General features: G+C 41.5%; 3 protein-coding genes and 1 pseudogene across 10 annotated transcripts; 1 reads left to right on the top strand and 3 right to left on the bottom strand.

Moving 5' to 3' along the window:
- The first annotated feature begins 25,242 nt into the window (after nucleotides 1-25,242).
- NHSL1 (NHS like 1) lies at nucleotides 25,243-218,812 on the top strand. 7 transcript variants are annotated; one of them, XM_081141376.1, is made up of 9 exons: nucleotides 122,601-122,625; nucleotides 127,844-128,068; nucleotides 162,729-162,881; nucleotides 181,389-181,513; nucleotides 199,494-199,686; nucleotides 203,806-203,937; nucleotides 208,744-211,983; nucleotides 212,483-212,615; nucleotides 216,880-218,812. In XM_081141376.1, the coding sequence occupies exons 2-9, from the start codon at nucleotides 127,990-127,992 to the stop codon at nucleotides 217,574-217,576; spliced, it is 4,752 nt and encodes a 1,583-aa protein (XP_080997502.1). In that variant the 5' UTR covers nucleotides 122,601-122,625; nucleotides 127,844-127,989; the 3' UTR covers nucleotides 217,577-218,812. The 7 variants fall into 7 exon arrangements, with proteins under 7 accessions (XP_080997499.1, XP_080997501.1, XP_080997500.1 ...); XM_081141373.1 differs by lacking the exons at nucleotides 122,601-122,625; nucleotides 127,844-128,068 and adding an exon at nucleotides 25,243-25,622; XM_081141374.1 differs by lacking the exons at nucleotides 122,601-122,625; nucleotides 127,844-128,068 and adding an exon at nucleotides 98,296-99,196.
- Nucleotides 31,055-31,326, bottom strand: LOC308558657 (transcription and mRNA export factor ENY2 pseudogene; annotated as a pseudogene). Its single transcript has one exon. The product of its transcript is annotated as a transcription and mRNA export factor ENY2 pseudogene (transcript).
- A 7,026-nt stretch (nucleotides 218,813-225,838) lies between the features above and the next one.
- Nucleotides 225,839-231,958, bottom strand: HEBP2 (heme binding protein 2). The gene is made up of 4 exons (XM_081141380.1): nucleotides 231,805-231,958; nucleotides 231,192-231,327; nucleotides 229,988-230,168; nucleotides 225,839-226,393 (listed from the first exon to the last, which is right to left on the bottom strand). The coding sequence occupies exons 1-4, from the start codon at nucleotides 231,904-231,906 to the stop codon at nucleotides 226,180-226,182; spliced, it is 633 nt and encodes a 210-aa protein (XP_080997506.1). The 5' UTR covers nucleotides 231,907-231,958; the 3' UTR covers nucleotides 225,839-226,179.
- Nucleotides 231,959-239,015: 7,057 nt separating this feature from the next.
- On the bottom strand, nucleotides 239,016-242,681 carry SMIM28 (small integral membrane protein 28; the record flags this gene model as incomplete). Its single annotated transcript, XM_081140423.1, is given in 3 exon segments — nucleotides 239,016-239,038; nucleotides 239,041-239,371; nucleotides 242,571-242,681. Coding segments are annotated over 3 exon segments (465 nt in total).
- Nucleotides 242,682-243,315: the final 634 nt, after the last annotated feature.

Raw genomic sequence — 243,315 nt, 5'->3', positions numbered from 1 at the left:
CTTAGAGTATTTTGTACCTTTTCTGTTCCTCGTTTTTTCTGCAAATATGATTTCTAACTTGTCATGCCTTCATCTTGCTCCATCTAAGGCACCTTTTAAACTTAAGCTCCCAACATTAGTTGCCTCATCTATACTCCCCTTTTTCAAATTCCTGAGAGGATGATTTTGTTCAACTCAGCGATAGTAAGTAAAATAGTGTGCGTGTGTGTGTGTGTCCCCGCAATTCATGTCTGCTGAGCACCTCAGAATGTTACTTTATTTGGAATAAAGGTTTTTGCAGGTGTAATTAAGGTACAGATAACGAGATGAGATCATCCTAGAGTAAGGTGAGCCCTAAATCCAATGATGAATGTCCTTATAAGAGACAAAAAAAAGAGATGACATAGAGGCCCAGAGAGGAAAAGGCCATGTGAAGATGGGGACAACCACAAGCCAAGGATTGTTAGCCACTTGAAGCTAGGAGAGAGGCAGGGAATAGACTCTCAGAGCTTTCAGAAGGAAACAATCCTGCCAACACCTTGATTTCAGAGTTCTCCAGACTGTGAGGGAATAAATTTCTGTTGTTTTAAGTTATTCAGTTGGTAGTACTTTATTATAGCAACTACAGTAGTAGTTTCAGTTACCCATGGTCAGTTGTGGTCCAAAAATATTAAATGGAAAATTTCAGAAATGAACAATTCATACATTTTAAATCATGCACCGTTCTGAGTAGCATGATGAAATCTCTCCCTGTTCCACTCCGCCCCTCCTGAGACATGAATCATCCCTTTGTCCAGCATCTCACATTGTAGATGCTCCCTGCCCTTTAGTCACTTGATTATCGGGTCAACTCTCAAGGTATCACAGTGCTTGTGTTCAAGCCACCCTTATTTTGCTTAATAATGGCCCCAAGATGCAATTGTAGTGATGCTGGGAATTTGGATATGCCAAAGAGAAGCTGTAAAGGGCTTACCTTTAGTGAAAAGGTGTATATAGGAAAACACATAGTGTATGTAGGGTTTGATATTATTCGTGGTTTCAGGCATCTGCTGGGGGTCTTGGAACATATCCTCTGTGGATAAGGGGGACTACTGTATAGGAAGGTAATACTGCAACTCATCTCTGAGAGACTTTAATATTCATAAGCCATTGGTTGGGCTACAGATTGGCTACTCCTGGGTGAAGTGCTTAGAGCTGGATCTTCGGTAGGACTGTGGACGTGGTAATTTCCTTTGAAAACACAGTGGACTTGAGAGACATGTAGCCAACATGTCTAAAACAATTTAATGCTTGGCTGCCAGGTATTCAAAGTCTTCTCTCATGCACAAGAATATCTCACCTGGTGTCATTCAGTTGTCCCACATAGCACTGCCTGCACCCAATGGATGAACATCTGGAGGTGATGTCACAGAGGCTTTTCAAAATTCCCTTGTCATTATCAGAATCTTCATTTTCTGGACAATCTCTATTTCTCCTCTTTTGAATTGAAATCCTGCTTGGTGCGACATCTTTGCTAAACAGTACCTATTCAGATGAAACTGACGTTCTCAAATTTGAGTGCAATCTACTTTAAAAGGACAAACACTGCTGAAGACCTTCAGGCTTGACTTAAATCACTTAACAGTAACGCTACATTAAATGTATGCAAATAAATCTACAGATATAAACCTAGAGAGCAGAGGTTGACAAGGTTTTTCTTAAAGGGTCAGATAGTAAATATTTTAGGGTTTGGGGTCATATAGTCTCTGCTGTGGCTACTGTAGCATGAACACAACTATAGACAGTATATAAAAAATGCGTGTGGCTGTTCCTCGCATTTTATTTGGGGATCCTGAAATTTGAATTTCACACAATTTTGACACCATGAAATATTCTTCATTTGATTCCCCTCCCAACTATTTAAAAATATAAAAACCAATCTTTGCTAGTGTGCTGTGTGCATTCAAGCAGTAGAACACATTTGGACTGTGAGCCACAGTTTGCAGACCCCTGCCATGGAGATGCTGGATGCTCCATGCCCACCCAAAGTCACCCCTTATTTTGCTAATAGAGTCCTGATTTCATTTGAGGAAGCTCCCCTGACCCCGACCTCTCATTGAAGACTATCAGTCTGTATGTTTCAGCTTGTGCTGCAGGAGCACTTGGCCTTGGTTACGGTGATGGGTCCAACTGGAGTAAATATGGGGTCCACGTTCTCTCTTCCACAGGAACTTTTAGCAGGAAGGAAGATGTGAGCCCGAAGGTACTAGAGGCTACCACATGAATCTTAAGAATGAAGCTGACATAGCAGAAAACCAAGCCAGGAAACTTAAGAGATGCTGAATTTTGATTACTCACTGAATTTTGATCACATTTTTGGAGCTCCTAGATCAAGCCACTCATGACACTAAATAACCCCAAGGCTTTTCCACTACATGAATGCATAAATTTTTTTTCCTGCTTAAGTTAGTAGGAAAGAAAAAGTTGAGTTTGGGTGCTGCTTGGTCACAACAGGATACCAACTGAGGCAAAACCCTCTACCTCTAACATTTATTATAACTATAAAACAAATTTAAAATTAGATACCAATAGCCTGACCAGCATGGCTCAGTGGTTGAACAATGACCTATGAACCAGGAGGTCACGTTTCGATTCCCAGCCAGGACACATGCCCGGGTTGTGAGCTCAATTCCCAATGCAGGGCATGCAGGAGGCAGCCGATCAATGCCTCTCTTCTATCATTAATGTTTCTCTCTTTCCCTCTTCCTTCCTCTCTCTGAAATCAATAAAGACATATTTAAAATAAAATTAAATGTCGATATAACTACTAAACCAGGAAAGTTCAAATTAGCAATGTTTTGTTTTGTGTTGTTTTGTTTTACTGAAACTAATTTCTTCCCTCAGTGTGAAATGGCATTGGCCAATATGTCATGGGTTGTTCTCAGCTCTGCATACCTTTGTGTCCTACACATGTGTGTGCTATGCCTCATCGCTTTTCTCTGTTTCAACTATTGCAAAACCTTCATTCACAGAGCTTGCTGTGACAACATTCAACCGTCTCTTGATACAAATATTTAATTTACATAATAAGTCTGTCTGTGTACTTTCCTCAGTTGCTAAAACAAAGAAGAGCATTATTGTGCTTGCCTTTCAAATTATATTGATACCAAATTTAAGTCTCATTTTATGAAATTACTTAAGCTAAAGTCTCTGATCTATGAAAATGTTTCAATTATTAATTGAAGAGAGAAGCTTTGTGCTTTTGACAGGAAATGAATTCAACTGTGGTGATTGTTTCAATTTGCCATTGGGACATGCCAATTTTCAGTAATTAGGCATGCCTATGATGTCTAGACCTGTATCGTTCATTTTTGGCCCTGCTTCTGCACCTTCCACTGACGCCCACCTGTGTCCCATAATTCCACTCACTGGTGTGATCTCTTGCTTCTGTTAGGGATTTTAAACTAATTGCACCATTTTTTAGTCTCTTTGTCTATAATTGCTTTTAAAGTGTTCATGCTGTTTTTTTAAAGTTGGAGTACGATAATCTATACATGTACTGCTTATTTTAACCAGGAATGGTAAATTATTCACCTATTGCTCCAAAAATCTAATAAAGAGGCCATAAAAACACTGTGACTTATAACATGAAGCATGTATATTCTTGCTCACACGTCTACAGGTTTTCAGGCTCCAGGTCAGCTCGGCTTGGCTCTTGGCTTTCCATGCAGTGCAGGTCAGCCTGTGTATCTTACTCTGAGGCCTAGACTGAAGGGACAGGAGCTAGCTGGTGCCCGCTCTCTTCATGGCATTCACAGGAGTGCTAAAGCTGTACCAAATGATGCAAGGACATTGAAATCCTTTGTGCTGTAGGTTTATATGGCTGGGGATGGACGGAAGAGTTCTGACTAATCTAATCTAGTAAATGTGGCTTTACTTTGTATGAACTCTGTCTCTGCTCCTCCAACCCTCTGATCTTAATTTCTATTGCTAATATGCCCTGTGGGAATGAGAAGGCTTTCTATCTAGCTCGTTTGAATTTTAAAGAAGGAGAATAGTTTCCATATAGCTTAATGGCCATAAATTCAGTAGCTGTTGCAGCTGAGTTTCCATTTTGACTCAAACTTCTGATTGCTTTGTTGATTTATTTTTATGATAAAATATTTTTTATCTTTTAATTGATTTTAGAGAGGGAGGAAGGAAGAGAGAGAGAGAAACACTGATGTGAGAGAGATACATTGATCAGTTGCTTCTCTTAGACCAGTTTCCTCCTGTAAGAGCCCCAACCTGGACCGAATCTGAAACCTGGGTATGTGCCCTGACTAGGAATTGAACCCATGACCTTCTGGTACACAGGACGATGCTCCAACAAACTGAGCTACACCAGCCAGGGTTATGATAAAATATTTTTAAATGTTTTAAAGTATAGTTTGCTTTAATTTTGTGTTTTAATACAGTAAAAAACAAAAATGTAAATGATTCTATCATTTGATATATACTTAAATATACAAAGTAACTGGTAAGAGATAGAGGTCTTGTTCACTGCCAGATTTATAGGACCTAACATAGTGCTGGGCACATAATATGTGCTTAATAAATATTTGTTCATCAGAGTATATTGTTTTCTTTTGTCTTTCTTTTTTTAAAAAAAATATCTTTATTGATTTTAGAGAGAGGAAAGGAGAGAGAGAGATAGAAACATTAATGATGAGAGAGTCATTGATCGGCTTCCTCCTGCATGCCCTGGCCTGGGCATTGAGCCCGCAACCCAGGCATGTGCCCTGACCGGGAATTGAACTGGGATCTCCTGGATCTTAGGTCGATGCCCAACTGCTGAGCCACACCTGGCCGGGCATACATTGTTTTCTTATTCACTAGTGATTATTACTGATCCACAGGTAGTAACTTGTACCTTAATACACATCTTCTTTTTTAATATAATGATGTATATATAATGTGTCCTCCAACTTCATTAGTGTCTGTTACACCAAAAATGTGTTTATAATGTAAAGCGTAGACAAGTGATAAGTATGTATTTGCCCTTTTTAGGGCTAATATGAATTGTTGGTTGGTGTTTTTTCCCCCTAGGTTTGTTTTTAAAAAATTATTTATTTCCATAGCCTTTTAATGTGCTAAGAGGCCTTAGAAGAACATCTTAGTTAGAAATATGTATCAATATAGGCAAAGTCTACTAATTTTCAAGTTTATAAATATCAGCCAGTGAAAATACCATTTAAAAATTACTTTTAAATCATGTGTGATGTAGACATAAAAGGATAATAACAGAAAAAGAGTAAGTGCTATATGAAAGATTGTTTCCTTCTTAGAAGGAAGTAAATGAATTCCTAGAGTTGATTTTATGAAAACTGCTTCAATCATAAAACAGAAAGAACTTAATTGAAGGACAGTTTGCTGGCACATATTATGTAGCTCAGTGGTTGAGCATCAACCTAAGATCCAGGAGATCCCGGTTTGATTCCCATTCAGGGCACATGCCCAGGTTGCAGACTCGGATCCCCAGCAGGGGGCATGCAGGAGGCAGCTGATCAATGACTCTCTCATCATTGATGTTTCTATCTCTCTCTTCTTCTCCCTTCTTCTCTCTGAAATAAATAAAATATATATTTTTTTTTTTTTAAAAAAAGGAAAGACGGTTTGATTTTTAGGTCATTAATAGGTCATCTACTTAGGAGAAGAGCAAGACTAAAGCAACTAAATACCCTCCTGGGCCTTTTTCAGTGATTCTGAAAATTAAGGCTATTTCTTTTACTTTCTTACAGGAAACATCTATTGGAGTTTAAACATACACTAATGTCTCAAGTTATAATCATCTTACCAGATATACTTCTTGCATTAAGAAAGGAAGGAAACTAATATTCATGAAGTGTCTACTATATGCCTGGTAAGATTCTAGAAGCAAAGACTTGTTGAGATGAGAAATACTGTCATTTCAGAAACTAGGCTCAGAGAGCTGTGGTAGTCGTTTGGCTCCAAAATCATGTTCTTTTGGCATGAGCCAAAACCCAAGAAAACTGTTCATTTGATAATGCAGTAAACTGGCATGAACTCCACTTGCAAGTTCAATAATTGCAGTGTGGTAAAACCAAGTTTTATTTGGAGATAAACAAACAATAACTGTGTACATAGTTTTGCAATAGACAAATCGCAGTGTCCAAAGTCCTACAGTGGGTAATCCCCAGTGCCACATAAGAGGCCACCGAAACGGTTCCAGTGTGGATCTGTCCCTTAGACGCTTCTCAGCCTTGGGCCTGAGTTGACACGTGGACCCCTCCTGGCTGGAGTTTCTCCTTTCTCCTGTGGCTGTCTCTGTAGTGTCTGCAGGGCTGACCTTGCCCCTAACCCTAAATCCACTTCCTCTTCTGGTGGCATCTTGTTTTTCTCATGCTTCCAGACCCACTTTCCCAGTCTGGTGAAACCTCCAGACATTACTCTGTGACAGTTCTTCCTTTTTTTCCCTAAACAACTTTATTTGGAGTTTATTTTTATTACTACATTACTGATTTTTCCTTTTATGCAAGCCTGTGAAAGGAAGCATTTCACACAGGTTTCAAGTTCTAAAAGTACAAAATTTTGATGAGCAGTTTGTATGCTATAAAATTATAAACTTGCACGGATTAGATTGCAGGAAACTTATTTCCCCAGAACTGTATAATTTAAATTACCAAAATGATACCTTGTTTAAAAATCTTTGTATTATGAATAGTGTCAAATAATCCATAATTCGTAGGTTGCAGAGACTAGTACAAAGAATCACACCTACTTATCACTCAACTTCAAAAATTAACAATGCTTAGGCACAAAAAACACTTGACCCGTGTCTCGTAACCAAGAGGTAAAGGAACTCCAGTCACGCTGAAGTGATATATTCTTGGTGTTAAAAGACATCCAAGTAATACAAAAGCGTGTGAAGTACAAAGGGAACACCCATAATTCCAATCATTTGTTAACGATCCCTTCAGTAAGGATGCTGTATCAGTCAGGGCTTATAAAGTCACACGGTGTCATAGTTTAATGAATGATGGATAGAAATTCTGGTCCTGGGCTCACTGGGGATGGTTCTGACACATCAGTTACATAGGAAATATGATTTTTTTTTTTCAGAGTAAAGCCCTTTAGCTCCCATTCTGTTTTAAGTCATTATAATTCACTTGTTTTTTGATAGATACAAATGACAAATTTTGCAGGTTTCTGTCATTGTTTTCATGGCCACAGAAGAAAATAAAAACATGCATAAATATAAAAATAAATGACTATACCTGTATTATGGGATGGTTGTATTCTAATGATGCTTTGGGTGAGGGATTATAGATGTGAGAAATAGAAAGCTTATTATTTCCCGGTGAGGTTCAAGGACAACATCTTTCTGGATGAAAGATGATTCTGATATTCACATTTTGCCCATCTCTCGATTTGTAAGAAGGCATCCGAATTCCTTCTAAATTAGGCAGGAGTTATCTCTTCATCAAATACTTATCCCTAATAGGAGGGTCCTCCTCTCGATGATCAATCATAAACATTTAGCAAGTGCTTGTTGTCTTTACAATCTACTTCTTATCTGTCCATCCTGTTCTCAAAGAATTCATAATCTCCCTAAGGTGAAAAGTTATTCATATGAAAATAAAAGCTGTCAAATGACAGCTACAGAAAAGAATAGTGTTATAAGACTTTATAGGAGCAAAGGTTGAGCATGGACTGTGGGTCTGAGGGAGTTGAGACTGGAGTAGGCCTTGAGAGGCAGTGTTGACCACAGGTCTTCTGCCCCAGAATCTCACATCATGCTCTGGCCTGCATAAAAGGACACATCATAAATGTGAGCAACACAATGGGGCCACCATTCTGGAAAAACAAAGGCATCAACAGACTCTTTCTCCTATGCTGAGTCATCCTCCCTCTCCCAGGCAAAACCTTGTTCTGGGTCCATGACTTCACCCTCAGATCCCTGAGCTTACGAGAAAAGAGGGCCTGGCTCTGCTCGGCACCTAACGGGGAGACATACTTGTGGTTTCTGTCTTGTCTGGTCCAACTCACAGAGTAGGAGATAAAGATCAGGCAGAAACTCTGGTCATAGGAATAACAAATGGGCATTTCCCTCGAAAGAGTTCTGTTATTTCTCTAGAGATCCTTATATAGCTGAGGCAGTACGTATAGCAATTAAAACAATGGCTAAGGGCTCAGATTTGGGAATAAAAAATGCTGTCCCTAAAATAGTTGTTCCAAGCATAGCAGTAAGTGTTGACAGAGAGGTTCAGAGGTGCAGAAGAGCTAAACTCACAATTTGGAAAAATGCCAGATTGCTCCAGGGTAAGTTGACGGTACTTGGTGCTGAGATACCTGGATCCAGAGGTTTCTGTGCTCTAGGTGCTTCACACATGTTCATGGGAACAAATACCTGGTGAGGTGGCAGCTCCACTATAACAGACTAGAGAAATTAACTTGCTGACATTTATGAAACTATTAAGTGACTGATTGATTCAACACTTGTTGGGATGTGAGTATAAGTTCATGGATTGTACTAATTTTTATTTAATGCAAGAATTAACAACCTGAGGGTCAAATGGATAGTTCCATACTGTTCCACTGCTCTAATTTACGAACTCACCTAAATTTGAGTGTGTATGGGGAGGCGAATGAATGAATGTTACCTCTCCCAAGTAACATATTTACATTTATAACTGGCATTAGGATATATCTTAATCCAATTATTGCTTTTTGAAAAAGCAATATGAACTTGCTATAAATGAAAACTTACTCCAAAGATTCTTTACTAGAAGGCCCGAAAGCACAGTGGCTCTGGCTCAAATGTGATGGTGTGGGGAAGATGGTGGAGGTTTTTCCTTCCTCCACCCTCTCACCCTCCTGGCCCTGGCAAGGCAGCCCCTGTGCAACCCCAGTGAAACACTATGCCCTAAATTCTACATTGATGGCTGACCACTGACTTAATCCCAAGGGGGTGAGAACTCTGAACTAGAAGATCCAAAGAGATTTTCAAGTGTGCACCTCGCAGGTTTACACTGAGCCCTTTCATGGCAGCTAAACCTTGCCTATAGCTCAGATGTAAGTCTCTTTCCTTTTGGAGAGATATACCTAATCTAGATAGTAGGAATTTTTCTTCAGTTTAATACCCAATTATGTCATTTTGATTATAAAAATTAGAAATAACCAAGACATATCTCCAAAATTCACATCATCTCGTGGGTAGGGGATTGGGGAAGGGAGTGGTTGAGCTCAGATAACTGTTTGGTTCTGTGAGTTGCCGTATTTACTTACTTCATCTGCTCCACCCCACCCACCCCACCCCAGAATGAAAAACATTATGTAATTGTTCCATTGTGATATCAGGTTAGTAATGAAGAATGTTTTTAACTTCTTTAGGAAAAGAGAACTGAAAAGACTGGCTATTGTAGATCCACAAGTCAGAATTGCATTGGTATTCTTAAAGTATATCTTCATACTCTATGGAAATAAAACTTTAAAAAGGTTTACTTTTTTCACTAGTTTTTAAAAAATATGTCTTTACTGATTTCAGCGAGAGGAAGGGAGGAGAGAGAGAGGGAGAAACATCAATGATGAGAGTCACTGATCGGCTGCCTCCTGCACGCCCCCTGTTGAGGATCGAGCCTGCATGGGGCATGTGCCCTCACCGGGAATCGAACCTCGATCTCTTAGATCCTAGGTCAATGCTCAACCGCTGAGCCACACCGGCCAGGCTTCATTAATTTGATTCTGGTAATAAGCATAGGAAAGCAAAATTCGCATTACACATTGTGTAAACCAAGTTTCTCAGGCATTCCTAGTGTAAGTTGATAAAACGCCCTTTCTTAGGTGCTTTCCAGTCTCTGGAAAAATAAATTACTAATGTCAGGGAGCAATCTATTTTCCCTGCCATTTTACTTTTATAAGTTGTAAATGTGTTTGCCTGCAAGCAACTGAGAACCCAAGAAAGAGAGACTTAAACAAGTAAGGCATTTATTTGCTTTAAGCAAGAAGATACGTGGGGGCAAGTTTCTAGAGCTGGGACGGTGGCTCAGCAACGTCTTCACGTGGCTCTCCTTGTTGTGGCTGAAAGATAGCTTCCCTTCAGGCATCATGTTAGTGTTACAAGTGGGAAGAAGGGGGAAGAAGGAAGGGCAAAGTGTAAAGGAAGTTGCCAGTTGGGTCTTTAAAAAAGCTTTTCTGGTAGCCTCAACCAGACTCCGGTTCACACTATGTTGGCCAGAACTGGGTCACATGACCACCCCACTTCCATCCAAGGAGCCTAGGAAATCAAGTATCTCGCTTTCCAACCTGCCTACTAGTAGAGGAAAGGTGGTAGGATGCGTGGTGAGGGAGCCAGTTTACAGTATCTGCCACCACTGCCTGGGAATTTTTCTCTTACTGATTCCTTGTCATGTGGAATATTTTTCAGCACACAAAGTTTTCAGTTCAGAAGTTCTAGTTTAAGAATGCAATCTCCTCACTGCTCATTTTCTCTTTAAAATGATAGATTTGGGCTGTCTTGTCTCTAAATAGCTACTTATTGTAGCTTGTGTTTTGAGAGCAGCATATCTGAGATCAAATGACAAAATGAAGGGAAACATCTTGTGACCTTTTGGTTTTAGTCATTGGGGATGCATTTCTTGCCAGGACAGACAGTTCAGTGTTTTTAAACATTGTGGTGTTTATTTTTTCAAGACCAAGACAGAACCATCATGAATAATGAGTATGTGAAAAAAGAGCCAAACAGATACTCACTTTTGAAATTCACTTGAGTCTATTGAACTGAGACAGTTCTAATAAAACTGTAATGTTTTTCTTCAGAGGCAAAAATTTTGTTAATTTACATGGCTAAAATTCTTAAACTCTTTTAAAGACAGCTAAACATTATTGATCATTAAAATATCTAATTTGAGTGGTAGGTCCTACTGTAATTCTAGTCATCAGATAATTGCAACTCATAGCTTTAAAAATACTTCTTTTTACAATTAGAATAAAATACTCTCAGAGAAACTTTGTAAAACAAGAGAAGATCCCTTCATACATTCACTATGACAAATACTTAACATTTCAATGTGTTTCTGTTTATGAATAGGAAATAAATAGTAGCCAATGCTAATTGAATACATGCTCTATGCCAATAATTTTAGGTGTATTATGTAACTTAATCCTCTTAAAACTGTAAGAGCTGGGTACAGTTTTATCCCCATGTTTACAGATGAAGATAGTTGTGGTTAAGTAACTTGCTCAAAGTCACAGGGTTCAGTCAGTAGCACAGCTGGAATGTGAACTCCAAAAGTCTTCAAAACTTCAAAATTCTCAGGACCCAAAGAGGCATTGTCTGGTTTCTAGGAGGCAGGAACAGAAAGACTCCAGGGCTAGCCAAGGCTTTCTGTCCTTGTATCATATGATTCGAGATTCCGACTTCCAGGAAAGACGGGTGGCTCAGCTGTCTGTCAGCAGCCTAGATCCCAGAGCACCTTGGCTCTTGTAATTCCCAGGGCTGAAACTCCATGTCTCCTTGGATTCTGTGAGCCCCTCTGTAGCACTTAGTAAATTTTGGCCGAATTTCCAGAGTATTTCTAATGTTTCCTATCAAAGAGCACTGATACAACAGATTTTTGACATAACCAGGAAATCTCCAGATTTTTTTCCATGGGAAAATGCACTGAGTTTCCAACAAGAAATCTGTAGATGAACTTCTTAAAAACAATCCATTAGAAAGCCAGGTATTGTACTCCTAAATATAAAAAAAATTATGTTCCTTCTATCCTAATCGACCTTTAAAAAAAAGGCCTCCTTCTTAGTACTACTTGGTCATTTTATTATTGTAAGTTATGCACACAGGTCCCTAATATATTGACCCTAAAGCTGTGTGCATTTAGCCATTTCCATTTAGCAGGCACCTTACCTATTTTACATAACAGCTAGCACACTGTTTATGCTTAGTAAAAACTCTTCATACTCTTTCATTTATTTTAGTTAAACAAGTTCTGGCAAGTTTATGAATTGACCCATTTATCATTATAAAATGACCTTCTTTTTCTTCCTAGTAATATTTAAAGTATTTTGTTATAGTCAGCATAGAGTTGGTTCTGTTTTTTGGTTTTGATTTTTTTTCAAATCCACCTGACAATTAATTTGGGGGATATTTAGATTATTTACATTTAAGGTTATTGACATGCTTGGTTTAAGTATATCATCTTGCTATTTATTTTTCATTTGTTTTATTCTTTCTCTCTCTCTCTCTCTGCCATTTTAAAATCATAAAATTTTTATGATTCCATTTTAACTCCATTATTGGCTTATTAGCTATAACTCTTTGTTTTACTACTATATTACTAATATGGTTGCTTTGGATTTATAGTATACATTTTTAACTTTTCACAGTGTACCTTCAAGTGATATTGTATCACTTCACATTTTTAAATTTTAAGTAATATATACTTTAATTTCTCCCCTCCTAGCCTTTACACTATTGATATCATACGTTTTATTGTATTAAAAAATATATATTTTTAAAATATATTTTTATTGATTTCAGAGAGAGGAAGGGAGAGGGAGAGAGAGAAACATCAATGATGAGAGAGAATCTTCGATTGGCTGCCTCCTGCATGCCCCCAACTGGGGTTCAAGCCAGCAACCCCAGGCATGTGCCCTGACCAGGAATGGAACCATGATCTCCTCGATCCTAGGTTGATGTTCAACTGCTGAGTCACGCCTGGCCGGGTGTATTAAAATATTTTTAATGTGATACATTTTATATATTTGTTATTTTTTAAAATTTAGCTATACAATGACAATACTAAGATCTGGAAACCTCCTAAGTGCCCATCAGTAGATATGTGGATAAGAAAGCTGTGGGACATTTATACCATGGAATACTATGCAGCTGTAAAAAAGAAGGATCTCTTACCCTTTGGGACAACATGGAGGGAACTGGAGAGTATTATGCTAAGTGAAATAAGCTTGTCAGAGAAAGACAAGTACCACATGATTTCACTTATATGTGGAATGTAATAAACAAAATAAACTGATGAATAAAATAGGTCCAGAAACATAGAAGCATGGAACAGACTGAGGGATCTCAGAGGGAAGGTGGAGGTGGGGAGAAATTAATCAAAGAACCTATATGCTTATGTGAATAACCTATGGACCCAGACACTGGTATGGGGAAGGCCTGGGGGTGGGGTGGATGCGGGGTGGGGAGATCAATGGGAGAAAAAGGGGGACATCTGTAATACTTCCAACAATAAAGATAATTTTAAAAAAAATTTAGCTATACATATGTTATTAACTCTACAACATATTATATTTGTTTAAACATTCAATTATTATGTAAAGTATTTAAATAATGAGAAAAGAAAAGAAAAGAAAATTGTATAATTGTAGCTACTATTTCCAGTCTCTTTATTTTTTTTGTTTAGATCCATATTTCCATATGGTATCATTTTTCTTCTGCCTGAATGACTTCCTTAATATTTCTTAAAGCGTGAGTCTGCTGGTGATGAATTCTTTCAGCATTTGTATTTCTCAACAGCATAAGAAGTTTGTGGTTAACATGATTTAGTCTTTCTAATTTAGTCTTTTAAAATTTAGTCGAAAGAGTTTGTATCTTTCGTGACAATGATTATTTTGCCAACTGGGATTATGTAACAATTTACTATGGGCTTGAAAGTGGAGTGAATACTTATTTATGTTTATATTTGTATTTTTTTCAGCATAATAATGTCTTTTTAAAAAAATATATCTTTATTGATTTCAGAGAGAGGAAGGGAGAAGGGGAGAGAGAGAGAGAGAGAGAGAGAGAGAGAAACATCAATGATGAGAGAGTCATTGATCGGCTGCCTCCTGCACACCCCCGACTGGGGATCGAGCCTGCAACTTGGGCATGTGCCCTGAGCTGGAATTGAACCGCGATCTCCTGGGTCCTAGGTCAATGCTCAACTGCTGAGCTATGCCTGGCAGGGCAGTGTCTTACTTTTTAATTGGAATTGTTTTGTTTGTTTTAGTGCCTGCAATGGGTGAGGCTCTATCCCAGAGCACAGGGACCACCAGCTCCCAGTCCTCATGGAGCCTATAATTCAGCCACAGGATCCCACATTCAATGCATCCAGCTCCCAATCCCCATTTTGTAAGAATTGTGCCTAGATTGCTCCAAGATAACATTTTCCTTTTAAGTCCTTGGGAACCTTTCTGAAAGTGTTTTCAACCTTTATCTAGTCCCTTCTTGAAATTTGGAATTATTGAATTGCTATTTCAGTTTTCATTTAGACTTTTTTGCAATTCCTTAGGTGAAACAATCTTGTACAAAGAATATCAGAAAAGCAGAGAAACGTAACTTGTTTTCACAGAGCATGTTCATAGGGAAACATTTCTTTCTGTCTCACTCACTCACTCACTCACTCACTCACTCACTCACTCACCCTTTGTCATCCATCCACTCCCTGAATGTGCACTGAGCACCTACTATGCACATCAACATTTTGACAGGCATAAGCTAATGTATTTCCAAATGTAGGAAGAAGAGTACTATTCTAGCTTGTTTAGCAAGCAGTCTGACCCTTGGGTTTCTAGGCAGGTGCTGTAACTTAGTACCATCTGGGTTAACCTGTCAATTGTGGCCTCCCAAACATCACAGGCAAATGTTTTAGTTTCCTGTTACCACTTTACAAAGTGCTACCAACTTAGGGACTTAAAACAACGTAACTTTGTTCTCTTACGGTTCTGGAGGTTGGATGTCCAAAAGGCTAAAGTGAAGGTGTCCACAGGGCTGCATTTCTTTGGGAGGCTTTAGAAGAGAGTCCTTTTCCTTGCCTTTAACTCCTCCTAGAGGCTGCCCACATTCTTTGGCTTGTGGCTACATCACTCTGACCTCTTCTTCTGTCCTCACATCTCCTCTGACTCTCTTGCCTTTCTTTTTCTTGGTAAGGACCCTTGTGATAACATTGGGCCCAGCCAGGTAATCCAGGATAATCTCCCTAGTTTAAAATCAAGTGATTATGGACTTCAGTCACATCCACAAAATATCTTCACACAAAACCTACATTAGTGTTTGATGGATAAGGAGGGACTATCACTTAGCCGTAAAGCTGCTCATCACATTTACTTAATAATTTTTTAAAAATTTGCTCACTATTAAATATTTATACTGAAAAAGGGAATTTTGATTTACTACATAATGAAAAACCCATGTTGCATTCCATCAACATAAGTATGTCAAAATAAATACCATGGTCTCACTGTTTACACAAGGAGACGAGCCAGGGTTAGAGAGGTGTTGACAATTCGGCACCAAACTGAGCCTTTCTCCTTGATAGGAAAAGAAGGGTTGAAAGACCTTCAAAAGAACATGACTTAGTCAATACTTAATGAAGCAACTGTGCACCAAATAAAATCCTATTTGCCGGAGATTCTGTTTTAAAGTTCAGGAAGCATTGGCATAATGGTCCCAAATCTAAGCTGTTGAACGAGATGGCTGAATTTAAGCCCAGAATCTCTCCCTCACTGATTAGCTCTCTGCTGGTACACCATCTCTCTGAATCTATTTCCTTACCTGCCTGACAGTAATAATAAAACCTCCCGCAGGCCTGTTTGTAGATATTTAAATGAAATAATTCATGTACAGTCCTTGGCATAATGCCCAGCATGTGGTATGTACCTGGAAAATGTCAGTCACTTTTGAAAGCAGGAAGTCACTATTGTAACTCCCATATCAGAACACAGTGTGATATTTTCGGCTGTCTCCTCTCATCATCCTGAAGTTGAAATACTCAGTCTTGACCTAATCTCTTCAATCTCAAACTGCAGAAACATACCACTGAACCTTTTATTTCGACTATGGAATCCATACCACAGTTCATGAATAAGTGACTTTGGAGACAGGGCACAGAAGTTGAGCCCGGTGGGAACTGCGGGCAATTCCCTGAGCAAAAAATAGTCAGTACTGGCTGCCGTAATCATCAGATATTTAGGGGTGAGTGCCTACTATGGGTAAAACTTCTTGACAGCTTTGTGTGTGTTATGCTAGGTAGACTTTGCGAGCTTTAGGCTGGCTGTCTGAATACACTTTGAGGGGCCATCCGGATGCTGCAGGTCATGCACAGTCCAGCCACTTTGCAGCTTAGAGGCACCGGCTACAAGGAGTGAAATTATAACTTGTTCAGAATTGTACTCTCCACTTCCCTTTGGTGGCCTGTTTGTTCCTCAGTATAATTTGAGGTATTGACTCTGGACCACAAAAATCTAGGTGGTTTTGAGTACCAAACTGTCTTATGAATTACCTTTCTCTCTAACTTCCTGGTAGCCAAGATTAGTAAGTATCATTTAGGATGATAATTGCTGGATTTAAACTACGGAAAGCGTGTTCTTTGATGATAGATGCTCGTGTTTCGTAAATGTTCTGATTTTATGAAACTAGTCTCCTTACCAATAGGTCATAGTGGATATGTATTTTTTTTTTTATGGTTGTAATAGTTTTTTTTTTTTTTAAATACTTTGTCTGGAAGGGGAAATGCCGGGGAAGGCATATTATTTTGACTCTTTATGGGCACAGATTGTTAAAATCTGGTCATTCTTGAAATCTTAATTAAATGTTGAATTATTGCCAAGTTCTCCTAGTTTTTTAGGAAATGTGAGTTGTGATTATATTATGAATAGAAGTTAAAAGCTAATAATCGAAATTACAGTTGGACTTATTTGAATATGAAGAATATAATTTTTTCAAACTATTTTCATATTCCTTTTAAAATAGCCTGATATAAATGATCCATGTAGGCACACGTCCTTCCTCAGTCTTACGCAATTAAAACAGTATCTTACGGAAGAGCTCTAGTTTGCTGTAGTTACAGTCTTACTTTGGAGACAAAGAAACCACCAAATTGCTTTTCATTGAGGTGAGGCACAGATCCAGGCTTTATGCAGCCTGAAGCTTGTGCAATTCTGGAGTCCCTCTTTGAGACCAAAAAAAAAAAAAAAAAAAATCAAACAATTGATTTTTGCAAACTTTACAAAAATGTGTGACCCTGTAAACACTTTGGTAGGGTCCCCAGGGCTTTAGCTTCATATCCTCTCAGTACATTCACCTCTGACCAAGGAATAGTATTGTAGAAATTTCTGAGAATGTTCCAGTCTCCCTAATTAATGAAAAAGCTCTTTGGCTTTGATCCTTGGGGATGGGCAGTGTTACAAATAATCAATTACCTGCACAAGATGACGAATTACTCCATTACTGACAGAGTTTCCTTATCAAGTTTATCGATGGAAGCACGATACAACAATGGAAAATTCCAACATTTTGCATTCTCCAAAAGAAATAGCCAGAATTCCAAGTAGCTCTTTTAAGAGATGTGGGGAAAATGGAAACCAAGAGTTATACATGTCTGAAAGCACTTTTTCCTTCAGTGTAGATTTTTCTCCTAGAGACTTAATAACTAAGAAGATACTGTGCTTGTATTTACATAATTAATTTTTCTCAAAGAATGCTATATTCACATATTAGGTTTAACCAGTGGTTGGAAGTGAAGAAAAAAGAAGAGGGAACCAAGGAGCCTCAACTTAAAATAACTTCTCCATAGCTGGGAAAGAAAAAATTTCCAAACCTTGCTCAGCTCTCCTTGATCAAAAAGAAGAGGACAATACAGACATTTACTGTAGAAAATACAAGCATTCTCTGTAGATAATTCTAGAAAGAGCTTTTCTCCCCAGAGCTCCCTGGCATAGGAAAAGAAGGCCCTTAATTTTCCACTTGGATTATAGAGGATTGGTCTACGAATTTTCCCTTCTCCCAGAGAGTGCACAGTTTAAATGGCCGGATATTTGGTCATGTTCTCCCTCTTTCTTCTTTTTGAAGACGAAGAATGAAATAATTAAGTGGCCAGAAGAAGGAGGAAGGAGAGGAAAGAGGAATAGGTTGTTGGACATTGGAAAAGGAAAATAAGATGAGTTTAGTGAATGGTAAATTCTTCTTACCCACCTCGTTATCTCCTGACACTGTCTTGGGGCCTGGGCACTGGAGAGAAGAAGGCCTGCGGTTTGCCAAGGCGAGTCACACACCCGGCTGGGGCAGGCCTGGCTTCCATGCCCAGTCTGGCAGGAGGGTGCTCACCGTGATTGTGAGGGGGGCTCACTCAGTTAAGGTGCCTTCCCTTAATAATGCGTAAACTATGTGGGTGTCCATAGAACATCAAAAACAGTAAGATGGGTTAACTGGGAATGATGGCACCCATATTAAGTAATTAGTTTATTCCTAATTTAAATTTAATGCACACCTCACCTTTTTTCAACCAAGGACTTGAGGTAGCTCACCAGATGTAAAATATATATATACACACATGTAAAAAAAAGTACATTTTTAAAAAGTATAGCTATGGAAAGTAGAGAGGAAGGTTAATAATTGGGGTGGCGGTACTGGGTCGCAATGGAACACATATACCCAGGAGGGCTAGCCTGGGCACTACGACAGGACAATGAATTTGTCTAACCTTCATAGAAACCAAAGTGAAAAGGGGACTATGGTCAGGTAAAAACTTGTGAGTAACCATGAGAGAGTAAGACATTCTCATTTTTCCTGGGAAACAATGCTTTTCCTAACATAAGTCTTACAATGAATTTCTCAAGTGGCTGTGCAGCAGACAATATCCATAGCAAACAAAACAGTGAGTTCCTAAGCCATTTCTGGTGCTGTTGGCTGATGAAGGCCAGCTGAGTTTTCAGAAAGCTGCTGGGAAAGGACAGCTCCACAGGGAGCAGTCCATACTACAGAGAGAACCAGGTCCAGTTTACTAAGCACTTAACCAAAGTATACACATGAAGACAACAAGCTAACAATAATATGTAGTTTAGCACTTGTGCTACTGATTCCTTCTCTGAAAGGTGAAACTGGCTAAGAGAAATGTTTCTACCCGGGTTCGATTCGGGTTTTCTTTTATCTTTGCCTTTGTTCTTTGTAAACTTGATATATAACTGTAAAGAACTTGTTTCTAACTGCTCTGGTTGAGATTTTAAAGGATATTTATTTGGTGCATGTTATTTTCTATAGCTATTTTTTCTCTTCGGACCATGGGTCCTTCATTCCTTCTTGAGATGGTTACTTGTAAAACAGGAGACGGGTGGCATGATTTCAGTGAGGCATTTGATATTCTCATAGACAAGAGAGAGGAATATCATTTGGGTGGCAGATTTGTAGCCAGTTGCATAACTATATGCCAAGGATGTTGACAGATTGGTGGCTGTCATTCTGGAGGGAGGACTGTGTGGTGTGCTGTAAGGGTTAGTCCAGGTGTGGGAAATGCTGAAGGAAGAGCAGCTTTGGGTGGTTGGGAGATGAGCTCAGTTTTGGACATTTGTGTGGGACTTTCAGGTTGAAATGTCCAGTTGACTAACTTGAATTGGGGGAGGAACAGGGGAAGGGAAGGGAAGGGAACAGGAGGGGAGGGGAGGGAAGAGGGGAAAGCTCCGGAGGGGGGAAAGGGAGGCAGGAAATGCCAAAGCCTCTTTCTTTAAGGTCCTCATTAGGGATAATCCTAAAAGTAATGGAAAAGCTGTAAGGTTTTCAAGCTGAGGCGGGACACAATTAGATTTGCATTTGAAGATCTCTGGCTAATCAAAGACCCGTGTCATTTTAAATTTGGGGACCGTTACTGCTTGCCTGTCTGTGTCTGTTAGAAATGGAAAGGACTCTTGCTTGTATAGAAGACTCCAGAGTGGCGAGGCAGACATTTCTATCGCTTGGCAAATCCTGCAGACGAACTACAGTATTTCATGCCTCTAGTAACTCAGGCATGTGGGTTCTCTTGATCTAAATAATGAACCTAAAACAGTTTGTTTCTGTCATCTCATTGAGTTGGTGTTATTGGGCTCATTCTTCCATTTTCATTTAATTTCCTCCAAATCTTCAATCCTTGATCACCTACTACTTCTCCTCATAAATCCCTACATATTTAACTGTAAGTAACAGAAAAGCCCAGCCAACAGGAATGTAAACTAGTGCTTCTCAAATTGAAAATACAAATGAGTCAGCTGGGGAATGCATATCCTCGGTTCATCCATTGTAGGGAGATGGTGGGGGCTGAGGTCCTGCATTTCTGACAAGCTCCTTAGTGAAGCAGATTTCCTGGTCTTCAGGCCTCAAAGTCACCTTTATGGGGTGGGGTATGTTCGTCATTTGCATGGCGCTTTGATCTTCCTGGTCTGCCCTTCTTGGTCTCAAGATCCTAGTGCAGCTTCAGACATCCCATCCTCACCTGAGCACACCCGAAGGCAGGAGGCAGTGGTCTGGCCAGAGAGATGACAATGAGAGAGCGACTCTCCTCCCATTCTCCTCTCACCAGGGAGGCGGATATTTCTCAGAAGCCCCCCACTTCCCCTTAGAACTGGGTCACACTTGACCCGTCACTGTCAGAGCAGAATGGGATCGATGGACGATGATTGATCTCAAGGGGCTGGACATACTGGTCAACAAGTTGAATTCTGTCCGTAGGGAGAGGGAGGATGGCCTGTGGGGTAGGCAGTTTAGTTTCCGCCAAACCTGGTTTCCAAGCACCACCTTGAGGGAAAAAATATCTTTGCTAACTAGTTTTTGAGCTTCTTTGCATGGCAGTTTTCTCTACGAATGTTCCAGTCCTGTCGTCTGCATATCCTCTTTATTTATTCTGCCCCCTGTCTTCGTCATACGGTTGCTCTTTTGAAGGTGGCCAGTAACCCCTTTCCTGCTTGCCTCTCTCTGCCTCAGTTGACCACTTTCTCTATCTTCAGTCCTTACCTGAATCCCACCCCCAGGTTTTCACCTGCCCCAAAGACGCTTCTAGCTGCATGTCGCACCAAACCTCTTTTCTCCCAAACTAGTTTATTTCCCCCACTCCCCTTAACTTAGTAGCTGGCATGAAATTCTTCTTGGAATAAGTGTGTATAATGTTTGGTTCTGTTTTGTATATTATTTTGCAGGACGTCAAATGGGAAATTGTGATTCATGCACCAAGAAATGACAGAGATCAGGTACCACGATGAGTTGTGATGAAGACTACAGTGTGGTCGAGGCCTGGTTGGATGATCATTCATACAGAGGGTACAAGAGAGCCAGGTGACTGTCAGGAGGGTTTTGGGAGGAGGATTTTTAGATTGGGCTGGGGCACTGGCATATGCGCCTGGCTGACAGTGCATGGCCAGACTCCCACCTGAGGAAGGTACTGCAACCTGTGGCAGCAGAGCAGAGGGCTATCCTGGGAGGAAATTGTTTGGCCTTTCAACCATGAGCTTTTAAAAGGTATGTGGATCTTGGAGACCATATGTGAAGTCTCCAGTGGGAAAGTTGGCCCTGCCTCATTTTAAAGGGGTTCTGCCTAAAAGGTCTCACCTAGAGTGTTGATAGGACCCCAACAGCAAGAATCTGTAATCATTGGGCAGAAGGAAAACCAAGATTGAGGTAGTATATAAGCAGTTAGAGAGAATTCATTGCTTGTGTCTTAGGGGGAATGGTCAAACATTCCCAGTAAGGGACCCCAAAAGTATTTATGAGAGTCAGCTTCAAATATCCCCAGGCCCAGGGAGTGTGATGCCATTTGTCCCGGTACCAGCCCAGGACACTCCTCCCTCCCCACACTGTGGTTCGCAAGCCTGGGGGCAGGGGAAGGGGGTAGGCCCAAGCCCTTTGCCCTGACCTCTGACCACAGAAAACCCTGACTGGAAAAGGGGACAAGGTTTTAACTACAGATGGTCCCTTAGTTATGATTTTTTGGCTTTACATTGATTCAAAAGCAATCCATGTTCAGTAGAAACCATGTTTGAATTTTGATCTTTTCCAGGGCTAGCTATGTGCTGTAGGAGACTCTCTTAAAGCCGAGCCGTGACAGTGAGCCATGGCTCTCAGTCGGACATGTGATCAGGAGGGTAAGCAGCCGATCCCCTACAGTGCAGCATTAAATGCATTTTCGACTTACGCTATTTTCAACTAACTTACAGTGGGTTTATCAGGATGTAGCCTCAGCGTAAGGTGAGGAGCATCAGTCCTGAATTGAGAGCGCATCTTATCTCTTAAAGTAACAGTAGGGTTTTCTATTACCAGAGAGCTAGCAGAACAGTGATGGGACTGCTTGAGGAGCCGTTCAGGAGGAGAGGGAGAACCACCTCACTGCACAGGTTCTTAAAGGGACCGTGGACAACAAAAAGTAAGTTGCTTTTATGGGTACACTCCAGGAATCCTGTTCATTCAATGTTCTGGTTACATAGAGAGTTTAAGTTCAGTTTCTGGAGCAGTGAAATCATTTTATCAAAAAATTCTATTCACTTTGCCCCAGGGTTACAATTTTACAAAAAATCCTCACTACCTTTATACTGTATTCATTTTTTTTTAACAAAATATATCTTTATTGATTTCAGAGAGAGGAAAGAAGAGGGAGAGAGAGAGATAGAAACATCAATGATGAGAGAGTCGTTGATCGGCTGCCTCCTGCACGCGCCCGACCGGCGATCGAGCCCACAGCCCGGGCATGTGCCCTGACCCGGAATCAAACCCCGATTGCCTGGATCCTAGGTCGAAGCTCAACCGCTGAGCGATGCCCAGCTGGGCTATACTGTATTCATTTCTGTGACTGAGCCTTATTTCTTTTCAGATCCAGGAGAGTCTAAAGAGATGAGGGTAGATGGGTGGAGAACCAGACTAAACACAGCAGGCTGCTGAAGCAGTTAGTAAATGTTATGTGTAATAGAGGACATGTATGCAGAATGTATAAAGACCCCTTACAACTTAATAATAAAGCCAGTAATTGAACTTTTAAATGGGGCTAAAGATCTGAACAGACATTTCTTCAAGTGTGCGCGACAAATGGCCAATAAGCACATGAAGAGATGCTCAAAATCACTGCGATCAGGGAGATGTAAATCCAAACTACATTGAGACACCACTGTCTGACCACTAGGGTAGCTATAAGTCAAAAAGACAGGCAACAATGAGGGTAAGTACTGGTGAGGATGCAGAGAAATTGGAGCCCTCGTACATTGCTGGTGGGAATGTAAAACGGTGCAGCTGCTTTGGAGAAGTCTGACAGTGCTTCAAAAAGTTAAACATAGTTATGATGTAATGCAGTAATTCTACTAGGTGTATGCTCAAGAGAAATGAAAACGTACATGTAAAATTGAACAAGAATGTTCATAGCAGTGGTATTTATAGTAGCCAGAAAGTGGAAACGCAAATGTCCATCAATGGATGAACAAAATGTGGTATATCCACACAATGGAATATTATTCAGTCGTAAAAAGGGATCAAAGTACTGATATATAGTACAACATGAACAAACCTTATGCTGAATGAAAGGAGGCAGACTCGAAAGGGCACATATTGTATCATTTCCTTTATATGCAGTATCCAGAAGAGGCAGATACATAGAAACAACAACAACAAAAACCACAAGTGAGTACTAAAGATAATTGTTGTGTTTTTTGGGGCAGGGGGCGGGTAGAGGGTGTGCTTGAAATGTTCTAAAATTGATTATGGTGATGTTTATATAACACTGTGAATATATAGTACTAAAGACCGCTGAAATGTACCCTTTAAATAGGTGAATTTTATGGTATATGAATTAAAGATGTTTTCTGTGGTCCACTAGACTGGGAGCCTCATGATGGTAGGGACGGAGCCAGCCAGCTTTGCAGGCATCTCCAGCCAGCACCTCACACACAGGAACTGAACCAATATTTGAGGGAACAGCACACTTTTATACTGTTCCTGATGCTTATACAGTGCTTCATAAATTTCACATTTTTGTTTTCATTGGTAGCAGCAGCTCCTTTGTGCCTCATAACAACCCTGAAGGTGGTCAGAGTGACTATGAGACCATATTCTCCCACAGTGTGAAAAATGATCGGCTGTATAACAGGAGGACCACAAAACACTATCTACTAAATTTTGTGTGGAGATGCTCTCTCTCAGGCCTGTTTGTCTTGCATTTCTCGTGTGTCTTCCTTCGAGAGGGAATCCACTTTCCAGTGCAATCGGCACTGTTCTGGGACACCCAATTCCCAAACTGCAACCCAACAGTGCAGCAGTTTGGGTCACTTGTGGGGCAGAAACCGAAGAAGCGGAGATTCCTTTTCTGAGCAAACAGCAATAAGGCCAGTGGGACTTCAGCTTCAGGATATTGGACTCAGTCTCCTCAAATACTTCTAACCAGAAGGTTTGAGTTAGTGGGGTGTCCCATGACCATGATCTCAAGAGCACTTAGGTTAACTGTCTTCCAGGCACCAAATTCAGGGGTCTAGATTCCACCCCCATCCTGCTCACATGCTTGGGGGGCGCATTTCAGCGGGGGCTTTTCCAGTTGGAGGGAGAGGGAGCCACTTTAAGAAAAAAATCTCTAACCCCACCATCCAGCCCTCCACAACCCCAAAAGAGGTTTTTCCTATTGAGAGGACTCCTACTCTGCTACAGAACCCTTGGCTGCCGGACGACTTGATATCCTCTTTTAGATTCCCCAAAGCGCCCAGGAGCCTTGGCCCCCCTTCCAGAGTGGGGTTGGGAGACGTAAGGTGGACCCACGGAGGCCCCGGGACGTTTCCCGTGGGGCGAGGCTTGCGTGACTCACGGGTCCCCGCGGGCGGCCGCGCAGGTGAGCGGCCCACAGGGCTCGCGGCTGCGGTTCCGGCTCCTCCGCCTCCGCGGCGCCCGCGCTGCTCCCGGGGACCAGCGAGGATTCGGCCCAACGGCCCGTGGGCTTTGGAGGGAGCGTGGCGGCGACGCGGGAGCCGGGGCCGCGCCCGCCCGGCAGGGTGCGCTCAGGCGCGGGGCCGCCCCCTCCCCGCGGGCGCTGGGCGCGGCGGCTGCGGGCGCCGCAGGTGGTTCCTCGGGCCGGCCCTTTTCTCCTCCCCCTTTCCTTTCTCTCGCCTCCCCTCCCTCTCGCCGGTGTCGGCGGCACTTCCCCCGCTTCCTCCTCCCTCTCCAGTCGGGAGGGAGGGAAGGAGCCGCCGGCTCTTTCCTGCCTCCCTGAAAACTTCTGCGGGGCTCCGTCTCCACTCGCCGCCGCGCCCCCCGCCGGGCGCTGCTCCTTGGGCTGCCTCTCGCTGCGCGGCCCGGGCCCCCCGGCGGGTGGGAGGCCGCCGGCGAGCGCCTGGCAGCCGCGGCTCGGGCCGTCCGCAGCTCTTCCCCGCGCCTCCCGGGCCGCCGCGGGCTCCCCTGCCTCGTTGTCCGCCCGCGCGCCCGTCGGTCCGTCCTTCCCGGGCGCTCCGCCTCTCCCAGCGGGCAGCCGCCGCCAGGCGTCCCCTCGGCGCCCCCCGCTGCCCCGGACTTTTCTTTGTGTTGGATGCAGACTCGCGCCCCGCGCCGACGGGGGGCGGCTTAAGGGCTTGGCCGGCCCCGGGCGGCCCCCGGCGCCCCGAGCCCGAGCAGCCTGCCCCGGCCATGCCCTTCCACCAGAGGACCGTGGAGCCCGCGCGGCTGCACCGGCCCGAGGCGGCCGGGGCCGCGGGCGCGCCGCTCTTCCGCTCGCTGGAGCAGGTCAGCTCGCGCGCCCTGGTCTGCCTGCTGGAGCAGCTCGCCGGCCTGTCGCGCTGCGCCGGGGACATCTTCGGGGAGCTCGAGGGCCAGGCGGCCGCACTGGGCCGCCGCACCGCCGGGCTGCGCCGCCGCCTCGACGCCCTGCACGCCGCCGCCGCGCGCTTGGACCACCGCCGAGTGAAAATCCGTGAGTGGCGGGCGGGCCGGGGGAGGGGAGCGAGGCGGGGAGGCGCCCGGACCGCGGCTCCCTCCCGCCCCCTGGCGGCCCCGGGCGGCCCAGGGTGTCGGCTCTCGCTCGGGTGGGGTCGGCCTGACCCGCGACCCCGCGGCCGTGCGGGTGGCGGGCGCGCGCAGCCTTCCCCGACTTAGGGATTCCCGGAGGGTGGGGAGTGGGCTGGCCCGTCCCGCAGTCCGTCCAGTGCTTCTCGCGCTGTGGGGGACCGAGAGGAGACCTGGGCTCTGTAGTCGGAGGAGGAGCCCAGGTCCTGGGCAGAGGGTCAGCGGAAGGTAGCCTGTCCCAGAAGCCAGGTGCACAGTATATTTGATCACAGTTCCCGAGGCTTCAGGAGGATGTTTGTAAAACTCTCTGGGGGGGTCTCATCGAGTGTGCGGGCTGCCTGTCCCCTCCCTGCCCACTAGGTACCGGTGTTCTCACCGAACTATAAAAGTGTGCAGACTTTTAGTTCAGGCTTTCCTTTTTTGGTGCTAATTTTTTGGCTCTTACTCTGACCTGCCATCTGTTTGTGACTCAGAGGGCCTTGACCTTGAGTGCGGACTTGGAACGCCATTCATCTTTGTCTGACCTCCCCCAACCCCGAAAATCAAGTCTGAGTCTTGACGTCGTGATCGCTCCAAACACCCGTTTCATTTCAGCAGCTTAACTAGCCCCAGTGAATGAAGTAACTGGAATTTCCTGCTGGCCCAGCGCTGAGAAACTTCCAGCGCGATGACCCTGTGGTTTCTGCCCTTTTTAGTACGTGGACCTGATCGCGATCCTAAGTGTAAAGAGTGGATTGAAGCTGGTTGATGGGTTGCAGGGCAGGAGGGGAGATGCTGGTGTAACCCGCTCGGAGACTTCAGCCGCTCTGGAGGAAGCACTGGCTCTCAGAACCACTTCATATGCGATCTCGAATGGCTGGTTTTCCGTGCCCTGCCGTAGCCCTACTTGAACCACCTTGCAGCCAGAAGAGCTCGCCTCCACAGCGCTTTAACGCGAGTGAGGTTGCTTGCTAGAATACACCCTTCCACAAGCTGTGAAGTTGTTGTGGGATGGTTTTGCATTTTACAGTTCATCTCTTTGATTGTGCTGCCAACACTTCCTTATAAACTGTGGACAGTTCCCAACCAGGGACAGTGTTCCTGCCCCCAGTTCCAGCCAAAAAAAAAAAAAAGTCAGAGAAACCAAAACAACATCAAAGTGGTCTCATAAGGTTTTGTTCATAAACAGAACATTTCTGCCTAATGTGGATAATGACCTCATGCATCAGGATAGACTGTCCTAGGGGAAGGTCACGATCACGGTGGTAATCACTAGTTGCTTCTATGCATTTTCTGTGTGGAGCGTCTGTGTGGGTGACGGAGAATTCCACCCCTGCGGAATGATGTGACAGGCAGCTCTGCTGGGTAAACTGATCTGTGCTGGGGATGCAGGAACAAGGAAGAGCTCCCGGAAGGTCACAGACTCCTTTTTTGCTAGTTTTGTTTTACGTTTAAACCGATCACCTTTCTCTCTCTGTGTACATATGGACCAATCACCAAAATCCCTCCAGATTCCTAATTAACTAAGGTTGACTTAAGGGACTGTAATAACTCTTTTGAAAACTTTTCACAAGTTTTAAAATCTTTTGAATCTTAAATGACTTTGATTTCTTACCAGAAAACCTGGGTCATCTTTTTTTTTTTTTTTTTATGGTGGAGAAAGGCGGCTTTTATTGAATGTAATTATGCCTGAGAGTAGGAGTGCACATAAAGAGAAGTTGAACTATAAAGATATTAGTTTTTTTGTGGTTTTTCCACCTTCACACACTTTTTATATGCTAAAAAGCAGTGAAACACCTATGCACTCATTTCACTTAGCTTCTGTTAGGATTCTTGTTAAAAGATGCGTCAAACCCTGTACCTTGTAAAGGCTACATTTTGAAGTAATTTTGGTACCTTTTGAGGCAGGTCTTCAGAATAACATACTTCATTAGAATGGACATGTAGACTTTTAGATTTGAAGTTGTCTGTAAAGGCCATCTATTTCACAAACTCTTTTAAGATTTTTATTTTTCAACTTCAGTTTACATTCAATATTACTTTGTGTTAGTTTTAGGCGTATATTTCATGAGCTCTTAACAAGAAGAAATTGAGTAAGAGAGCTGAGGTGATTTGCCCCAGGTTGTGTGCTGAGCGTGGCTCACCTGCCGTCCCATTGCTTATACCTCTTCCCTTTAGGATCGTGTGGAAATGGGGAACTTAAGTTCAAACACAATAAATAGTCCCAAGGACAACTGGCTCTTAATTTCCCCCCTTCTTGTCAAATAAACTTTTTAATGAGTCTCCCAAGGAGCAAATAACAAAACTGAGCAGCTTACGGAAGCCAGAGTGCAGCCAGAGACTGCATATTTCATTCCTAATGGGCTTCTACCAATAGTAAAGGGTGTGAGGGGAGCTATTTAAAAACCTATGGACTTTATCTTTGCAATACAGAAATAGCTTTTTAGTCCTGTGGGCCAGTTCTGCTGGTCTCAATGATTCTAAGAAGTATTTCATCAAGTTTGCCATTCCTCAAAATCTCATGGGTGCAAAGTCACTGAAAATACTTTTTTTGGTCATAAATTGAGGAGAAAATGCACATGACTGTTTTTCTCTTCATCCTTAAAGCTCCCCTTAATTCTGTCCCTGAATCCTCAGGCTGGAGATAATGCTCCCATGGCATTCAGCATGGGCATTAGGCATGTACCTCTATCACTGCATTTACTGGCGTGGACCGAAATTGTGTGTTCACTTCTCCTCTCTGCTAGATAGCAAGCTCCTTGAGGTCAACGATGGCCATTACTTTGTTTTTCCAGAGCTCACAACAGTGCCTGGAACTGGATAGCTCAATAGATATTTGAACTAAACTGATGCATAGTTTCTTGGTGCTCAGTGTCAGGAAGAACAACTACCAAAATTTTGGGGAAGGATTACTATACCGACTGCTGCAAATCTGAGCAAGAACAGTGACTTTAAAAACAAAGGAAAATAAGCTTTCTGCCTTCTTAAGGTTTGTGCTTAACCACCACTCCACTCCTTTCTATAAAAGTCAAACTTACTTTATTTTGTTGACAGTATGTTCTCATTGAAAATAGTGACAGTAGCAGAACTGTGGATAGTTACATCTTGGCTCTGTTAACAATCAAAACAGACTTTGCTATGGAGAAATCAATAGACACCCCACCTGATAGCCCTGTTTGATTTGTTTCTTTTTATAACTAACGATATCCCAGTATTTATATAGTGCTTTTATGGTTGAAAAAAAATTTTTCATATTCATTGTTTGACTCAAAAGCCTTGTAAGGTAGTAAGGCCAGGTTGTATTTTATCCATTTTACAAAAAATTGGAAGTTCTGGAACCAGTAAGAGGCATAATACCCAAGACAGACATCAAGTCTTTTGGTTTCTTGGCCAGAACTCTTTCCACTTTGCCTTAAAAGTACTTCCTGGGTGAATATAAAATGTAATTGTTGGAACAGAATAGGAGAAAAGATGACTTTCCGGCTTTTTTTTCTTACAGTGCCAGAAAAGCAGAATATTTTTCCCCTAGATTCTAGAAGTGTTCCAAGTTCATGGAACTTTGTCTTGTTGTACAACTATAGGGGGCACCATTCACATGTTAGTGTGTGTTAACAGTGCTCCTATAGAGTTGACGTGGTTCTCAGCACCTGCACCTGTACGGGATGGCCTTGGGAGAATGTGAGCAATTTTAATGGTGAGATGACTGGTGTTCAAGACAGCTGGTTGGCAGACATTGAATGGACACTCTTTGCATAAACAAGGTATGCATTTGTGGAGTCTCTGTTAGGCAGACACTGTGGCCTTAATACGTTCTGGGTAGTGCTCAAGCTGCATTGTTCTACCTTACAAGGAACTGTCGCTTGACCCAACCAGAGGGTTGGCTGTCCTGATGTCAGAATATTTGCTTTTGCTTCTTGCTCAGAATGAACCTTCTATGCAAGGTGCTTGTCAGAGTCCTAAAGACAGAGCAGATTTCACTGCAGTTTTAAGAATAGGTTGTGGGTTGTTTTTGTGCCTCCCTGCTGATAAATGTTTGTGTTTCTGGTGAAATTGGCACAAGACTTGCTTTCATTGAAACAGACGGAGTACTATGGAGGATGTTGGTGTGGGAAGATGGTCTACACCCTCCTCTAATCCCTGGAAGTTCCCTAAGTGAACAGAAACGGACAGCTGAACAGCCACCCCGCAGGTTAAGGAGGCTGTGTGAGATGAAGCAGTGTGCCCCATACTTGCTTGACCTTAAGAATTGCCTGGAACTTGTGTTAAAGTTACAGGTTCCCAGACCCTTCCAAAGTCCTGTTGAGCGAGAGTGTCCAGTCTGTTTAACTAGTGAGGCCACTGTTATTGGAGCTCTCTGGAGCATTGAAATAGACAGGAAAGCCCATTGACTTGAGAATCCGAAGCCTTCAGTCTGGGTTCACCTCTGCCGTTTTCTAATGCAGATTTTGAGCAACTTATTCACCACTTCCAGGCCTTAGTTTCTTCATCAGTAAAATAGAGACTTTGACTAAATTCCCCTTTACTGGCCTTTTCAATTTTGGCATTTTGTAATTCCAATGAAGGGTTACTACTTGATAACAGCAGTAGCTCTGGTGACCTTGTATATATGACTTTGGTCAATAATCCCTCTCTGATTACTATGATTTGGGATTAAAAAAATATATATTTGTCACCTGAAATAAACTTTTCAAGACTATATGGACTCGTTCAGCTCACATTTTATCAACATGGAGCGTCTGGTGTAGAGGAGTTAGTCTTTTTCTAAACAGATCAGTTAGGTACTTGTTTCAAATTTGTTTATTTCCTGCCCGCGATCCATTCTTGACCTCCTCTTCATCTTTAAAAAGTGCTAACATCATTAGGAAAAATAATTGTTTAAATTCATTACCATATGTCAGATATCCAAAAATTGAGTTATCTTTTTTTTATTTTATTTTAATTACGAGAGTGTATCTTTTAAGCCAAAACATGAATTTACTCGTTGACTCTTGAGTTTTGAAACTATAATTACCTGGTATATAAAGGTACCTACATTTAGGTTGAAATGATTTATCTAGCAATAGTCTGTCTAGTTTTCCTCTATATCAGAGGAGAAGCCACTATTAAAATTTCATCATGAGACTAGCAAATGAAAAAAAAATTGATGAGGTAGAAATAGTTGAGATTCTTTTTTTTTTTTAAATTCGTGAGATATTTACTGAAATAACACATTTAGGGAGAAAACTCAATACAATGCATACATCATTACCGAAAACTGTATGCCATCATACAAAAGATTTAATTTTGGGAAAGCGATTCCTAACTTATGGCAAGTTTTACTTTCAGAAATAAGACCATAAAACAACACAATCTAATTCAGTCTTAAGGGCCGGCATGCTGAGCTAGGAATGCTCTTACTCTTTGTAGAAGCTCCTTCTTTACAGTGTCAGGTGCCAGTGCTCTGCCTTTTGGTGTGATTTCAGCCACCAGGTAGTCAACAGTAACATGTTCTGGTTCTTTAATTACCTTTACAGTGTGCCTTCAGTTGATCCTTCCAGCCTGAACTTAGTGTTCAGCAACTCTCTCCAGTTTCTGTCAACTTTTGGTGATTTGCTGCTCTCATCTGTGCATCTGTTCATCTTGCTAACCACCATTACCTACCACACTCTTTGGCTGCCCAGACTTATATTTGAGATTCTTAATATTTTAGAATAAAATTCAGAAATAAAAAAATAATGCAGTGTTTTATTCTGGCTGTCATTTTAATATCTTTTAACAATTATATTTTAAACACAAAGTAAAATGGTTTGCACTTAAGTAGGCACCTAGTAGTTGATTTAGTTATTTCATTCTCTTTCTCCTCAAGTTGGTTCATATCCTGGAATGAATTAATTCTGCAGGCTTTGAAGTGCAAAATCAACAGGTTGGTGCCGATGGCTATCTTGCTTTCACTTGTTAACATTTGTTAAGCTGCACTTGAGACAAATGTAGCCACAGAGATGGAACTTCTGATTTTGAGTGAAGGCTCTTCTCAGAAAAGGCGCTGGAGGTCCCAGCCTTAGCCCCTCTCCTTGTGGATTAAGTGACACGTCTGTGAAAGCATTTAGTATCACTCAGTGACATTACTGATATCAGTGTCTGGGCAGCAGGGCAATTCCAGTTTCTGGTTTTGTATTGCCTAATAACACGAACAGCTAATGAGCATGTGCTATAGGCCAGGTACTTCAATCTCTACAACAGCTCTATGAGGTGGGTACTGTTATTACTTCCGTTTGACAGGTGACACAACTAAGAATTCGTTTGCTCGCATTCACAGCTAGTGAATGATAGAGCTGGGATGCGAACCAGGCAGCTTATCTCCTGATCACTCTGTGGCACTGTCTCTTCAAATTATGACATTCTGTGTTCACATGAGGAAAACCAATGCCAAGGAGATAAGGCAAAAGCCTGTCAAGTATCTGAAGGGGAAAAAACTTCAGTCTTTGGGTCTTTTCCCTTTTTCTTCTCTTTTTGTTTTGAAACCTCTCAAACTACTAGCAGATGGCCAAGAAATGTGAGGCACGCATCTAAAGTACTTAGCATAGTGCCTGGCTCATAACTACCATACACTTAACGTTTACTGTTGTTTAGATGACAGAGAAGGCTGAGTTAACATCTGTGTGTACACTGACGTCCATATATTGCCACAGATGGCCCAGTCCCAGTGACGCTGCTCGACTGATGCCTGGAAGATGAAAGCTGACCAGACGCAGAGGAGAGCCTATATAGACATACACATAAAAATACTTCTGATTTGAGAACTGGAGAGTTCTGCCCAGAGATCCTAAAATATATCCATAAAGTATTTGTAGTTCCCTACAAGAATGTGTGAAGGGTGGTGGTTTCTTTCTGCCTCAGAGGGGTTTGGCTGGTGAGGGTTGGGGGAGCCAGCCCTTCTCTTGGGACCTTTATGTGGATGTCCTCTTTCTGAAAGTCCCTTTCCCTCCATTTCCTCTACTGCAGGAACTGCAGACCCAGCTCAGCTTCCTAGGTTTCCCACTTAGCTTCCTAGGTTTCCCTTTTGCCTCCGTTGCCCAGGGGGTATCAGAGCCTAAACCCTACTCCTGTCTGATTTCCTGTTTCCACTCGGAGCTGGAGTGGCTCAGCTTAGACTCAGCTTTCCCTGGGCATCTTGGAACTCGGCAACCGTTCACACTATTTCATTCATCCCGTGTCTCCCAGTTTCTGAATCATCAGGTGCACTGGGGGCTTGTTTAAAAACAGATCCCCAGAGATTCTGGAGATTCTGAGTCAGCAAGTCTGGGGAGAGGCCAGGAACAGGCCTGGAACAGGTACCCTCAGGTGATTCAGATTAACCAAGTTTTGGAAACACCAGTCTGTTGTGTGTGAGGATTCGTGTCCATTGTGGGTGGCAGGACAGTCATCCATTGAGGAAGTATATTTCGGGTTATTCTGCTAGTGCCGAGTTTTACAAGGTGAGTGCAACAGCGTCCTTCCTTCAGGTTCTTTCCAGTTTCGTGTGGATGATTATGTAAATAAATACTTAATAGAATTAACCATCATTTATAACATTTCTAGGAGAAAATCTTTGGAATTCCAAATTCCCAATTTAAATGGGGTTTTTAGAATATATCTAACTTTTGAGGCCTGATTGTAACTTGGTGGGATAGTGGCAGTTCCACACACTTAAAATACTGATTTTAAATGTTTATAGCATATTTCATCTAAAAATTATATTCTAAAAATCAATGTAATCATTTCTGGAATAAGATCCCCCCTCCTCCCCCACCCCCACCCCCCACGTGGGATGGTGGAAATTTCCTTCTGTAAGTATTGCTTTATTTTCATTTATTGTTCTGGTTTCACAAGAAATTTCCCCCATGCAGAAAAGCAGTGTCTTGCTTTGGGAGGGTAGAGAGCTGTTTCAGGTGATTCCTGTAGGGAAATCCTCTATTATGCTTTCCTCTGCCCCCCCACCCACACACTTATGATTAAAAGCTGGTAAAGGTGTTATCAGCACTGTGAGGACTGTGTAATAATTGGCTGATTTAAATTTCAATAATTTCAATAACAGGTGGTAAAATATAATGGGGCTTTCTATCTGACAATATTAGCTATCCGATAAAATGTTCTGAGGACTCAGAGACCACAATGTGCAGCAAAGGAAATTGAATTAAGCAGGGCTATGCTATCTATGCATAATCAAATTATGCCTGATTATGTTGGCATCTGAGAACTACAGTTAAAGTGCGCTGCAGTTTCCCAGATGGTGGTCTGGCTGCTGTGACTGCCCTCTCAGCAAGGACACTGCCCTTCATCTCTCAGGATGTGACAGTTGTGCTCACTAGCTAGCTGGTGGCATTGGAGCTCCAGGCAGCCTGACTGCACAGCCTGGGTTTCTTCACCTCTACATTATAATCTTAGCATGCATTTCCAGTTAATTTATTGGATAGGCAATACATTTTCATTGTTGAAAAAAAATATAAAAAACTGTGCAGAGAAGGCTCACTTTGCTTCCTCCCCATATAAGCTTTGTCCCCCCCCCCAGAGCAACCACTTTTATCAGTTTCTCTGTATTACAGAATTTCTCCATGCTTCATGCGAACATAAAAATGTTAATATGTACTATTGATTCTCCATCTGTTGTACACAGTTGCTGAATTATCCTTTGCTCTTCTTTATTTGTATGTATTATCCAAAGTGATTATTATTTTTATTTTTTATTAATGAAATCCCAGTTAACTTTTTTTTGTCAGAGAATGCAATGGATTTGGAAAAAATAAGATGTAACATTGAAGTGGATTGTTAATTCAAGTAGTTTCTTACTTTTTTTTATTGCTAATGCTTTGATTTAGCTGTATTTTAAGTGAGTCTCCAAGGTGGATTAAGCTTTCCTGTATTAAGAAAGGAAAAGAAAGGAGGGACTTCTGTTAAATATCTGTAGTACCACAGTGTAAGTTGTTTCTTTGAAAGCTGGCATTTTCTGCATTTTATCTGTATGTACGCATGCTGAATGTGAATGACTTCCTGACTCGGGAGGGAGCTGTTACCGATAACAGGGCTGCATTTTACTTGTAGTGTGGAGTGTTTTACTCCGAGCTGGTGACTTCATTAGCTAAATAAGTGTACTGGATCATGAGGTCTGCTTGGTATGTTAATTTCCCCGGGTTGGTTATAACTACCTTGATTGCAATACCAGGCATGCTAGAGAGTGCAGTTCCACAGACAGGCATTCGTATGGAGCAGCTGTAGTCATCTGAGTTATCTTTCCCTCTCGGCTGTTACCTTGCTTAAGACTAAAGGCTGGTACTGAATTAGTGTAGACATGACTAAATAAAGCATTATTCATAGGTGTGGACTCAGAAATGTACTCACTGAATTACCCATCCCACAATGTAGTAAGTTTTGTGTAAATAAAAATACATTAAAAAAGCTTTCGGCCCTACAAGGTATGTTATAAAATTGATCTGATTATAAAATTAATGTGTAGTCATAATAATTTCCAAGTCTGTAAAGTGGAGGAAAGAAAAAAAACCTATTATGACCAAAAGAATATCCATTGTCTCCCTTTTTTTGGTTAATATATTGATAGGTATGGATCTATGTATTTTAAGGACAGTAATAGATAACATTTTTAACAGAACGCGAGACAATCTCTCCCTGTATTTAGTTTTGTGTCCTGAATTTTTAAACTTTGTTTATACTGTGAGATTTCCCCCAGGTCGTAGACATTCAGAGGGTGTTTTGAATAGGAGAGGCATTGGATGTATCTCTCTGACAAGCTCTTGTTTTGCTTTGGCTCCCAAGCAAAGTTCTTTCCTTGTTCTCAGGAGTCAGTATGTTCACACAGGAGTTATCAAGTGGACAGAAGTTTGCTATTCTGATGCTTCCTAGGGTTTCCTCTCTGTGTTTAGTTATTTGTGAATCTCAGTTGTGCTTACAAGGTAGTCTAGGAGAAGACTTATGGGAGTTCTATCAATTAGTCCAATAGATTGTGAAATCTTTCATGTTACTCCCATTTTCTGAAAAAATGAGTCATATGTTATATCTAAGGTTGTTTACCCACAGTTTTATGGACAGGCATTCGAATGTATCTTTAGAGCAAACAGATTATTGAGTCAAAAGATAGTTTTCTCATTCCTTCCTTATTGGTACTTTAGTTGAGCAGTATGCCTGTTGTACTAATAAATTATGTTGCTTTTTCCCCTCTGAATTTACATTTTTCTTTGTCCCTTAGAAAACAAATAAACCCTTCTCTTTCCTTTTCACCAAAATCGCAGTCAGACATCTGTCTCAAGGTTTCTCACCTTGGCAGGTGTCCGCTCTTGGCAACATATGGGGCCTGTTTAGATTGAGCTCAACACGATTTAAAAACGAAGGTCTGTCACCTATCTCTTGCTGTAATTGTGGTTCTGTGTTGTGGAAGAATGAGCATGAAGTTTGTCCTTTTATTCTAAAGGTTGGCTGGTTTAATGGAAAAATACATAGTCTATAGAAAAATTGGGGGTCTGGGTAAATTCATCCATTATAATCGTGCAGGAGATGGAGGTGTGAAATGGGGTGGGAGAAATATCTTTGAGTGCCATTAGTACTTTTTACATAATCTAAATATATTGTTTGCAGATTGCAAGGTCTGCTCTATAATGATCTTAATAATAATTTACACTAACATTTATGGGATATTTGTAGCTCACATTTATTGGATAGTTACTATGTGCCAGTTTCATTTAATCCTCATAGAAACTGTATGAGAGACATATTATCACCCCCATTTTACTGATTTTACTGAGTGGCACAGGGAGGTAAAGTCATTTGCCCAAGGTCACACAACTGGAAAGTGGTAGAGCAAAATGTGGTGTAGGTGAGTTCTGTGTTTAAACGCTGTATTTGTAATTGTAATTAAGTTTTGTGAACTTTTAAGTTCATTTTAATATTGAAACGCTTTTTAGTTTGGCTGGGGGTTGATAGGTATTTCCCACTTTATTCTGGTTATTTGAAATCACTGTGCTGCCAACCCAATGGCAGGACCTGTGGAGGTGGATTAGCAGCCCATGTGACAACGCTGTTGTGAATCTGTAGAGAATTAATAATGTTTGACTGGTTCTTTGAGCTGCACTGATGAAAGGTACTCTAGCCGCCAGATACAGAGTCTTTTTGTTGATACTGCCCATCATTCTGGCCTCTTTTCCTTTGCCAGATAGTCAGATCAATGTCAGAGGATAGGTGACAGAGGAACACATAGAGTTTCTGGCTTATTTTTATTTGATGTTAGGGAAATTATTTTTCTTTTTTCCCTTCCCCTCTCTCTTCAGGCTTGCGGTATTTAAATACTGTGACAGTGTAAAATGTATCTCAAGCTTGTACCTCCAGGACACTGCTTAGTTTACCAGAGATGCAGGATGAGAAGCAGTGAGGAGACTAGCTGGCTGACGCTCCACTCCCTCGATAGTACATTTTTACCTTTATTGATGGAAAATACCTTTAACTACGGGTGCTGGCCAGCAGCACCAGCCAAGACAATTGTGACCCATAACCATGAACTTTAATCTGCAGTTTTAAAGTGTGGTTCCTGGGCCAGCAGCAGCAGCATCTCCTGGGAAGGGCCAGCAATGCAAAGCCTTGGCCCCGCCCCCTGACCTACTAAATCAGAATGGGAGGCAGTGGACTCAGCTGCCTGCCTATAACAGCCCTCCAGGTGCTTCTGATGCTGAAGTTTGAGAACCGCCGTCTGCAGTACCAGCTGGCCTGAGGCCAGAGGAGTGACTCTGCTAAGAGGCCTGTAGCCTGTGTTGTGCTTTCCCGTGGCTGGGGCTGCCAAAACCAAACCCCCAGAGGGTTCTTTGAAAAGCTTCGGCCCCTGGTCCAGGACAATACAGGTTTATGAACTAATGCTTCATTACCACACAACTAGGAGAGTGTGGCTGTAAGAGTCTCTGAATCCCGGCCAGTTTGCGCTTTAGAGGCACACTTGCTGGTGGGCTTCACTGGTTGGAGATGCGTAACCTGGCCCCTGGGTGGTTCATCGTCCTCAGGGCTAAGAGCAGCCTCTCTGCTTTCCCTTTCCCAGGAACTTTAAACAGCATCCAGAGAGCAGGGAGGTGACTCACCACAATCACAGGGTAGGGACATGCATTCTAAACAAAATATGAGGAGAGAGGGAAACCCGTTTCGATATTTTAGTGAGTGCTTCCTGAAAAATGTAACTAGGAAAACTTGAGGCAGACATGGGAAATTTTACTTGTGGATGGGACATAAATGTTTGAAGAAACATGAGAAAAATGCACAAGCGTGAATGTACTGAGTAGTTGGTGTTCTGTTGTTGGTATTGGAATTCTATTTTGCTTTACCCAATATAATTCAGCCTTTCTATTGATTACTTATTTATGTAATCTGTCCATAAAGTAGCTCTTAGTACAGTATAATCCACTATAATTTGGAGTAGTCAAAGTTAATTGAAGCAGGTGGTGAAAGGCAGCAGAGCATAGTGGTTAAAAGACAAGACTTATTAGCTCTGTGACCTTGGATAAATTACCTAACCTCTCTGTGCTTAAGTTTTCTCCTCTGTAAAATGAGCACTGTACTCATGGTGGTTGTGCAGATAAAATGAGATATATAGAACAGTGGCTGGCCCGTAATGAATAATAAACATTCGCTGATAGATACTCTGGAATGACCCTTACTATTTATTAAAACTACTTAACACTTTTTTTTCTGAGTATATTTTTAATTCTAAATGCAAATGAAGTTAAGACATTGGAATAAAGAATTGGAATTAGTCACTTGATTGGATTCTAATAGTGTAGAATTTCCTAATGAGTGTGCTTGTGTTCTGGTTGAGTTTCTAGATGGCTGATGTCAAGTTTGATAATTGGATTTATTACTGGACTTCAGACCATTGTGTTGAACATCATGCTAATCTAGTTATGAAAGTCTAGAATATTGGGTTACCTTTATTCAACGTGTTCTCTGAAAACAGTGTTTTGATTACATCTCTGATATGAGGTTGTTTTGATGTCATTTTCTTCTTTTCAAATTGAGCTCAGATAAAATGAAGTTAGGGGTTTTGGCTTGTTGAGTTCCAATGAGATGGTTTTATCACACATGAAATCACTAATTTAGAAACCTGTCAAGTTATAATAATTTGTAAGTTGTTTTGAGTTTGTAATATATTTTCTCTTACAAACCATGTTTCTAAAGCATGACCAGGTGCTTTGGAACCGCTCCCCCCAAAGCCTGTCCATCCTGAAATAGAGATACCCAGATCTCCAGGGTCACAGGGTCTAATCATCACGTAAGAATTTTCTGTAAGGAAGTGGCTGATATGTGACAACTGGGATACCAGATCACATTTTTCTGTCCTCTCTACCCCTTCCCTAAGCTGTGTGATCTGGCTTCATCCTAGCCGGATATGTGAGTAGGAAGCTTTGGAAGCAGGGGATAGGATAGACTCCAGGGTGTGTGAGATGAAGTGCTTTAGGTCCTATGCTCAGCAGAATCTTGGCTGTGGCCGTTCCTTATAGGTGAGAGCTCCAGGCCAGGTGAGGGAAGGTGAGCAGCCAGCAGCCTGCAAGTTCATGTGAGGCAATTGGCAACCATATGCAGAACATTTATATCTGTTTGTAAGTAGTGGGCTGCTTGTAGTAGTGCCTCTTTTAATTTTTTTCTAGGAGAATTTAAATGAATGAAGGTCAGCAGTTTTATCAGTTTAAAAAACCCCGTTAATTTATTATTATTATTATTTTGCTTTTACTTACCTCTGCTTAATATGGGCATACATTTACATTTTATTTCTGTTCAAAGATTGTGGGTTTAAAAAAACCCAATATGCAAAGCATTACAGATCCTTTCCACGTCCCCTGTGCATTCTCTGTAAAAGGACCTGAATTGTTTATAGAATCCAGCAAGCTTTTGGTCAAGTACATGTTTTTAAATTGTGTTGAACATGCAAAGAAAAGACAGACTTGGGCTTGTTAAAAATCATTCCTGTCAAGTCCCATGTAGCTTCGCATGTCAAACATGACTTGAAAATGTTTTCCCCAAGTGGCCATGTCTTAACAATTTATGTTCTTGAGGGAGTTCCTTGGAAGGAATTAAATTCTGGGAGGTCACATTTTTCTTTCAAGTTCGATTTCCAAAGTGAAAATGAACTTCTGTTTTTCAACTTGAACTTTGAAAAAAATTCAACGAAGAGCTTTTAGAACTGTGCAGTGATTGTGTTCTATGCAACTGGTCTTCCCCATCTCTTTAGCCAGAAATGAACTGTGGCAGTTTTCTTTGTAGCTGTAAAAACGAAGAGAGAAAGGGAAGAAGAGGTAAAAAATGCTGAGTCTGGGAAATTGTTCTAGTCCTTTAAATCTTAGCGACATAAACATCTGTTTGTATTAATGGGCAGGGCCAAATAACAGTAGTTTTTTTTCCTAGTTACATGCTTTCTCCCCCACCCCTCCGGAAATTACTCTGCAAATTCCTCAGACTTTCTCATTGAAAACATATGAATGGTTAAAATTTAATATTTAGCATAATTAGGAAATACACAGTTTTTACAGTGAAATTCCAATCAGAGTGGTATATTTGATTATTCATTTTTTTTCTTGATTATTTGGGCTAATGGAGAAGAGGTAGTAGGAATATTCTAGAAATACTTTTACTATGTGCAGTCTTTGAAAGGAATGTATTTCATGTTTTGAGCCATGATGTAGTACTTTAAGTTGAGCCATGGTGAGTATCTGTTTCAGAGAGGATCGGGAGAGGGTTCTGAATTACTAGTAAGGCCCTTTTGTTCAGATACATCTTGTGCCCCATTTCATACTAGAAACTGACCACACACCCCCTCAGGTAGCATTGCGGATGTAGATCAGGTTGAAGTTTTCTTCTAATATACTGTAGTTTTTATTTTCCTTGGTTAGAAATAATAAATACTTTACTTTTAAAGTGTTATTGTTGCGTGGTGGGTGGTCAGAGGGAAAACGCTGAGAGGGAAGGAAGATCAAGGAGGCAGTGGTAAAATCCAGTATTGACTAATAGTCATTGCAGCCGCTGAAAGGCAACGTATTGTCCTTAGCGCTCCAAGATGAGCCTGCGAGGGGACTGTCAAACTACTTGCTCTGACCTTTGTTTAACGTCTTAGAGGACTTACGGTGATTCATTTCATGCTGTATGCATTCTCCTGGGTGATAAACTGGGTTCACGGCCTTGGGAATGAGCAGTGGGGATTGGCTCATGTGAAAAACCTATGGAAATGGCTAGTCATTTAAAATTCTTAGCTGATCTTATCTCTAAACCTCATGCTGGTTTTGTTATTGTGGTTTTGTTTTTGTATTAAAGTATTATCTATTATCTAAAATTTATAGTAGTAAATGTCTAAGTTTGTCTTCTACTTTCCTCTAGCATTAACCCTTTTCCCCCTAGCTGGGCTAGTTTGTACCAGTTCTCTGAATATAACTTGCTCATTTGTGCCCCCACACTTTTTCTGTATGGCATATTTAGAATTGAGAAACAACTGGATTAGTGATGGATTGTTTAAAACTGGCATCTGCTCTGATTGACAAGCATGGTGTCTGTGCTGAGCATGTTGCTGAAGGTTTGAGTGACCCTCCTAGTTATAGTCTATCCTAGAATGATCTACCCTTTCTACTCTAAGTATTTAAAATGGTACCTGTATTTCTGGGCTGAGTTCAAAATCCCTGTATTTCCAGGGGGTTGGGGGAGTGTGAATGGTGATGGACGGAGACTTGACTCGGGGTAGTGAACACGCAATACAGTGTACAGATGGTGTGTGGTGGAATGGTGCACCTGAAACCTACATAATTTCATTAACTAGTGTCACCCCAATAAATTCAATAAAAAGGAAAATAAATAAATACATAAATGAGAATAAAATTTAAAAATTCCTTTATTTCCAAATGTCTTTCTTTTCTACTTAAATAATAAAAATTAGAAAGTGGTTTGCTCTCACACACACACACACACACATATATATATATATACACACACACATACACACACACACACACACACACATATATATATGGTACAGTTAAAATACAAACTCCTCAAGAATGGGAGCTGCCTGTGCACAGATCCAAGTGTAATGACAGTGGGGGAAGCTGGAAAGAGTGTTGGATTTGAAGATTTTACATTCCAGTGTTTGACACTATGACCCTTAGGCAAGTTATATCACCTCCCTAGTCCTCTGTTTCCCCATTTGAATCTTAGTACATGAGTGAGATTACATGATCTCTAGAATATAAAGTAAAAAAAGAGTGTTTTATTTGTTTTTAAATTCCTGAGCAGCTGCACAAATTGTGATAGTATGAACCGATGTCATATAGAATGGATGGATGGGATAAGAACTGAATTTCTGGTGATTTCATTATATAGCATGACTTTGGTTCCTGAATGCAGCCCATATTTCTCTATTTTGGGTAATAAAAAAGAGTCATATTTTCCTTGGAGTCCTGTTTAAAGGAGAGATTGCTGCCCTGGCCAGTGTGGCTTAGTTGACTGGAGTGTCATCCCATGTACTGAAAGGTTGCAGGTTTGATTCCTGGGCAGGGTGCATGTGAGAGGCAACCAATCCGTGTTTCTTTCTCACATCAGTGTTTCTCTCTCCAAAAAAACAGTAGAGAATTCTGGTGGCTGCCCAGTTAGTGGGTCTATGAAACCAAATTAGGGGTCGTTAGCATAAAAAAAGAAATAGAATAGGAAATATTGGAATGTCTCATATAGTAAAGGTAAGACATGTTTTGTGACTTGTTTCATGTGCATTTTCGTGTATTTGGAATATGTCTGTGTTAGTAGATATGTATGTATTTATGCATATGGTGCCTGAGGGATACATTGTGATATAAAATATATCTGTGGGTTGAGGATTGCTGGTATGGAGAATCTTAGCTTTAAAAATTTGTTCAAAGCATAGTTTATTTCCATCTTAACTGAGGCAGCAATTTCATACTTGGTTGTGGCATTAGAAAAATAAATTGCCAAGAGTACTGATATTTTGCAAAATGTTAAAAGACTAAGGCTTTTAGAGGGGCTTCATATTGGTGTAGATGTCCATTTAATGAGTTCTTTCTGAGTGGCCCTCTTTTTCACATAGTCTATAACAAAGATATTAGAATTTATTTTTTTTCTGATTTCAGAGGAAGAGTTCAGTATTAACTGTTAAAATTGTAGGACTACGTAAGCAAAGAGCTTTCTTCCTAGTCCTGCTCCACGGATGTAACTACTGCTGGCAGTTGGTGTGTAACAGGGATTTGGAAGCCAGAGAAGCTTGCCAGTTACCAGCACCTCGTTTGTTATTGCCCTTTCTGTTAACGTGAATGCGTCTGTGGTGAGGATGTGACAGTAGAGAAGATGATGGACAAAATGAAGGTACATTCCTTGAGCAGCAGTTAAAGGGGCTGAGATGTGTTCTGCTAGCTGGTCTGCATTTTGACTTACTTGGGATTTGGTGAGTGAATGAAATTCTAACCGAGAACTGAAAACATTGTGGTTGACCAAACGCTGACATTTATCCGCCTTCTCTCCCTCTGTTCTTTAGAATATGTCTCAAGTATATGCATTTCCATTCAGTCCTTCCTAAGAGAAGCGATGTCGTGTTGAGTGATGATCATGCTGTCCCCAATTTGTTATATATACTCACTTGAATCTCTTTTGCATTTCTCAGATTGACATAACACAAAACCCCAGAATTGTGGTGTAGAGTAGAAGGCAGAAGTATTGACGTTTTCTGTTATTTCAGGCTATCTCTTAACAATGCCAAAGGTTGCTTCCTTGCTTTCTCCTTCCTTTCCTTCCTTTTACCTCCCACTGACCCGCTGCAGAAAGAGTCTTTAATTTCAATAAGGACATCGTTATGTAGCCGAATATGCCTTTTACTGTCTTAGAAAAAGCCTTCAGCTAAAGCATTGATGCTGTAAAATGTTATTGGATTTGGAACACTGAAACAGCCCAGGAAGAGGCATTTTAAAATTCTACTTTGGTTTTCCTTGTTATGCTTGTGGTATTAATTAAGTTCAGAGATGGGACTCTGCTTGCCTGTTCCTGCATATTGAGCTCTGAGTGGGGTTTCACTTCTCTGCCTTTGCTAAGGAATTGCCATATTAAATGGATGTTGAAAGCAGTAGCAATGAGGGCCCCAAACACACGGCTCTGGAACACTAATGGTTGCAAATAAATGTAATTTGACATTAAAAAACAAAAAACACCGACAAAAATATTATTCTGTACATCTCAGTGAAACATTCTTTTCATAATAGTCATATTGAGAGTGTGTGTTTGATCCGTTGTTGCTGGTGTTGCTAAAAACACTGTTGAATTTAAAAAAACACAACAGAATCTGGAACCTGTTAGCACGTTTATATTTTTGGTTTGTAATCATGTATTAGTTGTGTGATTAAATTATCCTTGAAAAGAGTCCAATGCTACAGACTTTTATTCCCCACACTCACCAGCCCTGCTCCACTCTTCAGAGTTAAATACAGTCAACATTGTTTAATCAGCCTCCTCTTGATAGGCATTAGGATTGTTTTTCAATTTTTACTGGAACGTACCTCATTGTGCAGCAGTATTGGCAGTATCTGGCATTAGTGTAAAACTGCCCTTTGAAGAGCCGTACAACGTTGGCAGTTGTATGGCAAAAATCTGGCGATAAGGTGTGTGCTCAAACCCTTTAGGTATTCTAATTTTAACACAGTGAGAGTTTCCAGACTTACCCTGGAATAAATGGCTGGAGCTGGTTAACTTGAGAGAGGATGCTGATCTAGATATATCAGTCCCGGCGGGGGGTGGGGGGTGGTGGTGTTTAATTCATCTTCTATTTTATAATCAGACCGTTCTAGTAGATGTGGCTTTAGGATTGTGTTTAGTTCTAATAGATGATTTCTCTGAACCTTTATTTAAACAAACACGTTTTGAGTCCTCATTTTCTTCTTTGAATCCCACTCCTCAGAGTCCTTCCTGCAGCCTGTCATTCTGGCTGAATCTACTGATTCTTCTAGGGAGGTGACATTTGCACCATGTGGTAGACATTCCCTAAAGCCTCATCCCTCTTCTGAGTTCTCAAGGGACTCGGTACCCACCCATCTTTTAGTGTCTATACGTTATGTTGTGTTCATACTTTACTGCTGCGTCCTTGCATTGTTCAGAGCTGAATTGTTTTACAGATCGTTTCATCCTTGGGTAGACACAGTATGTGTTAAATACATGGCTGAATACCGTAGTGGGGATACCTGCAGAGAGAGCCTGGGGCTTAACTGGGAGGGACTTGGTCACTAGGCAGAAACGCTTGGTGCTGAATTCAATGAGCAATGGGATATGAAAGATGTTTGAATAGAGGAGTGGTAGGCTTATAGCTCTAATTAAGATTAGTGGTAGTAATAGAAACCTGAGACAGGAGTTGAAAAACAAGGATCTGGTTAAAATGATCTGGCTGGTATTTGTGTAGTGATAATAGAAAAAGAAAGGGTAATGTTTGGAATAGAATTTACCTCAATTGACAGTTTAAATTGGGGACAACATTGATTTGTTCATTCAACTCTCTTCTCGCATAGCATGATGTGCCAGGAACTGTGTTAGGCACTGGTGGTAAGGTGCGAAAGACAAGCATGGTGAACGTGTTTGGAGCCAAGGGTGGTGAACGTGTTTAGAGAGTAGGTGACCTGTAGAGCGATGATGGCGGCTACAGACATCGTAAAGCCAGGAAAGAGGAAATGGTTTTGTTGGACTGTTTTGTTAGCTTTGGACTAGCAGAGTTGAAGCTGCCAGAGCACATTCAGCAGAATTTTGCAGTGGGAGTTCTTTTTAGATAGATGTTGGGTTTAATATGTGTGGAGGGGATGGTTGAAGCCACAGAAGTTAAAAATGACAAAGAATTAGATTTTGAGCCTAAGAAAGTTATGCTGATCTATGTTATGGGAGGGCGCGGAAGCCAGGAATTTCTGCAAAGCCCTCCTCCTCTAACAGGAAGGTCAGTAGGCACCAGGACTAAGAGATAAACACTGAATTTGTGTGAGAAAAAAGGGAAAATAGACAAAATGAAGAGGAATGGCTGAAGAGCTCCTAATTTTATTGCATCTGTCTTTTATTCCACTTTTGTGACTTGGCTTTTGTGATGGTTAATTTTATGTGACAACTTGGCTTAGGCTGTGGTGCCCAGATGTTTGGTCAGGTTCCAGTCTGGATATTGTAGGAAGGTATTTTTTTAAGGATGTGATTAACATTCAGACCAGTAGACTTTGAGTAAAGCTGGTTATCCCCTGTGGTTGGAAGGTCTCAATCAATCAGTTGAAGTTCTTAAGATAAAAAGACTTGGGGTCCCCTGAGGAAGAGGAATTCTGCCTTTCTACTGCCTTTGTACTGGAGGTGCACCATTACCTCTTCCCCGAGTCTCCAGCCTGCTGGCCTGCCCTGCAGGTATTGTACTTGCCGCACCCCACAACTGCGTGAGCCAGTTTCTTAAAATAAATGTCTCTCTCGAAATATGGATAGAGGGACCCCTCCCATCCACATCTTATTGGTTCTGTTTCTCTGGAGAACCCCAGCTAATACAGATTTCAGCTTACCTGGATTCAAACTGTATTTTCCACTTATTGAGATTGTTCTTTAGCACTTAGCTCCATCCAGATTCTTTGAGTCTTGACAGACCGTTGTCCTCCCAGGCAGTTGTCCGCTTCTACTCTTGCTCAGTCAGTACTCTGTGTGTACCTTGCTTGTGCCATTATATTATCATAATTGTTGGTACGTGTGTCTGTTTCCCCCAAGGACTCTGTGAGCTTTCTGCAACCTAGGACTTGCTCCCACTAGCTTGTGTAGCTTGGGTAACTCGCCTGGTTAGCATGGAAGAGTTTGTCACTTTGTGTCTATCGAGTGAAAGAGTTGAGCTCTGACCTGATACTAGAAAGAAGTTGGAAGAAGTGCTAAAATGGAAAATGTGACCCAAGAACTAGGAGAGGTCGCAGCGTCTTTTCTTGGTTGGCAGGTGTGAAATGTATTTTGGTGATTTGGACACCACAGTGAACCATTACCTAATCAGTGTGTGTTTGTTTTTAAATTTGTCCAATATTTATTCAGATGTGACTTCACCAGTCATGGCTAGATAAAGCTAGACTTTAAAATATTCCATGGAGAAGCTTTCAAGGAAACCCACAAGCATCAAGAAGGAAAAAGAAATTATTGTAACCTCACTACCCACAGTTAACTGGACATTTTTTGGTGTAGATCTACCTATAATTTTTAATATACTCAGACATATACAGTGATAGCACACTGTATATCTGTTTTGTTACTCGCTTTTTTCCATTATAGGAAAATATATATTACTTAACCAATCCCCTTATTATTGGACATTTAATATCTCTGTTCTTTTTGCTATTTTAAACATGGTCTTGGTGAACATATCTGCACATCTATCTTTGTGTACTTGGCTATTATTTCCTGAGAGTGAATTGTTAGAAGTAGAATCTTGGTCACACACAGGTAGCCAATTTTATTTTCAAAGGAGTTTTTTGCTGTGCATTACCTAAGTGCCCTACGGAAATGTTTTAAATATACATTAATGCCAGTGGTGCATGAGTGTTCCGTGAAATGCGTTCTTAAAACATGTAGGGGTGTGTGACTGACTGATTTTTCTTTTTTCTTCTAGGCCAGCTTGCTTTTTCTTAAGTCTTGACTATTCTGCATAAGATCTTGTTCAACCTGTTAAGCCTATTAGGGATTCTACCAGGATAAATTAATAGTCATCATATATCCATGCTTGTTTGAACAAAATGCTCTAGCACCCAAAATATGAGTAGCCAGTCTTGCAGCATTCATGTGTGACTCACTTGTTTGTTTGAAATGAGAAAGCTGGGAGGAGGCAAGTCTAATGACTATGAATCTTCTTTAAAGGACCCATAATATATTATGTAAGACCAAACGACTTTCTCCAGCTCCAGCCCCAACCCTTGGGGAATAGAGCATATAGTACAATTAAACCATAGTATATTGTCATAAAATTCCAAATATGACAAATGATGTAGCTCTCAGTTAAAAATAATGCTTTCCCAAGGACCAGGATCATAACATTTTAATTCATACCTTAATGTGTCTTTGGCAAGACATGTTAAAAGAGTAATATTGTAGCCTCAAACTGAATTTTTCTCATATGGATTCCAATTAAACTACACATGTAATGTTATTTAATGATAATCCAGGAACCCTTTAGAACGGAAAGGAATTAATAAAAGCTATGGTACTTATTCTTGGTTTTTCATTTGTTCATAAAGCTAAATTTATGTAACGTAAAGGACTGTCATTTATTCTCAGATCATTTTATTGGAAAACAGGTTTATCCTAGGAAAAAATTTGTTTTCTCATTGAAGTTATTCAAGACTATTTTTTCTACCTAGCGTTCATTCTCCATTTAGCTCAGGAACATTCTAGAAACTTTAAATTTCTAGCCTGAAAGTGAAGACATGGTTTCATGGGATGCATCCTGGTGTTTATGTTTACTACTGTTAATTAATGGAACAAAAGGAAAATGTGTAATATGAGAAATGAAGTGTAAATTTTCTTATGTTTAGCCATTAATTTTTAGTTAAACATCACTAAACAAAGTTGGAAAATGTATGGATAAATTTAGTTTCCATGGCATCTATAAATTAAGCGGGCACGTGGGAATGAATAAGTCTGGCTTTCTGTGTCTTTGGTCACAGTTCTAGACTTTTCTCACAGTTCAAGGGAGGTGTACTTTCATAAAAACGTTTCGTGGAATCAAGTTTGTGAGTTTGATTCCTAGACATTCAAATGGAAGCACCAAGATACACGTTAACCTAATATTTTCTGTGCTCAGACTTGTTATAGATCATTGAAGCCTCAGATGTTCTAGGACAGCCTAATTAAGAGGTAGAGGAAGCGTAGAAAGTGAGCAAGTGGTTTAAAAACTTAGTACCTACCTGTCCTGGATGTGCCGCTGCAGTAGAGGAATTATGTAGATGTGGTTCATACTTCGGGTAGGATTAAAACTGCTCAGTTAAAATTGCTGGGGCATCTGGGTCTTCAGTTGTGCAGACGTTTTACAAAAGATTTAGTATTTTGAATCAGCAAAGGAATAGAGAAATGTGAGGTGTTCTGTGAAGGAAGGACTTCATACAAGTTATGTATGTTAGGAAGGGTGTGGCAGGGGAAAATAACTCTCGCTCTCGTAATTATCAGCTTGTTATGTTAGTTACCTGCCTTCAAGATTATATGCAATTAACATAATAAGTCAAAATGTCATAAAGTATTTTTACTACTGGGCTTATTTTATAATTCCTGTGCTCTGAATTCCTCAGTGAGTCCATTGTTAGACGTTAGAACATCATTATCTCAACTCCTGATCCATAATTTGGTGATAGATGCCCAGTATTATTTTGGCTTTTCTTTGGTGGTAGAGAAATATGAGTTCTCTTTCACAGCTGCCATTTAGAAATGTCTCACATTTATTTATACTTTCACCAGTAGTCAGGAGAAGTAAGAGACTAATTTTATGAGATAAAACTTAAGAATTACAGTAAGTGTCTCAAGCATATCGGACATATGTTACTTCCTTGTTCTCTTGCCCTTTGTCAGTATGTGTAAGTGTTGAGCATGTGATTCAGCCCTGTCTTGGTGCAGGTACACCTCAGTTTACTGGACTGTAGACGTACTATCTATGGGAGAATGTGAGTATTAACTGTAAATGTAGAAGAAACAATTTAAAAGCAACATTTTCAAAGTTTTTCTCCTGCTGGCTCCAAGAAATCTCTTTGTCATTAGAGTGGATTTTGTCAAGTTAACTTAAAATTCTTTAACTCTAATTTGAAGTTAGAAGGACTGGTGTAGACCATATTAGAGCTCAGTGATAACGAGAGGCTTCAGTTTTAGGCGGTGACTTATTATTGCAAGAGATTTTTGCCAAGTTAGTTCTATGATTTTCTCATTAGGTACTCTTTCTTAAATCACATTTTCAAGGACTTCTTTCTTTTAGCATTTCCAATTATTATATCTTAAATCTCTCCCTCTCCTCCCCCTTGCAGTTGTTTTCTCATTGAAATTCTTTATGGACTTATTTCTTACTTAGACTTAGTTCATTTTTCCACATAGTTCAGGGATATTCTCAAAACTTCCAACTTCTACATAGAAACTGAATACATGCTTTCATAGAGACAGGGTGGACCGGCCCTGGTGTTTCTTAACACTTTCTATTTCTGTTAACAAATGTAATAAAAGGTAAATCCTTTTAAATACAGATATGAGAAATGAAATTTAAATTTTCTCATTTTGGGTAATTTATATTACTTAAAAGCTTAAACATTGGTTTTAGTGCTGACATTATGCCAGAAATTGTGTATCTTCTAAAATGTTTGGACATTGGCCCTTGTTGGGTAGAATGATTTTTCTTTTCTCTACAAGAGGCGTCTTGGATCCCGAGTTTCTAATGTCATCCAAGGCCTGGGATAATTTGCTTATAAACTTTTCTGAAAATGTATTATAAATTTCTTTTAAAAATTATGGAGTAGATGATCAAAATGTAAATTAAAAACCCAGTAAATGTAATTCTATAAACACTGGTTTTCCAACAGAACAAAACCTGTATTGATTTTTCATGTACCTTGATACAGCATAGGTACCTTCCTGTTGTTTCCGTAGTAAATCATGCAACCTTCTCAGGGCAGCTCCTGAGTGGGTGTAATTGATTAATTCCTCACGTGAGTATGGTCTGCACAGAAATGCAGTCTGATTAGTAGAGGAACATCAGCTGTGATTGACTGTGTGTGTGTGTGTGTGTGTGTGTGTGTGTGTGAGAGAGAGAGAGAGAGAAAGAGAGAAAGAGATAGGGGGCAGGAGAAAAGAGTTAATACAGGTGGATAAGCATGCAGATTAAAGATACAGTAACAGGCTGAGATTCGCTATAAATGAGAGTTGATTATTGCAGCTGATAAATGTGCAAATGGGTAATGAAAACAGTACATATGTAAATGTAAAGTTTTTTTCATAGTTGTCCTCTTAGGATAACTTGTGGTGTTGAGAACCTGCCTAGGTTTCTTAATAATGTTTTCTAAGCTAGCTAATTAGGATGCGCTACTGGTGTGACCCAAGAAGTGTTCAGCTCTGAAAGAAGTTGCCAAAAAAGGGGAAGCCTGGAATGTACAAGTCTGGGAATAGATTGCTGATTCTATTTGGGGTGAATGGCAGAGGTTGATCGCTGGTGTGCCTGTGTGTACCAACAGTGTGCATTAGCGCTCTGTCTTCTCTTCTCTTTCACATATGATTTTCTTCCCCAGACCAGGTCTCCCATTTCCCCATATTATTCTAGATTCTCTTGCAGCCTCATCAAAACAGGATTCAGTGCTGAGTGTGGTGCTGATTTCCCCACATAGATAACATATCACTAGGAGTGCTTCCATCTGCAGTAGAAAACCCCTGCACTGAGTAAACAGACATTTATTTTTCTCAAGCAGCAGCCGGTCTTGGAGGTAGGTGGTCCAGGGTCAAGCAGCTGCTCAGCAGAGTTGTTGAGCACCAGGCTTCCCCTATTGGGGGGGGGGCACGTCTTTGTCATGCAGGTTCCCTTTTAGAGTCACTAGTTTGCTGTTGAATTGCTGGACTTAAAACAGGAAGAGGAAAGAGGGGAGGGCTATCTCCTAGTGAGGTTTTTTTGGGAGGTGATCTTTCTGGTGACTTCTGCCTCCATCACATTGCGAACATTGCTGCAAGGGGCTGTGTGTGTTTATCTGGGCACATGGCTACCCTCGGAAGTAATTGGTGTTGTGTTAGAAAGAGGGGGAATGGGCACTGGATTGCCCATGCTGTGTGTGCTACAGAACGCGATGGTTATTCCACTGATTTTATTTGGGTATAATCCTTTTGAAATAATTACTTACACAAAACAATAGTACTTCATGTGGCTTTGCCTAATTCTTTTAGTTTCAAAGTTATTAAAATGCAAAAACCTTAGAATTCAGTGTATTAGAAAGACCAATTGTCATTTCGTAATTGTTTTCAACTAGTGCTGTTGAATATGATCCTTTTTTTTCTCTCTGACTCACCTCATCACTATAAAGTAGTTAAAACTCATGCCAAGTTAGGTCTTTGTTTCACAGATTGTTAAAAAACTATCATTCATTAGCCTCTTACTGAGCAACAGCTTTTAGAGGGAGAGTGGAGAGCGATCAGTGGATGGGCCTGGCCTCTGGCCTGGCCTTCTGATAGGCGGGGCAGGCTGGTAGACTAGCGGACTGCAGAAAAAGGGAGCATGAAATGCAAACTGGATATGGACGTTAGAGGTAATAATTTTATGTGTACTGTGGAAAGAGGGCGACACTGGGGACTTAAACCATAAGTAGTGTTGCTGTTTAATTTCCACATTTTAATTCTTTTTATGCATGTTTAATTAGTATATTAAAGAAAGATCTTATCATTTTAATAAGGAAGGAAAAGAAGTTTTATGACTCAATCAAGTCATTAGAAACAAGTCCAGTCCTTACTCTTTCCCTCTGTGTTTTATAGCTCTTTCAATAGACACTACTCAACCACAGTTCTCAAAATAGCCACTTAAAGTTTGTGAATACATTATGAATTTAGTTTCCCCAAATAAAATATTGTTAACCTTATAAAAGTTTAACCACTAGTACAGAAGAAAAAAATTTTTTAAAAAATCAAACAATATTAGAGCTTGTAGAGCAAAACTTATAAATCTCTCTTCACTCTTCTGCAAATTCACTGCATTCATGAGCACATACACACAGCAGGGTGTGGCTGATTTATTTTCTCATAATTACAGTCAGATTATCTGTATTGTTCTGTAACTCCTCCCCCCCACACACATCTTTTTTTGATTGTCTTTTTCACAGTACACATGGAGTAGTGGTTTTCTCAATCAAGGATGGTACCACCCTACCCCAGGGAGTATCTTTATTTTTAATTTTTTAAAGTAATGCTTCATAAATGCTCTTTAATTACTGCTCAAGATAAAAACAGTGAAATAACCTGGCATTTGTTATGTACTTGCCTATTGATGCTCCTTCATCACACTAAATAGGTAACTTGTTGTATTGGTAAGTTTTGTCAAGGGGCCTGTAAACAAAAAAATGGAATAATTATAAAAGTGCTGTTGTAATAGAAATGGGTGACAGTGTTCAGAAGGCAATGGAGAACTCCAAAAGATGTACTCATTTATTTGTTTGTTGGTTAGCTGGCAGTTTTATTTTGCCAGTTTCTTTATATATTGAGGTAATATTGACATTAAATTCATGCTATAAAAATCAGATTTAAAAGTTTAGAAGTTATCATGAATGACAACTCTTTTTTCTTTTATAGTTTGGTAAACAGGAACCATGGATGCTTAAATGACGTTTTTCCGAGCTCCTTCCTTCATTGTACTTTGGTCAGAAAAAAAAAAAGTATTTAGGAAAAACAGTTTTGATTATCCATAGTGGCAGCATTAAGGTATATCTTCCTAGTCTTCTTGTCCCAGGGAGTGTATTTAAATACTCAGAGGAACATTTTATGAAGTATCCTACCCAAAATGCCAGTAGCATCCCACTGAGAAACAGTGATATGGAAATACCTTGTCTTTTTAACCTTTCTGTATATAATTTAAAAAAAATGTGATTGTACCATAAATAAATATTTCCTCATTGATGGCCAGTGTCTTTAGACATATATTTCTGTGCATCTGTAAAAGCCTAGCATAAATTATTAGAAGAATTGCTGGGTTAAAGGGTATGTTGACTTAAAATGGAGTCATGTGCTCCCAAACCCAAACAGGCTGCACGGATGGCTGTTCTGATAACATCACACACATTTTCCTGCATCCTTCTCAGCTCGAGCTACTATCAGTTAACAAAATTTTGCCTACATAATAAGAAAAAATAAAGTCTTGTTTAAATTTCCGTTTTCCTCTCCAAAAGGGCCTGTTATAAAGTGCTTTCAGTGCAGTGATAAGTGACTCATTCTCGCAGAGCCCTGTCGCCGTGCTCCCTGCTGTGGGTTTGCTGCTGCCTGTTTCATTCAGTGTTTCAGAAACAGCCCGGTTTCCAAACCAGCCCCTTTGGAGCCTGTTCAGTCTCATCTGCAGGGTGTGTTATACCAACGCTGATAGGCAGGAGTGATTCTTACGAAGAACTAGGAATTGGTATTTACATAGACGGAGCTGTGTTTTCTTTTTTTTTTTTTTTTTAAACATGTCTTGATTGATTTCAGAGAAAAGAAGGGAGAGGAGAGATAGAAACAGCAATGATGAGAGAGTCATTGATCGCCTGCCTCCTGCACGACCCCTACTTGGGATCGACCCACAACCCGGGCATGTGCCCTGGCCAGGAATCGAACCGCAATCTCCTGGATCCTAGGTCGATGCTCAACCGCTGAGCCATGCTGGCGGGGCAGGAGCTGTATTTTCTAAACTCTGGTGGCTGCCCAGTTAGTGGGTTGGTGAAACCAAATTAGGGGTCGTCAGAGCATAAAAAAAGGAATAGAATAGAAAATATTGGAGTGTCTCATGTATAGTAAAGGTAAGACATGTTTTAGGACTTGTTTCTTATGCATTTTTGTGTATTTGAGATATGCCTGTGTTTGTGGATATGTATGTAGATATGCATATAGTCTCTGAGGGGTACATTGTGATATAAAATATATCTCTGTGGGTTGAGGATTGCTGGTATGGAGAATCTTAGCTTTAAAAATTTATTCGAAGCATAGTTTTTTTCTGTCCTAACTGAGGCAGCAATTTCACATTTGGTTGTGGCATTAGAAAAATAAATTGTGAAGAGTACTGATGTTTTGCAAAAGGTTAAAGACTAAGGTTTTAAGAGGGGCTAAAATGCTTAAAGGTCGATGTCACCTAATTGCACTTGGAGGTGTAATGGGCGTGGAGAGCCCAGTGGGCTTGGGCGCAGGATGAAGGAGTGATGAGCTCCGCCCTACTGAGTGTCACTTCCCTGGGCAGTGTAATCCATCAGGCTCCTGTGCAGTCCCCGCTCTGGACTCCGGAGCAGCTGTGCTGCCGCCCAGGCAGGAGGTTGCGATGCGCAGCAGTTTCTCCGCGAGCAGGCGTGTGCACAGCCGAGCTCATTTAGATTGTTTAGCTCCTCCCCTCAGTCCCAATGCTGATCTTACGTTGCTTAGAAAATTACCTGTTGGTGATTATAATAAATGGTGGTAATTAAAAAGAAAAAAGCTATGGAACACTCTGCATGTGGGTGTATTTAATTACCTGACAGGTGTTCATATTTCTAGAGTGTGGAACTTACGGGTAAACAACGGCCTTTCTGTTAGAAATTCTGCCACTCTTCTGTGTTTCTTCCCTTTTATAGTTGGGTATTTTCCACCACTTAGAGAGCAATGGGGATGATTCTGCCAGCTAATTTGTGTCATAGTGTGTGTTTCCCAAGTGCTCATGTCTTTCATTCATTTTAACTCAACAAATTCTAATTTTCTTACTTGAATTATTATTATCCAATAATTGCTTCTTCATCAATAATATGAATGGAAACTTATCTTCTGGATTTGTAAACAATGTTAGAAAATGTGTGCTCTTAAAGTTCTGTGGTGCAACCACAAGTTAATTTCTTTCCAATTTTGTGAGGTATTACTGATACATTTTTTGGTAAACAAAAACACTAAATAAGTATTTCACACACCAGGGAAGATGGAAATGAAAGGTTTTTAAAGACTGTCAAGCACCACATAATATTATCGGGTACTCCTGTTCTGTATTGGTAATACGAAGCATAGAGAGGCAGTGTTGACATTGAGTATACTTACTGTGTTACTTGAAATGTAGGTAAAACTGTTTGACCTCCCCTCCCCCAAAAGTTTAATTTTACATATACTCTATTCAATCTAATCCTGTATATGAGAGGGCATTCTGGGGACAGAGCATGAGTTTCTCTGTCCATCTCAGTGTCTGCCCAGTGGTACCAAGGTATCTGAGAACCTGTTATGATCTGGGACCAACATCTCCTATCCACATAGAAAGTGTGCTTCTGCAAGGACTCTGAGCTCTTTGCCAGTGGTCAATATAATGACCAACATTTCTGTCAAGTGTCTTATGGAACTTTGTTATCGAAGCAGGTGATCTTTCAGATTAATTTATAGTTATCCTCTAGATAACATGTTATTACTCTTCTTCCTCCGTGAAAAAGACTCCTTTCCATTCACCTTTGGTCTAAAGAAGCTGCAGCCTCAGGAGAGAGAAGGCAAGATTTAGATGATTTCTGAGTGAGTGTTGGAGTTTCATTGTTTCTACTTTAGCCCTTGTATTTTGTAACCTTGAGTCATAACTTAGAATGACGTCAATGCTCATTCAACCCATCGGCTTGATGAAGGAACCTTGAATATTGCAGAAAGAAAGTGTTGTTAATAGATGTTTAGAAATAAAAAGGAAGGCTAATGCTGTAACACTCCATGCTCCATATGTTAAATTGAGGAGAGCCATATTTTGTGAATTTCTTTGAATAGAATTATTTGTGCTCCTCAACAACGTTTGTACTTTTTCTCTTCTTTTTCTAAGATATGCCCCCTCCAAATTTAAATAGTCAATGAAAAGGACTAGTCAACATTTAGGAAAAAACTAAAGCAACACAATAAAAGTATGTTGTAATAGATGTGATTTTTTTTCTTTGAAAATATTAGATGTTAAGTTGGTTGGCATGTGTAGTTCAGGCTTAACAGGTGAGTTTTATGGCATGTTATTAAAACATGAGGCAATTAAAACAACTGTGTTACAAATCTAACTTGCTTTCATTTAAGCAAGACCCACACAAAGCCTTTCAGAGTAGAATTCCATGGTTCCTTCCAATGGCCTTATAGAAGGAAGTAGTGACCTATATAGGTTTAACTTACAGAAGAGCCATAGAGTATCATGTTTCAGAATGGCTTCATTGTCTTGGGGAAGTAAAGCTACTAAATAGAAATGGTGTTTGGAACGAGGGTGTTCTCTGCCTTTCCCAGTGAGTGTCTAAAAGAAGCTTCCAGAACCCACACCCTCCCAGAGCTGTGGTCTGTGAGTGAGTTCTGGATACAGAGGTTGAGCCACTGCTTGCTGTTGTCTCTCCACTCATTCTGCTTGGTAGCCTGACAGTCACTTTGATGACCAAAGAAGGGTGTGTGTATACTTTCCTGTAAAACCTGCTGTCTCATTCTCCCTGGTCAGCTTCTTGAGGATTACCTCCATGATGCATAATAAATAATGGCTGAGCTTCTACGTGTAACTCCTTAATTTTACCAGTAAGTGATTTAACAGTTTAGAAAAACAAAAATTTAGGTACAGATTTGTTACATCAAATCTATGCTATTTTGTGGTTCACTATATTCATTTTGCCTCTACTACCCCACCTGTTATGCCTCTTTCAAATATTCTACTGAAAACTCTTTTTATTCTTGCCTGTTCCATGGCACTACAGTGCAAGTTTGGAAGGTAGACTATAAATTGCCCTTATGGTCTGTTACACTGAGTAGTTCCAATAAACTGCTCCACCCAATATTTGCACCATTGTGTAGGCCCCTCCCTCTGAATGTGGGTTGGGTCTGAGAATTTAACTGACAGAATCTGCAGAAGTGACACCCTGCAAGTTCTAGGCCTAAGCTTTAAGAAATCCAGGCATGGAGAGAAGTCCTGGGGGAGAAGGGGGAGAGGGAGGGAAATTGCTGAATTGTGAGCAAATAAAACAATTGTTTTTGAAGCCATTACATTTTAGGGTGGTTTGTTATGCAGTGATATAGTGAAAAATGCTTTTTTAACAGCTACTTAGCAATAATTTGTGTTTATGTGCTAGAAAAGTAAAATAGAAATGATTGCTAATCATATAGGAAAACTGATTTATCAATATATTGTGTGCCATTTACTCATGCAGTTATATCAAGAGGGAAAGAAATGAAATAGCCATTGAAAAGATTTGAATGTCACTCAATGGTGTTATTAAATCCAAGCTTTCCCATCACAACTTCATAAAGTAGTGATGATTTTGAAAATTTTGGCAACATTTTAGACCACAGTGTTGGAAGAGAAATGTATATAAGAAAATTAAAAATACTATTTCTTGATGGGATGAGTATTTAAGTTCCTTTTCCTCCCAGAATCTTTTTTCCTTTTTCATTTGACGTTTCAGGCTAAATGTGACTGATTATAAATATTTTCACTCAAGCACACTAGTTTCTAAATCTGTCTGTACGCTGCTTTCTTAAAAAAGTGAATAAGCTTGGGAAATAATTATTCCTCAAAGTACACAAAACTCCCAAGCAAGCTTTTGTCCTGCAGACAGATCTGAGTCATCAAGAAACATCAAGATAATTGTCACGATTTAAATTTTTAAAAGAAACCAAGAAGCCTTTGGCGCAAGTATAAAACTTTCTGTTGCTTTCTTGGCATGATGCCTTGAGTTGAATATTTTGTGTTGTACGTTGCTCCATTTAACGTTTTGTATTTTTGCCCCTGGGACAGGAAACTACTGAACAAAATATTCTTTTTGGTAACCAGTGCTGGTGCTTTGGTGACTCATTGTTCTTGAGTGATTAGTACAGAAAAGAGACATGGACACTTGAATGCTGCTCCCTAGTGGATGCATATGATGAGCCAAGACTTGGTCCTTTCAACACTGGTATTTTGTAAAACTGGGAATCACTATTTTGACATAAGAACAACATTTACAGTAAAGTTCTCCTCTGTCTCATAAAGTCTTTCAGGCGGTAGAATGCTTCGTTTAGATGAAAATTCTTAATGAGCTCAGACAGTTTGTCTTTAAATACCCCAGTGTTCCCTCTCTTTTGGGATTAATCTGTGTGATTGTGTAAAAATAATTTTATAGAGGAACATTTTCTTCCACGATTGTGAGCATCACAAGGGCAGGATAATGTCTTATTTGCTCGAGATTATAAAACCCAGAATCTAGGACACATCCTAATGTTTGTAAGTCCACACTCAGATTATTTTTTGAATTAATGAATTTAGCTTTTTAATCAACATCCTCCCCCCCCTCCCGCCCACACTGGAGTTGCTCGTTAGCTAGAATAGGAGCAATTCCCAGATTGGCAGATTATGATGAGGGAGTCATGTTCTCGAACTTCTTTCTCTAGGATAGTCACCAATTTTTTTTTCTACCATAATTCTATAAAGCATTGATGATAATTTTTCATTCAACCATCTATAATATGCTGAATCTTTTCAATATATTATTTATGATTCTTACAACAGATTATTTGGAGTTAGGAGCTTAAAATATTTGTATAGTTGCTTTTCTTACAATTCCCTGTTGAAAACCTGTGTAACAAGGGATTTATGTGGTATGTTAGGAATGTTTAGATGTTTCTGGAATTACCGAGTTGGAAGATGCTTGAGTGAGAGACGCAGTAGAAGGGCTTTTGTATTCCTATAAATATCTGACAAGAGAGAGTTCTGGGGGGCTTGACTAAGATTCTATGGTAACTGCTTGTATCTAAATTTTTCCCTCACCTGGAAAGATGCAAAAAAATCTTGGTTCTAGGTTTATCTTTTTGCTCAGATTATACCGAACTCTACTTTAATCCTCTTTAAAAACTTAAGTACAGCCCCCCCCCTCCACTATCTGAAAGTAGGGCATTCCTGTGAAACTTTCAAAAGCCAGAGTGACATAAAGGAAAGAAGCAGTTACCATTAATACATATGAAAATCATTTTGAGCATTCCTAGCCTCCCCGCCCCCCCCAATAACCTACAGAATCATACCAAGTAACACATAACTCTAAAATAACACCAACATACAGTAAAAGCAGTGCCACTCTCGCTGCTTGGGGTACCCGTGCCTCTTTAATGAGTCCCTGCAAAACAAACCCTGAAAGCTGTTTTTGCAAAAGTGAAAGCCCTCCTTGGATTTTTTTCAGTTAGCAAAAACACGTACGGATGTAGGTCTTCTGTAAAAGTGCAAGTGGCATAACCCAAACTTTCGAAAAGTGAGGGATACCTGTTACACTTGCTTTAAACCCGAGGAAATTCTTGAGGTACCTCTGTGAACAAAAAAGGCCAAAATCCCCACTTTGGGAAAGTTTACACTGTAGCATAGGGAACAGACAAACGATAAAAGTAGCACCAAAAGGTTAGATATTGTACATGGTAGGTTATTAGGTGGTCCTTCCTGTGGAAATAATCAGAGGGGGTGATGGAAACGAAGGTGAAGGGGTGGGTTATGCTCTTATGTAGACGGCGACGCAGGCCGCACTGGAGAAGGTGATTATTGAGCAAAGCGGGAGCTGGGGCAGGAGTATCAGGAAGGTGCTGGGTGGGTGAGCCTTCCTGGCAGAGGGAAGGGGGGAGAGGGAGGGGGAGGGGGAGGGGAAGGGCGGGGCCAGAGCAGAGGCCGGCCTCAGCTGCCCACTGCCCCTGAGGAATGTTTTGATGGTTAAACTTGGGCCAGATTGCAGCTAAATCATGCGGATGTTTATGAGCCTTATTGGGTGATCATTGTATATCACTGTTACCTTATCACCAAATCGTAAAATAACACCAAAAATAGAAATCACATAGTAAGATGTGACCTTGAAACATTTCTTTTGTCCTAGATCATACAGTGCCTCAGTGACAGGTCACTGTTGCTCTAAGATTCCTGATCAGGCCCCAGAGGCCTTTTATTGATTTTTTATTTTTATTTTTAAGAGAGAGAGGAAGGGAGAGGGAGAGAGCTAGAAATATCAATTGGCTGCCTCCATGTTCCATACTGGGGATCGAGCCTGCATCCTGGGCCGGGAATCGAACTGGCGGGGAATTGAACTGGCGACCTCCTGGTGCATGGGATGATGATCAGCTGAGCCACACCTGCCAGCCCAGAGGGCTTGTGGATGTTTAGGGTTCAAAACTATTGACTGTGTATTCAAGATTACAGACCATATAAGTCAGCTAATAAGGGTGAAAGATGTAGGAGTGTGTAAAATTTCTTAAATATATGCCTATACATATAGGTACTCTATTAATATTAATTTTAAGTTAATTTTTAATTTAAAAGGTAATCTCTTTTATCTCTTATCACCTGTTTCCTTACTCATAATCCCTGCTCCTACAAATTAAAATCAGGCTTTGAAATAATTGCACAGCAATGCCTGTGTCTCCTTTTTGAAACACTGTTTTATTTGTGTACCTATCTTTCAGCTTTTTAGTATGGATGCCTGATACTTCGGGGGGAATTGCTTCTTATTGAATATTATAATATAAAAATTAAGTGTTTTTAGAGAATTTTTTTGCTATCTGCATGTTCTGCTTTCCTCTATTAAATGACTAATACATATAAACTTGAAAAATAGGTTTGATCACTAGTTGAAAGTGTAGATTCTCTGATTGGGTTAAAATGGTACCTAATTATACCATAATTTTGTTGACTGAGATATATTATTTAGGGCAAACTGTCGGGGCTGTCCAGGTGTATCTCCATCTTAAGCAACACATGTCGTTTTTCAACATATGTAAATGAGAATGGGTTTGAATATTGACTCTGCCTGTTTTCAAGATGTGCTCTTAGGTTAATCACTTAATTCATTAAGACTTCGTTTCCCCATTTGAAAAATAGAGCTAATGACATCTACGTCTTCAGAATTGTGAGGAATAAAGATTATGACCACAGGATGCCAGCATAGTACTTGATGCAAAGTAAGCCTTCAGTAAAAGGTAGCTGTTAATTTAAAAAATAAATTGCCAGGCTGGGCATGGCTCAGCAGTTGAGCGTCGACCTAGGATCCAGGCGATCAGGGTTCAATTGCCGGTCAGGGCACATGCCCGGGTTGTGGGCTCGATCAGTGACTCTCTCATCATTAATGTTTCTTTCTCTCTCTCTCCCTCTCCTTTCCTCTCTCTGAAATCAATAAAGATATATTTTAAAATAAATAAATAAATAAAAAATAAATCATCCTACTAGCTTTTGTTTTGGATTGGTTTGTTTTCATCTCTGAGATGTCCTCTACCTAAAATTTTAAGCTTACCTTTTCCTGCCCTGTCCTTCAGCCTTTTGAAAATAACCACTTGTTTGTTTATGAAGCATATCCAATACTTAAAAGAATCTGAGAGTAAAATACTTTAAGAATGATTACCCTTTAATTAGTGTCTTTGAACTCTTGAGTTTCCTTTTTATCATTTTCCTTTGTGACCTACAACCCTTATCTCCTGTGCTTGGTCTCTTCTCCACCTCCCCTCTAATGACCACCTCCCCCCCCTTCGATTCTGCTTTCTGCATTCTTGCCAGACTATATTTCCTAAAATGCCACTGTACCCCTTCTTTTATTTTCTTAAAAAGTTTTACATTGGCCATTTGCATTGCTCTTTTAGGGGAAGGTCTCTTCATGCCTTATGCTCATTTTAATTGGGTTGATGGCTTTTTATTGTGAGTGGTTGGAGTTCTTTATATTCTGGACATGTCTTCTGTGAATTATATGATGAGGGAGGGGTATTAGCTCATATTACCCTTTTATTCTTAGCAACTAGGAGGCGACAATTCTAGGAGCTCCTGCAGCTTCACACATTATATCTTCACAGGACTGTGTAAAGGCAGGAATTTAGGGTGTGTGTGTGGGGGGAGAGACTGGGCAGCAAGAGAGAACTTCTATGATTTTGTTTTCTCCTTTTATCTTCTAAGCAATATTTGTCTTTTTCCCAAAGACATTCACCACGGCCCTCCCAGAAGACTTCTGTGTATTGTTGGAAAGAACTGAGTTACTTGGCTACCCCTAGCCAGCTTCAAGAAAGACTGGAAAAGTGTCTTTAAAAAAATTCTCTGTGGTGGTAGGGAGATGAGTGAGAAGGGGTTAGAATGCTTGTGAGTGAAATACTTGCTCAGGTCAGGGTGTCTTAGGAAAGGACAGCTCGCAGAGGCGTGAGAGTACAGCCTATTCAGGGAACTGGTGTCATTTTGAGAGAAGCATGAATTTATTCCTTGCAGAACCTTTGTGAGTATCTGTTAGAATGTGTGGATCACCAGTAGCCAGGACGCCTGAGCTGGGAATTTGATTTGGAAGCACTAGGGGAGTAGATGGTACTTGAAGCTATGGCGGTGGTGATTCCTCAGGGAGAGCTGATAAAACATGAGAAAAAGGCAGAATGTGGGCCCCGGGGAAAAGGTCCTTTCAGGTAGTCAGAGAAAATTGAGCTCCAAAAGCTGACTGAGAACATCCCCCAGAAGGGTAGACAGTGTTCATCTAGCCATGGGAGGTGTTCCAGGATGGAGAGTGGCCAGGGGAGTGGAAAGTCCCAGAGAAGCCGTTGCCAAGGTGTTCCAGGTACCTGTTTGGATTTGGCAGTTAGGAAGGTATCACGAGTCTTCACAAAAGCAGTTATTTGAGTGAAAGGAGTAGAAGCCCAATTGTAGTGAGCTGAGGGAGAATGGGAGGTGGGAAGGTGATGGGACCGAGTTTGACTAATCAAAGAGCTTAACTGTGATCCCATGAAAACATTTCATATGACATGTTTAAATGTTTACAGAGGTTTAGGATTTAGGAGAAAAGTAGGAGGGGATGGCTCACCTTCCCAGAGGAGGTGGGTGCAGGGAACTGTCCATTTTTTATGGATAAAATAGACGGGGGCTCCATGTCCTCACAACCTAGAGGAACTTGGTGATGAGTAAGGGACACTTCATCTTTTAAAAGCAGAGGGAAGGATGGGCGCGCATATTTGGGGGAAGGTGGTGATGGGTGATGGGTGGTTTGGGTGGGTGCAACGGAAGCAGGTGTTCCCCTGACGGCCACTATTTCCTTTAAAATAGGAGGGACAAGAATGGTCATCAGCCGAGATTGGCTTTGGGGCAGATGGGAGAACTGTTTTATTTCCCTTTTGCTCTTCAGTTCTTCCTTTGACCAGGCCTACAATATTTTGGAAACATTGCTCACCAGTTAGAAACATTGTGTCTTAATGGCAACAAAGTGAACGGTGTGTATGTGGAGAATTTAGTCTGATAATACGTATGTCATCCCACGTGCTTAGATGCACTTAAGATCTAAGATGGCTTTGGTTTTATCAACCAATAAATATTTTTAACATGCCTACTATATACTAGGCATTTTGATAGGTGCTATGAAAATACTAAGGAGTACTAAAAAGTTATTCTGTAATTCTGTATTCTGTTCCCTAGCCTAAAAGTCAGAGTACTAGGTTCCTTTCACTTGTTAGCTATGCCCACTTTGTAATGTAAGGGAACTTTGGGCCTCAGAAGGTATCTATATAATGGAAGGTGTGGACTAGAGGAGCACTAAGGTGCCATAAGTAGTAAAAACAAACAACTAATAGTACTTGATACAGATAATAAGACAAACAACTATGTATTTGACATAGATAATAAGACCTATTAAGTCAATAATAGATACTCAATACAGACAATAGGAGCTGCAGACAGTAAGACTGGGGAAGGTTACAAATGTGTTTACTCTTTACAGTTTGCATAGCAACATGTTCAAGGATAAGGCTGTTTACAGTTCTGTGTAATACAATGAGTTTTATTGCCGAGAACTCTAAAATGCTGATTGACCTCTCTCTATCAGATATTTATGATGAAAGAGCATTCTGGACAAAAAGTGAGCTTCTTAGAAAAAGTAGATAAAACTGAAAAGTTCATTTGTACATACGGATAAGAAGGTTGTTATACATCCATGTTTTAAGCAGTTAAATGAGTAAAAGTTATTTTGTGGCAGTTACTTATTTTGTGGTAAATGAAATATACTTAAGCCAAATTCTCCAGTTTTGATATAATGTGTTTTATCCTGAAGATATTTTCAGGAAATATCCTTAACTGCTCCCAGGAGTAGATGGAGGGAAGGAGTAATTTGACAGTTTCCAGATGGCCATTAAGAAGATAATAAATTTTCTTCAGGTTCCTGATTACTAACACTATGAATTTTGTTGTATCTCCTCTCCAGACAAATCTGATTGAGTATGAATCGGCTGTAACCCAGCCTAAACTTTATTAAAACAGATGGTACAAAAGAAGGAAAGTCTTTTACCATCCCCTACGGGCAAGGCTCAGACTTATTTACCCTCATTCAAGGGCCGTTTCTCTTCGTTTTGGCCTGACTTCTGGGAGCCCAGAACTCTTAAAAGATGTTTTCTTAAAAATAGTGAGCTCCTTTCTTGTCCGTCCTAGTCATCTTGGCCGAGCTTCCTCTTTCCCGGCTGCTTCTACTCGTTAATATGCAGCTTGAGCCAGAGTGGCTGAGAAGAAGGCGGCAAAGGGCTGGAAGTTAGTGCAGAGAAAGGTCCTCGGGGGTCTTTCTCAGGAGGGATGCAAATGCCCCCAGGAATAGTGTAGCCAAGTTTCAGTTTCTCAGATCAGTTGAATGCTTAAGGCTTTCAGGCGATTTAAATAGAAGTGTTTTTCCCCCGTTCCTTTTGATGTAGAATCAACTGGGACTTAACTTTTCTCCCTCCTTTACGGTAAGTGTGCTTTTCTTGTTGAAAATAAAATAACGAATCAGGTGAAGACCAGCATAACGTGTTTCCTAGCTCAAGCATATTTACACAGAGTGACAGATACTAAGTTGTTGAAGAATTGCTGTCAGCCGTGTGGCTGAGATGAAATTGGTTGTAAAAATGCAGTGTATAACTTCAGAATGAGCTGTTTCTCAGTCAGCATATTGAAAAAATGTGATTAGCGATTCATCCAAGGGTATAATTATTTCTCTCAAAGACAGCTTTGGAAAGGCTAATCAACATACATCGTTCGTAAGATTTTACAGTATAGAATCTTTTAATAGAAATTTTGGTTTATTTATTTTCAGGAGAAACTGATTGCATTCTATTGAAGAAAATCTGAAAAGTACATAATTAAGGAGTATGGCCATTATTTCTCCGACTGCTACTTTTTATGCTTTCATAGAAGTCCACATCTACCTGTTTGCTTATTAGGGTTTTACATACATATAAAGTTAGAAGGCAATGCTGTTACCACAGATGCTTTTGTAATAATTGCTTCCACAACTAAATCTGTGCATTAAAAGAAATTCTGGCAGTTTCTTCTCTTGAATTTATTGCAACAGTGTTATAAAAATTTGGAGGCAACAAATAAATTTGGTACTTTTATGTCGTAATGGGATTGACCATCTTTGAAATAATTAGGGATGGCCCTGGCTGGTGTGGCTCAGTTGGTTGGGCGTCATCCTGTGCACTGAAAGGTTGCCTGTTCGATTCCTCGTCAGGGCACATGCCTGGGTTGTGGGTTTGATCCCTGGTAGGGGGCATGCAGAAGGCAGCCGATCAATGCTTCTCTCTCTCTCTCCCTCTCCCTTCTCTCTCTAAAGGAAAAAAAAATAAATAAATAAACTTTAAAAAGAAAGAAAGAATTAGGGATGAATGCGTGCTGCCTCATTTACGGGTCAGTTGTCTGACACTGCAGTAGCATTGGGGCAGGACTGGTGGGAGAATACCTTTATTCAGTCACATTATGAGGGGAGCATTCCTACACTATAAAGGCAGTAGTGCTTCTAAGGTTATGTCAGTGTTGAGTACTTTCTTCTGAAGTTGCTGCCATGGGGCTCATCCTCACAATTCTGCCAGTTCCTCTCAGGCGGGCGTGGGGTGATTGGACATGGTTGAGCTCCATAATGACGTGTCTCAGGTTTTCTTCTCAAACCTGTCAATGTTTGATAAAATGTTGAGTTTCTTTAAAAGGTTAATTGGATTTGATTACTGTAATTTTTAAAGTAATTTTCCCCTCTAGCTGTATCGTTAGTGTATAAGAATACAGTTGATCTTTGTGGATTTTTTTTCTCTCTCAGGAAACGTTAAGGCTTATTTGTTGCTCTTGGGGCAAGCAAAGCACACACCTAGAGAGGAAGTTTGGGAAAATGGACTGAAAGGGTTAGGAGAAGCCCAGATAGCTCCACAGGGGCAGACAGGGAATATTTATTACATAGACTTAAATTGCCAAGACTGGAGAGCAGGAGGCAGAGCCAGGAATAGGGACGCTCCACTGATTTCCCGTCTATTCCGTCTCACACACACGCGCACACACACACAGACACACACAGACACACACAGACGTGCGCGCGCGCACACACACATACGGCTCTAGAATGGAGAGAGACATTTGGAAATCAGGAGGAGTGCACTCAACACTGCCCCTTGTCCTACCAGGGTTGTCAAGTGTGGTAGGAAAAGAAGAGTATTTTACTCAAGGTCCCTTTCCTGCCAGGGCCACAGAGAAGAGAAGCTGATGCTGAAACCCCAGAGGATAGCTCGCTGCAGAAAAGGACCTAGTTTGCGGCTTTAATGTGCCCTCAGTTCCAGGGGGTCTGGGAAGGTGCTTTTAATTTTTAACACTTGGTGAAAGCCTTGCCTTTACAGGTATGTCTAGTATGTCAGAATCAACCCTTTTACTGAGTCAACTGGGAGAAAATGATTTTAGTTGTTTGGGGATTTCGCCTTAAGAGGGAAGAGATTCCCGCGTTAATATCCTACCTAAGAGCTGGTTCTGAAGGTTGAGTAAAAGTCTTTATATTAAATTAAGTGGACCAATCAGGCCAGGACTGGACGGTTGCTTCCAGATGTTTGTTTCTCAGGTCAACGTTGACTTGGTGGCTAAGAAGGCAAATGAAATAATTTGGACACCTCAGTGCCGGGGATCATTTGATCAATTCAAAGCAGACTGGAAACTGCCTGCAGTCTGTCCCTGATTCCGACAGTGTACTGTCGTAGCCACCAAGCCCCTCCTCGCAGGGACCAGAAGCGGCAGTGACACTGCAGGCAGGAGGAAACCACCCTCAGCAGTAATGTCCCATGAAGAGAAGCTGACATAAGGAAACAACATTCACTCAGCAAGTACTGTTGAGCTCTCAGTGTGTTCGTGGCACTGTCTCCTCCAGGAGTATGGAGAGAAAGAAAAATCCTACTCACAAGGGACACAGAGCAGTTGCGTAGGAAGGGGTGGTGGGTTCCAGACTGGGAGTGTGGAAAAGACATGAGCTCTGGGAAAGAAATGCCTGGCCATTCTTCTGGCCACTTATTCACGTGGACCTGGCAGCTCTTTAGGAAAACCTGTAATTCACAGTAGAGAGGCAGGTACAGATATTTTGGAAATTTGGTTCTGATGAGACATCCTTCCAAGCTTGCCAAAGCTTTTGCAAACAGCCCTCCTACAGCCGGGCACAGTGATGCGCGAATTCTTCATTAATTCACTCAGTTATCCCAACAACCCCATAAAGTGAGCAATACAATGAAGTTCTCCTTTTCCTCTGTTTACACAATTTGAAGACAACAGTTACTACTGTTTTAACTAGGAGTAGTGACACATGGCATCCTCACCTTGTTGCTGTGTTTTGTTGTGTGTTTTTTTTTTTTTTTTTTAATGATTCAGTGCATCTCTCCAGTAGGCCTGAGGCTGAGTCTTGGTTTTAAATGTACGATCACTAGCACCTTGAGGCAGACACTTGCCTCACTGCGGTGGTTTCCCTCCAGCGGGATTTGTGTTTAGAAAGGCAGATGTTTACAGCCTCCTCGCCATCCACTGAGAGAGATACTGTGTTACATGGAACCTCCCCTGTTACTATGAGAAATCACGGTGATTTTGCCTTTTATGAAAGTCCTGTTGAGTTTCTTTCTTCAGGTTGAATCTGGCTCATAATTTTGTCTTCCAGTATTTGGGATCAAAGTAATATTTTCTGTTAAGTTAAATTAACATTTCAGCTTCATAATAATTTATCTATGATAGGTAAAGTGATTAAATGAATTAAATGTAGAATGGGATTTGAAAAAGTGTTCTGGTATAATACTGGGACTGACCGACTGAATCAGCACTATAAACATCATGTTGTATGGACACCTCGTTATGGGGTGATTTTTTTATTTAAAAAGATCATCAGATTTTTCAAGTTGAGTCTTGGAGAATGGAATTTTCTTAAATTTTTAAATTTCTTTTAAAAAATAGATTTTCTTAATATTTATCAAATTTAGTAATGTATTTTCAACTCACACATCCTTAGTTATAATTTTGTTCCCTTTTATTTTGTTCATTCTTAGTTTGAAAAAATCCATTAACTTTATGCATCGGTTAATTTTCTAAAGAATCATCTACTGTTTTGGGTTGTCAGTTTCATTGCATTTTCCTTCTCACTCTGTTTGTTTCTTTTTTGAGTTTGCCTTTCCTAATTTTATTTGAAAAGTTTGTTGCTTTGCTTCTTTTCTAAGTTCTTTATCTTTTTTTAAAAAAATTTGTTACCAATATAATAACTTAACCTTAGAGTAATAAACTCCCCTTAGTACTACTTAGTAGTTTTTCATGCATTTTGTTATGTTATCTCATCTACTAAAAAATTTATTCTGAATTTCTTTCTAGGTTCAATCTTTAAGGTATTTTGTTTTTTAGTTTGCATATATGTGAACATTATTCAAGATTCATTTTAAGAAAACTTTGTCATAATGACTGCTAATGGAGGCCAAATGTTTGACTTAGTACATGATCAGGATTTTGTTTTGTTTTTTGGGGGGTTATTTTTTGGTAGCGTGGCCACAAGAAGCCACAACTCCATCACCTTAGCCCCTGTTTTTTAGTTTAGTTTCGTTTTTAATCCTCACTCAAGGATATGTTTTAAAATTGATTTTGAGAGAGAGAAAAGGGGGGGGGGCATATCGATGTGACACTGGTCAACACTGTGGTGAGCTGCCAGGCTGAAGGAGGCTGTGATTGCTGGAACAGCACTTGGAAGTATTAATACATGTTTTTGGTTCTAGAATCCACACCCCTCATAATTCAGAAGTATATTTGTTCTAATCTTAGGTGTTTGTGTTTCAACATGCTTTTAGAATAGCATTATAAACAAAGCAAACGGAAAAGAAATGCTCATATTTCCACTTTTACCATGGGCACTTGTAGCAAAATTGTTTAAATTAATTCTTCTTATTTTATATTAGTACCTGGCATCTTGGCCTCTTTTCTGGAACTGGTGCAGCGTTTAGCTTTTTGAGTAAGTCAAGTCCTGTCATCACAGTTACAGCTCCTCTGTGAAGTTCAGTTGTTACCCCTTGCTCTTCTGAAAACAGTCTACCGATGTTATCAGCAAGTGGAACATTTTGCTAACATTAAATTCTTTTGCAGGGGGGGGGGGGCATGAGTGTCTTTCATTAACTCTCCCTACTCTATTGCTTTCCTTGTGACCTTCTCAGATGTTGGGCTTGTTGATGAATTGTTTCAGTTCATTTAGGTCATGAAACACTTTCTTCCATCTTCAAAAGAACCCAAGGTTTTGCCTCAGTTCTGAGCCTGTGGCGATAATTTCCTTTGTGCAGATTTTCTTTCAAGCTCTTCTTTCTTTTCACCTAAATCTGAAGGATTCTTTTCTTTGCATCTTAAATGTTATCTCATCTTCTTTCTTGGCAGGTGCTAAGGTGTATCTTGTTTTGTGTGGGTTTCTTTTTGGTCTTTTTAAATACAGTTTAAAAACTTGACCATTAGGTTGTGGTGGGTTTTGTTTGTTTGGGTGCCTTTAACTTGAGGATTGTCTCTTAGTAAGTTATCTACTAGTCCCTCTCAATTCTCAGAAATTAAAATATAATTTTTTAAAAGATAAAGTTTATTTAGAAAGTCACAGAGGTAGAAGTGAGCTGTAGAAGAAATGGGCTCAGGAAACAATTTACAGAGGCAAAAGAAGGGCCCTTGGAGCTTAGGAGAGAGAGAGGTGAGGAAAACCCATCTGGGGGAGGTGGGGAAAGGCGCTTCATAGAGAGAGCCCCTGAAATTAAAAAATTATTTCTGCAGTTTTGGTTCATATTTTGTTTGGTATATCAGACCTTTCCCATCTCTATGGTTTCCTTGGTCCTTGAATTTATCTTGCATTGTTATCATTCATTTGTGCACATTGTACTTTGATATTTTCAAATCATTTAATTCTTTGAAGTGGGATATGGTCCTGATTTTGTCATCTCATTTAGTTTCTTTCTTGAGTAGTTCTTAAACCGTTTGGAATAGTGGACTCCTTTCAGGCTCAAATACAATTACTGATGAGTGTCTCACAGAGAAACTGTGGGTCCCTTCTCCGGAGAAAGGGGAGTGCCTCCTTCATGGATGCCATGTTTCTACATGACTCTCCCCTCCTTTTAAAAAACTTCACAGAGAACATGCTATATATCCACTACTTGAACTTGCGTTTCACTCAGACGCACATTGTGGACGTCTTTGGCAAGTCCTTTAATTAGGGGGCAGTGGTGAGTATGAAAAGTTATAGCCAATCAGTCCCTCCCATAACTGCTGGAGCCCATGATTTTTGTTCTACTTCTAATTAAACTAGCTTTTAATAATCACATTTTAATGTTCTTCTCTCTATAAATAGACACCCTGGGGAGATTTGTGTGGGCCATTTGGTACCCACACATTTTTCATTTTACTATTTTAAACGTCCTGTATACTCTCCTCTCGCTCTCAGAGGCCTGGCCCATGCAGAGGAGGTGGTAAGGGCCCCTGAGGCAGGGGCAGGGACATCCAGGCCCAGGGGTGGGCAGTGACTTCAGAGATTGAAAGGGTCAGGACTCACGGACACTGGCTTCTTAGATGATGATTTATATGTATTTTTATAATTTATTTAAAAATTTTCCTTCAACTTTGAGATATAATTGATGTGAGATTATATATGTGTATTTTTAATATCAAGCATTAAAAATTAGACTTAACCCACAGCCATGTGTCAGACGGCCTCCAGCTTCATCTAAATGTGAGGAGTGGACCTCCTTGCTGGCAGATCATCCCCGCAGGCCATGATTTCTTTCCTACAGAAGTGTTTTGGAAGAGTGTAGAACTCTGTCCAAGCAGAAGAAAGAAGGAAAAACATTCTTTCCTACTGTGATGGTGTTTCCTCAGTCTCCTCTAGACCTCTTTTTTTGAATGTTATAATTAAATATGTTATTAAAAATGGTTTCGTATCTTGTTGTCAAGATATCCTGTGCCTCTCAGGTCATATTAAGCAACTGAGTGGTTTTTCTGCAGTGATCTAAACCGCTGGTCAGAAAATATGTTCAGGCCATGCTTTGCTCTCAGCTCGGTATGTTTACTATTTGAAAAGTGCTCCCTCTCTTAAATTGGACAGAAGTTAAGCACAACTACTGATGAGGGTCCTACAGATATCCCAAAGTGTTCTAAGTCATTCAGGATCATGGTCTGAAATCAGGTTTTACCTGGGTGTTGGAACCAGTTGGAGGAACTTTTTCAAAATATACATGCCTGAGCATCTGTCTCATCCCAGTGATTCAGAACCAGGTAGGTCAGGGCCCGGGCATGTCGCTCTCAGCAAAATCCCATTGGGTGACTGATGTACGGCCTTGACTGGGAAGTACTGATCTGACAGGTGTTCCTCCTCGAGCATTACCAAGAATGCTGCATAGCTTTTCTCTATAGGAAGATGTTTCTGTGATATGTTTCTATAAATTAATGCTTATTAAATAGTGGCATACAAAATTATACCCACATGAAATATCCCTATGCCCCTAATGAATGCATTTGCTAATGAATGTTTTCTATTTTGGGAACCTCTCCTTAGCTCCACCTCTGTGTATCTGTGGAGTATTAGTCAAAACCCAAGTGTGGACACAAAGCTTTACCAGGAGCGTGTGGTGGTCAGAGTCCAACCTTGTGTAGCTGTAACAGCCACAGCTCCCTCAGTTCCCCACGCTCCGCTGGGCACCGGGCAGTTTGAACAGCATGGGGCTGTGTTGAGATCTGATAGTGAGGTGGTATATACCTTTCCATATTACTCGGCTTATCCTCTGGGAGGACTGTGAAGGCGATACTTGCAGTTCTGTAGAGCTTCTGACATACTGGGAACCCCTGTCAATCTTAGCTAATAGCTGTCTGGTATTTTCAAATTGTTTTAAAATTTATTTTTTACGGGGAGAGGAAGAGAAAGGGAGAGGAACATCGATGTGAGAGTGTAACACTGGTTGCCTCCTGCACACCCCCTACTGGGGATCTAGCTGTGCAACCCCAGCATGTGCCCTGACTGGGAATTGAACTGGCAGCCTTTCAGTGCATGGGATGACACCCCACCAACTGAGCCACACTAGCCAGGGCTGTTCCATTTTTTATTCTCTCTTTGTTTCAACAGCATGACTTTAACTGTTTTCAACATGGCAAATCCACGTGATAGAAAATAGTGACTTCTCTGTTAACAAATAGTGGAGGGAGAGAGGGAGGGATAAATTAATGGACGGATGAGCAAATGGAAGGTAAACTTGATGTCTTTGAATGGAGAAGGTAGTTTATGGGTGGTAGGGGTGGGATAAAGAGAGAGAAAGAAGGGGGAGGCCACTGACTGACTGACCTTTCCAATGAGTCTGGGAAGTAAATGGATTTCTTTAGGGTGGGATTTGCAGTTTATCTTGTTTCCTGTGAAGTTCTTGAAGAAACCAGAACACTAACCTTACTTCATGTCCGTGCTGTCTGTGCCCCTTCCCACCACCTGAAAAGATTAGTTTCCTGCTCTGATGAGCCACCCTTTTCCATCATATATAAGTCTTACCATCACCATGTGGTCTCCCTTCCTCTAGGCTCTTGTCTTCCTCCTCTCCCCTGAGTTACGATAGTAGTTGAACCGCCCTCCCACTTTTGCATTTAGTTATAGTCTCCCTTGATTTGCTTCTTGTATGTGAGCGAGGTCGTTTATCTTCCCAAACAGATGGTAACCTTTGGAAGATCAGCGCTGCCTTTGGGTCACTGCTGCATCCCTGTTGCATCTCGGAGAGCAGTGCTTGTGCTTCTAGGTCCTGCACATTCCCTCCCCGAGAACTCGAAGGACCACTTCCTTTAGGCTTGTGGCTTGATGGATGGTGGACAGATTCGCCTCTGTACCCCCAAACTGGGTCACCCCTAAGAACAGTGACTTGTGTGACTTAAATTCATTGTGATTGTTTGACTTGCTTCTAGCTGACCAGACTGTTTTCCTATAGAGTTTACTACCCTATTACTAATTGTCTTGATGGGAGGAGGGAGAAATAGAGAATGTTTCCAAAATTCCAAAGGTCTAGCAAGACCTGTTCTGGGCCCTTCCCCTTGGGTTCAGGTTGTTGTCAAGTGGGCCTGTGGTCTGGTTTATCGAGACTTGCAGGAGCAGCCCTGCCATTGCTAAACATTGACCCAAATACTTGGGGTGGGAAGGTGCACTGAATGAACTTTCTCCTCTCCTCTGCTTTTCTCTTTCTCTCTGTCTCTCCTTCCCTCCCTCTATTCCTCCCTTCTACCCCAACCTCTCTCACTAGAGAAGCTGTAATATCAGGAATTGGCCTGGAGTGCCCCTACCGTAAGCTTTGCTACTCTGGAGAATATCCCCCTTTTATTAACTGTTGTTCATTGACTGGTATGTTGGTGTTCAAGAAATCTGATGTTACTTAGTACCTAATATTTATGATGTTGCAATTGCAGTTGTTTAACCTTAGGTAGCAACTGCACAGTAGTAATAATAGCTGTGCTACAGTGTATAGTCTGTACACGGTTCTTCAGTATGTATTTCAGAAACAACATTGGTAACTAAAACTTGAGTATGAATTTATTTATTCGTTCTGCTTCAAAAACTAGCACATCAGACTGTAGGCTTATTGTTTCTGGGACTTTGCTAAATTTGATTAGAGTGGATGTTTTGAAATAGAGTACTAAGTCTGCTTCCATGTCAGTAGAGACATAACCAGGAGTCATAGATATTGGCATAACCTTGGGCATTGCACTTCAAGCCAGTGGACTTTAATGTGAACTTACGTATTCCTTCTCCTCCTCCTCTTACTATTCCTTCAATTTTTAGTTTTATTATTTTTTTAAGAGCCTGGCTTGCTTGCTTCAGTTATTTCTATATCAAAGAGTTTTCTTAAACTGGCCACCTCCATTCATATATAACTTGAATGTCTTCATAGCTAAAGATGATTGGGAGTATGTTTGTGAATAGAAACATCATTTTCGCCAGTAAAATAGCTGCACTGACAAGAATGGACCAGAAGGCAACATTTTAAACGTATGGAACATGCAACAATACAACTTTTGTCAGGTTGCTGCCTGGAGGGCATGGGCTGGAAGGCTCTCCTCCTGAGTGGAGAGAAGGTGCTGATGGACCTCACTGACCTGGCCCACACTCTGCAATAGCGTATGGGGCCAAGGTTTCCATAACTTTGGAGGCTGAGATCTGGGGAGGGCTGGGCTTTCTCACTTTCCCCCAGAGCCCAGCTTTGCCATTTTCTAAGTCTGTGATCTAGGGCATACTATTTAAGTTCGCTGTGTCTCAGTTTCCTCAGCTGGAGATGGGAATGTGGATTAATAGTAGCCATTTTGCATAGTTATGGAGAGCATTCGGTGAGTAACTCATGTGAGAACAAGGCCTACTAAATAGCAAGCCCTTGTTTCATTTAGTCATCACTCGGCTACAAGTAGCAGAATTCAAACAATGGTGATTAATACAGGCGACTGTTTATTTTTCCCCCTGTAATGCTGAGTTCAAGACTGGCCTGGTGGTTTTATGAGGCCATCATCAAACTCCGGGATTTCCACTCTGCTCTCCTTCATGTGTGTGTGTGTCTGTCACCTCATAGTCACAAAGTGGCTGCTTCGCCTCCAGTACCTTTTTTAGGTTCCAAGTGGGAAGCAGAGGAAGGGTAAAGGGCCAAAGGTGAGCACCAGTTGAACTGCCTCATCTTATTAAAACATTTCCAGAAGCCCTACCCATCAGTTTCCACATACATCTTATTGGCCAAAATGATACTGTATGGCCTTATCTAAACGGGAGGAAAGGAAATGGAGCTTTTTAAATTGGGCACATCAGCATTCCCAACAATATCAAGGTTGCTTACTGGAAGGAAGGAAGAAGTAGGAAATGGATATTGGGTGGGCAGACCAGTAGTGTCTGCCACAGCACTCAAGAAAGTGTCCACCACAGATAGGAACCTTGGAGGAAGAAGGCTTCAGGCTCATGCTTAGGAATTCTGGAAACATTCAGACCTGGTGGGTGAAGAAGCTGTGTTCATTTCCAGTCCGTCTTAGATGTGAGCCTTGCACTGCACCTTCTCCTGCTTCCCAGCCTTGCCCACCCACCTCTCTCCCCCATTACTTCCCCAGGGGCTTCAGTGTCCTTATCAGACACTTCCCCTCTATTCTATTGCTCACACATTCCAGGGTGCTTTGGGGGACCACCCGGAGGCAGGGGCAGTCTGGTGGCCCCACCAGCACTGAAGCCAGGATGCTCATTCACAAGGGGTGGGGAGAGGGCAAGTAGCCTGCCCTTGGGGAATTTCCCAGTGTCCATCTCTCTGCCTGCTGTGCCTTTTCCTCCGCTAATCGAATTCCTTGGCCTACGTACTTCCTTGGTTTTATTGGCATTCCTTTCCCATGCTGAGTGTTGATGGAATGGAAAAAAAGCATTTGCCTGAGTTTGTCAGCAGGGAAAACTTGGCTCGTGCTCCTTGGACCCAGGCATGGTGTTTCCTATCTGGGGTGGCCATCACCGAAGTGACTGACTTACAGCACCCATCCGTCAGTAGTGTGATAAGGGAAGGGCAAGGGGCCAGACGTCATCACCTAAAACTCCGCCTTGGTCGGAAACAATAAAGGAGACATTGGGAGCAACAACTTAGAATTTAGGCTTAGGCTTTGTTAGAGGCTGTTTTATTAGCCAGTATTTTGGCCTGCCTTTCATTAAAAGCACAGTACCAGCCAACATTTAAACAGCTTTTCTCACCTGTTTGCAGGACTCTCACTTCCCCTCCAGAACCAGTAAACTTTTCACTGGGGGGGGCGGGGCTGGCTGGTGTGGTGGTTTCTGAGGATTTGCTTTGACTCTACTTTAATTCCATTAACTCCCAGTAGAGAGCCAGTGCAAATACAGTTAAGGACGGCTCATTATGACGGCATAAACATGCTTTGTAGTCTGGCTGAAATTAAAACTGGTATCGTCAGTGCCCTCTCCTTTAACTAAGAGAGGTGTTTTTTTTTTCCCCTCTCTCAGTCAAGTGGCTTATGAATGCCATGGATCAGCAAGGGAAGTTAATTTTTTTAAAGTGTACATTTCATTTGTTCAGTGCTCCTTAAATTCCGTAAATCAGCTCATTTAGTACAGGGAAGATATATTGAAAGCCCAGAGGCAAAAGGTAAAGTGACTGTGTCAGGCTGGTATGAAGGAACACGATTAACAGATGAGTATTGGTGCCATCCTTGGGTAAGAGCCGCCACCCTCGGATAAGAACAACGCGATGAGGTGAGAGGGGAAGAAAGCGGGCCCCTGGCCTGCAGGTCACTAGGCATGCTCTCAGCTGTGCATGTAGCAGAACTTCAGCTAAAGTGGCTCCCGTGGAAATTCTACTTTTCTCATTTTTCTTGGCTCAGCGTCTCAGTGATGTCTTCAGGCCGAGGTTCCCTTCCACGTGCTGATCTTTCCCCTTATGCCTTTACTTGCTGGTCTCAGCTCTAGAGGGGAGGAGCCCCTGTTTAGCAGCTAGCAGAAGCCTCTGGGTGGGCGAGCTCTTTCCCCTCCTTGCCAGCACTGGGCCAGGGTCCCGTCTCTACTGCCCAGGCTAACAAGTGGGTCGGATAGCCAGTATAGGGGAAAGCGGTGTTCATGATTTGCTTATTAGACTAGTCTTGATTGTCTCCTCGAGCAGTCTTTGCACTAGTCATATAACAAATTATCTTTCAATTTGAGCCATTTTGAGTTGTGTGTTTTTTTGCCACTTGTAGCCAAAACAGTTCTGATACATTTAAACAAATGGAAATATGAAGCCAGAATCACTGTGTTTCTTCAAGGCATGAGTCTAGTGATATGTTCCTTTGATGGCTGGGTGTTTTTGCACCTTCCCCATTTTCTGTTAGTTTCTTTATTTTCTCTTGGGAGACTTCCTGTCCCGTCTCGGTTTCTGGGCTTTGGGAGCAGTAGTATAGGTGAGGGCACTTGCCCAGGCCTGGAACAGAATTCTCGTCTGAGGGTCACTGAACCAGCTGGAATCAGCTGTGGGTCTCAGGCTGGGATATGAAGAGTGGAAAGTGGAGCGAAGAGAAGAGTTTTGTGATCTGATCTTCTGAGCTATTTATCCCTGGACCCTTCCCTTTTTGCTTATGTCTTTTAAGTTGTATTTCTAGCATTTGCTACTGAAGGCCTAACTAACAGAGCCTCCAGACCTAATTGGCTCAAAGGCTCATTTTGGGGCCTTTGGGAGGAGATATTGGTGGAATCCAGTGGGAACAAACAGCCCACCTCTCTCTTTTGTGCAGGTTGAAGCAGGTGGGGATGATTCAGGAAGAAAGTTGCGAGTGTCCTGGTGAGTCCTCAGGTCAGATATAAGGGAAGATAGTGGCATGAGGCCAGGAGCCTAAGGTGTGTCATTGCAGCTGTGCACATCTCTCCCTTACCATGGACATTCCTGGGGCGGGGCGGTGCTGGTGTAGCAGTCACGGTATTTGTGATAACAGTGGTAATTACTGAGCATTGCAGTATGCCAGGTGCTGTGCTCAGCACTTCATACTCATGATCTTCATAACAACATGGTAGGTAGGTGATGCTGATATCACCATTTTATAGAGGAAAGAGAAAACTTGGTCAGGCTCCCACGGTCTGTGGCAGGAGTGGGACTTGAGCCTGGGCAGCCTGATTCTTGGATTGTATGTAACCCTCAGTGATGTATTTCCACCTTGCCTGAGTGGCCTCTCCTGTCTCCTAGGTTCTTCCTGGCATTGATGGTCTGCTAGTTTTGGTCCCCAACTCACCCACCCACCATTCTGGGAGTACACCATTCCCATTAGCTTTGGCCTATGAAACTCTGCCCCCGTTGAGGCCGATAGAAAGCCTACTTCCTCGTCTGCCTTTCTTGGTCACTTTATTTGGAAGTAACATATTTATTGGGGCCTCTCCAGCATGTATTGTCTGTATTAGAAATTTTTCATCTTTTGGGGATTGTGCACTCCTTGGGTAAGTTTTATGCTTTCTACAGAAAAATGCACATATGTATGTAAATTTGCATAGTTTCATGGGGTGGTAAATATTCTGAAAACCAGTGTTTCTCTTTATATGCCTAGCATCTGATAGTAACTGACAGAGTAGATGTACAGTACAGTGGGGATGGATGAAATGTTTCTGTGACGTGAATATCTCCCCTGTGTTTACAGTTTCTTCCTAATTTCCTGGAAGGCACGGATAGTCTCAGTCTTCTACTGAATGTGTTTGTATATTATGATGTAACTAACACAGTTATTTGTCTTACAAGTTGTAGAGTTTTGTTGACAGTGGCAGTTGCCAAATCATCCTGTTTCAAGTAGCAACTGCAGTCTGCAGTCCACAGTAATGGACCAGGAATTTTCTGTATGGAAAATTAACTGATTAACTGAAATAAGAAAAGTTAGTAAAAACAAAACTTTCCATATGGGTAACAAGTTTTATCAAACCTAATAGACTCCATACATGGGTTTATCCTGTAGACCTATCACATTAACAGGGCCTCTTTTATAGGGAAAGCAGGAGTCTTGGATACACATTGCATTGAAACTTATATAAAACTTCGAACGCTACTCTTTTACCACTTTAGGTTGATTTGCACATATGGAATCTGAAAATATGCTACATTTTTAAAAGACCAAGTGCTAAAATTCTGTTGCATGTGTGAATTATGGTTTTTGTTCCCACTCTGTAGAGCTGGAATTCTTAACCTGAGGTCCACGGATTTCATGGGTACCATTTGCATTTATGTGCTTTCTGTGAAAAGTGTCCTTAGTGTTCATCAGATTTTCAAAGGTTAGGGACTGGTGCCTTGGATTATCACTTCCCTTGTGTGGATTTTGAAAAGAAATTTCAATATATAGGAAAATCCTGAAGGCAGTTAGCATGAGGGTACTTTTTTAAAGAGCAATGTTCCTCACATGTGTGTTTCTGCTCGACAGGCGCAGTTGAGCAATAGCAGCGGGTGTCCAGGGATGGAACTGAATGCGTGACAAAAGGTTAAAGGATTTTCCAACAGACTCCGAAGAGAGATTTGCATTTCCTTAGCAACCTAGGTGTTGGTCTAACTTGAGATTGGGTATCCATAAAACTAGAGGACATAACTGAACAGGTTTTTAAAGTAACAGTGGATATAGTTGCTGTGTCAGAATGAAAGAATTAAAATCAGGCCAGAGAGTATAATCAGAAGATGCCTAACCATCATAGTGAGGTTTACTTTAGATCAGAGTCCCAGGGTAAAGGGTTTAGATTTATGATGGAGACAGATTTTATACTTGTCCCTTTCCAGGTAACTGGAATTCTATCGTGTACCTGTCATCTCTTAAAAGGTAAATAGAGACACATAATGTTGGAGTAGAATCTTTTGTCTTCTATTGAATTCAATGTTTTCATAATTATCACAACAGAATACTTTCAGGTGGTTAACAAATGATTTAGAAATGGAGGCAGCCTTTTCCAAGTAGACAATTGTATTGTGATACACAGTGATGCACGCAGACATATCATATTGTAGAATTAAATTGCCATTTTTGTGGGATGACTTTTCTAAAAATATTTTTAAACATTGGAGGTTAGGATTATTGTAAAACATACTTTTCCCTCTCATAAATTAAAGCTTTTGCTCCCCATAATCCCCAAATATATAAAATCTAGGTATCTGGATTCTATGTTAATTAAAACCATTAAGATAAAAGTTTTAAGTAAAATTCTGGATTTTTAAAAGCACTAAAAATTAATTTTCCATTTAAATTTACTGTAATTTAATAAGAAACAAATGGCCTGAACCCAAGAAAGCATGGATTACACTTGATTTTGCTTAGCAGTATTATCTTTTGATTAAGAAGTAAAAGATTAAATAACATTCGGGAAGAAAGTTCTTAGGATTTTGTCACTTGGACACCTAGAGTTTAATGACCTTTATAGTGCTGATAAACACTGTTAATTTTTTGCAGTTGGCTTTGCTAATTCAAATTAAAAGACGGCAGCAAGAGAACATCAAAACACCTCTGTATTGCTTCATTTAAAATTTACTGTAGTTTCTTCTGGGTATCCAGTGTGTTATATCCTGAATTCTTTCAGAACCAATCAACAGGAAAGACATGTAGATGGCATTGGAAAGTTACTTTCTGGTTTCTCCACAGATACTACTAACCTAACCCAACCTGAGACCTTGCCTTGAGATCAGATTGGACCAAACCAAACATCTGTCATTTGATAATCTCAAGGTAGCTCCAGCAGTCAACGAGTAACTGGAGGTTTCCAGAGTATCTGGGTTACACTTGGTTAGATAAGCCAATTCTCATTTCATTAGCACCATTATTTCTGCATTTATTATACAAGAAATTAAAAGACTTGAAATGAGTTTCAAAGTCTCTTTCAATGTAGTACAGGTTACCACAAAACATCCTGTGTAGAATTGGTTTTGAAAACTATGTGACAGACTTCAAAACAGTTAGGTAGCTCAGAATGTTCTGGCAGGTTATAGGAGTCCCTGTGTTGCGAGGTAAACAAATCTGATCCGAGTTTTACAGCTGGATGAACTTGAACACACAGGGAGTGGGTGAGCTGCTGCTGATGAAACAGCATCTGACACAAAGCTGGACTCGGAGCTCTGAACTTTGACTCCTACACCTTTCGCAACCTAATGATTGAAAACACAAGGGTGACCTGAATTAAAAAGAAATGTGCAGAAGGTCATTGACTGTAATTTCATCTTCATTCCAGTGCTCGGGGTGTGAGGATGCTGTCATCCCCGAAGGAAGGGAGGCGGGATTTCCTTTTGGCGGAATCCTATAGTTTCTCCCACCCCACTATGAGGAAAAGCCGCCATCCTTTTTGTCTGAACAAATCTGGATCCGTGAGCATTGCTGAGAAAGGGTCCATGCTCAGGGATTTTTTTTAGTAGTACTTAGTAGGGGGCAGACAGTTTCACCCTGTTCTGGCCCTTAGGAATCACCAGCAAGGTTTGGAAGAGCAGGGCAGGCAGGCAGCTACACTGGAGTGTTAGGAAAAGGAAGAGATTATGGTCTTCATTAGAAGATTTTAGGTACTTGATTGATGATTACTAGCTCAGTAAAATAAACATTATTTTGTTTCTTTTCTGGAGTTGGAAAACAAAGAAATAGGGACTCTTAACTTTGCATTAGATTTTCACATGATTAGAAATGATATCTATTATCCCTTGGCTTTTGGTTGCACATCTGCATTTCTCTTGTCTTATTTTTGACCTAAAATGACCTATTGGAAAACCTAGTAGACACCTTTATATTTAAGTGTAACTTGTCAAGTTGATACAATACAATGATGGACATATTATATAGGAAAACAATATTATATTTCCTTGATTTCTTGCACTTTTAATTGAAAGCTGTAACAATGGGAGTGCACATACTTAATTGCTTTTTAACTGGTGGATACTTTCCTCTTTGGAATAGTTTCACAGTAGAGTTCCTTTGTCCTACTTCTTGCACTGACTTTAATGGATCATAATGTTCATTTCTGCATTTCCCTAATGTTCAGCTGCAATGGAAGCAAGGAGGGCAATGTTGACATTAAAGTACCAACACAGAAAGGAAATGTCACTAACATAGGGCCTGCTAAAAGTAAGGCATGTTAATTAGGTGGGACTCCTGTGCACTTGAAACTTTCCTTGAGTTTGTTTGTGTTTTTTTGTCGAACTTAACTCATGCAAGGTAGGAATAATTGGCTGCTGATGCTTCTAGAAGCTGTTTTAAGGGGTTAGTTCATTGAAGCTTTGAGAACTTCCTCCCCCTGCCACCTTGAATCTGGGACCCTTAGGAGCAGGTCTGCTAAAATAAATTAATTGCAACAGATTCTGCTGGATGTTCTTTTGTGGTGTTGCTGATTCTTTCAACGTTCGGTATTTTGTCAAATGTTTATCAGTCCTTTATAATCATGAGCATTTTAACAAATGCTTTTAAATATGTCATGAGTTCAGCCACCCACTTAGCCCATCAAAATCTATTTTTATTTGCCCACATAATCCTCTTAGTCTATTTTTAGATTTATTATGTGCTTTTCATGTAGTTGATGAAAAAGCTTTCATTTAAAAAATGATTTCCACATGACCCTGGAGGCCTCCCATTATAGTTTAACAATAGTTGAGATGTTGCATTGTTTGTGGAAACTGCAAAGTAGACTCAATGCTGGCATATCAGGGAACCCTAGACTTAGAGCTGGGAGAGCCTCAGGGGTGGTAATTTAACCTCTTCATTTTAGAGCTGCATGCCTGAGTTTCAGCCACTTATCCAGGCTTCCTCCCCTGGTCAGACAGTGTCATTTCTGATTCCTAGGTCCTGTTCTTTTGCCTACATCAGATTGGCCCTTGAATACCTGAATACTTTCAGATTCTGCCAAAGAAATGGCTTTCTACTTGCTTTGCATGAGAGGTACAAAGAGAGAGGTACTTTTGATCTGCATATTTTTGGTTTAAGCTTTCAAAGAGAGGTATATGACTTTTTTTCTCCTTGAGGTTGGGACAAAGGCAGTGTTAAAGAGGAGGAGACCCAGAAATGCCCCCATGCTATTAATGAGGAGGAGAAAGGCGGACCCTGTTGGACCTGTGTCTGTGTGGCAGTTCCACAAACCCAGTAGCAGGTGTGTGTGCAGAGGTGGGGCAGTCAGGGACCGTGGCTGCCTCTGGACCTCTCTCCTCCTCTAGTCAGGACTCATGCTTTTGTTTCCTAACCATTTCTCAACTCTGTCATTATGTTGGACTATTCTTACCCATTTAATGTGCACAGCTACCTTTTCTGCTGATTAAAGAAATTCAGAAAAGAAAGAGGGAGAGATTTTTTTTATAACCTATTCCAGAGTTTTCAATTATATTGAAGTTGGCTCTTTAAAATTTTTATTTTTTTAAATACAAGGGTGTCCCCCCAAAATGTATACACACTTTAACAGCTGATAGCTCAGTTTTGAAAATGAAATATATTTTAGTAAACACTGCCTTTATAATTATTCAAAGTGTGTGTATACATTTTTGGGGGACACCCTATATATCTTTAATTTTAACTCTCTCCTTCCTTCTTCCCTCTTCTGACATACTCTGCGTAAGGCCTATATGTATAAGATAGGTTAAGTAAATATAGTTTAGGAAGAAAACTGGTTTTCAAAAATCACTTTCTATCGCATGTAAGTGATGGACCTACTTGTGAGATCCCCTACCCCCACCCCCACAGAGGCCTGTGCCTCTGTGTGTCATACAGTGGTCTTGGCTTTAGCACAGTGAACTTTTCTGGTGTTGACTTTCTTAAGTGACCTCCAAAGGTTCAAGACATGTAATGAAATGTTGAGTCCCAAAGGAGGGTCATGTGCTGGGTGGGCTGGGTGGGGGAAGGGAGACTGAGCTCAGGTGTGAACAGCATGCACCTGGCCCCAGCCACCTGCACTTGAACGAGGTTTGTGGAGCACTCTTTGTTCTAAGCACTGCCCTCCTCTCAAAGGAATACATTTTAAATTCTTTGTGAAAATGGCCCATGAGAAAAAGGCCACCTGCGAATGCTGTGGATTCATCTGTAAACGTGGGGGCTCATGAAAGTCTTGCTCCGTAGCCCTTCCCTTCTTAATGTCAATGTGCCCGATTTACGGTACATGCACAATCAGTTATTTGTCTATTGACCTCATCTTCCCAGGAATCGAACAGTGGTTTTCAGCCCTGGCGGCCGCTCCTTGGGAATCATGTTGGATTCTGCAGATCTGGCCTGGGGCCCAACATCTGTAGAGTTAAGTGCTCCCTAGGTGATTCTGATGCGCAGCCATGGTTAAAACCCACTGAAATAGACTAGAGCATGCAGAGCAGAGAGTTCAGGGAAAACACAAAGCTACCCTGAGACCCTGCAGGAACAAGTATGGGGACTGTTTTTGCTTGGAGCCAGGGGGTGATCTCAGAAGCCCAGGGCATTGGCAGTCCCGTGGGCAATGAGAAGTTAAGTTCTCGGGGATTTAGCTCTTTTTAGGCTTCTTCTCCCAATTCCCATATGACTCAGTGGAAACTCCTGCTTCACCCTGAAATCGTTGTGAATGGGAGTCTCACTGCTGCGACTAAAGGACAAAAATGAAGGGTGCTTTCCGAAAAACCTGTTCCCCACCCTGCTGCTTGGACGCTACTGAACCAGCCTATTGTGTTGCTCGAATTTATTCCCAACCCCCCTTCCAGATAATAAATGTGATCATCAAATACACTGCAATTTCCATCCTTGGAAATTTACAGCATCATTAGCATATCAAAGACCCGGGAAAGTCCTGTGGTTACCAAAACAAAAAATCCTTTTTCAAAACTTTGTTTGTGTTAAACAAACTTAATTTGCATAGGAAGAGACTTTTTACTCCCATACGTACAGCTGAGCAGTTTTTCCATAATGCCATTTTGGGAAAGACCGGCCAAGTCATTTTTTGATTCAGTAATTTTCTTAGGTTTAATTTCTGACAGCTGAACCTTCTTTTAAAAATCCTCTTTGAAGTTCGACTGAATTAACAAATGGAAGGCTTGGCAGAGCAGTTTACTAATTCATAACTACATCCCTCTGCTTTCTTTGTGTTGCTAAGTACTATAATCTTTGACCTGAAAGGAAGAATCCTGCTAACAAGTAAATATTTAAAAGGCCCGTGAAGTATAATGTGCGTGAGTTTGTGCCTGGGGAGCCTGTCGACTGGATGAAAGAAATGACTCACTTTTCATCTCCTAAATAGGCCGTTGTTTTACAGTAGGTTGAAAGGAAGTATTTTAAATGCTAAAGGTTAGATTTCTTTTATTTTTAGATTTCGTTATCCAGTGGCTTCACTGATCGGAAGGTGGCGTGTCAAGTCTTAATCCCTAAGTGTGTCTGTACTCTATGGTGAGTTAGCAGTATTGTGAATGAATGAACCCCGTGCTACCAAAGAGGACTTGGAACAGTGCGAGGAAACGGAAACATGACTCATTGATGTGCTTGAAGAGTATTAAGGGGCCTCACTGACTTCAGAGCCCGCCTGAAGTGTGGTAAAGCAGGCAGAGCCCGGATGGGGGCGGGGCAGCGGGGGTTCTAGTCCCAATGGTGCCACCGACCACCCCAGTGACACTGGTCTCATCACCAAATTTCTGAGCGTAAATGGGAGGTGCAATTATTTGTTGCTAGGATAACTTCCGGCTTGAAGATTAAATGAGTCTTTGAATTCTGATTTTTCTGGTTTGTGTGGAAGTGGGTGTGTATGTTTTAATGGCTTTCAGATGGGATTCATCAAGGATCCATGAAGCAAAACCTTTATTTTTAAAAGTTGAAGTGAACTTCTATGACAGTTTGACTAGGGGAGCCCATAATAGAAAATGAAGAAAAGCAAACATAAAGTTGCAGGGAACTGATTTCATGTGGCTGAGACATTTGGTGTATAGAATGATGCCTGCAATACTGTGGGGAAAGGTTCGTTATTGTCCACGGGCAAAAGTTTTGCTCTATCTGGGTGTCTTTTCAAAAGCTATAAAATAGTTCCTAACTATACTGTTTGATATGCTCTACTATGTCTTTAGAAAATATTTTGATTACCCTACAGAAATATATCCACAGACATTTTTCCTTAACAGCAACCTGCATACGTGATAACTTCCAATTTTTAGTTTTTGCACAAAACAATTTTGTTTTTGCACTAAAACAATTTTTAGTATTTTATTGTATAAAAATAACCTTGTGCTTTATTTTCTTTCAGTGATCTTCTGTCACACAGGCTGGACTGGTGCCTATCAGAAATGTCTTGTGTATTTATTTACAGTGATAATCTGGCTTAAGTAGTGTAATGTTTTGGGTAGTAGGGGGCTTGCAGGGGTCATGATTAATGTAGTGTAGTTTTATTATGGCTATGGGAACACATTAATTGTCATGAAATAATTGAGAAAAAAACCCTAAAGTATTTTCAGATGGTAACTTTCAAAGTTAAATCATTTGAAAGTTTCTATAATTTTATCCATTTTTTCCTGCAGCTTAAGCCACAGTGTAAGATTTACTACCAGTGGTCTTTTTCTCCTTGGAAAATTGGTAGCAGTAGCCTCTTACCTATTCTTTTTTTAAATTATATTTTGCAAATTCTCAAGGTCCAAAAGATAAGTTTGACAATAACGATTTCCATGTGTCAAGCACCTCCTGCAGTGCTACGTGCTTGACTCATAACCCCACTAGGTGGCAGTATTGCTATTCTTGTTTTGTGTGTTTTTTGAAAAGTTTTTGTGATTTTTTTTTCCTTCTGTGGGAAACTGGTTCAGAGAGGCTTACCCAAGATCACATTGTCAATAACTATGTTGACATAAAGATCGGAATCCAGCTCTGCCTGATTAAAATATTTGTGCTTTTCTCTATGTTTTACCAGCATGTTTTTTTATTTTTGTTTTTGTTTTTTGGTGGGGTGGGGGAGTGATAAAGCCTTTACTTCTTATGTTGTCTATTAAGTAAATATTTACTGAACACCCACAGGGTCAGAATTTTTCCCCCAATCAATTACTCATCATTGGCGGACAGGGGATGGGTTAATGTGGGTGGATAGATGTCCTAAGTTACCCAAGGCAAACTAAAGAATCCTGTGACCAGCCTCATGGTGCTAGGCAGGTTCTCAGGATGGAGGGAATGAATGTAGAAACAGACAGCCAGTGGAGGGTCCGAAACGATGCTATGGAGGATGAGGCACCAAGACTAGTCTAGAAAGGCAGGTTGGCCTCTCCTGTGGCTGAGAGGCCTGGTTTGCTTAGTAGTGGTGACTGGCTGTGGGGGGCGGGCGATGAGGCAGGAAGTGGAGGTCAGAATGGAGCACAAAGAGGGGCCATGCTGAGGCAGGTGCTGCCGGAGCTTTCCTCCGGGCAAGGGAGACCGGTAGAGGGACCTCTAGACTGTTGTCAAAATCTAAAGGTTGGGAACAGCGAGGAAGATGAGAAAGGTGAGAATAGAAATACGTAGAAATAACCGAGAGCCCAGTAGGGGTGGGACCGAGCAGTCAAAGTTGTGGGCAGGCTGTTTTCTACACTCAGGAGGTGGTGAAGGTGGAACAGAGGGATTACAGTGAACTCCAAGTTGCAAGTGGCCAAGGAGGGCAATGCTGAGCCAGGACTGTCCCAACGCCAGACAGAATTTTTACTGAGGAGCAGAGCGACTGGCGGGAGGCATTTTGTTTGAAGTAGAGGGGATTAAAGGAAAACGAACACCAGATCTAGAAAAAGATTGAAAATGCAAAGTAGGGAGCCAATTCCTTCATGCTGTAGACAGTGACCAGGAGGCAGGAATGGGCCAGGAGAGGGAAGAGGGGAGAAATGGGGTTGGAGGTGAAAAGGAGGGTCTGGTGCTGGGTGGGGCAGCTTTGAAGGTCCCCGAGGTGATCAGTAGTCTTGAGGAGCAGTGGTGGAGCCCCTCCCTATGCTGAGCAGCAGGAGGTGAATTAGTCCTGCCCCTCTGCTTGTTGCTTACCTGGCCTAAATGGCCTAGGCTTGGGAAGCGATTCCTCACCTGTGGGCAGGTTCTGACAGTGCCCATCTCGTGACCACACGTTAGGTTGTATAGCATGTGCCCTGCAGGTAGGTAGTCCACAGCCACTAGCCCCTAAACTTGTCTGACCAGTCCCCCAGCTAATTGGTCCCGTTTCCCTGTTCCTTTGTTTCAGACAGTCTGTGCATCTGGGGTAAGGTCTTAGCGTCTGTATTTTAATGAGCACCCCGAGATCATGCTGATGACCAGGCAAATTTGGGAAACACTTACGTGAGCGCCTCAGGTGTCTGAAAGGCTGGACACTGGCCTCTGTAATACTTCTTTTTCAGCTCCTCACCTTTCTTGGCCCCATAAGTACAAAAAAAAGACTCTCCAGAATTTTACCCTGTAGGTTATGTCAGTGAGTAGATACTTGACTCTTTATTTTTATAAGGTATCTTTCAGGATCCTTTGCTGGTTGCTAACCCAGTCTTGGCCAATATTTGAATACAAATACTCCTCCTGGTGATTCCCCCAGCCTCCCCTGCTGGGGCATTAGGGAAGATGGATTGTTCTGTTCTGCCACCTGCTGGTCAGCTACGGGCAAACCATGTGGTGATTTGAGGATGGCCCCTTATGCAAGACACACAACTTTGAATGGAGCATAGGTGAGGCCAAACTCTGATTTCTAATAGAGCCATCTGCTCTAAGTGAAGCCTTTTGCACTTGATGTTGCAAATCTGGCAAAGTTAATTTCCTCCTCTCTGGAGCTTTTTTCCAGCCCAGGTGTCAAAATGTTAATAACAACACGCTTTGAGATATCCATTTGCTGTGTTAATCTCACAAAGACTTTTCTATAAGCCACATGTCTGTTCTGTGGACAGGTGATGCCTGGAAGGGATGGTGAGCTGGAATGGGAGTCAGATTCCTGTCAGGGAAATAGTTCACTCAACGCCAGAGTTGTGAGGGGAAGAACTGTGCACCCACGTCTCCCCTGTAAGATAAAATCCTCAAGTAACTACACTGGGGGCAGGTTCTGTAGCTGTTGGGGACACTTCTGGTCCCAAAGTGATGTGAGGCAATGAATGGTTCACAAAAAAATGTGAAATCTTGACAAAAGGAATGACTACAAAATAGCACAGGTGTAGCTACCTTGTAAGTAATGACAGTTCTTTAAAATAGATAGAAAAAATAAATAGAAAACTCCAGATTTCATCATACCACACACACATACACACACACTTTCAAAATGTGTTCCAGGCATTTTCTAATGCTTACTCTGCTGATAATTTTTCTGGAGAAAAAAATGAATACAGGAGAAAAGTACCAATGTATAGCTCCATAAAATATACATCATTGGTTATAGTTGATAAGAAAGTGCTTAGCTGAAAGTAAGTTATATTTCAAAATAAGAAAAAAATATTAATGCTGTCAAATAACTTTTAATTTATCACACAGTATAATACTGCTTATTCAGCATGTAGGAATTCCAGCAGGCTACAGCTGTATTTACAATCAGGTCAAATGCCATCACTTAAACTACCTAAGTCACTTAAGAATTAACACCTATGTATATGCTCAACCATTTCCAGAAGAAATGCCCTCTATAAAATGAGATGACAATCTGAAGAGAGTTCAAAATCTAATTGACCTGTCTAAGGGATAGCCTCATACTGCAGTATAACTAAAGAAATCAATAGTCTAATAAAATGTTTTGCCACCAGCCTTGTAAAGATGGGCGAGAGGATCGGGGACAGAGGGATGATCAGTATTTGTCAGTATCCAGGGCCCAGAGAAGACCACAGTCCCTGGGAAACTGTGACAGAAGCCTCAGTTTCCACCTTGGGCAGTTTAGAGTCTTTAATGGTAAGCACATGACTTTGGATGTGAGAGGGTAAGGGCAACATCTCTCTTCTTGGGGTGCTGTGGAAACGTGGCGGGGGCAGCTTACACACTCTAGCTCCCGAGGTCTGGCGTGGCTCCTCAGAGTCTCCAGTGGAGATATTGCCCTGCCCCAGCCATGTTTAGGCAGCTCCAACTAATTCCTGATTAGGCCCAGTTTTTCCAACTTTTGCTTTCATGAACAGCACTGAATAAGTGCCTGAAAAGGAATTAGAAATTGGGAAAAGTTTGCAAAAAACCCTCAGAAGAATTCTTGCAAAAATGAACAGAAATGCTTAAAGGTATAACGGATTGCAAACTTCCCCTTGTTGCCCCCCCCCCCGAATTAATTTCCCATTATTCTGTAAAAATCAATCACAAACTTGGTGGCTTAAAACATTGAAAATTTATTCCCTCACAGTTCTGGAGGCCAGAAGTCTGAAATCAAGGTGTTGGCAGGACTGTCTTCCCTACGAGACCCTAAGGAAGATGCTGTTCTTTCCCTCTCTCTCGGCCTCCACTGGCTGCTGACATTCCTTGGCTTGTGGTTGCATCACTTTAGCCTCTGCCTTCCTGGTCACGTTGCCTTTTCCTCTTCTGCCTGAAATCTCCCTCTGCCCCTTCTCTCTTTTTTAAAACATTTTTGTTGTTGTTATTGATTTCAGAGAGAGGAAGAGAAAAGGAGAGATACAGAAACATCAATGAGAGAGTGATTGATTGGCTGCCTCCTGCATGCCCCCCACTGGGGATTGAGCTTGAAACCTGGGCATGTACCCTGACTGGGAATGAACCATGATCACCTGGATCTTAGGTTGATGCTCAACCGATGAGCCAAGCCCTGCCCTCTACCTTTCTCTTAACAAAGGACATTTATAAAATGCATTTAGAGCCTACCCAGATAATCTAGAATAATCTCCCATCTCAAGACCCTTAATCACATCTTCATACCCTTTATCCATATAAGAGAACATTTACAGATTTCTCCCTGTCCCCATTACTAATACCAAAAAAAAAAAGCAATTATGGGGTTATTAATTTCTACCAGGTCATTGTTTTTACCAAATTATGTTGGCCAGATTCAGTAGTATACTGGAGCCAGCATGTACAGGCTGTGAGAGCCCATTCATAACATTTTAGGATTTTAGCAGGTTGCTTATGAAATTGTTGGTAGCTTAAAATTGGCCTTGATGAGGAGTCTTTACACCATGGAAATACTAGAAATCACGGCTTCCTACACCCTGATCCCCACCCCAAGGAGCTGGTTTATGAAGATACCACTGAATGGCCAGACACCCCCCCCCCCCCCCCCCCCCGCGACCTCTAGTAAACTCACCTCAAAGTTTTCTTACCCTGAAGAATCCTCCAGACCCCTGGAGGCTTGGCTGAAGGCCCCTACTTGTTTCTTTTATTTCCTTTCTTGCACAACCTCAAAAGTAGCTATGTGTTTATGTCCTCAAGGGTAGGGCCCCATCTTTTGTACTTTAGTGTAGCCTACCTGGCTGATCTGAATCAATAAATATAAACTGGTCCCTTTATTTGGGAGCTCTCCAACCTCTGAGGATGCCTGGGAAATTGTAATAATCATGTCTGTCTGTCTATCATCTATCTATCATCTATCTATCTATCTATCTATCTATCTATCTATCTATCTATCTATCTATCTATCTATCTATCATCTATCTAATCTATCATCTATTTGCATTCCTGTCTCCTTGTTTGAGGACATGCTTGAATTGGCTACTGGGTACAACCAGTAAATGCATTTTAAGTACTTTATGCCCAATCCTGTGTACTCATACCTTTACATGTATGATTTGTCAATGGTGTCACTGCAGGCATAAGCAATTTTTAAAAATTTTATTATGTATTGGTTTTGGGTGTACCGCTTAGTGGTTAGGCAATCATATACTTTATATAGTGTTCCTTCAATATTTCCAGCACCCCAACTGGCACCATACATAGTTATCACAATATTATTGACTAGCCCTGGCCAGTGTGGCTCAGGTAGTTAGAGCATCCTCCTGTACAGGAAAAGGTAGCGGGTTTGATTCCCGGTCAGGGCACATAACCCAGGTTGCAGGTTTGATTCCCCTGTCAGGGCATATGAGGGAGGAAACCGATTGATGTTTCTCTTGCATGGATGTTTCTCTCTTTCTCTAAAATCAATTTTAAAAATCACACAATATTATTGACTATATTTCCTATGTTTTACTTAATTCCCCATGACTATTTTGTAACTACCAATTTGTACTTCTCCAGGTATCAGCAATATTTAGCACATGTTTAGTATGGAATGGGAGAGCAACAAAGGCTGGCTGAGTTAATAAAAAACCTGTTAAAAAACCAGATATATTTAGTGTGCTCAATAAAGCCATAGTGCATATAGTTTTAAAGAGAGCTAAATAGAATCAACCCATTGGAAGGTCACTTAAGGTTGACTGAAAATTTTTTTGTCTTAAACATGTACCAGGAAAAACTGATGTAACAACTAAATTCACACGGGGAACCAAGGAGGTCTCAGCCTGTCTGCGCACATTCCCGGGAGAACGTGCGCCGCTTCTCTGACTTTGGTTCATTGTCGATTGCTCTAGGTTCTAAGCTACATCATTGAATTCTGGAGTTTTGGTGGATGGAAGCAGTACAGATGGCCTAACAGATTTTAAAAATTATATAGTGTAGCAGTTAATAGCCCTCTTCCTTCTCAAAGTGAAGCAGTACAACTCTATGAATAATGGAATTTTACCATTAACTCTTTAATTCAGACTACATATACATTTTTTCAGTTCACAAATTTCACTTTTACCTTTTGGAATTTGGCAATAAAGAAATGATTGCTATAGCCCTTGCCAGGTAGCTCAGTTGGTTAGAGCATTATCCCTGTACGCCAAGGTTGCAGGTTCTACCCTGTCAGGGCACACACAAGAATCAACCAATAAATGCATAAATAAGTGGAACAACAAATCAATGTTTCTCTCTCTCTAAAAGTCAATGATTAAAAATTTTAAAAAAAGAAAAAAGAAATGATTGCCATAAAGGCTGTCTCCTTGTCCAAAACAGGTTAAGATCAAAAGAAAGAGGCAGCTCTTTCAACCACCATTTGTTCAATGCTGGCTGTGTGTAAGGCACTGTAATAGACTTGAAGGTGGAAAGACGAGATCCCTGTCCTCAGGGAGCGTCATGGTCCAGTACTATGCTAACTCAAAGGTGGCCTGTGGACTGGCATTGCCCAGGCCCTATCAGGACTTGAGAACTTCAGGCCCTACCACGGACCTGAGTCAGATTCTGCATTTTAATAAGATCCCCTGTGATTTATGTGCATAACAAAGTTTGCAAAGGACTGGTTGAGTAGGTAGAAAAAAAATAATTTTAAGCATTACTGGAGAGTCCATAGGAGAGACACCAAGTACAAAGGAGATCATGATTAAAATAATTTTTTATATAAAGAAACATTTTTAAATTTGGAATTGTATTTCAATTTGAGAATAAGTTCATTTTGGTCTTCTTATATTAGTTTTAGGGGACCTTCTTAACTGAACCCCTGGAATGGGACGTTTTCATTAAGGTTGGGACAGTGTTTGGATGCTTGGTTATCAATGCTCATTCAGCCTCTGACAGTCCAAGGTATCTGTCAGTGACAGCTCTGTACCAGGGCAGCCTTTATCCCCTCGCAGAGCACCTGCCCCAGGGATTGAGAGCAGTAGTGTGCTGCCATATTGCTCCCATATCAAGTGATCCCATGGGAATACTGTGCCTGAGGCTCAGAGTGTCAGGTCCATTCAGGGTCCTTTTGAGACATGAAGACACTGAAAGGTGGGATTTAAGCTTGTGATCCTCCGTACATACAAATGTTTGTGTTTAATAGTGTTGGTTCCCTAAATGGGAAGATTGATTCCATTGAAAGGGACCTCTTCTGACTCTTGAAGCTAGAGCTTGGTGATAAGGCAGTGTTTTCTTTCTTTTGAATATTGAACCAGTGGTAGGTGAGGGGAACCCTGAAAACAGGCCCTTCTCTTAATAGGTAATGGGCTATGTTTTGTCTTCCATGACTTCTCTCTGCAGTCAGTCAGTTGTTTAATTCCTCAGAGGGTAGGAGGTGGGGGAGGAAGTAGGATTTAGTGTACTGTGGGAGTTGGTTTGCTGTGGCCCTGAGGGTAATCTTTTCCTTTTTTTCTTTTTCTCTTTTTTAGTTGTACATGTCTGGCTCAAACTGTTTGCTTCTGGATGTTGAGATAAGCTTTCATTATTAGTGTGTACAAATTATCACAGAGAAAGACTTCCATTTAAATCGACTCTTAAATTATGTATAAGAGATGACAGTTGGAAAACCTACTGTACCCTGTCCTAGAAGCTGAAGGTCCCTGTGGGTCATCTGGGTGATTCATGTGGTAATCTGATAGGGTGCACACTTCACTGCTCCTGCCCGGTCAGGGCTGCCTGAGAACAGGACACAGTTTAGAGTGCCTATCCTCACTACAGTACACGATCTCTCCCCCCCGACTTTTGTCTCTGTTCGTAAGTGTTCTCTTTGTAGGCCCCACTCCCAGTGACGCCAGCCAACCCCACCGACTCTTAGCTTTATGTATGGCACGGTTCCCCGTTGGTTTCTAACTTCAGAGTTTTGCTTCTCACATTCTTCCCTCCAGATTTGGAGGGGACGGTCAGGGCAGGAAAGGCACACAAGGAAATTAAAAGCCACAGTGCTCATTTGTGGCCTTTGAGGCCAAAAAACTGATGGCACTTGAAATTAGTTCCCACTCTTGGCTGGCATTTTACACAGATGGCAGATGGGTCAATTACATGCCTGACTGGGCTGAGGGGTTCGTTTGATCCTAAGTCCTGTCATGTTTAACAGTTTTTATTAAATCAAAAACTTTCATTTGAGCTAAACTCCTTTTGTAAGGATAGGGGTATATTAAGACATGAAATACTGTGTTTTTTGGCAAGGACCTTCCAAATGTACTGTCTATCCCTGTAACTCTTGGTAGAAACATGAATAAATCTTTCCAAATTAATGAGCATTTGACTCAGTAATTCCCAAAGGTGATTCTTAAACTTCCCTTAGTAGTATAGTCTGGTGTCTCCCAGTTCTTGTAGTTAGCTTGTCTTTAATGTATTACTTAAATCATTCCTGAAAGAACATAGGGTAATTTCTTATCCTTTTGGTAGTAATCATGGGTAAGCTTCTCACCATCTTCAAGAGCTAGGAATTTAATCATAAACCTGGTGTAGATCCTCCAGCCATTTCAACCCTTGGATGTCCATCCCATAAGTAAAAGGACAAGGGTGCTGGCCAGGAGGCAGCTGCGACAAGGCCCTGCTACCGAAGGTATGTGTTTCTTTCTGTCAGCCCTCGTCGACTCCCATTGAACGTGTAATGTAAGCAAGATTATCTGATTTCCCGATGCCTAAAGCTCAGCTGTGGCAGGGAGGTAGGAAGGGAGCAGTTACTGGGGAAAGGAGGGGCTACTGGAGAAGGGAGCAGTTATTGGCATATAAACTGACAACAGAAGTTTCTGTTTGACAGCCCGACAGTGAGAGGAGAGATGGGAACACTGCACAGTGAGGGATGTGGGTAAAAGCTGTTCAGCACGCCTGTTTAAAGAGTCTGAAAGAGTGTTCTCTGTTGCAGATTTTCATGGGGAGAATGGTTAAATTAAGATGTTTTATCACATTGAAGATTATAGCTGAAGCTATTTGAAAAAGGTAGACTGTATTCTCAAAATTGGCATTTTCCACTGCAGGGTTATTGGGAACATGAGCAGTAATGTATAGGAAGTGCGTGGCACAGGTAGCCATGACCCTGCTGCTGGGAGGGGGGTGTGCAGGACTCTTGGGTTGATGGTCCAGGTAATTAAAATGTGTGGTTCATCTTAGTTGCCAAATTATAGTTTGAATGAACATAATAGCTTTTCAAGGAGCCCACTTATGATTTTCTAAGCTAATTGGAATATGTGTCCAACATGGATAGTTAAAATCTAAATGTTTCCTCTAAAGCTGATTTAAACCATTATAATCTACCTTGCCACATAGAACTCTGGTCCAGTCATAACAGTAGTTAATTTATTTGACCTTCTTTTACATAAATGAAGATATTAATAATCATGGCCTGATGGAAAGATGGATGAGCTAGTGGCTGGAGAACTGGTTATTGTGCAGATGTACCCATAGGTCTTGTGAATAATGGGAAATTCATTAAGGTTTTTGGAAAGTCAGCCTAAGTGTGTACTTACTTTGAAGGAGTCAGGAGTCTAGTCCCTGAATTGACAGGTATCCTTCCTGGTGGCTTGGCAGTGACTGTTCCTCTAGCCCCTGCTTTCAGCTCTTTCCTAGATGTGTGTAGGAACGGGAGGTGCCGGAGGAAAGCACACCAGTTACTAAGGACACCAGTTCATCTGTGCCATCGTATGTGATTGTGTGAGCACTCTGAGGAGCCTGAGCTGGGAAAAGCATTCCACAGCACTGACTGTACATAAAGAACAGCACAAGGTTTAGTTCAGAGCTTAGATATTTCTATATTAAAAATAAAGCTGCAGCCATGAGCATCATCCCATGCCCCAAGAGGTCGCTAGTTCGATTCCTAGCCAGGGCACGTGCCCGGATTGCGGGCTCGATCCCCAGTAGGGGGTGTGCAGGAGGCAGCGGTAGGTGTTTCTCACACCGATGTTTCTTTCTCTCCCTCTCCCTTCCTCTTTCTCTAAAATCAATAAAAACATTTTTTAAAAAATGGAGCTGCAGTGTGGAAACATCAAGGAGGAGATAATTGTGTGTCTTGTTTGGGATCTGTGGATCCTTCTACAACGGGTGTCATGCATCTCTGAAATGGTAAGCAGCATTTGCGATGTTTATGTATTTTCTGGCACTATGGTCCTTTTTTGCTTTTGATATTTTGAATCTCAAAACTGCCTTTGACTCAGAAAGAACACTGGGTGTTTGAACTTTGATGTTAGCCACGGGCACTATACATAATTTATACCATTTTTGCCCTTATACTAGTGATCAAAGTAGAGATATCATTCCAGTTTAATAGCTGAAGTGGGTCCAGAGTGCTTGGTGGTGTAGCTAGCATCCGTGGTACATGGTGAAGCTTTCAACCCAGTGGTGTCTGACATGACCTTGTTCCGTTGCTGACTCCTCTGTAGGTTGGGTTGTCACATACCTTCTCTGGGCCTAAATTTCTCCACCTGTAAATTGAGGTGTTTAAACAACATGATCTCTTGAGGGCCCTTTTTGCTTTTAAACTGAGTCTGTATCCGCATCACCTGGACTGTTCTGTGGCTTTACCCTTCAGTCCTAGTGCCTGTCCTCTGTCCTGGTTCCTGTGGTAGTAGGAGTTGTCCACCCCAAGAACACTTAGCAGCAGCTCTGTGTTTTTCTGCAAATGTTCCAAACCTGGTAAGCTTGTAGAGCCCTTTTCTTAAAATCTCAATGCATTGTAGACATATGACTTTTATATATAGATGATTTTCTATATATAAGATATATTTAATATATTAAAAAATCTTGCTTTTATAATTTGTAATCAACATTTATTTTCTATTGCAGTTGGTTAGTTTTAATATATTTGCTCAATTCTGAGTAAAGGAAAGTGAGGTAGACCTATTTCTCAACTTGTTGCTAATTAGCCTTACTCTAAATTACGTTTTGGAGAGGGGGCTAATATATGATGGAAAGTTGCAGGGACTTTTTCCACTCCTCAGACCATGGCATTATGTCGGCCTTGGATGGAATGCCGTGCCCAGATGTGATCTAGCCTGTGGCTGTAGGTATGTTGCATGTCATGATTAAGGGTTTACATAGGAGTCTGCAGAGTAGAGCCTACAGCTAACTGCTACTAGCATGGCTCTCAGGCGATGGTTCTCCCTAATAGGAAGGAAGGCCGTTCAGAGCTAGCGAAGTATGATCCCAGGGTAGGGGCTGCCAGGGGAGCAAGCAGAAGAGGGCCCTCATCCCCACACTGGCTGCTGGGGGAAGACAGGAGAGACCATGACAGGAGCAAGCAGAAGAGGGCCCTCATCCCCACACTGGCTGCTGGGGGAAGACAGGAGAGACCATGACAGGTGCAAGAATGGCTCATTTCACCTTTGCTGAAAGCGGGGCATGAAGGAATAGCTGGGTCAGTTTTACTCTCCTTGGAAGCACGTTTCCTTAGACAGTGACGTTCCTAAATCCACCTAGGAGGGCTGGATGTGTATGTCACTATATACTCTTTTAAAACCCCTTCTCAAAACCCCACTTTCCGAAGCGTGGTCTGCTGATAATCAAGTTGTTTCTCATCCCCACAGTCTGTATTCTGCACAGACTTGCGTTTCCGTAGCTTTGCTGGAGTTCAGAAGTTTGAGCTGCCACTGAAGTACTGGCTGTGCAGAGGCGGGGTTTCCCCGCTCCAATGAGACGCCTTCAGGCTGGGGAAGGCCTATCGTCTTTCACAGGAGTGCTCACTCTGATCCAGGCAATAGCCACGCAGCCTGTCTTATTGTTTGTGGAGTCCTGTGGATCCCAGCTCCGGGCAGGGAAAGAGGCCAGTGGGCGGTTTACGATTCTGCACTGGGCTGCGACAAGTGAGCTGAACTCTGATTTCTCCCAAGTCACCTGCTCGGGTGAACTCTAAACCGGGCGCCTGGGGGACGCTGAATCTCTCTCTCCAGTGAGGAGCTCCTGTCTGCCACACGCTCTGGCTGGCTTTCCGCCCTTGCAGGGAAAGATGCCTGGGAGAGGCGTAGGATTACAGGTTGGGATGCTAGGTGCACACCAAAGAGTCGGAGTGCCTTGGTTCTGTTCTTTGCAAAGTCCTGACAAGTGTTCCTGAAATGAACACCCTGCTTGATTTTTTTTTTAAATTGTACTTTTATTTATTTTTATTTTATTGGGGGGCGTGGCTATCCCTAATCTAGAAACCAAGTACCACAATGTGGCCGGAGTAAAAATAATTGTTTTTTTTAACCCTCGATTTCCCTTTTCTTTGTCATTGAGTGACATAGACACAATCTTTCTGCATAAAGCCGTGCCTGATTCTCAGCATTGTCTGAGCAAGTGGGAAGGAGCAGGCTCATTTAAAGGACCTGGACCAATTTTTAAAAAGCAGCTTTTTGTTTTCTGGGCTGTCCTTTGTCTGTAGTGGATTTTGATGTGAAAGAAGATGAAAAAGGAAGGCTCTTCGGGTTCCTTCAGACTCAAGTCAAATTCAGGCTCGCTCTCACGTGCTGTGAGTTGGGTAAATTTCTCCTCCCTGTCCAGGCAGACAAAGAGGCTGTTTCGCAGTGACGGGGAGCTCTCGGTTTGCGGGCAGCAGGTGGAGGCGGACGATGAGAACTGGACGTACAGAACCCAGCCCAGAAAAGGTGACTTGATTACTTTTTAATTTAAACATTTTTAGAAGTTTGCCGTGTCAGAATCCTTTGTTCCTAGCACTGATGTCCCTTCATGGTTTTTGTGCTCATTAGGAGTTTTTGGTTGGTTTTTTGTATTGGAATTCAGTGGCATTCATTCGTTTCCATTTCTGAAATGAAAGTGCTCTTCCAGCTAGCTTCAGCTTGAGGTTGTGTCCTTGGAGAGTGATAAAAGAGCTGTTGTGTGCCCTCAGCACTCTGTCTCCCCCCGACAGATCTGCACGCCCGTGTGTCGTGCTGAGCGTTCAATGGTAAACCACCATTCTAGACGGAACCTTCTGCTCTTACAACAGTTTGAGGTCAGGACATGGAGCATTTTCCTGCAGCAGTGCACTGAGAAAACTTTGGGAATCGTGGAGAGTCCCCTTGCATCTTTTAGAAGAAGACTAATGAATCACATGAACGCCTGAGTTGAACAGGTGTTGGAGCGACATCAAGGAAAATTAACTCGCAGAGGAAGGGCTTGGCCAAAAGGAGTTTTTGGATTTCTTTCAAGTTCCTTTTCAGACCAGCGTTGGCCTCTGTTTTCAGGTTTAGCATGTTTTGCCTTCCTTAAGGTGAGGGAAAGTATCAGGTCTGGTGGGAGAGGGGGAAATGTTTCCGTATTTCTTGACCCCCCCTATTTTATATGTAGAATCTGAGTTCCTCCTCTGTGCATGTTGGCTGTAGACCCGCTTCTTAAGCTCTAAGATGGTTTCTCCACTGGCTGCTGTGGCAGAGCCCAGTAGGGGGGCGCTATTTAAGTATTGCAAAGGGACCTGGTCCAGACATTCCTCAGGATTGTGTTTTCTCAGTTTATCACAATTTTTTCCAGGGCCAAAAGAAACCTCGCTAAAATCTTTCAGGGACCTGCTCTTTGCCTTCTTTGAGGAAACAAAGCTGCTGAAATGTGAGAGAATAAACTTAAGTATGTACAGTAGTTATATTTCATGGATTGATGCTCAAACACAGCCCCTCTTCCTGAAGCATGTGTGTGGAGCCATTTGTTCTTGTTCATTCAGCGATGGCACCAGGGGGACGAGTTAATGCTCTTTGAAGATGTCGGTTGTTTATCGTGTCAAGGAGGTGGCCAGCAGTGGGCTGCTGATGCTGAGCTTAAAAATGCAGTTCTCCAGCTCCGATGCCGTGTAATTGCCAGGCGTAGACAAGGCATTTGAACCTTCTGTCTGAAGTTGTGTAGTTTAATAAGTCCGTGAACTTTACTTTTCTAAATTGGGCATAAGCTGTGGTTTTGGTAAATGGATGGGTTGTAATGTTTGAAGCAAACATGTTTGAAGGGTGGATACAGTGGTGCTGTGGTTATGGGACGGTGTAGTTTTGATTCCTTTGGCCTTTGCCAAAGGTTGTTTTTTATTACTTGTTTTGTTTTAAATCAACCACTGTCAAACTTTTTTTAAAGATGATATACATGTGAGCATGTGGCTTTGGGATTTCTACCATAGATGCTTTAATCTCAGTTAACATTAACGGGAAAGAGACTGCGAATTTGCATGTATTCATTTTCGTTGGGGAACGAAGCAGATATTGTACAGTTGACTTGTGAAAAATAAAGAAGTCATTGTAAAGCACAGGGGTGACTTGTAAAGGGAAGGGAGGACTTGTTTCTGAGATAGTACAAAAGATCGTGCCCTTCATGCCTTAATGTAACAGGGCACACAGGAGCCTCATGAAGATAAATGGGCGCATAATACAGCATGTAAATTTATGTGGTCTTAGAAATAATTGGGCATGGGTAATATTATTTTTGACATATGGAGTTTGGGGAAATCCTTAAGAAGCTGCCTATATAGATCAAAATTCATGGTATTCTGTTTTCACATTTGTCTTACAAAAGGAAATTGACTCCCAACTTTGACATGCGGTCTCAGAGGCATTGTTATAACAATTGATCTTTACTCCACATAATTCTTTCCTTGGGAGAAATACAGAAATGACATTTGTTTATACTTGCAGATCAAAAGAGGAAAAATCTTTTGGAAAAATTATGCAGGATTGGAGTTTTGTCTTTGGAGCATCAAGTAAGCTAAAACTCTAGCAAGGGTTAGCAGTCAGTACTAAGAATGCCCAATGGCAATATTAGCATTTGGTTGCAAATAAGTACGTGTTAAAGACTTACCGATCTGATGGGAATTGTGTAGCATCCTTTTTTTCTTATATATCTGTCCGCCCAGACCACGTGTATCTGAATCCACTTTCCTTTCAGCCTACTCCCCTAACCCCTGCACCTTATATGAGCATTTTCTATTTACACAGGTTTCTAAAAACCTGCTTTCCCTCCCCCCCTTCCCCACATACACCACCATCAAGCAGTAACAGCTAGAGGTAGGACCGTGTAGCTTAACAAGTCAACCTCACTTCAGCAGTTGGTCTCCTGTGTGTTGTGTCCCCCACCTCCCCTCTCCTACTCCCTCAGCCATGGGATCTTTGTCCCTCCCACCCTCTCACCAGCAGCTGCTGCAAGACTGGAGTGCTTGCCTGCTCCCTGCCTACTGTGTCCAGGTCATGTTGCTTTGCTTTGCTCATATTGTTTTGCACTTTAGCCCATTGAATCTCTACTATCAGTGTGGGTAGTTATGTTGTGTAAGATACACAGTAATTTTCTAAAACAATTCTTTCAAGTTTTTTTAAAACCAAAGAAATTCTTTTTATAGTGAGTGACTCTCCATGCTGGATTGCTCATCAGAAACGAAATAAAGTGTTTAAGTGGTTACCGTTATGGGTGTCTGTCAGTACAGAAAACTGTAGCTTTACAGTTTAATGTTGTCACTTGTACTTAAGAAGCTAAGGATAAAATTACAGTTCTAGAGACTCTGGAGACACTTTTTGTAAGCATAACATGCTACTAATAGGCATCTTTCCAACTACACTACCTTTGCTGAGCCTCAAAAGTAACTAGAAGGTAATACTGGTATGTCCAAGCAATCACAAATAATAAATTTTGGCAAATAATGTCAAGGTAACGCCCCAAATTTGAGAGCAAAACTAGATAAATAAGTCATATTTATTTTGAGGGTCACCATCTACGTTGGAAAAATAGCTAAATGGAGTTGATCTGTCTTGATAAAAGAGATAAGAATAATATTCTCTTCTGAATGTAATGTTTTCCTCCATTCTTTCTACTGACATTGACATTTTGTGAAAGACACATCAGTGAGTGCCACTTAATAGTGAGTGCCCATTGAGACTGTCCTGTTTTCTTTTGTTCCAGCACATGGCAAGTTTCATAACTCTCTTGCATTGACATTTGTACTCAGAAAGGTAAAAATGAATTGAGTAACAGCAGTGATCAGTTCTTACATTTTCAGTGTGTCATGACCCACTATAAGGGCAGAGGATGTTTCGACTTAATAAGCCATAAAAATCAAGGGTGTGAATCTGTATCCTCTTGAGTGTGAAATTTTGTGAATCATGAGCTATTTTGTTAGATGTCTGTGCAGTAAAAAAGTAGATGTCAGTTGTAGATGAGACAACCTGTAGCTTTTCATTTGGAGCTCTAAGAACATGTATTGAAGGAATTTTTCTGGAGAACTGTGTGTGGGACACAAAGAGAGATAGCTCTGAAGTCATGGAGTTCATACTTCAGTGGAGAAGCAGTTAAGACATTTAAGGGGGAATTAAAGAGAAAATGCAGAGTAATTGGGAGAAAGGGTAAAAATGAATGGCTTAGATGAGAAGGTCTAGATAAAGATACTGTCTCTGGAGCATTATCATGTTTTGCGTAGTCTTCTGGCTGTTAGCATTGATTTAAACAGTATTTAATGAGCTCCTGCTTTGTTTCTAACACTGTGGGAGGTTTTCAAGGGAAACTAGTGACTAATAGTATTTATCCTGTGCTCCCCCTGTCTTGTTCACTTTCCCTTCTCTTGTCAAATAAAACCAAGAGAGGTGGAGTAATAATGGAGCATCCTCTCCTTGGGCAGAGCTTGTTTTGTTGTGTTCTCAGCCCTCTGTTCTGCTGGGCAGAGGCGTGATTGATGATTCTGGTATTGGCAGGTCAGCAGACAGAGAGGGTAATTGACATGCAAGGCCTCGATTTAAACAGTGCTTTCACTCTCTTATTCTGGACTTTATTGTATATATTTACCATGTTACCGAATTTGAATCATTTGAATTTCAGTACCGTACCTTCCCACAGACTACAGAAATGGCGAGAATGGCCTTACTAGGTATCCTGGGTAATGGATAATCCATACACGAGGTAATCAGTTGTTGAGGGTGGGAGTTGGCTGTATTTAAAGTAATTTCATTCCAATGTCTTCCCTAATAAAATTGTTGCAGAAAACAGGATCCATGTGCATAATTAGATTAGCAATGACTTCAGATACTACAGCGGAGCAAAATGGCATGGAAGACCCAGTGCAGCAAGGTCAAGATCCTGTTTTCTATGTAAATAGCTGTGACTTATTTTTTACCAAAAAAATCTTCACAATTATGGGAATTAAGAACACTTTCTTCCTGGCATTAAAGAAGCCTGAAAAATATTGGCAAATGATGTCAAAGTAGCACCCCAAATTTGAGAGCAAAACTAGATAAATAAGTCATATTTATTTTGAGGGTCACTGTGTACATTGGAAAAATAGCTAAATGGAGTTGATCTCACTGTCTTGATAAAAGAGATAAGAAGAATGTTCTCTTGTGGTGAATGTAATGTTTTCCTGCATTCTTTCTATTGACAGTGACATTCTGTGAAAGACACAAACAGTGAGTGCCACTTAATATTTTATCTGGTTCATTGAGACTGCCCTTTTTTGACCTTTCATTCTTTTTTCTCTGTTGTCTCACTTTCTTGTTTTGCTGCAAAAATGACTTCATTTGTTATTAAATTGAAGTTCTGTTGAAATGATATTTTATGTAATACTTATTATTTACTTATTTTATTTTTTTAATATGTTTTTATTAATTTCAGAGAGAGGAATGGAGAGGGAAAGAGAGGGATAGAAACATCAGTGATGAGAGAGAGTCATTGATCGGCTGCCTCCTGCTCGCCCCCCTACTGGGGATGGAGCCCGCAACTCGGGCATGTGCCCAGACCTGGAATCGAACTCTCACCTCCTGGTTCATAGGTCAATGCTCAACCACTGAGCCACGCCGGCTGAGCATTATTTACTTATTTTTAAAAATTTGTGGATTTGTTTTGAGAATTAGACATACTTAGTTTACTAGAAATATCTTAGAGCAGCAATTTTCAACCGGTGTGCTGCAAGAATTTTTAAAACATGTAATACCTGACTATTTAATCAGGGGCACTGACCTCTTTTCCCTTAGATTGTCAAATAAAAAATTGACAACAGCCAATGCAATAGTCGTCCAGTGGGAATGAATCAAAATTATACTTTTTTTTTTTCAGAATGGCAAAAAAATGTATTTTTGGTGTGCTGCAGAATTTTAGTAATTAGTTTATGTGTGCCATGAGATGAAGAAAGTTGAAAGTCGCTGTCTTAGAGTGATAAAAGGAATAATTTATCGTCAAAGCTTAGTTTTAGAAGTGAGTAACCTGTGTTCTTTTCTATTGAAATGCCTTTACTGGGTTTTGGAAACTTTTTTTTAAGTTGTTCTTTTCAAATGATTATTTTTTTTTACATAATCAAAAAATACCCTGTATATCAATTAGGGTTGATTTTCATAAGTCTTTTGCAGCTGTTATAAAATGGGTTACATTTCCATACAATTTCAACAGTTTTTGGGTTAACTATAATATTTTCTTACCAAATTAAAGACTCCAATAGTTTCTGTGAAATACTTCACTTAACTCCAGTCTTGTCAGTTTTGTCTCCTCGAGGTCTGTTGTGTGTGCACAGGCTCGTCCGTCTGAACTGTAGCTCAGGCCCTGCTCAACTTTCCCTGGCCTTCTGAGTGGTCTCTTTCCCATTATCTTCACTCTTGTCCTACTTTGACCCATCCTTGTATCCACACTGCAATCAGAGCAATCTTCCCAAAATACAAATACCACAGTCGGGTCACTCTTCTGCGGTTCCCCATTGCCTAAGGAATGGAGCCTGTATCACTTGTCATAGCATGCAACCCTGCTCCACCTGACTCCTGTCCCCTGTCCTGACCTCTAGAAATAACAAATGGACCCATCACTGTTTCACAACTCCAGAACTTTCCATTTCCTATCCCCTACCTTTCCATTTCCCTGCAACAGGATGCTCCAGGCCCCTCCTCAGCCTCTTGACTTCCTGCTTAACCTTCTAGACTCTCTTTAAGGCTCTGCGAAGTCTTCCCTAGTCCCCTAAGGGCAGTGCTGGGTACTCCCATCTGTGTGTGTATGTTATTTCTGTACCTTCTACATACCTCAGTCATTGTTTTTCTCATACATTGGATTGTACTTACTTGTTTACTTGTATGTGTCCTTAGCTGGACTGTGAACTTTTTTAGGACAGAGACCAAGTCTTATTTATCTTTTCTATCCCCCAGGCTAAGTACTCAGTGAATGGTTGCTGACTGGGCGGATGTAGCTCATCTGGGACAATGCTCACCATACTGTGTGCACAGGCCAATGGGCCAAACAAATACCCTCTGAATTTGCTTAAAGCATGTGGGTTCTAGGTAGCACTGTGTGCTTACTTTGTCCATTATACTGATGAATCTTACAAGTGCTCCGAACTCTGAACTTTTTTGGGTGCAGCAAAAGGGAGTTTGTGGGCACACAATTTTGGTGGCAGTCTGCTGTTTCCTATTGCTCTGCTCAAACTGTTCGTGTAGCAGGTATTTTGTAGAAATGTTTGGTCATGACTTTTTTGACCATTAGTAAAGGTGACTGAGTGAACAGAGATGAGGAAGGGGATGGATGATCCTATGATAAGGAGAGGCAGCTCAGTGCTACTGCCGTCTGTTCTTGACCTGTTTCCCTGCTTTCACCTTTGCTGTCCGCCACCCCCACTGAAAGTCAGGCTAAACTTCACACAGGAGCCTCAGCGATCCTGTAAAACATCAAACAGAAGTCATGTTGTGTAACTTCACTGCTTACAACCCTTCACTGGCTTTCCTTCTTGGACAGTTCAAATGCTAACACCTTTACCATGTTCTGTAAGGCCCTACTTGATCTGTCTCGTCACCCCATTTCATCCCTAACCTTGTTACCTTTGCTTTCCCCTCACTGTCCTCTAAGTCTCTTTGCTGTTTTTAGAATATGCTGGGCAACTTGACCTTTTCTCTACCTAGAATCGCAGCTGTGCACATGGTTGCCTCCCTGTCTCACTTCTTTCAGATCTTGGTTCAAAAGTCATCTCAGTGACCCTATTTAAAATTGTCTCATCTTACCCTCATCCTGACCTTCCTATCCAAATTTTTCTCTAAAGCACTGTACTATATAAATATATAGTACATATTTATTATACTGTGTACATTATATATTTATTTTTGGTACTGCCTGTCTCCTCAAACGGGAATTTTACCTCTAAGACGAGATTTTTTTGTATGCTTTTATAACCAGTCTTTCCCCAAGCCTGGCACATATTAGGTGTTCAGCAAATTTTAGTTGAAAGAGAGCATGCATGATGCAGAGAGCGTAACTACGTCAGGAAATCTGGGCATTTCACTTCTGTCACTTGCTAATTTTGTGACCTGGCACAAGTCGCATAATCTGTTTAAGCTCTAGTTTTAATTTCTATAAAATGGGATGATACTTATTCATCTTACATATGGGTAGCAGGTACAGCTTGTTTGTGGAATAAATGAGTATATGTTTTATAGATATTACATCAGCCTACAAATTAGATCTGGTTGTATTTAATGGAACTGTCTGTGGGGTGGCCATCTCTTCACTATCAGTAGTTAGTGGAGTCAATGATGGCTTTATCCTAGCAGAGAATATACTGTTCTGTAGAATTTGCAATATAGAAATAGGCAACCCAAGTGGAAGCAATCACTTCCTTTACATGTTTTTTACCTCCATTTTTATGTGAAATCCTGAAATGATTAAAATGCCAAACTGAAAGTCATATCTAAGTCAGTCAACCCACCCATAAATACTAACACTAGCCAACACTTAATGAGTACTTGCCAGGGCTAGACACTATTAATAACACATTACACGAATTAACATTTAATAAATATTGTCTGGAGACCATAATTATTCACTAAAAATAATAGTTGGTTTGATAAGTGGGGAAGGTTTAGATCACCAGGGAGAACTAGAAACTGGGCAGAGAAACTTAGATGGGATGAAGCAGGGAACCCAGAGTAAATCTTCAAGAAGAGATAGGACATCGAAAGCACTCAGGGCATTCTGGAGTCTTGCTTGGACCCAGCAACTTCTGGTATATGGGCAAATGCTCTGCTTTCAGACTGGGTGTGTGCTTCATGCCTCACCTCACTTCAGTTTTATTGACATCCAGTCTGTATCTTATCCAGCGTCTTGCACTTTGCAGAGCGGAAGTAAATATTTGCTGTGTGAACACACGGTCAAGGCGATATTGAAGGAAAACTGCTCTGGTTGTAGCTCTCAGGATAGATTGGAGTATCAGGGACTGGAAGCTGGACGCGGCTGAGAAGAGACCAATAACTGGGCGAAGTGATTTTATAGGCACCTGAGGAAAAGCAGTTATGAAATGTTTATATCAGATTTTCGTGTTAAGCTGTCTTTATTAAGGGAGGCCACAGGTTTTAATAATAACTTGTTCCTTTAGCAATAGCATCTGTCATTTTCAAAGGTATAGTTATATTTTTTCTGGTTTTATGAAATGTGGGTAGCCATCACCTTGCATTTCTAGCCTTCCTAATTAATACATAAAGCAACACCTTGAGAAATCCACCTGGAGGAGCAGCCTCTGTCTGAGGCAAGGTGAAAATAACTTGAATTGGGAGTGACTGGAGGTGGCCTGGCACAGAGAGCCTTCCCTAAAGCAGGCAGTCATGAGGGTGGTGGGACAGAGAGTGACTACCCTGCCATTTTCATGGCCTATTTAAAAAAGGCTGTGTTAAAGGCAGGAACAAATGGAAGACAGTGGAAGAAGGTGGCAATAGACTTGAGGAAGAGGAGGGATACGTTATAAGGGAAGAGAAGAGATCATGCATCTCCATACTTTTCTTCTCTGCCTTCCCTTTGCTAAGTTTTCTGATCCTGTCTCCTAAATCAGTAAAGTTATGGTAGTCTCCTGGGAGTCAAGTTTCTGAATATGCAGCCTGCACAACTAGTTGTTCCCTTGTAATAAATTATGTCTGTTTGTTTTTAAGACGTAGCTAAATAAAGTTTCTGTACATGGTTGGAAAAGGCATGAGACAAGAATAAAAACTATTAACTGATTGAAATAATTTTAGTGGTACAAGTAAATTGTCAGATTTGGGTTCCAAATATATTTATCTTTCTCGAGGAAAAAGCCCATTTGTAAGTGAAAGCCACAAGCAGTTGAGATTTCACTAAACTGTATCACTTAATTTTTGTCTTTTGAGTAAACTTTAAAAGAAAAAGTGAGAATAAATATATTTTATTGTTGGTACAGTTCCCTAGGTATTCCCGAAGGTTCTCTTTTACTTTGTAATTCTAAACTGCCTCAGCTAAAGTAGAAACTGGGTATCTGGTGTTTCTGGATTACATTTGGAGATAAACCAGAATTCTTACCTGAACAGGTGTGTATTGCTTCAGTCTGGATTAGTGTGGGATTGTTTTACAAAGCATACAAAAGACAATTTGTGAATTTCTCTTTGTGGGTGGTTTTGGCTGGTGCTTGGCATGGTTGCTGTGGTCATCTTGACTGGTAGTTATTTATTGGCATAATTTTTTCGCCAGTAGAAAGTACATGGAGTGCTTTGACTTCCTGGAAAAAGAACTTTGATTTTTTTACTTTAAAGTAATTTAATTGCAGCCCTGGCCGGTGTGGCTCAGTTGGTTGAAACATTGTCCCTTCCACCAAAAGGTTGCAGGTTCATTTCCCAGTCAGGGTGCATATCTAGGTTGTGGGTTCAATCCCTGGTTGGGGCTCATACGAGAGGCAACTGATCTCTCTCTCTCTTTCTCTCTCTCTTGCTCTCTCTGTCTCTCAAGCCAATTTAAAAAAACATATCCTCCAGTGAGGATTTAAAAAGAAAAGTAATTTTTTTGCAGAGTTAATCAGTATACACTATTTCTACTATAACAAGATCTTTTAAGTACTTTTTTTTTCCTTGCTAGCTTTCCAAGTCCAGTTTTTTTGTCCTTAACGTGTGAATGCCTGAATGTCATTATGTTCTAAGGATCCCAGGTCTGTTTGATTTATAAGTGATTTTTGAGACACCTTGTTGCATTTGGGCGGTCCTTATGTTCTATTGATGCTTTAGGAAGCTGGAGAGGTTGGGCTTTTCTCTCATACAACATTCCTTTGGATCATCGGACCGTGGTTACATCGTACACACTGGGACATGTGTTAGTTCATCCAGTTATCCCTGTTCCTATGTCATTGTAACCAGGGGAAGGTTATGGAACAGACTTTTGAAGGTTATGTTTCAACTCTAACAGAGATTTGAACAAAAATCCAATTTTCCTGTAGTTTCTGAGAACATTGAGTTAGGTTTTTCTACAACAAGTGCTTGTTTGGAATGGGAGAAAGAATCTTTTAGAGTGGACCTGTGGTGTGAATGTTTTGGGTTATACAGTGCCCAAGAAGCTTAATTATATTTGTTTTGTTTAATTCAGTGAGCTTTGAAAATTTGCCTGTGTCCAGAGTAATAGATATACCACATTTGTTCCTAGCCCACACAATGCATGCGTGCACCCCCACACACACACCTGCATATACATATACACACACACAGGCATACACAGTAAGTCCTCACTTAACGTTCTTCATAGATTCTTGGAAACCGCGACCCTAAGTGAAACGACGTGTAAGGAAACCAGTTTTACCACAGGCTGAGTGATATAAACAAGAGTGAAGTCCCGAGGGCATTATTTCTGGTCACAAAAATGCTTCACAAAACTTCTAACTAAAGACCCCAAACTCTTCTCGTATTAAACACTGAAATAAATGTGGGCGCTACATATGCATAAGAAGTATGGGTAGAAACAAGGCAGAGAATGATTTTCCAGCCTGCTGATTCCAGGGCAGGGGCAGGGTCAGGGTCAGGGTGGCTGGAGCCAGTCCCGGCCACTGGGCAAGCGAGGCGGCACCCGCGCCGGGCATGGGGCGCCTGGCCCTCACACTCACTCAGGCTGGATCACGTAGCACGCGGGAGGAAACAAGTATGGGAGAAGCCCCACGCACACGCCGGGAGGACCTGGGAGAACATGCAGACGTCACACGGGCTCACCCTGGCCGGGAATTGATTTCTTTCTCATCAACGTTATAATGGAATGACATTGACTCAAACGAGGTTATTCGAGGACCTGCTGCATATAAAACGAAACAAAAGCTTTGTGAAAATACTTACCTTGGCTGCGTGTCTACATAGGATACTAGTAATTTTCTCTCCTGTTTTATTTTATAGACGGAAAATGTCAGTCCTGACCTACGAAAGCGGTTTTATGACTGACTCCCTGTTAGGTCACAGCCTTCAGTTGGCAAAATGGTGCTTTCCGTAGACTTCTCTTCTTTGGGTAGGGTTTTACTATCCTGAGTCCAGCTGGCTCCTTCACAGTGTCTAGAAGGTACAGACGGATGGCGTTTCTGTGGATGGTCCACTGTCACGTCGATGTGGTAGGAAGGCCTCACGCACCAGAAGTATCTTTAGGTGCACTGTGGATTAGTGGTGCATCTCAGAAAATACCTGGTCTGAGAACTAAGGGCAGCGAGCACCTAAGCATTCATTCACCATGTCAGGCCTCGTCTAGGTTTCGCTCTGCACTCTGACCCCAGGACCATGTCCATGAATAAAGGGAAATGCTGGGAAATTAGCAGCAGGACTGAGCGAGTTCCAGCACGAACCCTGTCCCCTGCTGGAGCAGAGTGGCGCGGAGCCTTGCTAATGCATTTGGAGGACTGCTTGCACCTGCTAACCCACCCAAGGGAAAGCTCATGAATGGCAGTGTCTGTCGAATTTCTGCCTTATTCTGGAGGTTTCTCTGTCATCATGTTTACTGACCTACTGTCCATCCCCCACAGGGGAAAAATTAGTTGAAAAGTTCATTCCATTTACTTTTACTTTCAAATTGTTGGGCTCTAGGCTATGTGTATCAGAGATCCTACCTGAACTGGAAGATAAGCTGCATTTTCTTTGAAACAAAGTTATTGTAAAAATGTGATGGTTGGCTAGAAATACTTTTTAAAATTGCGATCACATGGAGTACATGTTAGCTTATGTAAAGTGTTAGCAGAATATGCCTTTTACTTACTTGCATTTCCATATAACAAGTTTGCTTCATTCATGTTTCAGAATTTTAAAAAATTTCAAAATTTTTAAATTATAAAAACCTTTCTAAGGTATACTCTGCAGACAGAGTCTTGGTTGCAGGTCTTGGTTTACCCAGTAGTCACACATGTACGGTCTCATTTCATTGTTTTGACAGTCCTATGGGATGGGCAGGACAGGTGGCATGACCCTCTTTTGTCATGACAGCTTTGAGGAAGCCGCCTCGGAAAGATTAAGTGACTTGCATAAGGCCATATGGATAGTAATGCTTAAGGCCATATGGATAGTAATGCTATAGATTGGACTTGAATCCACTTTTTGTGACTTAGTCCCACACTCTTGTTGTGACACTGTGCCACATCTCTGCTCAGTACACAGAGCACAGTTAAACCTGGTTTTGATGCCTTCGTGTCACCATGAATGGTTGTTGAACCTTGTAATAACCTGGCGATGCCCTGGTGGCTCCTGAGGTTGGCAGAGATCTTTGCTTTGGCGAGAAGTGGGTCTCCACCGTGTGCCTCTTATTCCATTGGTGCTGTGGGCTTTCTCTTTTCCCCCATGCAGCCATGCCTGCCTCTTGTCCCCACCACTCTCTGGTTTGGTGTTTCTAATTTGTCACCTAGTGTGGAGGCTCTGGGCGATCCAGTTTATTATAACAGTATTAACCGGAAGGTTATAATGAGATCCTGAGCCACAACGCTGTGAGTGATGCTATCTGGTCAGAGACCATTTTGATTTCTTGGCCATATTTTGAGTGGTTGAGCTTGTCAGAAAAGTGATCTCTCGATAAGCAGGATGTTACTGTACTGCATGAGTGTGTTTTTTACATTTTTATTTTCTGTTGGCTTTTCTTTTTAGCACAGTTGAATAAAGGAAACGTTTGCATTAATGTTGTGGGATTGTGACTATATTTGGGCATCTCAGTTCTTTTTGTAAACATTAACTTTCAAACACTTCTATAACACTCTGAGTTTTCAAGTAGGATTACTGCATTGTTTCACTTAATAAGCTAGTATAGCTTTTAAGCTTCAGTTTCACCATTAATCACTTTCTCTAATAACTTAAGTTCTCACTCTCCCTCCCTTCTCTTCTCTCCATCTGATATTTGGACACCACATATATTTTCTTGATTTTCATATGGGTGAAATTGCTTCCTCGTATATTCAATTTCGTATCTTTCTTCACATTATCTGCTTATAGAAAAGTTAAGCAATTGTGATGACAAAACATATTTCTCTGAATAATTCATATTATCTGAAACCAATTCTTGTCCCGTAAATACTTTTTGCCAAACACTTTAAATGATATTGGTCTTTATTAGCACAAATGGGAATTATATAAAATGTGACTGAAAAAGCTGATTGGACCCTGCCTTTTTTGTGAATTTCTTAATAAACCACTATATCCCGATACTTGGAATTAACATGGTCTTTTAATAGTCTACGTTGAAATGCTATAGTCCCCATTTTGTATCCTAGGCCTACAGTAATTGCTTAATGAATACTTTGATTTACACATGAGAGAGCTGCAAAAATGTTTGCATGCAATTTGAATAAATTGAAAGTAGAGACTTAAAAAAAACTTTTCTGTGTCTCAAGAAATGTGCTTAAAAGCACAGCAGTGTCAAAAAGCACTGTTGGCCTTTCTCTTACTCCTGAACATTAGAGAATTGATAGAAGATGCTCACTCCTGATACCCAAAGCTTCTGATACCCGGTGTTCACTCTGTGTTTTGGATGTAGAATCTCAGAGATAATGATGGTTGTAAAGATGCCTTTCTTTGCAGATGAAGCAAAATTTCAGAGAATTCTGACTATTTTGTATATACCTAATTAGAGAAACCAACTTTAGCAGTTATTTAGAGAGAGAGCTTATTGGAGCAATGACCACATGTTTTTTTCTCTCGGTGCCATTTGAGAGCATTGGAGTAAATATTTGCATATAGTCCCCAAATTGGAGCTAGGAAGGGATCCCAGTGGTTACCTGAGCAAAACAAGGCTAACTTGTTAGGGCTGGGAGGAACCTCAGAGATAGCCCTGCCTGATGTCTCATGTGACAGATGAGAAGGGGGACCGGGGAGGTGAATGAGCTTGCTTAAGACCACACAACCCACAGTGACCCAGTTAGGCTGTGCCCTTACATTCCTCTCTCCTCTCTTAAATGGCACTGAGATTGTGTCCCTTTCTATTACTTTCTTTAATTTTGACATTCCTGACTGCCCTGTGAAGGTCAAGTGACAGATTCCTTTGCTGACCTTTCAGAGCAAGTTTGGGAAGCTTTTCATTCACTGTGTATCACCCAGAAGTTTTCTAAATAGATGTGTCTGAGACAAGCAACTTACTAATGAGAGCAAAGGCAAAGGAGGGACATCCACCCTGAAAACAAGCTCTCTGGTGTCACTTTGATTCTACTCACAAAGGCAAAATTTATTCAGCTTTCAAAGAACTGAAGGAAAAAACAAAACCCCCCAAGACAAACAGAAAACCCCAAGGGCCCCAGGCTGCAGCCTTTCCTTTGTATGAACTAAAGTCCTTAGAGACTGTGGAATAACCTAATAGAGCTGTCAAAAGCACACCTGCCTCAGAAGAAATAAGTGTATTTGCAAACTCTAAAGTTAGTATTCTGTTTTTGATGTGTAGTTCCCCCCCTTTTGTGGGGCTGTAGATTTATTATCGTGAATAGCTAAATTTGCAGACATGCATTAAGTAAAAATGGAACAAAAATGCCAGCCATTACCATCGACAAAATTGTAGACTCCTGTTAGAACTTAACTTTACTGATGTTAAGCAAGGGTGTGTGTGTATGGGGGGGGGGGGGGCGGGAAGGGGGGTAAGAGGAAGGGAGGAAGGGAAGGAAAGCAGAAAAGAGGAAGAGGTAAAACAAAAATAAAAAATGAAAAGACTCAGATCTGTTTGGTGATCAAAGAGCGGGAAGAGAGAAGAGCTGTTTCTGTGGAAAGCTGTGTTCTCTGTGGACCGTGTAACTCTGTGATTATCATGCACTGTGGCAAGACGCCTCCCTGAAAATGGTCTGCCAAATTGAAGAATAATTTTCTTGCTTATTTTTAAACTGCTAAGAACAGGGGAAAAGACTGAATGAGCCTAAATGCTGTGGTTTCCTCAAACCATTATTGTTGCAAATCCTATGAGTCCTGAAATAACTTGCTGTTCCTGGGAAGTTTCAAGCTCCCTGGCTGCTCAGAAAGAAGACTTGGCAGTTGAAAGGGAAATGATTAGCTTGTTCCTTTAACCGTTGTCACCAAGGTTTAAGTGGGTCAAAAGTTGGAGAATGGGGTGATTTCGGAAATAAACTACCTTTTTATGGAAATTCTCCAGGTCTTTACAGAGCTTTGGGTTTTTCAAATATATAGTTGGCTTAAAAAGAAAAGACTTTAAGTTTATAAATCTTAAGTTAAATATTAGAATAATAAAATCAGGAACCTGGACACTTATTGTATGTCTTTTTAATTTTTCTCTTTTTGCTTGGTGATTCAAAGTAATTATCATTCAGTTACTCTCTCTGGTTATGAGCTTATGTTTTATTAACAAGTAAATGGTGGCAGGACTTGTGTTGCTCCTGATTGGCTGGTTCATGACCTTGACTAATTCTGGTCTGTAGGCTGACTTCTCTGTAGAATGCTTTAGGATGGGGATTTTGTGGGTGGAAAAGGTGCACCAGTTTCTATAGTTGAAGGCTGGTTATTGATTTAATATCCTTAGATTACTCACATGTTTAGGAGAAAATAATACAAATGACCTCTTTATTTTAGGTTAGTTGTGTTTTGTTGGGGAGGGGATTGCCATTGATATAGTATTTTAGGAGTCAGTTTCTCAAGGAGCACATTGATGAAATAAATACATGAAAGGACTGGAAGTTATTTATTTTTTTAGATGTAAAACTTTCTTTGTTCATGGACAACATGATGGTATATTGAAAACTTTAGGTAATCCCCCCACCCAAAGCTACTAGACTACTAAGTGAATGTTGCAGGGGTGCAGAATATGAGATCGGCATGCAAAAATCAATTGCATTTCTCTATACTGACAGCAAATAATTAGAAAATGGAACTTGGAAAACAATTCTATTCACACAACAAATACTTAGGAATAAGTTTAGTGAACAGTGTGAGAACTACAGACATTATAAAAGGAAACTATACTAGACCTAAGTGACTGTACATATTTATCATCCCAAGGATTGGAAAACTTAGTGTTCTTAAAATAGTAATTGAAATGAGGTTATTTTTATGTGCTTTAACCTGGACTCTCCAAAGTATAGTATACATATATCAGGTCTACAGACAATGGCAGAGCTTTGAGAGAATTCAATTTAGACTCTGGTGGTTTTATAAGGGAAAAACAAGCCCACTGGAGGGAATTGGGGGTTACTATCACACCTTTGGTATCTTCCCTCCAGCCGGACACACTGACTTCAACATTCTTCTGTGGATATTTCTGGAAAAATTCTTTTTCCTCCCCATTCCCATTATCCTTCAAACGTTTAATTTAGGCTGAATGAGGGCAGGGAAAACTGCTTTCTGAGTTTGCTCTGGCAGACTTGCCTTAAGAGAGTATCTGTGTTTGTGGGTTTGAAAACGAGGCCTCTTTAGACCATAAGTTTTTGAATGATGTATTTTTATTGAGAAATAATTTACATATAGCATTACATTAGTTTCAGATATACAACATAATGACTCGATATTTGTATATATTGTGATAGACTATATAATCTTTAAATTTATGATTTATGAACATTCCACCGTAAGTTTGACTATTAATGATCACTATTTATTTATTTATTTATTTATTTATTTATTAAATATATCTTTATTGATTTCAGAGAGAGGAAAGGAGAGGGAGAGAGAGAGAGACAGAAACATCAATGATGAGAGAGTCATTGATCAAGCCCGCAACCTGGGCATGTGCCCTGACCGGGAATCGAACCCTGATTGCCTGGATCCCAGGTCGACACTCAACCGCTGAGCCACACCCGGCCGGGCGATCAGTAGCTATTTAATAGTAAGAGTTTCAGTACAGTTTTACACAGGAAAAAATGACATCTGTTCATTTAATTTTAAGCAATATGTTAAATATTTTTATGACTTCATAGGAATCATTATGCTATTGGATAGGTATCCACGTTTTATACATATTCTTTTAACTATTTGCTATTGGATGAAATATTAAAGTGATAATAATTCTGGTTTATGCTAAGAACATTGATCATCTATTATGTTCCAGGTGCCCCGCACAGGGCACTGGAGGTTAAGTTCCTACTTTGCAGGTCTCTCATTTAAGGTGGGCACACAAAGTTGTGACACTATGATAGCCGCATAAAGAAAGAACCATGATGACGTAGCGTAAGGAGAGATTGATTCTGCTGGGGGAGAGGAGAGTGGTCAAAGGAGGCTTAAGAGAACTAAAAACAACAGGCTGTGGGGTGGGGCCTGCATTCCAGACAAAGGAAATGATGGCCTGATCAGGGACAGTGGAGGTGTGAGATCACATGGAGTATGGCACATCACCTCCCCACGGGCCGCTTAACGGGAGGCATGGCCAGAGAATGTTGGGAAAAGATCTGAGTCCAAGTCCAGAAGGGCCTTTATTGCTCGACAGGGACTTTGGGATTTATCATGACCTTATGTTTTTTACATAAATTGGAAACAGGATTTTTTATTTTTCTTAAGGGAGAGAATGGAGCAATTGGAGCTCTTTTGGAAAGATGTAGAATGTATAAAGGTAGATTAAGAGGGCAGACTTGGAAAGAAAAAATTAACTACTATAAAGGTATAAAGGAACATTGTAGCTAGAAGAAACCTCTCAGCCACAGGCACTACCTTTTGAAGCTATCAGGGCGGGATGAATGGAGCAAGGTTGAATGACTCCTTCCTGCTGCTGTTGCTTAATGTGGACCGGGCTCCTGAGCACATGGGTGGAGTTCTGGAGCCCAGAGGATAGCAGTGGAGACAAGGCAACTCCACCCATCCTAGAGAGATCAGGAGAGTCTGAGATTATCTAAGTTGGAAACTCATTATTACATTCCCTGGGAAAATGGAACCAGAGGGGCTCAGAGGCTCTTCAAAAGGAAAAAAGTCAACTCATTTAGGTATTGGGAGAACTAGGGTGCTTAGAGACAATTTCATGATAAGGGGCCAAATGAGGGCTGCATTCTTGGTTGTGATGTCAAGAAGTCCAGATTTGGTTGTGAAGAGAAAAAATAAAATAACCTTAAGAATGGGCTCAGGGGAGCATATTTTAAAATGGCCAATTAGAGCAGAACTCCCAGGACTTTGGGAGGAAACACAGTGACATGAATGAAGCTACCTGAGGCCAGAACCCAGTGAAGTACTTGCCGGTTGCCTTGGAGCTCCGTAGCTCGTTTGTGTCTAATACAAAATAACCTGTCCCTTTACCAAGCCAGGATTCAGACATCTTCTAAAAGAAAAGTGACTGTGAAGAGAATGAGGTTGCCCTGGGGTTCAGAGTGCAGAAAAATCAAACAGGATTCAGGGTCAGATGATGACAGGAAGAGGAAGTGTCTAGAACAAAGACCTGTGTTCCAGGTTTCCCTCTGATGAACTAATGTTGCCTGCAGAGGTGGCCAGAAGGGGGCACTAGAACCAGGACCAGTGTTACAGTAGCCGGGAAAATGTGTAATTAGCCAATGTGAAGTTACAATGCTAAATTTTTTGTCTTCTTTCTCTGTAGTAGTAAAAATATATATGGGAAAACCCAGGCAGTCACTGTCTTTTCTGAGAAATTCAGAATATTGGTAAAAACTGAAGTATTCTAGTACAGTTTAGAAAACAAGTGCATATTCTAAACATTTGGTAAGATGTTCAGATTCTGCCGTGGCTGCCGGAGTGGCTTCTTTTCCAGGTAACTGGCTTAACCTGGTCCTTCTAATCTTTTTTTCTTTCTTTGTTCTTTAAAATATGTTTATTATTATTATTGATTTTAGAGAGAGGAAAAGAGAGGGAGAGAAACATTGATTTGAGAAAGAAACATCAATCAGCTGGCTCTGGCGCCCCCTACTGGAGGTGGAGTCAGAAACCTGGGCATGTGCCCAGACTGGGAATCAATCCAGCAACCTTTTGGTGCATGGGACGATGCTCAGCCAACTGAGCCACATGGGCCAGGGCCCTTCAAACCTTAAAAGTATCGGTGGGACTTGGGGGCCGGGGGCTCAGCATCTTCAGTCTCCTGCAGTATAGGGGAAAATGGAAAGTGGTGATTAGAAATATGTCTTTAGTTTCTGACTTTTAAAGCACTGAGGTGCATACCGAGAGATCTGAAAGCAGGCCTTGCCTGGTGTGGATTACTTTTCTAGTTAATGGGAAGCATATTCTTGCCTGGGTATGTAGAAGGGTCTTTCCATCTTTGCCTGACTTTTGTGAAGAGTCAGGATGCATACGGAGAAACTATGGTTTGTCTGTTTTTCTTGTAGTTTTGCTTATGTTTTGCCAGGGACAAAGTAGACTTTTGAGCCCTCTAGACTCACTAATTCTATGCATTATGCAAATTTCTAATTTCCCCATATTTCAGTATTTTATTGAAGCAAAAAAAATTTTAGTACATAAATTTCATAGCACTGGAGTGGTTTGGAAGACAGTCAGCATCTAAAAAAATTTGGCTGTTTATGTGTGTACCACTCCCTCTGGCCAAGATAATAATGTTACATTTTCACATGATGCTGGATGTTGTGATCCTACAAGAGAGAAAAGTGGTTGCTGCTCTAAGGTCATGGTTGGCAAAGACAAGGCCTTTGTCCTGCCCCCAGGGCTGTAAATTCTACTCGCATACATCATCCTGGGTCTGCTCCCAGGCTTCCTGGGTATTTGTTTTTCAAACTTAGTAGCAATGATCAGTGGTGACAGATAATAATAACTTTAATGGATAATGCTTTTCCCCCCTAGTTTGAAAAAAAGGATTATAGTGTGTCTTTTCATGTTTTATTTTTTGAACATATTTACACTTGTTTGATAGTGAAAATGATGTTAGTAAAAGCCTATTCTGTTGCCATTGCTTGAGTTTAATGCTGTGGACTTTTCAGATGGTGGTCCGTATAATGTCACTAATTTAATAGGAGATGGTATTTGTGCTGTTTATGAGTGTTATAGGAAGGTGTGTTTTTTCTTCATTGAAAATTTAGCCATAGTAAGTACAAGGATATGAAAAAAATAGGTTTTAAGCCCATGCAATCATGAATTGAAGCTGATTTAAAAAGAAATAAAAATCATGCCTCTCCCATATAATTGTTACCTTGTTCAATGTATTAGTTTCCTGGGGCTGCTGTAACAAATGACCACAAATGGGGTGACTTAAACCAAGTGTCAGCAGGGCTTTGCTCGGTCCCAAGGCTCTACAAGAGGATCCTTCCTGGCCTCTTCCCCCTTCTGGTGGCTCCAGGTGTTCCATGCCTTGTGGGCACAGAACTGCAGTCTTTGGTTCCATCTTCACATGGCCCTCTCTGTGTCTCTGTGTGTCCTTTCCTGTCTCTTATAAGGGGACTCTTATTTTCCTTAACACTCCCCAAGTCCAGTACCATCTCATCATGATCCTTACCTTAAGTGCATCTGCAAAGACCCATTGCCAAATAAGATCACGTCTTGGGGTTCTGGGTAGACAGGAATTTGGGGGGCACCATTCAACCTTATTATATCAAATTATAGATGTTTTCACCTGGTTAGGAAGAGCAGCTTAGTTAGATGGTATTAGGCAAGAAGCTTTGTTGATCACTATTAATTTTGTGTATTCTATTATATGTTATCACATTGTATTATAGCTTATTCACCCACCTACCTCTTGCACTAAATGGTGAGAAGGCAAAGGATTGTCTTTTTTCTTGATATAATGCACCTAACAAAAATGCTTACATATATTATATAAATGTATATATCTATATATGTCCAAGCAAAAACTGAATGGAGTTGGCTAGAATGATAGAATCTTAGAGTTAATTTAGGCCCCACATCCAATCCCCACATTTATAGGTTATGAACTGCTGTGGAGACCAGCTAGATAATGTTCCAGATCAGCCGCAACCACGTTCTCTTTACTTTCCAACTCGGTATTCTTCCCAGCATATGAAGTTGTCTGTACAGTGGTACCTCAGTTTTCTAATGTGATCTGATCCAGAAGACCGTTGGAGTTCTGAAACGTTCGAAAACCGAGGGATCAGCAGTTGACAGCTAGGCCTCAGGATCTTGCCCTCAGCGGAAGCCGTGTGGCATGTTGGACTTCCGAGGTGTGTTCCAAAACCGAAGCATTCACTTCTGGGTTTATGGCATTCATAAACTAAAATGTTCATCAATGGAGACGTTTGAAAACCGAGGTATCACTGTATATTAAAGGTTTAACTGTGAGTATTCACACAGTGCCACAAGAAGAATGCAGCCATCCAAACCCTGTGAACTAACCTATGTTCAGAATTCTTAACTCTCCAAGTTGAGTTTCTCTCTGTGTGTGCAATTTGAAAAGTTATATCTAACCCATAAGGATACTTTCAGGAATACCTTTGTGATTCATACAGTGCATGGAAGACCACTCAAGACCGGCAAGGGCAAGGTATGACTCCAGCCACCTGTGGGAGGGTCACATGGTGAGATGGAAAAGGCTGAGTCAGGTGGTTTGGCTTTGATCTTGATGCAGCCACTGGTTAGTTGAGCAAATTGCCTCATCTCTGAACCACTCTATCAAATGAGATGAGCTATAAGCTTCCTTCCATTTCTGTTCTACCAGCTAGTATCACTGTGTGTCATTCCACATGCAGGTTTTTTTTTCTTCCCATCCCAGTGAGCTTCTGGCTAGGGGTCTCTGATATTTCTTTGTGATCATAGCAACGAGGACAGTGACTTCCTCGTGGTAGGAAACTATCAATCAGGCACTGCTGGGGATACGGGAGGTGAGGGTATGCTGCACCGTACGTTCAAATCCAAAGACAGAGCGTCCGTACTATGTAGCCAGGGCTGCAGCCAGCACCCCAGGACACAGACAGACAGATAGATGGGTTCTGTGAGTCAGTTTCCTGCATCCTGTGGAGTCAAAAGGAAGACCTGCACACAGCAGCTGGCCTGTGAACAATGGCCACTTCCTGTGACCAGGAGACTCCAGAGGCTGCGGGCCACTCGCTGTCACACTGCCCTCTCAACTGTGGTGCTCCCGAGGCCACATTGGAGACCATATCCCTTCAGAGCTGCCAAAAACTTTCTTCTTTTGCTTTTGAACCTTGTAAAAGAGTTTGTAAGTAAAGTAGCCCCTAACTGGCCAGAGTGAATTTAGCTTCTAGTGGAGGGGAGAAATGTCATGATCTGGTTATGGCCGCAGTAGAGTTAGAAATTCACTTGCTCTGACGCCAGCTTGAGGATATTTATTTTTGTTTCCTCATATGAAAAATGGCAGGGCCATAGAAGTGGAACACACTTAACATTTTTATCCTGACCTTAAGGTTAGTAGCAGTCGTGACAATAGTAATGGCAGCTAGCACTTCCATGGTGCTTCCTCTGTGTCCCACACTGTTACAAGCGCTTCACATACATTCACCCCTTTATGGAGATCCAGACAGCTGTGTGCATTTCATCTAATAGTGCTTAGTGCTGATTATGGACCCGTATATATGGGTTGTCCTGTGTCAGTAAGAAAGGTTAGAGTGTGAGTAGCAAAGGAATAATGAAATCCAAGAATAGTCAGAATTAATAGCAAACAGTGCAGCTGAACCCAGTGATTTCTTTCTTGCCTTGTTGACCACATGAGCTACTCCATCTGCTGCAATGGAAAATGCTGAGAGACAGACAGACAAATGGACTTCCCCTTGCCCTGTTCTCCACGGGACTCTGTGGACAGTGACTGCTCCCCCCTGCTCCTCTCACTTTCCAAGATGATCCTGGCTGATTGCGTGGTGTGAAACAGCGCTCGAGAGGGAGGTGTCAGCGCTCGCCCAGAAAGCCGGGGATTGGGCAGTGGCTTCCTGGAGTCGCAGGGCTGGCCGCTGCCCCGCGCCCTGGCAGGGGGCGCTGGGGCGCTGGGGAGGTGGGCTGGGAGACGCTTGCCCGGCGCTGCAGGCTGCTGCGCTGCGAGCGCCGCCCGCCGTGGGACTGCTTCAGAATGTTCTGCCTGAAAGGTGAGAGGGCTCTGGGTCCGTTTGGGTGGTGAAGTTACAGTTAGAGAAACGGTCATTTAGCATCAGCGCCTAAGTCACGTGGCTAGTTCTATTAAAATCAAAGTTTTGAGGGACTTTTGTTAAGTATGAAAGTGAAAAAGTCATTGTTCTTTTTCTGTTGCAAACAGGAAGAAAGACCTCCTGCTGGGGAGATGGAATTTTCTCCTAGAAGGAAAGGCTAGTTCTCCCTTTGGATGTGTTGTGTATGTGTTTTGTCATAGACAAAAGTAGTTAAAAGTTTAGAATTAGAGGAAACTTAATAAAAGTTGGAATAGTTTACAGTTGTAGTGTAAGTCCTATTAGAGACGTTTCCGTGCGATGAGCTGCTGATGGGAAGGATCAGAAGGACTGGAAAGGGGGACAGTTCTATCGCTGGAAGCTTTATTGTGTGAAATCAGGAATGAAATTAGTTTCACAGTAGACACAGCTCTCATTCTAGCTATGTATGGATTATAGTACTCAAGTACTGTAAGGCGGTGAGTATATGAGTACATGTAGTGATTTCCTGATTATTTGGGGAGTATTTTCTCTTTTTAGGCAATTATTTTTTCTTCAACTCTGTTTTTCTTCCAACTCTTCTCATAATGTGATTAACTTAGGCATTTGAGAGTGTATTTGTCTGTGAGATTGCTGGCATGAGGGAGTGAAAATGAATTTCCTCAGGACTGGAATAGATTATTTTGTTCATTTCTTTCAGAGTATGTCATTCTGTTGATGTGAAATTCTTGACAGCTTTTCAATTTTTGGAAATAAAGCGGTCCTGGCTTGCTTTGTTGACTGCTCCTTTGTTTTCAGTCTATTAATGAGGAAAGCTCTAGTCTTAACCTTTACAGTTTTAACCCTAATTTGACATCTTAAAAATCACCCAAGTCTTTAATATTAAACTGAGTTTTGGGTATTTGTTTATACAGTTGGTACAAATTTGATAAAACTGAGAGAGTAAGAACTAAAAAGAACATCCTATTTTTCCCTCCCTACAAAGTAAATTAATTTATACTATAGAGATTATCTAGTTGTAGTAGATTTCTAAGGAGCTCATAGAGTTGAAATGAATTTGAATATTCTGAAAAATAATTTTAGATAAAATGAGTTATGAGCTCTCATGATGCTGTTTCTTAAAAAAAAGTTGTCTCAAAAAAGAATGTAACTCTGAAGAGCCAGCGATCAGTTTTATTGGAGGAGAGTGCGTGCTACCCTAGGGTAATTTCCACAGTGTAGTTGAAGTCATTATGATCTAATGGTAGCTTAAGGTGCAGGATTTTTAATTGAATGCAGGTGTGGAGCTGTTGCAGGGTATGACTTTTGCAGCTTCAACATATTTGTCTCCACCCATTCCCATAACAGCAATTTCACTTATTAAAGAATCTATCAATTTCATGGACTCTTAGTTTCCGTGGTAACTGAGGACATTTTAGAAAGTCAAGTGAATGGCATGTGATGACAACTGAGTGCTTTTATGCTGAAGTGTGTTTTTCAATCAGGAATCCACAATCCCCTTTAAAGCCCACTTCTGATCTGCCAGCAGTCAGGACAAACAGTTGACATTTTGCTCTCTTCCTGTGATTTATAGCCTCTTGATTTACAGTAAGGATTTTTAAGTTGCCCTTTGTGCTGCATGTGAGGCAACCCCAGGATAAAGTAATGGCAAATGAGATTTAGCACAGGAATATCAAGGGCTCTTTGTGATGCTTTGTGTTCTTACTGTGTTCGTGTACCCCTCTGTTGTAGGCATTGTCAGAGGTTTTATTAATTGGCCTGTTTCTAGGGCTAGCTGAGGTCCTAAGGGCTATGGAGTCTGTGGTTATGATTTTCATGGACTTTAAAGGAAACAGAGTTGCCCTTCTCTTGGGTTAAATTGTGTTCCTGTGTATTTCTTTTAATTGTTAAAAGAAAATATGCACATCAGACAGCCTCCCACATTGATGCAGGGCTTCCTTTTGTCCATTTAGACTATTTTTTTCCGAAGTCATGTTTACTCAGCTTTTAGTTGATTTGGTGCTAGAAAAAAGATCGCATCTTCTAAGAGCGATGCCATCTTTGTCTTTCTTGTCAGTATAGTAGCTCATGTAGTTATAGTCACTCTCTACTGTTGCCATTGAAGTAGTTCACATAGGCCCTCTCCACCCAAGTTTGTTTTGTATGAGCAACCCCTGAGCTCCCCGCTCTCTGGGAGGATGTTCTCTCAAGTTCTGCCAAGGTCCCTGTGGTTAACAAAGCTGTGGTGTGTTGTCCCTTCACTGTGAAATCAATGATCCAACATGGTCTGGGAAGGTTTCTGCCTAATCAATAAGGTGGTTAACGGCAAACTACCATGCATGTATCACATATCATCCATGGATTACTTTGCTCAAAAAATTAGAATGAAATATTTTCACCACTAAAACTGCATGGAACCTAATTAAGTTTCTTTGAGACCATTCAGCATGCAAATTTCTTAACTGCAGTACACCAGTTCATCTTTATAAATATTAATTATCTCTGTAGTGCATCTCTAACTGTGAAGACTATTTTCTTCTTTTAATTGCCAATCCATCACAGACAGATATTTTGTAAAACATAAAATCATGTGCTGTGGGTATCGCCACAGTGTCAAACATCTATAAAAGTTCTTAAACATTTAATCACGTTTCCTATAGTAATCTTCTTGTAGACTGGTAAGCAAATCATTGGCCAACTGGCACGGGTTAGTGGATAAATAAATCTGTATTAGTTTCCTAGAGCTGCTGTAACAAATGACCACTAAGTGAGTAGCTTAAAACAGGAATTTCTTCTCTCACGGTTTAGAGGTTAAAGTCCAAAATCAGGTTGTTGGTGACGTCGTGCTCCCTCTGAAGTCTTTAGAGGAGGATCTTTCCTTACTGCTTCTAGTTTCTGTGGCCCCAGGTGTCTCTTGGCTTGTGACAGCACCTCTGGCTCTGTCTTCACTTGGCCTTCTTCCCTGTGTGTGTCCCTGTATTTCTGTGTCTGTGGTTTTCTTATGAGGATGGCAGCCATTGGATTTAGGGCCCACCCTAATCCAATATATGACCTCATTTTAATTGATTACATCTGCAAAGACTCTATTTCCAAATAAAGGTACGTTCTGAGGTTCCCGGTAGACATGGGGGGAACACCTCACTCCATTAGAATGGACCATATCTAAAATCACATTGATTGAAGGTAGCAGGGTAGGAGGTGTATTTAATGGATACCTGTAAGAGTGACTCTTCAGCGTAGCTGCTTTGATGATGTATTTGTAGCCTATGGGAATGCAAGTTTAAGACAAGTTCATATGTGTAGGTACAAAGGTTGAAAATACACTCACTATGATCAATCATGCAAAAGCAGAAAATGATGCCTTTTTATTTCCTATAAATGATCCAGTTTTCTTCATGAACTCTTATCCTGCTGAGAAGGGAAAAAACAAAAAACAAAATTGAACTCAGTTCACTGCAGTCAACTCAGTGTGAGCCAAAAATTTAAACAGTTGCATTAGATAGCTCCGTCTGCTGGATGACTCAGTCTTTCAGAATTTTCCTATGATCCCTCTCTCCAAAGTGGAGTCTGTTGCTGAGTCTCCCCCTCATTAATAAAACAGAAGGGATGCGTGCGAAATTACATCCTTTTGAATCATTGGCTTGATCATTACATAGTTTTATGAATTGTAAAGCAGAATATCCCTGTGTAGTTGAGTTTAAAATCATTGCTCTTCTGAAAGGATTAATGTATAAATCCTTTTGTGTTCTAAGAATACTTTTAGCATGTTTTATGAGCATCATGGACCTTAAGGTTCTGAATTTAATATTGGATTTTGCCTGGCCAGCATTCTCTCTGGAGACTTAAACCTGGCTTTGGTGTTGGACTAGATTCTTCCCCTTTCTTAGCTCTTATGTGTCATCCAAGAGCTAGAAATCTAGTTTCATGGATTGGAAAAGTGGTGATTGTGTGGAGTTGGGTGTATCCCAGCTGCCTGCATGCTCAGCATGGTAGGGTCCTGTCTACATCCGTTTCTGCTACACAAGTTACAGATTTAGGAAAGCCTTTAGGTTGTCTAATAATAGCAGAGTTATGTTGGAGATTACAGCTCAGAACTATCTCAGGCATGTGCTCCTGCTCCCGAGAGGGCAGTTCATACTAAAAACTCAACTCTCTTTCCTCATTGTGCACCCTGGAGCAGATCACAGGCCTCTTTCCAGTTGTCTCGTGCATGTTGTGTATGTAAAGGAATTCCTTAGATTCTTTTCTTGGCAGCATTTGGAAAATAATGTCTGGAATCAGAAACAGATTTGTTATTTCTGTGCTGAAACAAGTGCATTTTTCAAGTTAGCTAGCAAGCAACCATTTGCTCTGGCAGGTTCCCCACCCCTTCCTAAATCCAGCAATAAACTGTCAAGTAAGCACTGAGCAAAGTTTATGCTATTTTGCTCTTTGATCTGAGCATCATTTTAAAAGGCTTTAACAATTAAAATGCAAGTGCCCCTGAACAGGTTGCATCTGTGTGAATCTGGACATTTTACTGTCATACATTTAGATTTTTAGGTTTTACTTAAACTAGCAGCAGCTTTAGAACCCTAATCCTGCAAGCCTTCCCTAATTCTTTTCCCCTCCTTGTCATTTAAAAATTGCATATAATTGTTAGTCAATAACCTAGAGCTACCAAGGGGAATTCACGCTCCCTCAATCTGCAATTTAAAGTAGCACTTTTAATAAACACACTGGTGATATCATGCATTTTTCAAACTGGCAGGCAAAGCCCTTGAAATTTAATAAACCAAACAAAGCTAGCCCTTTATTTCCTTTGTCTTTCTCTTGAAAACTTTGTCATGCTCTCTAGTTCCCTTTCTTCCTTCCACTACTAACCAGAATCTTGCTTTCATATATATTGCAGTAGAAGCTGGATCGCCTTGTTGAATAGATGATTTAATGTAAACTGGGAGATGCTGTCCTTAAGGAATGAGAGAGCAGTTAACGGGCTTTGCTGCCTGAAGCGCACAGAGCTGGGGGTCTGCTTGTTTCTGGAGCATGCTCTGTGCAAGGAGTGTGCCCTGGGTAATTTTGTGGAACCGAATCAAACGACTTGAATTACCAAAAGCATTGGCAAAGGTGTCCGTTAAATTCTCCATTTTAACATATCCTGTCCCATTTTTACCTGGTATTTTTGTTTCCTTTATTTGCTGATTTTCGTGTCTTTCCTTTTTAGTTTTTTCTTTCCTTCTCTTATGCTCTGATTGCCCATTGGGGGAGCTGTATTATACCTAAGCCGGATTGAACTCCCTCTAGTTACGAAGGTGTGATCAGCAGTCTGCACACGCGTTAGTGGAGGTGGTAGTTAATAGACGAAGGCAGATGGATCAGTGTGATAAAGGCAGTTTACCACTCGGGATATCACGTCACCACCGTCAGCCAGGCACAAAGGTATGCCCGGGTATGTATTTTTCTGTTGTAAATATCAGAAGAAAATGCTGCCAGAAACAACCTGAAGGGCTTGAAGCAATTAATAGCTTTTGCATGATTAAACAGCTTGGCAAGATTTTGTACTGGAGACTCCAGGTGGGAAGATGGATATTTTTAAATTGAAAAAAAGAAGTCAATTATTTCATAAAATCATACATAGCACTTAAATTTGAAATCGGAAGGTCTTCATTTGACAGGCAGTATAACGACAAACTGTTTGGTCTAACGTTAACAGTATTCATCCTTCGTCTGCTGACTGCATGGCATTTATCAGGTTTTGTTCATTTAGATTGGGTATAGAATTTTTATTGTTATTGTCAAAACGTGGCTAATACTGACAGCCATTGAGACAGATAGCCATGCTGACCTGAACTTGGGTTTAATTTGGGGGGGTACATGATAAGAGGAATGTGAGCACTTGTGGCCACTCTCTCTTTGGAATGTCTTCTTATAACAGAAGGTATAAATAGCATCAAGTGAGCTGTAGGAACTGTGGGATGAAATGTAATTTATACGTGAATTTCTATTTAAATGGAGAATGGTTTTCAAAGATCAGGTTCTATATGATATGTTTGTTCTTGAGAAATTTTGCAAGACAGCATTTGAAAACAAATGAGAAAAACCTCTATTTTGATGACCAGAAGGGGACACCCCTGTGGTTTATTGTTCCATTTCCCTGAGTGAAACTGTGAGAGGTTCGCTGTCACTGAAACTTTTAGAATGAAAGTTGGGACAAGTGCCACTGCTCTCCTGAGGGAGCTGATGTTTGGGGGAGGAGTGAGGGAAGGTGGACTGTGCCCTTGGAGGGGTGTGCTTAGGACAGGGAGGCAGTGGGCATCCAGATGGCTTAGGGCAGCCCCGGGGGAGAGGCAGGAGTCCAGGAGATGCCAGATTTGCCACAGGATCCGCTGGGGAAACTGATTTGCACCAGAAGTTGAGTAGTGACTTTTCTGTGTTCAAACCAAAAAAGTTCCTTAGCAAATGAAAAGGGGCCTCAGGAAATGCTTTGAGAGGTGACATGGCCAAAGGAAAGGTAGAGTGTGGAAGCCAGCAGCGCCTGTGGTAGCCATCTCTCCTTGCTTAGCTGGCTCCTACAGATTGGGGGTTTTGCCTTATATCGACCCTTTCCTAGTTTCAAGGAGACAAAGGAAGCTCTAGTTCCTTCTTTTTTCCTGGAAAAGTGTTGCTGTAAGAGAATACCCATTTTTATGTAAAAAAGCGCCAATGTTATCCTTAAAGTGGCTAATTTATATATCTAGTAGAGTCACCCAAAATTTGTTGATATTCCAAAATAGTTCTGACTAAAATGTTTTGGTAGCGTTTTGTGTTATGAGTGTTTTTTCCCAGATGTTGGCGAGTACCTACCAGGTGCCAGGCCCAGCGCCCACCCCAGGAAAGCCTCCCTTTGCTGCTGCTCCTGCACTTCTCCCAGGCCCAGGGTTCTTCCTGCACCGACCCCTGCTGCTTTTCTAGCCACTTGTGCCCACTTCTGGGAGGTCCTCTTCCCAAGATTAACTTTGAGAACAAAGCAAAGCCAAAGACTTTTTAAATGCTTTCCCTACTAATCATGACGCCATTAACAAAAATAATGGACAGGTTACTGAAGACGATTTAGTAAGTCCCAACTCTGTCCATTAATATAAGCTTGAGTGAAGATGTCCTTAGCTGTGAGAAGAGAATCTTCCTGGTAAAATACTGAGTATTGAATAGCAACTTACATAAGGTGCTGCGGATTTCCTCAAAAGTATTAGTCATGCTGTTTATTTATGTTTAAAATTTGATTTTTCAGTTACAGTTGACCTTCAGTATTATTTTGTCTTAGTTTCAGGTGTACAGCATAGTGGTTAGACAAACATATACTTTACAAAGTGTTCCCTCTGATATTCCCAGTGCCACCCAGTCCCATACATAGTTATCACAATATTATTGACAGTATTCCCTATGCTGTACTTTGCATCCCTTTGACTATTTTGTAACTACCAATCTGTGCTTCTCAATCCCTTCACCTTTTTCACCCATCCCCCTGTTCCCTCGCCCCTCTGGCAACTATCCATCTGTTCTCTGCATCTATGAGTCTGTTTCTATTTTATAGTAATGCTATTTAAATTTAACATCTCTAGTGCTGCATAAAGTTACTGATTAGACTTACCTTGGGCTTGTGAAAGTCAAGACTAATTTGTACCGTAATTTGCAAATATGGTGTAATTATATAGTGAGAAAAGTAGAGCTCTGTTTGTTCTGTGTTTTTTTTAATCCTCACTTGAGGATATTTTTTCCATTCCTTTTCAGAGAGTGGGAGAGAAAAAGAGAGAGAGAGACATCGATATGAGAGACACATATTAATTGGTTGCCTCGTGCCCACGCCCTGACCAGGGCAGAGAATTGAGCCTGCAACTGAGGTATGTGCCCTTGGCCGGAATCGAACCCCGGGACCCTTCAGCCTGAGGGCAAACACACTAACCACTGAGCAAAACTCTCCAGGGCTAGACTTCTGTTTTTCCATCGCAGCATATTTATACCAACTTCTGTAAAGTTTTCTGGAATCACGGTCGTATGTCTGTACCCAGATGAATACAAAGTGCTGTAAGTCACACAGACTGGCAAATGAGCGTTGTAGCAACACAAATATTTTGAAAGCTGTGGCAGGCAGTGCGAGGGTCCTGGTGCTGTTCTAACGGAACAGTGGAAGTGTTTGCTGCACAGCAGTTGGGACAAAACCTTTCCTTTTTGGAAATGTTTCCTGGCAGAACAAGTGCTTGATAAAAATTTAAAACAAGATTTGGACCTCTCATATGGTACCTTTTATGAAATTGTTTTATTTTCACAAAATCTCTCCCTATCTAGATAGGAGGAGTGGACGGATGGGTAGTGTTATCCTTCCATAGGTGGGAAAGGCCTTATTTGAGGTTGATTGCTGAGGAATTGGTGCTGAGCTCTCCCTAATCGCTGGGGTGTTTCTCTTCTTGGTATATTTCTTCTATCGGTAATTGGCAGCCTGCTTTTCACCTCAGAGAGCTGGCTGGTGAGCAGAAGCGTTGTCCAGCTGAATTGTCGGTAAATTACAATGGAAGTTTAAAAAAGTAGCCCTACTCAAATGATGACATTGTCTGCCGGTCTCTCCACAAATGCAGAGTCCATACACGCTGGCAGGACTTGAGTGCAGATGAGTGAATTTTTGATGGCCGTAAGCTTGGTTTAGATATAAAACATTAGTTTGCTATTTGCCTTCATTCTAGGTTTAGGTTTACAAGACTCCTTCTATAGAGACCCCTTCTTTTTAGTCACCCATGGAGAACGTCTAAAGCTTAACTGTCTGGTGCCTTTTTTGCTTCCCATAGAAAGTTAATGTTGGTATGGCAAATATTCTGAATTTTTATTGTATGCTTTTTTGCTTATGATAACAAACTTGGCTGAGAATGAGTTTGTCTTAGGTGCTCCCAGGCCCTCACTCACCATCAGGAAATTGATGAATAGATCCTTTGTTGGTGTTATCTGCAAAAGATAACGTATCTGTGAACTGAGGGGAAAACCGGATCCCCTGCAATAGATGAGATTCCCTGGCCAGGTGACACACCGAAGGGTTCTCCTAGACTGCCACCTTGGACTGTGTTTGACTAGAGTTTCTTTCTCATTTCCCTTTCCCTCACTCATTTCGCCGTTGGAGGGTGACCTTCATGCCCTGTGGCTGAGGAGCAGCTACCTGTCTGTCTCCCGCCCTGGGCGATGTCTAAAGTGAGGTCAGACTGCGTGGATATGCTGTAGAGAAAGGAGGGAGCTGGCGCCTCTCTGCCGAAGGGGTGCTTCCTGCACCGCACAATGAGAGTGCTCGCTCACGCTAAGAGAATTCTCTGGTCAGTGTCAGGAGTCCTTCCCTGATTCTAATATTTGTGATATACTGATAACTCCTGAATTTCTGTCCCCAGCCAAGACCTCTCCCCTAAACTTTAAATATGAGTATCCACCCCTAAACTTTAAATATGAGTATCCAGCTGCCTTCTCTACATTTCCAACTGGATATCTAATAGACTTTATGAACATATAAAAACTCCTGCCCCCCCACCCCCACCCCACCACCTTTGCCCCCACATCCAGTTGACTGCAGGCTTCCTCCTTTCAGTAGGTGGCAAACCCTTCTTTTCAGTTGCTTGGACCAAAAACTTTGAAGTCATATGACTCCTTTTTCTCTTGTACCCTACTTTTGATGTGTTAGAAAACTCTGTCGACTATTTTTAAATCTTTTCCAGGATCTGACTCCCTCTCACCACCCCACTGCCACCTACCTGCATGGGTCTTACCTGGACTACGATCATAGCTCACCTGTACAGCCTGTTTTCAACCCCGCAGCCAGAGTGAACCTTTATAGACATAAGTGAGATTGTGCCAGTCCTTTGCTCAAAACTCCATTTCACTCAGTAAAAGCTCAAGACTTGGCAATTTCTCTTGTATTTGGGGGTGTCAATCACAGGTCAAAAATTAAACCATAGAGGAGAGGAATTATTTTTTATACCACGGAACTTGCAGCTGTGTCAAATTCTTTAGTCTGGCAGAAAAGCAAAAGACTTCCCTGTGAAACTCCAGCCCCGGGTGAGTTGTGTTCTCCTCCAGAGGGCATAGTACATGAGGCCTTTATCGTTATCTTTCCTGTGATGGGAATGAAGACCGTTCCACCCTATCTCATTTTGTCATTAAAGGTAGTAATCTGTGCTAAGGCAGATACTGTGCTATACCTTTCATCTTCATTAAATAAGTTCGATAAGAGTTTCTGTTGGAATTTTAGGGGATTGATTCCCATGACTTTTATGATAGTAAGGACCAAACAGCAGGGAGCCTGTTCAAATTAGAAAGCTATCTTACATGTTTAATAAGCAGCTCAGCTTTTTTTTTTAACTATATCTTTATTGAGTTCAGAAAGGGGAAGGGAGAGGGAGAGAGAGAGAGAGATAGAAACATCAGTGATGGGAGAGTCATTGATTGGCTGCCTCCTGCACGCCCCCTGCTGGGGATCGAGCCCATAACCCGGGCATGTGCCCCTGACCTGGAATCAAACCGAGATCTCCTGGATCCTAGGTTGATGCTCAACTACTGAGCCACGCCTGGCCGGGCAGCAGCTCAGCTTTTATTCTTATGTGTATATTTGTTTTGCTGAGCTTTGATATGTTATAAGGAATAGCAGACAATCCTCCCATAAGTGCAGGATATTTTACTCTTTCATAGAATGCAGTCATTTCCTTTCCTGGCGTCAACACCGATGGCAGGATCTTACCCCTCCACCCCACTGAGTGGGACTTGCTTGTTCTCCATGTACCTCCTATTGTGTGTGGGAGTGATAGGTTCTGCTAGACTCTAAGCTCCTTGAGGGCGTAGCCCAATAACGCCACCAAGAAGGAATTCCAGTCAATATTTATGGATCAAAGGAATGAAAAGTAATATTTAACCTAGTTCAGGTGAAAAGGACTTGAGCTATCAGTCTCCAGGAAAATAAAGGGACTTTTTTGAGGATAGCTTAAAATATAAAAGTGGATTTCTCTACTTTCAGTGGGACTGAAAATGTGCAGGCAATTAGCAGAGCAAGAGAGATTTTTAACTTTTGGAGTTTTATTTTTTTCTAGCAACCAATAGAAGAATCTACTGCAAAGACTTCAGTCATGAATGGCTTGTGAGAGGTGAAAGCTTATCATAAAGGAGGAGGAAGGTTAATGTGTTTCTAGAAATTCAGTCATTCAGAACAAATGAGTCTAGGCTTTGTGGTGCTGGGGGGTGGGGTACATTTCTCAGGTACCTTCTTGGTCTTTGAAGTGGCAGGTCACCATCAGGGAAATGGCCAGGTCCTGTTGGTTCCTCTCAAGCACCCATCTGAAGTGGTTTTATTTCTCTTGACTAAAGGACTGAGAATCTGCTCACCAAGAAGAAACACACTCTTTATCTATGCACTTTCTTCCCTCTTGAGTTTTCAATTAAACACCCCCCCCCCCCCGCCCCAATGCATAGTCTGGTGAATGGACAATTAAGCATAGACAAAAAAAGAAAAGTGGTAAAATTATCTTTAGAAATATGGGGTTATTTTCTCTTGGCAAACCATTATTTAAACGTTCAAGTTTTTTTATTTCTATAGAAATTTTATTTCACTTGGTCTTCTCATCCCTGGTTTGAAATTTTTAGATCCACTAGATTATTTTCTCGGGTTCCTCTGTATGCATTTCATCCTATTTCCATTGCAACTCTTGTTCCCCATTTTCTCTTTAAATATGCTTTCGATTTGGTCGTTCTGTGTTTCTGTCCGTATTGGATACTGTGAGAACAAGCTGGTTATTATTCAGGACCTTATGTCGGAGCATACCCATAGGTTGTTTATTAATATCCCCCGAACGATGAGTGCTTAGCTGCATTGGGGAGTGAATCCTCTCTCCTTTATCTCTGTGAACTGTTCCAGTTATAAAGTTATGGGCACTTTGACCGATAGGTTGTCTTTTCAACTCAAAAAATGCAAATGATGGACCCATCATTTAATGACCAGTGGAGGTCTTATTAAAATGCACATTCAGGATGATGAGCCTGAAATCTTCATGATGTGGTTTAACTGTGAGTAAACTCTGCACGAGAAGTAGAAAGGCCCTTTACCTGGGAGTCAGAGGGAGTTTCTGATCTGGGGTCTATCACTTACTAAGTCTGAAGAAGCCCCTAAACCTCTCTGAGCCATTTTCCTCATTTAAATACCAGTGACCTCCCTGCCTACTAGATGCAGTGATGTTGTGGGAATAAACTGAGATGAGGTGTCCCGAATGTAGCAGCAGGCTGGCAGTCCTCTTTGCCCCCCTCCTCCCTTCTTCTCCTCCACCTCCTGTCAGTCCACCTCTTCTGCATGTTCTGGAACCCATCTTCCCTCTTTATCCCCTGGGCCAGCACTGCCTAATGTGGTAACGATTAGCATCTCGTGCTTTTATTGGTTTATCTGCCTCCTAACTCCCTGATTGTAGGCTAATTGCTCTCTGATTCCTTCTCCAAACTCTATCCAGAGTGTGAACAACAGACAGACCTCCTCATGTTTCTTCTCCGGTTGGCACTCTTCATTCCCCACCTTCCCATTTCCTTTCATGAAAGACTATTTCCCCATTTCCCTCATCAGCCTCAGCTCTCACCAGCTTCTTCCCCCTTCCATAATCACTTTTGTTTGTCTTTCTTTGCATAGAATATCTGTTTCTCCCGTTTCTTCTCCCTAACATTTAGATTTGACCCACAGGACTCAGTTCAGATGTTCCCTCCTCTTGGAAGCCCTCCACAACAAGCATTTCAAAGCTGGTTTTGAACCCTCCTCTGTGCCCCCTCTCACTCTGTCACACAGCTGTCTTGTGCTATGCAGTAAAGATAAAGCTAGGGAATGTATATTCTTAATTATCATGCCAAGAATCTCATAAATGTTGGTTGAATTTTTCATTAATATTTCAGAAAATATGAGGGCAAATTAAGGTGTGTCATCCAGTTTAGTATTGGAGGCAAAATAAAAAGTATTACCCTGCCCTTGTATAAAGTTATAAACTTACACCTGGGGATGCTTTGGCTCATGCCAGCTATTCTCGCTAAATAATTTCTAACCAGTCGAAATGCACAAAGAATTTCAACTAAGATTATTTGTCTTGGAAGAAATAACTATGCTAAGAAATCCTATACTTATTCAGATTTTACCTGGAAGAACTGTGTTTGGGATGCAGTACCACAATATTCTATAGGAGTAAATGACCTGGAGGTTGTCAGCAAAAGCCATGTATTCAGGGCTGGGGCTGTAGTATTTATTACTTAGAATGGTGAGTTCAAATGAAAAATATTAGTCCATTCAAGAAGAGCACAGGTAAACAATGATTAATCCATCATTGATTACCAAGGTAAAATGGTCTTTTTGAGGAATTTTGTTCTTTTAAAGGCATAATGGTCTTTTCTGGAATTGAGGAATTCAAATAATGGAAAACGCTCCCAACTGTGATAGTCAAAATTTTGGCTTCCGTGACTTTCAGCCCCCAGTGCCCTCCCTTTGAATGTGTTACACTGTATGGCAAAAGGACTTTGCAGATGTAATTAAAGTTACTACTCAGGGACTTTAATAGTGGCATTAGCCTGGATTATCCAGGTGGGTTTAATGTAATTACACAAGCTTGTAAGAGCTGAGCTTTCTCCTAGCTGATTGTGAAGGGAAGTTGGGAGAATCTAAGTGTGAGAAGGATTCATTGCTGGCTTGAGGATGGAGGGAGCTACTAGGAAACAGAAGGAACTGAATTCTGCCAAAAACCTGAATAAACTTGGAAGCAAATTTTCCTTCACAACTTCTAGATACGAGCCCAGGCCAGCCAACACCTTGATTGAGGCCTGTGAGACCCTAAGCAGAAAACCCAGCCAAGGCGGCTGGCCTTCGCGCCTACACAACTGTGAGATGATAAATGGGTTTTATTTAAAGATGCTAAATTCATGGTAATTTGTTACAATAGCAGTAGAAAACTGCTGCACCAACACAACAAAACAAAAAATGGGATTGGGATATAGGAATCTTTGAGTTTGGGAACCTTTCTTTTAGGAAGACTTGATTTCCAGCGGACCTTGGTATTGAATGCCCTATTTCTGACAAACACTAAAATTGAATGCCCTTTCCGACAGCTGTAAGGGGTCTTTATTTCTGGCTGATCCATGATCTTTCCCTGACCCCTGGAACATCATAGTTGACCCAAGGCCTGCCTTTGAATATGTCTCAGACTTCTAAGGGCTCCAGTGGAAAAATCAGCCAAGGGATCTTACATTATTATATGCTGACTTTGTGCAGGAAGGGTTAACAATAATAAATTGGAGAAATGAAGATTGTTTGGGGTAGTAGAATATCAAAGGCTCATCCTCATTTTTTCCAAGTGTTGTGTAAAAATAGGACATTTGAGATGCCGACTTCTTTTTAGCACTGTTTTTCTAATGTTGCCTTTATGAAAGTCATTCTCTTTGTCAAAGGCCCCATCAAGACCCTAGTGCCGGAAATGCACACATTTTTTGTTAATGAAAAGAGAGGACTTGCTTTTGACTTCGTTTAAAAAGTACTGCACTCTCATATTGCAACTCTAAAAGCCATTCATTTTAGTTGTGATGTATAGGACAAGCAAAGACTTGAGTCTGGGCCATGCTTTGCCAACGTGGTGAATTTGTCCATATTAAATATTAAAACAGTTAGTTGCCTTAGTATCAAAATAGAGAACAATTGTGTCTGCATAGGATGATTGATAAAAGCAGAGTCAGAAATTAACAGAGTTGATAACCTACTTAATCACTTACTTTTGTGGAAACTGACTATTGCCTTCATCTTTTAGAGGAAAAATCACAAATTATACATCATTTATTCTCAAAACACAAAATAACAAGCTCATAGATAACTCTTTGAATGACTAGTCAAAGAATGAAAATTAGAAAAACAGGCTACTGACTTGATGTACCACCCCTGCCATCAAAGTTTAAAAACTTGATACTGTTTTTTTGTTGCTTGCTTTGGTTATTTTATATGTGTAATGAATTTGAGATATAACCCTTACTTTGGAAATTACAGTTTTATTTGATCCACTGCACACACATTTTATTCAGATATTGTCTACATTTTCTTGCTTTTCTTAGCCAGTCTCTTTTCTTTGTCTCAGCATATTTATTTTTCCAAAAGAAACATTTACTTGGGATGAGCAAACCTACTGTACAGTGGTGTTTGCAAACCAGGCTGGCTATTAAATTGTCGCTGTCCCTTTCCTTTCTTCCTGGATCCTAGCACCTGGCACAGTTGTTAATTCAGACCTGCTTTGCTGCTGTTGTTTTTTCCCCTTCTAAATGTGTTTTCATATCTTCCTTCTGAATGGAAACTGACTCTTTTTCTACATTTTACTACTCTTCTTTACTTCTCTATTATTCCAATTCACCACTTAAGAATATATTTTTTGAAGTAATACAACAACAAAAATCTTGATATTTTAGGCTTGTCATATAATCATCTGATGTTGCCTTTATAAATATTTAAATATAAATACAAAATTATGTTTACTTAAAAGCCTTATAGCCCAGCTGGATGGCTCAGTTGGTTGAGTGTTGAACCGTACACCAGAAAGGTTGCAGGTTCAATTCCTGGTCTGGGCACGTAACTAGGTTATGGATTCCATCACCGGGCAGGGCGCGTGCAGGAGGCGACTGATCAGTGGTTTTCTCACACGTCGACCGACCTCCTTCCCTCCCTCCCTCCCTCCCTCCCTCCCTCCCTCCCTCCCTCCCTCCCTCCCTCCCTCCCAAAAATTAGTGAAAATATCCTCAGGTGAGGATTAAAAACCAAAAAGCCTTATAATTATGCCAAATAACTTTCTTTCTCTTCATAATCTTCTCATCAGAGTCATATATATACACACACACACACACACACACACTATTTATCAGTTCCCAGTGATTTGCAAAATATAAATTGGAAAATGGCCCATGTACCTCAGAGGAGAAATAGAAATAAATAAAAAGGAAGGTTTGGCTTCCAGTTCACAGGCTCTTGTGTGGGGCTTTCAAATCGCTGAAGACTTTGGCCCTGCCAGTGGAACTCTGTGACAATGGGCAAGTCACTTACCTTCCCTGGGTCTCAGCTCTTTCATGTCGAAAACGCCTAACGCACAAGATTCTTGTGAACTTTCAATGGGATAATGCACGCAGAACTTGACTGGAACCTGGCTAGACCTGGTAACTGTTAAGTGCCCATTTTCTTTCTGTCATTTGTGTGTTAAATGCTCCATAGGTTCTCCACGTCGCACTGGCACTCGTCGTACTGCAGAGCCAGAGCCTCTTTTCACTTTGGGTTTTCAGTTTCCTCAGCGAAGGGACGGGTCAGGTTGTAGTAAGTGGCCACTTCTTCCTACCATTCATATGTAAACGCTGTCAGCCAGGGTCTGGGCACTGCTAATCCCCCGTCACTCTCATTTGCCCTGTATCCTTCACGGATGTAAGTGAGGGGATTTGTTTTCATGGTGCCACAAGCCTGATAAGCCTTATTACTCTTTTGTCACTTCAGATTAAGATTTAAATAAGAAAAGAAACTTTTTTTTTTTTTGCACATTTGCCTTTTCTGTTTCAGCCCCCCAGACTGCTGTTGGTGTGCAAAGTCAGAGTGGCCATTTAACTGTCTGTATGGTTTTTGGTGTTCCATAATTTTTTTTTCCTGTGCTTAATTTTAATTTCCAAGATATTTGTTTACAAAAGAAATCCTTATCTGTGCAAAATTCAGTGCAGCCTCACAGCGCTGGTTTGACCTCAGATGTCAGTAGGATCAAGAGGAGATGAAGAGAGATGACATGATTTGTGTGCTGCTTATACAGCTGGCTCAATTGACTTTCTTGTTTAAACACTGCAAAGCAAAGACAAGCTAATGTTAGACACATGACAGGATGTATTACCTTTTTAAAACATATGAAAGTGCAAAGAAGCAAGGATAGATTCTGGAAAAATTTCAGAAATGTACCAAACAGGACAAATATTTTCTGAATGCTATCAAGATGGGTTTTATTCAACTTAAGACCATGTGTCAGGTTATTTTAAACTTTATTAATAGGTATTACAACTAAAATAAAAGAAGGTAAAGAGGATATTTAAATACAAAAGCAGACTCTTATAGAAAGTTAAATTTCAAAACTGATGGTATGTACCCAAAACTGCATGCAGAAGAAAATTAGTAAATTTACACATTTTTATTTTTGAACTTTCCCATTTCAGTCTTGTATCACTTTCTCTCACTCTCTTTTTTAAATTGATTTTTAGAGAGAGAGGAAGGAGAGAGAGAGAAACATGGATGTGAGAGCAACACACTGATCAGATGCCCCCTGCATGCCTCCACAGGCGATCTAGCCCATGACCTGGGCATGTGCCCTGACGGGAATCAAACTGGCAACCCCTCAGTGCCTGGGATGACACCCAACCAACTGAGCCACACCAGCCAGGGCCACATTTTTATTTTTAAACAAGAAAGAATAAAAATCAAGCTCTTCACTCAAGAAAAGTATAAGGACCATAGATATTGAAAAACATAATAAAAATAGGAAAACTGTAAACCCACTGGAATATGTCTCATATACTACAGGTATTCTGGGTAAAAGAAAAGAGGCAGAGAAGTGGCATATATAAAAAGAAAAAACTGGGGGGCTGTCTATGACAAAATATGGTGTTTTAACATCACAACTTGGTAACCCAAGAGAACATTTAAAGTTTTATTTTTAATCTTGGGATCATTTTGGCCAAATATTTTTAAATCATTTTTTTCTTCTAAAAGACTCCCTTATCAAATCCCAAAGTGTGTCTCCAACACTTAGATCCCCTGCATTCACTCATGTAGCAGCCCAGCTAACCTCATTTTTTTTTTTTTTTTCATCTGAATTACAGCTGTGGTTTTGTATCTCCTGGCTTTGGGTGCATTAAACAGTGAGCGTATAGGACTGAATTCTTGCTGTTTCTGACAGGCAGAAGCATTCTGTCTTTTATCTCTCTGTATCACATAATTCTGTACCCAAAATAGAATTTCGAGCTCAACTAGCGCAAGCCTATCATTACAAATGTGAAAAAACCAAGGCCCAGAGACATTAAAGCTCCAGGGCTCACATAGCAAGGTAAGAACTAGAAATTGTAATCTGTGGCCAACAGCTCTCTGTCTCTACCTTAGTCTGCAGCCAGCCCAGTTACTATACTCACCAATCCTTTCAAGACCCTTTCGATCAATTTTCTCTTTATCTTTTATTCCACGAAGATTTGGCAGGCAGGACTTCCATCTTTCAGATGATTTTCCGAGACAAAAACTAACTTTTTAGTTTAGTTCTTATATTTAAGAATGACCCAGTGATCATTTTTATGATATCCTTCAGTATTTTAAAATTCTGTTTTTACTTGAAAGCCCATTTGCTGTGGAAGAAAATCTTTAAATCACTCTACTAGTCCTTTCTTTTCGGAAAACTTTTGACAGTATCTACTAAAGCGAAATATATGTGTGCCCTGTGAACCCGCAAATTCCCCTACTAGGAGTCTGCCCAACATACAGGCATAAATCTGTTCACCAAATGGCATATATGAGAATGTTCAATCTGCACTATTCAGAAAACCTCCAAATTAGGAAAGCAACAAATGTCCATTAGTAATACAGCGGATAAGTAATTCTATTACCATACAGCCGTAGGAATAAACAAGCTCCTGCTGCGTGCACTCACATAGATGACCCTCACAAACATAATGTTGAGTGAAATAAACCCAAGACAGAAGAGTAGGAGCCCAATCATAAAATTCAAAAGCAGACAAAACTAATCTCTGGTGATCATCAGGGTAGTGGTTACCTTTGGGGATAGGGCATGTGGGGAGTCCTGGAAGCTGGTAACCATCTGTATCTTGATCTGGATGCTGGTCACATGGGCGTTCACTCTGTGGTATTTCATTGAGCCGCACACATAATCTGTGCACTTTTCTGTACCCAATAAAATGTGTACTTAAAATCCAGGCTTAATTTTAGCTTTCAGCATTCTTGCTTTGTATGAGTATATATGGGGCTCAGCTCTCTGCTGCTAAGCTAAGTGCTCAGTCTGCCATAGGTATTCCCCCAAGTCCTATAGAATGGCAAGTAGTTAGGAAGGAGCCTCCAGCATCCTAGACCTGGTTTGAATTCACGCCCTACCACTTGGCAAGGCTTATGTAACCTCTGAAAGTTACTTAGCTTCTTACCGAGTCTGCATTTCCTCAACTTGAAAAATGGGCATAATGACATCTCGGTCACCTCAGGGCTGTGATGTGAGTTAAATGAGATAGTGGACATGAAATGCTCAGTTCACAGTGAACAATATTAACTTCTAGCTGTGACTTTTGTTTTGTTTCCCTGAAGACAATTCTGTGCTTATAAAATACAAAGCAGTCTTGCCATTTGGCACCAGGCTGGACCTACAGCAGAGACACAGGTTTGGGTTTCCCTTTTTAAATCCTCAGAGAAGTTTTCATTCTCAGTGACTCATCTGTTCCAGGATTTCATATTCATGATGTTTCCATATCAGTAAACCAACCAAGAGTTCCCCTGTCTCAGTCCCATTGTCATCTCTTCCTGGAGCTATTTGCTCCAGCCTTTTCTTCTTAAAATATTCTCTTGAATCTGTTGCCTCTCCCATCCCCCCTCGCCTCAGTTAGTATTTCTTCATAAATACAAAAAAATGCTGGGTGAGCTGCAAGACTTTGGGCCTGACTTCCTGTAATGTCCTTGGTGAGCCCAAATGAGTGATTCTTCTCAGGAATGTTCTGGAACCTGAACCCAGCCATTGTTAGTTGGTGGGAAAATGATGATTGAAAGGTTGTACAGAAAGATTCTGAAAGGGTGAAGATGGGGGTCGGGGGTGCTTTTTCTAATTAATGAAACATCAGTTTAGGAAACAATGCCCAGCCTTTCTGCCTGAAGATTATTGCTATTCATTAACCCAGATTGTTGAATCTTGTTTTGTAATGTGAATCTAAAAGAGGTTTTTCAGTGGCCCGTGCTCTCAGAAACAAATTAGAAGAGCTGGAAGAGAAGCAATCCAAAAGTGTTTTGAAAAAGAAAGCTATAATGACCTATTTCAGTTTTCAAAATTATTTTCTTGACTCCACCTGTCCTTCAGTGTCTACCCATTTTTCTGTTTAGCCTCAAGGCAAAACTTACTCGTCAAGCAGGCGGCCTCCGCCTGGTGCCCCAGCTCGCCCTTCTCTTCACTTTTCGTCTCCCTGAATCTGCGTTTCTGACCCTCCGCTGTGCTGGGCCTTCTCCTTGGGGGTGCCAAGGGCTTCTGTCTTTGCCTCACCTAATTTACTAGCATGTTCTGTGGAGTTGACTGCCACTCCCCAGCCCCACCCCCACGTAGTTTCCTCTCTCGGATTTCAAGACACCGCGTCATGGGCCACTTCTGGGCTCCCTCAATGGCTCTTCCTCTTTCTGACCCAGAGCCTTACCGGTCAGCCCTCTGCTCTTAGCCTGCCCTCTTTCCCTAGATGCTCTCATTCAGTGGTTTTAAGCACCTTCAGTGTGCTCATTTCCAAGTTGTATTTAATCTCCAGCTCTGGCCTCTCTTCCGAGCTTCAGACTCACATGCAGCTACCCATGTGAGGTTTTACTTCCATGCCTAACAGAAAGGCTGCGGTGACACACCTTGATTCCTTTCCCCTCCAACCATTCCTCCTCCAGGGTTCCCCATCTCAATAAGCATCACCAGGCACCTTAAGCAAAAAGCTGGAGTTATCTTCTCTTCCTCCCTTTCTGTTCTGTCTCCAGAATATACCTTGAATCTACCCATTTCTCTTTTTCAACACTAGTTCAAGCCCCCGTCATTTTATGCCAAAGTCACGACAGTAGCTTCCTACTTCTACCAGCCCATACACAATCTGTTTACACAGCGGTCAAGAGATCTGGTTGAAGCTCATGTGTTCCCTGCAGAAAGTTGAACTCATGGTGAGTTGGTTCAGAAAGTTGAATGAATGCTATCTGGATCCTAAAATGAAGGGAATAGGAAATAAGCCAGTGTAAGTATTCTGGATCTTTCTCCAGCTCTGCTGCTAGAAACTCCTTGCTGTGTGTGGAGGTGTGTCCTTTTCTGAAGTACGAGGAAATACTAGCACCAGACACAACCTACAGACACTGTGCTTTGTTTTAAAAATTGTTTACAAAGTTTTCCCTGCTCCCCTGCTGATCTTCTGATAGGGTCTATGTATCATGGACAATAGAAAAAATATCTTGTATAAATGTCATGTTAACCTTGCAAATTAAATTATTTATGTAGTGAGATGGCAGCAAATTATTTTCTTCACCCAAGAAGATAGCATTCTGATTTTTAAAAAACTGGCTAGGAAGGAACATTAATATTTCATGCTTTTATTATGATAGCTGGATGTTTATGAAGAAATAAATATTTCCAAGTAATGAGATTCCATTTGATTGCCATTTGTTTCTTGATAAAACTTTTTTTAAGGTCTTTATCAAAAGAAAAATTGGATGGCAGAATAAAATTTTTTTGAAGATTCACTTTCTATTATTACCACAAATTATACTTTGAAAAAATACTTTGAAGATGTTAATATATGCATGGTAACGCATTTTTCTCTGCCTCATTCAAAGAAGGTTTGTTTGTACAGTTGTGCTTACCTGTGTTTGTGTAAGTTGTGCTTATCTATGGAGTGCCTCATTCTTCAGTAGCATTTTAGAGTGTTTAAGTTGGAGTTCCTGTGTCATTGCTTAGATTATTTACTGTTTCTCCATGAGAACATATTATATAGTGGGGAATTAAGGCCAAACATAAACTTTTCTCCCCTCCCCCCAAGTTTTAATTACATAGAATAATTGGAAAAGTAAGTTTATTGAATTTACTCTTTTAATTTATGAAGTCAGATTGGAGTATTCTGGTTTTCTTTTTTTTTAATTAAATTTATTGGGGTGAAAATGGTTGATACAAGCATATAGGTTTCAGATGTGGGTTTCGTATTCTGGTTTCCTGAGAGAATCATCCTTGTGAATGCCATTATTTTTCTTACATAATGTGAATTCGAGCATGTCTTTATAAAAAACCTCAAGAAGGGGAGTCCATGGAAAGAAACCACTCCTGCACTGTGTTGAGTTGATACTCTTAGTAGGTGACAGGCTGAGTATTATTTGGTGAGTTCTTTTGTTTAAACTGTTTCTTTTCTTCCTGTAATTCACCCCTCTAATAAAAGAATATTAATTGCATGCTTACTGTGTATCAGATCTGGTGCTTATAGCACCTAGACCCTGTGGATCCAGTGAGCCAAGGTCTCTGTGATCCAGATTGTGTTTCTAGGGGGAGGTATAGCCACCAAACAAGTAACTACACAAACACAGTGCTATCTATGAAAGAAAAGTACAGGTCTCGATGACAGTAATAGAAGGTATAAGCAGAGTCAGAGGGTCAGGAACGGTTTGCTTGCCTGAAGAAATGGTAATTAATTTGAGGCCCAAAAGATGATGGAAAGAGAGCAGGTAGAATGTAATCTACAGGTTCACCTGTCCCTCCCCCTTTATAACAACCAGAAGAGGGTTTTTTCTTTAACTCCTACTTCTCCCTCTGTCCACCAGCTCCTGGAATCATTTGATTGCCAATATACTTCGTATTCAAGAAAATAAGTTCCATGTAGCATACAGGGAAGCTTTTCAAAAAATGACTTGCATTCATGAGGTTGAAGTAGCCGTCTGTGTGGACATTTTTGCTTAGTATTTGCAAGCTGTTTCTTAAAGAAAATTTTCGTAGAGGTTAAACCATTATGGCACTATAGGACAAATGCTTTTAAATTTTCTGGCCTTTCCCTCCCTTACCCATTTCATAAAGGTGAGCGATAATCCCCTTTCTTTGAATGTGCCCTTGACTGTTACACATTGTCACATTGTATCAAATTACAGAGCAGCTGACTTTGTTTGGCTCCAAGGTTGGCACTGTGCAAAGTCAACTAACTGCGTGGATTTGGCTCTGGCTCTCCAGGAGGTTACAAAAATATCAGAGGGGGGCTTGCCATGTGTAAAATACACAAAGCATTAAGCCTAACAATTTAAGTGTTAAGAGACATTTAACGTAAGAATGGATAATTGATGCTAAAGCATGAATCGATTGAGGGTACACATGGTACATTTTATTAGGAAAGCAGGAAGCAAAAGAAACTTCTTGTGGAGAGTGGAGGCAACTGTAGGGAAAGGCCATCTAGATGGCAGGCGGAGGGGAATTAGCTGGTCCTCCTTTGATCACTGTGGGAATCTTCTGAGATCGGGCCTTTGCCATCTGCATGGACCTGAGAAGAATTTGCAGGCCACTGCTGAGAGTCCTTCTCTGCCCCAAGTCTTCCAACTTACCGTCTTTGCCACTGTGATGTTTTTAGGATTCTACACATTTTAGTTCTGTCTGAATGAAGCATTCACGTTGCCATTCAACACGTCTAGTTTGGGGTGCATTCTAAGTCAAATGGTACAAGAAGCTATTTGTGGCATTCAGCAGCTGCAGAGAGCAGAAGCTGTTTTGGGGGAGGGGGATAGGAGGGTAGTATTAAACACAATTGAAGTGAAGCTAGAAAGTTCAGAATATAGTGTTACTGTTGTTGATGGGCAGTTGTGATTGTACTGACAAGAGGAAGAGGGAGGTTACCGAGTGAGGAAGTGAATTTTCTCCTATTTCAACATGGGATGTCCCGCTGGAATGAGCTCTCCATAGATGCTCTTGGGTATATTTTGATAATGAATGTAATGTGTTGTCTGGAGACTGTGGCTGATTCCTCTATCCAGTGGGGCACAGTTGGTGAGTATTTCTCTTTAGAAAACAGTGGTAATAATTAAATTCTGGTCAGATTAAAGGTGATTGTGCGTAAACATAAGAGAGGTATGGAAAAGTGTGGATCTTTTAGGACTACCCTTGATAGCCTCAATGTATACTTAATTAAATGTGGTTTGCTAATGAAAATTGATTGTGGCAGCTTCATTTGAACTGTTTTTATCATATGATGATTTACATGGATTGCCACTCATGAAGAGATAAGTGTTTCAGATAAGATGTTAAAAATGGATCTAGCTGACTCTTCCAAGAGTTGCTATAACTTGAGAGGTTTGAGAAAATTGCTTGACATTGTAGGAACCTATCAGTTTTCTTTTTCTCCCCAAATGTCTTACTTTTCTTGTTATTCTGTCTCAGGAAAACATTGATTGCCTGTGTCTTCATTGTAGGTCAAATTCCTATAGTGAATTCTTCCCCCTTTGCCTGTTTTCTTTAGTGAAAAAAGCAAAAATTTAACAAATTATAAAATATCCACAACTCCAAGCTTCGTATTTTTTGGCTGAATGTTAAAAATATTGTCAAGTATATGAAGAAGACTGCTGATTTCAGTTCTTCCTAATATTATTATTATTATTTATTTTTTGCTAAGATGTGAAGAATTCCATTACCATTTTTTTTGTTTTCAACCCCTCTCCCTGATGCAGGTGGGGAGGAGGTAAGCATATCATTTTTGCAAAGTCAGTGGCCAGCATTACCTAGGATTAGCATCATTGTTTTGATTACCATTTGATTTTCCTGAGATCTGTGAGCCTAATTATGTAGGCTGTGCAATCACCATGCCTCCCTGCCCTTCCAGCTGTGCCCTGATTGTGTTGCCCTCTGCACCAGGGAATGCCAGCAAGCATGGAGGCACTCTGCCCTGTCAGTTCAGAAATCTACACTGTGAAACCCTTGCTTTAGAAATATTAGGGCCCTAGGCTTTAGAGATACTGAACAATATGTCTCTATACAATAATCTATGTTTTTATTCTTGTCCCTTGCTCTCATTTCTTGTTTACTTATTAAAAATACTCTTATCTTTCTGAACTGAAAAAGAAAAATCAGCAAAAGAATATGAGGAACTGAGTTTATAGGAAGGTTTTATTAATTTCAAAAGTCTTCAACTGCCTGACTATAATGGAAATTCTGCCCTCTCTGGGCTAATCCCGAATGTCATTTATGGCAGGCTGACCTTCCTCTGCTCCTGCTGTGACACCTCCAGCATAACGACCAAACCTTCCCAGCACTCCTGCTTAATAGGAGATATGGGTTCTCTGCTGGAAGAATGTGGCTGCTATTTATTAAGTAGTTTAAAGCCATTTAATTTTTTAAAACAACAACAGTAATCAGATAAATATTATCCTTGCCTAGATCACCTTTACTATGACTAGAAAGCCAAATGCAGTTGGAGACATTTAACTACAAACATTGCTGTCACTTCATCAACAAACCGAAGCGGTCTGTCTTAATGTCTCAAATTATCATTTTGCATGTGAACCAGCTGGCCTCTTAACAAAAGCAAGGGCTCACACCAGCTTATTAATTGTAGCATTCCTGGTAGCCATATGTGAACCAATACGAGACATCACAGGAAAGAGTGAAAAGAAAAACTGAACAGTTTGTGAGCTTGTTCTATAGCTTGCAAAGTAATTAGCTCAAATGATCCTTTTCCCTAAATCTTTATACTTGTGGATCATTAATTGGAAAGAGCTTAGGTGATAATGAATCTGATTTCCCTCCGGTCATTTAAAATTCAATAAAGTATTTTTCATGTTCATGGAGAGTGTGGTTTCAGAATCATCTTCTGTCCAAAGAAAAACACTCTCCTTTGGATTCCTTTGTTTGTTTGTTTTTTACCTTTTGGTTATAAATTGACATGGGCCTCTTTTTTCTTAGCCTAGTTATGCAGATCCATGTAGCTGCCCCTTTATTGGTTTAAAATGGTTTAAAATGGTTTTACATGACTCAGGGGTGCTTCCTTAATCTGAACTTGGTTGCAGATATGGAGTAGTTTATGAATATTCATCATTTTTTCTGGAGGTATCAACTTTGTGTAAATTGTGGCTCAAGGGGGGCACAGAGATTACAGAGTCTTTCTCTGGTGGAAGAAGATGCGGACGTTCTTTTGCGGTATGACCATGAACTGGAGGGTGTTAAAATAGAGCCCTTTCTTCCAAACCCTCTGTCTGGAGACAGGAGCAGGAACCATTCTCCTGAGCGAGTGTTCTGTTAAGCGTACAGCATCCTCCTGTAGGTGGCGCCCTTCTACTTTATTTTGTCAGCTTTCCCCGGGTAGTCTAGATCAGGAAATCTCCTTTGCGCTCAGTTTTTTTCTAAGTAAAAAATTCTCCTCAAGTCTGGATTCCTTGTAGGTTTTGTAACACAATCAATCAGGCAATTTTTAAAAATATTGTCCAATTTAAAAAGTAGGAGAGAGCTCAGACTATAAAGCAATAAAGCACTTTAGCTAATCACATGACTCTCTTAAATTAGATTTCTAAGTTCATCATATTATACTTCGGCTTTCCATTTCACAATGAGATTTTTCTTCTCTTCCTTGAAGATTTTAGAAGAAAGGTTGCATTAATTTTTTTCTTCTCAAATTTGAAGATTCATGTCCCTTTAAATTATTTTTATTATAAAAGGATATGACTGTGTTAAATTTAAGTAGCACAGAAAATACATTTTATTTTCCAAGTGATTGAAAGTGATTCTCTTCTGCTTGATGTGCTAGACTCTTAATATGCATTCAGAAAATGTCTTTTGAATGACAGTAGAATTGGGAAAGGTAAAGTGAGTTAACTTTACAATTGAACTAATTGATATGTAGCTCTACTCATATATATTATTTCTCTCCTGAAATGAGCCTTTATTATGTATCTTATATAGGCTAAGTGGAATGAAGGAGATGAATCAGTACTACTTAGGTGGATGGATTAGGGCTGTACAACCTGCCATGAAGAATCACTGGTTCAAGTATAAGATTCATACAGTTAATGAAATTCATTCTCTTTCTTCAAAGCAGATATAGTTCACTTTTGTGGAAGTTGTCCTTGAAGTAAAATGACATATATATTTGAAATAAAGAGTTACTACAGCTCTGTCAAGGAACTTTTGAATGGGGTTTCTCTTTTTCATAGCACGTTTTCTGTCTGCCTCGCCTTTCTTTTGTTGCAACATTTGTCACATGAATATTTTGACTTACCACTTGGAAAATGAGTAGGGGCATGCCAAGTAGATGTCAGGGATCCAGGGCAAAGGCATAGAGGCAGGAATGAGCGTGGACAGTTGGAATCCTCGTCCCACCAACCCTTTCCCCCTGAAGGGAGAGGTAGCATCGTGTATTGAAAACTTGAGCACAAGATAAATTAGCTCAGATGTTGGGTAACTTTGTGATCTACTGCAAGTCATTTATTTTGTAAAATTAAAGGAATTGATTTGGTACTCCTTAGTACTCTTTTCAGTTCTAACTTTCTAGGAAACTATGAAATCTCCCCTTTGCAACTTGTCTTTACTGTAGGCCTGCTCACCATTATTTCCAACCCCAGGGTCCGTTTTCACAGAGCTCTTGCCTGTCCGCCCCACCTTGCGTGCATCATCTCCAGACAGTCTCTGAACCGTCACATTCCCTTGGTTAGAGACGTGCATCCCTCCAGCCCTGTAGGCAGGGTGGAACTCTGAATGCTAAGTCAGCAGGGCTCCTTTTGTACTTTGAACTTTTGAATGGGGTTTCTCTTTTTCATAGCACGTTTTCTGTCTGCCTCGCCTTTCTTTTGTTGCAACATTTGTCACATGAATATTGTGACTCGACTAGTCACATTGATAGCAGACGTTTTGAAATTGACTGAGCAGATGGTAGCAATGGTTTTAGATTAAATTATTAACTAGGATCTACAGCTGAAGGCTTTAGCTTCAACACATGGGGAGTTAAGGGTGTTTCCTAGCATCAGAATGAACTAGCAGAGTGGATGTCAGATCAGGTTTCTTCTAAAGAACTGATGCATTATCATCTCTTAAGGTTTCCCTTTCTACCCTCCACTGCTCCCCCCACCAGATATTGATGAAGAGAGCAATTTCCATTTGTCTTGTTTTCAATATGCCATATGATTCATCATTAAAGATTAATTCAGAAGCAAAAGGAAGATCATTGTACTGATGAACTTCTGAATATTGGTGATTTTCAGTGAACTTTTGTGAAATAACATGATTCATGGGACAGTTAAAACAGCTCTTCATGAGCATGTGTTGCCAGACATGTTTTCACTCTGTGGAGAGTATCTATCTCTACAGCATTACGTTCAAACCCTGTGTGTGTGTTTAAACCTCATTATGCAATTGTGAAAAAAATAAAATTACACCTATATATTCAAATTTCCCCACTTATCTAAAACAGGTCTTTTTTTATAGCTGTTTACCCAAAACTAGTATCCTATCCATGATCATGCATCTGGTGGTGATGTTCTGTAAATCTCTTTTAATGTGGCACATTCTTCTTCTTCTTCTTCTTATTATTATTATTATTTAATTGACGTATTGGAGAGGCCAGAACAACAAAATGTTTCACTTTTATTTTGATTGTTTTTCTTTTTTCCTCTATTCCTTGTATTCTCTGTAAACTGGAAAATTTTAATATATCACAGACATTGAGCTTGGATTTACCATAAGTGACACTTCCCTATTTATCCTTGGCATTTCATCACATCAGGGGCACATAATAGTGTCTGCTGGATTAGGGAGACGGCAGGCTGGTCGTTCCACTGGGCAGTAGCTCTGAAATTCATTCCTCTTCTGTGACAGCTAACTGGAAAGTAAATCAAAGAGAAGTACAAGTTTTAAATGCTTGGGATCTTAGACTACTGAGAGATGAATAGTAGTAATTTGTAAGAAAAATGCCTGATGTGAAAAATAAGAGATTGATTCTTCCTTCATAAGTGACCAACTCATTGTTTGTTTGTTTCTGATCAATTCAATGCCAAACAGCAAGAAGCTAGAGTCAATTCCATTTGTCTTGAATAATTGGAAGTATATTTTTTTATCTGTCGTTTCAAACACTTACAGTTATTTTTCAATACCATAAAGTACAATTGTATTAACAAATGAATTTACTGTACTTTTTTTAAAAAGTCTTAATTGTGAAATTTTGTTTATCTGAAATTCAGTTTTATCTGGGCATCCTGTATTTTATCTAGCAGCCCTGTTTTTAAATTTTACTCTCTTATTTACACATTTATTGAATGTATTAATTCATGTTTGTTACTGATTTGCTTTGTAGCTTCAATAATGATTGCCATTTTGACAGAGATTATAGACTATATATAATTGCTCTCAATGTGAAAATGTTTATAAAAACATGAAACATAAATTTTTCCTCCAGAAGTTAAAGTTATAGGAAGACTTTGTTTCTCTGTTTATTAACAGACGATAAGCCTAAATTAAACATAAGTTGTATCTATTACTAAAGCATTATTACAAATGTCTATTTATTTTTAAAACAATTTCTTTTTTTAATATGTTTTTTTAATTGACTTTAGAGAGCTACAGAGACAGGAAGAGAGAGAAACATTGATCAGTTGCCTCCCGCATGTACCCTGACTGGGTCTTGAACCCACAACCTGGGCATGTGCCCTGACCAGGAATCGAACCGGCAGCCTTTCGGTGCATGGGACGACACTCCAACCGAGCCACACCGGCCAGGGCTACAAATGTTTATTAAGTGGATTATGTTGCTAGTTAATTTTTAGAAATTTCTAAAATCTCTTACTGTTAAGTGTGTACATTTTATTTTATAGGACCAGGGGCTTATATTGGATACTTTCTGCTATGATATTTTCCAAAGATCCAATGAGTCTGGAAAACACAAGAAAGAATGGGTGTGTCCATGGATTTAAAAACTGTATTTAAGTATTTTAACCATGCATAAAGATAATGAGTACACCTGAGTTAACTCAGTCATGTAAACCTTCCATTTAAGCTGTTAAGCTTGATTTTAAACTAGCCTAAAACAAATTGACAATCAGCAAAAGCACTATTTATAGATAAGGCTGGACTGAGAAATTTTGTTTTTGAGGAGTTAAAATGCCTTAGAGAAGTGCTTAAAATAATCATTTAGTACATGACCCTAACCAGAAAAGAACTCCGTTATGTCTGATTTTTCTTTCCCTTTCTTCCCCTTCCACCTTAGAAGACCACAGTGATCTTTACTGATTATATATTCCATTTTCAGTTGATCTAGGATTTGATTTTGTGTAGTTCAAAATGTGTATATATAATATGCTTTGTTTCTGCCTATAACTCCTGTGTACAGTATTTGAAAATGTTCCTTTGTAGTAAATACTGTTGAGCAAAGTTTGTGAAGGTGTTTGGATTCAAAATAAGACTTCTAATACCCTAGCTGGATTCAGTGCACCTAAGAAAGCCTGAGGTGTTGCATCAATGGGCATGGGAAGCGGGGAGGTTTAGAGGGGAGTGGAAGTCTTATCCATGAGTCCTGGGAGCCTTAGACAGCTCTGCTCTTAAGAAGCTTTTAGGTTTAAACATACAGTCTTTTGTCTCTATTAAAACAGTGAGTATATTTTAAGGTTGTATTACAGATGAAGCCTGAATGGTAACAGAGTCATTTATTGAATAGCTAGGGTTTTACTTTTTAGACTATTATACCTTAAGTATACAGTGGTTCCTGAAACATTACAAACAGTTCAATACAGGCAGATAAGACCAATGGAGCTGTAGAAAATAACCCTACATGAGAGTTGGTTCTGACCTCCTCCCCTTTGGCGTGGATTGCTGGCCCAGTTCCCCAGTTTTTCTCCCTGCCCCCAGTCCAGCCATTCAAATGCTCAGCTCATGCAGCACTAGTGATTTTTTTAAAAAAATACATCTTTATTGATTTCAGAGAAAGGAAGGGGGAGGGAGAGAGAGAGATAGAAACATCAGTGATGAGAGAGCCATTGATCGGCTGCCTCCTGCATGCCTCCGACTGGGGATCAAGCCCGCAACCCGGGAATGTGCCCTGACTGGGAATCGAACCTCAATCTCCTGGGTCCTAGGTCAGTGCTCAACCCTGAGCTACACCCGGCCAGGTGCACCAGTGATTTTTTTAACTGCAACGCTGGCTATACAACTTTCCTTCTTAAACTCCTTTGGTGACGCCCTAGACCACCAACCAAAGCCCACCCCCTTACAAGAAGTACCCCCCAGGGTCTGGCCCCTGCTTCTCTCTCTACCACCCCCACCACTCTTTCCCCACATCACTCTCCTATAAGCTTACACGGAAGCCTCTGTGTGTGTCTCATGACCTGCTTTACCTAAGACTCCTCTCTTCTCTTCTGTTCTCTAACAGCTGTTTGCTTTCCTAATGAGATATGTGCCCTTTGTCATCTTTCCCAGTAAGAGCATGGTCTTATCTCTCTATGCTTATTCATTATTTTATTGTATTTGCCTGTTTGGGTGTGTCATCCCCACTGGACTGTGGAACCTTCCCAAGGGTCAGGAACCAAGTAGGGTTTACTTTTAACCTGAACACCTAACACAAGTCAGCTAAGCAGTGCTCAATGTCAGATTGCTGAATGGTTGAACAATAAAGCATAGTTGCAGTTAAAATGTTTAGAATATGTATCACTTTGCGAAATATGCCTGTATCTCTTTGCTGGTATGTCGTATACTTACCCCTGGGAAGTAATGAGATAAGTGTAAAAGTAATCAGGTGATTCCTAGAAGAAAAAAATTAAAATTTCATTGGAAATAAGATTTCATTTCAGTGAAAGATTAAGCAGAAGTGTTGGAACTTTGTGAATAAGGGTGCCAATAGTTATACAATAGTAGTGGTAAATTCAGGATAAGCCACCAGGATTATTCAAGTGATTGCCAGAGCATATTTTTCTTTGTAATATTTGACAGTGTTTTTAGAGAACAATGATTTACTTTAAATATTTTTTATTTATGGGTTCTAACAAGGACTTCTGTGTAAAATATATTAACTTGAATGTACTGTCTAAAGATATGTCTTCAAGACTTAGTGCCAATGAAAGAGAGAGCAGGACACCCAGATTCTCATCTTAGCTCTAGATCTCAGTTTTCTTATTTTTAACTGGAGGTTAAATCCACCTGTCTGGTTCATTGAGAAATTGACTATAGCCCTAATAGAAATGAGAGCGTCCTTGATAAGAAGCTAGGGTTTTGGGGGGAAAGCAGACAGTTTAAATTAGACATTCAGTTTGCCCAGGCATGGCTCAGCAGTTGAACATCGACCTAGGATCCAGGAGATCGCCGTTCTATTCCCGGTCAGGGCACATGCCTGGGTTGCGGGCTCGATCCCCAGTGGGGCATGCAGGAGGCAGCCGATCAATGACAGCTCTCTCGTCGTTGATGTTTCTCTCTCTCTCTCTCTCTCTCTCTCTCTTCCTTTCCCTTCCTCTCTCTGAAATCAATAAAGATATAATTTAAAAAATTTTTTAAATTAGACATTCAGTTTGAGATAATGGGAAATTTGAGAGAGGTTAGCAATATGGAACTGGACGACAGACAAATGAAAGAGTAGATGGAGATGAAGGTTGAGCAGGGTGTTTAAAGGCAGAAGCTTAATCCATGGGTCAGCAGCCTTTCTCTATAAAGGCCTAGACCAGCGATTTTCAACCTTTTTCATCTCATGACACACAAACTAATTACTAAAATTCTGTGATGTGACAAAAAATAAGTATAATTTTGATTCAGTTACATCGGATGGCTACAGTTGTGTTGGCTGTTGTCATTTGTTTTATTTGACAATCTAAGGGAGAAGAGGTCAGTGCCCCTGATTAAATAGTCAGGTATTGCATGTTTCGAAAATTCTTGCCACACATCAATGTGCCGCAGCACACCGGTGGGAAATCACTGGTCTGGATAGTCGGTAATTTTGGCTGTGCAGGCCAGACTGCCTGTCACATGGCTACTCAGCTCTGCTGTTACCTGCAGCCCGAGAGTTGCCCTGGACAACAGATGAACAGATGAGGGTAGTGGTAATCCATTACAGCTTTCCTGTTGGACACTGAAGTTTGAATTCCATATAATTTTCATGTGTCATGAAATATTCTTCTCTTTTAAATATTTTTCCACCACTCATAAACAGGCCGGCTGGATTTGGCCCACGGCCATAATTCACCAGCAAAATCATTAAGGTTTCAAGGATATTGAGTAAACAGCATAGACAGAGTGTTAAGGAAGACTCTGAGGTTGTTAACAGTTTGTCAGAATCAGAGAAGCAGCAGTCAAATGTAGGAAAGGAACCACAGGTGACCCCCGGGGTTTCTGGTGCCAAGCCCCACCCAGTTGAAAATCCATGTATAACTTTTTTTTTTAATTAAAATTTTTTTTTTTTTATCCATGTATAACTTTTGACTCCCCCAAAACTTCACTCCTGTTGGCCTTACCGATAACATAGACCATCGATAAACATGTATATTTATGTTACATATATTACATACTATATTCTTCCAATAAAGTAAGCTGGAAAAAAGAAAATGTTATTAAGAAGATCAAAGGGAAGAGAAAATACATTTGCAGAATTTATTTTTAAAAATCTGCATCTCGCCTGGCCAGGCGTGGCTCAGCGGTTGAGCGTCCACCCAGGATCCAGGCGATTGGGGTTTGACTCCTGGTCAGGGCACATGCCCGGGTTGCAGGCTCGATCCCCAGTCGGGGGCGTGCAGGAGGCAGCCGATCAATCACTCTCATCATTGATGTTTCTATCTATCTCTCTCCCTCTCCTTTCCTTTCTCTGAAATCAAGAAAGATAAATTTTAAAAAATAAAGAAATAAAAATAAAACTCTGCGTCTAAGTGGACCCGAGCAGTTTAATCCGTGCTGTTCAGGGCGCCTGTAGCGAGCTCCAGTGTTAGAGAAGGAGGGGCTCGAGCACTGGTCCTTCGCAGCATGTGATGAGAAAGATGGTGAGAAAAGGAGCACCGGCACCGTCCCTGCTAGTTAGAAGTTCACTGGTGACCACTGGCAGGTGTGTTTTTGTTGTTATTGTTTTAATAATTAGAGAATTGTAGGCTCTAGAAAAAAAAGATACTATGTGCAGAAAAATGGAAGTGACAGGTTTTGAGCGCTCATTCATGAGCTGGCAGTTTCACTCGGGACAGGAAGAAAGACAGCCGAGGTCTGGGAATTGGACTTCCCGTCCGTCAAAGCATGACTGACCCTTTATTAAGCTTAGGGCAGCTTAACTGTCTCTCAAGATTTTATTCATCCAACAAATACATATATGCTTACCACAGACCAGGTACAGTTCTAAGGACTTAGTCAGTAATAACTTAAATTCTCACTATAACCTTGTAATATAAATACTGTTATTCACCCCCACTTTACAGATAAGAAAACCGAGGTATGGAGAGGGCACTCTTCCAGCGAGCAGCCAGCATCCTGGGCGGGGTGGCTCCAGGGTTGGCTCTTCACTCCTGTGCTAGGCCATCAAGTTTTCCACACTGGGAATATTAGAACTTTAGTTTAACTGTTGCTGCTGTTATAGGGCTAACATTGGAATAGGAAGTACCGTGGATTTATATGTTTTCTGCTGAATGTATAAATTGAGCAATTAAAAATTACTAGATATTTCCATAGAAACATGGCTCTTTTATGAGCTATGTATGACATCGAGGCAATGCACATTATAAGATGTTCTTATGCTTACATGCAGAATATGAGGAAATGATAAAATTATTGGGGAAATGTTTATAATTAACAAGGTCTTTCAAAACACAACGTAGTATGTAACACAACAAAAACCATGACTTACTTGGTTGCTACCTGAAGATCTGGAATTAGGGAGTTAGGAGGTAGCATAGAGGACCAAGTGCCTGGGATGTGGGGTGGAAGCCTGCTTTCTGCCCCGAGACTCATCACTGATGGGTGTGTAACCAGACAGTGGCTTGTGGTTATTAGTAACCAGCTTAATGTTGACTGAGGAAAGAAAGTACTCCGTGCATGACTCTTCATTTTCTGAGGGCACCTCTCTCACGTCCTGGTGGACTGGAAAAGTCTCACTACACAGTGAGTAGACCTCCCTCTTTAAAACGAGAGCAGATGAGATCCACGGTACAGATTTTTGTTTTATTGCCATCGCCTCCTTAAACTTTTTACCCAGATTTCACCTTTTCAGTGAGGTCTACCTCAACTTCTATTTCATACTGTAACCTGGCCACCTGCTCGTCCCCAGAACTCCTTTCATCCTATTCAACTTTGCCTTTTGTCCATTGCACTTACCACGTCCAATGTACCATGTCATTGTAGTTGATCATCACATAATGTAAGCTCCATGAGGGCAGGGACCTCACCGATGTATCCCAGATGAGTGGTGTTTAGCATGTGCCCGATATTTACCTTTTTAATGAATGAATCAGTGTTCGGATGCCATTGTTATATACATGAAAAGCCACATGCTGTTTTCAGTTGCAGGTGTGTGTGGTGACATTCACCTGGTAGGTTGTGGGTATGAGTGCTTCTGCCCAGAACACTTACTACCCCGCCTGCTGCGCTGAGGTGAGAGGCAGCTCTGCTGCTTATACATTTGTTTTCCTAAGGGGAACTTTGCTCCCCAATCTAAGGCAGCTGTATAATTTAACTTACAGTCTCAGTTGTTTCTCATTTGCCATCTGGCCATGTAATTACTTTTAAGTAAAGTTTTGTATAGGATGAAAGAACACGAGTTGGAAATCTGTAATAATATGTATGGTAATATGATAATATTTGCTTTAGTTGTTGTTTGCTTTGCTTTTGTTGTTGCTCAAAGTATAAGCTTAAGGGAGGGGAAAGATTTGCGGAGGAATCGTTCCAAAGCTTTCCTTAGAGGGAGCCCCTTATATAAATTTTATTCTTTGACTAAGAGCTTTTGTTATAAACTAAGTGTTTTGAATTAGTGGATTATTACATTTTTCCATTCAATTATAAGTCTGGCCCAAAGCTATGAAACAAGAAGTTGTCTAATGTGTTTCAAAAGCTGCTTTGCTGTAAAGTGGAATTGGGGAGGTATGTGAGGAGCATTATTGCCCTTTGTTCGTTTTCATCGTATTTCCTGATCAGTACTCTTTTCCTTTTGTTCCTGTTCCTTCGCCCAGAATATATTTGTCTGGTGCCACTTATACCCCATTTCTGACACTCTCTCTATTTGTGTTTCCCCAGTTCTCTGAGGTTAGTACAAATGGACAAAAGAACCAGAACTCAGTACAGCATTATAGTCACATTAAGGAGAAACCCAAATAATGTCTGTTTGAAATTACTCTCCTCACCTCGGGAAGCTCGCGCGCGCGCGCGTGTGTGTGTGTGTGTGTGTGTGTGTGTGTGTGTAACTTTTTAGCCAGGTGCTTAGATGATAATTAAATTTAAAATACAGATTTAAATGATTAGGGTACTTTATTTTGAATGATTACTTGATCTAATTTCTCCTGGAGTGGGGAAGTTGGGGTCTTGGGGAGGGAGGGAGTTGTGACAGCTAGATGCAAATAAGATCAAACTTTGGAGCAATTTCATTGCTGATTCTCAGTCGCTGGCTGGAAAAAAAAAAAACTGGGAGAGAAGTCAGGGCATACTAATTTGCACGAAAATGCAACTGAGTCATCACTTACAGCTCAATGGATATTCTGTTGTAAAGTTTTACTGCTTGTAAACACTCCTTTGGGGTGGCAGGCCGAGCCTGGGGGCGTGGTCGGGGAAACAATAGTTTGGCTCTTTTTTCCCCTTAAATCAGTACCAATGCCTGAATTAACTGGAGAGTCAAAGAATCAACACAGACTTGCTCTAAAACTTGCCGGCTGCAGTAAAAAGATCCGGACGTTCATCGTGGCCTAGTGAAAATGGGGATTATGTTGGCTTCACCTCGACTTCCTTAGAGGCAGCCTGTACCATTCTGTGACTCCAGAGAGGAGAAACTTCTGATCTGTCGGAGAGAAAACTGAATAAATGAGCCCTGAGGCAGAAAGACTGGTGTGGCTCTCATGCAAATAAGAACCCTGATTGGCTTTCAATTTCTGCACATGTTGTCACTGGCGGCTCTCAGCCTTAAAGATAAGGTTTCAGTGGGAGGTTTTCAGGTTCAAGGACTGTTAATGGTTTGTAACTGCCTGACAATAAGCTCAACCTCTAAGTTACATCAACCCGGGCAGATGTCTAATGATATGAGAACAGAGCAAGGAGTTAGAATCTGGAGTAGAAGGATGCAGCTTGCCACCTGCCTGCTGGACTGAGCTTTTAATGTGATTTAAATTTCGAAGCCCTATGTGGGCATCCTGGAAATGGTGGTCTTCATTAATGCAAAGATCAAGTCTTTCTTTAAACTTTTTAAGAAGAAAAGTAAGTAGTTTCTTTTCTCCCCACTGTGTGTGTGTGTGTGTGTGTGTGTGTGTGTGTGTGTGTTTGCACGCGTTTTATGTACTATTTCATCTTTTGAGAGACGGAATTAGAGTGTGAAGCAGCATAATTGACACAAGTTAAACTCCATTCAAATACCTCAGACTTTTGTAACTCCAGGGCAGAATTATGCGATCTCAGCAAGCCTAATTTATTTGTGGTTCAGATTTCAGGTGAATTTACAGCTTTTGTGCTTCTCAAAAGCCCTTTGAAGAAGGTGGAGGGGGGAACCTTGTATTTACTTCATGTCCACCCTGATTATGGTTTTTTGATTCTTTGGCTTACTGTGCAGGGAACCTCTGTGTAATGTGTCACATATTTCTGGTGGCAATGATCCTCTAACTGTCCCGGCACTCCTCTGTTTTGTATTTCAGAGCAGGACAGACTCTGTCTAGGCTGGTCAGTCGTGAAGTACACAGCTTTTGTGGAGTGGCTTCATTGTGTACTTACCATTGGTTTTCAATTTCTTTAATGCAGTTGCTTCTTCATTCCCTGGAAAAGTATAATTTTTACACATACCTGGTTTTATTTTTACATAATCATTGGTTGTTGAGTTTTAGTTCTCTTTAGTTTTAGGCCCAGTGATTTCAACTGGATAAATGTGCATGGGTAGGAGCCCTTGGTAAGAGAAACTCTGGAGAAAGCAACAAAGAACTGCACCCTGGGGTCACTTTCTGCAGCTCTCCTGCTCGAAGGCTGCCTTTGGGTAGACTGATTAAATGATTAAAATCTTCCCTCGCAAGATGAGAAAACCAGGGAAGAGACACCTGCTCTTTCATAGCAGCCAGTTGGTAGCTGTACAGTGGGACTAATGGTGTGATTACACAGACTCGAGTACCATTACTTCGATTTGATTTGTAATTGGCAAATAGGAAGAGTTTCAATTTTCAATATTTTCCAACTATGAAGGATATAATTCAGTCTTTCAAATAAATGGACATCAGCACAAAACATTGTAATTAACTAGGGTTCCGCTCCTCTGGGGTGCATATGGTGAGTTCCACACTGTGCAAGATTTTCAGATACGTAAGTAAGAACTAAGGTCTTTGTGGATGTTATGTATTAAGATTAAGAGCTGTATACACCGTGCGAAACATTTGTTCAACAAGAGGTTACGTGAAATACAAGGTGCCTAATTTACATACTTCTTTGTCAAACATTAAAAGCAGAAAACACACAGGACATTTCTGTTTTTAACTTGATGTCTAGTTCTCAATGTTTATTTTTCCATTTAGCAATTGATGCAGAAGGGGGGGAGGGGATCATTTAGGAAATGAACTATTTGGAAGCAAGGTTTGTAGAATTTTGTAGCTGTAGAAAAGATGGTCTGTGGAGTGAGAGCTAACCTGTGGCAGGTTCCTGCGAGTGCTGGGAAAGGCCAACCTCCCTCCTTAATGGTGGTTCTAAAGTCAGGGGTTCCTTTGGAGTTATTTCACTGCTCCTGCCACCAGGTTTTACATGAGTTATTTTGTGAGCTAAGACTTTACATTATGAGTTCACTTAATCTTTATATTAGCTCTAGTAGAGGTGCTTTGGGGTTCACTGTGTTAATTTTATTTTTATTCATTTATTTTAAATATATCTTTATTGATTTCAGAGAGAGAGAGGAAGAGAGAGATAGAAACATCAATGATGAGAGAATCATTGATCGGCTGCCTCCTGCACGCCCCTGACTGGGGATCAAGCCTGCAACCCGGGCATGTGCCCTGACTGGGAATCGAAACGTGGTCTCCTGGATCCTAGGTCGACGCTCAGCTGCTGAGCCACGCCTGGCCAGGCTCACTGTGTTAATTTTAAATATGTTCAAGTAGAAAGTTCAACAGTTCATGCATGCTTGTTCATTTTATTTTGAGAATCTGTTTTATGGTTTAGTTTACCAGAGATGTGGTATCTGTAGACATGGGTATGCCCAGTGTGTACTCAGGGTTAGGGAAGACTTGCCCCTGACACACAATTGTAGTATCTGCTGATTTTGCAGGTGTTATACTTGTCACCCTCTGTAAATGACTCAGCATAGGGTCTTTCTCTTATAGTCCTGTAGTCTGTGCTTGGCTTACAGTGGCAGATATATTGAAAATATTTAAAAATTGTTGATGAATCTGTTTGGTGCTCTGCTGGCATGCCATTTTACATTATGTTGTCAGGGAAAGTGAAATAGACAAAGAGATCTCAAGCTTTAGGGGGAAATAAAGGAAAATTATTATAGAGATTTAGTATTATCTCATGATTACCTATTGTCTCCCCTTCCCCCGCCTAATGTTTTCATCTCTTTTGTGCTGAATTGGATTGTGTTGGGAAAAGTAAATTACATTGGAATTTTTTTAAAAAACATTTTAATATAAAAGTGTTTCATGAAAGCAAGAAATACAGAGAAAATTTTGTAGCACAAATTGATTTCTACTTCTATTAGATGTGCTATTTAAATGTATTACATTGAATGTTTGTGCTTAATTTTTTAAATTTAATTGAGTTTATAACAGTGATGAGTTAAAATAATGTTATAGGGAGAAAATATTCGGTCTCAACTCAGTAGGAAATTTGCTTCTGTTTTGACACTATCATTTACTGATGTAGTGACACCGAATAACTGAATAAGAGATACCTGCCATAGTGGACTTCAGTAGGAACTGGAGGTCTCTATCAATTCTGTCAGTCATTTTCTAACACTGGATTAGAGGGAGGGCCTAAAATTCAAGGAAGCAATTAACTGAGTAAACATTTCTACCAAAACATGATGGATAGTTTGCCCAGTTCCTTTAGAGACAAAACACTGTGGGAAGGACCCCTGGAGTCTAAGATTAAATCTCATTTGCTCGATTTCCCTCTTGCGGGCTCTTGCCCATGGATGTGTTAGGCACCAAGAACCCATCTTGATGTAATACCTTTGGAGCCAGTGAAGTTTCATTTGACAGCTGAATTGATTCTCTCTTTCTACAGCGGTTTCCAACCTAGATGAGGAGAGTAGATGGACTGTCCACTACACTGCTCCATGGCACCAGCAGGAGAATGTGTTCCTTCCTGCCACAAGACCCCCCTGCTTGGAGGACCTGCACCGCCAAGCCAAGCTCAACCTCAAATCAGTACTGAGGGGTAAGATCGCGACCTGCAGGCTTGTTCTTGGATGACTGGCCATTAAAATTGAAAGCATAAATTTGATTGATATTTGTAAAAGAAAACCTCTTTATAATGAACGTATAGTGTGTGGTGTCTTTTTGAGATATCGTAATACTCTCAGCCTACATGCCTCATATATTCTGGTTTCTGTAGAAACCTGCCTATTTATAGATACATTCTCAAAGAACACACACCAGTTTAGAAACCCATTAGGGAGTTTAAAGCACCAGTACTGCCTGGCCGGGTGTGGCTCAGTGGTTGAGCGTTGTCCTAGGATGCTGGAGATGGGGGTTTAATTCCCGGTCAGGGCACATACCCTGGTTGGAGGCTCGATCTCTGGTCAGGGGCGTGCAGGAGGCAGCCGATCAATGACTCTCTCATCATTGATGTTTCTATCTCTCTTTCCCCCTCTCCTTTCCTTTCTCTGAAATCAATAAAGATATATTTTTAAAAAAATAATAAAGCACCAGTACTAATTTAATCCAATTAACCCCTGCTGACACGAGAAATTTTGCCACTGGCTTTTTGAAACCACTGTAAGTATTCAAAGCAAATTTGTTAAAGCTAAACTTTTTAATAGTTTGTTCTCTGTAGTTCGAGTTGGGAGGAAAGGGGACCGCTATGTAGACTCTGAAGGAGGGCAAATTGTTTGATTTATCAGAACTTGGGCAGCACCCACAGGGCTTCTGATGGGCAGAGTACACTGTGGTCAGCTGGAAATACAGAAAGCGTGTCCTCCTATATCTAGTTTAAAATTCTCATCTTTACTTCAACTTACTGGTGTTAAGGAGTGTAAATGTGTAACAAGGGAGGGCTTCCTAAAAGTTGTAAAGAAGGGAAGAAGTTCTTTAGAAGAGGGAAAAGTGATTTTTAAGATTTAAGAGACTTTTTCTTAACACAGCAAACCAATGTTCTTATCTACTAGATGCTGCTTTACCAGTTTTCTCCTACTGTGAAATATTGGGACAAAATTATACTAAAAAAGTACTTGTTGTTTATCTAAAATTTAATTAACTGGCATCCTGTATTTTATCTAATTGTGAAATACTTAAATCTGGGAGAAATACTGTCATTGATTCAAGGAATACCCAGCATGAGGACCCTGTCTAGATTTTATGATAGTTCTTAGTTTTATATCAGTCATTTATTAAGTAATTCATTCATTAATGTCCGATTACTATGACTACTGATTACTAGTCGATATTCATTGAACACTTACCTATATGCCAAGTACCATTCTCAGCCATTACAGGTATTATCTCATTTAATCCTCATAGTAATCCTACTGCTTACTATTACTGTGCCAGTTTTATATGTGAATAAATGGAGACACAAAGGTTAGAAACTTTCCCGCCATCTCAAAGTTAGTGGTGGAACCAGGACTTAGACTTGGACAGCCTCAGGCTACAGAGTTCATATTCTTAACTACTGCACTGTATTGCTTTCAACAACCATTTGTTAGAAATCTTATTCTGGCCCGGCCTGCTTGGCTTCCGCAGTTGAGCATTGACCCATGAACAGTTCCATTCCCAGTTAGGGTTTCACACTCGATCCCCAACAGGGGCGTGCAGGAGGCAGCCAATCAGTGACTCTCATCATTGATATTTCTATCTCTCTCTCCTTCTCCCTAAAATCAATAAAATAAAATAAATAAATAAATATATATATAAAGAAAACTCTTATTCTGGCAGAAGTGTAGAATACAAAGGCAGAGTCTTGGCTGTCAAGGAATTTATACTTTTATTTATAGTGCAAATCACAATGTGCAAAATACTCTAGATGGGCCAGAAATTGCTGTATGGGAGTTAGAGAAAGTGATAACCTCTGCTTAGAGAGAGAAGCAATAACTATCAAGGATTCACAGTAGATTTGGAATTCTGAACAGACCCATACAGACCATAGGTCATAGCCCCCTTTTTCCTTTAATCTTACAACACTTAGGTGATCTCATATGTGTCTTATAGTCTTGGCATTTAACTGTCTAGAAATGAGGGCATTAGTGGGTTCCCTTTCTCATTAACCTGAGGAGCCCTATATACTTAGTGACTAAATGAGAAGAATGGCATTAGTCGGGCTCATTTGTATGGCCTTGGAGTTGACCTTTGCCTTCCTGATATTGGTCACGTAATGCATGTAAATCCAGCCACAATTTCTTCTAGATCTCTTCAGTTCTTAGGGATTATCTTTAGTAAATTTTGACAAGGAGCTTCTCTACTTCTAGCTCACCTTCCTCCCCCAAATAATTAGAGTATTAAATGGCTCTGTTCCCAGGACCAAGCCCTGAGGCAGTGCAGTTGTTAGCATTCCTCTCAGAGCGCTGCACTGCCTGGCCTGGCCTGTAGAGAAAGCTTTCGGAAGGATGTGTGAGTTTGAATATTCAGGCCCAGCTTTTTTTAATCACTGTCCAGGAAACTGTGCTTCCCTACCTCTTTCATGTATTTCAAGTATCAAACCAGAGCTGCTCTTTCCTTCCCTTAGAAAATTAAACATCTGCATATAGATTTTTCTGATTTTCTTTTCTTTTTGACTCTTCAGTAGATCCATATAAAATATCATCATCACTGGTTTTGCCTATACTTGGATTTAATTTTGAAAAGGTAAATGCTTTAGTAATTTCTTTAATGCCCTAAGATGGATCATTGAAGGGATTTACCATTAATAAAATTAATAACTTTGGAAAACTCTTGGAGCTCAACTTTTTTTAAATTTTAAATTCTCACCTGAGTACATGCTTTTCTTAATGATTTTAGAGAGGGGGGATGAGAGAGAGAGAGAAAGAGAAATATTGATGTGAGAGAGAAAAATCAGTCAGTTGCTTCTCGTACACTCCCCAACTGGGGATTGAACCTGCAACCTGGGTATGTGCCCTGGCTGGAATCCAGCCCACAACCTGTTGGTGTGCGGAATGAGCCAGCCAGCCAGGGCAGAGCTCAACTTGTAAAGTCTGGATTTAAATACTCCTTAAGAGGTTGTAGATAAATAATAACTGTAAGAACAGTGGTTGACAAAGATGAAATAAGAAAGCATCTGAGTTCTTTTTTTCTTCATTTATTTACTTTTAATCACATCTACAGGACTTCACGTACCACGTCCCCTGCACCATGCTAGCAGGCTAAGATAAACAGGAAATGAGTGCAGAGTACTTATTGCCTCTTTATCAGTGAGGGTTAAAAAGAAAAAAATCAGCCCCTGAATATGTGACACTATTAAGGTATGATGTTATGTAAAGTTATATCAGTCTAAGTTAATTTGACCTTCACGCTCTTTGCTTAAAAATCTAGAAAGGTAGCTAAGTGTTCACAATGAGTAAGCTATTTTGTTTCTTCTATTCTTACTATGACCTTTACCATAATTTTAAGGAAGAAATACTACCCTTGAATGTTAAACAAGTTGGTGTTTTTTCATAGTCATTAAGTGCTCATTGTATGAACTATTGTGTCAATTTTTATGGGGAGCTCTGCTCTGCTCCCGAGAATCATAAAATACGGAGGGAAATGATACAGTGGGTACTAAGTGTTGTAAACATTTGCTTATTAAAGCAAAGCAGAAATGCTTAGTGGTCAGTAGAGTGATTGAGGAAGGCACCAGGTTTACCAAAAATGTTATTAAAAAACTAAGTTTGATTTAAGATATAAAGGCAAGTAATAGACACAGTTTAATAAATATTTGAGCATCACTTCTCTAGTATGATAGGAGTTTTTAAATGAATGGGTAAAAGATTGTGGGTCCTTAACTTTAAAGAGCTGCTCTTGCTTTCTTGTGTCAGGACTGAAGCAAACAGACAGTAGTGTACTGGAGATATGTGTATGAGATGCTGAGGGCACATAGGGAGGGAGAGTTCAGTTAGCTGGAAGAGAAGTGGCATTGGGAAGCCCCCTCCCCTGCTCTCCCAGTCCTCCTTAGGAGAGGAGATGGGCTTCCAGGGCATGTGGAACACCCGGCTCAGGCATCTTCCATGTGCAATTTTTCTCTGTTCTGGTCCAATAGAGCAGAGATCTTTAGTATTTATCGTTGGCTTGTCTCTGGAGAATCTGATAGAATTTGTTGGCCATGCTTTTAGATCAAATGATTTGGTTTTGTTGATTTATTTCTTACTAGAGATAAACAGGTATAGCAAGTTCTCACTTGGAGCTACAACAAAATGACATATAATGACACCAATTTTATGGCTAATTGATATAAACAAGAGTTACTTTCCTACAGTATCTCATAAATGTTATAACGAAACACTGTTGAACAAAACAACACTATTGGAGGGCCTACTGTACCTGGATGTAAAACTAGTATTTTGATATTTGGGTCTGCAGGACATCTGGCTAGAAATGAAGAGTAAATTTCTGAAAATGGATCCCATTATCCATAAAGAATTCACTCAGCTTTTTATTGAATTTCCAGAAGAATTCTACCTTTTTAATCTCCACAGTTGTTTGAACCCTTCATGGACTTCATCCGTTAGCTGTGGTGATAAGCAACTTTTACCTAACTGGATTTTTATCTGGATAATTTTTAGCTTTATTAAGTGGGAAAGGGGGAATTGAGGGGAAGGGGTGGGCTTGCTCTGGCTCAATGAGAGGTTCAGGTTTTATTTCTTAACAACCTATAGAGCTCATTTGAAAATTAAGAGCATATTAAAGGCTGAAAGAAAGCTGTGTTATTTTTAAGACTCCATCCCCAAAAAGCCCAGCTTGGGAGAGAGGTAAACATACTTTCTCACAGTGTGTTTAACAGGCAGTTTAGTTACTGTATCTGTGTACATTCCTGCCCAAATTAGTTCCCAAGAGCATCTGTTGCTGGTGTCAGAAACGTTCCTTAGTCACAGCTCTCTTTCCTGAGGAAATCCATTTTAGCAGGTCAGCCTGCTCTGTGGTTCTAGAATTGGAAGTGTGAGCACAGGGAGGAATGTTGAATCTGGCCTGTGTTGACTCAAAGTCAGAGGGTTTCATTTATTATATCTGGAGATATTGGAGTTGAGGATTTACGATGTGAAGAAATGACTCTTTGTTCCAAGTGATTAAAAACAGTTGTGTGTGTGTGTGTGTGTGTGTGTGTGTGTGTGTGTGTGTACCATCCTGTTCAACGTTAGAGAATGGTACACCTTTCTTAAAATGATGGACAAGGTTTCTAAGTGGGGTTAGCCAGGCTTCTATGACAGTTTCTTGACACATAGACTTTATCTCAGGGTCACTGCATCTACCCTTCATTGTTAAGAAGTGTACTAGTTCCCTTTAACTTAGACCAGTGCTTCTGTTCTGGGTTTGAAGAAGAGCCGTGGCTGTCTTACCTGTCTGCCTTGGGCACATGGGTCCCTGGGCTATCCCAGATGTCCTGTGGTGTGGGCTATAGGTTCTCCTCTTGGGGGCCCTGTGGCACTTTTTGCAGGACTGTCTGGGAGATGCTTTCCTATGTATAGCCTGTGGCTATTGACTGAGAGCTCTCTCTCTTGGAATGGCACACCTGCTCACCACTTCATACACACTCAAGAGGAGCATCTGCTTTGCCCACCTTGAGGTAACAACACTGAATTCTTCACCTTTTTTTCCTGTCACTTTAAAAAAAATTATGACATAACACAGACAAATACATAAAACATGTACAATTCTACAAATACTTATAAAGCAAACATCTATGTAACCATTACTGTTACTGGTAAAAAAATAGACTATGACTGGGGTGATCACTTCAGAGGCATATAAATGTCTAATCACTGTGTTGTATACCTGAAGCTGATATAATATGAAATGTCAACTGCACTTGGAAAATAAATTTAAAATCCTAGACTATGACCTGAATTCTTGAAACCTCCTGTTGTCCTTGCTTTCTAGCAGAAAAAGTCCAGATTTAGTGAAAAGTGCATGAGTCACATCTAGGCTCAAATCCTGACTCTCTTATGTACTAAGGGTCTGTGATTTCAGTTTGATTGTGAGTTTGTCCTATCAGCCATTTGAGCTTTGCTCATCTCTAATATAAAGATAATAATATCTGCTAGCATGGGAATAAAATGAACTTTTTAGGTAAAATATCTCCACATAGAAGCAGTTTGTGGAGGAAAGGAAGTGTGCATTTTAACTTAAGTGCATGGAATACAGGTAAAAATTTTATAAATTTCAGCCCTTTTCCAAATGGCTGTCATGATTTAGCTGGAGCTTCCTATCCCACCCAGTATACTCCAGAGATGCGCTGTAGGGAGAGGGATGGTAGAAAACAGGAACATCACCAGGTGACAGTGACAGTGACAGCCACAGACAGTTTACACTGAGGTTCATTTCCTCCACATCAGCAAGGTGCCTTTCTTTCCATTCACCATCAGCCTTTGAAAGATGCCTGGCATGCTGGTGCTGGAAGGGAGCCCCCAGGTCCTCTGATTACTAAACCCCATTTTCATTTTGCAGGTTTGTAAACCAAGGCCCATAGAAGCAAGGGGATTAGTTTATAGCTACTGTGCAGTTTGTAGGTGACCCTGCCAGGACTGGAAATCAGGTTTCTAGCCTCAGTGCATAGTGGCCTGCTGTGATCTCAGACCCTGAGGGCCCCTCCTTTTGAAGCCTCTTTCTTCAGCCACCCTCAGCTTTCAGAAGGGTCATAGGGACAGGGCTCTCTCTGGGAAGCTAAAGGCCCAAGGCAGATTTGGTTTCTTCAGCCAGTTAATTTAGGGAGTGCAGAACAGCTCCTGGATGCCTAAAGGCAGCTTTACAGTTGCTTAAGAAATCTCTTCCATCCTGGCTGGTGTGGCTCAGTTGGTTGGGCGTCCATCTGTCCCATGCACTGATGGGTTGCCGGTTCAATTCCTGGTCAGGGCACATGCCCGAGTTGTGGGCTCGATCCCCGATTGGGGGCGTGTGTTAGGGAGGCCGCCGATCAATGTTTTGCTCTTGCATAGATGTCTCTCTCTTTCTCCCTCTCCTTTCCTCTCGCTCTAAAAATCAATAAAAAAATAACAAAAGAGAAATCTCTTCACTCATTCCCGATTTCATTAAAATTCAACTAAGTTTAAGAGAAATAAAGGAAGCTTCATCATTAGACGTCATGTCTGACCTTAATATCTGTAACCATGTTTTGTCTTAATGGCATTTAGTGCTTATTATTAGGGTTATAATAGGTCATCAGTACCTTCATGGATTAAAAAAAAAAGCCATTGGTTACAGAAGGGACAAGTAAAAAACATAAGGATTTAAAAATATTAAGTACACCCATGGCTTAGCTCTTACAGCTGAGTGTACTCTTCCTCGTTCATTACTTGCATTCTTTCTGAAGAATCCTTCAGTAAAATTGATTTGTAAAAGGAAAAGGTGAAATATCACTGGTTAAGGAAAGAGTCTTATTTTTTGCAAGTAAGAAACATTAAATTACTTATATTCATTCATATAGAATTTTAAGTTATTTTCTAGTTTAAACCAAGATAGGCCTACAGTTGGGTGTATGTGTGTGTGGGGGGGGGGGGTGTGGAAATACAGTGTTTTATCTTCCCTAAACCGTAGCAGCATTGACACCTTGTTCTGTGGTTATGAACTGTTCCAGAAGATGCGATGGGAGACCAGAATGCTGATTCCAGCGCCGCCAGTAGCCGGTGGGATGTTGGAAAGTCATACCCCATTTTGTACTTTGCTTCTCTTCTGGAAAACAGTTTATGATCCTTAAGTTCCGTCTAAGCTCTAAAATTCTGATTAGCCTCTGGGTTCTTAACTGCTGTGTGTGAAGTTTATTGACACAGAAATATAATTTACTGCTGAGCACAAATCCTGACACGTTGGGTTGTCTAAAATCTAAGTTCGTGTTGACATAAAATTTTTCTCAGCAGCTCGTACAAGTGAGGTGCTGGGCTGGATATCGTAGGTGCGTCAAGATGAATGATGTTGCTGCTTTCTGCCAGAAGCTTAAAGCTAGCAGGGGAGATAAGATAGATGTATGAGTCACTCATGTAGAGGCTGATGATGGTAGCATCATTGAGACTCACCTTTGTCCCTGGGTGTTGTCTTTAAAACATAAACCTGATCATGCCTCATCACTGACAGAATAAAACCTAACTTCCCCGGAATCTGACAACCTTTATGATCTGACCCCTGTTAGTCTGCTTCATCTGCCGTATCACCCTTTCTCCTCCCCCATGCTTCTCTACCCCTCCACCCAAGTTCTTTACCTTGTGCCTTCACATGTAAAGATAAGGTCCAACTGGAATGCTGGTGTCCTCGATTTCTGTCCTCTGCGTGTTCCAGTCCATTCCTTCTCTCTCTGAACCACTGCCTCTCACACCTGGCCAACTCCTGTCCCTCCTTTGAGAATCTTGTGGGTGCCCGGGTCCCCATAGAGCTTTCCTGGACTCCCCAGGGAAGACCCTGGCATGCCTTCTACACTTTTCCACACATTCCCACTGAACCTTATACCCCTCCATTAAACTGCATACTAAGCTACATAATTGGGTTTACACGTTTATCTCCCCACCTGATAGTAAGGCCCTTGAGAGCGGGATCTTTGCTTGTCATTTGTGTGACCCCAGCACACCGCCCAGCTCATGGTTCTATAAATACTGTTGGGTTTGTGCAGGTCCTGGAAAGGTCATCTAGAACTCGGGAGAGAGATGGGAGCCGAAGCCACAGAACAACTGGTGAAAACATGGGAGTGAGATTAAGGATGGAGAGAGCTCAGGGTTAGTCTGGCAGGCTTTATTTTAGGGTAAAGAAGTTGGTAAAAGTAGTTGGGAAAGAAGAGAGGAAATCAGGACAGGGCAGTCCTCACGGTCCTCACGGATGGGGAGAGAGTCTGAAGAAAGGCTACTGAGTTGATGGTTAGGTAGCCGTTAGTGCCCTTCAAGAGAGCAGTTTCAAGGAAGTCTTTGGAGTGAAGAAGCCGGATTCCATGAGATAATAATTACTTTTATAAGCAGAGAAATAATACAAATAATTTTAAAGAAATAAAGTAAAAGCTGCCAAAGCAAAGAGAAACAGGATAGTATTTTGAGGTGGTGGCAGGATAGAGGTAATATTATTGCTTCTTTTCAAAACCAGAGCCAATTAAAGCACAGTTGTAGTCAAAAGGAGCTATGGAGAGGAAAAGAGTTCAGAGACTAAGAGGGAATGGGAGGGAGGATGTTCCCTGAGGAGGCGGTAGGCAGCGGCCTCAGAGGCAGGCGGAGGGCAGCTTTCACCCTCTGCCTCTAAGCTGAGAGAATCGGAGAGAGCACTTTTCGACATGGAGCAAAACAATGTTGAGGTTGTTCATTAGGTCATATTGGAGGCTTGGTGGAAACAGGGACCCCATATGTTGCTAGTTCTTTGGCGAGAAGGATGACTTCACTTGGTGCTCTTTTGTTCAGTACTTGTGAATTTAATTAGGTTGAATTTTCAAAGACAGATGATGTTATCTAAGACTTTTAAAAAGAAATACAGGTATTTCTTTTGGAATTTTATATCCTTAGAGAAAGTTGCCCAACCTGATGAAACAATGGATTAAATTCTCTGTTGAGAAAAGAGAAGAGCAAAGACAAAAATTAGGAATCGACAGATTTGGACATGCTGTACAAAAAGGGGCAGTTTACCTTCTCATGTTGGGTTTGATGGCTCACCCAATTTTTTGCGATTCTAACTATGATCATGGTAACCCTGAAAGAGCAGTTAATAACCTGTGAGAGGAAGTCAGAAGCGAGAGCAAAGGGAAGATGAACACTCATTGCTTTTACAGGAGGTAAAGAGGCAAGTCCTTTTTTTAATGGTAAGCAACACACAAAAGATAGACTAGCAGAGACAGTCATTTAAATGATCCAGGTCTTAACAAAGCACGATGGATTGTTTAAACAAAAGGCTTTTTGTTTTGTTTTTGTGTCTGTAGCCAGTCTGCTGTTTCAGCAATTCTATTTTAATTCCTGATAAAGTGCGTAACTTGAGTGGCCTCTATATTTCGCTCAGGGCAGCATAAAAATGCTACATTGTGGGTAAGGTTTGTTATCATTCACTGTACAACTGAAGTCTCTAGTGTTGGTTTAGAATCTCTGCAGGCTATTTGATATTGAGTAACCTTGGTGATGCTCCGCTCCTGCCAGTGATAGGGCTTTTTCATTCTAAAGTGAAATGATATCACCTCCAATTTGGCTGCGCTCTGGTGGTGCTCAACCAGAACTGGCAGATCTGTAGTTCTCTCGCATTTGTCCTGGGCATCAGACAGCTTTTACCTTAATTCAATCAGATTTAGTGCTTCAAGTCTCCTTAAATTAATTTGTGTATGTGAAGAGAAGAAATGTTAAATTTAGTTTTCTGCAATGGCAAATAACCTTTTAAGAGACAGTTTTATCCAGCCCCTTAAGTTTTAATTTTTAATATTTAATTTTGCGGGAGGTGTTCATTCCACTCCAATAGGAATTAACCATAAAGGGAGACTGTTAATCAAAATGACCTTTTTGGGTTTTTTTGACTCTTCTACATAAAATGAGATTGCCTTACAGTGTTTCCTATCAATGTCACTGGTTCCCGGCTATGGAGGGAAAAGGAACTCTTTCCAGTGTACTAATACATTAGTCAGCAAATTCATTTCCTGTTTGTTGAGCTGATGACACAATGTGTATTTTTTCCCTCTGTAATATTCCACCTTGCCCATCCTGATCACTTTATTTTGCCAAACACACTATGTTAAGTGAATGAGAAGTCATTTGGAATTGCGCTAAAGTGACTTTGAGGCATATGAATTTGGCAGTCTCCTTATATTTTTTCCTCTCTTGGCAAAGAAACCCATTTATTGCTAAGGTGGCACTCCATCACCAGCTCCTCTTTCCTACCTCACTCCTTCCCACAACTTTTCTGGGAGGTTTCTCTGTAAAGGAAACTTTCCTGTAACATCTGTTCTATCTGAACAGAAATCTTTTGGGAGTTGCCCATGATGCAGTTAGTTGTTCGATGCTGGGTTTGGTCAGTTTCCCTAAAGTTCCACCAGGACTAAATTTCCTTGGCTAGATGACCCTGGTAGAGACTAGACATTATCTCCCTGTTTCATCCACCTGCTCTTCCCTCATCTTATTTCTTGAACAGATATGATTGGGGCCCCTTTCCCACTGTATTCTGTGTTGATGCTGGGCCAACCCATGCTCCCCAATTGTGCTTAATAAACACTGATGGCATGGCTGCTATAATCTGGAGAACCACTGCTCCGTAAATTGTCACGTGAACTTCTTTATCCGTCAGCTAATTTGTAAGCACCTTGAAAGTTGGAATATATCCCTTATGCCCCACTAGCTCAATGCAGTCTAGGTTTGGAACACACAGCTATTGACTTTCAGAGTCTGAGCACCTGACTGCTGTCATTCACTACCTGGCTGTTGTTAGCAGGGGTCTTGAGCAAATTGAGGGTCATTCCCTTCAGGGGGACTCCCTTTTCCTTGACACTTGGGTGATAGTTGGCCCTGATTGATCCTCTCTTTCTTACCCACAGTTACACAAATGATACTCTAGCAGCTGGAACATTTTGTCTTACATGCACCATTAAGAGAAGAGTTATTTACTTCCAGAGCTTTTAGAGAGACTGGGGCTTACTCATTAAAGCCATATATTCTCTCCTTTCCCTTTTATGTTTTATGGTGCTTCAGATGCTACGTATTGAAGTGAGGATTGATAAAGAAATGCTTTTATGGACTCAAATATGCACTTATTGGAAGATAAATTTGAATTTAATACTCCATATATAATAGCATCCTTTTATGTCATGGTAGGTATTCCTATATAACTACATATAGAACTCTTACCCTAAAGGGGCGAGGGGAGAAAGAATGAATCATTATTGCTAATACTAAACCAAAAGGGCATATTTATGTGGAATCTATCCTTTAAAATTGCTATCAAATTATCTAGGGAAATATCCATTGAAAAGATCTATATTAAATCCATGGTGTCTTTCAGATTTAACATAGCTTTTCAACTCACTTGATATGCTACAAATAACTGAGTAACTTAAACATTTGACTATTTATAGTTTCTTAATTATGTTCTAATTTGTTGATTCTTAAAGACAATTTAAATATATTGACATTCAGCTGTTTTGAAGAATTTAGGGAAGATACAGGTATAATTTTGGAAAATTCAATATGTGTGACAAGCAAGGCAGAATCTTAACTATAGTATCAGTATGGTTTCTCTTTCTCTTCCAGTATTGCCAAACCCAATAAACTAATGAACTAGAAGGTAAATCCCTTTTATTTTAAAATGCATTTTGGTTTGATTTTGTTAAGAAAATAAATTCTCTAATGTTTACAAAGCATAGCATTTGAGTGCAGTAAATTTTTCCTGTGTGCTTACTTGAAAGCTTAAACTAGATCCTTTAGCTAAGTAGTAGCTGATTTAGCTGTTGAACTGGAATTGCTTTTCTTCTAAACATGTATGATTGTAGTCTTGTGTACTCTTAGTCTTCTGCTCCTGGGAAAAGACATGCCATAGAACTGGTCTTTAACTGTTCTTGATAACCTGATGGATAAATAACTGGGATAGAAGTTTGGAAACCTGAATCTACCAGAAATTTGACACCTGGGTTTCATAATCCGTAAGACAAGCCTAGAGCATCATGGAAAGAAACTTCGACAGGAATGGGGCATCAAGAGATGCCCATTTGCTACTGAAAAACTGTGCGACTCTGGACAAGAAACATGTCCTTCAGCCTCAGGGGCTAATCTCTAAGGTCTCAAGAAAAGTTACCTTTTGTAGTGGGGAAAGGTGCTCTCAGCAGACATGACAGTAGCTACTGTATATTAATCATGTGCACTTTGATAGAAGGCTCCCTATGAATGAGCTGCTCTTTTAAGCACTTTACATAAATTATTGTCTCTTCACAGTGACCCTAAGGGATGGTGATTATAATTATCCACATTTTACATAAGAAAACCTTGAGACACAAAAAGAAACTTGCTCCAAGTGGTGGAGCCAACATTAGAATCCAGGCATTTTGGCCCCAAAGCTGGTGCTCTTTCCTGAGAGTAAATTGCAGACAATTATAGTGCTTAGGATGAAAAGCTACCCTCCTCCATATCTCTCTGTACCACACTTACCACTGTCTCTAATAACACTGGCCTTTATCTGGCAAATCATTACACTCAGTTTGGGGTTTTAGTGCCCTTGAACTCTTTCCTAGAAAGAAAAGATGTTAAACCAGTTCCATTATAATTTTTTCCCTACCCTTACATTTTCATAAGAAAATATATCAGTACAAAGTGAAATAAATAAGTAAATGTTCAGTTTAAAGAATATTAGTATTTAAGGTCTATTGAAATTAAGGTTAGAAAAGGACTCACTTCTTCCTCAATGGCAAAGCATGTCTGGAGTTGAAATAATACGTATCTCGTAGGTGTAATGAAAATGTTAGACTCAGCATTTTGATGTGCAAAATAAAATCCTTTGACCCCTTCTGGAAATTACTTTATAAATTCTCGAATTGATACTAATATATATAATAAAATATAATGTATATTACCATCACAGGTTCCCAGACACTTACAGATAATGGCAGTACAGGTTCCACAGGCTCACAGGGCCTCCACCATGCTTGCAGGGTGTCCATTTTCTCTTCTCCTAAGGACATTAGTCATATTGAATCAGGGCCCATCCTAATGACCTCACTTTAACAGGATTACATCTGGAAAGACCCTATTTCTGAACAAGCTCACATTCACAGATACCAGGGGTTAGGGCTTTTGGGGGAACACAGTTCAACTCCTAACACGTACTTTCAGATCAAAGAACCTCTGTATTGTCCTTGCTTTAATAGTTATGCTACATTAAATACATTTACCAAGCACCTGGCTGACACCCTTCCTATGTAAAATGTCCATAAGTAGGAGGCTTCGGGTTTTGTAAAAGTAAGTACTGACTTTATAAATTCTGAAGTTAGATCAATTAAAATATTTTAGCTCTGTTTTGGATTGAGAGCAGTTAGAAATAAATATTCAGGCCATTGACAGTAAGAGAATCCCAGTATGATGTATTCATTGTACATCCATAGGGAAAAATACAGCCTCATGATGTTTTGATAAAGATGGAACCCACAGCTTTGTAAAATGATAGAATCTTAAAGAATTGTGCAGCCAAGCAAATCTTGTTATGGACTTGCTTACTGGCTTTTAAAAGTGGGAGAGTTTGAAGTAGCTATGGTTTCTGTGGTGGACTCCGCCAGCAGTGGCCGTTGTCTGAGCACCTGCCACGCGAGGGCTCTGTGCAAAGTTCTGGCTTAGCTGCACCTAGTCTGCCCTTGGAGAGCAGTGCACTCGGACGTGTTTGCTAACTGATTCTCACGGCAGCCTCCCCGGCGGAGTAACTTCCCAGCTGTACAGAGGAGGAATCTGAGTTTCCCAAAGGTTAAAATGCTGTCCCTGAGGTCACATAGGCGTAAGCGGTTCCAGGTCTGTCTGGATTCCAGACATTCAGCAGCTCCTCAGTGTAGTGTCTCGCCCACGGTCAGCCTCCTGAAACACAGAGGGTAGCTTGTTGCTGTTGCAGATTTCACATCAGAGGGCTCTCAGCCTCATTCAAGGGTTGGAAATAAACATTAAATAAGTGTTGGGAGAATACTAACAGAAATCTGGGAAGTCTTAGATTCAGTACTGTCCCTCTGTTCGGAAGAGTTACTAGAGCTGTTTTTGGATATTCTCATTTTCTCCCTTTCTTATGAGATAGGATTGTCCTTTCTTGTCCCCTGTGAGGTTATGTATGGCCATGTGGCTTGTTTTGTCTAAAGAAATAGTAGTGGAAGTGACCCTTAGGTCCTCTGGCAGAAGTTCCAAGAGCCGGTGTGAAATGCACCTCGTTCTTGCGATTGTCCCGGCACAAGTGGAGGGGGACTGTCCCTCTGCCTGTTCCCCGGTCCCTGAGTGACTGTGGTGAGCAGAGCCTCTGCTAGCTCAGCCTGGACAAGGAGAGGAGGGAGATGTGCGGCATGGAACCTTCTGGTTGTGTTAAGCCACTGAGATTTCGGGATCTTTGTAATGGCTGCATATTCCAACTCATTGTGGCTGATTCGACAAATTAAAGGACAAAACATACAAAGTGGAAATTCACCAAGGATTTCCAATAGAGAAAATTATTTTAAAAATAACTCCTTAAAGCTTCTTGTAGGAGACTCCCTTAACATGTCTAAAATATTAAAATGGGAAGCCTAACGAATAGCTTTGCTGCCTGAAGGTTTGAGGCCAAAGCCGTATTAATTAAACTCACGAGATGGTTAGATAACCATCTAGTTCTATGACATTATTTTTCCCTTCTATATTGAAAACGTTGGTCTACCAAGAAATGTTTGTTCATTGTTCTTGCGCTAAAGCAAATAGTTTGACAGGCAAGGAGTAGGAAATGGGTGGCTGGGAAACCAGAGGACACAACGAACAGTGACACCTTTATCCGGGCAGCACTGTGAGAACAATGACGGGCTTTACTCTTAATTTCTGTTGCAAGAGGAGCATGCGTTAAAGACGGGTCTTCTGTTACACTTAGTATCTGGTTTCTGGCCTGGAGTTGCTGGCATAACCGGGCTTTAAATTCTCCTTTGCCTTGCACTTACTCAGCGCGGTGTTTGAGAAGTCTTTGTTTACTCCTGACGGCTTGCACTTATTTATACCTCACTCCACAGACAATAAACTCAGTTTTTAATGAGTAAAGCCATGGTTTTAGAAACCTAGAGCTGTTGCAACTTGACCAGAGACATTTTCCGACATTTCCCTATGAGTTGGAATAAGATAAATGACAATGGATATAGAGGAGTTTGCTAGATTTCAGAAAATCTGTAAGTCAGAAAACTGGTCATCTGCCATAAATGTGTACTGCCTAGTTGAATCTTAGACCTGGCATCTTCTTTCATTTGATATACTATGGTTTGTTATATTACTATTTAAACATTTCTCTGACATAAACTTCATTGAGGAAAAAGGAGGCATTGTCTTTTGAACTAGGGTCAAACAGTGACGCACCATTTATTATTAGAAGTACTAATAATTGTAAGACTACTATGCTTTTAACATATGAATAATTCCAATATTTTGGTCTTTTAAGATTTAACACGAATCAAGTCATTTTTGTTATTTTAGTATTCCTGTTGAGAATATTGGAGCTAGTATCAGCTTTAGAGATGATCTAGTTCGGGGCCCTCATTTCCTTGGAGAGGAATCTTTTTCAAACATTATCTGACATGACATCCAATACGCAATGCAGATTCTTAAAATTACAAAGTTTTATAACTCCAAACATACTTATGATAGGGGCGTTTAGTGAGAGGGAAAATACTATTTTGGACAACAGAAAGACTTCATTTAAAAGGGCCTTAGCCTTCACTTTGTATTTTGTTGCATTTGGCAAGTACTTGAAAATACTGAATTACATGGTAAGTAGCTGCAAGTGGTAACGGTTTTTATGAGTGTGTTTTACAAGGTTCACTCTGAATTCTTAGGAGACTCCAGGTTTATAGGACCACAGAAAAGTTAATTTAGTAGCACAAGTTAATGAAATGTAAAACTATCGAGCTTGAGTGTTACTATTTAAAAAATCTAGCTTTGAGGTAATTAAAGAAAATCAAATAAAAAATTTACAGAATCCCAAAACTGCATAGAACAGCATTTGAAAACTAATTATGCTGTATGTAACAATATCTCTGTAGAGTGACAGTATAGATTCTGGTTGTACGATTTATTTTTTTAGAGAAATTGTCAAATGTTGGAGAAAATGTGAAAATCTCTCTTACTGAAAAGGGTTGAGTTATCATGAGTAAATACTCATTAAAAAATAAGTTGTGTTCTGGAAGTTTCAGAAATTTAAAAAAAAATTTCTATTTGCCCAGCTGGGCATGGCTCAGCGGTTGAGCATCGACCTACGATCCGCGAGATGGTGGTTCAGTTCCCGGTTGGGGCACATGCCCGGGTTGCGGGCTGGATCCGCAGTCGGGGGGCGTGCAGGAGGCAGCAGGCAGCCAATCAGTGATGGCTCTCTCATCACTGATGTTTCTCTCTCTCTCCCCCTCTCCCTTCCTCTCTCTGAAATCAATAAAGATATATATATAAAGAAATAACAGATGTCTTTAAAAAGAAAATTTCTATTTTCCACAATATTAAGAGTGGTTGCCAGCCCAGCCTACGAATTATGTATCCCTTCAGTGACTGAAGTCATAACATTTAGCTGTCTGTGATTATGTACGCACTTTTAACTTAGCTTGGCATTCCGTTTATTATTGTTTGTCCTCTGAGGATATGTTTCTTGACTTTAGAGAGAGGAAGGGAGAGGGAGGAGAGAGAGAGAGAGACATCGATGTGAGAGAAACATCATTCGGTTGCCTCCCATATGCACCCTGGCAGGGGATCGAACCTGCAACCTTTTGGTTACCCACCAACCGAGCAGCCTGGCCGGGGCTCGCTTGACACTCTAAAAGATCCTCATGGCTCTTTCCATGGGATTTTTAAAAATCTGATGTGCAGCGTTGGATTGGAAACTTTCCACTCCCATTGTGTGGTAGCAAAGGAGAGTAGTGAGGTTTTTTTGTTCCCTGGTTGGAGAATTTTTATCTGTGCATGAAAGCAAGTAATGTCTCCTCTTTAAAGAAGAATCCTGGATCCTGGTGTTAGAAAGGAATTCTGAAGATGCCCTACTTTATGTGCCTTTACTTGCATGCTTCTGTAAAGCTGTGCAAAGAGGAAATTTCCAGAAGCAAACACGTTTTGCACTCCTTTAGCAAGCTGGTGTTTAAAGGAACCCTGGGGCAAATACTTTTGCAAGGCAAATGCTCCTCTAAGGTGGCATCTGGGTAATGGGAAAGCTCCTGGGGCTTTAAAAAGCCTTTGGAACTGCCGCACTCCCCCCACTGATGAGAGTAATCAGTGCAACCGGTTGTCCTTGAAGACAATGCCCAGTTGCCAAAGCAGCCAGTGGCCCCAGTCCCCCTGTGATCTGGGGCATCATACCTCCTAGTTACCAGCCACTCGGTGCCAGGCATTCCTCTGTGGACTGGCAGGCATCTCAGACTGCCACCAGCTTCATATTAAATTCCACGCAGTGATTATAGGCTATATGGCTCCAAAGTTAAATTGAGAACTAAAAACAAAAGCATTCTCACCAGTGATTTCTCATGCCACTTCCGACGGACGAGTCCAGGAAACAAGGATAGCATGAGGATGGCTTGTGGTTTTCGATGTGGAATTATATAGGCAATTGTTATGTGTCAAAAATTATAGTCCATAAGACCCTGCGTTCAAATTCTGAATCCACTGCTTGCATAACACTGCGGAGGGACTCATTTAATTACTGAGGCTTGACGCGGGGGGTTGTTGTAAGGCTGATGGCCGTCCCTGTAAAGACCATGAACGTGCCATGTAGTGCGTAGTAGGCTCTTTACTAATCCGTAGTCATTTTTGTCATTTCATTGTTAATACTATTAATATTTTGAAGTCTTATTATGCCTAGGGAAATGTTACCAGAAAAGGTAAATAAAGAGGAGTAATGAAATTCTGGTTTCTAACGCCCCTTTTCCACCCCCGTCCTGTCCCCTCTGCAGATTGTGACAAACTGCGGCGGGATGGCTCCCGGAGCTCCCAGTACTACTCCCAGGGCCCCACCTTCGCCAGCTCTGGTCCACCCAGCGACGAGTATCAAGGTGAAGATGAAGAAGCAGATCAGAAGGTAAGGCTTCCAAAGTCAACCTGGGACCCTGGATTGGACCCCAAGTTAATTTCTTAGTTTTGACAAGTGTCCCATGGCTACAAAACACGCCAGCATTAGAGGGGACCAGGTGAAGGGTACACAAGGAATTCTCAGTGCTATCTCTCTAAGTTTTCTCTAAGCCTAAAATTAGTCTCAAAAAAAAAAAAAAAAAAAAGTTCCTGATCCAAAGAAGTTATTCAAGGAGCATAATAAGTATATTTGTGCATTTCGAATATTCTCTTTTGGGTAAAACAAACAAAAGTCTTATTTCTCTTTTTGGGTTTGTTGTGTTTTTTTTGTCATGTGACCAAGAACTTAAGTACAAGAGCCAAAAGCCACTGTTTCACAAGCAGGCGGTGTTTTTACGTAGATCCCGCAGAGGCCGTGGCTTTGCTTAGTATCACAGCGCTGGTCAGTCACTTCCGTGGTGCTGTTTCGTCCGCACTCCTTTTTCTCACGCCATCTCTTGTGATAAGTGCAAACTACTCAACACAGATATATTTTCTCAGCACTAAATGCACATGAAAGAATAACAATGTATGGCGATTTTTAACTTACATAGTTTTATTTTTCATTTTATTAAGCAATGTTGACTGACACAGATTACTTAAACAAATGAGGTTTGATGAACAGGGTTTGGTTTAGAAACCATTTTAAATTAACCTAAGAAATTTCAGTGGAATTAGGTCAATACATCACTGTCTCATTGTTTGAAGAACATTATTCAGAATTTATTATCCTTCCTCAAATAACTAACATCAGAGGAAAAAGTAGGTAATAGTTGTTTAAAAATAGGAAATTACTACCTTAAACTTTTGTTCTTCTAATGAAGATTGGACCCAGGTTTTTATTACAGAATGTTTTTCCTTTTTCTTTACAGGTGTTTTTACACATTAGGTTAGTCCTTTGAAACTCTAAAGTATACATAGAAAGTCTCTTACTGTAATAGGAAAAGCAGCTATTTCAAAGCTGATCTGGTTTTTAATTTTAAAAACCTATTTTTAGGAAAAATTAAAATCAGAAGACAAACTATATCATGGGAATTTTGTTTTGATCTAAAAATTTTTTCAGCTTTATTGAAGTATAATTGACAAATAAAATTGTGCATAGTGCAATGATTTGACATATGTATACTTTGTGAGAGGATCATCACACTTGGGTTAATTAACACATCCCATCACCTCACATAGTTACCGTGTATGTGTAAGATGAGCGCTTAAGGTCTATTCTCTTAGCAAATTTCAAGTACACAGCACAATGTTATTAACTGTAGTCAGTCACCTGCTGTACGTTAGATCCCAAGGAGCTTATTCATCGTAAACTGAAGGCTTGCACCCTTTGATCAGCCTTTTACTGGTGCTCAGGGTAGGAGGAGCATCCAGTTTATAGTGGGACCCAGAGAAACAGAGATGGTTCCTGGGTGCAGCGTTGTGAGTATCCAGAAGGACAGATCGGCATTACCAAGACCATATTCTAAGATCTTCTGGAAAATGGAAAGGTAGTTTCTAAATTCTCACATTTGAGGGAAGTTCAGTCTCTGTGAACGAGTTTCTACTTTTATGTGTGTCGCCACGGACCCCTCCAAGCAGCCCTCACCTAAATGTGTGAGAGAGTGTGGACAAGTCATTTCCCCTTAGAAAACAGGGCTCCTGTCATGTTGAAAATGAGTCAGATAATGATCATATGTACACACACACACGAAAGTCATCCTTTATGACATAATGTAAAATAAAATGACATGACATGTCCCAGTAAGCTTAAGAAGTACCTCAGTGTATCGCTTCTCTGCCTGGTGGCTAAGACCAAGCATAGATACCTGTTCTTATCAGTTTAACATCTGATACGTCTTCTCTCCAAGGACAACATATTAAATGGATTTTTGGAGCAGGGAGATGGAATAGGAGCTTGCTCAGTCCACGTGTAACAATCGACCTGGTATTGCACTTCTTCTGGGAATGGTGCACCTCCTCCAGGGCAAAAAAAAAAGGACCTCAGTGTGATTTGGTAGCACTGGGCCCGATACAGTGGGAAACACAAGATGATTACAGGACCTTAGACAGATCTCTTGGGGCCACCTGTTCCTTCTGTAAAATGGAGTCACAGGGTAGTGTGGGGTAGCAGGGAGGAGGGTTTCCTGAGCTCCCCACAACCTCCTCTGAGTTACAGTTTCTACCACACTGGCTGGACTCATGGCCTTCCTGTATTTGGGTCCTCACAAAAGCACTTAGCTGCTTCCTTATGGATCCTTGGTTGAAAGTGTTTTGAAATCCTTGGAATATATTGTTGTTAGTGATATTTAAGGGGAACTTTTTTCTTAACTATATAGGACCAAGTTGAATTACATTCAAAAATTTCTAAATCATTAGATATGAATGTTTTCTCAAAATAGCTTCTGCTATGAAATTTGTTTCAGAATAAAATAAATACCAAATCATATAATGTATTAATTATAAAGATTATATATTAATTAAAAATCAACTAACAAGTTATACTATCATATTAACTCGTATTTAAAAATAACTTCCTTCTCTCTCTCCCTTCTCTGGCCCTCATCTCTGTTACATCGCATCATTCAATGTTGTGTTAACTTACACACTTTCTTGGTTCCATGGAGCATCAAAAAACCCACTTTCCATCCCACGGCTGCATATCTAATTAGATGGTCTTGAGCACGTTCTCCATGTATGTTTTTTGTTTATTCGTAATTATTGGATTAATTACAGTGCTCTCTATCAAAGAATGTGCTTTTTTTTCCTTCTTAACAATAGGCCCGGCCGGGCATGGCCCAGCGGTTGAGCATTGACCTAGGATCTGGGGGATCTCAGTTCGAGTCCCAGTCAGGGCACGTGCCTGGGTTGGGGGCTCAATCCCCAGTGGGGAGCGTGCAGGAAGCAGTCAGTCAATGACAACTCTCTCATCATTGATGTTTCTCTCTCTCTCTCTCTCTCCCCCTCCCTCTCCCTTCCTCTCTCTGAAATTAATGGAGATATATTTAAATACATATATATAAAGTTAGCAAGACTTAGTATTGCTTTCACTGACAGAGGTCTTGAAATTGGTATGGAGATTAACACTTGTATGTCCTGTGCTTCCTCTGCCCGTCCCTATGGGTCCCTCTCCCTAACTTGTGCTCTGGTATCTTCAGGTCAAAGTGAAGGTTCCTTCGTGTGCACCCCACACAGAGCTTAGTGCGTGATTGGCTACTTAGCTGGCCCATTCATTCAACAATCATTTACTGAACAATTACTACTCAGTAAACATTCACCCTGACTCAGAAGTTGTTATTAATCTTTGTGACCCTCGCCAACATTCACCACGTCACAGTGTTACACTCTTGCTCCCAAGCTGTGTGGCCACCAGCGGTCATCATTTAGACCCAGACATGTTCCTTTATCCCTCCTCAACATGTTCTTCAACAGAGCTACTTTAAGCACAGAATTACAATTCATTTTTAAAACAAGTATTTATTGAGCACCTCCTATATGCGCGGGACTATTCTCTGAGCTTGGAGACACTAAGAGTAAATAAGCAGTGGTGCTGCATTAGAAAGTCGCATGTGCTCTGCAGTAAAAGAAAGCAGAATAAGACAGGAGGTTACAACTTCAAATTAAAAGGGTAGGCCTGGCCCTGGCTGTTTTGGCTCAGTGGTTAGAACATCAGCCCGTCGACTGAAGGGTCCTGGGTTCGAATATGACTAAGGGCATGTACCTTGGTTGCAGGCTCGATCCCCGCCCCGGTTGAGGCTCGTATAGAAGGCAACCAATTGATGTGTCTCTCACATTGATGTCTCTCTCTCCCCCTCGCTCTCTCTTTCCCTCCTAGTATCTCTGAAAAGCAACGGAAAAAATATCCTCAAGTGAGGATAAAAAATAAAATAAAAAGAATAAAGAAATTAATTAAAAGGGTAGCCCTTCCTGAGCAAAGAGGTGATTGGGATTAAAAGAGTGAGCCATGCAGAAGTCTTGGAGAAGAACATTCCATAAAGAAGCAGTCAGCAGTCAGTGCAATAAATGTTTCTTACGGAGATATGCTATGCACCAGATTATGCAACATGAAAAAGTTATTAAGATATCTGTACTTGCCTCAAGGAATTTACAGCTCTCACGTGGGGAGAACTAACCAGAATAAAGAGTTTTATGTATAGGCATACCTCGTTTTATTGTGCTTTGTTTTAGTGTGCTTTGCAGATATTGCTTTTTTTTTTTTTACAAATTAAAGATTTGTGGCAACCCTGCCTCAAGCAAGTCTGTCTGCACCATTTTTTCAACAACAGTTGCTCACTTTGTAAAGTCTCTGTGTCACATCTTGGCAGTTCTTGCAATATTTGAAACTTCATTATTATTATTATTATTATTATATTTGTTATTGTGATCTGTTATCAGTGACCTTTGATGTTACTAGGGCAAGACCCTCCACCAATAGAAAGATTATGACTCACTGAAGGCTCAGATGATGGTTAGTATTTTTAGCAATAAAATCTTTTTTATTAAGGTATGTGCATTGTTTTTTAAATAATGCTATTGCACACTTAATAGACTACAGTGTAGAGTCAACACAACCTTTATTTGCACTAGGAAACCAAAAAATTGTGTGACTCACTTTATTGCGACATTCACTCTATTTTTGTGGTCTGGAACAGAACCCTCAATATCTCCAAAGTATGACTGTATTTTACGTGCAACAATAATTAGTTGTGAAAGAGAAATTCTTCTGACTTGAGCAGTCAGGAAATGAGGGGAGGTTTGGAAGAGGGTAAGGTCTTTAAGAAGGATAGTTACAGGGCTGTTGTAACAGGCAAAACATAATAAGGACCAAGAGTGGCTGTGTGAAGGGTGAGGAAGTGGGGGAGTTAAGAGATGACGTTAAGAGACATGGCTTTTTAGCACTTGGGAGACAAATTTCAAGTCTTAGCTCTGCCACTTGCTGTTTTCTTTGGATGTATCATGGGCCCTTCTAGACATTCATTTTCTTATCTAGAAAGTGGGGAGTGAAATAAGATTTCACTCTGAGATCTTTTTGAACAGGCTGTTTATTCAGTCATTTACTTAATAAATACGCCATACATCCCCGCTGTAAGACCTGAGAACCCATCAAGTGAAAAAATCAAGGTCCCTGCCATTGTTGGGAAATGATGGTAAACAAACAAGTATAACATAACACCAAGTGGTGATGAGTGTTACGAAGTAAAATAGATCAATTGTAAGGAGTTATAGAGTGACAGGGCTGCTATTTTAGATTGAGTGTTCAAGAAGGACCCTAGGAGGGTGCCATTAGGAGGGCAGACCTCAGGGTGAAGTGTAGGAAACCACATGTGAATATCTTTGGGAATAGTTTCCTAGAAGAGAGACAGTAAGTGCAAAGGCCTAGAGATAGTAATATGCTTATCCTGTGGGAGGGATAGCCAGGGTCCTGAGTGGCAGGCGGTGAACAAGGGCAAGAGAAGTGGTAATGACTTTGGCGAGATAACCAAGGGCCAGATCCCATGGGACCTAATCAGCCACAGAAGGACTTTAGATTTGTTGTTCCTGGGTGAGATGGTGAGGTACTGGAGTAACTGAGATGGAACGTGGCATGATCTGATTTACTATTGATTGCAATTTGTCTGCCCACTGTATGGAGACTGTAGACTGTCGAGACTGTAGACTGTTGAAGACGGAAGCAGAGGCAAGTCAACAGGCTATTGCAATAGTCCTGGCAAGATGTAGTTGGTACGGGCTGAGGCCCAGGTGGCAGTGGTGGAGATTCTACCTTTATTTTGAAAGTAGACCCTACAGAACTTGCTGAATTTATGAGAAAAAGTTATGGGTCAAGGACAATTTCATCTATGTCTTTCCAGCAAAACGCCTCTCAAATCCCATTACAAAAATTATTTCACCCCATGAGAATTCAGATCATTGACCCTACCCTCTTCACGTGCATTCTTCCCCAGCTTATATTACATGACCTGCCTTTATGGTCACTTCTTTGTACACACATTCAACTCTGCTGTCCCCTCTCTCCTTCTGCCATTTCCCTAGAGAAACCCCAGCCCAACTTTTATCCAACTCTCTCCCTGCTCTGCACTAAAGCCTTTCTAGCTGAAAAAGGCTAAAGAATAACACGCAGTTATGCTCACTCTCAGATACTCCTTAGACATTGCTCTAGGGGGGGGAAATCATAAGGCATATTCTTTCACAACCAAACTGTTAAACTGCCTTCATCTGTTTCTATATCTACTCACCTTTTCCTGTCATTGCAATGGGCAATCAATCCTTGCTTGTTTTCTGCCCTGTTCCATCCCAAGTGCCTAGGACCTGGCACACAGTAGACCCTCAGTATTTTTCCAATGTAGTGATTAAGGCCAACCTCTCAAGGACTTCATACCTGCAGTTAACTTCTCTCTCTTTTGCCTAATCAATTTTCTCTCATTATTGCATCCTAACCATGATTTTATAAGCATGCCGTATTTTCTTTCATCTCAAAGAAACCGTCCCTTGACCTTTTCTCCCCCTACAAATTCTACCACATTTTTCAATTCCTCTTTATAAAAGACCTTCTCCAAAGAACTATCTGGACTTGCTGTCAACATTGCTTTTCTTCCCATTCTCCTTCGAACCTCCTTCTAACACACTTTTATCCCCAGCACGCTACTGAAACTACTCTTGTTAAGTTCAGCCATCACCTCTACCTTGCCAAATCTAATAGTTAATTCTCAGGTCTCCTCTTACTCAACCTCTCAGCAGCACTTGGCATAGTTTATTATTCTTTTCTGCTTAAAATACTTTCTTTACCTGGCTTTTAAGAGACCACACACTCCTAGTCTTCCCCTTCCCTCACTGCTTGGGCACTTATTTGCTGGTTCTCTTCCATGTATCAGACATCAGTGTAACATCAGGCCTGTGCTCCTCTAGAGCAGACTTGCTCCTTGGGTGATCTCACTCAGTCCCATGGGTTTAAGTTCCATGTGTTGAAGTTTCCTAAACTTCTATCTCTAACCCAGACTTGTGCATTTATCTGCTTACTGTTCATCTCTACTTAAATGTCTTGCAGGTATCTTGAAGTTATACAAATCCAAATATGTGACCCCCCCCAATATATATATATATATATATATATAATATATATATATATATATATATAATATATATATATATATATATATATATATATATGTGTGTGTGTGTGTGTGTGTGTGTGTGTGTGTGTGTGTGTTTATATATATATGTGGGCTTCCTTTATAGTTTTCCTCACCTCAATAAACCACAACTCCATTCTACCAGATGCTTAAGTCAAAAATTTGGGTACATTCTTGATTCTTTGCTTTTTCTCATACTTTCAGCAATTAGGGTTATTAATTATTGACCCACTTCTAAAACCTCAGTTCAGACATCATGTAATGATTGAGATCAGCGCATGTCCCTGAGAGTGGGTGGCTGAGGCATGTTGGCAGTGAGGTTGAGCAGGACCAGAACAGGTGTTAGGTGGAACACCTCTGTGGCTGTTGAGTTCACCAAGAGTTTTAACAAAAATAGAGGTGAAGGGAGGCTGAGATAGGATCACAGAGAGGCAATGCTAAGTGAAGGAGTTAGCTTTTATTGCATAGCTAATAGGAAGTCACTAATACATTTTTTTAAGTAGAGGATTTTACAATTGGGAATAAATATTGTATATATCACCTTTTGTTAGATAATGTTAAAACTGATTTTCTAATTTGTGTAGTATGTTAGACTTGACTCTGGAACTTCTAGAGAGGGAATATTTTAACAGACTGATTTCTGTTTAAACAAATAGAGAAATTTTATAAAAAAAATCACACCATATAGACCAAAAAAATGGTAATTATGTGATGTGATGTATGTGTTAACTAACCTTATTGTGGTAATCATTCACAATATATATGTATATCAAATCACATTGTATACCTTAAACTTACACGATGTTATGGCAATTATATCTCAATAAAGCTGGGGTGGAAAGTGAAACAGTTAAAAAAAAAAGTGAGCCAAGTTGGAAAAAACACCAACCCGAGATCATTTCACAGAGAGGGTTTTATTAAAGCTTTTATTAATTTTTAAAAATTTTTATTTCTTGATTTTTGAGAGAGAGAGTAAGGGAGAGAGAGAGAAAAAAACATCCATTTGTTGTTTTTCATTTATGCATTCATTGGCTGCTGCTTGTGTGTGCCCTGAGCAGAGGTGGAGCCCACAACCTTGCCATATTGGGATGATGCTCTAACCAACTGAGCTACCTGGCCAGGGCCTAGTAAAGCTTTTAGAGAGTAAATTAATCCAATGCTTAACTCCCAGAGGGGGGGAAAAAAAAAAAGGAAGAAGTGAAGGGTGTGATTTCTTTTTTAATAAATTAGTTTAACACTGATGCCAAAACCTGACAGGACTGCACAAAACAGATCAGCTGGCCAGTGTCACTCATGAATATTGGCACTCAATAAAGCCAAGAGGTCATAAACGAAACATTAGGAAACAGTCTAGCAGCTCATTCCAGGAGGAAGACTCAAGTCCATCTGGCTTTATTCCAGTAGTAAGGTAAGGATGTTCAGTTTTAGGTAGCCCAGTCCCGTTTGATCATATTAATACTTTTGAGGTGAAAAATCAGATCAAAATCATAAATACTGTCAAAGTATTTGATGCAATTTAACAGCCCCCCCCCCCCCCCCCCGGCCCAGAACTTAAAGGAAAATAGTTTTTCAATTATAGTTTATCTTCAGTATTATTTTGTATTAGTTTCAGGTGTGCAGCATAGTGGTTAGACAGTCATATACTTTACAAAATGTTCCCCCTGATATTTTCAGTGCCCAGCTGGCACCATACATAGTTGTTACAATATTATTAACTGTATTCCCTATGCTGTACTTTACATCCTCGTGACTATTTTATAACTACCGATCTGTACTTCTCAGTCCCTTTACCTTTTTCACCCAGTTCCCAACCCCTGCCCCTCAGTCTGTTCTCTGTGTCTGTGAGTCTTTAACAGTCGTTCTTGATACTAACACAATAATATAGGAACAAGTGGATACTCATGACTTCACAAAATTTACCCGTCTTTTCACAAAATCCAACATAATTTTTAATGGGCCCTTCTCACTAGAATAAGGTATAACACACGCATTCACTGTTCCTGTTCCTACATTTATGGGAAGAATTAGCTGTAGAATAAGATGTTCAGAAGTAGCCAAGATGGGGATTATATTATCATTCTTTGTACATGGTAGGTTTGTATATTTGGTGAATCCAGGAAAATAAAAATTTAAAACTACCCTCAATAGTGGAATTCAATGATAAAGGAAGGTATAAAATTAGGATATAGAAATCAATAAGTTTCATATCTATGAAGGCAAGTTAGAAGATGTAATAGAAAAATGTATTTAAACATCTCTATAGTTTAGAAGATAAAACAAAAAATGTATTTAAAATATCTGTGGTTGTATAAATTTAACACAACTATAGAGTAGGCATAAATTTAATAAGAAAAGTATAAGATCTATATGAAAAAAAATTAAATACTGTAGAAGACCACAAGTAAGATTTGAATAAAAAAAATATATTCTCTGAGATGAGAGGACTCAGTATCAAAAAGCTGTCAATTCTGTCCAAGTGAATTTATAAAATTAATACCAATAAAATCTTGAGCAGTTGTTTTGGTTTGGTTTGGTTATTTGGGGGATGGGAGGAGGAGGGAGGGAACTAGAGAGGCTGGATCTCTCGTTCATACCTGGGCAAGCTGTGCGACAGGAGAGCAGGGAGGAAGGAAGAGCGGCCAGGTGCTGACACATAGAGTCAGGGATTACTCCAGTGTGGCCCCTGAATGTACAGATGAGTAGGACCGAGCATTAAAAACAATATATAAAGTTCAGAAATAGACCTAAATCTTCATGGGATTTAGTATATGATCAAGTTGGCATTTGAAATCAGGTGGGAATCCAGTAACTGTAAAGGGCTCCGAGCCAGCAGTTTATGGTCTTCATGTTAAGACCAGGACCCCTAACAACAACTCATGTTCTTAATAGTTGCTCTAACAGTCAGGGTAATTTTAAATACAGAGTCTGTAGAAGTCAGAGGGAAAATTCTACTGGGAAAACCCTTTTCTTTGCATTTCCTAGGTAGGTGGTAGGGATGGAGATGGAGCATGAGGAGACCAGTGGACTGTTTGTAGAAAAGACACATGAGTTGAACGTTTAGGCTACAGATGCTCTGACATCAAACACAGTGTTTAGAAAAAAAAAAAAGTGTTATTTGCATTCAACAAATATTAAGCGTTTGTTACGTGCTTAGGACAGAAGCACTCTCCTAAAATAAGAGTTGCTAATAAGGCAAAGGTTAAGGACGTATAAATTAGAACAGAGAACCTAAGGGACATCTGTTCTGGTTATTTATTCTCGATAAGTATTCTAGAATAATAAGTGCAAAACATTTGCCAAGTAAACCTCATGTTTATGGTACAAAGAAAGGTGTTTTGCTAATGATATCCACATATATCTTTCAAAGTCATGGTGTAGTGTGACAAGAAAAAAATTGAAGTGTTTCCAACTGTATGTTCTGTACATCATCTAAATATTAAACACGCTGCACGAGCAGTGCTGTCTGCAAAGGGACTTAGGGATCCACAAAGTACTGTTTTATTCGTCTGCAAAATCAGAGAGTAAGTCATTGCTTTAGTCTCGTTCTGGTCTCAACATTGCTTTGTTCTTTCGATTTTCTTTGTGTCTCTGGTGCCAGCAAAGAGGCTATTCAGGCATATGAAGGAAGTGCAGTTATAGATGTCCAAGTACATCCTGTGAGTTGAGAGGGCATTTCTCCAGCTGCCGTTGTTGGAGGTTGTATTTGGCGATATGTTCACTGAATCGCAGAAACATGCATAGAGGCCCCATTGTCTCAGCAGAAAGCGTGTCAGTCATGAGCTGCTCAATCTCTTGTGTAAAATTCACCCCCGAACAGGCAAATGAGACTGGGATTATGGCCTTAAATGGTTGGCTTTAATGGTATTGATAGAAACTGAAATTTTTTTCCTATTTCCTGTTGTTCTTTGAACTGGCATCTCGGATTCTGTTTTAGTCTTTGTTGATGAGATACTTAAATCAAAGGAGGACTTTGAAGAAGACAAAAGGACAGCAGCCTTGCTCTGTAGCCTTGAATGTCAGAGGCTTACATAACATGATGCTTGAGAGCACCGGCCTGGGACAGCTTTCCCACCTGTCAGGGCCGCGTGGCCTTGCTAAATTGCTTGCCTATGTGAGCTTCGGTTTCCTCAACTGTAAAGGGTTATAAACCACATGTTCTAGCTTGCTCGGGACAACCCTGGTTTACAGCTGCTGTCCTGTGTAATTATTAATAACACTCCCTTCACACTCAGAGGTGTTCTGGTTTTGATAATAAGTTACATGACTACCTTACCTACCTTAGTTGTGAAGTTGAAGTGAATTAATGTTTGTAAAATCCTTAGCACTGTGCCTGGAGCATAGTATCTGCTCAAATAATGGTGATTAGTATCATTAAACTGCTTGGTTTCTCAAACCAGACTTCAAGGAAAATGACTTAATAGACAGTGTCTTTTTTGTGTGAAAATTTGGCCGCTCTCCCAATCATTCTGTCTTTTTTTTCCGCACGGATATAATTTCCTGCCTGAAGCAATGAATTTGAGAGGTTTCAACAACTACTAAAAAATTCCTGATTTTCATGTCTTCACAGGTTAACTGTACTTAGAACTACCAGCAGCTATACTAGTACTAACTTTGTAGTAATAGTAGAACACTTTACAATATTTTCAGAATCTTTTTCACAAATTGTATCTCCTTTTCCACAAGAAGTCCCATGAAATAGGTATTGTAATATTATTATCATCATCATTTGAATGACCTGGAAACTGAGACTCAGAATTATGAAGTTGCTTTCCAAAGATCACACAGCTGGAACACATCAGAGAGGGTGTGAACACAGGGCTGCTCACTTTGTATTTAATTTCTTATCATTGCTCCATGTTGGTTAAATAAGAGGGTGAGATTACTAAATTACCCAAATTCCTTCTCATTGTGCCTGCAGTTGCATTTTCATTGCATGTTTTACTGGTCTGGTATCATTCATTCATGCTGTTTTTTCAAAAACTGCTTAAGTGCCTCTCGGTCTCAGTATACAGACACAGTCCTCCGGAGAGTACCGGTAGCTGATGGTCTAGAAGACATTTATGATGACTCTAGGTGCAGTCTTCTGTTCGTGGGTCTCTCTCAGTAATTGCAGGACCCAGCGGAAACATAGAGGAGTCAAACCTGCCCTGCGGTTTGTGGCACCTTGTTGCTCTGTGCCATTGCAGGCGAGGGTGAGAAGACTGGGTCTGCCATTTCCAGGCCTTTATGCATTCAGACCACTGTGGGTGCCTCAAGTGACTTGTTCTACTTTTTCTTTTTTTATATAGCATTTCATTTTTTTTCCTTTTATTGATTTTAGAGAGAGAGAAACATTGATTTGATGTTCCACTTATTTATGTATTCATTGGTTGCTTCTTGTATGTGCCCTGACCAGGGATCGAACCTTCCACCTTGGCGTATTGGGACGATACTCCAACGAACTGCGCTACCCGGCCAGGGCTGTTGCACTTTTTCTTGTTTCAAACATCCCATTACACTGGACTAAGGCTCTGGTCACGTCTAAACGTGGGAACAGAGTTCCTGTCTTGCCAATTTCTATATTCCCAGCAAGGAGCCAAGCACCTGGCACTTGAGAAAGCTCAGGGGCCAGAGTCTGGGCTCAGTGCTGTATGTGAAATCTATTACTGGTAGTATTTTAAGCATGGGTTGGGCAGTGACTTCTTAAATATTCATTATGTTGTATTACATACTTTGTATCTATGATTTAGTCTAATCAAAAGATCATTAAAAATAAGAAGTTACTGTATCAGTTTAAAAATCTGTGCTCTAATTACCTATTTTCATTATTTTGAGGAAAAGATCACTTAATATGGGATAGTTTAAATCCATACTATCTTAATTCAGTACGTGGTAAGAAAGTGTAGAGCCCTTGATAAAGGGACCCAGGTACTGAATAAGAGAAGGTGCAGTTAGTTATTTAATAATGTGGGTATGAAAACCACCTCCCGGCCATCATCGTGGAGTTGCTGGATGAGCTGTGAACTGTGCTTTTGTGTGGTCCATGTCCACCACACCTGTTTTTTTTTGTTGTTGTTGTTGGAGCTGGGTTGGGGGAAGAAATAGGAGAGAAAAAATTAAGTCAGGATCTCTCAGGTCTAAGTATATTGAAGGTGGAAGCAGTGTACATAGCTAAGAAAGATTGCTATAGTTTTGACAACTTATATAGTTTTGACATCTTATAAAACTATCTAGAATCCTGAAAACCAAGAGTCAACCCAAAACATTTAATTTTGGGAGAAAAAGTCACCAAGACTGGGTAAGTGTCCTGCAGAAAGGACTAGAATGTATGTTGGTGTCCTCTTCAACCTCTTCAATAGTGCTCTATGTTGTTTCATCTGTTCAACGTCTGTTCTTATGTAACACATGCTAAACGAATGCTAAATTTAGCTGTTTGTAATTATATTTTCCAATTTTTAAAAGCATAGCAGATTTTTTGTAAAAGCCCGGACTAATCTGTGTTTCACAGTTAAGCCCACTTTTTGGTAACTTGGCCATTTGCCAAAGAGACTGTATTTCAGCCTCCACTGTCCATCTGGTGGGAGGTTGTCTGGTTTCCAGACAGGATTTAGTCTCTTAAATGCACGTCTTCCAGCATCTGAATCTATAAAACAACTCCTGGTGTGGCCGGTGATCTCCCTGTCTGAATTAAGTAATTTGACATGAGGAATTGCAGTTTCTTAAGTTTCAGTTGTGATTCTACATTCCTTCCAGGACCAGAGTATGGACTGTTGGTGAACATTATTGACCAATTAACAGCTTTAAAAACTGCATTTAAGTTCTGAGAGCAAAACAACTTTAAACTCAGTGCTTAAAAAAGATAATTCACCCTATACTGAGGGTTTCCATTAACATGAAACATGGCTTTGCTCTTGCAGTTGCTCTTTTCAACACAGGAAGCTGGAGACGCTCAAAACCTGCAACTAGTAAACGACAGAACAAGGATGCTGATCCTTAATGTTTTTACTTCAGATTATAGTGTTCCAGCCACGACACCACACTGCTGGCTTTTGTAGATTTTCCAAAAGGTTTTTCTCTTTTTGGTTTGTTTTCTTTTAACTTTAAATAATTTCTAATTTTTAAATTATAGTTGACATACAATATTATATTAGTTTCAGGTGTAAGTTTTGTTCTTATTTAGAGATGTAGATGGACATATTTTTTGGATCAGAAAACTTAGTTTATTGTAAATATTGCCAAGCCGTAATTTTACACTGTTTAACAGAGGGACTTTGGAGTCGGGTCTGGGTTCTAATTCCACTTGTGAATTTTCCCAAAGTAAAGTTACTTTAGCCCATTTCTTTATTTGTAAAGCAAGGCTAATGCTGTGAGGTACCAGTTCTTTTAAAGCCTGTAGCCAGGAAAAGGCATGTAGAAATCATTTACTAGATAGTGATGCCTTTTTTAGCTAAAATTCTGATATAGTTCTCTGCACAATTCTGATTTGAAGCCTCCTGGAATTTACAATCTCGTGGGAGAGACAAGATAAAGAACTAAAATATGTGTTTATTAGTGATATGTACTAAAGAGAAAATAGAGAGCCGAGAAGCGAGATATAAAATCTTAGGAAGGAGTTAAAACTTTAAGTAAGGTGAACAGCTCAGACCTCAACAGGAAGGGGACTCTTGACTAAACTAAGCACCTGAAGAATAAGAAGGTCCTATTTGTGTGGCCGTCTAAGGGAAGAGCATTTCGGGCACTGAGAGCAGCAGGTGCAGAGGCCCCGAGGCAGTAGTGTGTGTGATATGTACAAGGAACTTCACGGAGGACGGTGAGACCGGGGTGGAATAAACTAGGGGTAGAATCGTTGGAGATGAGGCTGTCGTTGGCCGTGGGCCAGTTCGTAGATCATGTAGAGTTTTGTAGGTCATAGTAAGAATGTTGGAGGGTTTGAGAAGAGGAGCGACATGATCTGACTTACATTTTGAAAGGACCGCTCTGGCAGCAAGGTGGAAAAATACACTGTTGGAGGGGGGAGTAAGGATGGGTGTTCAATAAGGGCAGGAGCGCGGACACCAGTTCAGAGGCTAACGTAGTAACGTAGAGCGTTTCAGTGCCTGTCTTAGTGGAGTGATTGTGGTGTGTTCTGCCACTGGGATGCAGGAGGTTTTCCCTGTGTTCCCCCTCTATTTATAAATACCAGGAGGGATGGGAGTCAGGTCATTTTGGAAGTCATACCATCCTGGTTTTGTAATTTTCTTTAGTAGATTGTGGCACTGTGACAAGTCACTTTGCATATAACTTTATCTGCGCTCTGCTTGTCTGGGAAATTTTCTTGCAAAGGAAGGGAACACTTTATAAAATAGGTGATCTTTGTCAGTTGTCACACTGGAGCTGTCCCTGGTGATCGTCCATGGCAACGAGGCTAACTGAAGTACTGTTTCATTGTGATAGTTATCGATTCTGACAACTAAAAGAAAAGTAGGTTACTAGGGCTGATGAGCACCGTTGAGATGCATGCAAACCACAGAACAGAGCTCCTCCATGTCTCTCGGCAGACGTCACATGGAAACGGGAACCCTCTCTTCAGGATGTCACCGTGCTATTTATTTTCCGACCAGCTGAAGCTTTACTTCTCTTTCTTTTAAACCTTTTTGGTTAGGATTTGCTTCTTAAGGCCTTTGAAATTTGTGTTATATTTCAAGGTTGCCTGAAAAATTATTCCTGTGTAAATATATCAGAAAATTGGAGTGACCTTTTAATTTATGAGATTAAGATTCAACCTCAGACATGTGACCTTTACACAAATTGTCAAATAAAATTAGTTTTAATTGATGTGTGTGTGGGGGTGCAATGTAAGAGTAGAGAGTATATATTATAAATCAAACTTAACAAGAGTGTCACAACTGCAAAAGGGGCAGAAGTAATTGATTTATGTCAGCCTGGCTTAGCTGCTGCGGCTGACTCAAAACTTCCTTTGTCTTTCAAGGATCTTGTAGGAGTTGTGACCAGTATCAGATCAAACATGAATGGATATGGTGTAATTTAGTATCATGATTAAGAAGATGTCAATAACATATACTCAAACTGAGTATGATTGTCATTTAATTACAGACATTTTATAGTTTCCTTAGGTGAAAAAGAAGCTAGATTATCATTTTACATGTTTTATGTATTAAGTATAAAGTCAAAAATACTGAGACATCTAGTTATACAATTTTTTATATTTTTACTTCTGCAATGCCTTTATTACTGATAGTCTCCTTGCAATAAAAGAAAAAAAGTGGATACTAGTCAATTAGTGATTTTGTTTTTGTACGGTCCCACTTATATGACCACCTCCTTTATGTCCATGATATTTTCCCACAGCTGTCATCTCAGGAGGTCCTAAGAGTACCCCTAGTGGGATACGGAAGGTAGGCAGGATACTCCCATTTTACAGCAAGGGGCCTCCGCATTCAGGAACAGCCGCAAGGTCACTTGACTATAAGTTATAAAGTGAGTAGACTCAGGTCCTTGGATTGTTGGCCTAGGACCCTATCCCTGACACCAAACCATTTTTGTCTGCTCTGTGTGGCCTCTTTCAGATTTGTGGAGTGCGGTACTTGTAGAATAAATACAGATATTTTGTAGGAAGATTAATTCAGTAACAGTAAGTAGCAATGACAGTGTTCTTCTCAGTGTTTGAGATTTCTAACTGATGGGTTTCTGTAGATTTCTTACCATGTCCTCTTAGAAATTTGCATTAAATCCAGAAAGGCATACACACATGTTTTTTAAAAATTGGTAAGTCCTCATAAGTGTAATGTTGAGTGAAAGAAGGCACAAAAGAGACCTGCGTTATGATTCCCTTTACAGACAGGTCCAATACAGGCCAACGAAGCTGTGAGGTTAGAAGTCAGGACAGCAGTTGCCCTTGTTTGGGGGGCGTGGAGGACTGTTGAATCGTCCTGGGTCCTAGTTTTACAGGTATTCCCTTCGGAAAGTTCTTTGACTTTTATTCTTAAGTAAAACTCTTTTAAATGCCTTGTTTTCATAGATGATAGTCTAAGTGCTTTTGACTTGAAGAACTGTTCCTATACATTTATTTGATTATAAACTGCCATTTCCCCACAAAAGTCAATTAATTACCCTTTTTTGTTGTTCCTGAGCACAGTGCATTTCTTTTGAGTTCTTGGAGCTCCCAGTAGCCGTGGAGCCATCATAAGATGCTTGCCAAAACAACTTTCTTGCTTACACTTTTTAAAATGTTATGGGAGGAAAGGTATTAAAGAAGGTGCCCAGTTAGGATGTTAATCTGTATCAAAACAGACACTGCTAGGAATGTTTTCATGGAATTCCGATAAGGCTAGAGCAGAGCTCTAGTCAGCTTCTTATAATTGAACAATTTCACACTGGTGTTTTTCCATATAAATGGCTTCAGAAGAGCACAAACAGTTGAATAATAGCTCTATCATTTTCGAAATGTTCCTAGAGGTCAGAGCCTAAAGGAAATGAGATTGAGGCTAGAAATTATTTTGAACCAAACTAAATTTTAATAAAAATGGAAACCGTTGGTCGCAGCCGTGATTTGTCTCTGGGCTTCTTATGTTAAACTAAATCCATAAACTTTCTGACCACAGCAAACAGGAAGAACTTAAGATTCTGTGGGTCAGCAAAACCTTTTGCAGTCATGGTCTAGAGACTCAGGCCTCAGCAAATCATAAATATTACGGGGTCATGCTCAGGATGCTGAGCAGTTTCCTTGCAAACCATTTCTTCTGTTCCTAAACGTGACCAGTTTGTTTTTTTCGCTTGCTTCAAATCAGTTTAAATTTTTTTAAAAGAAATGTATTTTCAAGTGTTTCTGTCGGCTCTTTACACACTGTGGCTTCTTCTTCCCTGCAGTGTTCTCTCTCTTCGTTGGAAGAGGAAAGACTTATTTCCATCAGGAGACCTAAAACGCCAACCTCAGGTGACTTCCCTGATCTTAACACTCAAACGAACTGGGCCAAGTCACTTCCCTTGCCAACACCAGAAGAGAAGATGCGCCAGCAGGCGCAGACTGTCCAGGCCGATGTGGTTCCCATCAACATAACCGGTATGCTTTGCTAGCACACAGGGTTCAGAGCCCACTGGGGAGCGTGACTGTGGCTTTTTGTCGTCGTCGTTGTTGTTGTGTGCACTTAGCATTTCATTTATACATCAGAGGTCATAGCTGTGGTCTGGCTTCCTGGTCTTTGTTTAATGAAGGGGATACTAAAACATACATACATGTGTACATGTAAAATAGCTGTTGCTTTTAAATTAGAAGACTGTGTCACCAGAGGTTGATGTCAGAGGACTCAGCGGTCCAGCCATTTATTGAAAGTGTGTCTTTTTAAATTGATTTACTTTTTAAAAATATTTTGATTATATGGGGATATCTTCTAAATGTGATCTTGGATAAGAAAAAATTATGTTTATCTTCTAAAGGTGTATTTTAAGTAATATTTATAAAAGTCAAGAAATAACAAGTTTGTGATATTTCTTAATGATAGATTTTACCTTCTTGTTTTCTCAAGTTAAAAAGGGAAAAATTACTTGAAATAAAAATATCAAGTGAATTAGCAATAATAACTATAAAATATATTTTTAAGAAAACTCAATTGGATGGTAAAGTTTTATTTTGATCTTTATAATTTGAATTTTACAATCTTCAAATAGAAATTCATTTCTTCTGAATATAAAATTTTAGAATATGAATATTAGTTACCAAATGTGAAATTCAAGTTCTTTTAGAGCATTATACCCAAGCTTTAATCACCTGTGATAACTAAAGGTGACAACTAACAAGGTACATGAAGCTCAAAGACGCTATTTCACTAACTTAGATGAGCTGTTAAAAAATATAAAAATTTTCCTGTTTTATTACGTTAGTAGTCTGCAGACAGGGTAGGTCAGTGGTTTGGGGCATGTACACTGCAAAATACACGTGTTACGAGCTAATAGCTTCAGCCGTTGGACTGTGTGTTTGCAAGAAATCGATTACTGATCGCCATCATTGATAACCAGGCCATACAAAGCATGGCCTATGGGGCTAGAACCTGAAAGAAATCAGGTGACCAATAAGGATGACTTTTCATTAAAAATTAGGAGGAAACCCCATAGCACACTTGTTGTGCTTCTGAGAAGACTGCTGTTGACATTAGAAGGCTTTTGGCCATTGCATTAGTTAACTTTTAAGGGACTAATAATATTTTAATAGTTATTGGAGAATTTTAAAAACCTTATGTTTAAAAAATTATTTTTAGAACTCTATTTTGAATTCCAGAGAAATTTAATAAGCACATAAATTATTTTAAATTCCATGTGCATTTTTCCATATTTATTGTGCATAAGCCTTAAAGGAGGAATATCATGGCATTTTAGTCCATGTTCTTTGCAGATAACAGCATTGATCTTTCTGAATGTGATTCTGTTCACTTAGATCATATTTTTTTAAAGATTATTTTTATAAGCAGCTATGCTGGAGAGCAAAGTATAATGTTTTTTGCTCAATGAAGTACATAGGTGCATATTTTCTATAAGAAAAATGCATTACATTACTTGATTGATTAAATGCAGCAGAAATGTAATTATATATGATTAAATGCCCCAGGAATAATATTATTAAAAGATTGTGCTATGAAATATGATAGTCCTTAATGGAATTAGGATAAAATGCATTATCATGAGATTAGTAAATTTAAAATAGAGTAACTAGAATTTTAGGAGTAATGAATTATTTACAATGAAATACATTGTCACAGTGGTAGACAGTGTCCTTTCTTTGAGCTTTAATTCTCTCCTGTTTGATGAGTAGGTGGATATGAATTACATAAAGTTTAAAAGGAGGCCTTCAAAATGCACACAGGAAAGGTAAATGATAGTAAAAAAATGAGCAATATGAGTTATATCAAAATGCAAGTTACTTTTACTTGAGTGATTAATGTTTTTAGAAGTGGAGATTTTTCACTTTTAGTAGTTGAATTGACACAGGTTGGACAGCTTCATACTATTTAAATGACATTTTCTAAAGCCCCACGACTTTTGAGATAAAATGTAGCTTCCTGTAGGGAATTGTCATGTGCTCATTTATTTGGGCAAACATTGACCCTCTAGTTTGATTTTCAGTAAGGTTCAGCTGGGGAGAAAGTGCCGACAAATACATTATTTCAAATCCAAAGTGAAGCCCGCCAGGCATAAAGGTAGAACATTAGCAGCACAGTGAGCAGCAAGCCTGAAAATCAATTTAACCTCTTTAGTCATAGTTCTTTGGGGACTCAGCGTGTTCTAAATTTTGAAGAGAAAAAAATGTTGAAAATAAAATGTATATATGACATTATGTTTCATAATCTGCCATGTGGAATAACAACCCTTCCACCTGGAAAATAAGAGTGGGTAGACATACTTAAACAGTTTCTACCAACTGGCTTGGTATTGCTGTTTGAGCCAGTAAAATTGATTTCTAAGTAGTAACCTTGACTGACTAATGCCAGTTTTCAGTGAAAGAGAATGATTGGATTCCTCTCAATTTAACAGATATTTACTGAATAGCTACTTTGTGTTGGGCATTGAGCTGAGTGCTCCAGGGAATGCTAAGGTACATAAATCATGATCCCTACCTTCAGGAAATGTATAGTCCAGCAGGGGACATAGTCCTTTAGGTAACAGTGCAAGGTGGAGAGTTGGCACCTTTAATGGTGGTGTCCGTTCTCATGGTTTATTTCTTAATTTCCTTGGAGCTTGAGTGGTTTATCTTTTGTTCTTGTTTAGGAAGCAAAACTGGAGACTAAATTCAACTATCTATTAATGTTTTATCCATTCTTAATGCCTTGATACAAGGAAATTTTTCCCTCTGCTGCAGGGAACTAATGGACCGTGGAAAGCATGACTTGCCTCTTACAAACATCACATATGCTATGCACAGTGACCCATTTATTACAGGGATGGTACTTTTTGTGTTTCAGGGTCTTCTCTCAATCGTTTCTGTTTTCCTTCATTAGGAACAAAATTGGGAGCATTTTCAAGTTTGGGAGTATTTATTGAAGTTTGTTCCTTAGTAGGTGAAATGTATTTTGATCATTCAAATCTCTTATCCTCTGTTTTGATTGGATAAGGTTCTATTTACAACTTACTCCTATTAAAACAGAAAGAACGTTATTCATAGCATACCCACTTTGAATGTGTGTCAGTATTGCTAAAAAGAGTGAATGTTTTTATACTTATAACATAAGAATGACAAAAATATATAATTTGTGTATTTTTTAAATATATAATGTATTTTTAAAAATCTCTTTTTGTGGAGGTAACCATTTGACAAGGTCAGTGCTATAAAACTTTCTTTAATTAAACTGGCAAGTAATTTAAAATAGACAAATCAAAACCGGCTACTTTATTTTTTAATGTTTCCCTATTGTGTATCAATCACACAAGTTCACACTTTAGAAAGAAAAAAAGTCCTGTGGATCTGACATTTGGGGTTTGGTTGCAGCATTACCTGAAATGTCTGAATTCAGTCAACTGTTGCAAGTGACTATGAACTAAAGAAGCAATTCAGCTTTAACAGCAGCAGTGCCACTGGGTCTCATTGTGAGAAAGTACTTCATCATTATAAGGCTTTGTATTTTTCAGTATGGTTGTATCTCGCACCACAGCGATTTCCACAGTCTGTCCACAGTCTCCTTGATTGGAAGGAAAAGCTCTTCATCTAAGAATTCTTGACTAAGTTATTTGTTTCATCACATAGGACACGACATTGTGATGGTCTCTGGAGTTGACTAAATGATTAAGATACATTTATTGCCATCATCACATACACCCTGATGTAAAGAGTGATATCGGTGACCAGAGGACCTACATGAAACCCTTCCAGAATGACTCATGTTTAAAATAATGCAGAATTGCTCTTCTGGCGTGTTGTTAACAAATTTGCATTTTCCACTCCAGCTCATTTGAAAATGAGATCCAGGTGCTTCCTTTGGAAGGACACACACATAGAAATTGGAAAAGAGCCTTATAATGATAATGTGCTTTCCCTCCCTTTTTTGCCCTTCAGCATTCATTCATCATCATATGACTGGCTAACATCATTATTAATACCTTCTTATCATTTGACAACAAGCTTCTGGAAGAAAGTGCATGGTGTCAGCTTGCTTGACAATAACATTGCTTTGCTTGTTCTACTACTCTGCATTAGGGGAGAATTTCGATCGCCAGGCCAGCCTGCGGCGGTCTCTAATTTACACAGACACTCTGGTAAGACGACCGAAGAAAGTCAAAAGGAGAAAGACTATTACAGGAGTCCCTGACAACATACAGAAGGAGCTAGGTATGGCTCATCAGAACTGTATTCTGTTGCCCCTCGTTGCTGCTCAGCATTCCTATGCTAACCTCATCTGTGGTGCTTGTGAAATCGATACATTCTGATAGCCATTTGGTGCCCCAAAGGGCCAGCTTCTTTTCTGAATGAGGCACTGTGTGCAAATCTTAACAGCCCATGCAGATGATACATTGAATTTCGGTGAGAAGGTAAGAGGAGACGTTTATATCAAAACTAGTAACTGGGATGGTAGAAATTCACAGTGGTGCCATCATCTCTGTGTACCTTGAACAGTGGGGAATTGCCACAATTAAATTTAGTTTTCATTTAGATTTTAAGTTTTCATAAAACTGAAAACTCCTTCCAGGACTTCAAGTTACAAATATGGACTTTATTAATTTTACTGACAATATTAGTGGCATTTGTCATCAAAGAGACAGCAGTGTGAGGTAATCAGTAACTACAGTATGGTAGGAAATAGTCATTTATGTTGGCTAGTGCATTTATGTACTTCCAATGAATGAAACAACTTCATAGCTTTTTGAGTCAGTAATTTTCCACCTGTGATAAAAACAGAAAACCAAAAAAACCCCTTTTTTTTGGCTAGTGGACGGGGTTTGCTTCATTCCTCACTTATCCACTCGTTTCTCTCATCTTTATCTGGACTGCGGACAATCTCTTCACTCCCCTCTTTCTACGTGCACTTCCTCTCTGGGTTTAATGGGCCCGTCGGGAGGGTCTGCGGAGGCGGCGCAGCAGACTGCAGCCGCGGGGACCCCGGGGCCAGGCGGCTCAGACCTGCATCCTGGCTCTGCCACTAACTCTCTGGGTGCCCTCCAGCTGGTTACTTTCTTACTTCACCCCTCTGAGTCTCTTCCTCATTCAGGGGAGGGTGGTTTGGATTTAATGAGTTAATACAGGGGAAGCCCTCGGTGCCTGATACTACGATGACCATAATAGCCGCTGATGTAATTATTGTGGGGAACTTAATACTGCCTTTTTTGAAATTTGCCTTTCTCTTCAGCCAACCTATGGACTTATTTCATTCTAGTTACTTTCACCTGATGTTTTTACTTTTACTTACCATTAAAGGTTATACTGTAGAAATTCAGAATCTTTATTTCTGTACTTGCATATTCGTCTTTTAGTTAAAATGAGTGTATCCCAGCAATAGTGATATACCCATCATAGCACTCTGAGGTAGCGTTTCAGCTTCCAGGTGCTATAGACACTGCTCCTATGTGTTTTTCCCGACACCTCTGCTCCCTCTTCTTTCCTTGGCATTTGCTCTTTTACTGCCACTCGATTCTACAGTATGGATGCTCTGCCTTCCAGACTGCAGCAGCGAGACAAGAATAGCAGTGCTTTGCTTCTGCTCTAGGTAGCTCCAGCGACCCGGAGGACGCACAGGTGCTCACCTCATCCCGTAACATAGGGGTTTATCACAAAGGCGAGATTACATCCACAGGATTGTGAAGTCTGTCTTTGGTTCATGCCCCCATCCCACATGCTGCTTTTTTTAGTGGCCAGTCCTCCTGTATCCTGTTCTTTCAGACTCTTTTTTTTTTCTCCTTTAGATGACAGCTAACTAATTTGAAAAACTAATATGTATGTGTATGTTCAGTAGATGTTTAATGGCTTCATCTCTTACAGCACTCAGGTAACATTTATATTTGAGCTGGTCTTTTAGAAGAAGTGCCTTAACCAAAAGGAGTGACTGTAAAGATAGGCCCTTTGTGAGATAACAAGGTGGATGTTTCAAGAGTAGGCTACATTTTAATCGGCTTTCCAACCAAAATAGGTAGGTTTTGGATGGCTTTGTGCAGAGAGTGTAAGAATAGCTTGGCCTAGATAAAGATACACATACACAGAAGTATTCAATATGAATTATCCATATATGTATGTAATATGAGTTCTAGAACCTCAGAATTATGAACATTTATCACTTATTACTGAGCCAACCAGCATGGAACCAATCACTCAGTTGCCTCTTTGACCTTATTGGAATGATCTGGTCAGCTTGGTAAATCATATCTTTTATAATTTTAATATTTTCTAAATGGGTGTTTGAGCCCCTAGAGATCACATTTATTTCTCTCGTTTTTTTTTTGCTTTTTTTTGTTAATCTTCACATGAGGGTATTTTTTCCATTGCCTTTTTAGAGAGAGGGGGAGAGAGAGAAAGAGAGAGAGAGAGAGAGAGAGAGAGAGAGAAACATCGATGTGAGAGAGACACATCAATTGATTGCCTCGCGCATGCACCGTAGCCAGGGGCTGGGAGTGAACCTGCAACCCAGGTATGTGCCCTTGACCAGGAGTCAAACCTGAGACCCTTCAGTGCACAGGCTGACTCTAAACACTGAGCCACACTGGCCAGGGCAAGGCTTTTATAAATATGTTTTTATTGATTTGAGAGAGAGAGAGAGAGAGAAACATCAAAGTGGGAGAGATTGCTGCCTCCCGAACACGCCCCTACCAGGGATCGAGCCACAACCTGGGTACGGTTGACCTTTCTGTGCACAGGACGATGCTCCTATCAAATGAGCCACAGCGGCCAGAGCCTACCAAGACTTTTTAAAATTTATTTTTAAATTATATTTGACAAACAATAATATATTAGTTACAAGTGCTGATAAGACTTTTAAAAAAATGCTATGTAAACCTTAAATATAAAACTTGTAGATTTCTGTCTTTGATTACATGTAGTCTTTAAAAATTGAAAATCTCTTGTAGTGTTATAAATAAGTAAAAGAAAAATATACATAATTATTTCTTTACATTATATTTTTAAATCACATAATCCCATCCAGATTTTTACGAGCATCTGAGTGGCTTATCCTTGTTTGTAGTTCTCTTTTTGTATCTGCTTTTATTCTTTAATTCTAATCAATTTAGCCTCTGTATCTGTAATATTGTGACATGTTTTGTACTGTGAAAATATTGGAGAATATGTTTTGGGAATAGAATGTTGTTGGTCCCTGTGTTAAATGATATATGAGTTTTCCCATTTTTAAAGGTCTTTAGAAAAATATTTTTATTTTAATAAGAAAGTTGTACTGGGCTGTAGATGGTGAAGGAATGGCTATATTCCCATTTTCAGAAGCCAAGGATTGTTTCACCTTCAAAATTGCTACCTGAAAGAATCAGGACGTTGTTTATGGCCCGTAGAGAGAGTTAAACATTACCATTGGCCCCATGCAAAAACTACTACAATTTTGAAAGAAAAAGATAGTAAAACCCATTGTTGAGTGGAATAAGGTATCTTGAATGTTTGGCACCAAACTGGTGCAAACTGATACAGCCATGCAAGTGAGCCTCCCACCTTCCAAACTTGTACCAAATGGTAAAATGTGCACCTTTTGTTTCTCTTTCCTCAAAGTGGATTTTTCTTCTGCTCCTGCCCTTTTGCCTACTCCCACTCTTTCCAGGGGAGAACCTCGTGTGTCTGTGCGTGTATGTGTGAGTGTGCATGTGTGAGTTTGTGTGTGTGTGTGTGTGCCTTTAGTGAGTGGGTACTTGGCGGGGGAGAGGGGAAGGAAATAACAATGATTCTCCATCATCCCAGTGAAGGGAAGGGTTTTGTGCTGGGGCGCCTTCCTCCACAGGGTGACATCTCCTTGTGGTTTGTACCAAGAATGGTGCTGCCATTTTAGTAAAGTGCTTTGCTATTTGGAGGATCACAAGGCTTTAGATCCAGCTGGGGACTTACGTGGGGTGTGGAAGGAGTGCTCCTGAATCCTATCACCAGTGTCCTTGTCGGGGGAACAGTGATGCTGGTGGGTGCTCAGCTAGCATCGCTCAGCCAAGCCCAGGCTGCAGCTATTCTCAGGTCCTTGTTGGATAACAATGTAAAGAGAACTGTGGTTTTGCTACTAATTTTCAACACTTAATTTGTCCTAATGATTACTCTGCATAAATTGATTTTTTCTCTCTGTACATTTTGGGTAAGTTCTTGCCTTCATGATTTTTTTTTTTAAGCTTCTGTTCTTTCCTAGGTAGCTTGAAATCTGTTATCTACACTTAATGTGTTTTCTTGTCCACTTCCCTCTCCGTTTGGCCTTCCTTGTGCTTTTTACTTTGTTAAACATACTACTCTTGGTTTAGAGGTAAAGCTCCAAGAAATGAATAGCCCTAATTTGAGGAAACGCTCACTGGATCAGTCCCTGCTGCTTTTTTTCCAGCAGAACACAACAGATTGCTGTTGAATTTTGAATGTCACTGACAGACAGATGATAATGGCTTGAGATGGATAATGAAATGTTTGAAACACAGATGGGCCTGTAAATCGGTTTTCTTTTTCTTAGGGTTTTCTTCTAACATAGAAATTAATGTAATTAACACTGTTTTATACCAATATCCTTCATAAACAGTATCTTTGTAGCCCTATTGTTGAACTATTACATTCATCTATCTGTCTTTGGGAAAGACAGGTCCTGCTTGACAGATGCCCTGGGCAGGCACCTGGTAGATGACGGGCTACCTTGAAACTGTCACTGAAAGGAGGTTACTTGAAAAGTAAACCTTCCACCGAGCTCTCAGCCTTGATCTCAAAGGCTGAATAAGAATTCCATATGCAGCACGTAATCTATAGGAGAATCTGAAGTACAAATTAAGAGAAGTACATGAAGTTCATAATAAGGGTTTTTATTTTAGGAGCTATTGGTAACTATATAAACTCTCACTTAGGTGTCTCCAGGAGAAAAACTAGATCAAATAGAGAAGTTTTTGTCTTTTTCAAGTATGACAGAGTCAGAAGGAGGTGATGAACTAAGATACTGTGTTTTAGGTAACAAGCCTCTTTCTCCTTTGTCTCCAGCATCGGGCCCCAGCCAAGATGGTGTTGGTGGTCACTCGGTGTACTCTCCAGACCGCTACTCGACACTAGGAAGGCTTGACTGCTATCGGTCTGTTGGGCAGCACTTCGAAACCAGGGACTCCAGCTGTCAGACTGAGGAAGTGAAAGTCGTGCCGCCTTCCATGAGGAGAATCAGGGCACAGAAGGGGCAGGGCATCGCTGCCCAGATGAGCCACTTCTCCGGCTCCTCCGGGAACATGTCTGTGCTGAGCGATTCTGCCGGCATTGTGTTCCCCTCTCGCCTCAACAGCGATGCCGGTTTCCACAGTCTTCCCCGCTCCGGAGCCAGGGCCAGCATTCAGTCCCTCGATCCCCGGCTGGGTACCCTGGGCCCTGCAGAAGACCTGGATGGCCCGTTCCCCTACCAGAGGGGTAACCCACAGGCAGATGAAAACTTAGGAAGTGCCTCAAGGACTGGAACACTGTTAAGGCCCAAGTCCCAGGAGCTGAGGCACTTTGAGAGTGAAAACAGAACAAGCCCAGCACGTGTGGTGTCTCCTCATGGGACCTACTCCACCAGCATCATCCCCAATGCCACCCTCTCCTCCTCCTCGGAGGTTATTGTTATTCATACTGCTCAGAGTTCAGGGCAGCTGGACAGTAAAATTAGCAGCTCCTCCTCACACACGAAGATGAAATCCAGAGGCCACCTCCTCCCCAGGCGCTCCGGTGAAGATGACCATCAGTCTCCCAATGGCACCTGGAGTGAGGGTCACCCCACCATTGTTTCACGGGCTTTAGAGCCCCATCCACCCGGTGCAGCCATGCTCTTGTCCCTCTGTGATTCAGCAGTCTCTCTCAGTACCCCAGCACATCAGGAGAGGGGAGCCCAAGCCATGACCTACAACTGTAGAAAGAACCTGAGCTTCCCCGCCCACCCCCAGGATGTGGATGGCAAGAGTGAGTCCAGCTACTCAGGAGGCAGGGGGCACAGCAGCGTGGAGCCCTGGGAATACAGTGCCTCGGGGAGTGGGCGGGCATCCCCACTGAAGCCTCATTTGGCAACTCCTGGTTGCTCCACTCCTGTAAGTAACGTGAGCAGCAGCAGTTTGGACCAGACGTCCAACAAAGATGACGCCAGGTCCCTGTATTCGGAGGACCACGATGGCTACTACACATCTATTTACCCTGATGCCGGACACAGGTCCAGGAATCTGTGCAGAAGCAGCAATGGCTTTGGGAACCCCAGGCACAGCGTGATCAATGTTTTTGATGGAAGAACTCAGAAGAACCAAGGGGACCAGTCCAATGGCCATGAAAAAACCCTTTCTCGAAACATCTCTTTGAAGAAAGCAAAGAAGCCTCCGCTGCCACCTTCTCGGACGGACTCTCTGCGCAGGATCCCCAAGAAGAATGCCCAGACCAACGGGCAGGTGCTAAACGAGAGCCTCATCGCCTCGCTCCAGCACTCGCTGCAGCTGAACCTCCCTGGCAAGGGCGGCCTGTCGCCCTCCCAGAGCCCCTGCAGCGACCCGGAGGAGCCCTGGCTGCCCCGCTCCCGCAGCCAGAGCACGGTGAGCGGGGGCAGCAGCCTGACGTCGGCCACCACGCCCAACGTCCACTCCCTGTGCGGGGTCACCCCGTCACAGAGCGACACGAGCAGTGTCAAGTCCGAGTACACGGACCCTTGGGGTTACTACATTGACTACACGGGCCTGCAAGAAGACGCTGGGAACGCTGGCGGGGGCTGTTCGGCCAGCAATGGGGCTCCAACTGGAAACGGGCCGGTCCGCCACGTCCAGGAGGGGTCCAGGGCCGCCGTGCCCCAGGTGCCTGGCGGCTCAGTCAAACCAAAGATCACCTCCCCGGAGAAGTCCCATAGAGTCACTTCTCCGTCCAGTGGGTATTCCAGCCAGTCGAATACACCCACAGCCCTCACCCCTGTGCCTGTGTTTTTAAAATCAATGTCACCAGCCAATGGGAAGGGGAAGGCCAAGCCCAAGGTCCCAGAAAGGAAGTCCTCCCTGGTGTCCTCGGTGTCCATCTCCTCGTCGTCCACGTCCCTGTCCTCGAACACGTCCACGGAGGGAAGCGGGACTGCAAAGAGGCCAGACACGGTGCCGGCCCCGCTCCCTGCTCTTCCTCCTCTCCCGTCTCTCCCGTCTCCGTGCCCTGCAGACAAGTCTCCTTTTCTTCCCCCTCCCCCGCCTTTAGCAGATTCCCCCGAGGGCCCCCCTCTGCCTCGGTCTCCCCTTTTCCCCCCTCCACCACCAGAAGCCCTCACACCCTTCTGTCCTGCTGACGTGTGCTTCCCCCCTCCCCCCGCCACACATAGCCCCCTTCTGGACTCATCTGCCCCGGTGCTGTCCCCTCCACCGTCTGCACCCTCCGTGGCTCCCCCTCCTGCCCCACCCCTTGACCCCAAATTGATGAAAGATGCCAGGCCTTCTTTCAAAAAGTGGAGCCAGCCAGACTCCCCCCAGGAGGCCTTTGGCCAGCCCGTGACCAAGGAGGAGGGCGGCAGGCCCCCCATGCCCCTGATAACCACAGAAGCCCTGCAGATGGTGCAGCTGAGGCCGGTGAAGAACTCAGGAACCGAGGGAGCACTGTCGCGCGAACAAGCATCTCAGGAAAAACGAACTCCGGTTGTGCCCCAGTATCATTTAAAGCCATCTGCTTTCCTGAAATCCCGAAATAGCATAAATGAAATGGAGAGTGAAAGCCAGCCTGCCTCCGTGACAAGCTCGCTTCCGACTCCTGCCAAGATCATGAGTCAGGGTCACCAGGACGGTGCAGCCGAGCGTGGCCTCCCGAGCAGCAGCCCAGGCGGCGCTGGGGAGGCAGAGGCTGGGCCGGGCCCCGGGACCACACCGCTCCAGAGGGCCCCTGGACCTTCGCCCAGCAAAAAGCCGCCCCCCATTTCCAAGAAGCCCAAACTGTTCCTGGTGGTGCCACCTCCACAGAGAGATTTCACAGTGGAGCCAGCAGAGAACGTGAGCGGAGCGGCGCCCAGCCCCACGAGGGGAGAGGCCAGAGAGAGTTGTGCAGCCGGGGCTGGTTGTGATGAAACCGACTCTGGCAGCTCGGTTCTTGAGGGAGGAGCTGCAGGATCCACGTCCCCAGGCAGAGTGGAAGCCAATGTCCCCATGGTGCAGCCCAGTGCTTCACCAGCCCCCAAGCAGGAGGAGCCAGGCACCGAGAACAGTGTGGACCGTGGGGACCGTGTGGAGGAGAGCTGCCTGTCTCTGCAGGACCCAGGGCGTGAGTCTGGTTTTCTCTCGTTCCCCTCCGACCATGTGCAGCCGCAGCAAATAGGGTTGGTGCATGTTCACATTAGAGCCAGCAGTTGGTGGCTTCCCTGCGCTGCCTCACACTTAGGTTACCAACTTGGCATTTTGTGAATTTTTTTAAAAAGCTGCATCTAAGGGTAGAGCTTACAGAAGGGCAGAGAAAAGGAGGTGGGGGATGGTGGTCTGCAGCAGACTGGGTATTAAATAGCAATGAGTAATCTCCCTTCTGGAGAGCTGCAAAGAAATGTTACAACACAGTTTAAGAGCTTAGTTCTAGACTTGAGCAGAAAAGAATGAGCTTTGGCCATAATGCGCCCCCATCTTTGTAAAATATTAGACTATAGACCCCACTGCCTGTCCCTGTGGTTCTCACGTTGTCAGGAATGGCAGGGAAGCAAACGTGGAGCTTGGTTGAAGACTGAAATCCAAGTCACTCATGAATCTTGTGTTTGCTCGCTCGCTTCTCATAGCTGGGGTGCCGGAGACCGCTGCGGCCGGCCCTTCCTCGGAGATCTTGGACTTCCTTCAGGAGGAAGGGAGTGATGAGGCGATGACCCCCAGCCGACCCCGGACCACGGAAGACCTCTTTGCAGCTATTCACAGGTACCCAAAACTCATATTTTCCTCTCCTTCATGAGTCCCCCTTTCCACATGGTTCCTCAGTTTATTTTTCTTTGTTGAGATTTCTTCTATCACCCATTTAGGCTTCATTAACTTGATTACTGATCCATTTTAGTGTGTTTCTATATTTTTATTTCCTCTGACTCCAGTTTCTGCTTTACTTTGTTCCACTAATTTTAATGATGACGTGGAGATCAGAGGCTCAGTGTGAAGCCTCTGGTTGGCACTGCTCTCGCTGGCCTGAAATGCAGTGTGTCAGTCATATAACAGGGTATTAAGAGTTGGATTGGAGCAGCCATGGTCCAGTCAAGGTGAGGAGTGCTGTTCTTCGGACTTAAGATGCACAGAGTAGCTCTACAAGACATAATCTTTCCTAAGGGTGCTTCATTATTATTTTATTGTTATTGTTATTTTCATTTTTATTTTACAGAAAAGACAGGATTTGATAGAGCAACTTCTTTGGCTACTTAAACATTTCAATAAAAGAGTGCATCTTTTTAAAGCAGGAGTGAAAGGAATTAAATCCACTCGTTACTGTATGCTGCTAGTGCCATCTACTGGCATCAGAGATTATTTGGTTTAAAAAGATAAAGAGTAAAATTTTTTTAAATAACTGCCTGCAGTGTTACACTTTTTATATGTGATCACCGAGTGAATAGGATTTAACACTAGAGTTTTATTTATTGCCTCATTCTTCTGGTTGTAAATAGCCGAGTACTCTCACAACAGTGAGATTGTAAAAATTGATGAGATTGTATATGTGCAAGTGCTTTCTATATAAAACCTTCGCTTCCTTCTAGACTTCTTGACCACAGTATTTTAAGATAACTCTTACAAAGGCCCTTATGCTTCCAAAGCCTTGTATTGCCCTAAGTCAAGGTCCCCTTTTTCCTCTCCTGAAATAAAAAATCCTGTAACATCATTTGATTGTGTGAATAACCTTGTGTATGACCGTTGTCCCAATTCTTGAAATATAACAAAACTTCTTGCATGAGAGGAAAAGCATAGTGCTGTCCCTACCTGAGATTCCTCATGCAACATATAAAACCTAACTTGGGAGGAAAAATCCAAGTTGGTGAATTAAAGTGCTTGTGAAGAATTGTACTTTTTACCTCTTGGCTGTAGTATTGGTATAGTATCCCAGAAGACCCCACAGACTGCCCTGTTAACATCGTCCGACTGTTCTCTTTGATCTCATTAGGAATGAAAAGGTAGCTAGTTATCAGATTTTTCCTTGCAACAGGGAAATGAACAATGCTGCCTCCTTTGAACTCAACATTAGTGGCATTTCTGGAGGTCTGTGCAGCTGTTTCTAACTCTGACCATGTGAGATACATAATAAGCACTCAATAAGTATTTTCTGAGTTAAATGAGACCAAGTGGTATTGAACTGTTTGGAAGTTGTTTCAAGACTCGGCATCTTTCATTTAGTATGGAATGCCCTGGGTTACTAGATGTGCAGGCCTATATATTTATAATAGCATCGCAGAAAAGATGCGTTGCCTGGTTGCTCTGTGTACTAAATACTTGGTCTCAGTGAGAAACGCAACTGTTGTAGGCCCAAATCACTATGTGCTTTTCCTAAAAATATGCCAAAGATCTCTTCTATATTTTATTTTAGCAACCTTCTTAAGGACCTGAAAAATTTGTGGTTTCTCCTACTAGAAAATTATATCTAGAGCATAATTATAATTATATCTACAGCAGATGTAGAAATCAGCCTGTCTGAATTATTCTGTGTACGCACGGTAGCCTTACAGGCTGACTAGGATAGGATTGCCAAGAGAGAGCCAGGACACATGCTAGTTTTTATTTTAGCATTGATGATATATTAGTAGACATCTTAAAAATCCACCTAAAGTTTGTGACTTTTAGGGCTTTATTTCATATCCCCTTCAGTACCTAAGCTAATAATTTAAAATAAAGAATATCTAAATTGAAACACAGCCTTCAAGTTTTAGAATGCAAATTAATTTTCTTCAGATTGGAAGCCAGATGGAAAATGTAGAACGCCAGTTGAGGTGTGAAATTTTTATATTCATTGAAGTAATTAGTTTTCAAGCCAGAGTTAACTGTTTAAGCACCTTTTACAGCCACCTTCTTTAAAAATACACACACAGTGTGTGTGTGTGTGTGTGTGTACATACATACATGCAGAGAATTCAAATATTTAGATTTAATTCTCATTTTAGGGGGCAGTTGCTCTTCAAAAACAACACTATTATAAATTTTCATCCCTTCTCTTAATTCTGAATCTATAATGAAAGGCCATAGCTTTAATCAAATATTGCTGTGGCTTGTTGTATGGCACTTGACACACCCTCTTCATTGAAAAACCAAGCAAAAGATATGCAAAAATGGGATGAGCAGAGCTGCTTTTGGGGCGCAACCTGTAGAAATTGTGAGGCCGTGTGCTAGAAATGGAAAATCACTCCATCAGGTCCTAGTTCTTACATTCAGCTGTGTGACTTCTCTCTTTAGACCTCAGTTACCTCCTCTGGTCAGACTAAACCATCTACTTTTCCAGCTCTGCAATTCTGAGATGCTGTTATTTCTGTGGTTTCTATCAGTTGCTCAGTAGCTTACCCTAGAGCATTGCTTTAATTGACAGCTGAGAAGGACCATTGAACCCAAATATGATAGGCCAGGCTCTGCATTACCAAGGGGACTGGTGCCACGTCAGGTGTGGCCACCCTTCAGCCTCTGAATTAGGTCCTTACTATGTCCTGTCTTCTGCTTTGGTAGCTTCTTTTTAGCCAGAAGCATGGAGAGGACCCTGGGAGCACCCAGCCTGGGACAGCCATCCTGACTCACCCTCCCCTGTGCCCTGCTGTGCAGGCCACATAAAAACAGCACTGAAGCCTGACTTGGTGGCAGGAAGGGAAAGTTATATTTTCCTAAATGACACTCAAAGGTTTATTAAGCACCTATATGCTAGGCCTGACATGTTATGGCTGTTATTGCATTCATCTTGATTGATAAAGTATGTGGTACCTGCTGTTATTCCCCTTTTCCATGTAGGAAACAGAATCAGAAACTTTAAGTGGCCCCAGGAGACTGAGCAAGGTCACTTGAGCGGTGGGATTGAACTCAGGTCCATGTGACTGCAGGGGTGCTTTATCGCACCGAATCCTCGCAGGCCTGTGAGGCTGATCATCCATCATTCCCATTTTACAAGTATGAAAACTAAGGTGCAGTATAGACAAGTAACTGATCCAAGATCACACAGCTAGAAGCCGGTAGTGCTCAAATTCGACTCTTAATCTGTATGTTCAGATAGCATCCTCTCAACTTCTCCCTGCTGCATATTCTAGAATTTTAAAGCAGAAAATGAGATATACCCATGACTTATCAAATGTACCGAGTTTTCTTAAAGCAAGGTCACCTATACTCCGCTAAGGGATTCCTTGCACACTGAGTGGTTGTTATGAAAATACCAGCAAGAGGTCACTTGGCTCAACTGCTGTATTATCTCTGATTCACTCAGCAGAAAACACATTGAACAGGGAGATTCTTAGAGACTGAGGACAAGAAATACCGCAGGAAACACATCACTTTCCCCGAAGGCCCCTCCTCTTTCATACTCTCCCCACCTCGCTCACATTTTCTTCATCAGCTAGAGGTCCTCTGATGTCAGTCAGGAAACAGGACCTGGTGTGGAAGGTTTGCTTCAGTTTTCTGGACCAATGGACTCCTAGGAGTTGACACATGGCCCAGTAGGAGCCAGGGAAGATTGGTTTTATGTCAGACTCTTGCAGGATTGTACTAGAACCTGGGTGGGGGCCTGTCTCAGTAGACAGGATATTCTGGGAGTTGGCTTATCTATTAGGCCTGTTCAGTGCCAGCTCCAAACAGAAAAAGGAAGAGTAGAAAGAAAGGATGACCAGCACCGTGAAATCCACTCAGGATCAGTCCAGTGTAGGAGAATTAAATAAAAAATGGCAGTTATTAAAAGCTGTAGAAATGGTCCTATACGAAGTAAGTTATTACGATGTCTGAGATTTGTTTCAAAGTAGTCCATTGAGGGTGGAGTTCATAGAAAAGGGGCCATGAGTTAATAATTATAGCTGGGTCATGGGCACACATGGTAATACAATGAACTGTTCTGTTTGCATGGGTGTTTGGAGGTTTACATAGCAAAAATAATAGCTGGAGACCTGAATGTGGTAAGACAGGCAGGTGGTTGTGGCTGCCATCCAGTGGACCACTGGGAAGTAACCTGTATCTTAATGTTATTAAATCTCAGATCCAAGAGGAAAGTCCTTGGCCGTAAAGATTCAGAGGACGATCACACCCGAAACCATTCTCCCTCCCCACCAGTGACACCCACGGGTGCTGCCCCCAGCCTCGCCTCCCCAAAGCAAGTGGGATCAATTCAGAGAAGTGTCCGTAAGAGCAGCACCAGCAGTGACAACTTCAAAGCTCTGCTGCTGAAAAAGGGGAGTCGGTCAGACACCAGCGCCCGCATGTCCGCAGCTGAGATGCTCAAGAACACAGACCCTAGGTTCCAGAGGTCAAGGTCGGAGCCTTCCCCGGACACTCCCGACAGCCCATCCAGCTGTTCCCCAAGCAAGAGCAGGAGGGCCCAGGAGGAGTGGGCCAAGAACGAAGGCTTGATGCCTCGGAGCCTGTCCTTCTCAGGCCCCAGGTACGGCCGAAGCCGAACCCCACCATCGGCGGCCAGCAGCAGGTACAGCGTGCGGAACCGGATCCAGAGCAGCCCCATGACCGTCATCTCGGAAGGCGAGGGGGAAGCCACGGAGCCTGGAGACAGCAGGGCTCGCTGTGCCCTGGGCGCGGCCAGGGGCTGTTCGCTGGACGGGCTGGCGGGGGAAGAAGTGCACGAGGACAGCCTGCGCTGTGGCCCTGCCGGTGGGACAGTCAGTGCCCAGGGCAGGGATCCGTCGGAACAGTGTGGAGGTCCCCTGAGGGAGGAGAGTTAGGGGCGAGAACAGGAGCCTCCCGCATGACACGGGGGAGACGCACAGCACATCGCTCCAGGAAGCCTGTGGGGTGCCCTCCCCTGCCTGCCCGGGGAGCCCACTTGGCACTGTGCTGGGGCCCCGGGCACTGCCCCGCCCGCGGTGGGTGAGGGTGATTTGGGACTCACTTGGCACTTGCCCTGGGGCGTAAAAGCAAGTAGAAGCTTAACTTCTGAAAGCGCTTCCTGGGGAAGATGTTTGTGTGTGTGCTAAATGCTGGGGGGGTGTGCACAGGTGTGTATGTGTGCATTTTGAACACTTTTTAGGTAAAAAAATACACAGGCACACACAAACAACATGTACAGGCATATGAGGAAAAAAGACAGTTATGCTAGGTGGAGTGATGGAGGCTTCTGGACTGGTGGTGAGCGCTTTAGAAGCATGGTTCTGGACATGAGCTCATTCCAGAAGGAGGGGACCATCACTTCTAAGAGGGGATAGATTTGCTGGCTCTGAGTGCACAGAACACGTGGGTGTGTGCACAGGTGTGCTTTCGCGGTTCACCCAAAAGGCTGGGAAAGGGCTAAGTGACTAATTGGTTCAGGTACTTTTTTCTGGGGAAAAAAGGCTTTCTTTCTTTTTTGTAAAAATGACAGACATGTGGAAGGGGCAACGCTATAACTCAGAGCCTGCTGCTGTGCAGCTACAGACAACCTTCAGCCTGACTTTTAGAAACGGGGGTCATTTTTTTACTGAATTTCCTGCTTGAGGATCGAGGACCTCCGAGAACTGAAATGAGGGTTTGCACGTGCAGAAGGTGGGAGTGAGAGAAGGCAGAGGGGCGAGGGATACACTGCTGCAATTCGTTTCCTGCTTATGAAAGAAAACTATTTTTCAGAATTAGATTTGAAAACTTGCACTACAGAACTGTGGGCGGAGCTTTTCCTTGCACAACTGTTTTTACCAGAGTTTAAACTTCCATTTGGCAATTTCTTATCACTTGAAACGTCAACATTTGCTAACTTTTGGATACCCTTTTGGTTACACCAAAGAAAAAGTTATGGCTATTTTTCCTTGAACTGCCTGCAGTATCTTGTCCTCACTGAGAGAGGTTTATCGAAATCTATTATATATTACCTTACTTGGACGAAAATGCCGAATAGCTCTTGTTAGTCTAATAAACTGATAAAAAATGGCAGGGCTTGGCTATTAATTAGCCCTGAAAATGAGTTTTTAGATTAAAAAGATTTTTTTGCATCATGTGGTTTGTGCGTTTTTATGTTTTATAAATAATTGAGTTAGGTAATTACCTTCTAATCTTCTTCAGTCAGAATGTTAACACTTCTAGACATGGGGAAACGTATGTGAACCATTTATTCTTATGTCATATTCTTGTGACCCCTCTCCCCGCTCCCTCCCAACTACCCTGGACTTGATTTGTTGGTGAAATAAAATCAGAGTCTTGTCTCCTTCACTAGAAGGACCTAGGTGGCAATGCTGTAATTCTTGGATGACATACCAGACAGCTGCCTGTTGTCATCTTTTCTGGTATGCAAATGTCATCTAAAAGTTGGACCACACAGGCCAAATCATCATAAGGTTTATACAGTAAAACCTCAGATACTCAGTTTATACAAGTCTTTGAGAGAAAAGAGAAAAAACACCTAAAGAATTAAGGATCCTTCTGTTCTCTGAAGAAAACAAAACACTTCGTTTCAAACACAACCAGAAATCAAGACCTGACATTTGGCCAAAAGCAAATGGCTTTTTACCTTTTGGGGCAGTTGCCTACTACAAGGATTTTTCTTCTTCTTAATTTTAGAAAAGTGGTGTTGGCTTTTGAATATGAAATCTCCTCGTCGCTACCTAGAAAAGATTAGAATGTACGTAGCTACCAGAAAATTTTAAGTTAATATACAGATCATATATGTTTAAGGTGAGATAAACGACATCAAAACTAATTATAAAAATATTTTTAAAAAACCGTTTTTAACGGAAAAAGTATATTAGGTTTTTAAATTTGCTTTGAATAAAACAGTTGTAAAGTAAACATTTGAACGTTACTTCTTTTTGTAAGTACATGCATTTTTTAATAATGAGATAGGTCTTCTTGTACAGAGCTGTTGAGTGCTTTGCTGGATGCGAACAGAACAGCAGTGAAGACCAGAAGGTGCCTGTGGGAGGTGGGACCTAACAGAGAAGATCTGGAACATCACAGACACTGTGGATGATGCCATCTAAAAGGACATGTGGAAAAACAACTCTAAGTAATGTCCTGTGGATTTGAATAAAATATGAATAATGTATTGACTGATAGTTCAGATGTTGTGATGTGGAGAGATGCAGGAACGTTTCCCAGGCGTGGATGAACTATAGGGAGACGAGCCTAGACTCATTCCTGAACCACATGGCATCGTCAGCTTTGCTGCTGTGGGGCCAGCCGCTGCTAACGGATCATGTCATACCTAAAAGCTCAGAGAGGGTAGGCTTGACCCTGCCTTGTACCCCGAGACTGTTAAGTACCAGATAGTCAGACACAAGCCCCAGGCCTAAATTATTTCCACTTCAGTTTTTCTAAAAGTTGGGAGAGAAACAAATGCCCATTTAGTTTGTCCATTGGGAGCAGCCTCAACTTCAGTGTGATTTCTGCCCTCCTGTTTCTGAAGAGTATTGATTGAAACCATTGCTTCTCATGTGCGGATGAGCCTGTGTGTTTGACGAATGACAAGGACAAGGAAAGAAGAGGTGGTGGCTCTGTGTCTCTCATTCCCCACCCAACACCACACCCAGCTCTGGTGGATATTCTGGAAGGACAGCTGAGGCTCGGGATTGACTTTATTGGGTCTATCTTAATGTGTTTTCAGTACATTAAATGAATGAATGATTTACATTGCTGAGGCTTTATCATGAAATAAGCACAGCAGGATAATTTACTTTGGCAGATATTAGGATATTGTTGTGGGGAGAGGAGGGGGTGTTAATTTTGGATAAAGCATGGACCTGATTCTTGAGGTCTGTTTTTCTGTAATAAGTTATTCAGTTACTATACTGTAGTCTGTTTCACTGAGCTGCTTAAACTACCTTCCACCTTTATTTACAGAACAAAGACTAGAAGCAATTTGTAGTTATTTGTCAAGCAATGAAAAAAAAAAAGCCGTTTATTAAATACTTCTAATGTCCTAGGTTAGAATGAGTGTTTAAGATCAACACATGTGGACGAGAGATCATTAAGGAACTTCAAACCTAGGGAAAAGACGCATAAACAATGAACTATCGGGTGAAACCTGTCAGTGTTGGAGTAGAGAAGGGAGAACATTCAGGCCGAACCCTGCCGGCACCCACCGACGGCGTTCTCACCAACAGCACCCGCCTTGGCTGAGGCTGGCGACGCATCCAAGCGATACCAGGCCCCTGGCCCCCGCCGTTGTCAGGAAAGTTGCTTTCCTCATGCAGGTGCCATCCCTCCTCTTGTGGCCTCCCTCCTCTTCGCCCTAGAACAGATGGGGAGCGGGAGGAACAGTGCTCTTGCAACCTTGGAAGCACCAATAGGATGGAAGCCACATGTGGAAGGCAGAGGGGAAAGGAGCCTGGCCCGCTGAGAACATCCAGTCACTGCACCAGCCTTGGGCTGTCCCCCTGCAGGCTCACTGGGTGAATCATTTTTCACTGACTGCAGGTAAGGGATGTGGCCCTCAGAGGAAGATGTCACTGCCTCTGACTAGGTAGATGGGGGAGGCATTGGCTGTGGGGAACCTGAGCCAAGACTTCACAGACGATTTTATCACCAAGCACAGGGAGTTGGCTGGATCAAGTCATTCCAGATGGAGGGAATGACATGAGCAAGGGCACAGAGGCAAAGCGTTTAGAGGGAGCCACGTAGCTAAAAGAAGATGCTAGTAAAACAGTGGGATGTGAGACTGGAATGGTCTGCTGGAGCAAGAATGTAGAGGGCCTGGGATGTCATTCTAAAAAATCTGGGTTTGGTTTTGTAGTACTGAGGAATGACGAGAGTTTTTAAGGAGGGGAATGACATGACTTGGCTTGGTTCTTAGCCTTCTTTACAAGCTACACGCCCCTGGTGACAACATCTAATTCTATAGCATTAAATACGATACATACTAGTAACTCCTAAATATTTCCTCTGCTGACTTCCTCCATGAGCTCCAGCTTAGTGTATCGACTGCCTACTCAGAACCTGCATTAGAGGTGTTTTAACCTTACTACATCCAAACCCTACTTCTCCCCAAGTCTTTACCTTGTGACTTAATGGCATTACAATTCACAAGTGCCTCAGGCCCCATATCCAGGCTCATCCTTGTGGCCTCTTTTTCACCCCATATCTAAACCATAGGCAAGTCATGTCAACTGTATTGCCAAAATATTTCACAAGTCCAGTTGCTTCATGCCAGTTCCACTGCTACCTATTAGGCCCAAACTATTACCTCCTGACCAGACTATTTCAAAAGCCCCCACCTGGCCTCATCTTTACTGCGCACCTTCAACCACTCAATCCACCCTGCAAAATGTGTAGCACTCCCCTACGTCAAACCCCCAAAGATGGGGCATTGCAACTGGAGTAGGATCCTGACTCCTTGCTGTGCCCGCAAGGCCTCTTTACGACCTGTCCCTGTTCCCCTCACGCGTTCTCTTCTGTCCCTGAATAGAAGCTATTCCTGCCTCAGCCTGTAATACTGTAAAGAAAAGTTCCTGTATTTCTATGCCCGTTTCATCTCCTCAGGAAGTAGACCCAGACAGCATTGTCAAAGGTTTTACTGCCGTGTGACACCTTTGAAAGGAAAAGGGAGGAAGGCAGGGAGAGCCATCAGACTGCGGTCCTGAGCATACAAGTCTGCCTGTGTGATGGGGGCTCGCTGGAGGGGCCTGTGTTGGACAGGAGCAGCTGGGTCCTTTACCACTGCCTTGCTTGGTCTTTGACAAGAGGCCACCCTGAGGAAAATGTGCCCTCGATTTCCACAGCTTAGCGAAACCAGTGGCTACCAACCCTTCCCGCCTTGAGAAGAGCATGAGCTCAGCTTGGAAGCTAAGGTGGGCCCCGGTGAAGCCAACAGTTGGAGGCTGTCATGTCAGCTAGCCACACCTCCTGCAGCTGGATGGCAAGTCTTCCCTTGAACGGGGACCTAAGTGGCACATCTCCATGCCTGTCCCAGTCCACCCCTGTACCATGTGGATCCACTTCCCTGTAAACTCCTCCAGGGCTCTGGTGGATTTCTCTCCCTGAGGAGAAACTTTAGAAGAACATTTTGGTGGGACCATCTACAGCACCTTCCTGTAGTTGGTGGTCTCCAGATGACAACTGGTACTCACCATCCCCCCTCCTTCACTCTAAATTCCTTTCACCCTCAACTGTCACCTCTGCTGGTCTGGGTGGCTTTCCTGATGGCGTGAACCAAGCTCATTCCAGGGGATTCCGAGCTCCTGGACGTCACACCCTTCTCAGACCAGGGTTGCAGCAGGTGTCCATTCAGTACAATTAGGCAGGGGTGCCCCACGTGGGCCTCTGATTTCCTCACATCGTTTAACAGCAGCTTACCCCGGCTGCAGTTCAGGGTTGACTATCCCTGACATTATGGTGACTCTTCTTGCCTGCTGGTCCCTGGACAAAGGACACCAAGGCGCCCAAGTGAGAGCATTGGGCTGAAGTTCAATGGCACTTTTGCTGTGCTGCCTGGGGAGGGTGTGCGCCTTTGAGAACAAGGACGTCTGGCTCTGCAGTGCCTAGAGCTGTGGGGTGGAAAGTGTTACAGCCCTTAGTGGTTCACTGGGAGTGATGGCAAGTGGAGTCACTCTTCCTCCTACCCCTTGTTTCCCAGGTCCATGTGTCCTTCCTCTTGCGGACACAGCACCATATGGGTTCTCTGATTTAGTAGGTAAACTGTGTTCCGGAGATGGTGCTCCATCCTGACAGGGTATTGTCTCCAACCAGGCACCAAAGCAGGTCTTTTCGGTGTTCTATCAGGCCAGCAGCTTCTAGATGGCACAGTGAGTGAGAGGAACAGCAGATCCCATGGCTATGAACTGGAACATAGTAAGGACTCCACAATGACTTAAGAATGAATGAAAATAAATGACATTTCAGTGAAATGTTTGGGGTGGAGGGAAAGGAGATTTTTAGGAGGTAAAGTGATGAAAGAAATGGATGAATGCACTGGGTTTAAATGAATTGTTTTAAGATTTTGAAAATATATAATCATATGAAAATTTACACACACATAGACCAATGTGGATGGCTCTGTGGGGAAGCATCCACATTGGGTATGTGGGGGGGGGACTGGCCACCTTAATTTTCTGTCATGGTCCCTGAGATACCTCTCCAAACCTAGAGCTCCAAGGAAGCCCTTGGACAACTCTTTCCAGAGAAATTGGATAATCTCAGCAAGGGAGGGATGGGAACTACTGTTCTATCTACGTGTCCAGGGGGAATTGGGATTTTGTTTTTGCGGGTGGGTTGTGGCTAGGCAGAGTCAGAGCCTGCTGGGAAGCAGACTGGGGCATGTGGAGAGGGAGAGCCTGAGAGGAGAGAAAAGGGGCCAGTCAGTGGAGCACAAATGAGACCAACAGCAAAGGTGGAAGGTTTAGCTTAAGACAAAGTCTAGGCATGAATTTCCTATAGACAAGAGAAGAAAAATCTCAAAAGAAATGTTGACATAAGGGATATTTTGTAATCAGTGCCAGCCACATCATTAAAATAACTAATTCACTGCCATAAGAACTACTCTCTGGATTGATCAATTCAGGCTGAAAAATGTTTTCATTTACGAACTATGGAAGAGGAAGGAAAATGGGATACCTGGACTTGAGTGGTACAAAATTGATTTTTTTACTGAACATGTTTCAGATTCCAACTAAATCTTGATAATCAGATAAATGCTTCTCTTATTTAAAATGGGATTTATTGCGTAAGAGATGCCTGTTTTATATAGGACTGTAGAGGACGTGTTAGAAATATTTACCTCATACCAGTGGGGGCTAGTACTGTGGACACTCATCTGGCGGCCTCGAAGGGGCTCTGCAGCTGGTGATGGTAACTGAGCTAAAAAAGAAACTTAGTGTCTTTTTGGCAAGCATAAAATGCAAAAAAACCATTAAGTAGGCAACGCAAGCAGATACCTTTGGAAAATATTTGCCCAGGAGTTTAAAATTTATAAAAATTCCAGAACCAGAAACCTAGCTTGTTTTCTATAAAAAATTACGGTCTACAAGGTACGTCTGAGGTGATAACTGTGTTGACTGCACGCACGGTGTGCAAGAGCACCTCCGGGCAGTCCTGGCCCATCTCCACAGCTATCTGCAAGTGGGCGTAGTGCTTAAAAGCATGGACCAAGGAGTCAGCCTGCCTGGGCTCCCACCAGCCTCTGTCCTTAGTTTCATCTGGGGCAAGTGACCTAACATCTCTGTGCCTCAGTGTCCTCATCTGTAAACTAGAGACAATACAATGTGGCACACAGCGGTGTTCTGAGGGTTGAATGTGGTAATTCAGCCAAAGCACTTGGGATGGTACACCTAGAAGGCAATTCATAGCGTTAGCCACGGAAACCATTAACTGTAGGTATGTTAGTCCATTGTATCCAGGTTAGGGAGATCAATTGTAAGAGACATTATGTAATGTTGGGGTTAAAGGGACCTTGAGCATTCCTCCGGCCCCATCTTCTCATCCACTGGATGTTCAGATCTCCTATCTAAGTGATCCCATGGCTCCCGTTTAAACCACACAGCGATGGGAACTGGAAGGACTGTCATTCAGGGGCAGCTCTAACTGTTGGGAAGTTCCTGAGCTCCAACCTGCTTTTCTCTTCCACTCGGACAACCTGCTTTTCTCTTCACCCTCCAGGAGCCCCGGGCAAAGCTAATGTCCTTCCCCACGACAGGCTCCTAGGGATCTGAATGTGACGTCATCTTCTCCAGGACGAGCATTGTCCAAAACAGGTGAAAATGTCAACCTCCTTGATTTTGTGGCAACCCACTCTTATTAGTCATTTTTATAGGACCTCCAGAAAGACTACATGAAATAACTTAAAAGTTAAAGTGAGTTTTAAAATTATATGTTTGTATACATTTGTTCAGGAAAAATACAAACTTTACTGAATATCAAAATAGGATAGGAAGTCCCTAAATCTTTGTCACAATATACGATCAGTACTTTTGGGGACTGTGCGAGTTTGGGCAGATGGGGAGGACTCAGACTATAATAGCAGCTTGATCTGTGTTCCAACCCTAACTGCACCTCTCCAGGCCTGCCTGCCTAGTAGTCCCACACAAGGTAAGTAAATCTTTAACATTTTTATTGATACTACCTGGAGGGGATAACATCCAACTGACACAAATCCAAGTAGAAAACGGCAACATGATTGTGATACAGTGAAGGGGAGGCATCATGACACCTGCCTGGAGCCTCACAGAGCTAAAGACCACCAGGGTTGCGACCCATTTACGTGTGTGTAGAATATCGCCCCGTTATCTGCGTATCTCGATAAAGCTTCAAGCATTGAAAAGGCACGTTGGGAATAAGCTCGAGTCATGTCAGTACTCTCAGGTGGAAGATGCTAGACATACGCTTTACTTATAGGTGCCCCGACACGTGTGTTACAGCTTAGCCCCTGGCGATGCTACTTCTCTCCGTCTCCTTCCTTTCCTCTGGAGGGTTCATGTTTCTGAATCAGCCACACTTCATTATTTCTATTGAGCAAATTGAAAGGGCTGTTGTAGCCTGCAGTGTAGTAAACCTTTTCATCGAAAATTTTTCCTTCTTCCCTCAAAACGCTCGCTAATGTCAAAAGCTGTTCTTGATTCTTTTGGGCACTAGAGAATCCATCGAAAGACCTACAAGGGAGAACAGAAATAACCGGGAATGATTTTAATACCGACGCCAATGTCAGCCTGAAAAGAAGAGCAGGAGCTGGTACAATGAAGCTGGATAAAGCGGTGTCAAAGCTCCACCCCTCGGCCCCTGAAACCAGCGTTCCCTTCCTCTGGTTCCCCGCCTCAGTGTGACCTCAGCACGCCAAGGACAGCTAGGAGGAGGCATGCGGCCTGTCTGCTGGCAGGTGGATTTGGAAGTCACACCATCTCGTCCTCTAACTCTGTGCTTCTCAAACTTTAACGTGCACACGACTCTTGCTAACATGCAGATTCAGGAGGTCCGGGGTGGGGCCCGAGAGTCTGTATTTCTAACAAGCTCCCAAGAATACTGATGCTGCTGGTCAGGGGACCACGCCAAAACCCGCATAGAAGCCTCCCTTCCAGACTTTGAATTTTCTCGAACATTTCCCCTTTCTTCATCCCCTTGGGCAAAGGGTAGGCACTGATGGATGGATGAATATAATATAGTTTTGACCCAATGAATTTATAGTCTAAAGCAAGGGACAAACATTTTCGCAGCTCTCTCTATAGAGCCTGAGAAGAGATTTAACAGACAGGACCAACTGTCTGTTAGTGCTTGGGAACACTGAGTATATGATTAAATCAAGATCAGGGCTGTGATCTGAGTTGGGTCTGGAATGGAGGATGTTTTTGCTGGGCAGAGAGAGGGGAGGGGTAAGAAAAAGAACAGAAGTCCCAAACTGCAAAGCTTTTTCATAGTGAGGCACCAAGTGAGCTCAGGAGGGTGAGGCCAAGCCAGAAGGAACCTTGTATACCAGCATCCTAAGGCCTTTGGAGATTCCTCTCAAAATATCTCTAAGGGATGTTGGGCAGAAAAGTAACTTGGTCAAAGCTGGGTGAGATACATGGGGGGTTTGGGGAGGGGGAAGAAAAGACAGCCAAAAGATTTAAATTTGAAGGAGGGGAATAAAAATTTAAGCATAGATTTTAAAGTATAGAAACAGAAATATCCTGAGATTAAATCATGAGAGGACACACACTTAGCTGAGTTGCTGACATGCAAACATGATGAATTTGATTTTGAAGGTTAAGAATAGGAAACTCAGAGAACCAAATATATCCCTAATATGCCTTCTTTAGCATAAGTTCTATTATCAATGTGCCAGTGGGAAGGCTCAGTCCTACCCTTCTTCAGATAAGGCGTAAACTCTCAAAGGTACCAACCAAACCGTGTCTATTTTATTCTGCAGTGTCCGTCAGGCACCTGGAACCCCTCCTGGCATAGTCTCATTTAAATCCTTGTTGAATAAGTCCTAGAATCTATGTGCACACATATATATGAAACATTGAAGATAAACTGATAAAACTGTTATATAATAATCAGCATGTTGACTGATAATTATAATTCTGAACCAAGTGTTAAGGAAGATTTTGTCTCCTAAATTATTATTGATTTCCTTAATAACAGCCAACTGTTGGTATGTTCTGCCTAAAGGAAATTTGTTTCCAGATCCTACTTCTTCCTTGAAATCAAATCTTGAGGGCCCTAATTAGAAATCACCTTCTGTTCTCTGAATACATACTGTTCTACAATGATCTATCCATGCTCTACTCATTACACAAACACATCGAGCCTCCCCCCACACACCTGCCTTGCTTGGAGCTGAAAGATATGGACAGAGTAATACGCTGCTGTGTTCTTATCATCTATAAATAGGTCACTGTAATTTAGAATAACAGAAGGACAGAGTGGTTGGCTGATTAGAGAAACCGAGGAAGTTATCCCAGACCAGGTGCCATTCTAAGTCCTAGGGGATGAATGTGGGCTCTTCAGGGAAAGAAGCAGCTGGAACTAGTAGTAATCTCATGTTCTAAGTATCTTATGTACATTCATTCATTTAATCATGGCAACCCTCTGAAACAAGTAGGTACTATGATTATACACATTTTCCAAATGTAGAGATTCTGGCAAGGAAAGTCTCGTAACTTGCCTGATGTCAAAGGTAAAGAGATGGGGAAGGGCATGGCCTGCTCAGGAAAGAGGGGAAAGTCTACGGAACACAGCTAGTGGGGGAGAGGGGATCGCCACGATACAGAAGGCATGCAGAATGTGAATGAACAACCCGAACTAACCCTGAAACAAGAAGAAACCAACAAAGATTTTTCTTTTTCTAAATATCTTTATTGATTTCAGGGAGAGGAAGGGAGAGCTAGAGAGAGAGACAGAAACATCAATGATGAGAGTCATTGATGTTTGGGTGAGATACATGGGGGGTTTGGGGATGGGAAAGAAAAGAGCCAAAAGATTTAAATTAAAAGAGGGGGAAAGAATAAAAACTTAAGCATAGGTTTTAAAGTATAGAAACAGAAATATACTGCCTCCTGCAAGCCCCCTAATTGGGATCGAGCCTGCAGCCTGGGCATGTGCCCTGGCCGGGACCTGAACTGCGATCTCCCGGGTCCTAGGTCGCTGCTCAGCAGCTGAGCCACACCGGCCGGGCACCAACGAAGATTTTTAAATGGAGTAACAGGTTGGAGCTTTGATTGCCACTGCTGTAAGAAAAGCACTGTCCGTGTAAAATGGGAATTGGGGAAAGGCTATTTTTAGAGCTGTTGAGTTTGACCCCGACCCCTACCCGACATGGAAATGTCTGACAAGTAGGGAACTTGGGTGGAGACCCTAAGTTTGAGAGTCGTTAGACAAGGTGTTTGAGGCATTATGAACGGATCAGCTAGAGCAAGTCTGCTCTGACGGGAGGGTCAATAACAGGCATCGACAGTGATTCTCGGGGTGACGAGCGTTCAGGGAGGAGAGGAATGACGAGCGCGACACGCTGAGGGTTATAGGATGGACAAGTATCGGGACAGTGGTCCACATGCAAAGGCTGCAGGGGTCCCTGAAAAGGGACTGTTACGTAACACACGTAAGGGCACTGTGGAAGTGGCGGGAGCAGTTCCGCGGAGGAGGCGTGGGCTGTAACGGGCTGTGGTGGCTGCAGGAGGTCGTGGGAGCTGAGGAAGCGGAGACACAGACATTCTTCTAACAGGTCGGTGGTGATGAGAGGGAGTAATAAAGGGACCCCAGTATGAGACTATTGTCATGTACTGTGTGTGTTCTTTAAAATTCAACAGAGAATTTAATATAAGGAATGAGTGTGACAGGTATTAGAAGTCTGAAAAAGTAAAAAGAAATCCGTAAACTAACAGAGGGAATAACCTCAGGAAGCAGCAGCCATCCCTTGTGCTGGGGAACAAAAGGATAGAGTTTGGGGTTATCAGGACCTAGAAGTTGGGAGTTAAGGTATTTTTGTTCAGGCTTAACTAGATGGCAGGTAAGGGCAATCTTATGCTTATAATTTGCATTGTGTCTGATTTGTGGAAGGTATGCAATAGACTGCATTAAATGAATTGATTATATCTTGCAACAGATCCCTGGTAACATATAAAACTAAGCCAGTGGGAAAACACCACAAAAATGCATTAGACCTGTTTTTATGGAAGGGTGAAAAGGCTACTGAAATTGCATCAGAGCTAAACGGAGTGCAGGCCGGTGAAACTAGCAGTCAGCAGGGCTATAAATTACCTACCACTTACCGTACAAACACAGTCATTTCGGCTCTGTCTTCAATGAAGACATCTGACTCTGAAGGCCTTGGCGGATCAGATTGCTGCTCAGAGGGGATATACAGGGAAATGGTAATGGTAGACTCACTAAACGGGCCTGCACCCGGCTCCACGTAGCTCATCACTGGAGCTGTCATCTTTATTTTCATCTCTGTGCCATAAAAATATATATTTAAATACAAAGGAGACCGTGAAAGCAAACGTAAAGTATTTATCACTACTTTTTTGAACTTCAACTATTACTTTGTGATCTGAGTTTCTTGATTCACTTTATGCTACTGACATAAATAGAGAGGCAAAAGCAGTTTTACAGTTGTGAATATGCAAAACTCTTTATTCTTGTATTATTTATTAATTATTGTATTATTTTCCATACAAACAACTGCAAACCTACTTTTGCCCCACCCTGTATTTACCTTTAAGACAATTTCCATCTTTAAAAAATAAGGCGACCCTGGCCAGTGTGGCTCCGTGGCTGAGTGTGACCCATGAACCAGGAGGTCAACAGTTCTGTTCCTGATCAGGGCACATGCCTGGGTTGCCGGCTCAGTCCCCAATAGGGGACGTGCAGGAGGCAGCTGACTGATGTTTCTCTCTCATCTCTCTCATCGATGTTTCTCTTTCTCTCCCTCTCCCTCCCTCCCTCTGAAATCAATAAAAACATGTTTTTTAAATGACTCAATTATCCACTACCCACATTAAACACTTTCTGTACTACTATTTTTGGTTACTGAATTCTAAAGTTTTCGGGATAGCAAGGAAGATGATGGAGATCACATAGTCCATCCATTCTTTATTTTCACAATTTAGAAACTGAAGTGCCACTGGCCAAGTGACCTACTAGAATATAAATAGCGTCAGAGCCAGAACCAGAAGCTATGTCTTGAGACTCTGGATCTTGTGTTCTTTCTGCCTTCATGCCTCCCTGCTCTCTCTCACCCCACCAGTCACCAAATGACCTCGAAGCATCAGCCATGAAAGGACTTACGGCTAGTTACAGAGACCCAACTCACCCAGCAGAAACACAGTCAAGGAACAGAGGTTGGAAAACTGTAAGTCTTTGTTGATCTGGTTATTTTTCTATTCTAAAGGATATTTCTTTCGTAAACTAAAACCTGAGAATAAGCCAGGGGACTCAACCACGATATTTAACTACAGGGTAAAGTGCCTTCACCTTTCTCGTTTTTGCCTTGAACGTAGCTGCTGAGCCTGGTAAAGCCAGTCTGGACCGCAGAATCCCAGTCCATTGACTCCACCGAGGTGCTGACCCACTTGGCTGGTCCATAGTGTCGGATCTCATAACTTTCCGGCTAAAATGGGAGAGAAGTGATTCCAAGAAGGCAGGCCGGGGATGCAACAGCACAGGGCCTTGATTTGGGTCCTGTCTAGGGCTGCGCTCCTCTTGGGTCCAGCCCCAGGTTCTGGTCCTGAGGGCCGGGCGCGCCCATCCTGGGATTCTGGACTTTTCCAGCCCGGGGTGGGGGTGGGGAGGGGGGATGGGGAGCCAGCCCAATTCACTTTACGGGCATCTGTTCCGTCCCCTCGGCCCGCAGGGGCGCCCGCGGGCACTGGGCTGAGATCGATTCCTTCCCCCACCCCCACCCCCGCAAAGAAAAGAGGCTGAGATGTGGCCAGTACCTGGGGTTATGACTAAGCGGCAGGAATGGAGCTAGGGGCTCAGGCCATTTTAAAATGGTACTTTTTCCTTAAATATGTGGGCTCTGCCGGCCTCCCCACAAATCAGCCCGAAGACCGCCTCCCCCGCCCGCGCCCCGGGAGGCTCCCACCTGGGCGCCCGCGTCCTCCGGGGCCGTCCAGCTCGGGGTCTCCAGCGCTCGGTCCGCCGCGCCCCCGGCCGCCCCGCGCTCGGGCTGCAGCCCCTCGGCCATGGGCGCGCCGACCTTGCGGGAGAGAGCCCAGCGCGCCGGCTGCCCCGGTCCCGAGTCCCCGCCCCGCGCCGCCCGGCCCGCCCCGCGCCCGCCCCGCCCCCGCCCCGCGCCCGCCCCGCCCCGCGCCCGCCGGCGGCCCCGGGCGCGCGTCCCTCCCCCTGCAGCGCGGGAGGCCCGAGTCCGCCGGACGCCGAGGCGGGAACGGGCACTGCGGCCCCGAGGGACCCGGGTTCCCACCCCTGGCTGCGGCAGCCCGGGCCGCGCCCCCTGCGGGGCCCCCCTCGAGGGGTGAGGGCTGGAGACCGGATTGCGGGGCCCCGTTGGGTTCGGCTTTCTCGGGAGGCCCCTGCCGCCCTCCCGGAGCCAGCGGGGTGGGGGTTTGGAGGACAAACAGCCGACTGGCGGGGTTTCTGGTGTAACCGGTTCGGGAACCTCTCCCGCCCCGCAGTGGGAGCCGGTTCTGCTGACGGTTCTCCTCCTGGGAGGGGCTGAGCGCGGGCCTGCGCCTCGTGGGTGCGCCCGATGGGAGGGGAAGGGCGCCTCTTCCCCTGGTGGGGGTGGCCGCGCGCCTGCGACCCTGAACGCGGCTGTCTGCCCGCCGCCCTGTGGGCCGAGGGCTCCAAGCGAGGTTTGGATCCTGGGTGCGTGGCTTTGGGCCTAGAAGACGCCTAGTGCCCCTCCCGGGAGGAAGTGGGGGGACCACAGCCTAGCTTGGAGAGAACCTTGAACTGCCCTCTCCAAGGACCCCCAAACCTCTGAGTCCTCCCCCCAGGTCTAAGAGGCTGGGGGAGGGGAGTGGAAGGGGAAGGGAAGATGGTTGAGGGGAGGGTGGGGAAGGGTGGGGACATCTGCTAGACCCTAGAGCCTTTTAAATTTCTTGGCTAGATTTTTTCTTTACTTTTTCTAAGAGATTTATTGGGATATAATTCACATACCATATAGTTCATCCATTTAATGTGTGCCATTCAGTGGTGTTTAGTATGTAAACAATTGTGTAACAATCACCACAACTTTAGAAAGTTGCCGTCACCCCCCCTAAAAAAGAAACCCCATACCCTTAAGCCATCACTCCCCAACTCCTCAGCCCCAGCTCTAGGCAACTAACCTGCCCTCTGTCTCTGTGCTTTGCTTATTCTGGACATTTCATAGAAATGGAATCACAATACGTGATCTTTTGTGACTGGCTTCTTTCACTTAGTGTAATGTTTTCAAGAGTCATCCATGTTGTAGCATGTATGAGTACATACTTCATTCCTTTTTATTGCTGAATAATATTCCATTGTATGTTCCTAGTATTTTTTAAGCAATTGATGTCCTCTCTTTCCCTTCCCCTTCCCTGCCCAAGCAAGTGTGCAGTGGCCTGCGGACCCATGACACTTTCTAGGGGTTTATATCAAATATATTATTATGCAGAGCTAACTTTGAATTATTTAGCAAAGGCTGAATAATGAATTTTGACATTTATCTAAAAATCGCCTGTTTAATTTAAGTAACAGATGTGATCCGTTGCTTAGTAGACTGCAAAACTGAGACTATAATTTTACTTTACAGAGTTTTTTAAGGGGAAAAAGGAAGCAAATTACATTTTTCTTTAAGAAATCTATTTTTCTTTTCATCTGTAGAGTTCCTTTTATAGTTATCGATGCCTTTTGGGGGGCTTTTTACTTATAGAAACACTGAGTCTAAATTTGGAGACATTCGTTTTGTAAAGTGTGGAATATACAATTAATGAAGATAACAGCAGGCGACTAAGCTGAATTATCTATATTTACAAGGTGATAATTAGTCAGATAAAAGAACAGAAGGAAGGAAAAAAGGATTTATTTCAAAATAATAGGATTGGAGTTAGAACAAATTTAATGAAATTCAGAAGGCTCAAGTTTTATACCCATATGTCAAAACAGTCTAGCTAGTTTTCTTGTTAATCAATTATGGTAAACTTATTCTTTCTATTAGCTCCTATTTAATCAGTGTTTACATGACACTAGGAAGAAGCTATTTTATGTAAGCTTTACAGTGCAGGTGACAGTGCAGTGTGGCACTTATCACCAGGTGCTGGAGAGCCCTGCAGCAGTAACTGCAGTGATTCTCATTATTTGCAGCAGCTACGCTCTATAAAGTCACCATGAACATTGAATTCATGAATATTGAACCCTTGCTTTGAATTAGTGAATAGAACCCTTGCTTCTAGAGGAAATACAGAGCTAGTGTTCCTGCAAGCCTCAACATTTTGATCTATAGATCTATACATAAGCTTGTGTTATTCCTGTTGTTGTATAAAGATACCTTATTTAACCCTTTGCGGTCGTTTGTCTGCTCTCAGCCACCAAAGCTTTTTTACCGTTCGGGTCGTATGTCTGCTCTCAGCCACCACAGCAAGGAACCGTACGAATCTTAACTCTGTTCATTCATGTATCAGTTCATAATTTCTCTGAAAGCTCTTAATTCCGACGAGTACGACACCCATGTCCAAATTTAATACGACCGCAAAGGGTTAATATAGAACTGCCATTTGACCCAGTGATCTCACTTCTAGGAATATATCCTAAGAAACCAGAAACACCAATCAGAAAGAACTTACGCGCCCCTATGTTTATAGCAGCGCAGTTTACAATAGCTAAGATCTGGAAACAGCCCAACTGCCCATCAGTAGATGAGTGGATAGAAAAGCTGTGGCACATTTAAACCGTGGAATACTAGGCAGCTGTAAAAAAAAGAAGGAAATCTTACCCTTTGAGACAACATGGAGGGACCTGGAGAGTATCATGCTAAGCTAAATAAGCCAGTCAGAGAAAGACAAGTATCACATGATCTCACTTATATGTGGAATCTAATGAACAAAACAAACTGACCAACAAAATAGATCCAGAGACTTGGAAGCACGAAACAGATTGACCAATCTCAGAGGGAAGTTGGGGGTGGGGGAGTGGGTGGGGGGAGATTAACCAAAGAACTTATATGCATAAATGCATAACCCACAGACACAGACAATAGTGTGGGGAAGGCCTGGGGGTGGGGCGGATGAGGGGTGGAGGGAATCAACAGGGGGAAAGAGGGACATCTGTAATACTTTCAACAATAAAGATAAATTTAAAAAATTTAAAGATACCTTATTTAATATACATTTTTGAATCATTAACACTGAGCTCACAACCAGCAACACTATCACTCACGCCTTCATAAAGCTTATTGGACACACATAACTCCTCGCAAAGGCACACCAGCCTTCCTGTGCCTAGGTACGCTAGACAGCGCTTCAGCACTATACCTGGAGCCATTTAGAACAGCAAAATCACCCAGAAAAAGCACAAAAATCCCCAAAACATGGCACTACATAGATTTAGAAAAGGACACCTTTTTTACTGTATGAAAGCTGAAACCAGAAGGCGGAGCTTTGCTTTGTTAAACCTCAGCTGGGAGTATGTGCACCCAGTGGCCACATCTTTCAATCCTCTACGCATGCACAGGTCCACCAGCGATCGAGAGGGTGCTGTGAGGATTGCTTTTGGAGCTACAAATACACATGAGCAAGTTGGTGAATTTTCAAATACAAAATCTATGAATAATGAGAGTTGGCTGCCAATGTTTCCTACAGGAAGTTACATAAGTCGCTTCCATCCATATTTCATTGACCAAAGCAGATCATAGGGCCTTGCAGGTGGGAAAGGGCAGCAATCACGCTGGGTTCTCAAAGAACTCAAATAATCGATGCAAACACCAATGTTTAACACTGGTATTTTTAGTCATTAATTATTTGATATTTGTGGTAGATTTTATTTCCCGAAGGTAGTTACAACATTATCTCCTGTGCAACATGCTGTTCTTACAATGTGACTTCAACACACCTTCCACTGAGAGGTGAAGATCTGTGCGACCTTTCCTTGAAACTCGCCAGGTTTGTGACTACAGTAGAAGTCACACTGCGTGAGTTCCGAGGCTAGATCAGTAAAGGCTTCCATCTAGTTCTTTTTGGGACACTTACTCTTAAAAATCCAATAACCACGCTGAGAGTTAGCCCAAGCAGCTCCATGGAGAACACGTGTGGGTTCCTAGCTGCGGGCCTGGCTGACAGCTGCATCAGCCCCACCACGTGCGTGACCAGGGGTTCAGACGACTCCAGCCCTCCACCACTGAGTCACCTTTGGAAATCCTCATTTCTTCCAACCTGGGGCCCCAAAGGTCACGGAGCAGACACAAGCTATCCCCACAGAAGTCACAGAATCTGTGGGCATAATAAAATGTTTATTACTTTAATGCCACTAACTTTGGGATGATTCGTTTTTCAGCAATAATAACTAGGACAGTATCTTCTATGTATAGTGCTGTTGTAGGCGCTGGTGTGGGTTAGCAATGAATAACATTTGGTTCTGGTCTTCACATATTTTTCTATCAAATCATTGTTCACTCTGGGGCTGTTCTTAGACCAACAATGTAATTAACAATTTGGTCTTTTTATTGTTACCACTGTCTCAGATATGATAACTGTAAAGTTGGTAACAACTTGGTATTCTAACAGGAAATGTAATCTTTCCTCTTTTTTTCTTTTTTCAAATCCTCATTAGAGGATATTTTTTCCATTGCTTTTCAGAGAGAGTGGGAGGGAGAGAGGGAGAGAGAAACATCGATGTGAGAGAGACACATCGATCAGTTGCCTCCTGCATGCACCCCAACCAGGGCTGGAGATGGAGCCTACACTGAAGCACATGCCCTTGGCCGAAATTGAACCCAGGACCCTTCAATCCTCGGGCCAATGCTCTAACCACTGAGTAAAACCAGCTAGGGCAACAAACGTAATCTTTTCTTAGCCTGGTTTCTCCTTTAGTTTTTTGTTTGTTTGTTTTTAAATAAGAATTATGATACTCATCCATTATTGAGACACAAAACAACCCACGAAGTCCCTTTTATGCTAAGCATTTTGCTCAGTGCCTGACACATAATTGCTTGATAAATGTTGAATGATACCGGTCAGAATTTAACAGACACATAGATGCGGCTGAGTGTTTTTAGGAGCACTTGTGAACCACCTTTCTCATGGGCCACAGAAAATGAAGAGACATTTATTGAATGCAGGGTTGAGGATAGGAAAGCTAAGGTCTAAAGCTGGAAATGTCTTTAAAAATTAAAAAGTCTAATCAATATAAGGCTTGATATAACTTCTGAGACTGCAGTGTGTGTTTATAAAAAGGGAGAGGCCGTTCATACGACTTTAAAAGGTTCATGCTTTTGAAGTAAAAGGAGACAAACCAACACCGCACAACTAGACGGCTCACATTCTCAAAAGCTCTGAAAAGAAACTAAATCCTTAATGCAGCTAAGAGCAAATGTTTCTAATAGGCCACTCGATTAAGGACCATTTCCTACAAACTTAGGGCAGCTAAGATGTTCCCTTAAGCTTTTATATATATGGGGCTTTTGCTGTTGCCATAGGTCATTGCATTATTTCTTGATTAGGACAAATTAAAGAATTGGTAGGAATTGGACTTGACCATCTAATGACTTTTTTGGAACAGAGGTGCTACAGTGTTTCATTCCTCCCACTTCTAGAAAGTGGAGCAACTCTGCCCCCATCTTTTATTCATTTTCACTCAAATAGGTTCTATTTTGCTTCAGTCCTCAAAGGTACTATTATTTCTATCAGATTACATTTAAAAAGAAATGTATCCTATATTAGATTATTTTATTTTCCGAAAACTGTACCACATTGTATATCTAGCATAAAAATGTTCACATCAGAAACGATTTAAAAAGCCACCGTTTTTTTTGTTCATTTTAAACCATCGAAGGGCTATCTAGTTTTGCCTTTTGTACTGTGAAAAAAGTAAAAAATATTTTCCCCCAAAAGTTATATCACAGAATAAGAGTTTAAGGGCTACACATGTCACCCTCTTGCCGCTTTCCCAGCTTCCTGGGTATTCTGATCGGTCTCCCAAGTGGTGCGGCCCACCTCTCCCTCCCCAGGTGACAATCACAAAGGGCGATTTGTATCCCGTCCAAAGTCAGCTGCCTTCATCCTGCTGAGGCCTGACCCCCAGCCGGGAGCATGGACTGAAATTCCACATTTGCGGCTTTCTTGGGAGAACGTCTGGTACAGTGGAGGGTGCTGCAGCTCAGGACGGAGAGGCCAGGCTTCTGGCCTCTGGGGTACTGAGCATCGGACATCACGCAGCCTCTCTGAGCTCCAGCTCTGACACCTGCGGAGCAAGAGTTCGAGCGAGGTGATTCTGAGGTCAGAGCTAATCATTGTTTCTCATGGGATCTAAAATTTTGACCTTTACTTTCCAATGTTAAAGTGATTTCTGCTCTGTTACTGCTGCTTGGTGAAGGCCACACGTTCAGTCACAGGGTCCCCGAAGGCGATGTGTTAGGGACAACCCCGATGTCCCAGAGCCACCCGCTCCCACCCCGCTAGGCCGAACCCTTCGCCCATCCTGGGAAGCAAGAGCGACTCTAAGAGACGATTTTGAAGAGCTTTATTCTTTTTTGAACTAAAACGTATGCAAGTGTCTGTACTTTCCTTATTAATATTGAAACATTTCACCATTATTTCCGACACAGTTGACCACTGTGTTTTTCCCTCCTGCTAGAACTCTCTGGCCATCCCGAAACCCTCACACGAGTGAAACCATGAGGCCCTGCAACACCTGGGTAGGAAGAAAGGTCTTACTTGGTGGCAAAAGCAGGTACCTTGGGCTGATCAGCATTTTTCGGTTCTTTCTCTTCAGAGCTAGTTCTCACGCTCACTAGTGATTCTAATTCTTTTTCTCAGCTCACATAGAACTTTCCTTCCCCCCCGCCCCCTCCGGAATGTTAAACATTTTAGAAGAGCCCAGTCATCTTCAGAACAACCTGGGGCAGTTTTTCCGTAAGGAGCTGGAAGACAGGTTAACTAGCCTGATGCTGGCCCAGCCTCTCCGGGCCTGGGGTCCGGTCCGTGCGGGAGCCGCCGGCCCGGGGTCCCGTCGGTGCGGGAGCGGCCGGCGAGTGGCAGCCTCTGGCCCCGCTGCCCTGCCTTCTCCGCCTCCCGCGGGCTCCTTTAGGGCTGAGCGCAGTGTTTTAAATGGTCCCCACGAGCGGTGTAGGCTGGCTCCTCGGGCCCGGGCGGCCCCTCTTCATACCGGAGGCCCGCATCCCGGGCGCCTTCCCCAGGGGGGCTCCTGGTGGCCTCTTCGTAGGAGGGCGGCGGGCAGCGGGAGGGGGGCGCGGCGTCGGTGGGCAGGGGCGAGTAGGGGAAGGCCGGCTCCCCGCCCCAGGGCACGGCGGGCCGCACGCCGGGCTCCTCTCCCGCGGGCCCCGGCCGGTGCTCCGCCAGGTCGATGCTGAAAACCTGGCCCCGGGGCCGGGGGGCCCTGCAGAGGCGCCGCAGGAAGAGCAGCAGGAAGGCCAGGAACAGCGCCACGGTGGCGGGAAGCAGGACGCACAGGAAGGGCTCCGCGTCCTCCCCCGAGGAGCTCGCCCTCTGGGTGCCCTGGAGGGGGGAGGGGGGAGGGGGGAGGGGGGAAGCCGAGTGAGCAGGTGCCGCAGAAGCCCCCTGCCTTTCCCCCGTCTTTCATTCTTATCGGTCCCCACGCCCTCTGAGCGTCACTTGCTCATCCATGTGTGCCAAGGAGCGTGAGCCCACATGGAACAGGGGAGCTGACCAGATAAAGTAGGAATTTAGGGTGCCCACGGTACTCACCGCGGGCACCCTACGCTATTTCCGCCGAAAGAGAAATATTCGAATACATTTCAGGTGGTAGGGCCACCACTCATTTTTTGAATAACTTACTATTTATGCATTTTCTTTAGAACTAGACCAGGAATGCTTTATTGCCACCAAATAATCATATGGAACTCAATTTCTTTAATTGTGGAGCAAAATCTGGTATTGTGTTCATATCCCATGTAAATAACACTTCAAAATTGGATTTGATAGCTGATTCTTATGACAGATTTTTAAACGTCTTCAACTTGCTCTTGCAGTATTTGTAGGATACATATGAAAAAGTTTGAACTCTTCAAGGAAAAAGAAATTGGACATACGTTCTTAAGCAGCCTACAAGATGTTGATTTTGTAGTGTTAGCTCAGAAGATGATGATGGATCCTGATGGAGTAAATACTGTAATAGGCATTAAATGATGCTCCAATGGCGAGGTAGAAAAGTAGTACAAAAATAAATAAATACTGTTCCAAATTGCATAGGTGTTGCTTTAAACAAAGCTACTAAGAAATAATGAAATATTATAAAGCTTCTCTATAATATAAAGCATATAGCAATGAATGTAAATGTTTATATCTACTACTAAGAGGAAAAGAAAAAATTAAAGCCTTATAATTATGTTTAAGACAAAACACTAAGCTCTTTACTTATTCAAAAAAATACCATAATAAAACTGAGAGCTAGGTTCTCTTGATTTTGGTGGAAAGGACCTTGTTTTTCTGGGCATGACCTCTTAAGAGACTGGCTTACTGACTGGATAATGCTGTTTGCTTCTTCAAGAATTTACAAGTGTATGTATTATTTTGACCAAAAATTAGGTGGTTTATTTAATATTTGTACTGCCAGATATTTTGTCTTTGGTAAGATACGAGTTAAGACATTTTAGTGTGAAGTGAATAAAAATTCGTTGGGAAGCAGAGTGCCATCTTTGGGGTTTGACGCTCTGGCTTTGAATTCCACTGTGCCTTCTAATACCTGTGTGACCACGGGCCATTCGCTTGTGCCCTCTGGGCCGGGGTTTTCTTCTCTATGACATGAAAATAACATGTTTTTTGAATGGGTTGGCATGAGAATTTAATGAGTCAATATGTGTAAAGTGCTTGGTGAATAATAGGTGTTTATATATTTATATCTTGGTGTTGTGAATAGTCAAATTAACTGGAAAGTTAAATACTAAAAATAACTTGAAGCCATCAAGAAATTTACTGATAAGGCTGAAAAATATAGTGAAGGGAAGATTTGGCATTCCTAAGTTTGTATTTTAATAGATAAATATTTTTAGGAAAAATATTTTAGCAACATGAATATTTTTATGTGAAAATAATATTTTTATGTGTGTGATTCTTATGTTTCTAAACTATGAATTCTTTCTGTTTCTCACACATAATCTAGTTTATTATCAGAACTATTCGCTTAAAATCTGTTGTGATGTAATAAGAGACTTTGATTACAGAAGCCGTAAAAGTAGATGGACTCATAAATAACTTGCCACAATTATTAAAAAATCAAGTTGGAGTCAAAAAGCAACCTAACTATGTTTATTTTTTCCCTGTAGATGAATCGTTTAAAAATTTAAAGCTATTATCTCTTAGTGCTTAAAACAATCACTGTTCAGTCTTGATAAACATGGACCATTTTGCATGATTTCTCTTCATTCTCCATCGGTTTTATGGATGACGACAGTTTCTGAACAGCTGTGGACACCAGCATTTAAATACTCCATTACACCCTGTGAGTTCAATATACATAAAATATAAACATACTTAATGCTCTATTTGAAAGGTTTCATGTAATAAACCCTATTATCCACAGTTATGCTACTTTGGGTATTATCAATACTAGTTGCAAAAACCTGTGAGAGGGGAGATACCACAGTCCCCTCCTGTAATCAGCACTTCCATTGGTTAAATTTGTCCAAATACTGAGTGGCACTGCTTAATACAGCAGGTTATGACAATTTCTTGAGATAAAGAATCCTTGTTTTCCAGTTAAGAGATGCATAGAGCTATAGGACAAATTTATGGTACCCTTAATTTGCTTATTTACTGATATATGGGTTCAAATTGTTCTGATTTTTTTAAGTGCAGTATGGACGTCTTTACTCTTTTATTCCAATGTTCCAATTTGTTCACTTCCTTAAAAGTGTTTTCTTAACTTTCAATGTATCTCTGATGTGTATATTGACTCAAGGGCTTTGTTGTTCAGGGAATGCTTTAAAGAAATATCCAGTTGAAGTGTAACTGCTGAGAAATATATCATTATTTATACACGCGTAAGCGCTTTTCTGTAAAAGGTGGTTTTGCAGAACTTAAATACCAATCTGATCAGTGGATATTCCAGAAACCAAGCAAATAGGGTTGTTTCCCTTTTTCTTATGGGATAGCGGTATCACTCATTTCCCTGCTGATGGTAAAATTAATTCGGAGTTCTGAGGTTCCTACCAATATTTTTCCTTAATGCTACCTTCGATTGAGGCTTCTTTGGTCATTTCCCAGACAGAGCAAAGCAGCTGCTGCATTTCTGAGTCGAGACAGAACCTCCTTAACCCTCTGCTACCCTTTCAGAAGTACGATGCTTGGCTTCTGCCACCTCTTAGAAACAGTGGTCATTACACAGCCAGAGAGCCAAAGGGTGGTCCTTGTTTTTGTGCGTGTAGACATGGCTTGCTGAGCAAAGAACAGTTGCAAAAGCAAGGCATAACATGCCCTTGACCCCTGTGCAGGTGTCCTTGGACATGTTTGATGTCAGGTGTTCTTAGAACATATCTGTAGCAAGTTTTACTTGAATCTACCCCTGTCTAAAGAATACAACTTTCAAGTTACTTCCTTAGACCATGCCGATCAGTGAAACCGTATTTTTGTCAGCCCCATAATGCACAATGTTGCCACGAAGTTTAAGATGCTAAACGTTGTGGGCTTAGACACTGACATGCTCGGGGGAGAAAAGGCCGAAGTGGCCGGTACAGACCTGCAGCTGGGCTTCCTGGAGACGGAGGCTCGGCTCGCTCGTCTGCCACTCGTAGGTGCCCCTGCCCGCGTGGCCGAACTTCCGCCAGCTGCTGCCCAGCGGGCCGCGCATGGTGCCCGCCCGCAGCCCCGACTCGGCTGAGCGGCTGCCTGGCGGGGATCCAGCGCGGGTGTGCGCCCGCGGCTGCCGGTGAACTCGCTCCCTAGTGAGTGACAGCGGGAGAAGGACCAACCGGAGACCTCTCCGGGCTGATTGGATTTAAATTCAGCGCCTCTCGATTTGCTTCTGAGGCCTTTATCACTGAGGGTTGGCATCAAATATCAGATGCAGAATAGATTTCACACAGGAGTCCTCTGCGTTCCTGTCCTAGCGCAACGAATGGTCTCAGGAATAAAGAACTGTTTCTGTTTAGACGTAAATAAGCCCCTCTCCCTTCCCCTCCTACAGCCCTCTCCAGAGATACAGCTGAGCAAGAAAAACTACCCAAGCTGAATTTCCTTTCATTGTTTCTAGATAATATGTGCAGAGGGAAGGGGTATTTGGTAGAGAAGCAAGGCTCATTAATAACATTTTAGTGAATTATTTAGATGAAAGATGCTAATGATAAAGTTGTACAGAAGCCAGACAGATAATAGCTCAGACTGACTGGAATGTTTGCTGGTTTCATTTTTTTTAAAAAAATCAAATCACTGATACCTGAATAGTCTTCCTACTGATTGTCTTGTAAACTTTATGAAATTATTTC

This window comes from Miniopterus schreibersii, assembly GCF_964146895.1.
Source record: "Miniopterus schreibersii genome assembly, chromosome: 6".
Lineage (NCBI taxonomy): Eukaryota > Metazoa > Chordata > Mammalia > Chiroptera > Miniopteridae > Miniopterus > Miniopterus schreibersii.
This window is presented reverse-complemented; position numbering and strand designations above follow the sequence as displayed.

Excerpts from the sequence above, each read along its gene's own strand:
- NHSL1 (XM_081141373.1), top strand. The coding sequence starts at position 25,340 with ATGCCCTTCCACCAGAGGACCGTGGAGCCCGCGCGGCTGCACCGGCCC. Across the intron at positions 162,882-181,388 it reads CCTCAAATCAGTACTGAGGG|ATTGTGACAAACTGCGGCGG; the intron begins GTAAGATCGCGA and ends TCCCCTCTGCAG. Across the intron at positions 211,984-212,482 it reads GTCTCTGCAGGACCCAGGGC|CTGGGGTGCCGGAGACCGCT; the intron begins GTGAGTCTGGTT and ends CGCTTCTCATAG.
- HEBP2 (XM_081141380.1), bottom strand. The coding sequence starts at position 231,906 with ATGGCCGAGGGGCTGCAGCCCGAGCGCGGGGCGGCCGGGGGCGCGGCG. Across the intron at positions 231,328-231,804 it reads CGGAGGACGCGGGCGCCCAG|CCGGAAAGTTATGAGATCCG; the intron begins GTGGGAGCCTCC and ends CTCCCATTTTAG. Across the intron at positions 230,169-231,191 it reads TCAAGGCAAAAACGAGAAAG|AGATGAAAATAAAGATGACA; the intron begins GTGAAGGCACTT and ends TTTATGGCACAG.